A 288,358-nucleotide genomic window follows, 5' to 3' on the forward strand; every position below is an offset into this window, starting at 1 on the left:
TGCTTTTACCCCTAGTGCAAAATTTTGCTTTCCATTCCCGCAACTTTGGGGTCTCCTGGTCCAGAGGTCTTCATTCTCAAGGAAGAATGTTTGCATCAGGGTACACAGCAAGAGTTGAATTAAACTCGAAGTTGAGACTGCCTCTTGGCCATTTGAGGATCCTGGTGCTAGTTAACCAACAGGCGAAGAAACCTCATACTACTGCCTGGGGTGACTGACCCTGACTACTAAGCAGATTTTGAGTTGTTGCTACACAATGGGAAACAGGAGGAATATGGCTGGAATGCAGGAGATTCTTTGCGGTGTCTCTTAGTATTTAGTACTCCAATGCTCTGTGTTATGGCAAGGGAAAACTACAACCCAAGAATACTTTTAGATAGAATTAGAACCTCTGGTGGCCAGATCCTTTAGGAATGAAGGTCTGCTGCTACTGCTGCTAAGTCACTTCAGTCGTGTCCGACTCTGTGCGACCCCATAGACGGCAGCCCACCAGGCTCCTCTGTCCCTGGGATTCTCCAGGCAAGAACACTGGAGTGGGTTGCCATTTCCTTCTCCAATGCATGAAAGGGAAAACTGAAAGTGAAGTCGCTCAGTCGTGTCTGACTCTTAGCGACCCCATGGACTGCAGCCTACCAGGCTCCTCTGCCCAAGGGATTTTCCAGGCAAGAGTACTGGAGTGGGGTGCCATTGCCTTCTCCGAGGAATGAAGGCCAGGAATCATTTTCAGCTGAGATTCTTGCTGAAGGCAAAGGGGATATGAGACAGGTAATGGGAGAAAATAGTTATACATAGTAATTATGATCATGTTGTCAGTTGCAGATACAAGGACTTTAAAAGTTCTGAGCTTTTTTCCTAATTTTGATATGAATTTGTGTATTTATTAACCAATTATTTTCTTTTACTCTTCTCTCATTCCCTTCAGTTCAGTTCAGTTGCTTAGTCATGTCCAACTCTTTGCAACCCCATGGACCACAGCATGCCAGGCCTCCCTGTCCATCACCAAATCCCGGAGTTTACCCAAACTAATATCCATTGAGTCGGTGATGCCATTCAACCATCTCATCCTCTGTCGTCCCTTTCTCCTCCTGCCTTCAATCTTTCCCAGCATCAGGGTCTTTTCAAATGAGTCAGCTCTTTGCATCAGGTGGCTGAAATATTGGTTTCAGCTTCAACATCAGTCCTTCCAATGAACACTCAGGACTGATTTCCCTTAGGATGGACTGGTTGGATCTTCTTGCAGTCCAAGGGACTCTCAAGAGTCTTCTCCAACACCACAGTTTAAAAGCATCAATTCTGTGCTCAGCTTTCTTTATAGTCCAACTCTCACATCCATACATGACTACTGGAAAAACCATAGCCTTGACTAGACGGATCTTTGTTGGTAAAGTAATGTCTCTGCTTTTTAATATGCTGTCTAGGTTGGTCATAACTTTTCTTCCAAGGAGTAAGTGTCTTTATTTCATGGCTGCAGTCACCATCTGCAGTGATTCTGGAGCCCCCCAAAATAAAGTCAGCCACTGTTTCCCCATCTATTTGCCATGAAGTGATGGACTGGATGCCATGATTTTAGTTTTCTGAATGTTGAGCTTTAAGCCAACTTTCTGACTCTCCTCTTTCACTTTCATCAAGAGGCTCTTTAGTTCTTCTTCACTTTCTGTCATAAGGGTGGTGTCATCTGCATATCTGAGGTTATTGATATTTCTCCCGGCAGTCTTGGTTCCAGCTTGTGCTTCATCCAGCCCAGTGTTTCTCATGATGTACTCTGCATAAAAATAAGCAGGGTGACCATATACAGCCTTGACATACTCCTTTTCCTATCTGGAACCAGTCTGTTGTCCCATGTCCAGTTCTAACTGTTGCTTCCTGACCTGCATACAGATTTCCCAAGAGGCAAGACAGGTGGTCTGGTATTCCCATCTCTTTCAGAATTTTCCACAGTTTATTGTAATCCACAGTCAAAGGCTTTGGCATAGTCAACAAAGCAGAAATAGATGTTTTTCTGGAACTCTCTTGCTTTTTGATGATCCAGCGGATGTTGGCAATTTGATATCTGGTTCCTCTGCCTTTTCTAAAACCAACTTGAACATCTGGAAGTTCATTGTTCATGTATTGCTGAAGCCTAGGTTGGAGAATTTTGAGCATTACTTTACTAGTGTGTGAGGTGAGTGCCTTACAGTGTGTTAACAGTAGGTAAACTTGTATCTTAGTATATAAGTTACAGAATAGCCAAGGTATACTGTAACTTGTCAAGAAGAGGAATTAAAATCACTCTAAGGTTCTGTCCTCTTTGAGGGAAGTAGGGAGTTGTTTTGGGTTAGATGAAAGTTACATTATATGGACAGAGGCATGATTTTGCTATCATTTTTATTTGAAAATTAAATATGATTAAAAGAGTGTGTATGGATGTCAAGTTGGTGAGTATTTGGAGTGGAGTGGTTTTGTACTCAGGAATTAGCTAAGCTGGAACTGGATTTCCCAGAATTCTCTTCCTTTTATAGTTTTGGTTATAGTTGGCCACAGTAGAAATTTGCAAGAGAATTACAAAGTGGAAGTGAAGCAGCAGCCATTACACTTGAAAGATCTGTGCGGGGTCCCAGACACCACTGTGATTTGGCACATGACCTGCTAACTCTTCTCCCTGGCAGCAGAGCCTGCAGCTCCTCCGGCTTCTCTGCCTCCTGGACCAGACACAGGTGTGGCCAATCACTCTCTCTCTCCCTTCCCTATTGGTTCTGCTTTTCTGAAGAATACACTCTCCAATAGTCAAGAACACTGAAAACAGCTGAAGTTCTGGTCTCCAAAAAGCACATGGTGTGGTGGCAATGCATGGCTCTGAAATAGTACAGTACCGAGTTAAGTGGCACAAATGATTTATGGTCTCAAACCTGATTCCCCATCTATAGAACTGGGATCAAGTTTTTACTTATGTGGCTGTTGCATAGGGTTAAGTTAAACATTGTATGTAGACTATCTATCATGGTTCGAAGTGGGTGAATAGGAAATGTCAGCTCCCCTCTCTGAAGGGAGATCTGAGTCTTCTCAAATGACTTAATCAAACTTGAGTCTCTTAGATGTTACTAAATATGACAGTTATTTTGGCATATACTGTCTGATATCACACCAATATTGCCTTCTGGGTGTTTAGATGAACACAGAATTCAGATGTTATTGGAGGTAAGTTCTGCCACTTATCTGTGGAAGATCTTAGGCAAGTTATGTTTCCCTCAGCCTCGTTTCAATTTAGAAACTATTGCCTCATGGGGTTTTCATCAGAAGTAAGCAAGAGAGTACTCAGCTTAATCACAAGCGTATAGAGGGTGCTCAATGCATGTGTGAGATGTTGTGGGAGTAATTAGGGTTTCAAAGATGACTTGGGTTAGTCGTTGTGAAACAGACTGGGACCCGGGACCCTTTGATGCAATCCTTACACCTGAACAGAGGGCTCCTCCAGCAATAAATACAAAGAAACAATAAGGGGCTAGAAATAATACAGGTATGCATGCACAGCTGGGGCAAATTATGAACAAGAAGCTACAAAAAGACCAAAAACCCAACTGCCACTTCTGAGATGTGGGGAGCAAAAGCAGGGTACTGTGTATTATTTCTGCACACAACATCATCAAAGGGCTGGGTAGACTACCTAGGCCACCTCTCCAGCATGACCTCAGGACCCCGACCCTCACTCCATTTAAGGGACAGGCTCATGCCCCTCCCCTCTCTCCCCCAGGGAGCTAGCAAGGGGATCTGTTGCTAGTGTTCACTCCCTCCAGCAGTAGCATGAGGCCCAATAAAGCCTTACTTGAACTTTCCATCTGGCTCCTATCCAAGAGTCCAAGGACATGGGTTGGTAAAAGTTGCGCTCAAGGGAAGCTTCCACTTAGTGAAGACAAAAAAAATCCATGAAACCACAGTGGAAGTGATGTCTTTTTGAACAGTAGAAAGCGGACAAGTTGAAAAATACCCGCAAAGGCGTAGAAAGTATTAAGTGATACACAAGAAACAGATGCGTGGAAAGATAAAAGGTTTTGCAGACTTCTGTTGATTTATGGACTCATGAGCGTATGATATCTGATCTCATCCAAACGGGCTATGCAGTACGTTCAAAGACCTGCCACCTTGCCAGTGGCTGGTCATAGCACGTAAGGGGAAGGGTGGGTCCCCTGAGAGCAGAGCCCAAGCAATTTTGCCAACCGGGAAGAGCTGGTTTAGGCTGATGTCCCAGAGGCTGGAATGCACTTGAAACAAAGAGTTGCAGCTGAAAAGCTTTCATGGTTTGAGGAGAAACGTGACAAAATAAACCTGCAGTCTACAACTCGGGTCAAGAGTTTTCCTCCTGCCTTCTAAAAATCGAAGCCAAGAAACAAAAACAAGTTTGGTAAAAGGGCGTGCAGTCTCTTTTCCCCCTTTGTCTTCTCATTTTCATTCTTCTCATTTTTTCCAGTGCATACTCTCACTTCTTCTTTCTCAGTCTCGGGTGTTTTCCCTCCAACCCATCGCCCCCTCCTCACGCCCGCTTATCTGGGCTCTGCTCTCCGCCCCTCCACCCGGGACGGCCCCGGGGCCCGCACCTGCCAGGGGAGCGCTCGACCCCGACCCTCCCGGGGTGCTGGCAGTGACGTAGAGGGGAGTCCGGTGGCCGCGCGGTGTAAGTCACTGCCGCAGCGGTCCCCAACGAGCCCCAAGGATGGGAATTCAAGGAGGGAAACACGGCGGTGACCCCGCGGTCAGGGCTGAGCGCCGCGACTGGGCCGCGTGCTTGGGGTTTCCGAAGCGAAAAGGCCGGAATCGCGCCTCTCGCGTAGGCGGAGCCCACCCCACACTCTCAGCGCGCCCCAACGCTAGAGTTTAGCGATAAGGGGGAATATCCCCATACGGTGGGGCCTCGTGCGCACGCGCCTTGGCCAGGGTGGTGGAGTGCTGCAGGGCGAGGATGGGTCGGGGAGGAGGGCAGCGGGAGGGGATGGTGAGTGAGCCCCGAGGTGCGGCCCCGGGGGAGGGCGGCTCAACCTCACCACCGCTAGCCCGGCTCCCTAGGCGCTGCGGCGGCGCGGGGCCTGCGGCGCGGCGTCGTGACGTCACGGTGGCGGCGGCCGTGGTTGGCGCAGGGTCCGCGGCTGCAAAGTGTGAATTACGCCGGGCTCGCGCGGCGGCGGAGTGAAGTCAGGCTCCGGGGGAGGGGAGGGGAGGGGAGGGGAGGGGAGGGGGCAGGACCGCGGCCGGAGCTGGTGCCTGCATCCGAGCCCCGCGCGCGTAGGGTCTCGCTGCTGGCTCCAGCTGTGTGTTCTTGCACGGCTTTGCTGTTTTTGCTCCGCTCCTGCTCCGCTGCCCTCCCACCCCCCGCCCCGGACCCTCTCCTCTGGGCCGAACAGCCTGGGGACGCCGGGGTTCCCCCTCCGATTTGGCGGGTGCTGCCTTCGTTTGCACCCCGGGAGCCGGGCGCGAGCTGGTCTTCGTTAACTGTCGCCGCGGCCGCCGCAGCGCCTTCCCGCCGGTGTCCACGGCGGAGTGTTGGGGTGGGGGAGGCGTGAGCGCGGCTTCCCGGCCCGGGGTCGGCGCCCGCCCGCCCTGCCGCCGCCTCGGCCCGGCGCCCCCGAGCCGCGGCCCCTTCCCAGCGCAGGGGCCGGCGGCCGCGGCAGGGCGGGCGCCGCGCGGGGGCAGGGCGGGCGTATTCAATGGAAGTATGTTACCAGCTGCCGGTGCTGCCTCTGGACAGGCCGGTCCCCCAGCACGTCCTCAGCCGCCGAGGAGCCATCAGCTTCAGCTCCAGCTCCGCGCTCTTCGGCTGCCCCAATCCCCGGCAGCTCTCCCAGGTAAACGCCGCCGCCGGGGGCCCCACACTTGGGGGCTGCTCTTTTGTTTACCTCCTTCCACCTGGCTTCACCTCCGCGACCCCTACTCCCCAGTCCTCGTTGTTCACCCCCCCGACCAGCACTACCCGTTGTTTGGGGATGTCTAGGCTGACCCCCCTCGATTCGAGAGGCTTTTCTTTGATCCTCGGGACTCAAACCTCACCCCACCCCCTACCCCGGCCTGCTCGATGCTGGACCCGGGTGGGCTCTGAGAACCTCTTCGTACCCTCCCCAGGCGCGCCCCCCTCTGTGCTCAGCGGCTTAAGGGTCTGGAATGACTTAAGTCGTCTTCCTTTTCTCGACGTCTCAATCTGGAAGTTGGGCCTCTTTCTTTCTTGTGGTCCTGGGCACACCTGGCCACCCCGCACCCCTACACACCTGTGCTGGGTTTGCGCCTCCCGCGCTCCCCGCGGTGCTGGGATAGTCCTACAGTTCTCCGAACAATAGGCCGATTCTCGGTTGCTCGTCTCCCTACTTATTCGATTCTGTGGATGGACCCTAAGTGAGGTCGGAGAAACAAATATTCACAGTGCCTCCTTAAAGCTTCGGTTTCCGGAAAGTTGATAGCCAGGAATCAGTTTTATTTTTAATTTGATAAGAAGATTTTTAAGAGAAAAACTACTGATGGAGCACTCACAGGAAGACTTTGTTTTGAATGGTCCGGTACCAGTTGCTCCTGAGAATTTCGGTTTTTTGTTTTTTTTCCCCGTAGTGATGCTGTTGGCCCAGCCTCTTATTTCTGGCTGATTTTGATTGCCAGATTTAAAATAGGGAGGACAAAAGAATTTTGTTTACATTTGAACTGATTGCCCTCCATTTCTGCTGCCAGAACGTTACATGTTCACGATCACATTTTAAGTCATATATGTTTGTTTTTCCTGTTGATTAATATTAGCTTCTTTTATGGGAGCATATCTCCCCCCCCCCCCCCACCCCACAGGTATATTGTAAATAACTTGAACCCGGTCTGTATTTCTTTTTGTTTTTTACTGGTACAGTGGGTAGCACCCAATAGAGATTTCTTAGAGAAGATGTGTCCAGTAAATATTTGTCATTTGCTTCTTTGCCTAAATAGTTTGGCGAGAGAGAGCAGAAGCCTATATTTGGGTTTCTCTGAATTGTTTTTATTTAAAATCAGACTTCTTTCACAGGATAAAGTGGTATGCTAAAGAGGTCAGAGTCAACTTGTAAAGATTACTGTAAGTGACATTTAAAAATAATGTTATGTAGTTATTTTGAAAGTTAGGTCCATGATCTGCCCTTACAGTACTGCTTAAAGCATTTTCAGGTTCCAAATTTTAAAAAATTGATACTAATGGATTAAAAAGGTTTTTAATGGTAGTAACTTTTTTTCCTTTCTCATATCAGTACCACATGACTAATACTCATTTCCGGTTCAGTCTAAATGTTATAATGAAGGCAATCAGTTATCACTTGTAAAATTATAAAAGGTGAATAAGGTTAGTTGTGCTCCCCAAGGAGAAAATGAATGATATCGGAGATTCCAAGGGAATTAATACAAGTAAGGCTGACGCCAGGGGTTTTACCTGATGCCTTAATTAATCCTCAGAGACCAATTTTAAGCCCCATTCCTTCTTAATTCATTTCCTACCTTTAGATATAAATGGGTAATGGAATTTTAAAATTGATTGTGGCAGATAAAGCAAATATTGGATAGTCACACTGTAATGCCATGCCATGCTTAGTCGCTTAGTCGTCTTTGACTCTTTGGCATCCTTTGGCCAGGCTCCTCTGTTCGTAGGATTCTCCAGGCAACAATACTGGAGTGGGTTGCCATTTTCCTTCTCCAGGGCATCTTCCCAACCCAGGATCCAACCTTCGTCTCTTGCATTGCACGCCGATTGTTTTACCTTCTGAATCATTTGGGAAGATGACTATACTTACTCTTAAAACTTAAAAAAAAAAATTGTTTGTACCCCAAAGTGACGTGTACAGAAACTTCTGGTTCTCCTGAATTTTCAACTTAGTGATGGCCAACATTAAAATGACATTAAACTTACCATGGTGCTGAGTGGGTATGTTTATCATTTTCAAATTTTTTAATAATCATTTAATACTAAAACATACATCATAGTGATTTGTTTTGGGCCAATGGGAATTTGTAATAGACTGAAAAAGAGACACATCTTGGAACCTTAATCAGAGCTTCTAAAGTAAATATTTGGTTAAATCAAAAGCTTCCTTTACCCTTGCATCTTGAGTTTCTAAGTCTAGAGCTACAGGAATTATAAAAAGTTTAGGTGGTTTTGTAGTTTCATTGAAAAGACTTGAGGAAACCTGTTTTTTGTTTTTTTCCTCCTTAGGTACTAAGTAGAAGTCATTTTAGAGTACTTCTATTTTAAAATATGTTCATAACTAGCAATCTTTTCATTTTTCAATTTTTACTTTAATATTGGAGCCCAGTTCATAGTAGAGACTTAGTAAATACTGGCTGAATGAGTGAATGGCTAATGAAGTTATCACTGACTGAGCCTCAGTTGAAAATAGGAAATCAACATAAAGACTTTCATCCAGGTCTAGCAGTAACTCATTTATCCAAAACTTGCTTTGGAGTTTGTAACGGTAGACTTTTTAACAGATTCAGGAAATCAGAAGACTCTGAGCAGCCAAAGGAGATTTGGAGATCCTCTGAGTTCTGACAAACTCCTTTTCCAAGTAACGGCACATTTGCAGGGGGCTTGGAGGCTTCTGGAGTCAGGTTTACACTGAGAGCGGCAGAGGTTGACAACTGATGCGCCATAAGCTCAAGACTGCAAGAAACACTCTTCAAAACCAGCAGCTTTTAAAAAGTTTGGCATCTTCAGTGTCTACAGCACAATCATGTTTTTGACATTAGTCAAAATAGTATTTAATAGAATCTGTTTTTAAAAGTTTAAAGATTGATACTGTTTAAAACAAACAAAACCTCCAGTTTGTGTTGGTGCTTAAATGGGCAAGCATGAGTTATCTGGAAAGTTCATTTATGTGGAGCACCAGCTCTCCCAAGGATGCCAAGTAAATGAGGCATTAACTTTTTGTTTTAAAACAGGTCATGTACTACTTTCTTGAATGGTTGATAATGAGATTTTTAAATTATTTGAAAAATAAGGATAATAGATTTTTTTTGTGTGTGTGGCCATTTTGGGGATTTTCGTTAGGTGAATTTAAACATTTCTCTCGCAGAATACCTTTGTTATTTGGAAAACAAAAATGTGAGACCAGAAATTATCTTGTTCACCACTGTGGCCACAGTGCTTTTCATAGGTAGGTGCTTATTAAGTGTGGAAGTTGAGTTAGTATATTGGTAGCATGCCAAAACACCACTGCTGCTGCTGCTGCCGCTAAGTTGCTTCAGTCGTGTCCAACTCTGTGTGACCCCATAGACGGCAGCCCACCAGGCTCCCCCATCCCTGGGATTCTCCAGGCAAGAACACTGGAGTGGGTTGCCATTTCCTCCTCCAATGCATGAAAGTGAAAAGTGAAAGTGAAGTCGCTCAGTCGTGTTCGACTCTTAGCGACCCCGTGGACTGCAGCCTACCAGGCTCCTCTGTCCATGGGATTCTCCAGGCAAGAGTACTGGAGTGGGGTGCCATTCACGTGGGATTATTTCAATCAGATTTTGTATGCACTGGAAGAATCTTATTTGGGTGAGAAATCTGAGGTTTAGTTTTTTTTAAATGATCATAAGTCTATGGTGTGTATTATTATTGAACAAAATTTGGGGATCTAATGTGCAAACATGTTTTTAGTACTGTAATAAGCTAAATTTGATTTCTGATTTAGCATCTGTATCTTTTTTATAGACTTACTTTTTTTAGAGCAGTTCTATGTTCATGGCACAATTGAGTAGAATATGGAGAGATGTACCCCTCCCCTGTTACCAACATCTCCTACCTGTGAGATATTTTATCATTTGTTACAGTTGTAACATTTGTTACAACTGCTGAACCTACCTCTGCACATCATTATCACCCAGAGGTGCATCCTTTGCCATAGGGTTCATTATTGGTATCTTTTTTTTTTTTAATACAGAAACTATTCCACAAATATTTACTGAACACCTTCTGTGAATGTGTTAGGTACTGAGAAAATGCAAAGAATTAGTTAAAAAAAAAATCATTTGTGAGCCTGCCAGCCTAACCAGGTTTTTCTTTTTGAAGCCTTGCCGTCCTTATTCATAAACATTTTTAACTTGTAGTCATAGTGTACATCTGTCATCCTTAGCAGTGTTCTTAGTATAGGAAAGATTATCAGAGTCCTGTGTGTGCCGGAACAGTTCAGAGCCCCTTGGAAAACAGTTGATTCCTCCTTGAAGAAGCTTACAGGATTTTGGTGAGGAAAATGGTATGGTTATATGTGATATACTTGTTTAGTGGCATTATCAAGGTGTCATGAGACTCCAAGAAGGTAAGCTTCACTTGGTAGTTCCTTAGGCTAAGGTTAAGAAGATATTTCTAGGTAAATGGGTGCATGTAAGGGAGGAGGAGAGACATGACACAGCTAAGTAGATTAATAGACTATCAGAAGAAGTTTTTCTGATGATGGAAGTGTTTTCTGTAGTATCTAATAGTCACCAGTCATATATCAGGGCCTCCCAGGTGGTGCTAATGGTAAAGAATCCACCTGCCAATGCAGGAGCTGTGGGTTTGATCCCTATGTCGGGAATATCCCCTGGAGAAGGAAATGGCAACCCACTCCAGTATTCTTGCCTGGAAAATGCCAAAAGGAGCCTGGTGGACTACAGTCCATGGGATCACAAAGAGTTGGACATGACTGAGCAGCTGAGCACACGCACATAGCCATGTATATAGATAGCTGGATGAGCATTTGAAGTGTGGCTAGTTTTGACTGTGGGTTTGAATTTTCAGTTGAGTTTTGTTTAAATAGCTGCATGTGGCTATTGGCTCAGGTATTGGCAGATGTGGTGCGTAGTTGTAGTTAATGGTGGTTAGTGGTGATGCGATGTTGATCTGTCAGTAGCTCATTCTCTGGATGCTGAATGTAAGAGCTCCTTTCGGGCTGTTGCTGTTATCTGCAAAACTTCATTTAATACCTTCATGCAAGTTTGATCAGGTCTTTAGAGTGAAATCACTTGATTGGGTCAGGAGGTAGGAAAGCTTTTTGACTTTCTCGAATCTTCACTTTTATGGTTCAAAGATGAATGAGCATATCTCTTTCCAATTGTATAGTATGCAGTCGTGATACTATATGTTAGATAAACATTTAAAATATTTTATAAACACTTATGTAAATGCTTTATTGCTTCCGTAGATGTGCTGTGGTACACTGTTTGTTTTCACTTGCAGTAAGCAAGAGTACACTTTCTGATATGTTTTTGTACATTTGCATTTCCTCTTTTTGACATTTCCTTTGCTTCAGTTCAGTTCAGTCACTCAGTAGTGTCCAACTCTTTGTGACCCCGTAGACTGCAGCACACCAGGCTTCCCTGTCCATCACCAACTCCTGGAGCTTGCTCAAACTCATGTTCATCAAGTCAGTGATGCCATCCAACCATCTCATCCTCTGTCGTCTGCTTCTTCTCCCACCTTCAATCTTTCCCAGCATCAGGGTCTTTTCAGATAAGTCAGCTCTTCACATCAGGTGGCCAAAGTATCGGAGTTTCAGCTTCAGCATCAGTCCTTCCAATGAACACCCAGGATTGATCTCCTTTAGGATGGACTGGTTGGATCTTCTTGCAGTCCAAGGGACTCTCAAGAGTCTTCTCCAACACCACAGTTCAAAAGCATCAATTCTTCCGTGCTCAGCTTTCTTCACAGTCCAGCTCTCACATCCATACATGACTACTGGGAAAACCGTAGCTTTAATTAGATGGACCTTTGTTGGCAAAGTAATGTCTCTGCTTTTGAATATGCTGTCTAGGTTGGTCATAGCTTTTCTTCCAAGGAGGAAGCATCTTTTAATTTCATGGCTGCAGTCACAATCTGCAGTGATTTTGGAGCCCCCCCAAAATAAAGTCCCTCCTTTGCATATCCTGTGCTTATTTATGGCTGCTGTTATCTACCTAATAGATGGTAAAGGTGCACTGTTTCAAATGTTAGCGTAGCTGCAAGGCTCTTCACTAGCCTGTGTTCAGAAGCCAGTGGGGAGGATGGTGGAGGGGGCGGGGAGGGTCGTGTAGCCAGTGGTGAACCAGGGAGTGATTCTGTTTCTGAGACTTTCTTCCTGCCCAGTAGGCACTCCTTTGGTAGGAACCTTGGTTTCATTATTCTGTTTGCAGAAAGGATTCATAATTTGATTTAAATTCAGTGCTCCCATATTTGGGCTTTTACTTCAAAATAAATGTGTGTGTGTGTGTATTGCAAATACCTGCTCCCACATAATATTAATGTAAATTTATAGTGTATTTGGACTGTAGCTTTGATTGAAGATTAGGGTGTTGAAATTGCTGGTTTATACGTTGTCATCAGGAGCATGTGTCGTCTGTGGGATGTGAAAGGTTGAGAGGTTTTAGCCCTTTGTCCAGATTTTGTGGCTTTGTTGCATTGCCTAGAGTTCTGTCAGTTGTATATACTGGATACTCAAAAGTTCTTTTTTAAACACGGAAGCCCTGCTAGAGGTAAAATATTAAACCCTTTACAGGAGTTAGGAAGATCAGGGGGCTCACTTTAGGGGAAAACAGGGAGGGATGTGTGCCGTCCATTCATTTTGAAGCAGTTTGATAAGACTTCTGCTAACACTTCTTCCCTCCTCCTTCCCTCCTTCCCTTCATTCTTTTCAAAAAGGGGTAGAGCAGTTTTAGAGAATTGAATTCTTTTCTGAGGATGGATACAGAGACAAGCTCGGAAGAGGAGACCTGAAGAAAGGGAAATAGACAAAGTTTAGCTTGACTCAATTTTTGTCTAGAATCATTAATAGTTATAGAGACCTTAGGAAATTTTACATGATAAAGATCCCTCACTGCATGCAGATACTCTTAATAAATTTAATTTTTTTTTGTCTGTACTATAGACTGTGTATCACATTTGCTGTGTTTTTGTAAAATCTAATTTTTTTAGAAATCTCTTGACTCATTATCTTTTTTTCACTCCGTATCTTTAGTCAAAGTTTTCTGGACCTTCTTACATTCTCTTTGACCACTCCAGAAAACTTCAACAGTTAATTTTTATTCTTCTAATTAAAAAAGTCAAAACCTGTTTTATTATCACTATACATTGTTCATATTTTATCATTTGAATTGAGAGAAATTGAGTGTTTATTCTCTTCCACATTTAAATGGTCTGTTCTTGCCTGAAATTAAGGTAAATTTTTACGTTGTTGACAAATACACCTTTCAAAAGATTATTCATGAATGAATGATACTTTTGTATGGTTGCATTTGGGTATAAATGTTCATGTGATCAGGGTATGGGGAAAGGAATAAAAATTATATTTGTAGATGAGCCTTCTAAGCATGCAGGGCTTCATTTTGGCTGCTGGCAGAAAGCCTTCTTAAGGGACCAGTGCCACTGATCTTGTGATGGACACGAATCTCTCCTGCTTCTAATTTTGAATGGGAATTTAGGATTCTTGCTCCATGCCTCCACCTGCTGGTAGGGATTGGCGCTTCGTTTTCAGAAGATGGCTAGAGGGAGAAGGCAAGGACAAAGGCAGGGAGGGCATAGTTTGGGAAAGAAAAATAGTTAATCAGATGGCTAAATTTTGGCCAAACCTACTCTATTTCTCAGAGTTTTGAGTAGACCAAACTCGGGCTCAAGACCATGTAAAGTACTCAGCAAACAGCACTTAATGAAGAGGCAGTAATCTCTCTTTAATATTAATTATAATTATTTGTTTTCACTTATTGAGTACCTCCTATGTGCCAGATACTATAATTGATGTTTTCAATCTTTATAAAAGATTACTTTATGAGATAATAGGCAGTACTCCCATTTTTACTGAGGAGTGAGTAAAAACTGAGCTTAGAGACGTTAGATCCCATTTTTACTAAGGAGTACATAGACTGAGTTTAGTACTTGCAGTTGCCTTGCCTGAAGCATCAGGCAAGATGTTGGAGAAGAGCCTTTGATGTTCCAGAGTCTTACTTTCAAACTGGTCTGCCTCATTGGTGAAGGCGAGTGGAATATAGTTAGACTTCTGGGTTTATGGGTTATAGATTTTGATGACTCACAGATCTGGATAAAGAAAACATTTGATGATTTGAGACAATTATTTGAAATGATAACCTTCACTATGGTCTTCTCAATTCATATCTGGAATATTTTGTCCTAGACGCCATGTTCTAGGGGGACAAGATTTAGCCAATTCATACTGTGAAGACAGTGACTAGGGTGGTGAGGTGATTTGAAGCTGTATTGTTTGATATGTGACGGAGGGAATGGAAGGCATTTAGTCTGGAGAAGAAAAGACTCAGGAAGGGGTGGGAATGGAGGTGGGTAGTGGCTGTTGAGATGTGATGGAGCATTGCTGTCTTCTAGTATTTGAGTGATTGCCATGTGAATGAGAAGAAAAGGATTAATTTAGATTTTGCTTTGGTTGTATGTTCTCAATTGCAGTGCCTTTTTCTTTGTGAGGTCAGTTGATAATATACAGGAGGAGACCCAAGCTTAAAGTTGTCTCTTGTCCAAGGCAACACAGCCAGGTATTGAAAATAAATTCACCTCTGGGTCATTCTGACCCTTAAAGCCCATGCATTCTCTTCTACTTCCTCTTTCTATCTGGGGAAAAAAAGATGTTACCTCAGAGGGTAGATAAGGACCAATAGATAGAAACAATAGAAATAGAAAGGGAGCTCTTGTATTTAACCATACTAGTAATAAAAGAAATGCTTGTTAAAAGAATGATACTGACTTTTGTTTTCACATTGACAGCTTTTTAAAAAGTAAGTGTATAGCTTGAAGATTGTACTCATGTAAGCTGCTAGTAGGAGTCTAAGTCATTTTAAGTTTTCTGAAAATTAATTTGACAATTGAATAAAATTAATACTTTTGCCTGATAATTTCCTTCTGGGAATCTGTACTGAGCAAATAACTAGAAATTTAGATAAAGATTAATGATCTTCAGGGATATTCATCATGTATTTATCACTGAAAAATTAAAAACCTAATTTAGAATTTGTTAAATTATAGTATTCTTCTGAGTATATGATATTCTTTACATTGTGTGACTACTAAAATGCATTGAATTTAAAGTATATATAGTATAGTTTGCAAATGGGTACATAAATTTTAGTATTTCCTGTTATTTCTGTATTACGAACCTACTTAAATAACTTGGAAGAATTTGAAGATTATTTAATTGCATGAAAAATTGCTTATAGCAACGTTAAGCTAGCAAACAAAACCTCGGCGTTTTAAAAAAATTTTTTGTTTAAAAATAAATCACAAAACATAAACATTCACACACATTGAATGCTTGCAAAAGAGGGCTGGGGGCGGGGGGTGTGGAGCCAGTATATATCCCAAAATGCTAATTGAAGCTATCTTTGGATGGTGAAATTATAAGTAACTTAACTTTTTGTTTAGAAGTTTATGTAATTTTACATGTTCTTTTAGCATGAATTTCCTTTTTAAAAATTTATTTTTAATTGAAGGATAGTTGCTTTACAATGTTGTGTTGGTTTCTGCCACATGTCAACATGGATCAGCCATGGGTGTGTTTATGTCCCCTCTCTCTTGAACCTCCCTTCCAGGTACCTTCCACCTCCTACCCGGTCCCACCCCATCTAGGTCATCACAGAGCACAGGTTTGAAGTCCCTGCATCATAAAAATCTTTTTTTTAACTACAGTAATCCTAGAAAAAGTTAAATAAGTTGTATTTGGGCTGGATCTATGATCGAGATGTCCAGAGAAGGACACCTCATGAACACTGCCTCGTGAGATTATAAATTCCCAAAAGATACTTGGATGAAGTTCTTGTGTAGGGGTTTCACTCTTCTGGTTCCCACCGACTTCATGATTCTGTGATTCTTTGGTAACTCAGTTGTGTGATTGGCAGGTATATAGCTCTCTGGTAATGATAAAGTGGTTTCACTCTCCATGGGAGGTGTTGGGAAGTACATTTAAGTATAGTTATTGTTTTAAAGAAGAGCTATTTGATGACAGCCTGTGAAGAGATTTTGAGCAGTGGTAGTGGTGGAAGGAATAGAAAGGAGGAGTTAGATCCTAGGAACTGATTTAATTTAAGAGGTTAAAAACAAACCAACAAAAACTTTGCACCTTTTAAATTTGGGAGACCAAGTAGTTATATCACGAGGCTAGTTAACAAAAATACAAAAGAAGAGGCAGATTTTGTTTTTCTTCTTTTCCTCTTTTGTGTATGTGTGTGGAGGCCTGGGCAAGGGTGGTAGAGTGCATTTTATGTTCACATTAAATATGTCGAGTTCAAGTGTTTGGGGAGCCATCCAGGTGAGGATGTCCAATAGGCAGTATCTTAGGATGAAGGTTAAGACTAACAACATATTTTGACTTTTACCACGAAGGTTTTCAAACATTTTTTTGCTCACATCCCTTTGAAAAACTTGAAAAAACAAAAGACTGGCTCCCTTTTTACTCATCTAGAACTTTTCTCCCAAGTGTCAGTATTTGTAAATGATGTAGGTTTTGGTGTATTACTTTAACCGTGGTATGAGCAAGCTCTTAATTTCAAGTCAGAATTTTTATATTCCTGATTTTTCTCTTTGACCTCATTTCTATTTGATTGTTTCTGCTTATCCTTAAAATGCTTTCAAGTATAAAAGAATAACTATCAGTCACAGTATACTTTTCTACAACAAAAGCAAATCCATTCATTAATTTAACAGATGGAAATAGGAAGTATTTTAGCGGTGTCACCATTTCTTCTGAGTTCTATGCAAAAACAATTATAATTTAAAACATTTGAAATTTCCTGTGTTTGTAAGGCTATGTCAAATTTATTTTGGCTTGAGTTGTTGATACAGTGATAGCCAGTAGACATTCAAAATAACATGTGAGTTATAAAATTTATAAGTATTAAATAGTAAAAATTTAATGGAAAATGAATTTTATTTTAATCATTTTATTAATAGATTTTATCTATTTATAAATATTATTAGAAAAGATGAGGTTCTCCATTGATTTTCTTCTTACTTTAATAGTGGAAGTATTGAGAAGTCTCGTTTATAAATTTAGCAAATGGGCTTGATCCTCTTTCCATTTTCATGATAGTAGGAGCTGGTGACCCCTTGACTTGAAAAAAAAAAAAAATTGATACACAGTCGGGAAAGCGATTAACTTTTTCAACATGAATGCTTTAAACTCTCCTTTGGGCTCCTCAGCTGTTGTCAGGCCCCAGCTACACAGGAAGTTTTAGGAAGTGTTGAGTTACCTCTGGTAGAAGAGGAGAGATTGAAAGGGGAGAGGAGGTAAAGGAAAAGTGTCAGTAGAATGGTTCTAGAACATTGTACATTTGGAAGCTGAGAACCTAGAAATCGATGGCCTTGAAACTCTCCATGCCTAGGTGCTCCTCAGGATGCGTGTGCCTGACCCAGTGTGTTAGCCAATGTTTCCTGTATTTCACATTACCTTGTTGCTGTTTTGTATTGTTCTCCATAGGAATGCACAAGCTAATAATTTACTATATCGATAAGTTAGTCAGAAACGAGTTACTGGCATATAGTAGGTATTCAAAATGGTTTATTAAAATGGAATTATAGTCCTGGTTTGATGTATGGAGGAATGCACTACATTGTTAATGGAAAAATGAAGTGAGTTTGGAGGCAGATAGTCTACAAAAAACATTTTGCCCATTTCAGAGCTGAGAAGGTAAGCTTTCTGCTATAATATTTATGACCTGGAATCATAGAACATCAAAGTGAGAGGAGTCTGGGCGAGTCAGCCCCCCAGCATCTAGCTGAGTAACTGGAACCAAGGGGGTTAAGGACATGCTGGGCAATGTGAAGTCTCTTCAGCTGAACACCCTGATTTTGGCTATTCCATTTTTGCTTGAACACGTTTGGAATGAGAAGACTACTGCTTTTTAAGGCAGTCCATTGCAGTGTTAAAAGGTGTGATGGGTTGAATAGAGTCCACCAGAAATTCATGTCTATGTGGAAACTCAGAACGTGACCTTATTTGGAATGAGGATCTCTGTAAATGCAGTCAAGATGAGGTCATATGGGTTAGAGCAGACTGGAGTCTAAGAAGAGGCAAGGACCCAGAGAGCCTCTGACACACAAGAAAGCAAGCCATGAAGAGCGAGCAGAGACTGGACTCATGGCAGCTACGGGCCAGGAACTCCAGTGCTGGCCGAGCCACATGGGAAACCACTACAGTGCTGGGAGGACTCCTCCCTCAAGCCTTCGTTTATTCAGAGGAGCACAGCCCTGCCCACACCTTGATTTTGGACTGCTAGCCTGCAGACTGAGAGTAAATATCTGTTGTTGTAAGCCACCGTGTTGGTGGTCCTTTACTAATACACACAGCTTTGAATGTTTTAAAATGTGTTTGTTCCTTCTTGCAATCGTCAGTTTATGGAGCACTTTTACTCTGCCAGGCATTTGGCTTGGTTTATCAAAAATAAATAAGACATGCTTCCTGCCTCCATTCTTAGAGTTCGTCCATCAGCAAAGACAGCTGTGTAAGGACATGATTGCGGTACTTGATTAGGATTGTGTGTGAAGTTCAGTGGTGGCACAGTGAAGCTGGGAGAACCAAGGGAGGTTTGACAAGAGACCTTTATGCTTGCTTAGAAAGAAAGAGCTGCAACTCCACCTGTGTGGGAGTTCCGCTCGATTCTGCCTCTGTGAGTGCTGTCACTCCTACTAGTTCAAGGTATGTAGTATCCTGTTGCTAGAATTCTCTCTGGCCAGATCTGTCAAAAAAAGTTTTTTTTTTTTTGGCTGCTCCATACGGCTTGCAGGATCTCCGTTCCCTGACCAGGGATTAAACCCAGGTCTCCACAGTGAAAGCGTCGAATCCTAACCACTAGACCACCAGGGGACGTCTCGAAGTAATTTTAAAAATGCAACCAGATCATGCTACTCTGCTGAAAAATCCCTGTTTCATGGTTCTTGTCACAATGAAAATAAAATCCAAACTCCTTTTCATCATACAGCCCCATGGGATCTAATCCTTCCTAACCTCAGTCTTGTTTCCTTATGCAGTGGTCTTCTTGCTGTCTGTGAACATTGTCAGGTTTCTTCCCATCTTTGACCTTGCACCTGCTTTGCCCCCAGACCCAGGGTCTTCTGTGCCTCTTCTTCCTTCAAGTCTCAGCTCACCCTTAGCAGAGGAGCCTTCCCTGACCACCCTATTTAAAAAGCACCCCTCCCTCATCTGTTTCATTACCTTGTTTTATTTATGCACAGACCCACTAATTGGATTTGTCTATTTCTGTCTGGCTTCCACCCCGACCTTACTCTCCATCCCTGCCACCACAGAAAGTGTGGTCAGGAAGCACAAACCTTGTTCACACTATTCCCTGCTGTGTCCTTCCTATACAACACATAGGAAGTGTTCACTACAGAAGAAGGGAGACAAACTTCCTCTGTCAGAGTCATGCTCATCATGTCATATCATACGTCACCACAACTCTCTTTGGGATGAATCCCAAACCATATTCTTATATTGACAATTTCATTTTATAGTCAGAGACTTTTCCCTCCCCTGCCCCCCAAAGTTCCAACTTCATTTTTATACCCTTTCTGAGCTGCCCTCTGTGGTGTTGGAGCTATCTTAATCTAAGATTACATAATCTTTTTTAAGGATGTGTTGAGATTTAGAAAAATTACCCAGAGTAGCAAAGCTGTAAACAGTGTTTCTAGGATTTGGATTTAGATCTCCTTCTGAGAGTGCCTTTCTGATTGTGCTTCTCTGAGTTTTTTTCAGTGAGTGGGAAGGAAAAACCCAGAATTAAAATAGGCGCCCTGTCCATTTGGACTGGGAATAGCAAACACATTATAAGAGAGAGTTGGGTGATATTTGTTAAGAGGAATTCCAAAAAGTCACTTGAATTTTTTTTTGGACCAAAGTTAGTACACACTTGTTATAAAGAAAATAAGCATTGTCCATAGTCTACCATCCAGAGATAACTGCTGTTAACATTTTAGACATTTTTATCTCATGTTGCAGAAGTAAAAGAATGTGCTATACACAGCTTTCTCCACATTTGGGGTTTCCTTAGGTTGGTTTTTATAGAACTGGGATTACTGCTTCAAAGAGTGTGAACACTTGAATACAATTTTTACTTCTACATTGCTTTTCTAAAGCAACCATTTCAGTACTCTGGAGACTGACGAAAGGCCAATTGCATGAAACTTTGGAAAGTGTAATGCCGTTAAACTTGTTGGAGTGAGAAAAATGAAAATCTGTGGCATTCTTGATTGGAGCTCCTCCCATTTCACTCCACTGTGTCCTGGCTTGCTTGGCATGTGGTTCTGCCAGTAGGAAGCAGGGCATCCAGACTTCAGCTTGAAGAGGGTCAGCTCTCTGGAGTGATGGGTGATGTGCAGTGACGTCTTCTGTGGATGCGGATTTTCAGAAGTGTAGGGGAGGGCCGGTGGTGAGCTCAAAGAGCCTGGAACTGCAGTGCTGTTTGGGGTAAACATGTTGCTGGATAAGGTGGAGCATAAACCCGGGAAAGACCTGAGAAGATCCTGAAGTTATGTGCATGCACCTGGGAGATGTGAAAGGGCCCTGAGGAAAGGAAACCTGAGGCAAACGGGAACAGAGGCTGAACATCACATACGCTCCCCTACCCATGCACGTACCCGTCAGCAGGGAAGGGAACCTCACTGGCTTGAGGAGTTGAGCATAACCTCTGTCCTGTCACAGGCTGACCACGAAGTTATGCAAAGCTGCAGGCCCTGGGAAGTCAGGCTTGAAAATAAAAAGATCTATTTAAAACAAGACTGAGCAGAGACATCAGTGATGACATACCTCGGGGAGGCAGAGTTCACATATTTAGCCTAGGCATGATACCAGACAGAAAAGTAAAAAACAGCAACAATACCTATAAGGTTGAAAGAATCAGAGTCCAGAGTTGCTACATTATATAAAATCCCAAGGCTTAGCAGTAGCAAAATTACAAGCCATGGAAGAAAACAGAAAGAAAGTGTAACTAGTGCATAGGGGGGAAAAAATAGCAGCCCCAAAAATTGTGTCTGAATGTTCCCAAATGTTCGATTTAGTAGACTTCAACCATTGTAACTATGTTAAAAGAACCAAAGGAAACTGTATTTAAATAATTAAAGGAAAATATGATAATAGTAAATCAACAAATGGAGATTCTCCAACAAATGGAGTGTAAAAATTATTTAAAAAACAAACAAAAAACCCAAAAAGAAGCCTCTCCTTGATAGAATGTCAAGACCTATAACCTGAGTCCAGTCATGAGAAAATAGAGTGAAACTTGGGATCATGCTACATGAGCACCCGACCGGTACTCTTGAAAGCTGTCAAGGTCATCAGAAACAAAGAAGTTATTACAGATTAGAGGAGACTAAGGAGATCTAACCAGTCCATTCTGAAGGAGATCAGCCCTGGGATTTCTTTGGAAGGAATAATGCTAAAGCTGAAACTCCAGTACTCTGGCCACCTCATGCGAAGAGTTGACTCATTGGAAAAGACTCTGATGCTGGGAGGAATTGGGGGCAGGAGGAGAAGGGGACGACAGAGGATGAGATGGCTGGAAGGCATCACTGACTCGATGGACGTGAGTCTGAGTGAGCTCTGGGAGTTGGTGATGGACAGGGAGGCCTGGCGTGCTGCGATTCATGGGGTCGCAAAGAGTCGGATACGACTGAGCGACTGAACTGAAGGAGACATAATGGCTAAATGCAATATGGTGTTCTGCATTAGATCCTGTAACAGAAAAAAGACATTTGAGGGAAAACTGGTGAAATCTGAGTAAAGTCTACAGTTTTGAATCCATGTTACTTTCTTTTGATAAGTGTATCATGATTATGTAAGAGATTAACTTTAGGAGAAGCAAGGTGAAGCATATACAGGAACTCTCTGTACTGTCTTTGCAGCTTCTTTGCGAATAAATCTAGATGTATTCTAAAGTGAAACATTGAAATGGAAATTCTAGACTTGAAGACTACAATACCTGAAATGAAAAATTCACCAGAGGGGCTCAGCAGCAGTTTTGGGATGCTAGTAAAAAGAGTCAATGAATCTGAAGACAGACCAACAGATAGGAGTCGGTCTGAAAAAGAGAAAAATGTACAGAGCCTCAGACTCAAGCATAAAACATATGTGTAATGGGAATCTCAGAAGGAGAGAGAAAGGTGCAGAAAACAGCATTTTGGGAAACTTCCCAAATTTGATGAAGAGATTTACACATCCAGGAGCTCAGTGAATCTTGGTAAGATAATACAAAGAGACCTGTGCCTAGATGCAGCATAGACAATCTGTTGAAAGACAACAAGGAAACCGTGAGAGCAGCAAGACAAAAAGAATTCAGTTACCATCAGTGGCTGCCTTCTCCTCAGAAACTCTGGAGGCAGTGGGGTGACATGCCTGAAGGGCTGGGAGAAGAAAAGCTGCCTGTGAACAATTCTACATTTGGCAAAGCTATCATTCAGAAATGAGGGTGAAATAAATATGTTCCTATGCAGAGACTGAGAGAAATTTGTAGCAAGCAGACTGGCCTTAAAAGAAATATGAGAAGCTCTTAAGGTTGTCAGGAAGTGACACCAGATGGTAAATCATATCCACAGGATAAGATGAAGACACTGGAAATCTAAATATGAAGGTTAATATAAAAACTTTAAATACATGTTCCCCATTTCTTGACTTTTAAAGAAGGCATCAGATTAGATCTAAAAACAAGCTTAGTATCTGTAACATTTCACCCCCCAACCCTAGCTCCACCACGTTATAATTCATCTTCAGTTCAGTCAGTAATGTCTGACTCTGTGACCACATGGACTGCAGCACAGCAGGCCTCCCTGTCCATTACCAACTCCTGGAGTTCACTCAAACTCATGTCCATTGAGTCGGTGATGCCATCAAACCATCTCATCCCTCTGCTGTTCCCCTTCTCCTCCTGCCCCCAGTCCCTCCCAGCATCAGAGTCTTTTCCAGTGAGTCAACTCTTCACATGAGGTGGCCAAAGTATTGGAGTTTCAGCCTCAGCATCAGTCCTTCCGATGAACACCCAGGACTGGTCTCCTTTAGGATGGACTGGTTGGATCTCCTTGCAGTCCAAGGGACTCGCAAGAGTCTTTTCCAGCACCACAGTTCAAAAGCATCAATTCTTCAGTGCCTAGCTTTCTTCACAGTCCAACTCTCACATCCATACATGACCACTGGAAAAACCATAGCCTTGACTAGACAGACCTCTGTTGGTAAAGTAATGTCTCTGAATATACTATCTAGGTTGGTCATAGCTTTCCTTCCAAGGAGTAAGCGTCTTTTAATTTCATGGCTGCAATCACCATCTGCAGTGATTTTGGAGCCCAAAAAAATAAAGTCTGACACTGTTTCCCCATCTATTTCCCATGAGGTGATGGGACCAGATGCCATGATCTTAGTTTTCTGAATGTTGAGCTTTAAGCCAACTTTTCCACTCTCCTCTTTCACTTTCATCAAGAGGCTTTTTAGTTCCTCTTCACTTTCTGCCATAAGGGTGGTGTCATCTGCATATCTGAGGTTATTGATATTTTTCCTGGCAATCTTGATTCCAGCTGTACACAGATTGTTCCAAGCTGTTTGCCTTTTGGTCCTTACTATCTCAACTTTGCTGACAAAGGTCCATCTGGTCAAAGCTATGGTTTTTCCAGTGGTCATGTATGGGTGTAAGAGTTGGACTATAAAGAAAGCTGACCACCCAAGAATTGATGCTTTTGAACTGTGGTGTTGGAGAAGACTCTTGAGAGTCCTTTGGACTGCAAGGAGATCCAACCAGTCCATCCTAAAGGAAGTCAGTCCTGAATATGAATTGGAAGGACTGATGTTGAAGCTGAAGCTCCATTTCTTTGGCCACTTGATGTGAAGAACTGACTCATTGGAAAAAGACCCTGATCCTGGGAAAGATTGAAGGCAGGAAGAGAAGGGGACAACAGAGGATAAGATGGTTGGATGGCATCACTGACTCGATGGATATGAGTTTGAGCAAGCTCTAGGAGTTGGTGATGGACAGGGAAGCCTGGCGTGCTGTAGTCCATGGAGACACAAAGAGTCGGACAATGACTGAGCAACTGAACTGGACTGATCTCAAAATTTTTGGTTTCAGGAGCACTTTCCTCTCTTAACAAAATTGGTAAAGAGGCTAAAGAGATTTTTTTTTAACTATGGGTTTTATCTCTTGATTTTTTTTTTTTTTTGTATTACAAAGTAGAAAAATTCAAATACTATTCATTTAACAATAACAGTAATAACCAATTGTGTGTTAACATAATTTTTTTGGGGGGGGGGGGGGCTTCCCTCATAGCTCAGTTGGTAAAGAATCTGCCTGCAATGCAGGAGATCCCAGTTTGATTCCTGGGTCAGGAAGATCCTTTGGGAAAGGGATAGGCTACCCACTCCAGTGTTCTTGGGCTTCCCGTGTGGCTCAGCTGGTAAAGAATCCGCCTGCAGTGTGGGAGACCTGTGTTCGATTCCTGGGTTGGGAAGATCCCCTGGAGGAGGTAAAGGCCACCCATTCCAGTATTCTGGCCTGGAGAATTCCATGGACTATATATAGTCCATGGAGTTGCAAAGAGTCGGAGACGACTGAGCGACTGAACTGAACTGGTCTCAGAATTTTTGGCTTCAGGACCATGCTAACAAAATTGGTGAAGATGCTAAAGAGCTTTTTTTAAATATGGATTTTATCTATTGATATTTTTTGCATTACAAAGTAGAAAAATTCAAATACTATTCATTTAAAAAATAACTAATACCAATTGTGTGTTAACAAAATGTTTTTTAATGAAAAAAAAATTCTGTATCTTCCAAAGCACAAAAATTAATGAGTGTCATTGACTTACACTTTTCAGATCTCATTAGTTTTTGCTTAATGGAAGACAGTCTGCTTGGAACTTGTTTCAGTGTGTTGCTTTGGCTGAAGTATATGAAGAAAATCCAGCCCCGCTAGTTGGAAAAGAGATGTATTATAGTCGCCTGTCCTTATAATGGTGGATATTTTTCTTTGATGTGATGCCAGAACTCAAGAAGTGGTAGTTTCTGAGAAGTTAGTTGCAATGTAGAATCTAAAACGTATTGGTGAATTTTTTGATTCATTGTTAAACTTCAAAGCTCATTGCTCCTGTTTAAAGGATAATGGAATAAAAAGTTTGCTGTCTGAAGTAATATATTTGGGGGGGAAAAAAAACAACTATTAGGGTAATCAAGTGTTGTGTAAGAATATCTTTTGAAAGGCTTTTCATTAACTAGCTTTTGAGATTTCTAAATTTAATGGCTTCAGTAAATTGGGACTTAGTTTAAACTCCTGGAAGCTGGAATCACAGATTTTTCTGTATTACTACTAGGTACTTAATTTATACCTTAGTCACAGCATCATCCATGTGGCGCTAGTGGTAAAGAACCCTCTTGCCAGTGCATGAGACGTAAGAGACTTGGGTTTGATCCCTGGGTCTGAAAGATCCCCTGGAGGAGGGCATGGCAACCCACTCCTGTATTTTTGCCTGGAGAATCCCATGGACAGAGGAGCCTGGCTGGCTACAGTCCGTGGGGTCGCAAAGAGTCGAACACAACTGAGCAACTCAGCACCCCCACACAGCATGCCCATAGCGTCCTCATTACCATCATTACTGTAAAAGTAATGCTTCTTTGTGGTGAAACTTAAAAATTCAGAAGGGTATTGAATGCAGTTAAGGAAACCTCTCCTTCCCAGTTCCCCAGAGATAAGTAGTGTTTGTAGTTTCTTAAAGGTTTTTTTATTGCAACTTTGTTCACATATGCATCAGAGTACGTTTTATAGGTATATATATGGAAATCTTTTTTAAGCACATGAAATCATAATAAGCATTATTCTATAAATACATAAATCTTGAGCATCTTTGTATGAATATAGTCGGTATGTCATTCTCTTAGTGATTCCTTAGTGTGTGTGTTCAGTTCAGTTGCTCAGTTGTGTTCGACTCTTTGTGACCTCATGGACTGCAGCACGCCAGGCTTCCCTGTCCACCACCAGCTCCAGAGCTTACTCAAACTCATGTCCATCAAGCCAGTGATGCCGTCCAATCATCTTATCCTCATTGTCCCCTTCTCCTCCTGCCTTCAGTCTTTCCCAGCATCAGGGTCTTTTCCAGTGAATCAGTTATTTGCATCAGGTGGCCAGAGTATTGGAGTTTCAGCTTCAGCATCAGTTCTTCCAGTGAATATTCAGGACTGATTTCCTTTAGGATTCAGTGGTTTGATTTCCTTGCAGTCCAAGGGACTCGCAAGAGTCTTCTCCAACACCATAGTTCAAAAACATCAGTTCTTCAGTGCTCAGCTTTATGGTCCAACTCTCACATCCATACATGACTACTGGAAAAACCGTAGCTTTGACTAGATGAACCTTTGTCAGCAAAGTGTTGTCTCTGCTTCTTAATAAGCTGTCTAGGTTGGTCATAACTTTTCTTCCAAGGAGCAAGCATCTTTTAATTTCATGGCTGCAGTCACCATCTGCAGTGATTTTGGAGCCCCAAAAATAAAGTCTGTCACTGTTTCCATTGTTTCCCCATCTATTTGCCATGAAGTGATGGGTCTGGATGCTATGATCTTAGTGTTTTGGATGTTGAGCCAGCTTTTTCACTCTCCTCTTTCCCTTTCATCAAGATGCTCTTTAGGTCTTCTTCACTGTGTGCCATAAGGGTGTTGTCATCTGCATATCTGAGGTTTGATTCTAGCTTGTGCTTCATCCAGCCCAGCATTTCACATGATGTACTCTGCATATAAGTTAAATAAACAGGGTGACAATATACGGCCTTGACATACTCCTTTCCCATCTTGGAACCAGTCTGTTGTTCCATGTCCAGTTCTAACTATTGCTTCTTGACCTGCATACAGATTTCTCAGGAGGCAGGTAAGGTGGTCTGGTATTCCCATCTCTTGAAGAATTTCCCCCAGTTTGTTGTGGTCCACATTGTCAAAGGCTTGGCGTAGTCAATAGAGCAGATATTTTTGTTGAACTCTCTTGCTTTTTCTATGATCCAACAGATGTTGGCAATTTGATCACTGTTTTCTATGCATAGATATCTAGTATCTGTTACTAGATTGATTATTGGAAAAAAAAATTTACCACTTTAAAAATTCATTCCCACTTAAATATTGCTCCTGGTCCATTATTAATATTTTTATTGGTCAAATACAATAAAATCAGTTGCAAACTGAAATTGCAAATCTTACAAAAAGTATGCAAGTTTTCATGAAATTCATGTGTGTGACATTAAAGAATTCAAAACTATTGACAGTCAACTGAAGGTGAAAGATGATTACATACAATTATAGACATTTTTAAGGGAACCCAATTACAGTGACTTTTGATGCAAATAATTAGAGAGAGAATCTTAGGAAAAATGGATGAAGCCATTCAGTATTTTTGGAAAAGATGATCATCAGGATTTGAGGAAGAAAACATGAAGGATATATTACACATTTTTGTTGAAAAGGTTGCACTCAACAATAGTCAATACTTGATTCTTTTTTTATTCTTAGAATTTGTGCATAGTTAGAATTATAACCTAAATTTTGTTAAATATAACCTAAACTTGTTTTTATATTTTTTATTTGGGAAGTCAAAATCTTCAGTTCAGTTCAGTTCAGTCACTCAGTCGTGTCTGACTCTTTGCGACCCCATGAATCGCAGCACGCCAGGCCTCCCTGTCCATCACCAATGCCTGGAGTTCACTCAGACTCATGTCCATAGAGTCAGTGATGCCATCCAGCCATCTCATCCTCTGTCGTCCCCTTCTTCTCCTGCCCCCAATCCCTCCCAGCATCAGAGTCTTTTCCAATGAGTCAACTCTTCGCATGAGGTGGCCAGAGTGCTGGAGTTTCAGCTTTAGCATCATTCCTTCCAAAGAAATCCCAGGGCTGATGTCCTTCACAATGGACTGGTTGGATCTCCTTGCAGTCCAAGGGACTCTCAAGAGTCTTCTCCAACACCACAGTTCAAAAGCATCAATTCTTCGGCGCTCAGCCTTCTTCACAGTCCAACTCTCACATCCATACATGACCACAGGAAAAACCATAGCCTTGACTAGACAGACCTTTGTTGGCAAAGTAATGTCTCTGCTTTTCAATATGCTCTCTAGGTTGGACATAACTTTCCTTCCAAGGAGTAAGCGTCTTTTAATTTCATGGCTGCAGTCACCATCTGCCGTGATTTTGGAGCCCAGAAAAATAAAGTCTGACACTGTTTCCCCATCTATTTCCCATGAAGTGATGGGACCGGATGCCATGATCTTCGTTTTCTGAATGTTGAGCTTCAAGCCAACTTTTTCACTCTCCACTTTCACTTTCATCAAGAGGCTTTTTAGTTCCTCTTCAGTTTCTGCCATAAGGGTGGTGTCATCTGCATATCTGAGGTTATTGATATTTCTCCCAGCAATCGTGATTCCAGCTTGTGCTTCTTCAAGTCCAGCGTTTCTCATGATGTACTCTGCATATAAGTTAAATAAGCAGGGTGACAATATACAGCCTTGACGTACTCCTTTTCCTATTTGGAACCAGTCTGTTGTCCCATGTCCAGCTCTGACTGTTGCTTCCTGACTTGCATATAGGTTTCTCAAAAGGCAGGTGAGGTGGCCTGATATTCCCGTCTCTCTCAGAATTTCCCACAGTTTATTGTGATCCACACAGTCAAAGGCTTTGGCATAGTCAATAAAGCAGAAGTAGATGTTTTTCTGGAACTCTCTTGCTTTTTTGATGATCCAGCGGATGTTGGCAATTTGATCTCTGGTTCCTCTGCCTTTTCTAAAACCAGCTTGAACATCACGAAGTTCACGATTCACATATTGCTGAAGCCTGGCTTGGAGAATTTTGAGCATTACTTTACTAGCATGTGAGATGAGTGCAATTGTGTGGTAGTTTGAGCATTCTTTGGCATTGGCTTTCTTTGGGATTGGAATGAAAACTAACCTTTTCCAGTCCTGTGGCCACTGCTGAGTTTTCCAAATTTGCTGGCATATTGAGTGCAGCACTTTCACGGCATCATCTTTCAGGATTTGAAATCGCTCAACTGGAATTCCATCACCTCCACTAACTTTGTTCGCAGTGATGCTTTCTAAGGCCCACTTGACTTCACATTCCAGGTTGTCTGGCTCTAGGTCAGTGATCACACCATCGTGATTATCTGGGTTGTGAAGATCTTTTTTGTACAGTTCTTCTGTGTATTCTTGCCACCTCTTCTTGATATCTTCTGCGTCTGTTAGGTCCATACCATTTCTGTCCTTTATCGAGCCCATCTTAGAAATCAATTATCATTTTTTATATTTACAATGACATTTTGGTTCTTAGTTTCACTAAGTGATCTTTTCCCAGTGTCAGTCATCTCTGGAAAACTGGGAACTCATGAATTCATTGCATGAATATTCTTTAACTTTTATGTCCCTGTTGATTAAGATATTTAGGCTAGGAAATTTGCTGAGTCAGGAAGATCCCCTGGAGTGAAAAATGGCAACCTGCTCCAGTATTCTTGCTTGGGAAATCCCAGAGACTGCGAAGTCTGGCAAGCTACAGCCCACAGGGGCCACAGAGTTGACACAACTGAGCATTTACGTATGTACGATTCCCTGCCAGGCCAATGGTATCACTACCAGGGCCTGGGTTCAATCCCTGATTGGGGAACTAAGATCCTGCAAGCCACATGGTGTGGCCAAAAAAAAAAAAAAAAAGATATTTAGGCTAATAGTACTTTTGTTTGTGTGTCTTTTTATAAACAGTGCTGCAGTGAATATCCTGTGCATGTGTTTTCACATTCCCATGTAAGTATATCCATGGTGTACATTTCTAGAAGGAGAAGAAGTAGGGTCAAAAGCTACATGCATTTACAATTCCGTTAGCTCCAAAAGGGTTGCATCAATTGACATTCTTACTGCAAAACTGTCTGTATACTTCACAGTGTGTTCCTTGTTCATATCTTTTCTTAAAACACAGTGAGAGTTTGTGCAGCGAGTTCAAATAGTGAAAGATGTGGTGTTAACTGAAATCTGTTTAGTTCCTAAGATTTGGATGGCCAGAGTAGGGACAGTCTGTACCGTGAGGGGGCCATTTGAAAACTGACTGGGCGGGCGCTGGTTCCTGAGTTAGATGAGAGTTTGAATAACGCAGAATACCTGCTGTTTCTTTCTTCTGTCATCGCCACACCCTCACTGGCACTGAGGTGTTATCATCAATGTTTTTAGTCCTCGACAATGTGCTGGGTTAAAAAGGTATCTACTTAGGTATGTTTTGCTTCTCTAGTTGTAAGTGATACTATGCACTTTTTTATTTTAATGGCATTTATATTTTTAAATAACATGTAAAATGTCTTGTTGTATCATAAAAGTAGTGTCCCAACATTAGGGAAATAATTCTTCTTATAATGTTACTAGTATTTAATCTCTTTTGACTTTTTATGGTAATTCTTTGTGTGTGGTAATTTAGTGACGTCTATCATTTCACCTCTTTTTAAGGCTTCTGTCATACTTAGAGTCTTATCTGCTATGCCTCAAGATAACAGAGCTTTCTTGTATTCTTCCAGTCTTTTACATTGATAATTCTATTTCCACAGTTTGTTTTTCATGTTTTGATCTTTGCTCCTTCTAAAATTTATTGTGGTGTAAGAAAGCAGGCACAAATCTAGCTTTTTTCCTTTACTTACTATCCAGTTTCCCCTAAACCGTTTGTTAAATAGACAACTTTCCCCCCATGTATTTGAAATGCCACCTTTATCATGAGTGAAATTCTGGTATCTATTTGGTTTATTGCTGTACCCTATTCTCTTTGACTGAGTAGTCTGTTGATGTGCCAGGATTAAACTGTTGTGTTTATTATAGCTTAATAATACTTTAAAATATATGAGAGGACTCCTGTACCCTCTTTTTTCCCCTACCTGGTTGGGCATGCATGTTTATTATTCTAGAAGTATTTATCATTAGTCAAAAACTCCCCTCTCATACCCATAAAATATCCTATTGGTATGTTTTACTGGGATTGTTCGAGTTTGTTGTGTGGGCAAACTGCTCTTCTTAGAATTCATCCAAACAACATGGTTAGAGCAGTGCCTAACATAGAGTAAGGAGTCAGAAGAGATAAGCTGCTGGGTCTTCTTTTTTGCACCAACTCAGGAGGCTGACCTTTGTGGATTTCTTCGGCCGGCTGTCTCTTGCCCTGGCTTCTTGCTGGACGTGGGAGGGTTGGCAGCAGATGGGCGGTGGAGGAAGAAGAGGTTCAGGGTGTATTTCCCAGCCTCTCGCCTTCTTAGCGCTGTTTGTCTCCTGAAGGTTCACCTTCTACCTGGTGTTTCCTCCTATGGTGAGAGTCCTCACTGGGATCTAGAAGTAATAGCTTCCTGCTACTGCTAGCTTCTGAGAGCTTCACCACGCCCAGACCTTAGTAAATATTTCTTTCCTGAATTTCTTCTCAGTTACTCCTTGAAGTGTATCATCAGTTTCCTGCCTGGAGCCTGACTGATGAAACTGCTCTCATTCCAATACTGAGCTTTGTTCCAGTACTGAGTCTCTCTATTCCAGTCTTTTCTGAGATGCCTAAATAGAGATGAAAATTTTCTTTGTCGAGTCGTTTATCATTTTTGTTGTTTATACCCAGGTTTACTTCTGTTAAGTTGCAGTTGTCATTGGAATCTTTTCTCTCGTTATGTTTTCTGTTTGTAAGTTGTTCAGTCGCTTAGTTGTGTCCGACTCTTTGTGACCCCATGGACTACAGCACGCCAGGCTTCCCGGTCCTTCACCATCTCCCAGAGTTTGTGCAAACTCATGTCCATTGAGTTGGTGATGTCATCCAACCATCTTATCCTCTGTCACCTGCTTCTCCTCCTGCCCTCAATCTTTCCCAGCATCAGGGACTTTTCCAGTGAGTCGGCTCTTCACATCAGGTGGCCAAAGTATTGGAGCTTCAGCACCAGTCCGTCCAGTGAGTATTCAGAGTTGATTTCCTTTGGGATTGACTGGTTTGATCTTGCTGTCTGAGTAGACAAACTATTGATTTTTGTATTAATTTTATCATCAGCTGCATACTGAATTTTCTTACTTTTTCTAATGGTTTTTCAGTACCTTGTTTATTTCATAATCACCTGCAAGTAATGCAGTATTTGCAAATAGTGATAATTTTGCCCTTTTATCTTTACTTCATTGGGAGTATTTATTTGGGAATGGTTGTTTCTTTTATTTGTAAGCATTTTGGGGCATCTATTTGAGATGCTTACGGTTTTTCACCTTTGAACCACTGATTTGGTAAATTATCCTAATAAGTGTTCTGAAATTAGCTGTTACATTCCTAGAATGATTCTTACTTGGTTAAGGTATATTATTCCTCTAATGGTCCTACTTGCTGGTATTTTGTTCAGGACTTTTGCAGCACTGTACAGGACATGATCTATAGCTTTCTCTCCCATCCAATACTGTGTTGTGGTAACAGTACCCTCCAGGCAAGAACACTGGAGTGGGTTGCCATTTCCTTCGGGATCCCAGGGACGGGGGAGCCTGGTGGGCTGCCGTCTATGGGGTCGCACAGAGTCGAACACGACTGAAGCAACTTAGCAGCAGCAGCAACAATACCCTATTGATAACATTCTTATATTTTTTGAGGCAAGTCAAACACAGCAAGGCCGCAGAGAAAAGAGATTTTTTAATACAAAGCTTTTTAAAGCAGTGAGGAAGTTAGCTTGTTACCAGGGAAACTAGCATCATACATTGTTAGTTATAACTGCTGTCCTTTGTATCAGAGTGGAACATAATACAGTTGTTACAAGACTTAAAATGTGTCTGTAATGAAGTGGTGACATATAATACCATCTTTCTCCTTTGTCTCAACCTGTGAAGAGAGATGGGAAGGTATTAGCCCCACTTGACAAATGCAAAGGTTTAGGTTCAGAGAGTTTTGCTGGTTGCCAGAGATCCTAGGGACAGTAAGGTTGACCTCTAGCAACCAAATCTTTGACACTCGACCTGTGCTCTTTTACTTCATTATCTTTAAGAATAGAATTAATGCAATTTCATGGGTCATATCACATGCATATTTCAAAATAGAGATTTTGGTTCAGATTTTATTTTCAAAGGATTATGTGAATTCAGCCACTCTTCTTATAATGCATATTATAATTCAGTTTCTGCCGGCAACATCTTCTTGAGGTAGTGTCAGAGAACAGGGTTATGACTTTGTGCTATAGATAGTAGCACAGAAGCACCCAGTTTAAAAACTGGAACTCTCTTCCTGCCTGCAGAGGATTATATAGGCTCTCCCTGGGTACAAATGAAATAAAAAATAGTGCCTTCTCGTGTTCATGGACAAAAAACACTAAATTTCTTCCTTTTAAAAGGATGAGTTGTATTTTTCGTCATTACTAAGGTAATACATGTTCGTGATGGAAATTTTAGGGGGAAAATAATCAGGCAACAATAAAAGAATGATCTGTAATTCTACCACCCAGAGATGACAGCATGAACATATTGGTATCGAGCTGAGCTTTCCTGATAGCTCAGTTGGTAAAGAATATACCTGCAATGCAGGAGATACCGGTCTGATTCCTGGGTTGGAAAGATTTGCTGGAGAAGGGATAGGCTACCCACTCCAGTATTCTTGGGCTTCCCTTGTGGCTCACCTGGTTAAAGAATCGGTCTGCAATGCGGGACACCTGGGTTCGATCCCTGGGTTGGGAAGATCCCCTGGAGAAGGGAACGGCTACCCACTCCAGTATTCTGGCCTGGAGAATTCCATGGACTATAGTCCATGGGATTGCAAAGGATCAGATACAACTGAGGGACTTTCGCTTCACTCAACAATCCTATTATCTATCCAAATATATTCTTTCTTTCTGGCTTTTACTGTACATAATGTTTTATAATCTTTTAAAATTTATATTAGTAATTTTTCATTTGGAATATTTTATGGTAATATTTCAGATACTTGAGATTTTTTTCTGAATAGTCTTATTAGAAACTCAAGTATGTACAGTATTCTATTGGTAAACTTGGTAAATACTCATTTATAGCTTTATCATGGGAATAAAAAGGTTGATTTGATGAACAGAAAAATCTTAAATCGAGTTGTATCCAGAGGTGTGTTGGGAAGGGCTTAAAATGACGAGATCCCTGAGGAAAAAAGTAACCCTGAGTTGTGTCATTTGCCAGTTTCTGCCAGTGTACTTACCCTTACCATGGCTGATACGATGCTGTCGACATAAGGTCAGTGAACGAATTGTTGGGACAAATGCACAATTTGGTGCCTGGAGCTGATGCGCACAGGCTCCCTCTCACCACTCGTTATACAGCTAGTTCTTAGTTGTGGGTAGCCGAAAACTAATACCAGTTTCTGCAAACAAAAGCCTCAGCAGGAAGACTCAAGAGTGGGTCCAGGTTTAGTTGATGGACCAGCTCGGTATCGCCATTACTGACCCAGGTGCTTTTTCTGTGTTTCTGTTTAACTCTCTTTGGTATGATGCTGTATCCCTGCTGTGGCTGCACAGTTCTCTGTATCCAGATAGGGCAACTTTGAGAGGAAGAAAGGGGCTGTCTTCCGTTTTGTATCATGTTAAGTGTAAAGAAGCCCATTGCGTGAAGCCTCCTACTGCAAACTTTGCATCACACCTGCCAACTTCACATGGCCATTTCTGACTTGGTCCCTGGCAAGAGAGATGGGCCCATCCTGATTTGGTGTGGACCAGTCAGAGCCCACTCTCCAGGTCTGAGGCTGCCCACACTCCTCTGATGCTCATGGCTGTCTACACACGTGAACAAAATGTTGCTTTAGGAAGGAAAGGAGGAGGGGTGGCTGTTGAATATACAGCCAACAGTGTTGTCTACACAGGGTTGTGGATGACACTTCCAATCACATTATCAGCTTCAGTATATATTTTTCTATTTTATTTTGATTGTGTAGTAAAAGTTTTCATTCATTAAGAAAAATTGTGAATATTAATAGTATTCTTCTTGGCTCATTCTATGAGGCCAGTATTACCCTGATACCAGAACCCCACAAAGACAGTTGATCCTAATAACTTAGAATCAGAGACCTAATCTAGAAACTGAAACTTTCAAAATTAAAAGAAAACATAAGGTGAATCTTTATGACCTTGAATTTGAAGAGGATTCTTTGGTGTGAAAAACATGAGTAAGAAAAGAAAAAAATAGATATATTGGATTTCATTAAAGTTGAGAACTTTTATACTTCAAGTACATTCTCAGGAAAGTGAAGACTACCCACATAATGGAAGAAAATAATTGCAAATCACATACCTAATAAGGAAGTCATATCTAGGATAGAAAAGGACCTCATACAACTCAATAATAAAAAGAAAGCGCAATTAAAAAATGGATCAAAGGTCTGAATAGTCATTTCTCCCAAGAAGATTTACAAATGGCCAATAAGGATATGGAAGATAGTCCAACATCTTTTCCACCAGGGAATAGAAGTCAAAACCACAATGGGACATGACTTAAAAAGTCAAGATAGTAAGTCTTAGCAAGGATATGGAGAAATCAGAACCCTCATACAGTACTGGTGGGAATGTGAAATGGTGCAGTCACTTGGAAAGCAGTTTGGCAGTTCCTCAAACCCTAAGTGTAGAGTTATGCTACCACCTGGCAGCTTCACTTCTAGGTGTACACCTAAGAGAAGGGAAACAGGGCCAAACAGAAATCTGTACATGAATGTTTATAACAGCATTATTAAATTGGTAGCCATAATAGCCCAAATGTTCATTAGCTGATAGACTAAAGTGTTATATCCAGTCGTGTCTGACTCTTTGTGACCCCATGGACTGCAGCATGCCAGGCTGTTCATCACCAACTTCCAGAGCTTACTCAAACTCATATCCATTGAGTTGGTGATGCCATCCAGCCATCTCATCCCTCTGCCATTCCCTTCTCCTCCCACCTTCAGTCTTTGCCAGCATCAGGGTCTATTCCATGAGTCAGTTCTTTGCATCAGGTGGCCAAAGTATTGGAGTTTCAGCTTCAGCGTCAGTCCTTCCAATGAATATTCAGGACTGAGTTCCATAATGGACAAATATTATTCAATAATAAAAAAGATAAATTTGTGCTACGTGGTGCATCTTGGGTGAATCTTGAAAACATTCTGAGACAGAAAATAAGCCAGACTCATTGGGCATGATTCTATAAACTATTCAGGAAATGTATTTCAATCAGGATAAAAAGATATAGGTGGTTGCAGTGGGCTCGGGGAGGGAGAATGGGGAGTAACTTCTTACAGATCCGGGAATTCCTTTGGGGTGATGAAAATACTGTTAACACTGGTGATGGGTGCATGAATTTGTCACTATAGTAAAAACCATTGCATTGTATATTCAAATGGGGGAATTACATGATTTGTGAGCTGTAGCTCAAGAAAGCTGTTAAAAATGTCAACAATGTTTTATTTAAAGCTTCCCTTGCAGTTTCAGAATATTTTAAAATTAATAATCTGGAATTTTGAAGGAAAAATATTCGGAAATGTTTGCTTCAGTGTAGATGTCAGTCATGATATCTAAAGTCCCGTCCATCTTGTTGGTCGTAAAGTCAGTAAAGTACGCCGCAGTCACACCAAGCATTAAAAATTACAATACACAACCCCGGTGTGTTCTTGCATGCTCATCTATTAGTATAAAACTGCTTCATTTTAATGACAGTATATGCTGAGCAGATGCATCTGAACTTTGCCTTGCATTTGTTTTTAGAGCTTAGTTGCTTTTGTAGATCTAGCACAGTTTTACATGAGGAACCACACATGGGAGCAAATGAGAAAAAAGAAGGTTAATTCAGACTTTGCTAATCAATAGTACATATATGAAACAGATACATAGAGATGCCAGAGGTGGGAGTGCTCAAAGAGTTAAAAATATTGAATGTTTGAATATGTGTATTTTTTGAGAAATGACTCACATACCATGAAATTCACTCTTCTGAAATATGCAGCATGTTTTTTCATATATCCACAAAGTTGTGGAATATTGCACACCTTCACTACTAATTTCTGAACACTTTTTATCACCTAAAAAAGAAACCAGAGTCACTTCTTACTCCCCTCCCCAGCCCCTGCAACTAGTCATCTACTTTCTGTGTGTATTTACATATGGAATATGTGCATTGTTTTTACTACAAATTTCAAGTAGTTAAAAGTATCCAGGAATTAAATCTTTTTGAAAATAGAACACTTATATTGTATACCACTCACTGTAAATGACTGTGGCTATATTCCATATTTCACTTTAATAGTTAACCAATCAGTCCATTATGGTAGCTTCCTTAAAGATTATTTCCTAGAAGTGGTATGACTTGTTAAAATGTTAGGTGTGGTTTAAAGCCTTCTAATAAACATTGCCAAACTACCCTCCAGAAAGTGTGTATTAATTTACACTCAGAAAGTAATGTAAGAATCATGTAAGTTGTGAAGTATACTAATGCCTTTCAATTAACCGTTTACTTGTCAAATTTTGAAAATCGTTTTCTGCTCAACACTTTAGAAACTTTTCAGTGAACAGGAGTCATAATTTTTTATATTAGTTGTACTTGAAACATTGTCTTAAATTAGCAGTGCAACTATATAGTACAGTCTACTATTCCAAGTTCAAAATAAGAAATTCTCTAAATACATCTTATTAATCAGTTGCAGATTGCCTGAACTTTATACAACTGGCTCTTAATTGTTCATACAATAAATCTTTAAGCTGTATTAGCTATTTCAGTTCTTTCTAAATTTTTTTAAGATTCCTCAGTAAATCTTGAAATTTGGCTGACAAAAATTTCTGACTTTTACTTTTCTCTTTACACAACCACACATTGGAGGTGTTAAAACTGACGTGACTTTCCCAAGTGGGAGGGAATGTATTCTAGATGAAGGAAGTGAGTTGGGTACAGGTGTGGCCGTGGCCATGTCCAGGCTCTGATCAGGAAAATGTGAGCAGATTATTTGGAGCAAGTATAGGGTGAAAATGAGATAATGAGGTTAAATTTGTGCCATAAAAGACAAATATTAACTGGTTTTCTATATCTTCTTGGTAATAAAAAAATATCCTCCTATAGGGTAGGGAAGGATGATAAGGTACTGTATATGCAGCTTGGAGAGAGAGAGGGTTAAATACTTGGTGTTCGTTGGAGTGTCCCCCTTTTAACCTTGATCCTGTGTGTTTTTCTTATCAGTTTTTCTCATATCACCTTTACCTCCTCAGTTTTATCGTTTTTTTTTTTTTTTTTTTTAAAGTGATGTGGTGTATTGAATGGGACATACCTCTTTTAGAAGTGGGTGTCTTTGGGGTAGGGGGAGGGGAGGGGCATGCGTACACACACACCTGACCTCATGGGCCTCTGACAGATAGTTCCCAAATGATTGTGGCAGATCCCAGGAGAATGTGGGGTTTTGGCAAGGGGTTCTTGAACCCACATGTATTTGAAATAGTAAATTTAAAAGCTCATATATTTGTTGTTTTTGTTTACTCTCTAAGTCGTGTCTGACTCTGTTCATGGGATTTCCCAGGCAAGAATACTGTAGAGTGATATGGCTTCCCCAGTGGCTCAGTGGTAAAGAATCCACCTGCAGGAGACACGTGTTCCATCTCTGGATCAGGAAGATCCCCTGAAGGAGGAAATGGCAACCCACTCCACAGAGGAGTGGGCTACACAGTCCATGGGGTCACAAAAGCATCACGACGTAGCTATAAATTGTTTTGCCAATACAAGTAGATACACCTGTGATTAAATTCATTTAAAACAGCTGCGGTGAACATTGGGGTGCATATGTCTTTTTGGATTATTGTTTTCTTCAGGTATATGCCCAGGTGGGGATTGCTGGATCATATATATGGGGGCCCTATTTTTAGTTTTTTCAATACCCTCCATACTGTTCTTCTTAGTGGCTGTACCATTTTACATGCCCACCAACAGTGTAGCAGTTCCTTTTCCCTGCACCCTCTCCAGCATTTATTGTTTGCAGATTCTTTGATGATAGCCATCCTCACTGGTGTGAGGTGATACCTTACTGTAGCTTTGATTTGCATTTCTGTAATAGTTAGTGTGATGTTGAGTATTTTTCCATGTGCCTTTTAGCCACAGTTAGAAGGAAAGAAATGATAAAGGATTTTCCTGGCAGTCTAGTAGCTAACAGTCTGTGTTTCGTATGCAGAGGGTGTGAGTTTGATCCCTGGTCAGGAATCTAATGTCCTATATGCTGCATGGCATGGCTTTAAAAAAGAAAGAGACAAAATAATAGCAAAGATAATGAAACTAAAAGCTGGTTCTTTGAGAAGACAAACTGATAAACCCTTAGCCAGACTCATCAAGAAAAAACAGGACAGGACTCCAATCAGTAAAATTATAAATGAAAAAAGAGAAATTACAGTGGACAACACAGAAATACAAAGGATCGTAAGAGATGACTACAAGTAACTCTATGACAATAAAATGGACAGTCTAGTAGAAATGGGCAAATTCTTAGGTACAGCCTTCCAAGACTGAACCAGGAACAGATAGAAAATATAAATAGACCAATCACAAGTAGTGAGATTGAAATCGTGATTAAAAATCTTCCAACAAACAAAAGTCCAGGATCAGATGGCTTCACAGGCGACTTCTGTCAAGCCTTTAGAGAAGAGTTAATGCCTACCTTTCTTTTTTTTTTTTTTTAAATATAACATTTATTGCTTGTAGATGGTTTGATACAGAACAGCGTTTCTTCTCATTTTGAATCTGGAAGTACTATACAACTGAATACAAAGAGGGAAGAGAAGTACCAAAACCGAACTTGTGATTCTCTGTTCATGTGGCATAAACCAGTTTTGTACACAACATGTAGCAGCAGTTTTTTAAGTTCCCTTTAGAAAAATATGAATTCTACACATTTATTATTGTTTCCTGTTTAATGCATGGGCTGAAATCACCAGGATCAACTTCCTTCTGGAGGAAAGAGAGGAACAGAGCGTGGAAAGAACAGTGAGACTTTCTGAAACAAATGGGCATCTGACTGCCACACAGCTTCCCCTAATGCCTACCTTTCTGAAACTCATCCCAGAAGTTGCAGAGGAAAGAATATACCCACGCTCATTTTGTGGGGCCACCATTACCGTAATAACCAAAGCCAGACAAAGATATCACAAAAAAAGAAAATTGCAGGCTACATCAGTAAACAAAGACACAAAAATCCTCAAAGTATTAATACTGGCAAACCGAATCCAGCAACACATTAAAAGGATCACATACTGTGATCAAATAGGATTTATCCCAGGGATGCAAGGATTTTTCAGTATCCTCAAATCAATCAGTGTGATACAGTACGTCACCAAATGGAAGAATAGAAACAGAGGTTTTTAGAATATGACTTGTAGCAAAACTGGACAATAAGGTTTGAACCTGTGATCACATGATCCAAAGTCTCTGCTCTCCTGGTCCAGCTTTAAGAAGATACATGTTGGCACGAATTTCAAACTTAAGAGAATCCAAACTTTGAGGGAAATTAGATGAAAAATTTTTTTTTGCCTATGTGTTTTTGAAATTGTGCTAAAATACACCTAAGATAAAACTTATTATTTTAACCACTTTTAGATGTACAATTCAGTGATGTTGAGTATATTCACCAGTGTGGTGCAAACATCACCTCTCTCCCCATCTGCCCAGCTTTCTCTTTGGCCACACAGAGCTGGGTACCCATTAAACAGTGATTGCTGGTCCCCTCTTTCCCAGCTGCTAGGAACCTCTATTCTACTTTTTGTCTCTATGGATAAAATTCCTTTTTAGTGAGACAGTTTTTTTGATGTTAGATAGTATAAATTAAGTTTTCTGTTTCTTTTTAGATTGTTGATAATGAATGCATTTCTTCAAGAAGTATGACATACTTTGTCATAAATTAAGAGTTATTTTTGCCATTTTAATTCTTTGTCTGTTGTTTTTAGCCAAAACATTGTAATTACATGTGCTAAGTACAGAAGACTTTGTGTCCTTTTCATTGTATTAAATGTAAACAAATGTTATAGAAAGAGAAAATAGTTCTTTTTTCTGAACCTTATTACCAAATTGCTTTTTTAAAATACATTGTCGCAGTTCCTGCTACTTAAGGTAGCATCAGTTAGTCTTAACTGCCTTTGCAATTAAGTTCATCAAAATGGTAGCAAATGCAAAAGATGACAGTCTTTTCACTAGCCTGTGTACGTCTGTATTGTTCTCCAAGCTGATGCTGGTCAAATCACACCATGATTTGATGTGGTTTGACTCAGGCTGGGTTTTTTTGTTTTTTATTTTTAATTAATTATTTTTTTTTTATTGAAGGATAGTTGCTTTACAGAATTTTGTTGTGTTCTGTCAAACCTCAACCTGAATCAGCCATAGGTGTACATATGATGTATTTACTCCTGCTCATTATATTCATTAGTAGTGGTTACTCAGAGGTGCTCTCTCTACTCTGGGCAGACCATGGACTTTAAGCTTTTTGTGGTTGTTGTTCCATGTTCACAACTCAGGAGGTTGTGAGAAACCCAGAGTTCAGGCTCACGCACTTGACTTTGGCCTGGATGCTAGACACAGCTTCAGTACTCAGTACTCTGCCTCTCTTTGTGCCTTCCTGCCTTTACTTAGTTTTTGCCCAGATATTCTTTATTACCAGCTCATGAATTTATTTCTGTAGATATTTTCTAGCATTTTCCGTCGTGTCCAGTGATAGGATCCACTCTCTAAAGCAGTCCGTTGTTGAAGGTGGAAGTGGTCTCAGGCTTCAACCGATTCATTACTGCCACTGAGTAAATAATAATAGAAATTGGAACACAAGTTTTGTCTTAATTCACTTTTATTTATTCTTGGCTCCTTGTTCCAAATCAGTGTGTTACAGGACTGGATGGAAGAATTTTTAATATTATCTACTGTATCTCGCTTTCATTTTATGAAGGAACTAAGAGAGCCTGGATTGGAGGAAGGGTCTGAACCAAAAGTTCCTTCGCTAGCCTAGGAAGAAGCTATAAGCCCTGCCAGGGATGCAGTTAGAAATTTGTTGAGTGATGGCCTTCTTGTCATTTGCTTTTCGTATTACACTTAAAGATGTTTATTACTGGCTTTAATATGACATAGGTTTAAGAGGGAATGTGATTTGTATTCATGTGTGAAAGGAAAAAAAAAAAAAAAAACAACTACATGGGGTGTTGCTGGTTATTTTGAATAGTTAACTATTTGCGAGTTTTGCCCTCCCAGGCCTTTCCTGTTTGTAAGTCTAAAGATTTTGGTGTTAACTGTCTTATCTTTTCTCCTTGAGTAATCTGGTGATTCACTGTGGCTCAGATGGTAAAGAATCCGCCTGCAATGTGGGAGACTTGGGTTGGGAAGATCCCTGGAGAAGGGAACAGCTACCCACTCCAGTTTTCTGGCCTGGAGAATTCCATGGACCCTATAGTCCATGGGGTTGCAAAGAGTTGGACACGACTGAGTGACTTTCACTTTCAATCTTACCACATGGTCTTCTTTTGGGGGAAGCAATCATATCTATTATTATTTTTCTAACTTTTTCTTTTCCGTTGGAGTATAGCCAGTTAACAACGTTGTGATAGTTTCAGGTGAACAGCAAAGGGATTCAGCCATACATATACATGTATCCATTCTGGGGAAACAGTGGAAACAGTGTCAGACTTTAATTTTTGGGGCTCCAAAATCACTGCAGATGGTGACTGCAGCCATGAAATTAAAAGACACTTACTCCTCGGAAGAAAAGTTATGACCAACCTAGATAGCATATTGAAAAGCAGAGACATTACTTTGCCAACAAAGATCCGTCTGGTCAAGGCTATGGTTTTTCCAGTGGTCATGTATGGATGTGAGAGTTGGACTGTGAAGAAGGCTGAGCGCCAAAGAATTGATGCTTTTGAACTGTGGTGTTGGAGAAGACTCTTGAGAGTCCCTTGGACTGCAAGGAGATCCAACCAGTCCATTCTGAAGGAGATCAGCCCTGGGATTTCTTTGGAAGGAATGATGCTAAAGCTGAAACTCCAGTACTTTGGCCACCTCATGCGAAGAGTTGACTCATTGGAAAAGACTCTGATGCTGGGAGGGATTGGGGGCAGGAGGAGAAGGGGACGACAGAGGATGAGATGGCTGGATGGCATCACTGACTTGATGGACGTGAGTCTGAGTGAACTCCGGGAGTTGGTGATGGACAGGGAGGCCTGGCGTGCTGTGATTCATGGGGTTGCAAAGAATCGGACACGACTGAGCAACTGAACTGAGCTGAACTGATTTCTCCCCCAAACTCCTCTCCCATCCAGGCTGCCACAAAACATCGAGCAGCGTTCTATGTGCTATGTCGTAGGTCCTTGTTGTTTATCCATTTTAAATAATAGCAGTGTGTACATGTCCGTCCCCAGCTCCCTGACTGTTCCTTCCCCTCATCCTTACTCCTGGCAGCCATAAATTTGTTCTCTGTCTGACTCACCACATGGTCTTGAGTGATTACTCCCAGATCCCTTCTCTAGCTCAAGCCAAGCCAGACTCCTAGATGGACACTTCCATTCAGTTGTCCCCGGGGCACTGAGCCTTCTCCTGAAACACAGCAAATTAGTCCCCTGAATCATGTCACCTTTCTCCGTTCCCATGGATCATCCCTAATCTTGGCCATCATCTTATTCTGGATTAAGGCAGCAGCCTTCTTGCAGAGCTCCTGAAGACTGGTCTTCCACTGTATTAATGCCAGTGTTCCGTCCCCTGGCACCCAAGTTTTTTTTTTTTTTTTCCAAAATGTATTTTATGCATCCCTCTCCTAAAGCACACACATACTCTTAAACAGTGCTTCCCAGGTAGTGCTAGTGCAGGAGACTAAAGATACATGGGTTTGATCTCTGGATTGGGAAGATCCCCATTTTTTCTAGGCAAAAATGCTAGAGTGGGTTGCCATCTCCTACTCCAGGGGTTTCTTCCTGACCCAGGGATTGAACCTGAGTCTCCTGCATCGACAGGTGGATTCTTTACCACTGAGCCACCAGGGAAGCCCATTACACACTAGACCACAGTAAATAAACATAACTTTTTTATATACTGGGAAACAAAAGACTTTGGGTTGACTTGGTTTATTGTGGCATTTGCTTTATTGCAGTGATCTATAACTGAACATTTACTGTCTCCTTGGGATGCTTATATTATGAATAAAGCTATGAATATTCATGTTCAGATCATTTTGGGGGCATATGGTTCATTTACAGAGAGTTCTGATTGCTTCACATCCGAACACTAGATATTGTCAACCTTTTTAATTTTAGCCATTTTTGTTGGGTGTTTAATGGTATCTTACGATTTTGATTTTCATTTCTCCAGTGATTAAACATGTTGAGCATCTTTTCATGTGTGTATCAGCTATTTATATATCTTCCCATTGTGAAGATATATATTTTCACATTATATATATCTTCCCATTGTGAACTTGTCTGTTCAAGTCATTAGCCTGTGTTTTAAATTGAATTATTTTTCATTAAGATGAGTTTTTAGTATAATATAATCTGGATCAAATCCTTGGTCAGGTTTTTTATTACAAATATTTGAGTGGTTTGCTTTTTCATATCTTAACACTACCTTTGAAGGGAAGTTTTTAATTGTAATTAAGCATAACTAAAATTTTTGTAACTAGTATTTTTGTATCTGGAAATCTTCAGTTAACCCCAAATCTTGAATATATTCTCATACTTTTTCTTAGAAATTTTGTTTTAGTCTTTATGTTTAGATATAAAGATCTGTGTTGATTTTTTGTATAGCAAGAGATTGCATGTTGGGATTTTTTTCTTAAGTTTATATAGTTTTTCCGGTGCCATCTGTTGAAAAGATAGATACTTGCCCTTGAATTACTTTGGCACCTTTGTTGCTGCTGCTGCTGCTGCTAAGTCGCTTCAATCGTGTCCAACTCTGTGCGACCCCATAGATGGCAGCCCACCAGGCTCCCCCATCCCTGGGATTCTCCAGGCAAGAACACTGGAGTGGGTTGCCATTTCCTTCTCCAATGCATGAAAGTGAAAAGTGAAAGTGAAGTCGCTCAGTCGTGTCCGACTCTTAGCAACCCCATGGACTGCAGCCTACCAGGCTCCTTCGTCCATGGGATTTTCCAGGCAAGAGTACTGGAGTGGGGTGCCATTGCCTTCTCCACACCTTTGTTGAGTATTGATTAATCACACAAGTGTGAGTCTGTTTCTGAATTCTCTATTCAGTTCTGATGCTCTACATCTGCCTTTATGTAAAAGCCACATTGTCTGGTTTACTATAGTTTTAAAATAAAAGTCTTGAAATCAGGTAATGTAAGTCCTCCAATCTTTTTTATTCTTTTCAAAGATATTTTGGCCATCCTAGATCTTTTGTGTTTCCATATAGATTGTAGAATTTCTTCTTTAAAGAAAGCATGCTGGAATTTTAATTGGATTTATAGATTAACTTGAGAAAAATTGGAAACGATGTCAAGCCTTCCATAAACATATGTATTACTTTCCTAGGACTGCCAAGACAAAGTATTATAAACTGTATGACTGAAAGTAACAGAAATTTATTCTTGTAGTCAGAAATTAAGATGTCAGCAGGGGCATGCTCTCTCTGAAGGCTCTGGGAGAGGAATCCTTCCTTGTCTCCTCTAGCTTCGGGTGGTTGCCGGCCATCCTCTGCATTTCTTGGCTTGTAGAACCAGTACTCTATAATCTCTGCCTTCCTGTGCACATGATCTTCTCCTTTTGTATCTCCGTCCACATTTCTCTCTTCTTATGAGAACATGAGTTATATTGGCTATAGAGCCTGCTCTAACCCAACATACTGTTATTTTAACTTGATTACATATGCAAGGAACCAAGTAAAGTCACGCTTATGGGTACCAGGTTACGACCTTGGCAGATCTCTTGGGGAAAACACAGTTTAGTCTTATAACAACTTGATACATTTCTCCATTTATTTAGGTCTTTCAGTTCAGTTCAGTCACTCAGTTGTGTCCGACTCTTGGCGACCCCATGAATCGCAGCACGCCAGGCCTCCCTGTCCATCACCAACTCCCGGAGTTCACTCAGACTCACGTCCATCAAGTCAGTGATGCCATCCAGCCATCTCATCCTCTGTCGTCCCCTTCTCCTCCTGCCCCAATCCCTCCCAGCATCAGAGTCTTTTCCAATGAGTCAACTCTTCGCATAAGGTGGCCAAAGTACTGGAGTTTCAGCTTTAGCATCATTCCTTCCAAAGAAATCCCAGGGCTGATCTCCTTCAGAATGGACTGGTTGGATCTCCTTGCAGTCCAAGGGACTCTCAAGAGTCTTCTCCAACACCACAGTTCAAAAGCATCAATTCTTCAGCGCTCAGCCTTCTTCACAGTCCAACTCTCACATCCATACATGACCACTGGAAAAACCATAGCCTTGACTAGACGGACCTTTGTTGGCAAAGTAATGTCTCTGCTTTTCAATATGCTCTCTAGTTGGTCATAACTTTCCTTCCAAGGAGTAAGCGTCTTTTAATTTCATGGCTGCAGTCACCATCTGCAGTGATTTTGGAGCCCCAAAAAAATAAAGTCTGACACTGTTTCCACTGTTTCCCCATCTGTTTGCCATGAAGTGATGGGACCACATGCCATGATCTTTGTTTTCTGAATGTTGAGCTTTAAGCCAACTTTTTCACTCTCCACTTTCACTCTCATCAAGAGGCTTTTGAGTTCCTCTTCACTTTCTGCCATAAGGGTGGTGTCATCTGCATATCTGAGGTTATTGATATTTCTCCTGGCAATCTTGATTCCCTCTTGTGCTTCATCCAGCCCAGCGTTTCTCATGATGTACTCTGCATATAAGTTAAATAAGCGGGGTGACAATATACAGCCTTGACGGACTCCTTTTCCTATTTGGAACCAGTCTGTTGTTCCATGTCCAGTTCTAACTGTTGCTTCCTGACCTGCATACAGATTTCTCAAGAGGCAGGTCAGGTGGTCTGGTATTCCCATCTCTTTCAGAATTTTCCACAGTTTATTGTGATCCACATAGTCAAAGGCTTTGGCATAGTCAATAAAGCAGAAGTAGATGTTTTTCTGAAACTCGCTTTAATTTCTCTCAAAAAGGTTTTATAATTTTCATTGTACAGATCTTGCTCATATTCTGTAAAGTTTGTCTTCAGGTATTTCATGTTTTTGGGTGCTATTGGAAATGCTATTTTTAAAATTCCATTTTTCAATAATTTTTTCTAATATATAGGAATGCAATTGACTTTTGCATATCAAATCTGTGTCCTGTAATGTTGCTATATTTTATGAATTTCAGTAGTTCTTTTGTAAAGTCTTTAGGATTTTCTATATAGATAATTATGTTGTCAAATAAAAGACAGTTTTTCTTCTTCCTTTCCAGTTTGGATGCCACATATTTCTTTTTCTTGCCTTAATGCATGGGCTCTGACTTTAAATACCCTATTAAAGATACAGAGCAGACATCCTTGCCTTGTTTATGATCTTAGGGCAAAAGCATTTAGTTTTTTTTATTTTTAAATAGGTGGCTGCAGGTTTTTTATAGATGTCCTTTGTCAGATGAGAGAGTGTCCTTCTATTCCTAGTAAAGAGTGTTTAGCATAAATTAGTGTTGAATTTTGTTACCAATTGAAATATTATATGATTTTTTAATTCTAATATGTTGAATTACATTTATTGTTTTTTTAACAATAAACCAATTTGAGTCCTGAGATAATAATATCCATTTAATCATAATGCATTTCCTTTCTATATATTATTGGATTTAATTTACAATTATTTTCTTACAGATCTTTGTGTCTTTCTTTATGAGCTATTTGGTCCATGATTTCCTTTTGTAATGTTTTTGTCTGGTTTGGGCATCAGTTGTTTTTCTTAGTAATTTTATTGTGATGTGTCTTGGTGTGTTTACATCCTGTTTTTATTTCTTTACCTAAAGCATCTCAGTTTATGCAAGTATTCCTTATATATTATCCTAGTGAGTTGGCTCTTTGCATCAAGTGGCCAAAGTATTAGAGCTTCAGCATCAGTTCTTCCAGTGAATATTCAGGGTTGATTGCCTTTAGGATTGACTGATTTGATGTCCTTGCTGTCCAAGGGACTCTCCAGAGTCTTCTCTAGCACTAAAAGTTTGAAAGCATCAGTTCTTCAGCACTCAGCTTTCTTTACAGTCCAACTCTCAAATCTGTACATGACTACTGGAAAAACCATAGCTTTTACTGTATGAACCTTTCTTGGCAAAGTGATGTCTCTGCTTCTTAATACACTAAGTTTGTCATATCCGTATGTGCTTTTAAAAATGTTACGTATGAATGCATCTTCAGTGTAATACTCAGAACTGAATTCAGTCTTATAAATGTGGCCTGTATTGAGAAGAGAGGAGCATCCTTGATTTGGATATTATTAATATCTGACTCTTAGAGGAAGGCATGGCATACCACTCCAGTATTCTTCCTGGAGAATCCCATGGATGGAGGAGCCTGGTGGGCTGCAGTCCATAGCATCACAAAGAGTCGGACACAACTAAAGCTACTGAACATAACCTCTGACCCTCAGTGCTTCCTAAGATTGCCTTTACTTACTGCCTCCTATTAGAGTTTAAATATTCTGACTTTTTTTTTCCAAAGGAAACTGTTTTAAACTCTGTTTCCACTGTTATATATGCATGCAGTTTATCTTACATAAAAACACACACTCCATTCTCTTCAGATTATTTTGTAATTAAATGTGGTTTACTCTTTGTTTTATATGCAGATTTGATATACATTAGTCCGATCTGCTTCCGAATAAATAACAAAATGTCAGGGGACTCCCCTGGGGATTCAGTGGCTGAGACCTCAAGATCCCAATGCACGGGGCCCAGGTTTGATCCCTGTTCAGGGAGCTGGATCCCGCATGCTGCAGTGAAGACTGAAGATCCCTCGTGCTGCAGCTAAGACCCAGTGTAGCCAGATGAATATATAGATAAATGAAATTTTAAAGAGAGAGAGTGATGTACTCACAGCATGTATGGAAAAACCATGCCCTTAAAAAAAAAAAAAAAAGAGTCGGATGTAGAGTTCTGTTAGGTACCTCTGGAATTCTTCTACTCGTTTCATATCCAGAACTTGAACTCTGGTTTGCTCAGTCAGCTAGGAATCAGCCTAACAGTGCTCTGCTTTCTTCTTACGGATGCATCCAGAGACTGTGCAGCCTTGTGGAAATTAAGGTGGCCAATGTCTGTGACATGCTCCTGGTCTTTTATACTAGCAACTTAAGTCCAAACTCGACAGTTGTAGGAGCCACACCATTGGGTTTTGTTTTTTTTTTTTTTTCCTTCTGGTAATTGTGGCCATTTCTACTTTTCCATAATTTTTTTTCCAACAAAAGTTCTCACATTTATTACTGAGCCAAAGCATTAGTGCAGAAACACTGACAAAAAGAGAAAAAACATTTTCCCAATAAAACACATCCAGCTGTTACAATAGTAGCAATGTTTTCAGTGTAAGATGCAGTTGACCTTGACTCGAATTCCATACATGTGCCACCTGTTGTACGAGGCTTCCTATAGACCCAACTTGGTTCTCCTGCAGCGTCTTCTCTTGGAGTTGTACCTGATTTTAGTACCAGTTTTCGTTCAAATCCATTGGGGAATAGGACTATTCTGCTTTTGTCTTTTGGCCAGGAATCAGTTGATCCTGGAAATCTTGTGAGAAAATGTGGTGAGGAGCAGGATTCCCATAATTTTAAAAATATTTTGAAGAATGGTTCAATAAGCAAATCTCAGTTCTTTTCCTATCATAAGATGTAGTTTCCTGGACCGGAAGACTTCAATGTTTGTAAACTGTCAGGATGTTTTTATTACTTCCTTCATACTAGGACTAATCGTGTATTTGTTGCCATTAAATACTGAGACGACAGAAATATATAAAGCTTAATTCAGAGCACTAACAAAGGTCTTAACTGATAAAAGTCCCATGTCACCATAGTTTTAAAATAATTTTTGTTACTTATCAAGGCTGAATTTTTCATCAGTTTCATAGATCTTGAAATTCATAACATTTAAAAAATAATCACCTCTAATATGAGGTTTTTAGTAGAAGAAATATCAGTAAAAAGAAAAAAAAAGCTCACCCTGATTTATTATTTGTTATTAAAATTGGCTGGAATTCAAAATGATAAGGGCACAGTTTGAAATTGTGACTATTGCATTCACATTTTTTCTACAATAAATTTGGTTATGGTTTCAACAGACACTACATTCGTATAAAGAACTCTGGGATAGACTATTCCTGTCAACATGATTCCAAAATTATAGACACTGATGTCAATGCAGATGAGGTTAGCCTAATTTGGTCAAGAGAAGGACATGCTGAGTCTCTGTATGGATAGCTAAAGGCTATTGCCAAGATTGACAGGTGTCCTGTGAGTGGCAAAGAGCCCCAGGGGTAAAATTTGTACTTGGATTACTTCTCTAAGACACAGTGATCGAAGTTGTACCTTTTCCTTCCATTGACTGTGCTCCTAAAATAGTGAGATTTGCTTTTAATACCCTGACTATTCAGATATTTTATAAGCCCCAGAAAGGTAAAGAATTTTATACCTTTTTTTTTCTTAAGGTATCAAATTCTGTTTTCAAGAGCTTAACTGTATCCTGTGCATGAATTTTCCTAGTATAGTCAAGTGACCCTTTTTTGTTACCCTGTCATGTTTCACTTAGGCTTTGAGACAGGTGAGAAATGTTAATATAAAAGAATACATTTGTTATTATTGTAAAAGAGGCAACTATTTAGGGGATAATACATTATATTTGGAGAGATTAATTTTTAAGATAATTTTCTAATAAGTAATATATCATAGATGAGTATTAATACAATTTGATAACAGCTTTTGTTTCTATTTCATCTTATTGAAATTTCTTTATTAAGAGAAGCTTTATAATTTGTCAAGATACATTAGTAGTAAGTATTTCATATCTCAAAATAAGAAAAAGTTTTAAAGCCATTAGATTCATGCCATTAAAGAAAGGTAAGTATACTAAGAAAAAACTGTATTGCCTGAGGTTTTTGTGAGATTTGAATGATGTACATGTGTCATCAGCAATGAAGGAGCTATGATTTTAGGCATAAACACAGTAGCTATTTCTATTGAAATTTTTTTTGACCATGTGGCAAGCCATGTGGGATGCTAGCTTCCTGACCAGGGATTGAACCTGCACCCCCTACACAGGAGGCACAGAACCTTAACCACTGGACCACCAGGGAAGTCCCTGCTGTTTCTATTCAAACAGGAAATTTCCTGACCTGGGAGGATTGTGTCTTGATTATCTCTGTATTTTAGCGTCAGATATGTAGTGAAATTGAAGAAGGGGATGCTGGGGAACCATTGTAGGGAGCCAGCCTGTTGACTGGTGTGAAAAATTACCCTGGCCCTCCCAGGACTCAGAAAAGTGTCCCTGGGTGCTGGGCGGGCACCACACATGTTCCCCTCCTGGACCGTGTGGTTTCCTTTAAGCCCAGAATTGGGGTGTAGCTGGAGAGGTCAGGTCATTACCATGGTTAGGCCTTACTGATTTAATTTGGACTTGACACTTCATGGGAAATAGGTGGGGAAACAGTGGAAACAGTGTCAGACTTTATTTTTCTGGGCTCCAAAATCACTGCAGATGGTGATTGCAGCCATGAAATTAAAAGACGCTTACTCCTTGGAAGGAAAGTTATGACCAACCTAGATAGCATATTGAAAAGCAGAGATATTACTTTGCCAACAAAGATCCATCTAGTCAAGGCTATGGTTTTTCCAGTAGTCATGTATGGATGTGAGAGTTGGACTGTGAAGAAAGCTAAGCGCCAAAGAATTGATGCTTTGGAACTGTGGTGTTGGAGAAGACTCTTGAGAGTCCCTTGGACTGCAAGGAGATCCAACCAGTCCATTCTGAAGGAGATCAGCCTTGGGATTTCTTTGGAAGGAATGAAGCTAAAGCTGAAACTCCAGTACTTTGGCCACCTCATGCGAAGAGTTGACTCATTGGAAAAGACTGTGATGCTGGGAGGGATTGGGGGCAGGAGGAGAAGGGGACGACAGAGGATGAGATGGCTGGATGGCATCACTGACTTGATGGACGTGAGTCTGAGTGAACTCCGGGAGTTGGTGAGGGACAGGGAGGCCTGGCATACGGCGATTCATGGGGTCGCAAAGAGTTGGACACGATTGAGCGACTGAACTGAACTGAAGTGTTTCTGAGAGCCTGCTCTGAGCAAGGTCTTGCACAGATGTCCGTTAACTCCTGTGAAGGGAGGCAAGTGAGGTGGTGACTTACCCAGGTTCACTCAACTCTTGCCAGCACAGCTGGGAAGCAAACCCAGGCTCTTGACTCCAGACCCAGTAAGTTTGGAGATGGTGCAATAATCTCAATGGAAGTTCCTTTCAATGAGAGAAGTTTTAGAACTGCCTTTCTTTTTCTCCCCTCTGTGTCTCAATTCTGATCTTCATCTTCCATTGTTCCATTCTTCCCTTTTACACAAGACGCAAGTGCGGATTGTTGACCTCACCGTTGACCTATAAGACATACATCAAAATGTTTAAATACTGCGTCAAAAATAGCAGTATCGTGTTTGCTTCTTAGAACTCAGCTTTTTGAGCAGCTGATTGGCAGGGCAATGTGAGGATAAGAAGTGTTTCCGGGCTGAGCATGGAGGTAGCAGGCTCATTCGGTGTATGCTGCCCAGGCCAGCCCAGCAGGTAATGAATGATGACCACCAGCAGTTCTCCTGGGAACAGGACTGACTCCACTCAGCTGCTCTGTCCTTGTCCTGGGCATCCTTTGAATTTGCTGGCTGGAACCTTACTGCCCAAAGAGTAACCTGAGACCCTGACAGTCTCATGTCGCACCTAGTTTCATGACAGACTAAAAAAGTTGTCTCCGTGTGTGCAAGGATTAGCATCACAGCTTGTTCAGAAGAAAGAAGAGATATATATAAGGTGTAGTGAGAAATACATGGCCGTGTTTCATGTATAGCTTAAATTTAGAAAAATTTTGATTTGGACCTGTAATTTGAATTTATGCCTTGTTTTAACAGGTTGAGAATTAACTTTTTTTTTTTTTAATGCCCTCTTTGTATTGAGGATTGGATAATGAAAACAGCACTGGTATTTGAACTATTGGGGCTATTTTCAGATATTTTAGAACCATCATGTGGGTCCCATCACCAGGCAGATGACTCTGTCTCGCTGTGAGCCACGGTCCCTGAAGCAGTCCTGTCTTGAGTGTTTCCCAGCCTGTCTACCTCTCTCCCCTTCCCCGGCCCCAGCCAGAGCTGTGATCCCCTCTGCTGTGGTCTCCTGAGTGCTCACCCAGCCTTATCCCACCAAGTTGCACTTGACCAAAACCTTCGAAGTGTCCAGCAGGTTGGGATTAGCTTTTAGGATGAAGACAAAAGAATCTCCCCTCTGGCCATCCCATGACCTGCGTTCCAGCCTCATCTACTCTTCTTCCCGAATCTTCTGCTTGGTTTTGTCATGCATTGTCACGTCCACACAGATCATCTTCCCATCCTCTTCGCGTTCTTGCCCCTTCAGTTCAGCTCGGGGATATTTCAGGGCCCCTGGGGAAGAAGCTCCTCACTTCCTAACCAGGTCAGACCCAAACATCGTTGGCAATTCCCGCCTCAGCCCCACTGCACTTGTTTCAGTTGCAGCGTTGTGCTTATTTACAGTCTTTGATTCGTGTAGATTCTGATTAAACTGAAAGCTTCAGGAGGGCAGGAGCCAGTGTCTGTTTCCACTTGAATACCCCTGGCATCTCACCAAGGGCCTGGTCCCTAATTGCTGCTTAAGAAATACTTGCATGAAAGTTTCATGAAAGGCTTTTCCTGTCATGCTGGCTGCTGTGAGAGATCACAGAGATGGACAAAGACCCACTTTGCTGTCACTGAGCCCCCAACTCACAGCTGAGGGAAGAGTGAGACGTGGAGCACAGGTATTATCATAGATGCTGGATCACAGCTAGGGCTTGGAAGTAATGTACTTAAAATTGCTTGAAAACACCCAGATAGGCTGGCCTTTGTCAATAAATCCAGAATGCGTGAATTATAATGTTTATATAGCACAACATTGTCTATCAAAACCCCTAACATTCATAAAGTAATCCTAGCTCCAAAGGAAAGAAAAAGTTGGACACATTCAGTACTAAAAGTTGAAAAGGTAGAATAAAATGCGTTAATATTTTTAAACGCCAGGACAGTTCTGCCTGTGGAGCTGGTCTTTATGGAAGAAATGAGCACTTTTTTAGTGCTGCCAGACATTTGGGGGAAAGTTATTTGAAAGCAGTGCTGATGTTAAGGCTGTGGACGAGCTTGGGGCCGCCAGAGACCTCGTTTGCCTACATTGTGTGGGACTGTTAGGTCGGCTGTCACGAAGGTTTTTCCCCTCCTCTTCCCCCGTCACCGACTCTCCCACCCCAGCCCTGGGCGCTGGCAGTAACCACGCGCTGGTAGGAAGGCCGGCTGGCGGCGCGTTCTCAGAGTCACGTGACCCTTGTTTGAAGGCAGCTGTGTGAGGTTCAGGGCGGGCATTCCCCTCTCTCCTGCTTCGGGACAGCTGGTTATTGTCAGGTCTGACGAGCCTCCCTTGCTCTTTGCTTGCTGGGCGTGGAGGGAGGTTATGCAGCAGGACTTTTGCTAGACCCAATGGGAATTACACTGATCTGGTGTCTGGCCTTGGTTCTCATCAAGTGGGTCGCCTCTAAGGTAGGCCATCTTTATTTTTAGGATGGTGACATGAATCTTTCGTTTATACATTGGTAGGAATGGACTGGTTAGTGGAGTTCCTTCTCCTTTTGCTCCAGTTTTTGTTTCTGATTACAAGAGCTCTGCGGTTTTACCTGTCAGCTGTCATTGTCGTTATTACCATGTTACTATCTGTCATTTTCATTTTTCTCCCACCTGTTCCTCCTGAAGGGCTTTTTACAGATCATTTCTTGGTATCGAAGTAACTTTGCTCAGGATCATGCCTTTAAAGAAGTCTTTTTTTTTTTTTTTTTTTAACTAGTTAATGCCATGTCTATTTACTGTGCCAGGGTGATCAAGATGAAGTTATCCAAAAACTACAGTGCCACTGGGCTGACAAACAGACTGAGGTCTTCATTGCCATTAAAAATCAAGTTTTTATGCTTAAAGAAGTTCAGCTTCTAAAGTTATGAAATTATTGAACAGTTTGGGCTTTTGGTGTACATATTTTAAACATTCTCTTCTGGAGTTACCAAATTTATGTTATTTATTTATAAATTCCAAGTATAATTACTGACGATTTCTAAGCAATTGTAAACTTTTTAAAAAAACTAAATACCACTTTCTAGCCCGTTCTCACTTAAGGTCTTGTTGCTACTGAAATATATGCCTTAGTTATAATGAAAAAAGTAAGATTATTGTATTATGTATCTGTTGATCTTTAATTTGGATTCCAAAGACCAGGCTTAAGAAATGCTTGATAGAATGCTAGTCATTTGGTATCTGATTGAGAGTGTAAAGTAGGAAATACTTAAGATTATACTATGTAAAATTATTTTGTCTGTACTTGTGTAAAAGTGATTATATCTTTAACCCACCATGCTTCTTCCTTTATTAAGAAAACTGAAAAGTATGAACATAAACTTAAAATGTTTAAGACCAATACCATTTGCTAGTAAGCAACACAAAAACTTCTGTAAAGTTAAACGTCTTTTTCAAGCGAGGTTTTAATCCCGGATAAGGTAGTGTTTTCACGTTTAAGCATACTGTTTTAGGCATAGTTGTGTCTTTCTTGAAGCAGTCGTATTTTCTTACTGAACATGATGGAAGAAATCTCTTAAAGAAAAACAATAGGCTCGATTTTTTTTAATCTTTGTCTTTTGTAAGTTAATTTTGTCACACAGACACCAATTTACTCATTGTTTTTAGAGGATTAGCTTGCCAAGTTACTGAATGAAGGTCAAGTTAATGGATTAGTTGAATTGTAGATTTTTTTAGACACTTTTTACTTTGTTATAACAATCAAAAATTTTTTGAAGTTTTTAAGCAACAGACTGCTGTTGTTTTCAATGTGTGACTTTTAAAAGTATATAGCGAAGAACTGGAGGCTAGTGTTCAATGGATGGATGCGAGTCTTGGATAGGCACTCAGATAGGAACGCTTTTCTGGCTTATGTAAGATAAATTGCTGTTGTTTGGTCGCTAAGTTGTGTCCAACTCTTTGCAACGCCATGGAACTCAGCACGCCAGGCTTCCCTGTCCTTCACCAGCCCCCAGAGTTTGCTCAGATTCATGTCCATTGAGTCAGTGATGCCATCCAACCATCTCGTCTCATCACCTGTCACCCGATTCTCCTTTCCTCAGTCTTTCCCATCATCAGGGTCTTTTCTAATGAGTCGGCTCTTCCCATCCAGATGTAAGATGAAAACACTCTGAAAAAGCTCACTTTACTGCATCAGAGAAAGCTTTCAGAACTTTGGGCTTCTTCATCTTTTGTAGTGTGTTACCATTTTTTGTAATGTGACCCAGAAATGTATTCAGTGCTACTGTGTTTAGGCCCTGTGACAGAGCGTCTAATGACGGAGCGTATAAAACCTACCTCTAGAGGTCTTGTTCAGTAAAGAGAGATTTTGTCTGAAGGCACCTGGAGCGTTTACTGGCACAGAGTAGGAACGCAGCAAAGAGTTAATGTATCATTACTTTACCACGAAAGGGAAATACACATGCTTTTGCACGATAGGTTACTTGAGTGGGAAAGTTGAACAAGATAAAAACCATAGCACTTAAAATATCTTTCGTGCTTGTGCTCAGCCCCTCAGTTGTGTCCAACTCTTTGCAACCTCATGAACTGTAGCCCACCAGGCTCTTCTGTCCATGGGATTCTCCAGGCAAGAACACTGGGGTGGGTTGCCATTCCTTTCTCCAGGGGATCCTCCCAACTCAGGGATCAAACACACGTCTCCTGCATTGGCAGGCCAATTCTCTACCACTGAGCCACCTGGAAAGTCCCTTTAAAACACATTGTCCTTGGGAATTCGCTGGAAGTTCAGTGGTTAGGACTTCTCACTGTCACTGCTGGGGCCCTGGGTTCAATCCCTGGTCAGGGAACTAAAGTCCCACAAGGCTCGCAGCATTCCCCTCCCCCGACCCCCACCAAACCCCCCCCACCACCCGCCAAAAAAAAGCACACAACACAACATGTCTGTCTTTAAAAGTTACATCCTAACTAATATTAGGAACAACTTTTACGCCTTTTATCATCTACCTTCTAAGTCAGATCTTTTATGGAAGAGCAGTTCACCCTGATTCAAGGCAAGTGTCTTAGTCGGGCACTCGGAACTCCTGTTTTGTGGCTGTAGATTCTTTGGAACCTTACTGTTGAACTTGTTTGTGCTGCTGCTGTCAGTTTCTGATTAGCTCAGCCGCGCCCGTGTTTTGACCTATACTAGTTTGCTTTACAAGCTGTTCCCAGGATGGCTAAATTAGAAAAGTCACGAGGAGGAGCGTCTCAGTTATTTCCATTCACTGGTGAGGTGAGTGGGAATGTGGATGATAGCTCACAGTGTTTTATGACTGACAGCGTGACTTGGGGTTTTGGTTCAATTTGTCTTACTATCTTTATTAAAAATAGAATTTTACAACTATATGGCTTGTAAAATGATAATCTTTTAAAAAGGTATATGTTAAGCCTGAGCTGCAGTCTAGGTGTATAAAGCACACATAATTATTATTTTTTTAAATTGGGCCTTCAGTAAATGTAGGTCTTTTTTTATTATTTATTTTTATTTATTTATTTTGACCGTGCTGCGTGGCATGTAGGGTGGGATCTTAGTTCTCCCCCACCCCCCACCCCCCAGAGATCAAAGCCATGCCCCCTGCAGTGAAAGCTGGGAGTCTTAACCACTGGATGGCCAGGGAGGTCCCTATAATTATTTTTTAAAATAACACTTAACATGGAAATCACATTTTTATAATTCATAATTTATAGTACATTTTTCCAAAAGGAGTTCCTAGATTGCTTAGTGAAACAAATTTGATATTCATTTTAAGCTTCATCTGTGAGGCAAGTAAATGAGTAAATTATCAGTCAGAATGTATTCATTGATGGTTCACATTTTTAAGTCCATTCTTAAAAAAATTTCCTTTTGTCTCATTTAGATTTATTTCATAAGAGTTATGTCTTGTGGTTTAGGGTAGAATTTTAAGTATTTAAGGACCAGACTTACTTAAATTAGTAATAAATCAAATTAAATGAATACTTTGGACATCCTTAAGTAATTTGTTAAAATATATTTAAAATTAAGTTCTCCCCTTTTTGCCAAGTTTTAGAAATGATTAACTAAGACTCTACCATTTTAATATCTAAACTGGTGCCTCTATAAATAAGTCTAAAGTGAATACCTTAAAATAAGTTTAGTATGTCATAGTTATGATCTAGATTATGTTCATTACCCAGTTTTTCTGAAGAAGGAAATAGCAACCCACTCCAGTATGCTTGCCTGGGAAATCCCCTAGACAGAGGAGCCTGGTGGCCTACAGTCCATGGGGACACAAAAGAGTTGGACACGACTTAGCCGCTAAACAAGTCAGTTTTTTGCTTACACTGTTTTAACAGCTGGTATTAGTCTTTCTCAGTCCTTAGAGTGATGAGATTTTACCTCTCTAATTAGTGGCTCTTTTGGTAAATACCCCTCCCTACACTTAAAAAAAAAAAAAAAGGCAACTGGGTTTCCTGAAGAGGACTGTTAGAGATAACAGGTTACAATTTGTTTTAACAAGCTGTTTACTCAAGTTTTATTGGATACAAGTGGGTTGATAGGTACTGACCATGACAGGCTGTTACACAATCATACCTGTGGTTTCATGAATCTGATTTGGCCGGTAGGAATACTTATTTCCACCTGTGTGCCCTTCATACTACTAGATTTTCCTCTCTTATGGTGGTATTAAGGGGAGGCTTGAAATCTGATAAGCTAAATATCTTGGGGTGGGGATGTGAACAGCAGCTGTGAGTTGTACCTGTTAATACCAAGTGATTACAGTGACTGTTTTTTCCCGAATAAGTAGTTTATGATGAGACACTGCAGGAGGCTTAGGGTCTTCTGTTGGTGGAAGACACTTTAGCTTTATTAAGCATGATGCTGCCAGGGATGTGTTCTGTATGATTTAGTCCCTTAGAATTTGAGATCATCCACTTCTTTGTAGGTTTCTTTGTAGTAGATTCTTCCTGTATTTTTTATTTGATTTATTCTGTGAATATATAATAATTATGTGCAAACATGCTCAGTTGTATCTCTTTGAGACCCCATGAACTGTAGCCCGCCAGGCTCCTTTGTCCAGGGGATTTCCCAGGCAAGAACACGAGTTGGGTTGCCATTCCCTTCTCCAGGAGGTCGGAGGTCTTCCCAACCAGGGATCAAACCCAGATCTCCTGCATTGGCAGGTGAATTCTTGACCACTGAGTCACCTGAGAAGCCCACATGCTACAAAATTCAAAAGATATTCATTGGTAATTTCTCCTCCTACCTTTGTGTCCTTCAGCCTCCTTGGAGGCAGCCAGTGTCGAAAATTAGAATTTTATTTTTGCTTGTAACTTGTGTTCCTTTTATATTTCATGAACTGTTGGAGGTTTTTGCTTGCTTGTTTACATCTTCATTAAATCATACATGACTTTAATTGATGTTTTTCTCTTAAATAGTAGGGCTTCCCAGTGGCGCTAGTGGTAAAGAACCCACCTGCCAATGCGGGAGTCATAAGAGACGCTGGTTTGATCCCTGGGTTGGGAACATCCCCCGGAGAAGGGCATGGCAACCCACTCCAGTACTGCCTGGAGAATTCTGTGGACAGAGGAACCTGGCAGGCTACAGTCCATGGGGTGGAGAAAAGTCGGACACAGCTGAAGCAACTGAGCACGCATGCATTAAGGGGATAAAAACAATGATTTGGGGAGCTGTTCCCTTGGATCAGATGATAAAGAATCTGCCTGCAATGCAGGAGACCTGGGTTCGATACCTGGGTTGAGAAGATCTCCTGGAGTAGGGATGACAATCCCACTCCACTATTCTTGCCTGGAGAATCCCGTGGACAGAGGAGCCCGGTGTGTCTATGGGGTTGCAAGAAGTCGGACACCTCTGAGTGACAAGTACTTTGCATGCCAAATCCATGAGGGTTTTAAATGCAATAAAATTTCTCTATAATAGTAAAAAGCATGGTTATTTTTCCTTGAGATTTCTAGGTGTATGTTAAAGAGCTGTAAATTTCATGCCCAGTTTAGTGAGGACAGAATATCATTAATCTAATATGTAAAAATACCATCTCATTTCCTTAATATGTATTTCTTTCATTATTGAAGTCAAGCATCTTTTCTTGTGTTTATTATTTCTCTTCCTTGAGTAGTATATTTATGTCCTACTGTTTTTATACACTGTTATTCATTATTTGCTAACTGATTTGTGAGGCTTTTTTTTTATTCCTTTTTAGATTAGCAGGGAAAAATTAGCCCTTCGTCATAACTCTTCAACTTAATTTTCATTGAAAATTTGGGGTTTGTCTTTTGCCTATTTATGATATATTTTGCCATGCATAATTTAACTTTTTGTGGCCAAATTGATTTATTTTTCATGACTTCTGGACTTTATAGAACAATTAGGTCTTCCTATTTAAGATTTTTTTAGTGTCATTATTTAAATTAAAAAAAATTTTATTGACGTATAGTTATTTACAGTGTTGTGTTTATTTCAGATGTATAGCAAAGTGATTCATTATAGGTCCTTGTTGTTATTTCACATTTTTTAAAATACAGTCGTGTTTTCCTCTAATACTTTCATGCTTTTTTTTTTACATTAACATTTTTGTTCCATCTGTAATTTATTTTGGAGTAGATAGAAAGGAAATAATACAGCTTTATGTTTTCCAAATAGCAAATTAGATAATTAATATTTTCCCCACAGATTTTTAAATCCTTTAGCATAAATAAAATTACTGGATATTATTGGATTTGATTCTAGATTCTCTATTAAGAATTTGCTTGCCTGTTTATTCAGCTAATATTATTGATTTCTTTCAGTGTGCTAGGCACTATTCTAAATGTTGGGGTTTATTTTATATCCGGGGATACAGCATTGAACAAAGTCCCTGCCCTCACAGAGATTAGATTCTAGTAGGAGGCTTGGTTAATTTTATCTTCTAGATGTTTAATTTGTCTTCATCTCAATTGTTGTTACTCATCAGTTTGCTCATCAAATTTATTCATCAACTTAATCTGTAAAAAATTATTCACTAACTTATTTACAATAAATGCACTCAGTCATCGATTTACCAGGTATTTATTTAGCATCTACTAAATAATAGTAGTTTTAGAGGCCAAGGAGACAGCGGTGAATAAGTCAGACAGGGTTCTAGCTCTTGTGGCGCTTTTGTTTTGGAACAAGGAAACGAGAATAGGTCGGCCAAGTGCTGCTCGGCGGGTGACGGTTAGGAGGACCTCTACCTTCAGGAGTAGTGAGGGGGCCTCTCAGATGACCTTAGGTTTGGTAGCCTGGGGATGGCTCTCTGAAGAGATGACGTTTCATCTGGAACCTGAGAGAGAGGAAAGAAATGGTGCTGCCGTGGTCCTGTACAGAACAGCACGTAGCACAGCTGTGTGTTTGGTGTGGTTGGGGGGATGCAGGCAGGCCAGGGTGGCTGGGTCTCTCTGGTAAAGAGAGAGTTGCGGTACAACCGAGGGGTAGGCAGGTCATGGAGAGCTTGGTCTGTGGACTCCATTCCAAGTATTCGGGGGCCATTAGAGGACTTCGAGCAGTAGCTGGAGGCAAGTTCACTCTTGCTTCTTGAGTGTGAAGGGTCTGGAGGTCAAGGGATGTAGCAGGAAAGCCAGGCAGCAGCCCATCAAGGAGCCCAGGTGAGAAATGCTGTTGTCTGAGACAGAACAAGGAAAGGAGCTTGAGGAAGGGAGACGGCGTGGAAGTGGAGTTGGCAGAACTTGCTGAGGGTGTTTCAGCGCTTACAAAGGTTTTGTTTTGTTTTTTCCTTTTAGTAATTATATTTAAAATATTTGCAATACTGGCTGTTTTTATAATAACTTTATTGATGTATAATTCACATACCATCCAATCCACCCATTTAAAGTATATAATTCCCAATTCCATGATTTTCAGTGTATTCACAGAGTTGTTTAGTCATTACCATGGTTACTTTGAGAACGTTCTCATCATTGCAGATTGAAGCTCTGTACCCATTAGCATTCACTTCCATTTCCCACCACCGCTCCCAACTCTTGGCAGCCACCAGTCTATTTCTAATTCTGTGGATTTGCCTATTTGGGATATTTCACATAAATGCAACCGTAGGCTCTGCGGTCCCTCATGACGAGCTCCTTTCACTCGACATTGTGTTCAGGGTTCATCCGTGATGTAGCATGCATCAGAACCTCAGTCATTTCTGCAGCTGAGTGACACCGAATGATACATTGTATGGCTGTACCACAGTTTGTTTATAGTTCATCAGTTGGTGGATATTTGGATTGTTTCCACTTGGGGGCTGTTAGGAATAATGTTGCTTTTTATATCGGTTTATTTTTAAGCTCAAAATGTATTTTTAAATCTGTGCTCTTTCAATGGCACTCCATTTTTTTGGTGTAATAGATGCAGCGTCTTCTCACATTTCTTTGAGTACACTCATTAACTTTTTAAATTCTCTTATGTCTTGCTAGCTTCTGGGCCATTTGGTTTTTCATATTGTTCCATTGATTTCTAGCTAAAGGGTTTGTTCACATGTCTGATGATTCTCATTTTCTTATTCATTCGTGTTTAATTGAAGAGAATAGTGAGGTCATTGAACCGTGTCTCTCTGTCAGTTCTGGCTACCTCTGCAGCAGCTCTGTCCTCAGGTGGGCTTGTATGATCTCTGGACATTAAATTTCCATCTGCCTATCCACTTTGATGGTAATGCTTAATCACATTGTATTTGTCTGCATCACAGCTATAGATTTCAAGAGCAAATGCCATATTTTTTTTAATGGAAAATAAAGTTGAACATGTATTTCAGTTCAGTTCAGTCACTCAGTCATGACTGACTCTTTTCCACCCCCATGGACTGCAGCTCACCAGGCCTCCCTGTCCACCGCCAACTCCTGGAGTCCACGCAAACTCATGTCCATTGAGTCAGTGATGCAATCCAGCCATCTCATCCTCTGTTGTTCCCTTCTCCTCCCGCCTTCAATCTTTCCCAGCATCAGGGTCTTTTGAAATGAGTCAGTTCTTTGCATCAGGTGGCCAGAGTATTGGAGTTTAAGCTTCAGCATCAATTCTTCCAGTGAATATTCAGGACTGATTTCCTTTAGGATGAACTGGTTGGATCTCCTTGCAGTCCAAGGGACCCTCAAGAGTCTTCTCCAACACCACAGTTCAAAAGCATCAATTCTTTAGTGCTCACCTTTCCTTATAGTCCAACTCTCAAACCCATACATGACTACTGGAAAAACTGCTTTGACTAGACGGACCTTTGTTGGCAAAGTAATGTCTCTGCTTTTTAGTATGCTGTCTAGGTTGGTCATAACTTTCCTTCCAAGGAGCAAGCGTCTTTTAATTTTATGGCTGCAGAGTGAAGTAAGCCAGAAAGAAAAACACCAATACAGTATACTAACGCATATATATGGAATTTAGAAAGATGGTAACAATAACCCTGTGTACGAGACAGCAAAAGAGACACTGATGTATAGATCAGTCTTATGGACTCTGTGGGAGAGGGAGAGGGTGGGGAGATTTGGGAGAATGGCATTGAAACATGTATAATATCATGTATGAAACGAGTCGCCAGTCCAGGTTCGATGCACGATACTGGATGCTTGGGGCTGGTGCACTGGGACTGGATGCTTGGGGCTGGTGCACTGGGACGACCCAGAGGGAGGGTATGGGGATGGAGGAGGGAAGAGGGTTCAGGATGGGGAACACAGGTATACCCGTAGCGGATTCATTTCGATATTTGGCAAAACTAATACAATATTGTAAAGTTTAAAAATAAAATAAAATTAAAAAAAAATTTCATGGCTGCAGTCACCATCCGCAGTGATTTTGGAGCCCCCCAAAATAAAGTCAGCCACTGTTTCCACTATCTCCCCCATCTATTTGCCAAGAAGTGATGGGACCAGATGTCATTATCTTAGTTTTCTGAATGTTGAGTTTTAAGCCAGCTTTTTCACTCTCCTCTTTCACTTTCGTCAAGAGGCTCTTTAGTTCTTCTTCTTTTTCTGCCATAAGGGTGGTGTCATCTGCATATCTGAGATTATTGATCTTTCTCCCAGCAGTCTTGATTCCAGCTTGTGCTTCACCCAGCCCAGCGTTTCTCACGATGTACTCTGCATATAAGTTAAATAAGCAGGGTGACAATATACAGCCTTGATATACTCCTTTCCCTATTTGGGACCAGTCTGTTGTTCCATGTCCAGTTCTAACTGTTGCTTTCTGACCTGCGTACAAATTTCTCAAGAGGCAGGTCAGGTGTTCTGGTATTCCCATCTCTTTCAGAATTTTCCAGAGTTTGTTGTGGTCCACACAGTCAAAGGCATTGGCATAGTCAGTAAAGCAGAAGTAGATGTTTTTCTGGAACTCTCTTGCTTTTTCCATGATCCAGTGGATATTGGCAATTTGATGTCTGGTTCCTCTGCCTTTACTAAATCCAGCTTGAACATCTGGAAGTTCACGGTTCACATACTGTTGAAGCCTGGCTTGGAGAATTTTGAGCATTACTCTACTAGTGTGTGAGATGAGTGCAATTGTGCGGTAGTTTGAGCATTCTTTGGCATTGCCTTTCTTTGAGATTGGAATGAAAACTGACCTTTTCCAGTCCTGTGGCCACTGCTGAGTTTTCCAAATGTGCTGGCATATTGAGTGCAGCACTTTCACGGCATCATCTTTTAGGATTTGAAATAGCTCAACTGGAATTCCATCACCTCCACTAGCTTTGTTCGTAGTGATGCTTCCTAAGGCTCACTTGACTTCGCATTCCAGGAACATGGATTCGGTACCCAACAAATGCAAGTCAGATATACAGTTACACAAAATAAGCATTAAGATAAGCAAATACTTCACTGAGAGATTTTTGAAACATATTACTTGTGAGTATATCTTACTAATGGGCTTCCCTGATAGCTCAGTTGGTAAAGAATCCACCTGCAATGCAGCAGACCCCGGTTTGATTCCTGGGTTGGGAAGATCTGCTAGAGAAGGGATAGGCTACCCACTCCAGTATTATTAGGCTTTGCTTTTGGCTCAGCTGGAAAAGAATCCACCTGCAATGCAGGAGACCTGGTTTCCATCCCTGGTTTGGGAAGATCCCCTGGAGAAGGGAAAAGCTACCCACTCCAGTATCCTGGCCTGGAAAATTCCACGGACTATATAGACCATGGGATTGCAAAAAGTCAGACAAGACTGAGTGGCTTTCATGTCTTACTAACATGAGAATGAAATCCAATGAATAGATATGCAATAGACACTGTAAACAGTGGGCCAAAATTGGAAACATACCAAAAAGAAAATATATACCTTGAAAAGTGAAACTCTTCCTCCACTTTTGGCCTGAACACAGAGGATTGAAACTACCTACCCTGATTTACCTACATTTGTTAGTCTGCTTGGACTACTCTAACATATGCCACTGAGGGGGTGGCTTAAACAACAGAAACTCAAGAGTGGGGAGGCAAGGTCAGAATTTATTGAGACGTTCTGGACGCTGGAAGTCTGAGACAAAGGTGTCAGCAGGACTGGCAAATACCATATTTAATTTCATTTTGTGTATCCCAACTTCTCTTGCACAGTGCATCACAGAAAATAACAAATACATATATGTTGAATTGAACTCAATATCACATACTAAATTGTCTGCATTAAAATGTGTGTGTTTTTTCTTCTAGAGGCGTGGAGCTATCTCCTATGACAGCTCGGATCAGACTGCACTGTACATTCGTATGCTAGGTAAGAATTCTTTATTTTGCATTTTGTTATCCAGTGGCTAAGTTGTGTCCAACTCTGCGACCCTATGAACTGCAGCATGGCAGGCTTCCCTGTCCTTCACTGTCTCCTGGAGTTTCTCAAATTCATGTGCATTGAGTCAGTGATGCTATCCAACCCTCTCATCCTCTGTCGCCCACCCACTTCTCCTGCCTTCAGTCTTTCCCAGCATCAGGGTCTTTTCCAGTGAGTCGGCTCTTTGCATAAGGTGGCCAAAGTATTGGAGCCTCAGGTTCAGCATCAGTCCTTCCAGTAATATTCATTCAGGATTGATTGCCTTTAGGATTGACTGGTTTGATGTCCTTTCTGTCCAAAGGACTCTCAAGAGTCTTCTCTAGCACCACAAATCAAAAAATCAAGTTTGCACTAGTATAAGTTAATTTTGTTGTCTACTGTTATTCAGGACTGAGATATCTTTCATTAGGAAGCTTTTCATCACTGTTGCAGCATACCTGTCTGTAACTTTGAAGTTGAATCTAGAAACCAAAATTAATGTGATGTGAAAAAGAGGGGCATCTTAAGAGTTATAGGTAATTAAGAAATCTCTAGCTTTATAACTGAGACTCTGTTACTAGTACACAATTTTAAGATGCATCCTGATGATTCTTCATGAAAAGTCTTAGATTTGCAGAGTTGCTGAGTATTAAACAGATGTCCACGGTAACATGAAAAAAGACGAGACCACGAAAAATACCTGATCTCGAGTCCTGTCACTGGATGTGTTTGTTCTCACTTGGCTGGTGAGAAGGCCATGTGTCTTCTCCTAGTCTCTGTTCTTAAATCTTTACTGTATTACTCAAGTCCAGAGAGTAAATGAATTTGATGTGTGTGTGTATAGTTTTCTTTCTCGCTCCCTCTCTTTGCCAGATTTTTTCCCTTCATCCACACACTCCTTGATACCTTGCACTTCAGTTCATAATATTAAAAATGTACTATTAAGAGTCCAGGGACTTCCCTGGCGGTATAGTGGTTAAGATTCCGTGTTGCCAATGCAGGGGGGATGTTAAGTTCAATCCCTGGTCGAGGAGCTAAGATGCCACATGCTACATGGAGTGGCCAAAATTTTTTCAGTAAATAAATAATCTATTTTAAAAAGAGTCCAATGGGCACCTTTACTCATCTTTTCTTACTGTCTTTTCTGGCTTAACTGTTCTCCTCATGCTCAGAATTCCTTGCTCATTTTCTGCAATATTGAGTCATCCTTATTCTTCACCTGCTTCTGGGGTGGCTTTCTTTCCCCCCCATTTCACTGACTCCTCCTCCTCCTCATAAGCCCACGTGTTCTCCAATGCCCCGTTTGTGTCATCTTCCCTTTTTTTCCCTCCTTAATTTACCTCATGTATCATATCTGCCTAGTTCCATTCTACTCTAGCACATATTTCGCCCAGGAATGTGGAGCCATTTCTTCCTTACCACTCCATCTCTCTGCAGAGATGTCCGCATTCTGCTCTTCTTAAAACAAAGCTTAGACCCCTGTCTTCTTCACTCTGTAGAACATCTCCACATGGATGTGCCATGGGCACCTCACATTTAACAGATCTGTTGAAATATTTGTGTTCCCCAAGTCTGTGCATTTGATATTCTTTCACCATCTCTGAAAAAGGAACTTGAATTTTCTATTGTCAGATCAGGAACCTTGGCATCATTCATTTTTTCATTTTAAATTTATTTTTAATTGGAGAATAATTGCTTTACGGTGTTGTGTTGGATTCTGCTGAACGATCCATGATTCAGCCATAAGTGTACATATAACCCCTCCCTCTAGAGCCTCCTCCCAGCCCCACCCCCAGCCCTCCAGGTTGTCAACGAACCGAGCCAAACCGCGCTCCCCGTGCGGCACAGCTGCTTCCCCCTAGCTGTCGGCTTCCCGCACGGTAGTGTAGATACGTCAGTGCTCCTCTCTGTGTGTTTCACCCTCTCCTCCCGCGCTGTGTCCGCAAGTCCATTCTGTACGTCTGCATCTCTGTTCCTGCCCTGTGACTAGGTTATTCAGTACCATTTTTCTAGATTCCATATATATGCGTTAACATTCAATATTTGTTTTTTCTTTCTGACGTAGTTCACTCTGTATGACAGATTCTAGGTTCATCGGCATCATTCTTGACTTGTTTCTCACTTAGTCTATGTCTCCTTCATCAGCAAACCCTCTTGACTGATGCCTTCAAAGTACCTCCAGAATTTCGCCACGCCAATGCTGTTTTCATCCCAGCCTAAACCACAGTTACTCAGTTTTTTATTGTTAGCTGTCGTCCCATTGTTGTACGTAAGATCTCCAGAACTTACTGTGTGTAATCGAAACGTTATTATCCTTGACTAGCATCTGCCCATAATCACTTCTCCGCAGGGCATAGCTGTTGTCTCGATGAATGCACTCATTCCTTAACTGGCCTCCCTGCGTCTGCCTGTGTCTCTACTTGACTCTCTAGTCTATACAACCAGTAAGCTTTTTCAGACCTAAGTTAAATCCATCTCGCTCCTCTGTTCTGAATCTTCCAGTAGTTTTCTACCTTAGAGTAACAGACAAAGCTATTATAATGGCCCATGAAGGTCCAATGTGATCTAGCCCAACTGTTTCTCTGACCCCACCTTCTGTCAGTTCCCTTCACTCATCTCACTCCAGCCATGCTGGCCTCTCTGCTTGATTCTGAACATGCCAAGCAAGTGCGCCTCGCAGGGTATCCATGCTTTCTCTTCCTTACGTCTAGAACCCTCTCTGCCCAGGTGGCCACGAGGCTCGCTGCTTCCCTGCCTTTAGGTCCCTGCTCGGATACTCTCTTTTCACTGAGGTCTCTGACCGCATCATGACTAGCTTCCCAATCAGCCACCCTCATCTCCCTCCCTTTTGATTTTTCCTTGCTTTCCTTTCTCCATTTTATTGTTACCGTCTTCCATAGACTGACATTATTGACGTGCTTTATTATTGGTCTCACTGCATGAAAGGACGCACTTCATGAAGACAGGGACTCAGTGTATTTTGCTCACTGCTGTATTTCCTGACGTGCAGCGAGCGTTCAGTAAACATTTGATCCAGAGTGAAGGCATTGCCACATGAGAGAAGTGATTAATCATTATAGGGTAGACTCACAGTGGCTGACAGGCCCCTTGAAATGAAGCATAAGCAGGAAGGCGTTCCAGGCAAGTGGAACTGTAAGCAGGTGTGGGCACTGAAGACTTAAAGGTTATGAACTTGGAGGCTGTGGAAGTGTAATGGGAAAGTTCCTACCTTTGGAGTCCACAGACTTAGGTTTAAATCTTGACTCTGCTTTATACCAGCTTTGTGGCCTGTGCGTGCTCTTTAACATCTAGAAATCTCCGTTACTGGATCTGAAAATGGGGGTTAAGATTCCTGTCTCTTGGGACTTGCCTGCTGGTCCAGTGGCTAAGACTCTGTACCCCCAATGTAGGGGGTTTGATCCCTGGTCAGGGAACTATTAATAGATCCCGCATGCTGCAACTGAGACCTATTGCAGCCAAATAAATAAATATTAAAAAGAAAAAGATTCCTGTCTCTCAGAGTTGGTTAGAGAATTAAATAAAAGGATGTCTTCAAAGCGCAGAAAGAGTACCTGGCACAAGACTGTGGTGGTTATGTTGCTGTGGGTCCAAGAGTCACATGGATACAAGACTCACATACTGAGCTTATCAGCAACAAAGTTTACAACCGAAGACCTTGACTATACCCACTTTCAGTGAGAAAAGAGACTGATCAAATTAAACGTCTCAGGCGAAATATTTAATGTTTTAATTTTCTATACCTTTCAAAAAATGTAAGCTGCTCAAGAATAGGTAATATATTTTCTATTTCTTTATATCCCATATAGCTTATAATATAGTGCTAGGCAGAGTAGACACTTGGTAAATATTTGCTTCTCACTGTGGCTTTTTTAAGTTTCCTGCTCAGGATTTTTTTAACTCTATGGGAGTAATAAGATATGAGTTTGGATTATCATATACTTGAGTCATCTTTCAGAAGGTGACTCTAAAATAGAGATTATAATTACTGTAGGGGAGATTTTAAAAAAAAGTAAATTGTTCATCTAGCCTTACAACTCAGTGCTGAAAATTTGTAAACCCCTTCAAATAAATCAGCTCTTAACTACCTATTCCATTTATATCGTTAGTAGGCCATTCCTTATGAGTATGATACCACTGAGACCTCTGTTGCGTGTGGGAGCTTCTTCCTAAATAACAGCCATCTCAGCTTTCGTTTTATCCCTGGTTCTGTTTAGGAGATGTACGTGTAAGGAGTCGAGCAGGATTTGAATCAGAAAGACGAGGTTCTCATCCATATATTGATTTTCGTATTTTTCACGGTAAGTGTTGGCAAATACACTATTTCTCTCAGATTTCCAGTAAACTTCGGGTCTTCATAAAATGATGTAATTTTCCAAGAGGGGAGAAAGGAATACAAGAAAAAACATGTTCAAAATGTTTTCAAAACATTAGGTCATGATAAATGACACTTTATTCCTAAATAATGTTCGTAAATGTTTAGAGGCAAGTAGAGTTGGAAATTATAAAAATATGAAAGCTGATAATAGTTTTTCTTCTTTCTAATTTAAATGTGAAATTACTTTGGTACATTCTTTTCTTTTTAAAACCTGTATTTTCAAAACAGTTTGTTTTTGGAGGAGTTCCACTTTTGGTAACATTGGATAAATCATTTGTAGTAACACTCCAATTAAAAACATTAAGAAAACTGGACAAAATATAAAAGACTATGTATTTGAGTGTGTGATAGTATCATCGAGGCAGGGATGAGCCTGGCATTTCAGCTGACTTTTCCCCTTAGTGACATCTGCTGATGCTGGGAAAGTGAGTGAGAAACTGAGCAGAGATTTCGTTGGACACCCGAAGCTATAAAAACAAAAACATGTTTATAGCTCACCGAGGCTGGGGGATTGTCCTGGTAAACTCTCTAGGCTTAAGTTAGAAATTCCAAGAGCTGTGTGTTAGAAATAAATCCCAGCCTTAAAGTATCTCAGTCAATGATTAGATTAAGGTGATCTGTGATTTTTTTTTAGAATCTTTGCATTTATGTGCATGAGAGATAATGGTCTGTAGTTTTCTTTTTTATATATAATGTCTCTTTAGAGTGAGTTAGGAAGTGTTGCCTCTGCTTCTAGCCTCTGAAAGGGATTGTAAAGAATTGGTATAAATTTTTCCTTAAATAAATCACCAGTGAAACCCATCTAGGCCTCGTGTTTTCTGTTTTGGAAGGTTCCTGATTAATGATTCAGATTCTTTAGTATTAATAGATATAAGCCTTTTCAGATGAACCAATTCTTCTTCTCTGAGTTTTGCCAGAAGTTTACTGTGGGATTAACCTGGTCAGGCTCCTGGAGGTAAATCTCACAAGCTTCTTCCTGTACTCAGCCCATGCCTAGATTTCCCTGAAGCTTTTTCTGTCTCAGGGAACCCTCCAGAAGCTCACCAACTGTGTTCAGGTTCCTCTGCCCCAGCACTGGCTCTCAAGGAGGTTTCTGTTCGTGAGTCTCTGCGCCAGTAAGTCTCTGTTTGCCTGTCTCTCCAACCTTGGGGCAGTGAGTTGCCTGGTGTCCCCACCTCTTCAGCGGATCCTGGAGGAGTTGTTAACTTTTCAGTCTATTCAGCTTCTTGTGTGTTGTTAGGACAGAATGGCAAGTTCTCAGCTCCTTCTATGCAGTTCTGGAAACCAGAAATCCTATAATGTTATTTTTTAATGAAACTATACAGTAAGTATTTTGAATTTGTCTTCTAGTTCCTATCATGTAAAATATCACTGGGTATAATTCTCATAAACTAAAGCTCTTTGGGGCAGTTAATAATTTTAAGAGTGTAAAAGAGTTCTGGGATCAACATGTTGTAGAACGTTGCAGTTACCTCTCTAAAAACATGACGTCCTGAGGTTTTATAGCAAATTATTCAGAATCAAGACTGATTATTGGCTTCCCTGGTGGCTCAGATGGTAAAGAATCCACCTGCCAGTGCAGGAGACACAGATTAGATCCCTGGGTCAGGAAGATCCCCTGGAGAAGGAACTGACAACCCACTCCAATATTCTTGCCTGGAGAATTCCATGGACAGAGGAGCCCGGTGGGCTACAGTCCATGTGGTCATAAAGAGTTGGACACAACTTAGGGACTAAACAACAATTAGTTTCCCAGCTCTTTAAATTCTTTCAGATTAAAAAAAGGAATCATTCAGAGTTATTTCTGTGTAGAGCAAATACAGTATTCAAGAGGCACATATAATACTCTGTGTAAATATCTATAAAAAATCTTTGGAAACAGATATTAGTAAAAAGAATATGAATAGCATAAAAGAATACTCCAAGCTTAGCTGTTTTTTTTTGGAAAGGAAGAATACTTGTTCTTTGTAACAGTACATTAGAACTTGGTAACATTGGTTGCCTCCAGGGTGGTGGCTTGAGGACATGAGAAAGAAAATTTTTGTTGTACACCCTTTTGAATTTTGGTTCATGTGAACATATACCCATTGAAACGTTTAGATAAAATTCTTTGTAAATATTGTAATATAAAAAAATTGGCTCTGAGTAAGAATATCAGTAGGAGAAGGCAGTGGCACCCCACTCCAGTACTCTTGCCTGGAAAATCCCATGGGCGGAGGAGCCTGGTAGGCTGCAGTCCATGGGGTCGCAAAGAGTCGGACATGACTGAGCGACTTCACTTTCACTTTTCACTTTTGGTTCATGTGAACATATACCCATTGAAACGTTTAGATAAAATTCTTTGTAAATATTGTAATATAAAAAAATTGGCTCTGAGTAAGAATATCAGTAGGAGAAGGAAATGGCAACCCACTCCAGTGTTCTTGCCTGGAGAATCCCAGGGACGGGGGAGCCTGGTGGGCTGCCGTCTATGGGGTCGCACAGAGTCGGACATGACTGAAGCGACTTAGCAGCAGCAAGAATATCAATAAAATGGTGAAGTCCACATATTGACCTAAAGAAAAATGCAGTTGCATTGTGAGTCCCTAGGCTACCCCTTGTCTTTAACTAAATTTAGGGAAATGGAGGATTTGAATATTATAATTGTTAAAAGATGTTGGAAATCTTAAACAGACATAATGGGGCTTTTTGGTGGGAGAGGAAAGTTAGAAATGGTCACATTGTTGGAAATAATCTTTCATGGAATTAAAATAGGATGTTTATCTTCTAAGTCACTATGAAACCAGGAGCAAAGAATATAAAATCTAAAGACAAAAATATGATCAAAGATATCAGTGATGGCAATAAAGGTAAATGGATGAAATAAATACTCCTTCTCAGAGATAAAGGTGCCCAGATTGGGTGAAACATGAAACCTAGTGACAAGAAGTGGTCAGAGGCAATGTGAGGCAGTCCCAGACTTGAGGAGGCTCCTCGGGTTTGGGGACCTGGGCCTGCACGCTGACCTCCTGATGTGGCACTTCTGTGGTCTGGCATCTCAGAGGAGTCCACACAGCTTCCGAGGATTGCAGATTCTCTTCCTGACCCCATCGTGACAAATGTCCTAGACTCTGGGCCACAGTTGAAAATTGTCACTGTGAAACTGATCCTGTAGTTATTGCAAAACAGGAGTGTCTCTCTAAGCCAAGATGATCATTTAATTTGGAGGGGTTTTTAAGATGGAGAAAAGTGAGTCATTCTTTCCTGCTGGTATAGTAGGCTCTATTTATCACACCACTCAGAATTCTGAAAAGAAAAAATTTTAATCTGGCGTAGTTTGTGAAGTGTGATCTTAAAAAGATTTCTTAGTACATGAGAAACAGTGTTTGGGTTTACCATATCAAGTGCATTCTCCTCTAGCTATTTAGCCTTTCAGGGAACAATTACAGGCTCCAAGTTAACAAGTGGAACCTCAATAATAATTTTATTACATAGATATCACATAATCTGCTTTGAGTTTCTGTGGTTTGGATTATCCTTTGTCATAAATCATTATTTTTGCTTTCGTGAGGCCTGTAAATGGATTTTCACAATAGGATTTGCCATGAGCATTATTATGCAGTGAGTTCTGACTTTGAATCTTTCTAAAAGGGTATGCTACGCTATGCTATGCTATGCTAAGTCACTTCAGTCGTGTCCGACTCTGTGGGACCCCAGAGACGGCAGCCCACCAGGCTCCCCAGTCCCTGGGATTCTCCAGGCAAGAACACTGGAGTGGGCTGCCATTTCCTTCTCCAATGCATGAAAGTGAAAAGTGAAAGTGAAGTCTCTCAGTCATGTCCGACTCTTAGCGACCCCATGGATTGCAGCCTAACAGGCTCCTCCGTCCATGGGATTTTCCAAGCAAGAGTACTGGAGTGGGGTGCCATTGCCTTCTCTGCTAAAAGGGTATAAGGAGGCAAAAGAAGAAAATTAGCTGAACATGGAAGTACATCAAATACAGAAGCAGTGTTCAGCCTCACTCTTAAGACAAATTCCTATCAGATGTAGCAAGTTAAGCAAATGAGCCACTGAGGTGCTTGGTGATAGAAGCTCACATTATTACAAACTCTGCATCAGGAAATTTAAACGTGTTTTTTCCTCTTTGATTTCAACACTAGAAATGTGTGCAAAGGGAATAATCTTATACACATGTGAATGGAGGTGGGAAGACATTCATGTTGGTCTTATTTATAATAGGAGCATGTATTAATTAGGTTGTGGTGTTACTCACTGTATTTGAGGGTAAACACCAAAATGCTTAAAACCTACACTCAGATATTCAAAATAGAATCAGGTCACATACCACACAATGCACGTGCACACACACACACACACACACACACACAGTACAAAATGGTAAAGCAGGTGAAATAAAATGTTAACAATGGCAAATCTGAATAAAGAAGTATGTGATAAAAAGTATTCCTTGTATTATTTGGCTTTGTAACTTTTTGTGATATCCAAACAAAAAGCTTTAAAAGTATGGTAATTAAATTATGCATTTATTAAGAATCAGGGGTTTATTCTCAGAGTACAAATTTATTAACCAATATTAGATCAGATCTGTGGTTGTTTGTAAAGAAGGGAGAGAGTTCAGACTTTGGGAGGACATTTTGAAACTACCCTCTATTCGTGATTACAGAGGGTGGAGGGATTTTTATGACCATGAATCCTCTTTGCTAGAAGTATTTTCCCAAACACCTGATGTGTTGTAAACCTGCAGTCAGGGTTAGTCTGTTGCAGGTTCTGATCTGTTGAAGATCTGTTTGTTGCAGATTCTGCTTTAAAAGTTAAATCTTCCCTCAACTAATGGATGTATCCTACAGAAGCTTTTGTTCTTAACTAGGTTTTGTTATTGTTTGGGGGGTTTTGTTTGGTTGTTTGTGTCTTGGTCTCTAATGCTTTAAGTAGACGGTTCATACTAGCTTCTTTGTGAACTTATCAGGTATTATTTTCTTGGTTCTGTGGGACAAGAAAACAAAAAATTTTCCCAGGTATCATCGCTCAGTAAAGAAATTTTATGAAGCCTTCTTTTACCTCTGTTTGTGTTCTTATTACTTACCTTACAGTGCAAAAGATAATGTATATCATACATATTTGCATAGTTTGAGAAAGGGATTTTTCATGTAAGGAAGTCATTGTTGACATTATTTTAGGATGCTCAGAAACATTCCTTGGGGTACTGTTGTGTACTAATATTTTCTTCTCTGGATGTTGGTGATTTAGCTGCCAAGTCGTGTCTGACTCTTGAGACCCTATGGACTGTAGCCACCAGGCTCCTCCGTCCATGGCAAGAATACTGGAGTGGGTTACCATCTTCTTCTCTAGGGGATCTTCCTGACCCAGGAATCAAGCCCAGGTCTCCTGCATTACAAGCAGATTCTTTACCAGCTGAGCTACAAGGCAAGCCCTCCATTTTTGCAGTTTAGACAGAACTTACATATCAGTGGGAATTATATGATGGGTTGTGTTTATCAAGAAATTTGGAAGATCTTAACTTATTAAAGATACTGCTGAAATTTTCAGATGCTCGCATTAGTCAGAAATTTTTATTCAGCCCAAAAAGAGATGTAAGATTGCTTCCTGATGGAGAGCGGTTTCTGGTGATGCTATTTAAAAGTGTCGTAACAACCCATGAGTATTCACAGTATGCTGATCACTAATTACTTGTTTAGATAGCAAAGAGCTAACATTGGTGTTTCTTACTTAACCTCTTTGTCCCTTGTCTGTCCCCCAAAGCTATACATGGAATCCTGTAATGATGTTGAAATCTGTAGGATTATTAGCAGATAAAGCAGTTGACTCTTCTAATTGTGTGATCATTTTATAACATACACCTTTTTTTAACAGGCTTGGTGCACTTTCTCAATAGGCAATTGATCAGTTTCTGGCAAATATTTCAACTTGGGTGTTAGCATTGACACTTCTTTGACAGCTACTGAAAAACGTCAACATTCATCCCATTCTTACAAGATCCCCAACCTTCAGACCTGCTCTGTCTAGGAATTACTTCCACTTAGGTCCAGATTTCTGGTCCTCTGGCATTTATAAACTGATTCTTGATGTCCTTCATGCAACTAATTTGTAAACTGTGTAGTCTTCTTACCTTATGTTCTGAAGACTGACGGTTTTGAAGCATCTGATAATAATGAGCAATATGTACAATAAGAAAAATTGGGAGAAAAAAGTAATGGGGGGAGAGAAGAAGGCTGAGGAGAGAGAAAGTGATTGATTAGAGAGAGCAAGAGAGTGGCAAAGATGTTAGGCTGGTGGCTGAGTGGTGTGAACTGAAAAGGGCCCCTGAGCTGGGTCTCCCTAATGCAACTTTTTGCTCCTGAGCATCCCAGTGCCTCACCAGGCTTTCAAGAAGCCTCCCTCCTGTCAGCTTCCTTCTTTTGAGTAAGTTTGCTTTAGTGACCAGCTTTCTGTAGGCTGGATTAAGAGCCCCAAATATTCCTACAAATATTTTTCTGTGTCTAATTGACCATACACCTGGTCTCTTGAAATATAATATTTTGGACTCTTAAATTAGTTTGACTTCAGTTCAGTCACTCAGTCGTGTCCAACTCTTTGCGACCCCATGAATTGCAGCATGCCAGGCCTTCCTGTGCATCACCAGCTCTCGGAGCCTACTCAAACTCATGTCCATCGAGTCGGTGATGCCATCCAGCCATCTCATTTTCTGTCGTCCCATTCTCCTCCTGCCCCCAATTCCTTCTATCATCAGGGTCTTTTCCAATGAGTCAACTCTTTGCATGAGGTGGCCAAAGTATTGGAGTTTCAGCTTTAGCATCAGTCCTTCCAATGAACACCCAGGACTGACCTCCTTTAGAATGGACTGGTTGGATCTCCTTGGAGTCCAGTATTCTCTGACACCACAATTCAAAAGCATCAATTCTTCAGTGCTCAGCTTTCTTGACAGTCCAACTCTCACATCCATACATGACCACTGGGAAAACCATAGCCTTGACTAGACAGACCTTTGTTGGCAAAGTAATGTCTCTGCTTTTGAATATGCTATCTAGGTTGGTCATAAAGGAGTAAGCGTCTTTTAATTTAGTGGCTGCAGTCACCATCTTTGGTGATTTTGGAGCCCCCCCAAAAATAAAGTCTGACACTGTTTCCACTGTTTCCGCATCTCGTTCCAATGAAGTGATGGGACCAGATGCCATGATCTTAGTTTTCTGAATGTCGAGCTTTAAGCCAACTTTTTCACTCTCCTCTTTCACTTTCATCAAGAGACTTTTTAGTCGCTCTTCACTTTCTGCCATAAGGGTGGTATCTTCAGCATATCTGAGGTTATTGATATTTCTCCCAGCAATCTTGATTCCAGCTTGTGCTTCTTCCAGCACAGCGTTTCTCATGATGTACTCTGCATAGAAGTTAAATAAGCAGGGTGACAATATACAGCCTTGACACACTCCTATTCCTATTTGGAACCAGTCTGTTGTTCCATGTCCAGGTCTAACTGTTGGACTTAATGGGTTCCATATTGAGTTTTTTCAAAATTCATGTTTGTTCTAAATTTAATGTCCCTACATTTAATATTCTTTTAGTTACACATTCTTTTTAGCTTCTATAATAACAAATTCTAATCTCTTTAAACATAAAATAATTATAATTCTGTTCCACATGTACACTTAGAAAATATAAGATCTTCCTTTGAAAGATTCTGACATGATTATTAAATAGTAACCGAAGCTGTCAGCTTGACAGTTCCCTCTTTTCATGGAATTCACCAAAGCTCATTGATGTCATCCAGACTGGAAGCCCTGGTCTCTCTGCCAACATTGGGCAAGATGTAATATAAGCAGTATGTTTCTTTCACGTCCACAGAAATGCAGTTTTCCGTTTTCTTTTAACTCCTGACGCATGGTAATGTTCCATTCTATGTAAATGTGTTTTGCCCATTATCTTGAGCCTTTATGTTCACTTTAGCACTTTATTCCACCCCATACCAAGGGAACCTTTCGAGGTATTTACATTGTAGCCTCAAAGGCTTTTAGTCTTACTCATCTTTTTGTTTCTGGTTTTTTGCAGCCTATGGCTCATTTTTGGTTGTTCATTGCCTCAGTCGTGTCCAACTCTGCGACCTCACTGACCTCAACATACCAGACTTCCCTTCATTTTCTCGCGGAGTTTGCTCAAACTCATGTCCACTGAGTCAATGATGCCATCCATCCATCTCATCCTCTGTCACCCCCTTCTCCTTCTGCCTTCAGTCTTTACCAGCATCAGGGTCTTTTTCAATGAATCAGCTGTTTGCATCAGGTGGCCAAAGTATTAGAGCTCCAGCTTCAGCATCAGTCCTTCCAATGAAGATTGAGGGTTGATTTCCTTTAGGATTAACTGGTTTGATGTCCTTGCAGTCCAAGGGACTCTCAAGAGTATTCTCCAGCACCACAGTTTGAAAGCATCAGTTCTTCAGTGCTCAGTCTTCTTTATGGTTCATTATAAAGATTGAATATATTCTTGTTGCATCAAGTTGACTAAACTGGATATCTTCTACCAGTTAGACTTTATAAGGTCCCATTTGTATTTCTCTAAGTATGATCTGTATTAGCCGTAAACGGAATTCAGGCGGGCCAGTGCCCTTACGTTGAATCAGATGTCTCATGTTGTCTTTATTGTGATGATCCACAGTGGCAACAGACAAAACTCTCCTTAAATTTTGCCTTAGAGCCTCATGTGCATTTGGGTTGTTTTTTATCTTCCTAACAGGGCCCTGTTCGACTTGGGTACTTTTTTGATACTTAGTGATATGAACAGAAAGAACATCTGTTTCTGTGTTTATTTTGAGCTTAAAAGTTTATGTCATACTGATTTTATTGTCTTGGATTATCTAAGTCTTTAGTATACAGTAACTCCCACGCAAACTCATACCCTTCTTACCGCTTCTTCCCTTAAAGAACGGAAGTTGTTGCATGGCGTTTCCCTTAGCTATGACAAGGAAGCCTGGCTTTGCTGCAGTCCATGGAGTTCCAAAGAGTCAGACACGACTTAATGACTAAACAAGGACTTTGTTGTTGCTATATTGTTTTTCTTACTCTCTTTCATACTGTACTGCCTGGTCGTTACTTTCCTATTTACAAGGAAATAGGAAATTTGAAATTACATTTGAAATTTGAAATTACAAATATAGTTTCTCCTATTTCTTTTAACCAGTATTTGTTCGACCTGCAAAGATGACTGTTCCATCATTTGTAATTAAACTGAGGTTCAGTTTGGTAACTTAAATAACATTCCTGATGTCACAAAACTAGTAGAAGTGGCAGACCTGGGATTCAAACCCAGGTGTATGACTCCAGAGCTCGTGTGTTTATTTGCCTCGCTGCATTGCCGCTTAGTATCAGTACAGGCTGCTCCTTAAAGACCATTGCTCTCAGCACCTCACTGCTTTCCCCCCTTTAGCCATGCATGCTGAATGTAAAAATTCTTCCAGGAAAACTTGAATTTAGATGTAACTAAATGTATTTATTTAGTATTTAACAGTAGGCTTCCTGATATGGCTCCTATTCTTTTTTAAGGAAAATTAAAGAGAGATTAGAACATCAGTTCAGTTCAGTTCAGTCGCTCAGTCGTGTCCGACTCTTTGCGACCCCATGAATTGCAGCACGCCAGGCCTCCCTGTGCATCACCAACTCCCGGAGTTCACTCAGACTCACGTCCATTGAGTCAGTGATGCCATCCAGCCATCTCATCTCTGTCGTCCCCTTCTCCTCCTGCCCCCAATCCCTCCCAGCATCAGAGTCTTTTCCAATGAGTCAACTCTTCACATGAGGTGGCCAGAGTACTGGAGTTTCAGCTTTAGCATCAGTCCTTCCAAAGAAATCCCAGGGCTGATCTCCTTCAGAACATAGAATGTCTTAATTTTTTTGCTCAATTATCATTCAGTATGACCTTGCTTTAGTCTAGAGTTAAAACCTTGCAGCACTGATTTTTAAAAAAAAAAATTTTTTTTAAACAATCTCCAAGGGGAACTCATGCTAACATGCATGTAAATGATTGTCATGGTGTTAAGGTAGCAGATAATAGTGACTGCAGGGCGCCCTCTTGTGGACGATTAAAGCAGGTAGTGATCAAGTCTCAAAATCCAAAAGCTTTTTCTGTGAAAAATCTCTTTCGTCTAATGACTAAATGCCGGTGATGTCTCTGCCGTGACAGAGAAGAGGGTCTGTGGGAGCCCTGGGCATGATACTGCTCAAGGTATGTCGATTTCCAGCCCGTCTGGTTCCCTAACCTATTGCCTAGATTTCTTTTTTCAGTCCGCTTTCTAGTCTGAAGGAGAAAAGCAAGAGAAAAACACGGCTTCTAAATTTACTGCTATCCCACGTTTCATTGCTGGCTCCAAGAAGCCAAGGGTGGGTGACTGGAAGTAACTCCCACGATCATTAAGTAACAAGGCTCATTTAGTTTGGGTGAAGGTTGATTAGTTTGTTTGTGGTCACACAGTGAGGTAATGTGATATTTTAAAAGAGAAGCAGCAGTGCCAACAGTTCTTAATAGTAACTTGATTAAGTCACTGAGCCCTGTCGGCTTTCTAAGCTGGACTGGAATGTAGGTAACCATGTAAACTAGAACAAGCCTAGGACTTAAATAGTCCTAGCCTGGTGGAAGCTGGGTTTTAATAAAGACACCTTTAATCTGTTGTCTGTTATGCTGTGAAATAAATAATGGCATGTCTCATGTCACAAAATGAGTTCATGAGAATATGGGCAATAGGGTCAGATTTTATGTAATGTGGTGTGGGGTGAGCTTTTTTAGTAATTGTCTGAATGGAAGTACTGGTTCTCATGATCACTCTTCTTTTAAAAATATATATATATAATATATATAATATATATTATATATATATATTTTTTTCTTCTTCTTCTTCTTCTTCTTCTTCTTCTTCTGTGTTTGTTTTTGCCCACACCACACATGTGGCAAGCAGGATCTTAGCTCCCTGGCCAGGGATTGACCCCGTGACCCCTGCATTGGGAGCGTGCAGTCTTAGTCACTGGACCACCAGGGAAATCCCTGATCACTCTTTCTTGTCTGCAGTTCCCCGTGTGTCCTCTTTTTTCTATTCCTAAATGGTGCTGCTCATACCAACTCATTCAACTACGGTATCTTCGCCATAGTGGCCTCTACTTGCTTGTTTCAATATAGAAACTTTATCCTTACTTCTTACAGGGCATCAGTGTGTATCTGTGTGTGGAGGAAGGATAGGGTGGACGAAGCCAACCTGAAGAAACTAAAATTTTCCACCTTAAAATGACCTCATCATGCTTCATCCTTGATTTACAGTTACTGATTCCCTTTTCTTCCATCATCCTTTGGAAGCTATCCTAGGACAGTTCTGGAAATTTCTGAATCATTTTCTTTTAGAAAACCTGTTCTCCATTGAACTGTGCTGCTGTGTGCTTGTTCTACTTCTGAGGGTTTGTTCTAAGGGACTCAGGATGGGTGCCAAGATTTTGTCACAGGAATGGTTATTGCAGAATTGTTGGTAAGAAATGTGAAAGTTAGGAACAGCAAGAAGATTTAGTAAATGATGATGATTTCCATACTTTATATTTGGCTAGTAAAAATGATGGGACATGTAAATTCCATTTACTGACTTGAAGAGATATTCATGAATTTGTAAGTTAAAAAAACTGTGAACTGTATATAGGAAAGAGTTTATTGAAAACTACATTGCGGGCCAGACCATTGATAGCTGTTGTTCCTGGGCTGCTAAGCCTTTCCGTGCAGCTTGTCCCCATTTTCAAACCCAGGTTGAGGAGAGGAGAAGGCGTAGGGCAGCTGCTCCCAGAAAGGACCAGGAAAAACATTCCTTTTAAAAGAAAGTGACGGTGTGCCTCAAAATAACAGAGTAGGAAGCTCCAGGGGTTGATCTCTCCATCAAAACAACCACTTTAAAGGAGGGATGGGCAGAATTCACTATTTCAGGACTCCGGGCGCTGGCTGGACACTGACGAGGACTGCTTGCTGAGGGAGGGGCTGCTGCTCTTCGGCAGTTGGGCGGTGTGTTGGGCACAGACCCGTGATCGTCACTCACCCCTCGGCCCCTCAGCCTGTGGGAACGCTGTTCTGGTCATGGCTTGATGAAGCCAGGGTGGGCAGTGGGGATATAGTCCTCCAGAAATATGGAGTTGCGTCTTTAAGTCAGTCTGGCAGATTCCGAGGTATGGGCACTGATGTTTGCCTGGGTTTCATCCGTTTTCAGCTGCAGAGGCTTCGGCCAGCAGCATCTACCAGAAGAGTTAAGGAATCGGTACTGCTCTCACCCCCTGGCCTTTGGAACCAGACATTTGGGAAATCTGTGTTGGGTTACCAACTGACTTCAGCAATACTGTAATAGGAGCTTCAGTGACCACACACAGCAAGGAGTAAACAAAGTCAAATAGATATGCAAAGGCCAGTTTGGAAAAATCACAAAACAGTTGGCTTCAGCCCACAACAAGTAAAAATAAACAGTCCTGGAAGAGTGAGAGATTAGATTTCCAGTTCCCCAAGTATAATTCGCACAATGTCCGGTTCTCAGTGAAAAACTATAGAACATAAAAAGAAATTGGAAACTATGACCCATACATATGACAAAAGAACATCACAACAGCCACCCCGAGGATGCCCACACATGGGAACTGCTAATCAAAGAGGTTAACTCAACTGTCTTTAATGCTCAATGAGCTAAAGCAAACCAAGGGAGAGAATGAGAGGAAATCAGGAAGGCGCTGTGTGAACAAAATCTGAATCTCAATAAATAGGAATTATAAAAAAGAACCCAACAAGTTCTGGAGCTGATAAGTATGATAACTGAAATGAGAAATTCACTAGAGGGATTCAGCAGCAGATTTGAATGAGCAGAAGAATAGATCAGCAAACTTGAAGATAAGAACATTGAAATAATCCAGACTGAGAAGCAGAAAGGAAAAGGAATGAAGAAAAATTCCTTCCATAAGAAACCCGTTGAGGAATCCCCATGTGTACCACATGTGACTCATAGCAGGCCCAGCAGGAGAAAGAAGAGAGAGGGCAGAAAAAGCTGTTTGAATGGTGGACAACTTCCTGCAGCTGATGGAGACGTGGATATACACATCCAAGAAGCTCAGTGAACTCAAAGCAGGGTGAACCTGTGGCGCACCGGTGCCATCTGCAGATACATGGATAGACCTAGAGACTGCCATACGGAATGTAATTAAGTCAGAAAGAGAAAAACAAATACCGTATAATATCACTGAAATGTGGAATCTACAGAAATGGTACAGATGAGTTTATTTGCAAGACAGAAATAGAGACAGATGTAGAGAACAAAGTTATGGATGGAAGAGTGGAAGTGGGGGGATGAATTGGGAGTCTGGGATTGATATATATACACACACACACTATTGATGCTATGTATAAAGGGCTTCCCTGGTGGCTCACTAAAGAATCTGCCTGCAATGTGGGAGACCCGGGTTTATTTCCTGGGTCGGGAAGAACCCTTGGAGAAGGGAATGGCACCCCATTCCAGTATTTGTGCCTGGAGAATTCCATGGACAGAGGAGCCTGGTGGGCTACAGTCCATGAGGCCGCCAAGAGTCGGACACAACTGAGTGACTAACACACTGTGTATAAAATAGGTAACTAATGAAAACCTATTGTATAGGTCAGGAACTCTACTCAATATTCTGTGGTGACCTAAATGGGAAGGAAATCTAAAAAAGAGGGGATATATGTGTGTATATAACTGATTCACTTTGCTGTACAGTAGAAACTAAACATAACATTGTAAAGCAACTATAATCTGATAAAAATAAGAAAACACAACAAAAAGCCAAATTGTTGAAACCCAAAGACAAAGATAACTGGGGAAGCCATGGTAAAAGGACCTGAATATTTAATTCCAGAGCTGAACTAAAATGAAAATGGGGGTTGGAATGAAAAGGAGCGGGGGAAAGCACTCTGACAACTAGAAGAGGGAAAGAAGAGGGGACATAGAATGTAATAACATAACATTAAAAGGTGACATCCAAGGTAGTAGACAAGACAAGTCATAGAAACGTAAGTATACTTAGTAAAACAGAGGTATTTTTTAATTTGTGGAGTTGTAGCAATGTCCTTCAGTAGAGGATTGGATAGATTATGGTCCATCCATATGGTGGAATACTTTTACAGACTCAAAATGAGGATGGTCTCTGTGTACTGATAGGGAAAGAGCTTTAAGAAAAATTTAAAGACAAGGTACAAAACAGAAGTATGATATGCTACCATTTATGTAAAAGAAGTAGAACCATGGTATATAACAGTGTTTCCATATGTTTGATCCAGAAACTCAGGAAGCATACCCACAAGACTTTTCAGGTAAAAAATGATCATTTTAGGGGAGAGTCTGGCAGTTGATCGGATCGGGAACGGGGTAGGGGTAAGGTTTTATCGCTGTGTTCTTTTCTCCCTCCCTCTTTCCCTCCTTGATTTTTATTTTTAAAACGTGAGTGCAGTATATTTGAAAAAACATCATGAAAAAAATATACCACTCCTTCTCCCAATCTGGTCCTATATTAAGTCTCAGGCAAAGCTTTGAGGTAGTTTGCATTGCCATCTCTGCAAAGCCTCATGGAATTTTCTATTCTTTTTAGAATGTAATCTTAGGTATAGGCTCCTTGCCCACTAGGTGAAGAAAATTCTTTTCACTGGATGATTTGCCATTTCATTTCGACAGCTACTCCGGCCTTTTTTAGATTGTATGTGAAATAATCCGTAATTGTTAGAGCTGCTTCTGTCATTAAGTGAAGGTCTTGTTTCTTACCCTGTTGTAAATGTTACTTGTGGGCCTAGTCTTGCTGGAAGGCATTGGGCTCCTATGACAAGTGAGCTTTTCCCCTTGAGCTAATATCTAATATTCATGCTCAATATGGTCAAAACAGAATTCTTGATAATGAGTCCCAACTTCAGGGCTCTGTAGGGAAAAATGGACATGAATTATGGATAGTTTTCTGGTCCCCCTCCGCACCCCCCCCCCCCGAGACATCAAGAAGGTGTGACTTGTGAGAAGTCACCTAGAAAATAGGAGTGAAGGCAGGGGAGAGGCTCAGCCGTGGTCTCAGAGCCCTGACTCCTGGATGGTGCCGCTGTCTACATTGATGGTGCAGATCCTAGCGTGGTGTTGCGTGCACTTAGCACAGTGAGGGTTGAACCCTTCACAGGAGGCTCATTCAATTTTTGACCTTATGTAATTATCCTCCCAAAGAGACTCTCAAGTTTACTTCAAGGATGGGTTAGTTTGGACATGTAATTTGGGAGCAGTGATCCTTCTATCAGTGTCTGGATGCAAAGTGATTGCCAGTGATGAAACTGTTACGTTCTCTGTGCAATTTAAGATACTGAATAGAAGGGAATGCTCATGAAGTCATACTTATGATCTTGAACTCTTTTAGATTACTGTTGCATAATCAATAGAATGTGTCTTTTGCAGCATTTTTTTAGAAGCTTTCTTAAATGTATTGGCTCTAATGTGTTAATTATATAGCATTTCTACATTGGTTTCTAGGGTTGTATTTGTAAAATGGGGATGTTAATCTTTGCCATCTTCACAGGATTGCTGTAATTACTAAACGGGATCACAGATGTGAACGTACTCTTGTAAAACTGTAAAGGGCCTTGTAAATACAGAGATGGCAGGACTAGTATTAACTAGATCTCATCTGGTCCCCATGTGTTCGTGTCATTCCACTTTGTCCCTTCCAGGTCCAGTCTTTTCTAGGAAGGGTCACATTAAATACTTGTATTTCTGTATGTTAGCTTTTCCCCCTATGTCTTTATTTTTGTACATACTTCCATCTAAATAAGGACAATTTTGAATGATGGTGTATGCAGAATTTTATCATAAACCGTTGATAAACCATATGGTGAAACAATAAACCATATGGTAGATTTGAAGTAAGAAATTTGTGAGTAATGCTGTGGATTTGTAAGCAGATCTGTGTTTTAAAATCTAGTTGTCACCCTGTGTTGGCTGTGTGACCTTATATATAGTCTCGTGCAGATTCAGTGTTTTCATGTATAAAGTAGAAGATAATAATAGTCATTTTTTGACACTGTAGAGGGCTAAATGAGATACTTTTTTTTAAGCACATGGAACATTTTCTGAACTTAAACTAACCTCATTCCTCAAACATACTAATTCTAGTTCAAACATAATCACTTGATATTTAATAGTGTTTCCACTTTGGTGCCAATCCTTTTTATGTAAGTCATGTTACTAAAGATCAAAAGGTAACACCACAATTGTTCTAGATACTCTTTATTTTAGATTCACTGAGATGGAAAATGAAAAAACCACATAACTGTGTGTTGTTTCTGGCTTACATGAGTATATGGGAACCTCAGGACTCATCAGTTACTTCACAAACAGTATGCACTTACTCAAGGAGGGCATAGCAGCCCACTCCAGTATTATTGCCTGGAGAACCCCATGGACAGAGGAGCTTGGTGGGCTACAGTCCATAGGGTCATAAAGAGTTAGACATGATTGAAGCAACTTAGCATATGCACACACATGCAGTTATTCATTCATTATGTTATGCATCCCTACATGGCACTATTATTAGGCTTTGAAATACAAAGATGAAAAAGTAGTTTGTGCCTGTATTGGAGGTCATCATTTGTTGAAGTAGACAGAGAAATAAGTAATTTTGTACAATATCAGAAGTGGTCTGACTGGTGTCTGCCCAGGTAGCCTTGAGAACCCAGAGGAGGTGCCCTCATCTCTCCTAGACGGCAGATGTGCATGTAGCTGTCCAGGTGTGCTTCCCAGGGAAGGTGTCACCGGAGTTGAGTCTGGAGAGAGCCAGCGCCTGGAAAATGAGGCCTTTTCATCGAGGATAAGGAGATGGAGTTTAGTTTGAAATGCTGATAGACCAATGAAAACTTTTATTTAGAGCAACATGAACAGGTTTGGAACTTGGAATAATTACCGAGAGGCATACCTACCTCTTAAGCAGCGGCTTCAAACATCAATTTTATCACCATCTTCACTGGCACCATTTCTTTGAAACCTGTTATATATCTGACCTGTGTGTATAGTATCTCATTTAATCCAACACTGTTTGAATTAGGTATCATTGCCGTTATTTTATAGCTGAGATAGCGCTGGGTAATAGCGGTTGATAGAAGACTTAGTGATGGGACACACACTAGAGAGTCTTTGATTGCCTGTCACTCGACCTTTGGAGAGTTAATGGAAGTTAAGATGAGAGATGCTGACTTGTTGATCCTTAGCCTTCATTTTCATGCTTTATATTGTGAACATTTTGCTGAACTTAGTTGGTTTCTAGACTTTGAAGACTTCATTCCCTACAAGATAGCTTTTAACCAAAGTCTGTTATTTTCGTCTGGCGCCCCAGAAACTTTGGTTCCGTCTCACACCGCAGGGAAACATGACGGTTAGACTCATGGAAAGAAGGCATGTCAGTATCCACACTGTGTTACTCTCCATTCTGTCTCCTTTTCCTCTAAATAAAGTTATCATAAAGGAATTTGAAATGACACCTCGTTAGGATTTGAGGTGTTTGAGTTCTAAGTCTCATATGTAACTGGGGCCCTGGTTTCTTAGTGTGAAGGATGATTTGAAACTAGGTTTTGTCCTCCTGCTCCATCATGTTTCTATAGTGTTTTGAAGCAATAGAGGGAGAGGTGATCAGTCTTGGAAGTTTAAAAAAAGAAAAAACTGATGATTAATCCAACCACACTCCTGATTATGTTTTTAAATGCTGATAAAATTGGTCATTTACCCCTTCATTCTTAGCTGTTTAATTGAAAGTCAAATAAAGTACCTCTTCTTTCCTAGAAATGTGGTATGACAGTTGATGAATTTTAAGAAATATTGGTATGTAACTAGAAGGTGCTCTTAATAGGTTATGTGCAGTTTTGACTTACTCTACTCACCTTTTTACTCCTTTTATTTCAGCTCAATCTGAGATTGAAGTTTCTGTGTCTGCACGGAATATCAGACGGTTACTAAGTTTCCAGCGGTATCTTAGATCTTCACGCTTTTTTCGTGGTACTACTGTTTCAAATTCTCTGAACATTTTAGATGATGATTATAATGGACAAGCCAAGGTGTGTATAGCTTTCTTCAAGAAAACATTGATTCTTACATAAGTTTAATGAAGCCTTGTTTCTCCCATATGATACTGATTTTATCTAGCCTTTTTTTGGTATGTGAAATCAGTTGAACTCAATTTTTATTATAGGTTTTCCCTTTAGAGCAGCTGTTCATCTTATGATAGGTTATTACAGAGCAGCAAGGAACTAAAATAATGAAAATGTTTTCGTGTATTATAGCATTACAACATTTATTGTAATAGCAAGTAGATCAGTGGAACATTAAACTGTAAGGTCACAAGGATCCTAATGCTGGAAAGAATATTATGGTTTGTCTGATGTAATTTCTCTATACTATAGTTAAGAAGGGACTCGGATGCTCTCTTCCAGTTGTTTAAAAGTAAACTCAGCACAGGAAGTCTCATGACTTTCAGTCACACTTTTCATGATCTCTTGTATAAGTGAGATATTTGGAAGATTTAAATGTTTTTTTAAATTCAGTGATTGTGAGCATTGTTTTTTTAATATAGTTTAAAAGAAATATCTTAATGAAGGTGGAAATTGGCTGAGGTTGTTTTTTACTAAATGAGGATTTTTTAATAATCTCACATTTCTAACATTTGTAAAAGTATTCTTTGACTTAACACCTACGGGTTAGATGTAGGTTTGTGTAGATGGGGCCAGGGTACCAAGTCTACGATTACATTAAAGTGAAAACATTTGCTTCCCTGTTTGATAAAACAAATCGATGAAAAAGCACTCATACTTTCTTTAAATTTAAAAAAGTTCACAAGTTCTGCTTTTTCAAATGAGAATATTGGTCTGTGTGTCGTTGGTTGTTAGGACTATTATCATTTCTTCTGGTAATACCTAGTATTGCTTATTCTGATTTAGCCATATATGAATATATGACAGTGAACTTTGGGTTCAAAATACAAATTTTTTCTTGAAAATAAAGTCCACAAAATTTTCAGGTTACAAAGACATGGTGTAAAAGTATCTGTTTGATTTTTAGGGTTGTTGTGGGGCTTATTTGCTTGGCTGAAATAACCATCAACCTAAAAATTATGTAGTAAATGCTATGGACTATTCTATTAGGATATATAAGGAATATTAATAAATAAATTGGGAATGTGTTTTAAGAAGACAAATAACAAATAATTTAAGTGTAGTATATACTACAGGTGTCTGGTACCTGGATTCCAGAGTCTGATCGCCTCACTTAAGACCCAGCTCTGTGACTCTTGCTGAGCAAGTTACTGACTTTTTCCCTCTTTCCCCATCTGTAAATGAGGGTTGAAAACAATGCCTACATGATAGTGTTGGTGTGAATAGTAAGAATGTGTCAAAAATAAAGCATTTTTAATAGTACCTGGAATGTAGCAAGTATTCAACTATTGCAACTTTCATTAGATTTTTAAAATCTAGTTTCTAGACCATGCAATGTGTGAACTACACTTGTGTGATGGGTATTGGAATTCTTGACAGTTCATGAGAGCATAAGAATAAGTCAAAAGGAACACCAGCCTTACCTATACATTTATCAATTGAGAAAACATTAATTGTTTTTCAAATGGAGTTTATCCCTTTGGGCATATTTTGGAGTTGTTTGGAAAGGTCATGATTAAGGAGAGTGATAATTAGCATTTCTTAAGTCGACCACTTTCTGTTTTTGTTAGCTTCCTTATGGACTATCTACAAAAGACTGAGAAAGTTACTGAGAATAAATTACAGTAGGAATGTTTGGTTTTCATTTCAGTGTATGCTGGAAAAAGTTGGAAATTGGAATTTTGATATCTTTCTATTTGATAGACTAACAAATGGTAAGTGAAGACTTTGACTTACTCTCATGTATTCTCAGGATTGCTGCATTGATGGGATTGCCTGTTTTCATTTATTGAGTGTGGGCGCCCTCTGCTGGCTGAGGGAGCATCATATTGTTCCTTCTTCAGTGACTGATCTGTAAGCCTAGAGCATCCATCTAAAATTTTACTTTTTGATTATCACTCTTAGTAGTAATCAAAAGTAATCCCTGTCATCGTCACTTGGGTATCTCTAATTAAACCTACTTCTGTTAATAAGAGGCTTCTCAGCTGGTTCAGTTGGTAAAGAATTCACTTGCCGATGCAAGAGACGTGGTTTCAATCCCTGAATCAGGAAGATCCCTTGGAGGAGGGCATGGCAACCCACTCCAGTATTCTTGCCTGGAGAATCCCATGGACAGAGGAGCCTGGCGGGCTACAGTCCATGGGGTCACAGAGTCAGACACGACTGAGCACGTACTTCTATTCTTCTTTTCTCTTGCTATTAATAACCCAACCTGCACATTATTATCACGTGGTTCTTGATGTTTCCTTTTTGGGCTTTTTTGTGCTGTAGCCATGTACAATGACATCCTCCAATCTTATATTCCAGTTTTGATAGCCCGAGATGTGTGGTAGATTGACGCCCTTTTGAGAGATGGCTTTTCTTCTCACTCTGGTTCTCAGGCTCTCTTTCTCTGTTTTAATTTTGAGAGATGGTGTGTTATGATCAGCAGAGCGGGCCCTTCTGACACTGCTTCTCTCTGGCGGGGTGGGTAGGGGAGAGCTTGGAGCTAATCACTATCTATTGAAAGTTTGAGTACGTTGGGAAAAAAAAAGGTGATTCTGATTTGTTTACCTCTTTCTGAGTTCTGTTTTGCTTTGGCTAAAAGTGAAAAAAGTGTTAGCTGCTCAGTTGTGTCCGACTCTTTGTGACCCCATGGACTATAGCCCGCCAGGCTCCTCTGTCCAAGGGATTCTCCAGGCCAGAATACTACGGTGGGTAGCTATGCCTTCCTCCAGGGGATCACCCCAACCCAGGGATTGAACCCAGGTCTCCTGCATTGCAGGCAGATTCTTTACCAACTAAACCAAGGTTCATTTTTATTTATTATCTTTGGGCACAGGAACAGAATTCCCTTTGGGAATCATTTTTCCTTTTGTATAAAATTTTTGATGTAAAAAATTGGTGGTACCTATATAGTCCAACTAGACTTTGTCCCTTTAACCTTTTAAATAAATGAAGCAGAGTGGGAAGTTCACTGAGAGGAAGTTGTCACTGTTGAAAATGAAATACATATCTGGCTCCCTGCTATATTTTGAAACTACCTTTTTTTCCCCCTAATTTTACTTTGGAATGAAGTTCCTTTTTACAAGGAAGCCAAATATGGAAACCACACTATAGTCATCTTGAGAATAGCTTGGGCCCACACAATGGACAGATGGTGAAGGACAGGGAAGCCTGGTGTGCTGCAGTCCACGGGGTCACAGAGAGTCAGACACGGCTTAGTGACTGAACAATAACGAAGAAGCTTTTTAGTATCACATCATCGTTCCTCTGAGCTGTGTGGGCCAGGCATAGTGAGGACACCGTTGTGATCACGTTCTAGCTGTCTGTATCTGTCGACAGAAAAACTAGACCATCCCAGGCACAAGTGTGAGGACAGTAAAGGCCACCTCGGCAGCGGAACCTCCCTCCCACTTCCCCGCCTTCTGTTTTTCTTCTTCTCTCTTCCTGTTCTCTTTCTCTCTGCCCTCTGGTGACCAGTGTCTCTTCCCCTCGCAGGCCCCCACTCAGGCCTGTCCTCCTAGAAAGGACTCTGATCGCATCTATACAGCTGTCCCTCCATGCAGCCTTCCCTCTTTGAAAATATAGGTGCCTCAGCTTCTTCCGGATCTGGGAAACTCCCCTTTCCTAACGCAACACAAGTATTCCTTTAGTCCTTATCTCAGGATAAATATAGATATACAGTGCCCCCCTTAACACCTTCAAAGTCTAACCTCACATAACACTTAACAGCTCATAGCCTATTCTTAGTCCCCTGGACACTTTGTCACTCACAGAAATAGTTGATTGTTTTTCTCTAGATTTTATTTTTAAAAAGAATGTATCTTGCCAGCCAAGGGGCGTGGCGGTGGAAGTGGAATGAGGGTGGCAGTGTAAGATGCGCAGAAGTTCTAGTCACTGGTCCACGTGAGTTAACTTAGGTAGCACTTGGCTTGCCTGTAGGCTTCCCTGGTGGCTCAGATAGTAAAGAGTCTACCTGCAGTGCAGGAGACCCAGGTTTGATTCCTGGGTTGGGAAGATCCCCTGGAGAAGGGAATGGCTACCCACTCCAATATTCTTGCCTGGAGAATCCCATGGACAGAGGAGCCCGGTGGGTTCCAGTTCATGGGGTCGCAAAGAGTCAGACACTACTGAGCAACTAACACCGGCTCTTCTTTAATCATCTCACCCCTTTTTTGTGGAAAAGGTGGCCAAATGATTTCTTCTTAGAGTTGTTAGGGGTTAGTAGAAACCATCTGTGGTTAGCTACCCACTTGTTTTACAGATGGTGACCTATTAATACATACTCAGTTCACTACAGTCACCCAGAAGTTAAGGAATTTTATATAGGAAGAGATATTATTGGGAAACAAGTGGGCAGAAGAAAGTTCCTTTTTAACTTGCATTATTTAGTTGGATCTGCTTTCCTTTCAAAGCTGCTTAGTCTGGAATGAATCCTGGATGATGCATGTACTTGGTATCTAAGTTTTTGCTTCTTGCTCATTGGGCTGGTGTGCCCTGTGTTTCTTCTGTGGTGATTTTTCGAGTGATACTGTGAGGAGGGCAGGGAAGAAGCGCTGAGTCCCACTACTCCTGGCTTGTCCACTACAAGGTGGAAAGTAGTTATATTCTGGTAGGATATATTTGGCTTCCCTGGTGGCTCAGACGATAAAGAATCTGCCAGCAATACAGGAGACCCAGGTTGGATCCCTGTGTCAGTAAGATCCGCTGGAGAAGGGAATGCCAACTCACTCTATTATTCTTGCCTTGCAGAGTCCCATGGACACAGGAGCCTGGCGAGCTACAGTCCATGGGGTGGCAAAGAGCCTGACATGACTGAGCGACTAACATACACACACAGACACACACACACACACACACACACACGGAATATATTAGATGTTGCTTTTTGCAGGAAGGAGTTAAGTTACATGAGATGCCAAGAAAGGGCTTGTCACCCCTGAAGGTCACGTGGCACACGAGGGCCCTCGTTGCTGGACCCGTGTTGTCGCCATAGCCCAGTCCTTACATGTAGAGTCCCCATCCGGAAACCTGTTGAGAGCCATAATGCCGTAGGCAGGCCTGTCCTTTGGTATGTCTTTATATAGGGCAACTTTTCTCTAAGTTATAAATTTTCTTTTCCAAGAAAGTGTTTGTTTCCATTTTCATATCAAAGAATTTCTTCAGTGCCTGTTTCTTGTTGTAACATATCAACTAAGCATCACTTGCTTTGAAATAATAAATTTCATTGACTTGTATTCTTGCTCACTGGTATTAAGTCAGTTGGCATCTTGTGAACTGAAAATAAGAAAAAATGCTGGATGCAGTTTTTCATTCTAGTATGGGTGGTGCACTTTGACAGATTGGTTCTTGTCGGATTCCTCTGAGGTTCTTGGACGGACGACGTTAGCATGCCTTTCTTCCTGCCGTTTGCCTGAATTCCAGACGAGGGTATTTTACCATTGGATTGCAGCTTCCTTAAAACTTACTCTAGACCCTAGAGATCAATCATTTATTTCATTAGGTTTGGGAAACAATTTTGGGGAGAACCTATGATTACCTAAATATAGAGAATGAATATGCATCTTTTTTTTAATTGAAGTGTAATTGACATGTTAGCTTGAAGTATACAACGTAGTGATTTACTGTTTGTATACACTGTAAAATAATCACCACATGGGTCTAGTCACCACACATAAAAGTTACATCTTTTTATTATGATGAGAATTTTTAAGATCTGTTATCTTAGCAGCATTAAAGTATGCAGTACACTTTGTCCATCTCCCCACACCCTCACCTCTGGCAACCACCGATCTGTTCTCTGTATCTGTGAGCTCAGGACTTTGTTGTTTGGGTTTAGATTCCATGTAGAGGTGAGATCATATGGCATTTGTCTTTCTCTTTCACTTAGCACAGTTCCTCAAACTCCCTCCGTTTGTCACATGAGGCAAGATTTCCTGCTTCTTATGCCTGAGTAATAGCCCATTGCATACATATCACAGTTTCTTTATCCAGTCATCCATCTGTGGGCCCTTAGGTTGATGCCATGTCTTGGCTATTGTAAATAATGCTAGTGAAGATGGGGTACAAATATCTTTTTGAGATAGTGATTCCATTTCCTTCAGATATGTACCCCAAAGTAGAATTGCTCAATCATATGGTAGTTCTAGTTTAAATTTTTTAAGGAACCTCCATTGTTTTCCATAGTGACTACACCAGCTTAAGAATCCCACCAACAGTTCGCCAAAGGGTTCCCTTTTCTTCACACCCTCGCCAGCACTTGTTATCGCTTATCTTTTTGATAATAGCCATTCTGACAAGTGTAAGGTAATCCCTCATTGTGGTTTTAATTTGTGTTTCCCTGGTGATCAGTGAACAGCTTTTCATTTACCTATTGGCCACTTGTATGTCTTATTTGGAAAACCATTGATTCAGATCCTTTGATCATTTTTTAAAAATCAGATTTTTTTTTTTGATTATACGTTCTGAAACATCAGTGTATCTGTCCCAAGAAAAATTGGTTGTTACAGCAGTAAAAATAGGACCATAGCCCACTTCTTCATCTGATTCTAGACCACATGGGCTCATATTTGCACCAGTAGAGTGTTACCAAAATTTGAATACATTTTTTAAGTTTTCACTTCTTAAAGGTAGAAGATTTGAAATGGGTTTTTTTCTTTCTGTTTGAAGACGATAAGTGAGGTGGTGTTTAAGAGGGCTGTCTTGGCAGCCACATCCTTTCCCATGTTGCTCATGCAAACATTGTTCCATTTAATTTGCTTTTTTTCCTTAGCCATGGGCTTCTCAACAGTTATTGAGGCAGTTTGGATTAGGTTAGCCCAGTAGTCCTTTATCATTATTTGTAAATATTATTATTACAAATTTTCATTTAGAACTAGTTGGGTCTTATTTATATATATGTTTGTAAGAATCATAGATTTCTTTTGAGAATACAGAATCATGTGTTATGTTATTGTCTGAACGTTGGCAGTAATATATGAGCTTACACACCTTTAAATATAGAGTCTATTTAATTGTTAAATAATACAGCATTTGTAGTCAAGACGCTTTGCTCTGGGACACACCTGCAGTTAGGGGGATGGTTGCCAGGAGGTTTTAGGTGCTTTGGGAAATTGAATTAAACTTACTCAGTGTGGATAATTTTCAAAGTTTTCTATCAATTCTAATTATTTATCATCCATTTGTTTGGTTTTTGAAAAATAAAACCAAAAAAAAGTTTTTTCTTAGAATGGAAAAAAAGATGTGATATTTAAAATTCAAAACTGGTAAGATAAGATGTAAATTTTAGATAGACAACAAGTAGGACTTGGTACTCTTTATGTTGTGTATTCACACCCTTATTTGGAAGCACAGTGCAGTTGTGTTATTAATATCTTGTATTCCTACTAATGTCTCTTCTTCTTTCTTTTTAGGAAATAGTCTAGTAAGTTTAACCTTTCATTTATTTAGTCTCCATGGATTAATTGAGTACTTCCATTTAGATATGATGAAACTTCGTAGATTTTTAGGTAAGTGATTCTAACCTTACATTTAAGAGTCATATTTATACGGGAACTTGTTACCTTTTCTCTCGGTTATATCAGCTATGGCTTTAAAACTAACCACCCCAAAGTTAGTGTTTTGAAGCAACACACGTGTACGGAGCCCTGAGTCTGTGGGCTGCTGCTGGTCTGGCTGGGCTTGTTCGTGTCCCTGCCCGGGACACTGGATGAGCCGCATGGCAGCTTCACGGGCCTTGGCTGAGCCCTCCCCAGGGTCACTGGGCCTGACCCAGCTCAGCTCTATGTGGTCTACTGTTAAATTAAAGGGAGGCAGAGGAGTTTGGCACCATCAGAGAGTCACATTAAAAACAAAAAACAGGAACTTCCCTGGTGGTCCAGTGGCTAAGACTCAGTGCGCCCAATGCAGGAGGCCTGGGTTTGACCCCTGGTCAGGGAACTAGGTCCCGCATGCCGCAGCTAAGATCCAATGCAGCGAGATAAATAAAATAATTTTTTTTTGAAAAATTATTATTTTACAATGAGCCGAGCTTGTTCAAAGTGCGGTGGCCAGTTTTCAGGAGACCGCTGGTGTGTCCAGAGCTCGGGCTGGACGCTGGCACCTTCCCATCCACCACAACCCTATTGCCGGAGCTGGTCACAGGGGGGACTGCAACCCTGGGTGGGGAGCTGTGAGGGCCCAGTGCCATGGGTGGGGGCACCAGGGGCCTGGTGAGCTGGAGCCCCTTCACCCACAGTCTCCCATGTCAGCCACAACTTTCTCACAAAGACAACACAACTTTTGTCCTTTCCTCACTTCTTGAAGATTAAACCCTTAAATGATCAGGTATCTTCTCTTTTCCTGATCCCTGAAATCTCTTGACAGCAACCTCCAAGGATTATTTTGACTATGGTTTAATGTACAGAGTGATATTTAAGAGCACTCTGCCAGGAAATAAATTGGGGTCTTTCACTAAATAAATGTGTTAGAAGAAAATTAGCATAAGGATTCTTTCTTATTTTTTTAAGGAAGAAGAGAATATTTTCTTTCCTCTTAAGTAGCTAACTAAGAGAAGATATCTAGGACTTTTTGAAAGACTGCTAATGCATATTTATTTATAAATTGTATGTCTGTAATATGTACTAATACATAAATTATAAAAGCACATACAAACGTAGATATTAACGAGAGTATTTAAAAAGCTATTTTAAAGGATGGAATCAGAGTCAGTGGAAGGTTCCAGTGCTCTTCGCCCCTCACCTGTGTGTCCTAGTGTACCACTTTGGGGTTGGCTCACGGTACCGGGCACCACTGGGCGAGTGCAGGGCTGCTGGGGCCATGGTGCAGGTTTGATGGTGGTGGGTTTGGCTGGACCCCTCGTCCTTGTCTGCTTTTTCATGGTTAGCATAACTGACACTGAGCAGAGGAGGCAGGTTAACAGGTCATCCTTCCCGCACTCCTAAAAAACTAATTCCAGATCCAAAACTCACCTCACTGATAAAGCATCCTGGAATCCCCACACATTCCCCAACGTCTGTACTTGTATTGCATCAGAGATGTTTGTTCTCTAACGAATTCATCGTTCCTGTAACAGCACCTAGCACAATACGTATTTGTTGAATGAATTGTACTCCTTTTACTTAACTAAAATTCTTTTTAAAGTAAACGACAGTCAAAGGAGTTTGGCACAGTGAGATTGACATTTTAAAAGAGAAGAAGAAAAAAATAATTTTATAAATTTGACATGAATACCTTCTCGTTTTAAAAGTTTCAAACGAGAATAGTCACAGTGGTGGTCATGTGAGTTCTGAAGTGGTTATCATCTCTCTGAATTGAACAGTTAGCTGATAGCCACCTGAGTAGGGTAAGTGGGAAATACATAATTGTTGCAAGTTTTGCACTTGTAAGTGCGTCCTGTTTGCAATTAAATCGGGGGTCTTTTTTCCTTTGATGCAGTGATGATTCAAGAAGATTACCACAGTCAGAACCCTTACCACAATGCAGTCCACGCCGCTGACGTTACTCAGGCCATGCACTGTTACCTGAAAGAACCTAAGGTGAGGTGCCGGCGTTTACAGTCAGCCAGAGTCCTGAGCAGACTCTCTTGATTTAATTTCAAGCACTTCCTTAAGTTAGTGATTTTGTTGTTGTTTAGTCCCTCAGTCATGTCTGCCTCTTTGTGACCCCATGAGCTGTAGCCCAGCAGGCTCCTCTGTCCATGGAATTCTCCAGGCAGGAACACTGGAGTGGGTTGCCATTTCTTCCTCCAGGGGATCTTCCCGACCCAGGGATTGAACCCACCTCTCCTGCATTGGCAGGCGGATTTTTTTTTTTTAACCACTGAGCCACCTGGGAAGCCCTAAGTTGGTGATTTAATCAGACTCAGAAGCTTCCTTCTCAGGAATGAGATGTAGCAGGATCAAGTTTGCAAATGTGGCTGTATTTTTAATCACACTTTAAGCTAGAGAATCGAGGTGATTGTCGAGAGCAAGGCTGCAAAAGCCCAGGCGAGGGCCAAGCCATCCAGCTTCTCCACGCGAGTCATCTGGCGATTACACTGAGCTCCATGAGGACAGGGATGGCATTGGTGTTGTGTCCAGTGATGAATAGGGAGCTGTGGGACTGAAGTGGGAGACTTTACAGAACTGTCCTGGCTGTGGAGGGAGAACAAAGCAGACAAGACCAGCAACCCAGCTGCTGCCCGTGAGGGGCTGTTTCTGTAGCTGTGGGGCAGGAGAGAGGTGGGCAGTTGGTGAGGTCTTTGGAAATCAGAATGAGGAGGATGTGGTGTCTGGATGCCTTTGTGGGGGCTGAAGTAGGAAGAGGGGTGGGTGGATACCGCCCTGAGCAGCTGAGGGGCAAGTGGGAATCGCTGAGAGGGAGAGAAGGTAGAAGAGGGGAGAGGCCCCGGGAGAGGTGAGCTCCATTGTCGATGTGTGTGGTTATGCGTGTCCCTGCCATATCCGAGTGGAGGGATCTAGTGAAGAGGTGGATAGGAGTCTGCAGTAAAACAGAGAAGTCAGAGTTGGGGGTTATCAGCCATAAATGTAATGGAAGCCGTGTTTGCTCATGGACGTTTCCTGTTCTAGAGCTGGTGAAATTACATCCGCCCTCCCTTAGGCCTGCTTCTAGACTCCTCTCCCCTGGAGTCTTAGTTCCAGCTAGATGTTAGGAGGGAAGCAGGCTGACAGGGCCAGTTTGTGCCAGTTGATGCCAACTTCGAGAATATAGCCACGTGGGTGCCACTCTTCTGGTTTTTCAAGAGATCGTGGAATATGTGAAAATACCCCAATTAAAAAACACCAATTTTATTGTGGCATCATTCATATACAGTGATAAAATGGATATGTTTTATGCATGTACACCCAGCTGTCCCAATTTTTAAATTAAACTGTAAAAAAATACTCTGGAGGAAAAAGAAACAAACCTCTGGGCCAAGCCTAAAGTTTCTCTTTGACAGTCTTGTGGGAGAAATTGGTACTTCACCACCACACAGCCAGGGAAGTGGACCGATGGAACTAAGTGCTGCACTCCAGGGGACCTGAGCCGGTGCGGGGGGTAAACCTGGTCCACGGGCTGTGGGGGCCTCACCCTCCCACTGGCCACGCCCAGCCGGAAGCCAGGGCTGCGGAGCAGAGGGGAGCGATGCCAGGCACTGGAGGGGAGAGTGTGGGGGCGAATACGGATGCAGAGGCCGTCTTAACCCGTGCATGTCTGGCAGTGCTGACGTGAAACACTTTTTGCCAGTGTAGCCCTGATCATCCTTATTTTAAATACTTTTCACCATGAACATACTCAAAAAGATGGTTTATACTTTAGCTGTCATCTTAGTTACACTTGTTTCAAATGAAGCTGTGTAAAGGTGCGCCAGGTCCATGACCTCCCCACGGGCAAGGGAGTGCATCATGCCACGCCTCCCGCCAGGGGCGTGAGTGGACAGCACGTGGCGGGCGTGCCTTGGCCTGGACGGACGGCCAGAGAAACACGAGGGGAGGAGCCGTGGAGAGTCTCATTCAGGGCTGATTTAGAGCAGCTGTTGTCACGGTACAGTTCGTTGCAGACACGTCTGTAATCAGCTATTCCTCGCCACCGTCTAGCTTGCCAACTCTGTAACTCCTTGGGACGTCTTGCTGAGCTTAATTGCAGCTGCCACTCATGATCTGGATCATCCAGGTGTTAATCAACCTTTCCTCATTAAAACTAACCATTACCTGGCAACTTTATACAAGGTGAGTGCAAGCTCTTCCTCAAAGTTTAATATTCTTGTATTCTAGAAAATGGGTCACGTTTTAAAGGAGTAAAAGTAAATTGGTTCTCAATGTTAGAATTGTAACCAGCTTGATATTACTTAGAAATATTGCTTTATGTTCAGAAAAAGACTTACCCTTTGCTGATTCAGATCTGCCCTTTTTTTTTTTTTATAGAATACCTCAGTTCTGGAAAATCACCACTGGAGATCTGCAGTGGGGTTATTGAGAGAATCTGGTTTATTCTCACATATGCCATTAGAAAGCAGGTAGGTTAAGACTAAATTAATTAGTTATGAACTGTGGATATTAAGTTGGAAAAGCAATTATTTAAAGTTTTTAAGATTATGTTGTTATATTCAGGAATTCCACAATTTGGGGGTGAAAATGAAAGTCACTTAGCTGTGTCCAACTCTTTGCAATCCCATGGATAGCCCACCAGGCTCCTCTGTCCATGGGATTCTCCAGGCAAGAATACTGGAGTGGGTAGCCATTCCCTTCTCCAGGGGATCTTCCTGATCCAGGGATCGAACCCAGGTCTCCCACATTGCAGGTGGATTCTTTACTTTCTGAGCCACCAAGGAGGCCCCAGTTGGGGGGTAGATTATCTTATTTTACAAATTTGCATCAAAATTTTAGTCATTTACACCTATTCTGAAATAGTAGCATTTTTTTTTTCAGTGAATTTTTATGAAGGATCAATCCACAGATACTACAAAATGCACTCTGGATACACAGTGGCTCAGTCATGTTTACCACTTATTTATGTAAATAGAATTACATATTTCCATTTTATACTCTTGAATAAAACCTTAATGTAAAGGTAAATTGGATAGAAAGTAAACAATCTGTATAAGAAATGGATTCATTAAAATCTGTTTTAGGAAAAATAATGAAGAGAAAGAATGGAAAACCTAGTATTGTTTTTTTAGACATCAGTGTCATTTGATGTCAAGCAGACCATCTGAGTGGGACTTCCCAGGTGGCTCAGTGGCAAAGAACCCACCTGCCAATGCAGGAGACACAGGTTTGATCCCTGGGTCAGGAAGGTCCCCTGTAGAAGGAAATGGCAACCCACTCTAGTATTCTTGCCTGAAGAATTCCACAGAGGAGCCTCAGGGGCTATAGTCCATAGGCTCTCAAAGAGTTGGACACGACTGAATGACTGAACAACTAAGCGTGCGCGCGCACACGCGCACACACACACACCATTTGAAAAGCTAACAAAGAGCACTAACTTAGAGGAGCCCGATACGGTGGTATTGTCAACAGAATCTCGTCACTGGTCCACCAACAAAAGCTTTTAATGGTGTCTCATCCCGAGAAGGTGACCTGGGGAAACGATGTCAGTGGATATCAACTGCCTAATTCTAGAGAAAGGGGAACATAAAAATGTGTTAGGATGACAAGGTTTAAGTTACTGTCACTGCTCTTTCCTTTTTCTTTCCCTTTCTCAATTTAAAAGAACTTTATAAAACAACAGTTTTTGGTAATGATCATAAGAAAAAAGGTGGACTTTAAAAAAAATTTTTAAGTCTGTATTCATGGCTACCATTTGGAGTTTGACAATACTTCTGGTAAGTAAAATTGTTTCTTGTCGTCGTACAAATATATAAAAACTATTTAAACCACCATATACTAGCTGGTGTTAGTATATATAAATGCTCTTTCTCTTGAATAAGATGGATTAAATTGTTTGCTTTATTATTCCCTTTTTATCATGTGTTGTATTTGATGTTAATCCTGTTGAATTCTCATATTTATTTCAAATAAAAACTGAAAATCAGGAATACTACACAATTGTGTCCTCTTATGTCTTCTTTCTTTAGGGTTTTATTTAATATTCGATATTGTGAGCTTTTTAATCTATAATGATCAGCTCTTTACTGATCATTATACAAAGAAAACATTGGCGATGGCCCATTGAAACAAAAGGAATTTTTGAACATTCTTCCTATTTGACTTGAGAAAGCTTTTTAGATGATATATTTGTTACCTGTATTAACATATTACATTTTCCCTTCCAGAAAATTTGAACAGTCTTACAGATAATTGATTCTTGAATTTGGCTCTGAAAATATAACTGAATCTAAACTTTATTACATTGCTTGGTGGAGCTTCATTAGCGTTTACTCAGACATATTTTCTCATGTCTGCAGGAGTCAGTAGTCGAATAGTCCGTTCCTCCTCCATCTGACCCTCCTCCTGCATCTCAGGCCCCAACAAAGAATCCAAAGTTGTTCCCTACATCACAGCAAAAAATTTTCTCAAGCAACATGTCAATTGTACATAGACTTTTTTTTTTAAGGCATATAATTCCACCTTAAGACCTTCCTTTCGGAGTGTTTGCCGAGTGGTATTTTCCTACAAGCTCTCTAGGTCTTGGTTTGACCATTGTAGTAGGTTTTTAAAAATGCATTCCTTTGCGGTAGGTTAAAAGTTGAATGGCAGAATATCTTAGAGCTCAGTAAAGCTTTCTGCATATTAAGATTAAGGGAAAAATAATTAAGAAGTAGCTATTCAACTGAAATCCTTGTGTTTCTCTGTCTGTTTCTGTACTTCCAGACAACAGATGGAGGCTCAGATAGGCGCTCTGATACTGGCCACAGACATCAGCCGCCAGAATGAATACTTGTCCTTGTTTCGGGCCCATCTGGACAAGGGCGATCTACATCTGGAAGATGCCAGGCATAGGCACTTGGTCTTACAGGTAAAATGTGGCCTGGAAAAATTCTATTTCTAGGGCAGATCGTTAGAATAAAAATGAAATATTCTCACGTAGTTCTCTGAGTGGTTAAATCTTGAGAGCAAGCTGTGGTCTGCCAAGCGTCGCACAAGGCTACACAGGAAAGGGCCATCACTTTTGTCTTTTTCACACTTGAGATTTCTAACAAAAACAGTGTTTACAAGATGTGGTGCCAGTCAACAGTAGCAGCTTTTTTTTGTTGTTACGTTTTTTGGCTGTGCCGCATAGCACACGGGATCTTAGTTCCCTGACCAGGAATTGAACCTGTGCCCCCTGCATTGGATGCACAGAGTCTTAACCACTGGATGGCCAGGGAAGTCCCAAACAGCATTTTATTTTAACAAGTTCTCACATATGAAAAATGAGAAATGACTGACTGGTTTGTAGCTTTCTGATTAATATAGTTCTGTATTAGCTGTCTGGAATTATCAAGCATGTTCAGTTTGGTTAGCAGGCTTTCAGCACCTCTATAAAATGATTGCTGTAACTAACAGTATCATAAACTCAGTGTGAAAATGAAAGTCTCTCAGTTGTACCCCAACTCGTTTCATCCCCATGGACAGAGGAGTCCATCAGGCTTCCTCTGTCCATGGGATTCTCCAGGCAAGAACACTGGAGTGGTTGCCATTTCCTTCTCCAGGGGATCTTCCTGACCCAGGGATCAAGTCTGCTGCAGACTCGCGTCTGCTGCATTGGAGGCAGATTCTTTACCATCTGAGCCACCAGGAAAGCCCCAAACTCAGTGTAAAGGATAACAGATGTCCTGTTGCTACATTTTCTTTTTTAAGGTGTTCTTTTCCCCGCTATTAGAGTATATTTAAACTTGGTACATTTGAAATTTTACTTTTTTTCTTAAGATAGTTTCAATATTTTGCTTGCTAGATGGCTTTGAAGTGTGCCGATATTTGTAACCCGTGTCGGACCTGGGAATTAAGCAAGCAGTGGAGTGAAAAAGTAACAGAGGAATTCTTCCATCAAGGCAAGTTACAGTGTTGAGTGTTGAGTGATCACCTGTCCATTTCATTTTTTAGCATCATATGAATAAAATAACTTAGACAATTAAAGTACTTTGACAAAATAACGGCTAGACAGCTGTAGAGTCTGGCAGTAGGTGCCTGATAGTTTTGGTGACTGTTCACAATAGATGGATGTAGAACCAATAATACACAAATTGAGGACCTGTTTTGAAAAAATCAGCAGTTGTCTTTTGAAGTGATCTGATGTGTGTGCATTTATGAATAGACATAGAGCAAGTTTGGGAGTTTTGCTGTACAGAAAGATTGTCCCGCCCTTGCTCCATCCTTGTCCCATGTGAAGGGTATGGCCATAGAACATATTTTGTGAATTAAAGCCAGAAAGATAAAGATCTTCGTTCCATGCGTCGTCCTTTTAGAAATCTTAAGTTTTAAACTAAAATGCTGTCACAGAATTACAATCCTGGGATAACATCTAGTTAAGTTTTCCACCCTCTCCATTTGAAATAGGTTATCAGCTTGGCAACCTTTTCTATGTGTGAATAACTTAAAATTTAAAAAAGAACTAATTTAGAAGGCGTCCTCTCATGAGGATTAAGTATGTTACATTTTTCCTAAGGAATTTACAGGTAAGATGAAGACTTTAATTATATTTTTAACCAATAAGGTATAGTCCACATAAAGAATTCTCTTTCTCTTTTTTAAATTTCTAGGAGATATAGAAAAAAAGTATCATTTGGGTGTGAGTCCACTCTGCGATCGTCAGACTGAATCAATTGCCAACATCCAGATTGGTAATTATACATACTCAGATATAACTGGTTTTTAAAATGCCATTCACTTTAATTTTGTCAGGAAGAGAGGTACATCTGAAGTATAAATATTAAAATGCTTATTTCTAATTTTTAAATAATAAATCTTATTCCTGGATTTTTTTTTGACCCTTATAATTTACTCTCATTTGATTTTAGTTGGTAAAAGCAGAGCAGGTCCAGTGGTTAAGAATCTGCCTTCCACTGCAGGGGACACAGATTTGATCCCTGGTTGGGAAAGATCCCATGCCCTGGGGTGCTAGGCCTGTGTGCCGCAACCACTGAAGCCCATGTGCCTAGAGCCCATGCTCTGCAACAACAGAAGTCAGTCACTGCAATGAGAAGCCTGCGCACAACTAGAGAAAGCCCGTGCACAGCAAAGAAGACCCAGCACAGCCAGAAATTAAATAGTTAAAAAGGAAGCAGAGCAGGTTGCAGTAACTTTCTGCCCTAAGATGGAAAGAATAGGAACTTCCCTGGTGGTCCAGTGGTTAAGAATCTGCCTGCCAATGTAGGGGACACAGGTTTGATCCCTGGTCCAGGAAGGCTTCCCTAGTGGCTCAGAGGTTCAAGTGTCTGCCTCCAATGCGGGAGACCCGGGTTCGATCCCTGGGTCAGGAAGATCCCCTGGAGAAGGAAATGGTAACCCACTCCAGTATTCTTGCCTGGAGAATCCCATGGACGGAGAAGCCTGGTAGGCTACAGTCCACGGGGTCGCAGTGAGTCGGACACGACTGAGCGACTTCACTCACTCACTCACTCACTCACCAGGAAGATCCCACATGTTGTGGGGCAACAGAGCCCATGCACCTGCTCTCTGCAACTAGAGGAAAGCCCATGTACAGCAATGAAGATCCAGTGCAGCACCCCCTTCCCCAGCTCCCAGACCCCAAAAAAAGAAACTCTGTCACTCTGGAGCCACTAGACCTGATTGCCAGTGAACACTCGCAACCTCGGGCTCTTCTGCGCCACCTGCTGGTTGAAGCTGACTCTGCAGCACTGCGCACAGGCCCCTGTAACCTGGCCTCAAGTCGTCTCCCCAGCACCCACCCTCTCATTTACCTTCAGCCACTTGGGACCCCACTGGGCTCCGCACAGCCACACCTGTGTGAAGGCAGGAGTCCCAGGCACGTGGGCTGTCCTGGGACAGTTAAGTAGACTCACAAATGGTTGGGCAGCTCCTGACTCACAGCCACCCAAGACAAGCGCTGCTGGGCTCCTCTTCTTCGTTTGCCCAGTTTATACAGTTAGCAGGTGTTGGTCTTTGTGACCTCAAATCCTAAGGGAAAGGGGGGCTTGGAAAGATTCTCCTTCTAGGGTAAGTCAGGGAACTGTTAGAATAAACTCAGTGCTAAGCAGCAGTTACCCGGAGCCAGCGTGGGGTCAGTAAGCAGAAGTCATGTTGCGTCGATAGGTTTTCTTCTGTGATAGGAGCCCTGGGTCTGTCGTGTGCTGGGTGAGAGTGAGGCACGTGACCCGGCGCCCTGTGGTGTCTGGGACAAGAATAGAGAGGGGCACGTGGACAGGGACAATTAAGTGGATTCAACAAGTGGTTGGACTGCTCATGAGTCCAGGGTGCCTCCCGGCTCTGTCTGTGGCCCCGGCCTGAGTACTGTTACTGGGTGCTTAAGACCTCAAAGAATCCCAGAGAACAAAGAGCGTGGAGAGACAGCTAGTCTGTTGGATGGGAGAAACAGGATGCAGATGCTCTCAGCCGGTTGGAACGGTGGGAGAATCAAAGAACAGGGATCCAGGCCTTCCAGTGGTTAAGAACTCGCCTGCCAATGCAACAGGAGAAGCCACTGCAATGAGAAGCCCGCACACCACAACTAAAGAAAAGCCTGCGCAGCGACGAAGACCCAGCACAGCCACAAATTTGTTTTTTAAAAAAAATTTTTTTAAAGGCTGAATGATACTCCATTTTAAAAAAGAAAATGGATCCTGTGAAACCGGTGGTAATAAAGTCCTACATTTGGGTACAAGACCCCAGCTGCTCATGACCTGACCGAGGCACCTAGAAAAAGATGGGGCTCCGGGCGCAGGTTCAGCCAGACTGGGGGTATGAGGGTGGCTGCTGCCAGAGGCTGAAATGCTCTCTCACTACAGTGGTGATGTTTTTCTCGTGTCCTGTCTCTCCTCACCAGAACATTCCTCGTGGCAGGCACATCTCGACTATTCACTGCTGAGCCCTGGCCAACCCAAAGCAGTGCTTGGCATAGAGTAGGTTCTCAGTTAACTCGTGTGGCAGAGATGGGAGACACGGAAGAAAGCTGTGTTTCCAGTATGGGCACTGCTACTTCAGAGACCAGAATCGGTACACTTAAAATTCAACCATCAGACCATATGTGACTTTTCTGATTAAAAGTAGTGGGTGCTAACTGCTTTGCTTCCATGACATTTAAAAATATATATATTATTTGGCTGCACAGGTCTTAATTGTAGGATCTTCAGTCTTTGTTACAACACGTGGGATCTTTACTTGCACCATGCAAACTGTTGTGGCGTGTGGGATCTACTGCCCTGACCAGGGCTCGGAGCCAGGCCTCCTGCGTTGGGAGCACGGACCAGCAGGGAAGTCCCACCACTGAGACTTTCTTGTTGGCTAAGTGGACCGTGTGTAGTTTGTGGTCCATAGAGTCTTTCCCTGAGAAGAAAGTTTTAGAGATGAAAAAAATTTTAAACTGTTAACAGTGATGGAATTTGAATGTATATTTTTGTGTCCTTGATCAAAAGTTTAGGAAGATGATGTTATATTTGCTTTTGTTAAGGTGTTTCCTAGGAGGCTTCTTCCACCCTGTGTAAGATACTGTGTAGTATTATTAAGTCAGATATAGTGTGGGCTCGAGTACTGTGTAACCCAGAGATGCAGGCTGTCCTGAAATCGCCTTTCCTTTTCTGACTCTGAATTAAGGGAGATCGGTGGTATGAGCTGTCCATAAAGTAGGCCTAGTACACTTCCATATTCACGTTAGTGATGGTTTAATCTTTGTTCTTCTTAGACTTGTACTTGGTGTTGTGTTGTTATGTAGTTGCTAAGTAGTGTCTGACTCTTCGTGACCCCATGGGCTGTAACATGCCAGGCTCCTCTGTCCGTGGGATTTCCCAGGCAAGGATACTGGAGCGGGTTGCCATTTCTTCCTTCAGGGGATCTTCCCAACCCAGGTCTCCTGCATTGGCAGGCAGATTGTTTATCACCAGGGAAGCCATGGTGTTGTGAGTTTTGGCTTTATAAATTCTGAGGTATCAGTACATAGAAGCCGCCCTATGCTCATGATCCCCTGACTGATGGCAGAGCTGCTGCACCTCGGTTCCGGTCTTGTCACCCGCAGCCCAGGAGACCCCCTTAGCTCTAGCAGTCTTGCGGGAACCAGCCCTCGGACCCACTGAGCTCTGCTGCAGGGCCACCGCAGTTTTGCTGAAACATTGATAGAAGGATGTGGTTGGTGCAGCTGAGAGGAATCATCAGCAGAGATGTGCTGCGTTTGTCAGCTCACCTTTACTTCAAGTTTCATTACGTTGCTTACATAGATTCTTCGAGAAGGTATGTAAATTTCACACACGTCTAGAAAAATAAGAGCTAGATAGTACTGGAATAGGGCTTAAGAGAGTAGACTCTGTATTGACATTTGAAAGTTTCAGAACACACACAGAGGCCTTTTCTCCTTGTTTCCTCAGGTTTTATGACCTATCTCGTGGAGCCTCTGTTCACGGAATGGGCCCGGTTCTCTAATACCAGGCTGTCCCAGACGATGCTCGGACACGTGGGTCTGAACAAAGCCAGCTGGAAGGGACTGCAGAGAGAGCAGCCCAGCAGCGAGGACGCTGATGCTGCGTTCGAGGAGTTGAGCTCACAGTTATTACCTCAGGAAAACCGGTTACCCTAACCCCCAGAACCAGTGGACAGATGCCTCCTAGAGGTGGTTAGAAATGTGAAACGGGGTCTTGAGGTGAGAACTTACTCTTGACTGCCAAGGGAAATGAATGATGCCAGCATTATTTATTTCCAAGATTTCCTCTGTTGGATCATTTGAACCCACTTGTTAAGGACAAGACCCGAACCTACAGCAATATGCATTTGGCTTTTCGTGGGATACCTTGAAGAGGCAGTGCCTGGCAGGAGCAAAACGGAGGGAATAAGCGAGGAAGTTTTTGCAGGAAGGATTGCAGTGGCTTGTGTGCTCTTCAGAGCATCATCGTGAAGCTTGAACTGAAGCCTTCAGCAGAAATCTTCGGAATTTAACCAGCATGATGCAAACAGTGTCTATCTGTACCTTCCACTGATTCTGTCGGAGAAAATGGAAATGTGAAGTGCCCAGTGTCTGCACCTCTGGCAGGACTCAATGTTTACAAACCAACTCTTGAAATATTGGTTCTCAATTTGCCTTGGAGCATGATTGTGAAGGAACCACTAAGAATTCTGAAGATCAAACCTAGAACTGCAGCTCTTTCTCCCCCTCCCCTGGTTTGCCTTTTTTCCTTCGGATGCCACCAAAGCCTCCCATTTGCTCTGGTTTATTTCGTGCACTGGAGACTGAGCATTTATCATAGAGTGCCGCCGAGCTTTCACTCCAGTGCTGTTTGGCAATGCAATTTTTTTTTAACTTGGTTTTTAATTTGGGGCGGGCGGGGCAGAAGCCCAGTGTCCTAGCTGTGTGATGATTCCGCGGTGAAGACATTGCATGTTGTCTTCACTACTGTACACTTGACCTGCACATGCAAGAAAACAAAAAAAAGGTGGAATGTTTAAAACACCATAATCAGCTCAGGGTATTGCCAATCTGAAATAAAGTGGGATGGGCCAGTGCGTCCTTCAGAGCAAGGGTACTAAAGCCCCTCTCGCTGCAGGGAGTGAGAGGTGTGTCGTGTGTGTGTGGATGTGTGTTTGGGGCACGCTCGTGCATGTGTGACTGTGCATGTGTTTTATTTATCCACATGGCAAGGATCGGAGACGTCGGCTTTTATTTATTATTGTAGAATGTGACGTAGTGAGCAGCCACACGTGGGAGGGGAAGGGAGGTCGGCCGTGAGAGATGATGGCTCCAGACGCCAGATGCCTTAACTATGCACCAAGCTAAGTGACCAAACTTCTTGTTTTGATTTGAAAAAAAGTGCATTGTTTTCTCGTCCCTCCCTTTGACGAAACGTTCCCCTTCGACGGGCCTTTTGATGTGAACAGATGTTTTCTAGGACAAAAAAAAAAAATCTAAGGACTAATTTTAAATTTAACAAACATTCCACTTTTGTAATTTGTTTTAAATTGTTTCATGTATAGTAAGCACAACTGTAATCTAGTTTTAAGAGAAACCGGTGCTTTCTTTTAGTTCAATTGTATTTCCCTTGTTACTGTAAAAGACTGTTTATTAATTATGTTTACAGTTCGTCGCAACAGCCATTTTCTTGGGAGAAAGCTTGAGTGTAAAGCCATTTGTAAAAGGCTTTGCCAGACTCATTTTAATATGTGCCTGTTGCTGTTCACTTTTGATGAATAAAACCTATCTTTTCACATTTTTATCTTTGATATTTACCTTATAAGTCAGTCTGTGGGAAAGGATAAGGCAAAGTTACCAAGAAAACTAAGTGTCCACTTCTCGATCCTAGCCCTGGCTCACAGGACTTGCTCAGGTGTCGCTGGGTGCAGGCATCATCCTGTGAGCTCACCTGTCACCTGCACCTCACAGGTGAGATGCCAAGGCCCGGGGCATAGATGGCTGAGTCCTCACAGCCCATAGAAGTCGGCTCTGAGCCCAGTCTCTGGTCTCCACAGCCCTTGTTCCCACAGTGGGAACCTCAGGCCCTCGTGCAGGTACCAGAATACCACTTGTGTTGGCCTTTTTAAAGTCAAGTAATAGGAAATGGCCACTTGATTCTGCTTGACTGGTTTCAGTGTAAGAAAGGCACCACTGGGCCTCTCCTCAGTCTCCCCAAACCCGTTTCATTGGAAGGGGTAAGTGTAAACTCTGAACGCAAACATACTGTCGTCATTTGCATAGAAGAGTGAAGACCAGTAGAAATACAGCATGAGCCAAGTAGGTGATTGTCAATTCTGGAGTGATCACATGTTTTTAAAAAAAGATGAAATTTATTCCAGCATGTCCAGAATATCATTTAGATATGTAGCCACAAAACGAGAAGAAAAATAGCCATTATTAAAAAGCGACTATTGAGATGTTTTACATTCTTTTCTCTGTTACCAAGTCTTTGCAATCTGGCGTGTCCTTGCCGCTTACAGCACATCTCAGTTTGGGCCAGCAGTGTCTCAGGTGCCCGGTCTCCACGTGTGGCTTGTGGCCACCACACTGGACCGCTGGGCGCTGAAGTCTGATGGAGGCGAATCTGACACACCCCGTGTGGTGAGGAAACTTGCGACTCACAGACCTAGTATGACAGCATGTGGAGAGCAGAACTGTCTCACGGCAAACTCACTGCAACCAAACTCACAGAAACTGATTGTTTTTTTCCCATTAGTAGTTTAATTTACAATGAGAAAGGTAACTGTCAATCATTCTTTCATGTTAGGCAGATCTCCTTGGGAAGCTAAATTACAATCAGCTGGTTACTTGCGCATGGATTCCGAGCCAGGGAAGCAAGGTCCCTCACGCATCCTATAAGGAGGCGCCGACTGATGCTCGTGCTTGGGTGGACCGTGGTTCCCCTGGATGAGGCTAGAGACTGAACCCAGGAGCTGCGTCTGCACACCCCTGGACGAGGCTAGAGACTAAGTCCCAGGAGCTGCGTCTGCACATCCGCTTGACTGGCATGTCTAGTAGGTATGTCAGACCCTCAGCCGCAGGCGGCCTGGGCTCCGCCTGCCAGGCTGTGCTTGCTGCTGCTTCTCTGACTTGTGTTTGATATTCAGAGGAATATCCTATTTCCATTCTCGAGGGGGAGACACCTGAGTGTGCTCCCGTTCCCTGCCTATGGGTAAGTAAACCCACGGCAAAGATACATGTTGTTACATATATGTGGGACAAGCCTTGACAGCCCTGCTTCATAGCACCTGTGTATTCTTTGAACATTGATTTTTCTAGAAAAATTTGAGGAAACAGTACAATAATTCAGAAAACTTGAGGAAATAGGAATTTAGAAGATCACATTTTTAAATAAGTATTATGGAAGAGAACACCAAGTTCATATGAATTTTTACGATAAAATGGGAGACTTCAAAGAATTGTCGAGCACTGTAGCAGCTTGCCAGGCCCTGGGGCAACCTTGAGTGCTGGGGGCAGCACCTCTGCTACAGGCTCAAGGTCCTCAGAACATTTTGGTAAGCCTTAGCTTAACAAAACCAAACAAGCTGGTTCCTGGTCAGTACTTGTATTCTGTCAATGCGGTGCTTTATAATCTTCTTAATACAAAAGTAAAAAATGTGTTTTTAAATTTATTTAATTGGAGGCTAATCACAGTACTGTAGTGGTTTTTGCCATATGTTGCCTGGTAATATATTTGTACTTTAGGTACAGGTTAGAGGTGCTAGTAACTCGGAAGATTCCTGTAATGGCCTCTCTTTCCAAAAAGCATTCTTAACTCTTAAAGGTTTCAACTTTAATTTTCACATCAGAGGTTCACAGTGTTTTCATGTGTACTGTTTTTTTAACGTGTAAATATTTTGTTTAAATCTTTTCCCAGTTAATATCTCCTTCTTGCGCCAGTGACCAATGGCTGATACGCATTCAGTACTGTTTTTAAATAAATGTGATATTAATCACCATGCTATCAGCATATATTTGAAATACATAGTTGTCCAGATGCGTGCAGGACTTAGCCTGAGCCATTCCTTGTTGGCTAAGGATTTGCAGGCAACCTGTGTCTTCTGGAAGGCCCCCGGTGGTCCCTGGTCTCCAGCGGGGGGTGGCCACTACTGGGAGTGGACACAGGCGCAAACAGCTGTCTCCTCCACCTTCTTGTCCCTCGTGCTCATCATTAGTGCAGTGGCTCAGTCGTGTCTGCCTCTGCAGCCCCGTGGGCTGCAGCACTCCCGGCTTCCCTGTCCTTCACCAACTCCCGGAGCTTCCTCAAACTCGTGTCCATTGGTGATGCCATCCAACCACCTCATCCTCTATCGTCCCCTTCTCCTCCTGCCCTCAGTCTTCCCCAGCATCAGCCTTTTCTGATGAGTCAGTCATGTGCTCAGCATAGGGACAGACTGGCATAAACTGTGCCATCAATGAATGTTGTTGAACAAATCATTATGAATAACCTGGTATTGTGTTTCCTTTCTAGCTGTCAGTCTTTCACTATGCACAGTTTTGTTGATACTAGTCTATGCTGCATTCTGTGCCTACAGCACCCGAGCTCCTGCTGGGTGCTGCACTGGATGTGGTAAAGCGTTCCAAGTGACAGAGCATGGCCCCTGATCTCAGAATGTTTGGGTGGCTGTGTGTGGAAAGCATCTGTTGTATGACATGGCAGGTTTCTGTCTTGTACAAAATGAATGGTTTCATTGGGTAATAATGAAAATGATACCATTTCTAGTAATTACTGAATGTTATTAACATCCATGACTTGTAAAATTAGTTTTCAAATTTGATTCTAAAATATGTCTTAGATGTTCGGTATGATACTTTTAGTAGAATTCTAGCTTTTATCACAGTATCTTTTTTTTTTTTTTTTTTTTTAACTTTCATAGCGGTGTTAAATTGTCCTGAACCTATTTTAAAGTCTGGTAGGTTGTACGGGAAAGAGAACACCCATTTTTAATATTAGATTATTTTTTAGTTCTAATTTAAAAGTGAAGAAACATGTAAAATATCATGTATGAAACGAGTTGCCAGTCCAGGTTCGAAGCACAATACTGGATGCTTGGGGCTGGTGCACTGGGACGACCCAGAGGGATGGAATGGGGAGGGAGGAGGGAGGAGGGTTCAGGATGGGGAACACATGTATACCTGTGGCGGATTCATTTTGATATTTGGCAAAACTAATACAGTTATGTAAAGTTTAAAAATAAAATTAAAAAAAAAAAAAAAGTGAAGCACAGCAAACTTACTAGGCTATTGCAAGCTTTACCAGTCCCATCAATAGTCTTATGAAGAAAGTGCATCTTCTATTATATTTAAGCTTTGCATTGAGATTTTTGAGCATAAATTTGAAGTGTCTCTTTATTGTTGAGCCATAAAGCAGTGGTCCCCAACCTTTTTGGCACCAGGGACCTGTTTCATGGAAGACAGTTTTTCCACGGACCGAGGGTGGTGGTGGTGGGGTTTCAGGATGATTCAAGGGCGTAACATTTACCGTGCACTTGATTATTACTACATCAGCTCCACCTCAGATCATCAGGTATTAGACCCCGGAGGTTGGGGACCCCTACTGTAAAGAATCAGGAGGGTGCATGATATCCCAAGGTGCTTTTTATCTTTTGAAGAAAGTATCATAAAGGAATATGATAAAATAACTAGCTGAACATTTGCAGAGTTTTAAAATTTCCATCTAAGAATCCTCACAGTACAGGGGTTAACTTTTTCCACTGTAGGGAACGGTCTCAGGTCACTGCGGGTTAACTGGACCTTTATATTGAGGATTCGTGTTCATGAGACAGACTAATCACTTAAGTGTAGCTTTTTGCTGCACCTGCTTCTTGCCACTCCTGCTTCTCTTGCAGCCTCTTCTCTACCTTGGAGTGTCTGCTTGGAAAGGCAGTAAACATTTTTAAAGCATTGTCTTTATGGCTAGACAGACTAGGTTTAGTCTTCTGTCACCTCATCTGTTGAGTGGCTTTCTAACCTGTAACATGTGTCTCAAAAAATGTACTGACACATAGTTCAGGCCGAGTCATTGTCCTTATTCATTTCCTCATCGTATTTTGTATAACTGCTCATGGGTACAGCTGTTCCTTGTGACCTGCTTACTTGAGCTCTGAGTACTGAATGCACCCCTCTCTCTCCAGGTTTCTTGTTCAAATTCCTGAGGGACAACCTGGACCAACTCAGGAAGGCTGATCCTGGGCCCCCGACCAGCCTCTGCCTTAGCAGGTGCTCCCCTTGCAGAGGGCCGTCTGCTCTAGGTCAAGGTCGAGGTTAGAGATGGCGACGGCCTCACGTGCTGTCCACCCTCACTGAACACCGGGTTACACAGCAACTTGCCGCTGCACCTGCGTCTCACCGTCTCTCGTCTTCGATAGCAGGCGTGGCTGGCCAATGAAGAGGGATGGCTCTTAAGCCACGTGAGTGGAAAGCTGTTCATACCTCTAGTAAAATCGCTGTTGTGAAGCGTGTCTTTCTCCCCCAGATTAAGGCTTTTGCCAGCATGGAAGAGAACAGTTGGGAAGCGCGGCACTGCCCTGTAGCAGCCACAGCTGTTTGGGATGGAATGGGAGGCACTATATGGATCATCTTAATTACCTTCTTGATCATGTCTAAATTCCACCCATGTTACTCTCTCAGCTTTGCGGGAAGGAGCTCTCTGACCTGTCAAAGAGGCTGGAGAACCTCCCAGGGAAAAGAAGTCTTGAGAAGCTCCAGCCAGAGGAACAGTAAGGTGTTCAGTCCTTACAAAGCAGACTAAGGACAGCAGTCTCAGAGGGAAATATCTAAGATTTCTGGATCCTTCCTTAGGTATGCTGTTTTTATTTCTTATCCTCAAGTGATTGCTCTGGTATCATTGAAGAACTAGCCTGCTTATAAGATTGATAAGGAAAAACTAAAATGAATGTTAAGAAACAGGCTCAGTGGAGTGGCACAGAATACTGACTCCAGGATGAGAAGAGGAGACAGGACTCAGGAGAGGCTGAAGATCATGGGGAAGACTGACGGTAACAGGCAGTAACAATAATACTGGCTAAAACTAAGTGCCTCCTCCTGCCTGGCGATCCCAGAGCTGTTGCTGCTGGGTTCACGCCTGAAAGTTTAAGCTTTTATCTGCCAGATCTAGTCCACAGAAAGAACTTATGTTTTCAGAGAAGTTACTAGATGATGGTTTTTCCAGCTATGAGTTTCCAGTAGTTGTTACCTCGTGTTTTCTTCCTTCCCCACCAAGATGCAGACTCACAGGAATTCACACAGCAAGAGGATAGGATGCTTCTGCAGAAGGGCCTGCGACTGGGCAGACACCCAGGACTGAAGACTGAGACCTACCCCTCCACCCTGGCCCGCACACAGGGACCTTGTCTCCTAGGAGAAAACTGTCTGCTGGGAACCTTGTGTAAAATAATGTAAGAACTTACTTAGTACTCTGCTATTCATAGAATGTGTTCAGAATGCTGCTTTAATCCTCATAATTTCCTGAACTGAGCATTATTCCCATTTTAAAAACAGATGTGCCTGGGCCAGGATCACATACACATATCGTGTTTTAACTCCCAAGTCCAGGGCTCTTTGACTCACATTATATATACAGTTGACTCCTGAACACGGGTTTGAACTGCGTGGGTCCACATATACTTGGACTTCTTTCAGTATTAACACAGTACCTGTATTTACATTTATAGATTTTAAGTACGGAGAGAAGCTTGCATTTGACCAGAGGTCACAAAGTGTGGAATCAGAAACTAAAGGTTTGAGCCTTGATTCTTTCCCAGCTGTTCCAGGTTCCTACCCACGCTTGGGTGAGTTGTCAGTTCTTTTGCTGTTGAGGCAGAGATAGCAGTATGGCCTAGGGGAGGTGGAAAGAGAGGCCCAGAGGTAGGTTCTAGGCTCTAGAACCCTGAAGAAACTCACACACCTCTTTCTCTTTTAATGCTGAAGATGAATGAAAAAGGTGACACATTTTAAGCAGTATATTTCCACTTGGAAAATGCAGAAAGCAAATTATTCTAAAGTTGCATGTACAACACAGAAGAAGTTTACCTACTGTGGAAGAAAAAGCAAAAGCATTTATATAGGCATGATGGTCCAAGGAAAAGAAAAGTTGCTTTATTTCAAAACAGTAACTTCCTTATTTTGGAGCACTGGCTAAAAATTCAATTATTGATACAAATATAAATATTTCTTAGGAGGTCAAAATAAGTATATCAGGTGAATTTTTAAACGATAGAAAACAATTAGAAACAATGTATGTCAACAACATGTGTAAAATTAAGCCACAGTTCAAATTTAGTAAGCTAAACAGCCAAGCCATGAAAATTACCTCAACTAGTATTAGCTGCTATCGTTTAGAACATTGCACATCATTTCAATAACTTAAAAGTGAATGTATCTTCTTCATATCTCCTAATCGCCCTGGGAGATGGAACTTTTTCCCCCACTAGATTTAAATAATAAGTCCAACTATTTACTCATGGTAGGAGATTCTGGATAACTATAGCTGAGTTTAACAGAAATATAGAAAATCATGAAGATACATGAAGCATTTAGAAATGATGACTTCCTTTGAAGTCCCAAATGAGAAAGGAGGCTCTCCACTTCCTGACAGCACCTACAGGTTATGCTGCTACATGGTGGAACGCAGCAGAACAGCAGTCTGACTGACCCATGATAAGCAACTTACAGGAAATTCTGTGGCCTATTCAATGTTTAATAGACCAGTATTAAAAAAAAATTTTTAACTCCATTATGCTGACATTTCCAGAAGTGTTAACTTAGCAACAAGTCATCTTTATGATATGCCATTTTATTAAACTGAAAGAAAAAAAGATGGTACATTCTACTTTTACTTTAAAAGAGATTTAATTCAATAGTTTGATTGCTCACTATTGAAAACTACATTTTCTTCCTCAGAACTGGGCAGCACTGAGGTGGAAACAGTTTTCATGATCCTTGACTTCCCCTTAAAGGAAAGTATTACAGAATTTCAGCAGTGAACATCATCTGGTTCCTACTCAAACCCCATCTCCAAGAAAACGTGAGAGAGAATCTAAAAGTTCTGTTCAAGGCAAGAAGAAATTCCAAACTCAAACATTTTACTCTAACAATTTGGATATACCATCTGCTCCATCGCTGGGTAGGAATGATTACCAGCAGCCTTGTCACTGCCAGCGCTAAATCGTATATCCAAATACATGCACATAAAATATGTGTACAGATAAATTAGTGTTAATTAAAAACTCACATCTATAAAATATCCTTCCTTTGTTCTGAAATCTATGTACTTGTTTTCCAGACTGGAAACCTAAACATCTTGGCTACACATTAAAAACATGCTGGAATGTACATACGCTATGGAAACTTCAGAACTGACCTTCTCTTAAAAGCAAACAAACCTAGAGTGCTTTTGTTATAGCATCATCCTCTAATGAGACCTAAAAGGAGACCACTAAGTTCTAAATTCAGGTATTTACCAAACAGTGTTGATATCTACTAGCTGAACAGCCCTAATAAACGAACAGCTGAACTTCAGATAGTCTTTCTCAGCTCTTTGTCTATTAGGAAGTTGAAGCATTTTCAATTAAAGCCTTCATTTTTCCAGTAGACTTCAACATGTGTGGACCAAACTAGAAAAGAAACAAAAAAGATACAGGTTCATGTAACAGCAATGATAGCCCCCTCCCAACCATGGACCACAAGGTATGTTTATAACAACCTGTCAATTCATATCAACAGTGAGAAAGATAGCAAAATTACTCCCTATCAAACTGTAGTCAGCATCGCAAGACCCTAGCTTAGTCCAATTTTACTTCTTTTAATAAAAGAAGGAAGATACAGCGTTTCCTCTTCAATGTCTAGGGTTTCAAAGATGCTAGAATTTCTAGGATATCTACCTCTCTGGCATAGATAAACTCATCTCCCCAGTGACAGTAACCTGAGGCAAGTTAAAGTGAAGTCGCTCAGTCGTGTCCAACTCTTTGCGACCCCGTGGACTGTACAGCCTACCAGGCTCCTCAGTCCATGGAATTCTCCAGGCAAGAATACTGGAGTGGGCTGCCATTTCCTTCTCCAGAGGATCTTCCCAACCCAGGGACTGAACCCGGGTCTCCCGCATTGCAGTCAGACGCTTTACCATCTGAGCTACCTGAGGAAAGGGAAGGTCTAAATTAATATTGAAGAGCTTTCATTAAGTCTGCTCAGTCTCCACCAATGCAGGGCCCACAGCCTGCAAGGCCCTGGTCAGATTTCTTTCCCCTTTATAAGAATTTCAAAGGTGCCCTAAGAGAATGACCTTTCCTTTCTACATCACAACATTTACACTATCCTTAGATGTAAATTTTATTGTCATGAATTTCACTTCATTGTGCTTAAATATAAACAAACAGCATGGGAAATTTAACATAGGAGATACCCAGGGTTAGCTTTTACTTACAGAAGAGCATCAAGAGGGAAGCAGTCTAGCTGGCATTAAGGACTAACTCCTATAGCGCATCCTTTTGCATCTTGCAGATAACCAGCTGAGTGTCTTGTGCAGCAGTGGACTGGACCACAGGCTGCACTAAGGAGAGAGGTCTGCCCAGTACTCACCAACACTCTCTCGGAGGTGGCCTCTGATTCAGACTTTTGGATTCCTTTCTCAGCTTCACCTTGACTATCGCTTCGATACCGATAAGCAAACTTCTTTCTCAGCGCCTCTGCTATGAGGGCAGCAGGGTCAGCAGCATCTGCCGGCTTGGGCTTTGTGTCTTGTTCTGACCTTAGAGAAGTGACGAGAAATCAAGGGGGTGCTAGCAGCAGGGACACCCAATAGAGGCACTGACGCAGTGAGGTGGGAGCCCTGGATTTACGGCCTCACAAGACAGCACAAAGGTACCCAGGGAATAGCTCCTCTAAGGAGCAGAGACTGCAGGCTCCTTCAGGGCAGTCAGGGTTCCCCTCCTCCACAAGCCTGGTCCCTACCCTAGCAGGCACATAGCACAGCCTGAGGGGAGAATGACTGCACAGTAACAAGGCTTCAGAGGCAATGGGGGAGAAATGAGAGTGGCCTGCGGGTGTTTGTCCTGCTCTCTGTTAACTGCATACAAGAGCTCCTGGGGGCTTATCTTTTTTAAATTAAAAACTTAAGAGCCATTCCAGTAGTCATGCTATAAAACAAAGTTCTCAAGAAGCTTGGTGTATGTGTGTGCTCAGTCGTGTCCGACTGACTCTATGTGACCCTATGGTCTGTAGCCCGCCAGGCTCCACTGTCCATGGGATTCTCCAGGCAAGAATACTGGAGTGGGTTGCCACTTCCTCCTCCAAAGCAGCTTAGCAGTTGCTTATAAAAGGCATAGGAAACCAAGGGAAGTGGGCGAGAAGGCAGATGTCTCCTCACCTTTTTACTGATCGCAGTTTCACGCTGTTCATGTCTTTTAGGATCTCCAGCATGTTGGGCAGGTCTGTTTTCTTTGGACTGTTCTTGACCGAGGTCTTCCCAGCAGAGGCGTTTCTCCGTCTTCGCTCTTTTATCAGATCAATAGCAGAAGTGCTCTGCTGGAGCCCCGGTGAGGGGAGGGGAGGCGGCGGCGGAGGGGGCGGCAACGGGGGCGCTGGCGGGACCGAGGGTGCTGCTGCGGCGGCAGGCCTGGTGGATTCTAAGTCACCTACAGAAATGAGGGGCAATCAGTTTAATCGTGGGGGTAAGAGGCAAATAAAATACTTTAAAAGTAGAGTTATGTTAAGGACTTGATACCTGAAAGCAGTAACCTTAAAAAGAATCTCAGTCACAAGTAAAAAGGAAGTTTCAGTTACTTGCTTGGAATCTAAATCCCTGAATTTCAGTCACGGTATCATTTAATCCGTCTCCAGATGGAAATGTTCCATTTAACTTAACAGGGTGCTTTTGTGATATCAAATGTTCAGGTCTGACTGCTTCACACTGTGCAGCTACTTCTAGCTGAAACAGCATCTGGACTGCACACAGAACTGCCTCCAGTAGGCAGTCTGACAGTTTAGTACTAGAGTAAACAGCTGTTGGATACCTCTGTGGTTCATTTTAAGTATATTTACATAGAAGGTAAGCATGAACTATGCTATGCTATGCTAAGTCACTTCAGTCATGTCCGACTCTGTGCGACCCCAGAGACGGCAGCCCACCAGGCTCCCCCGTCCCTGGGATTCTCCAGGCAAGAGTACTGGAGTGGGGTGTCATTTCCTTCTCCAATGCATGAAAGTGAAAAGAGAAAGTGAAGTCGCTCAGTGGTGTCCGACTCTAAGCGACCCCATGGACTGCAGCCTAACAGGCTCCTCCGTCCATGGGATTTTCCAGTCAAGAGTACTGGAGTGGGGTGCCATTGCCTTCTCCGAAGCATGAACTAGAGAATGTAAATTGACCAGAATGAGTTAAAAGAAGTTTTAGATTTACTGAAAAAATTGAGAGAGAAAAAAAATTATAGTTAATTCCCCAAAAGAATAAGTAACTAAGAGTTACAGCAGTTCTAAAATAAGGACCTAAAAATCCATCTTTCTGCAATAACTGGAGATTAGAGAGTTGTTTGGGCGCGAACTATATTAATTAGTTTATTCAAGGGAGTTGGGTTGTAAATAGAACATCTAACAGACTTTCCTAGTCTGCCAGAAGAGGGAGGTAAAGCCAAAGAGAAATGTATCAGTAACTTATAGGTTAAACAGAAAAGGGCAGGACTTTGGGTTTTCAAAAGTCACCTGTAGATTTCACTGAAGTAACACCAGGTGCCTGGAGTACATTCACCCTGCCCATCATGGCCTGACCCAGGTTTGAGGAGGTTTCCGTGTAGGTTACATTAAACTATAGGACCACAAGCTAAGTGACTCAGAGGTGGAATAACTATCCTTTACCCTTCAGAGCTGGCTTATACTGAATCTCGTCAAGACTCAGGAACACTAGGAAAACAACCACTGCTTGCCAGCAGATTAATAAACTAGGATTTCAAGGCCATGGTTTTTTCCTCCAAAGTGACAACGCAACAAAAATAAAAGCAACACTATTAGACCAGAGTCAGAGGCCCTGAATTCAGTTTCCACTCTGGGCAAGAGGGAGAGAAATGAATATTAAACAGCTACTTTGCACTAAAGATACTACATATAGTTTCTGCATTTACTCCCACAGTAACTCCACAGCATAAGTAACTTCTATCCTAGTTATAGAGCTTTATGCTTGCCTCAGGACACATAGGTAACTAAACACTCAACCCTGTCAGGGCTGCTTTGCAGTTACCTCCTCCAGTCTGATGTGAATGGTGCCATTATCACAAACAGTGAAGTTCCCACAGCAGACACATGAGCAGTGTTCACCTTTATCAGTGGATGTATATTTTGTGTTTCCAAAAATACACTCATCATCCTCTGACAGTATTAAGATTGTTCAAAACAAACGAAAACCACTTAAACTTGCCTGGGTCCTGTACCGGACCATGCAGGGGACAGGCCCCTAGTTTTCTAGCAAGCCCAACAGCTGTTATTAACTTCTTTTTAAATTTTTAATTGTAATATCATTTATTTATAATGTGTTTCAGTGTGTAGCATACTGATTGAGTTATATATATGTATGCATACTGGGGCTTCGCAGGTGGCTCAGTAGGTAAAGAATCCGCCTGCAGTGCAGGAGGAACAGGTTCGATCCTGGGTTGATAAGATCCCCTGGAAGAGGACATGGTAACCCACTCCAGTATTCCTGCCTGGAGAATCCCATGGACAGAAAGGAACCTAGAGGGCTACAGTCCATGGGGTTGCAGAGAGTTGGACACGACTAAAGAGACAGAGCCCACAGATATATATATTATATATATATAATTTTTTTCCCAAGTGAGTGGTATTCCCCCTGCCCCCTGCCCGCATTTGCTGGCTGACTGGAGGACTCACAGACCTGCACTGAGGTTCTGCTGTTCCTGGAGGGTCACGATCTTGGCAATCTGAGCTCTGAGGGCAGCAAGCTCACTTTCAAGGGCACAGATCTTCTGCAGCGCTTCCTCATTGGCCAGCATCGAGGTCTGCAGCGGAGGCTCTTCTGGAGACAGGGTGGGTAAGGATGGCTGCCTGCTGTGGGGCTTCTCAAAGAAAGGAAGATCATCCTGAAGGGCTGGCCTTGACCGGACCTCTAACCTGCAAGGACAGAAGTTGGCTGTCACAGGCTTTGAGAGGGGCTATGAAAAATTGTCACTTCAAAGTTAATCAGAACACACCAGAAGAGAACATCTGAGAGCCACTTTTCAGGCTGACCTTACATAAAACCCCTGCTGTAAGTTTCAAGACAACAAAGCACTTGTCAACCTGAAGTAGATACACACCAGGCCAGCTTTCTTGTTGCCGTCATTCTTAATTTTTATCTCTACATTTTACATTCAAGCCCATACTATCAGGAGGCATCTTTGCTAACTCATGTTTTGTTTTGGTGGCCTGAACTAAGATGATGCAACTTTTAATGCTCTTAAAGATGGTAAACTAATTGGTTATAAATGACAACCAAAGCAGTAGTCCATTAACCCTTCCTCAAGGTCTTTTTTTCCACATTTCCATGTCAGTGTCTTCCATATGTGATAAAATATACCAAACTATAAGACATACTGTAACAATATGAGCCAAACTACAGCATTAGACACTAAAAAGGGGTGGCGGTGGGGGGGGAATAATTGAACTCATGCAGTAATTACATAGATGGTCTCATTTTCACTTAAAGGTATTCTAATATGCACTGCACTGAAGCTCCATATGGAAGTCTACTGGGGTTGAGAACAACATTCAGATTTCTTTTCAACTGTCAATTTGTGTATTTATCCATTTCCTCCTATTTTTCTACAATTAGGTTTTTCTGGCCTCTAAGCCCTTTTCTCTTTTTTCTTCCTCCGGCTTTACTGAGGAATCACTGACAAATATTGTATGTATATAAATACTGTACAGCATGATAATCTGATCATGTGTATACACTCTGAAATAATCGCCACACCCAAGTACATCCCAATTTCCCTCACAGTCTCATGTGGCCATGTGACTGTGAGTTTTGGCTAACCGGATTGTAAGCCACCTGGGAAAGCTGCTTGGAGGGCAATGACTTGGTTCCCCAAGAAAACAAGGCCTTTCATCTCTAGCCCCACCGGTTATTCCTCCTCTCCTGAGAGCCGTGAGCCACCAAGCCCAGAAGCTAATGCTGATGGGAAAGCCACAGCTGAGGATGCCCAAGAGCCTGGCGGGTGTTCCTGGGCACACAGTGGAGCCACTGGCAGCTTCAGACTGTCCACTCGGGGGTTTCTGACTTGAGAGGAAAATAAACTTCCATCACCATTATTTTGGACTTCTCTGTTAAATGTAGTCAAAATCCTCTTGTAACATTCACCAACATTATATCCTATTTTAAAATAGTTCCTTTAACTGAATATTGCTGTTTTTTGCTTGAGAAATGAAACAATTCATTCTTCCTTGTGTTTGAATGAGTAAATTCTTGGACCTTTAGCATTTGGTATTTTGCACTAAATTCAGGTGGTTTTCTTCATACCTAATCTTGATTATACCCTGTTAAACTATCACATATACAGGATGGTTGCAAATTGTTTTTTATAGTATTTTTTACAATATTATTAAAAATATTTGGAGAATAAATGTCCTAGTTACTACCTAGCCCTACTTTAGCTTACCTAGTAATCAACTTTAATAATACTAACCTTGTACACTTTTATTTGGCATATTTTGGGGGTAGGGAAATATATTTGGCTTGCAAAAAGCTTTAATTACCATTTCCTTTCTAAGCCCTACACTGGAAAGAAACAGGTGATAAAATGTTTAAAAAAGTAATGATGATTGCTAAGTCACTTCAGTTGTGTCCGACTCTGTGCGACCCCAGAGACGGCAGCCCACCAGGCTCCGCCGTCCCCGGGACTCTCCAGGCAAGAACACTGGAGTGGGTTGCCATTTCCTTCTCCAATGCATGAAAGTGAAAAGTGAAAGTGAAGTCGCTCAGTCATGTCCAACTCCTAGTGACCCCCATGGACCGCAGCCCACCAGGCTCCTCTGTCCATGGGATTTTCCAGGCAAGAGTACTGGAGTGGGGTGCCATAAACAAACATAAAAAATTTAAAAGAAACAATACCAATGCTCTGATAAAATACATTAATAGGTTCTTTGAAAGATTATAGAGATTAGATGGAAGCATTCTAATCAACCTGCAATAAAGAAAATAATTTTGACATTAAATTTTAAAAAAATCATTGTGGCTTTTTGTTGATAGGAAAATTCTGATTTCTACCTACCTTTCATAAAGAAGGCCAGATTTTGTTAACCATATCTATACAGTAAATTACAAGAAGATACAAATTATTCTGTCTACTGAGTGAAGTTTTTTAGGGGGAGGATACTTAGAGTAATTTCATTTAATCAGTACAATGTCAAATACTCTAATACACTTCAACTATATTCTTGACAACTTGTTAATGTTTTTAATAAAACATTTTAAAACAGTGTTTTAAAATTTAAAATACTATTTTAAAAATACTACTTCTTGAAATAACTAAGGAAACCATTGATAGGTAGGATATTGGCAAAGATATAATTTTAGTCTTGAGAACAGATGTGAGTAAAACATAGAAATCTCAAATATACTATTAAAGTATCATTCTTGTTCAAAACAACAGTGGAGAAATAGGGAAGACTAGGAATAGAGACTGTGAGTTTAAAGCAGGAAATCAGAAGCAGAGTGTTCTCAGAACAGAGGACAGACAGCCCTGGCACAGGCATCGGGGCGGCATACCCGAAGGGGTGCAAGTGGATGAAAGTGGAACAGGAGAGAGAGCGTGCCTGCAGGGGAAGACTCAGGTCTACCCTTGACCATCTCCCATGAAAGTTATATTCTGCTTTGTTTATTAAAATTTACCTAAATGAATGAACATTTTATTGGGAGTGGAAGTGAGGATGATGGTTTGTTTTCACATTATGTATGAGTGCAGAGATTTCATCAAGTCTGTATCATAATAGCAAATAGAGATAAATTTTGAATGCCAGAATCTTGAGTACTACACTAAGCAAAAAAATGTTGTAATAGCTTTTTTCAGGAACTAGTAGTCACTTTAGTAGTGAATATACCCTCCTAGATCACAGGACCCAAAAGTATTACATGCTTTTCAGTTTGTTTGAAAATGTTAGCATTCAAGTAAGCCAATCGTCAAATCCCATGAACATTTCAATACCCAGAACTGGAACCAGGTAACATGACAATTTGGATTAAGAGAGCAACTACAAGGCAAAACAGTTTCCTTTACGATATCTTCTGGGCAAGATATCGTCAGAGAGAATTAAATACTGAACAGCAAAGGACAGTGTTTAAGAAAAACAATTAAGCATCTACCTCTCCCAGTAAAATTTCTACAGATGAATTTAATCCTTCTGTTTCTCATCTACTAGAACTAAGGGTAAGCACTTATTAATCTTGAAAACCAGTGTGGCAGGCTGAAAGAAAAAAAGTTTAGGACCTTTAGGAAGAATATTTAAGTAACAGTGTCAGATCATCTATGTTTTATGTGTCTATACTATTTTTATAACCTTGGTATACTCTCTACATTTATATTGTGAAATACTGTCGACAGCTATAGATTCGGACAAAGTAATTCTAGGAAATGTGGAAGTTTAAGTGTGGATTTTTAGACGCTAAAAAAAGTAAATAATCCTGAAATGATCATATCCTCTTGAAGACACAGGAAGATTCGACATACAGAGAAGCCTGAAAACCAAAGACATAAAAAAGAAAAAGTTACTCTGTAATATTCTTGTGTATGAAAAACCTTAGGTTTTATGAAAATTCTAACAAGTCCCTGACTTTAAAATTATAAACACACACACCTTTTTCCTACAGATATGTTTTATAAGACAGTCGACAAATCACTCATTCTCAGAACCAATCTGTTTTGCCATCCTTCAGAAGAGAAGGCTATTAAGAAATACCAAGGAAAAAGTAATTCAAACTAAGAAACTAAGGGCTTTTTAAGCTCTACTAATCAAAGAAAATTCTCAATTAAATATAATGTACCTCTAGGATCCTTTCCCCTTATCTAGCAGTGAAAGCTCAGAATCTGAGATTTTTTCAAATTAACCCAGTGGTATTCCCCAGGTGACTTTACTGAGCCTCCCTCACTATTTTGAGAGAACAGTATAGAAAAGTACAAAAACATACTCTTCTGTCAACAGGATACAGCGGGTAGGGTGGGGAAGCTGACATTTTAGTTCACTGAAAACACACAGTTGGGTAGAAAGAAAACAGTATTTTCCAAGTGAGCATATAGTTGGAAGACAACTGGACCTATCTAAAAAAAAAGGCAACTGGACCAGGGAAATTATTTCAAAGGAAGTAATCCATGAAAGGACTTATAGTGGAGGACAGGCATGGCTACTGTGGGGCTACAGAGAGATGACTGTTTAGTTCAGTCGCTCAGTTGTGTCTGACTCTTTGCGAGACCGTGACCCACAGCTCGCCAGGCCTCCCTGTTCATCACCAACTCCCAGAGTTCACCCAAACCCATGTCCATTGAGTTGGTGATGCCACCCAACCATCTCATCCTCTGTCGTCCCCTTCTCCTCCTGCCCTCAATATTTCCCAGCATCAGGGTCTTTTCCAATGAGTCAGCTCTTCGCATCAGGTGGCCAAAGTATTGGAGTTTCAGCTTCAACATCAGTCCTTCCTATGAACACCCAGGACTGATCTCCTTTAGGATGGACTGGTTGGATCTCCTTGCAGTCCTGGGGACTCTCAAGAGTCTTCTCCAACACCACAGTTCAAAAGCATCAATTCTTCAGCACTCAGCTTGCTTTATAGTCCAGCTCTCACATCGATACATGACTACTGGAAAAACCATAGCCTTGACTAGACGGACCTTTGTTGGCAAAGTAATGTCTCTGCTTTTCAATATGCTATCTAGGCTGGTCATAACTTTCCTTCCAAGGAATAAGCGTCTTTTAATTTCATGGCTGCAATCACCATCTGCAGTGATTTTGGAGCCCAGAAAAATAAAGTCAGCCACTGTTTCCCCATCTATTTGCCATGAAGTGATGGGACCAGATACCATGATCTTGGTTTTCTGAATGTTGAGCTTTAAGCCAACTTTTTCACTCTCCTCTTTCACTTTCATCAAGAGGCTTTTTAGTTCTTCACTTTCTGCCATACAGATGGTATCATCTGCATATCTGAGGTTACTGTTTCTCCTGGCAATCTTGATTCCAGCTTGTGTTTCTTCCAGCCCAGCGTTTCTCATGATGTACTCTGCATATAAGTTAAATAAGCAGGGTGACAATATACAGCCCTGACATACTCCTTTTCCTATTTGGAACCAGTCTGTTGTTCCATGTCCAGTTCTAACTTGCTTCCTGACCTGAGTACAGGTTTCTCAAGAGGCAGGTCAGGTGGTCTGGTATTCCCATCTCATTCAGAATTTTCCATAGTTTGTGGTGATCCACACAGTCAAAAGCTCTGGCATAGTCAATAAAGCAGAAATAGATGTTTTTCTGGAACTCTTTTGCTTTTTCCATGATCCAGCAGATGTTGGCAATTTGATCTCTGGTTCCTCTGCCTTTTCTAAAACCAGCATGAACATTTGGAAGTTCATGGTTCACATATTGCTGAAGCCTGGCTTGGAGAATTGTGAGCATTACTTTACTAGCGTGTGAGATGCATGCAATTGTGTGGTAGTTTGAGCATTCTTTGGCATTGCCTTTTTTAGGACTGGAATGAAAAGTGACGTTTTCCAGTCCTGTGGCCACTGCTGAGTTTTCCAAATTTGCTGACATACTGAGTGCAGCACTTGCACAGCATCATCTTTTAGGATCTAAAATAGCTCAACTGGAATTCCATCACCTCCACTAGCTTTGTTCATAGTGATGCTTTGTAAGGCCCACTTGACTTCACATTCCAGGATATCTGGCTCTAGGTGAGTGATCACACCATCGTGATTATCTGGGTTGTGAAGATCTTTTTTGTACAGTTCTTCTGTGTATTCTTGCCACCTCTTCTTGATATCTTCTGCTTCTGTTCGGTCCATACCATTTCTGTCCTTTATTGTGCCCATCTTTGCATGAAAAGTTCCCTTGGTATCTCTAATTTTCTTGAAGATATCGCTAGTCTTTCCCATTCTATTGTTTTCCTCTATTTCTTTGCATTGATTGCTGAGGAAGGCCTTCTTATCTCTCCTTGCTATTCTTTGGAACTCTGCATTCAGATGCGTGTATCTTTCCTTTTCTCTTGCTTTTTGCTTCTGTTCTTACTAGACAGATGACTTCTTCTCACTAGACAGATGACTAGTGGGATTTTATCACCTATTCTTGATTCTATTCAACAAAATCCTCTTGTATTTTAAAAGCTAGATCTTCCTGTAAGTGATATTTAGCAGAAATTACCCTTGACCACAGTACTTTATTGATATACATTAATTAATAGTTAATGTCTAGTACCAAATAATTTCATATTGTTCATGAACAGTATGAAAAGGCAAAAAGATGACACTAGAAGATGAACCCTCCAGGTAGGTAGATGGCCAATATTCTACTGGGAAAGAGCAGAGAAATAGCTCCAGAAAGAAGGAAGTGGCAGGCCCAAAGCAGAAACAACACTCAGGTGTGGATGTGTCTGGTGGTATAAAAGTCAAGTCCTATGCTATAAAGAATAATACTGCATAGAAACCTGGAATGTTAGGTCCATGAATCAAGGTAAATTGGACATGGTCAAGCAGGAGATAGCAAGAGTGAACATCGACCTTTTAGGAATCAGTGAATAAAAATGGACAGGAATGAGTGAATTTAATTCAGATGACCATTGTATCTACTACTGTGGGGGCAAGAATCCCCTAGAAGGGACACAGTACCCCCAAAGTCAACAAGAGAGTCTGAAATGCAGTACTTAGGCACAATCTCAAAATACAATAGAATGATCTCGGTTCGTTTCCAAGACAAACCATCCAACATCACAGTAATCCAAGTCTATGTCCCAACCACTAATGTTGAAGTTGCTGAAGTATGTAGATCTATGAAGATCTACAAGACCTTCTAGAAAAATGGAAGTGTTGGTCACTCAGTCACATTCAACTCTTTGTGACCCAATGACTGTAGCCCACCGGGCTCCCGTCCATAGAATTCTTGAGGCAAGTATAGTGGAGTCGGTTGCCATTCCCTTCTTCAGTGGATCTTCTCAACCCAGGGAAACCTGGGTCTCCCACTTTGCAGGCAGATTCTTTACCATCTGAGCCACCAGGGAAGCCCCGGTACAAGACCTTCTAGAACTAACATCAAAAAAGATGTCCTTTTCATCATAGGGGATTGGAATGCAAAAGTAGTAAGTCAAGGAATACCTGGAGTAACAGGCAAGTTTGGTCTTAAAGTATACATTTAAGCAGGGCAAAGGTTAACAGTTTTGCCAAGAGATATGCACTGGTCATAGCAAACACCCTTTTCCAACAACACAAGAGATGATTCTACAGACAGACATCACTGGATAGTCAACACCAAAATCTGATCATATTTTTTGCAGTGGAAGATGGAGAACCACTATCCAGTTAGCAAAAACAAGACATGGAGCTGACTGTGACTCAGATCATCAGCTCCTTATTGAAAAATTCAGGCTTATATTGAAGTAAGTAAGTAAAACTACGAGGCTATTCAGGTGTGACCTAAATCAAATCCCTTATGATTATACAATGGAGGTGATGAACAGATTCAAGGGATTAGATCTCATTGAGTGCCTGAAGAACTATGGACGGATGTTTGTAACACTGTACAGGAGGTGGTGACCAAAACCATCCCCAAGAAAAAGAAATGCACAAAGGCAAAGTGGTTGTCTGAGGAGGCCTTAAAAATAGCTGAGAAAAGAAGCAAAAACCAAAGGAGAAAGGGAAAGATACACCCAACTGAATGCAGAATTCCAGAGAATAGCAAGGGGAGATAAGAAAGCCTTCTTCTTAACAAAGCAAAGAAATAGAGGAAAACAATAGAATGGGAAAGACTAGTGATCTCTTCAAGAAAATTAGAGATAGCAAGGGAACTTTTCATGCAAAGATGGTCACAATAAAGGACAGAAATGGTATGGACCTAACAGAAGCACAAGATATCAAGAAGAGGTGGCAAGAATACACAGAAGAACTATACAATGAATATCTTAATGACCCAGATAGCCACGACGGTGTGGTCACTCACCTAGAGCCAAACATCCTGGAATGTGAAGTCAAGTGGGCCTGAGGAAGCATTACTACAAACAAAGCTAGTAGAGGTGATGGAATTTCAGCTGAGCTATTTAAAATTCTATAAGATGATGCTGTTGAAGTGCTGCACTCAATATGACAGTAAATTTGGGAAATTCAGCAGTGGCCACAGGACTGGAAAAGGTCAGTTTTCATTCCAATCCCAAAGAAAGGCAATGCCAAAGAATGTTGAAACTAGTGCACAATTGTACTCATTTCACATGCTAGCAAAGTAATGCTCAAAATCTTCCTGGTCAGGCTCCAAAAGTATGTGAACCTAGAACTTCCAGATGTGTAAGCTGGTTTTAGAAAAGGCAGAGGAACCAGAGATCAAATTGCCAACATCCATTGTATCATAGAAAAAGCAACGGAATTCCAAAAAAAGACCTACTACTGTTTTATTGACTATGCTAAAGTCTTTGACTGTGTAGACCACAACAAACAGGAAAATTCTTAAAGAGATGGGAATACGAGACCACCTTTCCTGCCTCCTGAGAAACCTGTATGCATGTTGAGAAGCAACAGTTAGAACCCAACATGAAACAACGGACTGGTTCAAAATTGGGAAAGGAATATGTCAAGGCTGTATATTGTCACCCTGCTTTTTTAACTTATATACAGAGTACATCATGTGAAATGCGGTGCTGGATGAAGCACAAGCTGGAATTGAGATTGCCGGGAGAAATATAACGACCTCAGATATGCCGATGACACCACTCTAATGGGAGAAAGCGGAGAAACTAAGAGCTTCAGTGAAGAGTAACTAAGAGCTTCTTGATGAAGTTGAAAGAGAAGAGTGAAAAAGTTGGCTTAAAACTCAACATTCAAAAAATGAAGATCATGGCATCCAATCTCATCACTTCATGGCAAATAGATGGGGAAAATGTGGTAACAGTGACAGACTATTTTCTTGGGCTCCAAAATCACTGCAGATGGTGACTGCAGCCACAAAATTAAAAGATGCTTGCTCCTTCAAAGAAAAGCTATGACAAACCTAGACAGCATATTAAAAAACCAGAGATAACACTTTGCCAACAAAGGTCCATCTAGTCAAAGCTGTGGTTTTTCCAGTAGTCATGTACGGATGTGAGAGTTGGACCATAAAGGCGGAGCGCCAAAGAATTGATGCTTTCGAATCATGGTGCTGCACTCTAGAGAGTCTGTTGAACAGCAAGGAGATCAAACCAGTCAATCCTAAAGAAAATAAACCTTGACTATTCACTGGAAAGACTGATGCTGAAGCTCCAATACTCTGGTCACCTGATGCAAAGAGCCAACTCATTAGAAAAGACTCTAATGCTGGGAAAGATTGAAGACAGGAGGAGAAAGGGACGACAGAGGACAAGATGGTTGGATGGCATCACCAACTTGATGAACCTGAGTTTGAGCAAACGCTGGGGAGTAGTGAAGGACAGGGAACTGGCCCTGCCTCAGTTCATGGGGTCACAAAGAGTTGGACACGCTTAGCAACTGAATAACAACCAAATAATTAAGATGGGAATGAATAACATCTGCTGTCCGTTGTGCTGTGAGTGGGAAACTACCTTGCTCTGAACCATTATGTCTCCTGGGCTACATTCTCACTATGGAGCTTCAGAGCAAGCCAGCCTGCTTGCCTGCCTTTGGAGTCTTGTTACCCCACTATCATCCTCTGAGGTCAGGATTCTTCCCCAATACTGCTTTAAAAAGAACAGCACATTCCATTTTATACTTGGTATCGTTAGCCAAAGTCTTCAGTCTCACTTTATTCACTATTTTTATGTCAGGTTTTTGTAAATATGTTCCTCTTAGTCACTGGATTAAAAACATTCTGGTAATGTATTAAGAAGAGCTACCTCAAATACTTTCAAATCCTGTGAATTTATAATTTTTTATTTAAATACATACTTAGTTTGATACAAATGTGGGCAATCAGATACAACTGGAAATTAACATATTAATAAAGAATGAACAAACTGAAATTAACCTTGAAACATTTAGATATTCCTTACATAACATTCGACTCCAGGGAGAAAACATGCAAAGGATGGGACCAACAAGGGCTTAATTTCCAAAATGTACAAACAGCTCAGCAACTCAACAACAAAAACATAAGGCAATTAAAAAACAAGCAGAAGGGACTTCCCTGGTGGTCCCTGGCTAAGACCCCATGCTCCCAACTCAGGGGACCTGGGTTCGATCCCTGGTCAAGGAACTAAATCCCACGTGCTGCAACTAATCCCTGGCTATTATATAAAATTTAAAAAAAGGGGGGGGTGGGAAGCAGAAGATCTACGTAGACATTTCTTCAAAGAGGACAGACAGACGGCCAACAGGCACATGGAAAGTGTTCAACATTGCTTATTGTTTATCATTGGAGAAATGCAAACCAAAACTACAATGAGATACCATCTCACTTGGGTCAAAATGGCCATCATTAAAAAAAGTACAAATAACAAATGCTGGCAAGGGTGTGGAGAAAAGGGAACCCTCCTGCACTGTTGTTGGAAATGTAAATTGGTGCAGCTACTATGGAAAATGATATGGAAGGTTCCTTAAAAAACTAAAAATAGTTACCATATAATCCAGCAATCCTACTCACGGGCATATATCCAGACAAAACTATAATCCAAAAAGATACATGTACCTCAATGTTCATAGCAGCACTATTTACAATAGCTACATGAAAACAATGTAAATGCCAACAGACAAATGGATAAAGAAGATGTGGTACATATATACAATGGAATCCTACTCAGCCATCAAAAAAAATGATATAATGCCACTTGCAGCGACGTGAATGGACCTGCAGATTATCATACTAGGTGAGGGAAGTCAAAGACAAATATATGATACCACTTAAACACTGAATCTGAAAGATGACACAAATGAACTTATCTATGAAACAGAAACAGAGAACACACCTGCAGTTGTCAGGTGGGAGAGGGATTAAGGAAGGAATGGAGTGAGAATTTGGAATTAGCAGATGGCAACCATTATACATATATAGGATGACTTCCCTGGTGGCTCAGACAGTAAAAAGCGTCTGCCTACAATGTGGGAGACCCGGGTTGGACCCCTGGGTCAGGAAGATCCCCTGGAGAAGGAGATGGCAACCCACTCCAGTACTCTTGCCTGGAAAAATCCCATGGGTGGAGGAGCCTGGTAGGCTACAGTCCACGGGGTCGCAAAGAGTCAGACACGACAGTGATTTCACTTCACTTCATACCTAGGATGAATAAACAACAAGGTCCTACTGTATACCACAGGGAACTGTATTCAATATCCTGGTACTAACCATAATGAAAAAGAATATAAAAAACAATGTATGTATATGTATAACTGAATCACTTCATTGTATAGCAGAAGCTGGACAGCAAAGAGATCAAACCAGTCAATCCTAAAGGAAATCAACCCTGAATATTCACTGGAAGGACTGACTGCTGAAGTTCAAACTCCAATACTTCGGCCACCTGATGGAAAGAGCCGATTCACTGGAAAAGACCCTGATGCTGGGAAAGACTGAAGGCAAAAGAAAAGGGTGGCAGAGGATGAGATGGTTAGATAGCATCACCAACTCAATGGACTTGGTTTGAGCACGACAGGGAAGCCTGGTGTGCTGCAGTCAATGCAATTATAAAGAGTTGAACGTGACTCTGAATGAACAACAATTACAAAATAAAATTTACAACTGCTCTACTCCAAAAGCAATCAGAAACTTGATAACAATGCCTATGATGTCTGTGAGAAGCCACAGAGATTATAGTCTTTAATTTCATCACACAGAGAACAAATGTTATGCTGTGTGTCTATGTCCAAAGACCACACAGTCTCCAGAAAGTATTATAATGAAAGAGAACAACTTAATTATCTGAGAAAAGACTATCAGTTATATTGACTCTTTCTAAGAATCTCAATGCTTCTTATAAAAATGAAGATTTCTTTTCAATTATGAGGCTATTCTTTTAATTCAAAGGGAAATGAAAATGTGTAGAGAGAGAAAAAAGACTTGTATAGTACGTGTCACTGTGCTATAAGTTTTCTCATGTTGTCTTTCAAAATTCTCTCAATGTAGGTATTAGCACTTTCAATTTAGAGGTGAAAAACTCAAGTTCAAATTATTTAGAAAAAAAAATTCAATTATACAACAACTCACGCTTATGCCAGTTTCCCAGAGAAAAAATACCATAACACTATAACCAACTGTTAAAGAAATGCCATCAACATAAATTTCAAGGGAGAAATAATTATATATTGAACAGCTTTGACTTTCAAATAAATGTGAGAGGCAGAGAAACACTCAAATGGCTATATATGAATCTTAGAGGTACTCTATTTCATGTTTTTAAGTTAAGTTATAAGTTTAAGCTATAAAGCTCCCATAGAAATGCAGTTAATATCAAAGTGACAGATGAAAAAAGACTCAAACGGCCTGGTGAAAGGATCAGCATTAAGTAATTGTCAAGACAAAGTAAAATTCCATCAGCTCTCATCCTTCTATTTTGTCCTACTAATTAAAATACATTCTATGGTAAATTTGCTATTTCATCAATCTGTAAAAAACACTTGATCTGGTATATGAAACTGACCAAATAGAGCTTCCTCAAAGCTCCCTTCTGTGGGAAGATGGTGAGACTTTGTCAGCCTATTTATTAGGATATCAGCTTCCTGATAGCTCAGTTGGTAAAGAATCCACCTGCAATGCAGGAAACCCCAGTTCGATTCCTGGGTCAGGAAGAGCCCCTGGAGACGGGATAAGCTACCCACTCCAGTATTCTGGCCTGGAGAATTGCATGAACTGTATAGTCCATGGGGTTGCAAAGATCTGGACACAACTGAGTGCGTTTCTTTTCAGCCACAGGAAAATAACAATACCTTCCCCCAGACATCTAGATTTATACACATGAAGCGCCAATACTTTGGCCACCTGATACAAAGAGCTGACTCTAGAAAAGACCCTGATGCTAGGAAAGATTGAAGGCAGGAAAAGGGGACAACAGAGGATGAGATGGTTGGATGGCATCACCAACTCAATGGACATGAGTTTGAAGAAGCTCTGGGAGATGGTGAAGGACAGGAAAACCTGGCGTGCTGCAGTCCATGGGGTTGCAAAGAGTCGGACACGACTGAGAGACTGAAAACAGTAACAACGATAGTTAGTCACAACTGATGCAAAAAGTGATACAGCACCACACTGCAAAAGAAAGCCCACCCACTTCCTAGTCACATGGGCCACGTTGCTAACCTTGGAAGTCTGGGACCACTTCCCACCTGTGTGTCTACTTCCTCCTCCAGGCAGATCCAACTGGATCGTCTGTTTCCTTCTCACTTTGTTCACAATCAGATGATCTTTGCCTAGAATACTTCCAGGCACCTTTTCAAAGATCCTTTAGCCAGTTTCTTTCAACATCACAGACAAAATCCATTATCCAGATCCATTATACCAACTCAATTACTCTATAACCACAATCCCCATAATAGCTACCCTATAATGTCACATCAAGTACAAACATGACATTTGTGTTAAAAGCCCTTTAGAGACTTATCTTGAGGAAGATGGAGCAAATGAACCTTTCACTATTCTTCATCCTCACTACAACTAAAATCTCTGGATATCATATATACAACAAATGTAAGATGACTCTCAGGTGGAGAGAAGGCATACGGGGTGGGACCTGAAACCAAGAAAAAAAAAATAGGAGTGAGTTCCCTGAGTTTTCCTTCTGCCTTATATACGGTAGACTGGGTGCTCAAGTAACCCAGACATGCCAAGGTAACCCAGAAATGCCAAGAGATTCAGGGAAGAAAAAAAAAAGCCCCAAAAAAAGCCTACTCTTTAGCCAAAGCACCAAGAAAGGGGCAGCCTCCCATGACAGATAACTTATAAATAAAACAGTGGCTCTGCTCAAGGCAGACATCACAGGAAACACTGTAGCCCTACCTCCACCACGCCACAAAGACTTAACCTGCCTCCTTTTCAGGCTGCAATGAGGTGCCTGAATCCCTACAAGGGAGTGTCGGAGAAAGCCAGGACTTACCCCACCTCCCTGTGGGTGCATGTGTACTAAGTCGCTTCAGTCTCTTTGCAACCCCATGGACTGTAGCCCGCCAGGCTCCTCTGTCCATGGGATTCTCCAGGCAAGAACACTGGAATGGACTGCCATGCCCTTCTCCAGGGGATCTTCCCGACCAGGGATCAAACCCTTGTCTCTTATGTCTCCTGCACTAGCAGGCAGGTTCTTTACCACTAGTGCCACCTGGGAAGCCTTTTTGTATAGTGAAAGGCATTTCCTCTATCAGACAATCCTTCTGTGTACACATCATCCAGAGGGCCATTTCTATTCACCTCCAAGGATGAACAAGCAATGTGTGGGTGTGTGCTAAGTTGCTTCAGTCATGTCCAACTCTGTGCAGCCCTATGAGCTGTAACCTTCCAGGCTTCTCTGTCTATGGGATTCTCCAGGCAAGGACACTGGAGTGGGTTGCCATGCCCTTCTCCAGAGGATCTTCCCGACCCAGGGATTGAACCCATGTCCCTTAGGTCTCCTGCACTGGCAGGCAGGTTCTTCACTGTGAGCACCACCTAGGAAGCCCTGTAGGGTAGTGGAGACAATTTGGGGAGCCCAGAATTACACCTCATCCAGCAGTAATGAGGCATCCTCCCATCTGCGAGGATTGTGTTCCAGGTGGCTTCCTGAAGAGCTGGAGCACCCACCGCTGCTGGGTGAAAATAAGGACCACTGCCCTCAGGGTGAATGGAGGCTGAGTGGGAAACCTGGATTCTACTCCCACTTGGGAGTAACAAAGTGGCACCCACGCTTCCCTTGCTATTAGTGAAAGCTATTAGTAAAAGAAAAAGTTTAAATGATCCAAGGTCTCAGATACTCAAAATATCTGGATTTCAATAAAATCACTTCTCATGACAATAACCAGAAAGAACACAAATTGAATCAAACAAGACAAATGACAGATGCCAACTCTGAGATGACAAGAGATGTGAGAACTATCTGACTGCTTTTAAAGCAGCTGCAATAAAAATGCTTCAGTGAGCGTTCACCAGCACTCTTGAAACAAATGAAAAAAAAAAGTCTCAGCAAAAAAAAAGGGGGGGAGCTAAATAAAAATTTTAAAGCTAAAAACCACAATGCATAGGATCAAAAGCAGAATGAAGAAGACAGAGGGAATTAACAGTGAATTTAGAGACAGAACAATAGAAATTATCTAATCAGGAAAACAAAAAATGAACCAACTAGGAAAAAAACATGGAGCAGAGTCTCAGTGACCTGCAACAACAGAAGATCTAACATTTGTGTCATCTGGGTCCTAAGAGGAGAGCAGTAAAAAAGGCAAGGCTGAAAAACTACTCAAAAAAATAATGGCAGGACTTCCCTGGTGGTGCAGTGGGCAAGAATCTGCCTGCCAACGCAGGGGACCCAGGGTTGGTCCCTGGTCTGGGGAGACTCCACATGCTGCAGGGCAACTAAACCCTGTGCACCGCAACCACTGCGGCCTCACTCCAGAGCCCGCGAGCCGCAACTACCGAGCCTGTATGCTGCAGCTACAGACGCCTGCATGTTCTTCAGCCCACACACCACAGCTACAGAGCCTGCGCTCTAGAGCCGCAACAAGAGAAACCACCGCGATGAGAGGAGCCCACGCACCACGATGAAGAGTAGCCCCCACGTGCCACAACTAGAGAAAGACCACACAAAGCAATGAACACGTAGCACAGCAAGAAGTAAATATTAAAAGTGAAAGTTGCTCAGTTGTGTCTGACTCTTTGTGACCCCATGGACTGTAGAGTCCTTGGACTTCTCCAAGCCAGAATACTATAATGGGTAACCATTCCCTTCTTCAAGGGATCTTCCTAACCCAGGGATCGAACCCAGGTTTCCCACATTGCAGGGGGATTCTTTACTAACTGAAACACCAGGGAAGCCCAAGAATACTGGAGTGGGTAGCCTATCCCTTCTCCAGTGGATCTTCCTGACCCAGGAATCAAACCAGGGTCTCCTGCATTACAGGCGGATTCTTTACCAGCTGAGCTACCAGGGAAGCCCCATTAAAAGTAATAATGGCAAAAGAATTGTAAATGACCTAATATTCCTTTTCTGGAGAAGGGGAAGAGAGGTGACATGCTCTTATAGTAAGGCACATCTCACTATTTTATATGTGAATTTGAATTGTGCAACTTTAGTAAAAAGAATAAGGATATCTTTACATAGTATTTCCCCACCACTAAACACAGATAAATTAGAACTATTTCTCAGTCTTGATAACTTACATGCTTTATTTAAATTAGGATACAGTTTGGTTTGCCAGCTCCCCAAATGCTATTAGGAGCTCTTGAAAAAAATCAGTTTATCAGTTAAATAAAACTGTCCATTTTAGAGGAGGTTGTTTCATGAACATGCCCTCAGACATTGTTTAAGGCCTTTGTCAGAAAGTATTCTCAAAAGTGTAAGACAAAATTTTTTTAAATTTAAATTTGTGTTAATTTTTTAAACCAAGATAAATAAAAGAAAATTTTAAAGCAACTAGAGAAAAGTTTTTCCCTAATAGGAATGAGGTCCTATTTGAAGGACAGAGGTTTTCTCAACTGAAACCATGGACGCTTGAAGAAAATGGCACATTTTTCAAGTACTAAAAGAAAATTCTATGAAATTCTAACCTTATATCCAGCAAAAGCATATACTTCAAGACTGGGAAAATCAATAATTCTCAAATTAATAAAAACTAAAAGAATTTATTGCAAGCAGAATCTATCCAAAAAGAATGGCTCAAAGAAATTCTCTAAACAGAAACAAAGCAATAAAAAAAGAACTCTGCATCAGACAGAAAAACACAATAATTTAAATTCTCCTCTTGAGAAAATAAACTATTAATTTCAAATATTATATTATATTGTCCTATGTCATTCAATGTGTCTGCAGAGTTTTTTAAGAAATTATGCTGCTAAGTCACTTCAGTCATGTCCGACTCTGTGCGACCCCATAGACGGCAGCCCACCAGGCTCCCCTGTCCCTGGGATTCTCCAGGCAAGAACGCTGGAGTGGGTTGCCATTTCCTTCTCCAATGCATGAAAGTGAAAAGTGAAAGTGAAGTCACTCAGTCTTGTCCGACTCTTTGCAACCCCATGGATTGCAGCCCACCAGGCTCCTCCACCCATAGGATTTTCCAGGCAAGAGTACTGGAGTGGGGTGCCATTGCCTTCTCCATTAAGAAATTATAAGACCTAACATAATAATTTTATGTGTGCTCAGTCGCTCTGTCATGCTACCCCATGAACTGTAGCCCTCCAGGCTTCTTTGTCCATGGAGTTTTCCAGGCAAGAATTCTGGAGCAGGTTGCCATTTCCCACTCTATGGTATCTTCCTCACCCAGGGATTGACCCTGTGTTTCTTGAGTTTCCTGCATTGCAGGTGGATTCTTTACCACTGTGCCAAAATAATAATTACATAAATGTAAATAGTTTATATACAAAAATTAAAAGACAGATTGGCAGAATAAATTTAAAAATAGTCTATAAGATTCAAAGGTAATTATATAGGCAGGATGAAAGTCAAAAGAAAAAGATGTATTATGCAAACATCAACCAAAAAAAACCAGTTGTGACTATATTTCATTACATGGACTTAAGAGCAAAGAAAATTACCAGGGGCAGAGAGTAACATTACATAAGAGTAAGAAGATAAAAAACACAGCAATCCTAAATATGTATGCACCAAACAATAAAATTCCAAAATATGGAAACCAAAAGCTGATAGAACAGAAAGGAGAAATCCACAAATACCACTGGAGACTTCAATACCTCCTCCACAGTAACTGTTAGCATAAACAGAAAATCAAGAAGCAACAGAAGAATTTAGCAACACTATCAACCAACAGGATCTATTTGACATTTATAGCACATTCCATTAACAACAGTACACATTCTTTTCTAATGCTCATGCAACATAAACCAAAATGACCTATATCTTGGACCATTAAAAAAATTCTCAACAAATTTTTAAAGGGATGAAAATACAACTGACCCTTGAACACCACAGGATTTAGGGGTTCCAACCCTCACCAAAGTCCAAAATCTCACATAAATTAGAGTCTGCCCTCCATATCTGTAGTTCCTTTGCATATACAGTGCCTCAGATTCTGTAGACAACCACCCTTGGATTGTACAGGACTATACTACTTACAATGGAAAAAATCTGTATACAAATAGCCCCCCACAGTCCAAACCTGTGTTATTCAAGGGACAACTGGATACAGTTGTGTCCTCTAATCACAACAGAATCAAACCAGAACTCAGTAACTGAAAAATAGCAAAATTTCCAACATTTGGAAACTGAACAACAAACTTCTAACTTCAACAGTTAAAAGAGGTTGTCTCAAGGGAAATAAAAAAAATACAATGAACTGGATTACAATATAATTACAACATACCAAAACTTGTGGGATGCAGATAAAAGCAGTGTTGAGAAGTTTACAGCACTAAATGCTTACATTAGAAAAAAGAAAGTTTCAATAATATCAACTCTCACCTAAAAAACCAAGGGAAAAAAGGCAAAATAAACTCAAAGCAAGCAGAAGGAAGAAAATAATAGATAGGAGCAGAAATCAGTAAAATTGAAAAAAAAAGAAAAATCAATAAAAGTGAAGTCTTGTTCTTTGAAAAGATTAATACATGGACAAATATTTTAAAAAGAGAACACATAAATTACTAATATCAGGAATGAAACAGGGGACAGATTTATAGAGACCTCACAGGTAAAAATACAATCTACTATATCTCTTCCAATATGAAATTCATAAAATAGTCACCTAACTTTATTAAGGAACTTGAACTCATAATTTTAAAACTCACCAAAACTTAACTGCACCTATGGCCAATTAATCTATGTCAAAAGAGGCAAGACTATAAAATGGAGGAAAGACAAGTCTCTTCAGTAAATGCTGCTGGGAAAGTGGACAGCCACATGTAGAAGAATGAAATTAAACATTCTTTAACATCATACACACAGAAATAAACTCAAAATGGATTAAAGACCTAACTTTAAGACCAGATAGGCAGAAGACCCTTTGACATAAATCACAGCAGTATCTTTTTCAATTTGTCTCCCAGAGTAATGGAAATAAAAACAAAAATAAACAAATGGGACCTAAACAAATTAAACTCAAAAGCATTTGCACAACAAAGTACACCATAAACAAAATGAGAAAAACAAACCACAGAATGGTATAAAATATTTGCAAATGATGCAACCAACATGGGATTAGTCACCAAAATTTACATACAACTCATACAGCTCAATATTAAAAAATTTAAAAATGCACAGAAGACCTAAAAAGACATTTCTCCAAAGAAGACATACCGATAGCCAAGGAGGACATGAAAGATGATCATCACCACTAATTATTAGAGACATGCAAATCAAACTACAATAAAATAAGACCTCACACCAGTCAAAATGGTCCTCATCAAAAAATACGCAAAACATAAAATGCTGGAGAAGGTGTGGAGAAAAGGGGTCCCTCCTACACTGTTGGTGGGAATGTAAACTGGCACAGTCACTATAGAGAACAGTATGGAGGTTCCCTAAAACCTAAAACCGGAACTACCATATGACCCAGCAGCCCCCTTTTGGGCATGTATCTGGAGAAAAACATGGTTTGAAAGGATACATCCACCCAGTGTTCACGGCACCACTGTTTACAATAAGCCAAGACATGGAAACTCTAATTGTCCATCCACAGATGGATGGACAAAGAAGATATGGTAAATATATAAAATGGAATATTGCTCAGAAAGAATGAAATAATGCCATCTGCAGCAACACAGATGGACCTGGAGATTATCAGACTAAGTCAGTCAGAGAAAGACATATATCACAGATATCGCTTATATGCACAATCTAACATGCCTTTCCATGAAAAAAAATCAATCACTCAATGTCACCAAAAAGAAATCTCCAGATCCAGATGGCTCACAGGATAACTCTTCTAAATGTTTAAAGAATTAATGCCAGTTCTACACAATCTCTTCAGAAAATAGATAAGCTTCATTTTTTGAGCTTGTTATTACCCTAATACGAAAACCAAAGGATCAGAGACTTAAAACATAAAACTATAAGCTTGAAAAAACAAAAAAACAGGAGAAAATCTGAAGGATCTTAACACTAGGTACAGATTTCTTATACTGACACCAAAAGTATGACCCATAAAAGGAAAAAGGAACGAATTAAAATTTTAAAGTTTTGTTCTGTTCAAGACTGTTAACAGAGGAAAAGACAAGCTTTAACTTGTCCCACTTTACTTGTGCTACTTGCCCTACATTTGGGAGAAAATGTTTATAAACCACATATCTGAAAAATGACTCATATCTAGCATATACAAAGAACTCTCAAAAGAAAACCCAATTAGAAACTGGGAAAAAGACATGAAGAGACATTCTATTCAAAAGAATATGAAGAGAGCAAACACATGAAAAATGTTCATCATGAGCCATTAAGGAAATACAAATTAAAATCCTGAGATGCACAATATACACCTATTAGAATGGCAAAAAATAAAAAAGGAAAAAAGAGTGAAAACATCAAATGGGGAGAAAGCACAGAAACTGGCTGGTGAGAATGTACTGATTCAGCCAGTTTCTTAAAAAAATAAACACGCAACCACCTTGTGACTCACATGAAGCAACAGCTCCACTCACGGGCATTTATCCCAGAAAAAGGAAAAATCATGCTGGTTCAAAATCCTGTGCATTTATATTAACTTCACTTAGAGAAGCCAAGAACTGGAATCAATCCAGATATCCATCAGCCAGTGCATGGTTACACAAACTGTGGTCCCTCCATACCAAGGAATGCTATTAAGCACTAAAAAAAAAAGAAAAGAAAGAACTGCTGTTACACATAGCAATCTGGGTGCATCACTAGACATTATGCTTAGTGAGAAAAGCCAGTCCCAAAAGATTGTATACTGTATGACTTGATTTATACAATTATCTTGAAATGACAAAACTGTGAAAATGGAAAATAGGTACATGGTTGCCATTAATTAAGGAGGGGTTGGAGATGTGAGGGAAGTGACTGTGGCTGTAACAGGGAGCCAACATGAGGGATTCTTGTAATACAGAAATATTCTGCATCTTGACTACTGCAGTGTCAGTATCCTGGCTATGATAATGCACCATGTTTTGTAGGACATGTATGGAGAATGCTTCTGTACCCTTATCACATCTGTGCTTCTGTACTTCTTATAACTGCATGTGAAGAATCTGTGCTGCTGCTGCTGCTGCTAAGTTGCTTCAGTCGTGCCCGACTCTGTGCGACCCCATAGACAGCATCCCACCAGGCTCTTCTGTCCATGGGATTCTCCAGGCAAGAATACCGGAGTGGGTTGCCATTTCCTTCTCCAATGCATGCATGGATGCTAAGTCGCTTCAGTCGTGTCCGACTCTGTACGACCCTATGGACAGCAGCCCACCAGGCCCCTCTGTCCATGGGATTCTCTAGGCAAGAATACTGGAGTCGGTTGCCATTTCCTTCTCCAGAAGAATCTATAATTATCTCAAAATTAAAAGTTTAGTCAAAAAATAAACATCTTAAAAAAGAAAGCCTCTTTACCTGCTAATCCTGTAATAACCTGGTCTGTTCATCTTATGTTGTGGCCCCTCCATTCCTTCTTTGCTACTGAATTATTTGGTCCTTATTTTACTCAACAAATATCATTCAAATAAAATTACTCTTGCTAAAGTCATCTTTCAACTACAAAACAAAATGGAAACCGGCTAGTGTTTTGGTTTACTCGCCTCTAAGTATTTGACACTGATGGCAGCTTACTCCACTTCTCTGAAGCTCTCCTACCTCTCCTTCCATGACAACACTGTTGGTTTTCCTCCTGCCTTTTGAGCTGCCTCTGGGGGGTAGGGAAGTCCCCTCTTTCTTTTTCCCTTATTTACTTCCAAGCATTTCTTGTCTTATATATGCTCCTTGAGTATTCTGGGTATCAGCCATTCCATCCCCATGTCCTTATCAATATCTAACTACATAAACAACCTCCAGAGCAAGTGTCCCACAGGACACTCAAGCACAGTGTAGTCCACACTGGACTACCTCCTATTCCTGTCCACCAAAAAGAAATCTGTTTTCTTATATTCTTATTAACTGTTACCCCCATTCTCATAATATCCTACTCAGAAACCTAGGACTTTTCCTAGACTCTTCCTTTCTCAACCCCAATACCTAAAAAGTTTGAGTCCTTTAAATTCTTCTGAACATCCTTTTGGTCCTTTTTCTCATGTGTTCTGTCAGTTTCTTATTTAGTCAAACTTATCATCTCTTATTTAGCCTATTTCCTGGCATGGCTCCCCTCCACTGTTTATACTGTTTACAGGAAATTTTAACTAAAATACAAATTTGGTAATATTACAATGGTGCTTCAACTTTTTCCAAGGCTCCACATTGCTTTCAAGAAAAAGTATAAATTTCTTACCCTAATATGTATGACGTTTAAACCTCAACCTACTTTCCATATTCATCTCCTACAGCTTACCCTTCTCTGCTACTCTCTAGCCTCACAGAGCCATTTGGAGTTTCCTGAACATGCCACGTGGGCTCCTGATGAGTACCTTTAATCATGTTTCCTTTCCCTGTAATACAGCCTTCCCAGTTGGATGGCTCCTATTGCACCTCAGCACTCAGCTCTGGCATCCCCTCCCTGAGAAGCCCCGCTGAACCTCCCATCCCCAGTGGCCTACTGTATTTATTTAGTAGTCTTTCCAGTATTGCTATTATTGATTTCTTTTTGTAATCTCCTCTAGCAAATATTTCCAAGTATTCCTGGAAAGCCACGACTGTGTCTTACTTTATCTCTGTATCCTTGATATCTAATTAGAATGAAGAGTTGAATAAGTGTTTATTAGATTGAACAGAAGTCAATAATTGATTCAGGCTCTATGAAATCAATGAAAGCATTTCTCTTACACTATCTCCTTTGAATCAAAACTCATCCTGACTATACATACAAATCTTCTAATATGATCCACCTGCTACCTGCTAAGTCACTTCAGTCGTGTCCGACTCTGTGAGACCCCATAGACGGTAGCCCACCAGGCTCCCCCATCCCTGGGATTCTCCAGGCAAGAACACTGGAGTGGGTTGCCATTTCCTTCTCCAATGCATGAATGTGAAAAGTGAAAATGAAGTCGCTCAGTCGTGTCCGACTCTTCACGACCCCATGGACTGCAGCCTACCAGGCTCCTCCGCCCATGGGATTTTCCAGGCAAGAGTACTGGAGTGGGGTGCCACTGCCTTCTCCGAATATGATCCACAGTGATGCCTTTGCTCTAATAAGACCATTATATTTACTCTACTTATCTAAACACATTTATGATAAGGTCTCTCTGGTTTCATTTTAGAATGTAAACTTCTGAAGGGCAAGGAATTCTCTAATTCTTAAGGACCTAGAACAGTTATATGTCTCTAAGAACTTTACAAATGCTAGCTGAGTCCTTAAAATGAACAGAAAAGATGACAACCCACAGCACCCCCTACTCCGAAAAAAAAGGACAAAAAAGAGAACTGAATCACTAGAGATCATATTAGGCTAATAAAAGGAAATACTGCAGGGACTTCCCCGGTGGTCCAGTGGCTGGGACTCTGTGCTTCCACTGTAGGGGACCTGGGTTTGATCGCTGGGCAAGGAATGCAGATAATACCACTCTTAATGGCAGAAAGTAAAGCGGAACTAAAGAACCTCTTGAGGGTGAAAGAGGAGAGTGAAAAAAGCTGGCTTGAAACGCAACATTAAAAAAACTAAGATCATGGGATCCAGTTCCATCACTTCATGGCAAATAAAAGGGGAAAAAGTGGAAGAAGTCATAGATTTTATCCTCTTGGGCTCCAAAATCACTATGGATGGTGACTGCAGCCATGAAATTAGAAGACTTTTGCTCCTTGGGAGGAAAGTTATGACAAACCTAGACAGCATACTAAAAAGCAGAGACATCACTTTGCGGACAATGGTCTGTCTTAGTCAAAGCTATGGTTTTTCCAGTAGTAATGTATGGATGTGAGAACTGGACCATAAAGATGGCTGAGCACTGAAGAACTGATACTTTCAAACTGTGGTGCTGGAGAAGACTCATGAGAGTCCCTTGGGGATCAAGGAGATTAAACCAGTCAATTCTAAAGGAAATCAACCCTGAATATTCATTGGGAAGACTGGTGCTGAAGTTGAAGCTCCAATACTTTGCCCTGATGCGAAGAGCGGACTCACTGGAAAAGACCCTGATGCTGGGAAAGATTAAAGGCAAAAGGAGAAGGGGGCAGCAGAGAAATGAGATGGTTAGACAGCATCACCGACTCAGTGGACATGAATCTGAGCAAACTCTGGGAGACAGTGAAGGACAGAGGAGCCTGGTGTGCTCTGTCACAAAGAGCTGGACACGAGTTAGGGACTGAACAACAACAAGAGGGAACTATGAATAGACTCCACATGCTGCAAATAAGTGTTCAAATACCACAAATAAAAGATCCGTGTGCTGCAACTAAAACAAGTTTTAAAAAAGTTTTAAGTTTAAAAATAAGGAAATACTCATCTTAAAATAATGAATACTGCATCTCAGGCTTATTAGCCACCCAAACTAACCTTTGTCTTGTTGAACACTCTCCTTCTTCTTCAGCTACCCATCCCACATCAGCAAAAGATACCACTGCATCCTCTCCCGAGGGGCTAGAGCTCCATTCTGTTGTAGGGCTGGTCAGCTGTAAGTTACAAATATGGAAAATTCTTCATCTGGCACCAAAATGGTAGCATGAAACATTTAATTACCTAAAGGAAAAGCTTCAGCTCTAGCATTACAAACACACAGGCAGTTTCTCACATTTCCACTGAAGGTCTCCACAAAAGGGACCTTTATTTATGTCATACTGTTGTTTAATAATATATGCAATCTCTGAATTAGAATTTAACTTATTCAATTTTTATTTTACAGGTCAAATGAGACTAAAAAAAAAAATACCTCTGTTCATCTTCAAACATTAAGAAAATTTTTAGAATCAATTCTTTTCTGAAGAGATGTAGTAAAAAGTAGAGGAACAAGAATAAACAAGCGACCTTGCTTTGTGCTAAATCTGGCAATATTTTTTAATGGATATTGCTGTTATAACAATGAAAATACATTTTTAAATGTCATTAAATCTCTTGATTTTTAAATAAAAGTATTAACTATACTAAAGAACTGAAAATACAAATAGCAGTAGACTTCCCTACCGAACCTTAAACACAGAGATGAAGGAACAGAATATTCTGAAATAACTATAACAAAGAAAAAGCATGCACATTATGTAATTTACCTTCAAAACATGGTAAAAGAACTTAAAGTTTTGTAATATGAATAGCCTCAAAGGCAGAAGGCCAATGAATAATAATTTTAGAATAGTTATCAGATTAACATAGTATTTCCTATAGGCTTTAAATAAAGAAAATGCAGACTTTTTAATTTACCTTGAAAAAACTGGAAAAAGAATTAAATTTAATTTTTGTTATGGAATAATGCCTCAAAGCCAAAAGGCCAACGAATAATAATTTAAAAGTAGTTATCAGATTAATATGATACTTCCTATAGGGTTTAAATAAAAAAGAATATGCGGACTTAATTGAAGTAAAAAGCTTAAAAAGCCAGAGAGAGAGATTTAAATATTTACATGTTTATCAGAAAGTCTCTACTGTAACCCATTCTTAGTTTGAACCTTCTTACTATCATTGCAGAAGAAGCTTTTGGAAGCTACACTGAATTAATACTTCTTCCTCAATTGTAAAATATACCATACAAACACATAATACTAATATGGTTAAAAATTTTAAATACCTTTCTTTAGGTGTTAGTTCATGAAGATCAGTTTGGTTACGTAATTCTTTGTGTAGAAAATAAATTTTGTTCTAATACAGTTACTAGTTGGTAGGAAGAAAGGTATATTTATGATAAATCGAGTTTTGACCTGAAGACTTCTTCCCTCCCCATAAAGGTTTAAAAAATTGCTGCTTTCGTCTCAGATAGTTTTGTTCATAAAAGGAAGCAAAATGATACTTTTCTAAGAATACTCAAAAATATAAGTTTTGTGACAGCTTGTCAGAGTATTTTATAATGTAAAGATCATACAATACTTCTCAATTTTACATCTGTAATACTTCATATATTAAACATGAAATGATGCTTTTTGCACACTTTTTAAAAAAAGATTATTCCATCGACTTAGTTTGTAATCTTACTAAACATTGATTAAATGTAATCACTGAAATAATATCATGTCTACAACATGTACTCAATGAAATGAAAATGTCAACGACAATGTCAAGCACCAACTCCAGAATTAATAATATCTGTATCATTTCTAGTTGACATCCTGCCCCACAAAATAAAGCAGTTTAAATATTTAAGTTACATATCTAGATTATAACAGTGATTTATGCCACCAAAAAAGCCTAACAAAGTCCATGGGGAAACCAAACTCATACTAAAAAATAAAACTGAAAAAACAGTAATACTAATCTTTTTTTAAAAGGCCTCTTCCGCTGTTGCTGAAATGTGCATTCAGTAGCATAAGCGTGAAATGACGAGGGCAATTCACTCAGTAAAGTGCTAGTGCAAGTGAGGTCCGCATAGGCACGGGGTCTGAGGACACGGACTTCTAGCAAGTGTGATGTAGACGCCACTACTGACATGCATGGATGACTGATGGGAAGTTTGAAAAGTAAAGGTCAACTTACTGACGGTTCCAGCAAGGTCCTGTCCTATCACAGCTATTGTTAGTAGGGGGAAAAACAAAACAACAACAGTGAAGGGATAGAAAAATGTTCTTTTTCAAAATCAAGGGGATTATAAAATTTAAAATTAGTGTTTATCAGTATCCAAAGTCTTTTCAGAAAGTATGAAAAGCATTTCATTCAGAGCAAGATTTAGTAGCACTGTATTTTTTACTAATCTTAAGAAATTCAAATCAACATTTGATACAATTTAAATTATCCAAGATTCAATTATATTTCAAGAATTTTACCAAAGTAACTTTAGGTGATTTAAAACATTCTGATAATGTAAAACTATACTAAAGAAACTGATTTATTAAATAAAATACATAAAAGAAAAATACAAAGTATTGAAATGCTTAAAATATTACAAGAACTCAGCATGTCCTCATGGGACTTTTCATAAAATAAACACACTGGTCCCAGGAACCAGGATTCTCTGTTTCTTGCCAAAAACGGTGTAACAGTAAATATACTCAGTCTATTTTACCACCAGTTGTTTATAGCTAAATGCAAAACATGTATTCTTCAAAGCAATACTGTAAAATATTGATAACAACATCTAGCTTTTTTATTTATAGATTTAATTATTTCTCTTTTTCTACCAATTCCTGTCATAGTTAAAATAGTAAAAGTAGAATTTCTACATTTTAATATAGTGACACCAACAGGTCACAGGGCATGCCTGTGAAGAACAACACACACCCGAGCTGAGATGTGGGCACTAACACTGCTGAGTGATGTGGTCACTTAAAAAAACACTGAGCATTTATTAACACTTTCTATTCATGACACACCTAGAATGGGAGAGGGAGGAAGGTGAGGGAAAATAGGGAGAAGGAAAAAAGACCTGAAAGTCGAGAGCGAGAGAAATGTGTTTCTCTCTCAAAATAACCCAGGAAGGTAAGTAACAGTATCCCCAGTGGAGAAACAAGTCTCTAAGAAGTCAATTACTGAGAAAGAATGAAATATCATAAATGTTATTTACAGAGCTGGGCTTCAAATTACTATGCCAGGCTACCAAATTTATACACATAACACGTGTAATCTTGATTCGGTTATCCTTAACGGCCATTTTATAGCAAAAATATTAATATCAAGAAATGGACATCACACACAGTATGACATTTCATGCTAGCATACCGCAGATTATCAGAAAGTATTGGATAATGCTGAAGGGCAGGTCCCTGCTAGTCATGGCCTGATAAAAAGTTGTTCACTGGAGAAGGGAATGGCAAACCACTTCAGTATTCTTGCCTTGAGAACCCCATGAACAGTATGAAAAGGCAAAAAGATAGCACACTGAAAGATGAGCCCCCCAGGTCGGCAGGTGTCCAAATACACTACTAAGGAAGAACAGAGAAATAGCTCCAGAAAGAATGAAGAGGCTGAGCCAAAGCAGAATGATGCCCAGTTGTGGATGTGTCTGGTGGTGAAAGTAAAGTCCAATGCTGTAAAGAATAATATTGCATAGGAACCTGGACTGTTACGTTCATGAATCAAGATAAAATGGATGGGAATGGGCAAATTTAATACAGATGACCATTATATGTACTACTGTGGGCAAGAATCCCTTAGAAGCAATGGAGTAGCCCTCAAAGTCAACAAAAGAGTTTGAAATGCAGTACTTGGGTGCAATCTGAAAATGACAGAATGATCTTGGTTCATTTCCCATGGCAAACTATTCAACATCACAATAATCCAAGTCTATGCCCCAACCAATAAAGATGAAGAAGTTGAAGCTGAATGATTCTATGAAGATCTACAAAGGTTCCTAGAACAAACACCAAAAAAAGATGTCCTTTTCATCACAGGAGATTGAAATGCAAAAGTAGGAAATCAAGAGATACCTGGAGTAACAGGAAAGTTTGGCCTTAGATACAAAATGAAGCAGGGCATAGGCTAACAGAGTTTTGCCAAGAGAATCCAATGGTCATAACGAACATCCTCTTTCAACAACACTGGAGATGACTCTATACATGGACATCACCAGATAGTCAATACTGAAATCAGACTGATTATATTCCTTGTAGCCGAACATGGAGAAGCACTATACAGTCAGCAAACACAAGACCTGGAGCTGACTGTGGGTCAGATCATCAGCTCCTTATTGCAAAATTCAAGCTCAAATTGAACAAAGTAGAGAAAACCACTGGCCATTCAGGCATGACCTAAACTAAATCCCTTATGATTATCCAGTGGAAGTGATGAATAGATTCAAGGGACTAGATCTGGTAAATCTAAATTTGGAAGACTCAACAGTGACCACAGGACTGGAAAAGGTCAGTTTTTATTCCAATCCCAAAGAAAGGCAACGTCAAAGAATGTTCAAACTACCGCACAATTGTGCTCATTTCACACGCTAGTAAAGTAATGCTCAAAATCCTCCAGGTCAGACTTCAACAGTATGTGAACCTAGAACTTCCAGATGTATAAGCTTGATTTAGAAAAAGCACAGTAACCAGAGATCAAATTGCCAACATCCATTGGATCATTGAAAAAGCAAGAGAATTCCAGAAAAACATCTACTTCTGCTTCATTGACTACACTATAGCCTTTGACTATGTGGATCACAACAAACTGTGGAAAATTCTTAAAGAGATGGGAATACCACACCACCTTTCCTGCCTCCTGAGAAACCTGTATACAGGTCAAGAAGCAACAGTTAGAACCAGACGTAACAGACTGGTTCCAAATTGGGAAAGGAAGATGCCAAGACTGCATATTGTCACACTGCTTATTTAACTTAAATGCAGAGTATATCATACAAAATGCAGGGCTGGATGAAGACCAAGCTGGAATCATGATTCCTGGGGGAAGTATCAACAACCTCAGATATGCAGATGGTACCACATTAACGGGGCTTCCCTTGTGGCTCAGCTGGTAAAGAATCCGCCTGCAATGAGGGAGACCTGGGTTCAATCCCTGGGTTGGGAAGATCCTCTGGAGAAGGGAAAGGCTACCCATTCTAGTATTCTGGCCTAGAGAATTCCATGGACAGTCCACGGGGTCGCAAAGAGTCAGACACGACTGAGTGACTTTCACTTTCACCACTGTAACGGCAGAGAGCAAAAGGAACTAAAGAGCCTCTTGATGACGGTGAAAGAGGAGAGTGAAAAAGCTGGCTTAAAAGTCAACATTCAAAAAACAAAATTCATGCCATCTGGTCCCATCACTTCATGGCAAATAGATGGGGGGATAAAAGTAGAAATAGTGACAGATTTCATTTTCTTGGGCTCCAAAATTACTGCAGACGGTCACTGCAGCCACAAGATTAAAAGATGCTTGCTCCTTGGAAGAAAAGCTATGACAAACCTAGACAGTGTATTAAAAAGCACAGACATTACTTTGCTGACAAAGGTCCATATAATCAAAGTTATGGTTTTTCCAGTAGTCATGTATGGAAGTGAGAGTGGTACCATAAAGTAGACTGAGTACCAAAGAATTAATGCTTTCAAACTGTGGTGCTGGAGAAGACTCTTGAGAGTCCCTTGGACAGCAAGGAGATCAAATCTGTCCATCCTGAAGGAAATCAACCCTGAATATTCACTGGAAGGATTGTTGCTGAAGCTGAAACTCCAATACTTTGGCCACCTGCTGGGAAGAGCTGACCCACTGGAAAAGACCCTGATGCTGGGAAAGATTGAAGGCAGGAGGAGAAGTGGGTGACAGAGGTGAGATGGTTGGATGGTGTCACCTACTCAATGGGTATGAGTTTGAGCAAACTCCAGGAGATAGTGAAGGACAGGGAAGCCTGGCATACTGCAGTTCATGGGGTCACAAAGAGTCGAACATGACTTAGTGACTGAACACCACCAGCAACAACAAACTGGGGAAAATGTTAAGAGATTAACAAGGATTCTTAGTATGAATCCAGGTACTTATCCTCAGAAGGCTCAGACATCAAAGACCATGATATACACTGTGTCTCCCACCTCACCTGTTCCTGACAGAGGGGCCTGGTCTCGGTCCCTCACACAGTAACTTCAGTCTTGCCTCAGGACCTCTGCACTTACTGTTCTCAGGCAGTACCGCTCCCACCTTCATTCCTTTCCTCAGCTATCTGCAGGGCTGGCTCTTGCTAACCTTTAGTTATTCCTCCTGGACCACCTGTTAGTCTTCCCATGCTACACTAATTTTTCCTTCAGGGCACTCAGTATAAATGGTAATTGTACATTTATTAGCTTATTTCCTTGTTTAATATCTCTCCTCTTAACTATATCCCGGTAAGGGTGAAGATCATGACTGGCTCATCACTGACCAACAATACCTAACATAATACATGGATCTCACGTTTATTTGCTAAACGCCATGTGGCAGGTGGTTGTTTTCCTTCCAGACTTAGTGACAGTGTGAGAATTGTAGTGAGAATCTTATCATTACTTGTTTAGTTACAGAACATTCCCTTCTCCACCAATTCCAACAATCACTCTTAGCCATCCCAGAAACTAGCCTGGGGCAGGGTTTCCACAGGAAAAAAAGAGGTAGTCCAGGTAAAATTACCCAGAGCAGTTGCAGAGCAGGGATTCAAACTCCTATAGCACAGGACCAAGTCCCCACCCATCCCTTTATCTCATAGCATACAAGATCACTTTTTTGTTGCCTTAGGTTTTTAAAATGTAGTATTTATTTATTACCCCCAATAAGCCACACTTAAATTCCATGTGTTAAACTCATAAAATTTTAAATTTATAAAAATGACCCTAAAGGTGCTTTAGTGACTACTTTCATATTTGCCAACAGATAGGCATGTTACTACTTTAAACTTTCTTCAGCAAAATGTGAAAACACAACCTGTAAATGAAGTCCTCAACCCCGGTGCAAAAGCTCCTGAACAGGTTTTAAAACAAATGTATGAAAGAAAGTCAAATATATGAATTCAGATTTAGTAAGCTTTGAATGACATCTATATTCTTTATAAGCCCTGTTAAGTATGTTTCATTTTTTAAAGCTCCTGGTAATTTACATATGCACCTAGTATTGAGAACCACTGTAAATCAAAACCTCTGAACTCCATTCCAACAAACAATACAGCCAAAATATAATGAGTGCTTTTACATGCTTTTTTACATTATCTCATTTTTATTCCCAGCACAATATTCCCTGTGACCATTAACTGGATTCAGGTGTAAATAAACATGTTGATCTATGTTCTGATCTGTGACCCTATAAATATACAGAAATCAAATTTGTAAAATCAGAGAGTTCACTTAGTGAGCCAAATAAGTTTAATTTGCTATTCTGCTGTAAGGTGGCAATAACGATAAAATCCCACCACTGGCACACTTTTATTGTGCACTAATTATGTACCAGTTATGATACTCAGAGTTAGATATCCTAACCCTCACATCACAAAGGAACATTCCTGTCTTGCCCCTGGTTTATGTGCGAGTCTTACTTGTCCAAATAATGGGTTAGCTGACAACAGTGAAGAGATGGTGTGATCTAGAAGGAACATACTGAGGCCTAAGAGCTCAGAGGTGAGAACTGTTGTGAGGGTGACACGGTTGAGGTGCTACCTGTGAGTGTGGGTACAAGGGAAGGAACAAAAGTGAAAGCCAACAAGAGCAGAGGAAGTAAAGAAAATACGAAACTGTGTTTCCAAAGACGCTGAAATCACCCAGGACAACAAAGAACTGGCTTTAACTACTCCTTCTGAATTGATCCCTGAATGCTTCACTCTCATGTTTAATCTATTTCAATTTCTGTCTCCCAAATAGGGCCCCATAATGGGGTCTACTCTCCTTGGGTTTAATAGTGACTTCCCAGTTTCAGACTTCCTATAGTCATGTTGGAGTCCTAGACAGTCCAAACATATTCCATATCAAACCCCCAATGAGCCAGAAATATAGCAAAAATGATTGTCAATTTTATTACTCTAAACTGCATCCCTTATATTTTTCAAAGATTCTCCATTTTTAAAATTTCTGATAGACTTAGTAAAAACAAAACAAAAATACCAGAGGATACAGAGGAAAAATACCAGACAAATTATCTAACTAGCAGATAAAACACTTTAAGATTGATTTTGAATCTGAAAGCAGCATGCTACAAAGCTGCCTAGAAGTAAAAAATCTCACTTTAAACAAATGTCTTGTTTTCTACTACTCTCTCAAGTAGGTCACCAGTATTTCTCATACCTTATTCCTCTCTCCTTATGTTAATCTCTTTTCAAATGTAGCTCCTGTACTAAACCTAAAATTCTTTTTCTGCTCAGACCCTCCTAAGTAATAACATTGAGAAAGAGGCTCCTTCCAAGAAAATGAACTTGGCCCTAATACCTCAGTCCACTGACTGTCAAGGCAGATTTGGGCTGCCACCAGAAAACGCTAGATTATCTTCATTGCTTTCATTCCCATCTAGCTAGGTGAACACAAATGCTGAAGCAAGTTCTCCTGCAACTAGGTTAAGCAGATTGATAAATAGAATTTAAATGGAACAGTGCAATCAGAAGAAAGTAAGTCTTGGTTAACACAATAGTTATTTGAAGGAAATTGGCAAATAAAGCAATCAGCAATTGGTGTCTAACTGAACTGAATTCTCAGATATTGTGCTTGACAGAATTACTACCATAGGTTTCTCCATTTTAATTTTTTTAATTTGATAAAATTTATCATTTTGTATCATTTGATAAAAATTACTTCTGGAAAGTTCAATTCGTCAATGTCTAGATTCACACACGAGGGTTTTGCCAGTCAATCTGCTAGTGGGCATAACAGTGACCAACCTTGTTAGTCAATTTGAACAAATGCTAATTTCTACAACTTACTGAGGAACAGACTGTTAACTGTCTCTACAAAGAGAAGTACTTTTTAAGTAAGACATCCTATCTAGTAAGCGCACAAGAGCGCTTTTGAATTATGAATTAAATATATATCTTCCACATTTCACATGCTAATCTATTATTTAAAATTGGCATAAGTATCTGCTGAACTTTATATTACACTTAAATGTTGAACTGAAAGGTTTTGTCTTATTACTGTTGTACAGAATTACTGAAAAACAAGAACAAAGCTATGTGATACATGTCTAACACTAAAACAACAGTAAGGAACAAAAGCCCAGATCAAAAAAATACGACCTTTATATCCAAGCAAAGAGGTGAGTGGCTCCTGATTTGGTGCTAGAAGACAATTTTCAAGGTCACCTGGGAATTAACTGCTTGGCTTACTATATGCTTCTAAGTCTTCAAATATGTATTCTTAAGGATAAATGTCTTAAAGAGCTTAAATAATCACTTCACAGAGGAACTAAAATTAGAAAGACTTTACTGTGGTTTTTATCCTCTTATTTTATTGATAGTGGCATCAATGGGAGGAGAGGTTCAAAAAGTACTTTTAAAGCTGCCTTGCCTATTTACATTACCAATGAACATATTAATATAAAATCTGAAGTATATAAAATACAGTACCTGAAACTGAACTCTTGGACACTGGATCAGAGATAAATTGGTACCAATTTTCCTTACAATACTCCGAGATGACCCATATGGCTTCCCAGACCAAAGAACCTGAGGAAGTAGGAAAGACCAAAAGTTCAATGACAAGACTTACAGAACTGTTCATACAAAAGCATCGGACAATTAACTGCATGACAAGCTGACACATTATGGAATCAGAATGCTCTATGTTACAGGAAATGAGCTAACATTTTTCAATTAAAAATGTAATAATATATACAGCAGGCTGTTATTAATGCAGTAAAGCTTAATGTAAGGTATCATATAAAAATGTAAAGAACAATTAGTGGGAGTTGCTTAGAGGTTCAACCCCTGGTCAGGGATCTGATCCCACAAGCTGGCGTGCCCCCACCCCAAAAAAAGAACTACAAGTAATTGTAAAATAATATTATATTTGGAATAAAACTCTCATCTATCTTCATTAGGCTTCCATACTATTCTGCAAAGGAAGCTATTTTATCTCCTCTGCTTTATTTTTAGAATTTTATATATGTATAAGTCTCTCAAAACTACAAGCTGCTTTTGTTACAATAGGCTTTCAAAACAAATGCAAATCAGTACAAAGTTCAGAATCTGAATTTGTACCATGCACGATGCTTCATTTTGTTTGCTTATACAAGAAGGCCTGCCCAAGGGTGAGTGGGGGCCAAAATCCAGTTGTACTACATTTTCCCATGAGGCCCTGTCTAGGGGGAAAGGTACCTTTTCCTAATTTATACAAAGGTACTAAATAGGCTACTGATAACCCTAATGAGCAGAACTTTTCAGATGAAATCATAATACAGAGGACATTATGCTATTCTTAAAGCAAAAACAAACATAAACCTCCAAAGCAAAAAGCAAACAAAAAATGCATGTTAAATGTTAAATCATTACGACATGTACCTTGAAACTTCGCCCCAAGTATATGCTCTTTCCTTAAAGAGAAAAACTATCCATCTGTTTTCAGTGCTATACCTGAAAGCCTGGACAGAAGAGGTAAAGAGAGGTAGTATGCTATTAAAAGCAATTTTAAAAGACAAGAGGGAGAATGATGTGACTATTTACTTAATTCATTCAACTTAAATATTCAATTCTATTCTAACATAAATAATGTATTCTGAGCCATGGACACTGACCCCTTTTTAAAGTCACTCCATGCCCATTCTAATATGAAGAATGGAATTACAGTTTGACCAAGCAGTGTTTGTGTAAAGAGCCATGGCTTCCACACATAATCCTAACCAGACCTCTAGACCATTCTAAAAGCATGCATAACTTGTAAAATGAACAGAGAAGCAGTCTGATCTCTTATATATTTTAGCAATCAAATCCAATTGAAGGTTAACAGTATGAGTCAATGTGAGGATCATGGGGTGTATATACCTCTGGCATCTGCCCCAGCCCATGTAACTGTCACCATCAATATGTTCAAAGTTTCAGAAAAATAACAAGGACCCTGTGTGCAGCTCAGGGAACTATATTCAACATCCTGCAATAACCTATAATGAAAAAGAATCTGAAAAAGAACAGATATTTTCCTATATATGTTTAACTGAATCACCCTGCTGTACATGTGAAGCTCACACAACACTGCGGATTAAACTATACCTCAATAGTTTTTTTTTTAATGCATTAAAAACAATGTTCAACGTTTCACTGATGATTTTACCTGGGAGAGTTCCAGAAAGTACTAATAGCCTAACACGTCAACCAACAAAAATTATATTAACTCCTGCTTTAGAGACACAAACATTTTTTAAGAAATAGAAAAGGATGATACAGATTGGAAAATTGGTCAGTGGAAAGACATCAATACTGAAATAAGAACATTAAACAAAGGATACAAGAGAGGAAGCTATGTGAAGCTTAGAAGAGAATTACGTGGAGTTGAGGAAAGGAAATTATCCACACCAATGATCATACAGAGGATCATCACATGAATAGTATTAATAACACATGAGAACTAAGAGCAGGAAAATCACCTGACCAGAGGAAAAAGGGAAGAATCACAGACTTACAAACTCAACCTAAGAGGCCAAGAAAAAATAAGGACAAGTAATTCTAAAATGGACAGTATTCAAACTCTTTACCTTATACACGTTAACAGACATGGATCTTTAAAGAAAAAAAAATCCATAGGGCAATAGTAACTATACCAGTCAACCATTTCTGGTGTCTTCTATTTAGCCACAAGTGAAAACTCTCCTATGATGTACAAGTAGACACTATTTATGCATCATAATGTGACAGTTACACAGCCTGATGTGAAATCTTTCGTCCCTCCAGTAAGCAAAGATCTTAACTGCAGATGGAGAGGACAAAAAAGCTCACAAAGAAAAGTTCAGAAAGGACTTGCCAAGGTCAGGAACTAAGATTTCTGCCAGCTTTTAGCTTTCCTTGGTATGCATGTTTCAGGACTACGTTTCAACTACTATCTTCCCATCTGCTTAATACCAGAAGGAAAGACTTAGCAGGTACCTTCCACAAAAGAAGGTGGCCAATGACTCAGTTTTTACTTGTAAGGAATAAGTAGACTATTTAGGATTTTTGTACAAAGTTAAGGAAAGTAAAAGAACAGATTGCTTTACATGATTATTTTTTAAGTATACATAGTGGACTAACATAATGTGGTCCTTCTCTTACTTGTGAACTGCATAGCATTTAGCACCAAAAAATATGAAGCAAGGGTCTAAATGAGCTAGTGACTGGGATATTCAGAAACAGGAGGAGCCGTAAACTTTACTGGATTGAAGAAAAAGTTAGAGGAAGGAGCAGCTAACTTCCAGGAACTCTAAAACTAGGTCTGACTATTTTTTTCTATTCAGTCCTCATGGAGGGGGCGAAGTCGTAAATGGCTGTGAAGAAATAATGAACAGATGGTATGGAAAGTCACCATCTGTGCGCAATGGGAGGCTGCACGGCCCAAGCGCATCTCCTGTCCTAACTGGTTGCTGAACTGGCTTGTCAGGATACTTGTTTGGAGAAGGAAAGGCTTCCTCTAAAGATAAACTGTCATTAATATTTTCAGATGTTAGAGAGAGGTCAGGGAGAAAACTGTCATTACTAGACAATTCCATTTCATTAAGAAACAAGAATTCAATTCCATTAAGGAATAATTAAATGAATGTAATTATTAAATTAAAAAACTGTTTTGCTTTATTCATAAGAACTCCTGATAAATAATGGAAGAATGAATCGGGAGAGGGGGTGTTTGCGTATCTGAGTCTGGTAATGACAGTCCACAACATGGAGCAACAGAGTTTGAAAGTGCTGACAGCAAGGCAGGAGGATGACAACAGGAAGCTATCTGTTCTTTTTCAGCGTGCCATGCTATTGTCACAGCGCTGAAGTGTGAGGCTGGAATCCGAAGCTGTCATCTGTCTCATTGTGACGACTGCTCTCAAGCTTTATATGTTAATTCGTTCCTTTAGACTAGTTTAATCTGTATTTCTATTTGAGAGTCACCACTTAGCAAGAGAAAGTATAAACCCAATTCTAAATACATTTTTTTTTCTCTAGAAAAACTATGTAATACTAACCCAAGGTTCTTATTCTGAGGTTCCCACATCCCTGAAATTATATGCAAAATTGTGTGCATACACAACATTTTTCTGGGAAGAAGGGCCATACTATTAATCAAATTTTTAGGGAGTCTAGGACCCAACAAGGTATAAATTCTTAATTCCAAGGGAACCAGAGTGTGTGTTGGGGAGAAAGAAGTAAAGATATGAAGATGAAATTCAGTAACAATTTTGAACTCCCCAACTGAAGATAACCCTTGCCTCAGTTCTCTTCCTCCTTATCTAAACTCCTAGCCACATTCACAGGCTTCCTCCAAAGCACAAGAGGAAAACAAGAGTACAATTCTTAAGTATTACTGGAAATACATTACTAATTCAAATTAGATATTTGCTATAACTTTTCAACGTAAAATACTGAGATTAACCAGAATCACATTAGATTCATGGCTTGCTTTCTCTAGTTTAAAAACATTTTTACTTAAGGGCAAAAATATAGTAATAATACACTGAGGAGAAAGTTTGGACAAATGTGAGTACAGCAGACCCCTGAACAACACTGAGGTTGGGGGCACCAAGCACTGCCCCACTTCCCCAACAAAATCCACAAGGAACTTTACAGTTGCCCCCATATCCACAGTTTCACATCCCCGGATTCAACCAACCATGGATCCTGGAGTACTGTAGTACTGACTGCTGAGAAACAGCTGCATATCAATGGATGTGAGCAGTTTAAGTACACATTGTTCAAGGGTCAGCTGTATATAGTTTTAAAGTCAAACAAATGTTGAGGCCAAACGGAAGGCAATGAAGAGAAAACAGAGGCCTCAGCAACATGTAGGACTGGCTTTAAAAGCCAAGATTAAAATAAATTAAAAAAATAAAAGTAGGCACTACCACTTATTGTCTGTATAAAGCTGGCAAGTCATTGATCCCTCTATATTTCCCTTTCCTCATCTATAAAATGGGGACCTCATGCCTATGAGCATTAAATGAGAGAAAAGATTTAAGTATGTATTATTTAATAAATACTGTCATCTTCCCCTATTATAAGAGGTAGTAAAGTACACTAAAAAAAGGATTTTGGAATCAGAATTGGATTCATTTTATAGCTCGGCCACTTATTAGTCAGGTAACTTTAGACAACTCAGTTAAACACTCTTGAACTTCAGGTTCCTCATCTGTTTAAAAAACAAATCATTGTCCTAGTGAACACAGATAATATGCCTAAAAGAACTGGGTATACTAAGCCAATGAATGATAGCTATTATGATGGCGCTGATTTGTGTGATAAAATACAAATAGGTTATCATCACCAAAAATAAAATCCTGATCTCACTTGCACTTTTTTTTAGGCAGATAAAAATATGTAAAGGATGAAAGCAGTTTTTGTTCTTGAATACATTCAAACACAGTACTGAGTTCATTTGTATATCAAACCAGTGAGAAATACATATTTTATCACTGAAAAATGGAACTAAAAAGTGGGCTTTTTTTTTTTTTTTTTACTTTTCAGACTACTCCTAGGTAGCAGGCTGAGAGATCCAGGAAACAAAGATAGAAAATAACTCCAAAGGGTCATACTGCTTCATGTTAGAAGAAAATTTATTTTTATATAGACTCAGTTAACTGGTTAAAGGTGATGATCATATGTTACATAAAAAAAAAATGGTATTTCCATCTGCCATTAGTAAAAAGAGCTGCCAGTTTTTATTACAATATTGGGAGCAAATGAATGCTCTCTTACCTGGTCCATTCTTTGATGAAAGGCACCTGTTTTAGAGTTCAAAATGAATAAAGCTAAATAAGCAAATTAAACTAAGTAAAGCATGTTATCTGTTCCTGAAACAAAATTCTGCACTTTGGCCTCAATCAGCCCTGGTCACATTGCCCGACTTCGGGCGGGGGCAGGAGGATGACAGAGCAAAATGGTAGGAAGTTCACCATCACTGACTATACCTACGCTCCATACAAGCCACTGGCAGGCATTGTGCATACCCTGCCATTTAACCCACAGGCTCACTGTGCAGCAGCAGTTCTTCCCATCTGTACTCTGCAGATGAAGAAAGTAACTGGCAGAAATACATTTCAGACCGAGGTGTGTGTGTGTCCAAGACCTATATGATCTTTCCACTAAACTACACTTCTTACTAAAACTGCAAATGAAAAGGAATCACAAACTGTAAAGCTTCACGCTGGGGGACTCATTAGCAACAAAAGCTTCCTGACTTTCCGAATGGAAAAGAAATTCTCTTGCTGTCAGTACTGAAATGTTCATCTGCCCCAGGTAGCCAAATAGTGGTAAGGGGCAAACAACAAAGGTGGTATAGCGGCCCTAAGTGAAATGTGAAATGTGAGAAGATGTAACTGAAAAAGACCAAAGTATTAACTTTACAAACCATTTTCCCATTGCTTATCCTCAAGATGATAATCTCAAAATTATGCAACTATAAAAAAGGGTAATTTTATTTGGTTCTTTGCTTTTTATCTCCATAGAAAACAGATTTAACTTTGGGAGCTTGGGGGAATACAAGTTCAACCTTCTCAACATAAAGAGACACAAAATAAAACCAAAACATAAAAGCAATGCAATTAAAAGTATACTCAAATTATGTAACTTGCCTATATCTTTTAAGAAAACAGCTTAATTCCATGTCACCAATAACACCACATTTGAAAATGATATGTATTCCACAAAATATGCTTGGTACAACTATTGTTCTAATAACTTTACACTGGGTCTGAAAAAAAATTATATATCAGTAGAATATATTTTTTAAATGTTAAGATTAGAGCATCTTTGGCATAGAATAACCATATTACACTAATTTTTTCTTTGTATTTGTAGGTGTATTTTAGCAGACATGACTTATATTGTAAACAGTTGTGTGATAAACCACATTATAAAAGCATTCAATATTTCAATATTAACAGTTCTACAACACTGAGTTGTCAAGCATTAGTCAAACATTTTATTCAGTGGTTTATATATATATATATGTATTTAAGCCTTTTCCTCACTAGTAACAAATTCATTGCTTTTAACAGTCACATGAATATTGGGTAAATTTTCGATGTAACCCATCCCATAGGATGCTGGATAAAGATTCACTTCCATGATTTATACAGCAAGCAAATTAAACAGCACATATGTTGGCCATACATAGATTCATTTTTCCCAGAAAAAAATTATCAACGTCTGGATTTTAAAAATGAATTTTGAGCACTCACCGATTGCATGCTTCCAACCTGTTGAAAAATCATCCTAATTAGGCATTTAATCCAGCCAAGCATTTAGATGGCAAAGTCTCTCCAAATTTGCCTTTCAAGTACTTCAGGCATACATAGCAGCACATGGTCCATAAAGCACGCTGAAATTTGAAAATGCAAATACTAAAGTGAAATTATTATTATTTAGAATCTTTACTGTCTACAACACATCTCACAAAGTCAGTCTAGTCTACAACATCTTAAATCTTTGTATGTGTGTGTAAATTAAAAAAATTTTTTGCTTGAGATCAGCTTTATATAAACTAGTATTACAATTGTTTTTGTAACTATTTTTTAACTTTTCCATTCAGGGTTCTACGTTGAAAGTGATGAAAACCTATTGTGGCTGACTTAAGCAGAAAATATACTTATGGAAAGACCCCCAGTAGATAACAATCTTAGAAGAAACTTAGAGGCTACACAACCAGCAAAGACATCCAAAATCACAGCAAAAGTGTCTTGGGAGACACGTCTGCAGTTGCTACTGTGACTACTGACAGAACAGAAGCTACCAGGTCCCCCTTCTCTGTCTCACTGGCTCCTGAGCTGCTCTCCTACTAGTGGCATTTGTTTGGTCAAATCTACCTGGCTACAGGGTTTCCCAGGTGGTGCAGTGGTAAAGAATCTGCCTGGCAGGAGACGTGGGTTTGATCCCTGGGTCAGCAAGATCCCCTGGAGTCAGAAATGGCAACCCACTCCAGTATTCTTTCTTGCCTGGGAAATTCCATGGACAGAGGAGCCTGGCAGGCTAGAATCCATGAGGTCACAGAGTTGGACATGACTGAGAGACTGAGCACGCACCTGGCTATAGTGAGAAGCAGATTCTACCTTCCACCAAAATCATAAAGAATTCCATAAATATAAGGCAGGACTTCAGATGCCAGAAGGTCAAAAAAAAAAAAGACAAAGTTCTTCCACACTCACTGGCGCTATGACCCTGCTACTCATCCTCCTCCTTTCCCCATCAATATACTGACACAATTATGAACTTATGTGGCATAAACCAGTTTACTGGAAGGGCTGGTCTCCAAAGTGACAAGGACTGTACACCAGACTATAAAGCAATGTGCTTTCTTCTCAAGGAAGCCTTTAAAAAAACTGTACTTTGTGATATATTTGATTCACATTCTGATAGAAGTTTACGCTCTTGTGGACCAGAAATAAAGTTTGTGGCCTACACTTTGAGAAGAACTTGATGAACAATTATAAAGAATGGAGGGGGGTGGGGTAGAATAAAGATGCCATAAATATGCCAGACTCTAGGTGAAATGTGAACTAGAAAGAGACCAGCTCTAATGACAGATCAAAGTATGTAATGAAAGAGAAAGCACTAACAGGAACATATAATTTACTGGTAACTAAGAAGCGGTCACAACTACAACAGTGGTGAGATATTAATATATTTTAATATTACCAGCATCTATAATTGCTTATAAGAATGAATACTCTGAGAGGTAATGGAAATAAAAAGTACAGAGGGCCAAAAATAATGGAGATGACTGGCCAAAAAAAAAAACTGATCAGAGAAAAAGGATGGTTTTATGTAGGATTTGAAAACCTATCACCATTTTCTGCTTTTTGTTTTGTTTTTTTTTTTTTTGGCCATGCCTCAAGGCTTGTGGGATCTTAGTTCCCTAACCAGGGATTTTGAACTCGAGTCCTCAGCAGTAAAGCGCCAAGTCCTAACCACTGGATGGCCAGGGAATTCCCCTTACCGCTTTTTTAGAAACTGAGCTATAACTTACACAGAAAAGTGCACAAATTTTAAGTGTGTCCAGGTATTAACCTGTAGAACCTCCATCCAAACCAAAATATAAAACACTTAAAGAATGCCAAGAGCTCCCGTGAGCCTCCACCCAGTCAATATCCACGCTTCATCCATCTAAATAGTACTCTAACTTTTGCAATCTATCACATCTGCAGGCTGTACGTACTTTTTTGGGTCTGACTTCTTTCACTCGAACGTTGCCTGCAAGATTCATTCCCATGATTTGGGAATCACAGTTCTTTTTCACTGATGTGCAGTATTTTGCTATGATACTCTACCACAATTTACTTACCCAATTTACTAGGGGTTTTTGTTTGTTTTATTTTGTTGAAGTATATAGTTAACTTATAATGTTGTGTTACACGATTTACTGTTTGTGAACATTTGGGTTGTTTCCATTTTTAGCTGCTACAAATAAAGTTGCTGAAAGAATTCATGCACATAACATAGCAAGGTACACATAAAAACTAATTTCTCTTGAGTTTATACCCAGGAGTAAGATTGCTAGATCATAATATATACAGATACATAGCTAAATCTTTAATAGAAACTAACTTTTCTGAGGTTGTTATACCAATGACACTCTCAAAAGCAGATAAATAAAAGAGCTCTAGCTGTTCAACAATCCCTCGTATTGTCAATGGTCAATACTTGGTACTGTCAGTCTTTTTAATTTTAGTAGGGGGTTCTTCACAGGTTTGGGGGGCATATTTTGATACCTTCCATTGAGAAGTTTTTTTGCTCATTTTTTAAGTGCAAAGTTTTTTAAAAATTATTCTTGTGAGGAAGAGAGTTTGCATTAGAGATAAAGATTAGGAAGCATGGCTTAGAAAATGCAACCTAAGAGTGAATGGGCTAACTCATACAGAATAAGAAATGAAGCCAGGATAGAAATCTCAGGAAATACCTGAAGATCAAGCAAAGGTCAGTGGAAAAAAGTATTCAAAAGAGGTAACGAAAAATGTAAGAGATATTGTCACCAAAAAAATAAAAGGAATTTTCAGTAAGGGGAATGTTCAACAAGGACGTTAGACAGAAAACATAGAAGAGAGGTCACATAGCTGGGGGCCTCCTCCAGCTACCCTTTACTCCAGACCCCTCCACTGTGCTCCCTGGAAGCCTGTTTGAATGAAGTTAAGTGTTTCCTCCCTCACTGAACTGAAACTCGGCTCTCCCTGTAGAATGCTGTGTCAAAGGGTCCAGTACTTGCTTATGCTCGCTCACTTTACATCCAGGCTGTTTCCAATCACTGCTCTTTGTGGTGGTGGTGGTAGTGGTTTAGCTGCTCAGTCATGTCCAACTCTTTGCGACCCCAAGGACTGCAGCGCGCCAGGCTTCCCTGTCCTTCACCATCTCCCAGAGTTCGTTCAAACTCATGTCTATTGAGTCGGTGATGCTATCCAACCATCTCTGAACTACTGCTGTTAAGTTCTTTTCAAAACTCTCCCTCAAAGGCAAAACTAAAGAGACAACAGAACAGATCAGGGGTCACCAGGGACTGTCAGTGGAGGAACAACAACTCCACTGTAACAACTGTAACAGAGCACAAGGCAAGCTTTGGAAAAAGGGACATACTCCATATCTTGATTGTGGTGGTGGTTACATGAGTGTGTTCAAAGAAATCTACCAAAAGGAGTGCATTTTGCTGTGTGCAAATCGTACCTTCATTTAAGAAACAAGCAAAAGCAGCTCTCCTTAGGAAGCACTGCTTGACCACCCTCTGTTCCTCATGAGGACTGACTTAAGGGCGCTTGAGCATTCCCCATCATTCAACTCTGAGTCCTGAGTCCTCTCTTCTCCAAGCCCTTCCCTAAATGGAACTCTTCACTGTGGACTCATCAGCACTAGTACATCATAAACACAGATTCTTGCCACTGCTGAGTGGTTATAATATTTACAATAATGCATCCAATACACCACTGTTTGAGTCTATTTACATAAAGATCTAAGACAGGTAAAACTAAAAGCAAGCTAATCACACATTATGAATTCTTTTTCAGAGTTTTTTTTTCTAACTGTTGTGGAGACAGAGGTAGTGACTGATGGTAGGCCTGACTAAGGGATTTCAGTGGATGCTGGCCAAGCTGTGTTTCTCGACCGACAGACAGTTGGATGTGCTCACTCTGGGAATGCTTATCAAGATGCTGCACACTTACATACTTTTCGTAATGTAAGTTACGCCTCAAATAAAAGTTTTAAAAACACATATAGCTTTTGATTAAATTATGTAACTTTCAGGAATTTTTTGCAGAAATAAAAGCGTTACACATAGAGAACATATAAAGGTATTTTCTGCAGTGCTTCTTCTATTCACAAAACTAGGATCAATTTTAAATGTTCATCAATAAAACACCTGTTAATTACAGTATATGCATATTACAAAGCTTTATGCATCTATTAAAAGTGAGTTACAGTCTATGTAATGACTTGATAGTATGATACAGGAGAGTAATATACTATGATTTCATTTCTGTAAAAGACAAAAATCTTCAACCTTTTCATTTATAGAAAGATGTACATCAAACTATTGAGAGAGATTGGTTCGAGATGGCAGAGTAGAAGGACGTGTCCTCATCTCCTGCAAGAGCACGGATATAGCTGTTGAACAACTATTGACAGAGGAGCTGGAACCAACCAAAAAAAGGATACCCCGCGTTCAAAGACAAAGGAGAAGCTGCAACAAGACAGGAGCAGGGGCACAACCATGATAAAATCAAATCCCATACCCACCAGGTGAGTGACTCACAAAACGAGTGAACCATAACACCAAAGAAGTTCTCCCCCTGACGTGAAGGTTCTGAGCCTCACATCAGGCTTCCCAGCCAGGAGATCTGACAAAGGGACTGGAAATCCCCGGGGTACCTGACCTTGAAGGCCAGCAGGATTTGACTGTGGGACTTCTACACGACTGGGGGAAACAGAGACTCCACTCTTGGAGGGCACACACAAAATCTTGTGTGTACCAGGACCCAGGGGAAAGGAGCAGTGACCCACAGGAGACCGAACCAGACCCACCTGCTGTGCTGAAGGGTCTCCTGCAGAAATGTGAGGTGGCAGCGGCCCAAAGCAGGGACAGAGGCACTGGCAGGAGCAGTTCTGGGACGTGCCCATTGGCATGAGCCCTCTTGTGGTCGCCACTAGCCCTATCACAGAGCCTATAGACTCTAGGGCTGGGTTGCTTCAGGCCAAACTAACAGGGGGGAGTGCAGCCCCGCCCTCCAGCAGACAATTGGATTCAAGTTTTATTGAGAGTCCCAGGCAGGATAATCACCAAGGAGGAACACACCAAGACACAGTAATTAAACTGACAAAAACTAAAGACAAAGATAGAATATTAGAAGGAACAAGGAAAAAATGACAAATAACATATTAATACAAGGGAACTCCCTTAAGGTTATCAGCTGATTTGTCAACAAAAACTCTACAAGCCAGAAGGGAATGGCACAGTATATTCAAAATGATGAAAGGGAAGAAACTACAACCAAGAATACTCTATCCAGCAAGACTCATTCAGATTTGATGAAGAAATCAAAAGCTTCACACACAAGCAAAAGTTAAGAGAATTCAGCACCACCCAACCAGCTTTACATCATCAGGCTATTAAAATTGGCCAGAGCAGGGAGAATTTTTTCTTTGTATAGTTTGTGCTGCTTAGAACAATGCTACAAAGCATGTTTTACTTTTCATTTAAAAACAAAATCTAGAAGTTAAAATCCAAATATCACAGCTTTCACTCAGACACTCCTTGCACCATATGGAGACCTTCAGTCTCCCTCCCCTGAACTTGCGGTCATCCTAGCCAATCCCTTCCCACCTTCACTGTCTTCCGCCTCATGCAGCCCCACATCTGAACCACTGCTTTCTAGTATTTTCAGTCCCTTTTTCTACTGTTTTGTTTCTTCAGCAAGCCAGAACTTGGTAAGTACACCAGCCTACACTTATGAAATTGGGCTGTAGGAAAATGACTAAATCTCGTATCTTAAAGTTGCTACAAATGTACTACCTCTAGTTTCAACTAGGCCTTCCCTGGTAGCTTGGCTAGTAAAGAATCCACCTGCAATGCAGGAGACTCTGGTTCAATTCCTGGTTGAGGAAGATCCCCTGGAGAAGGGATAGGCTATCCACTCCAGTATTCACGGGGTTCCCTGGTGGCTCAGGCAGTAAAGAATTCGCCGGCAATATGGGAGACCTGGGTTCGATCCCTGGGTCGGGAAGATCCCCTGGAGGAGGGCATGGCTACACATGCCAGTAATCTTGCCTGGAGAATTCCATGAACAGAGGAGCCTGGAGGGCTACAGTTCACGGGGTCACAAAGAGTTGGCCATGACTCAGGGACGCAGTGAGGGCAGTCTTACTTTCCTGCTCTTCCCCTCCTCCATTCTCCAGGGCAGCTATTTCTAGCATTCTCCATGCTCCCCAAATCTCTCTAATTGTAGCTCCGTCATTTCTCAGATGACCAGACTTACTATTCAAATAAGAAAAGTCATCTGACAGGAAATCCCTCAATGACTTCACACTCCACAGGCCGCAAGCACAGCATCTCTGTATCCACACCTGTTCTGTCCCCCTAAACCTGTTCGCCCACTCTCTCCTGTCCCTCCTTCCAACCAAGTGCTCAAGATCATACCCACCCCTCCACTCACAGGTCTCATGACATCAGCTATACCCTGTATTGTGTGGATTCTTTTCCCTGTTAATGGCAATCACATGCTACCTTCCTGTTTCTCCCCTTTTCTTTCAAACCAAAGAAAGCAAAAACTGAACATGTTAATTTTCCTCCTAAATGTGTTCCCTACCTCAGACAATGGCACCCCAGTAGTTCTTTCTTTCTGTTTCATTTCCTACAAGCAAGTTCTATTTCCCTTCTAAATATATCAAATTCCATTTCTGCTGCTCCTCCTGCTCTTCTGAGTCTGTATATTGTAAAAAATCTAACAAGATTACGTGCACCAGCCTTTCCCCTGATTCTGCTATCCCTTTCTATCCATTATCAATACAAAGTACTTATGACTTGAGCTGTTTCCCTATCCTCTGCATTTTTCATAATCTAATCTTTGATCCAGTCCCATAGATAATCTTAGAAATTCAACATGCTTCCTGGACTAGGCTAGCTCCTACCAATCTTTTGTTTCAGTTTAGCTCTCACCTCCTCCAAAAGGGTTTTCCTGATCAACCAGTATTAGGGCCCTCCTGTGTGTATTCTCCTACACAGCACATTAAAACAATGTATCTAAACTGCCTATCTCCTCCACAGCACCTTAATCACCTAAAGTGCAAAGACTAGCTTACATATCATAAGACCCCAGCACTCGGCAAACTATATAGAATACAACAGTTGCTCAGTTAATACTTAAATATTAAAGGAAAGGCATCTAAGCCCCAAGCCAGTGCCTTTTCTATACTGTCTCAATTGTAAACAGATATCTTAAGAGGAATTTTACTTCTATTTATATGTGAACTAGGCTAATTTCAGACAAATTCTCCTCCTGCTGAGTACAAGTAAACTAGTGGAACAAAAAAAAAAAAATTTTTTTAATTAATTATTTGAAAGCATCAGAGAACTATCAAGGCAGAGAAATATCACCAAGCCAACAGTTGGTGCTTTGTTAAGAGTAGCAAAAAGAACTGACCTCTAAATGAGATTTACTGAGGAGAGAAAAGGCACACGTTACCAGTAACAGGAATGAAAAAGGGGACATCACTATAGCTCTTAAAGGCATGCAGAAAATCATAAAAGGCAAAACAAACCCATAGTGTAAGGTGTTACCATGGTGGTAACCTTTGCATGGGATGGGTAACAGGAGCAAGGCAGCAAAAGGAGTTTTCCAGAGGGTGGGCAACTTTCTAGTTCTTAATCTGGGTGGTCACTGCATGGATGTTTGCTTTGTGATCATATATTGAGCTGTATTATTTATGTTTATCCATCTTCCTGTGTTACACTGTGTGTTACACTTCACAATAAAAAAGGTTTAAAAAAGATGGCTAAGAATCAGGCTGCACTTTGTTTTGATTGGTTTGTTTCGTTTGGTTCTATGTGTGTGGGTAAAATTTGACTTCTAGAATTATATGATGATAGTATAGGCTTATAATCTAATCTGTCTAGACTAGACATAGAAATACAATGCAGTACTATAGCGGGGTTGGGGGGAGGATGAGAGCTGGTAGAAGAGAAAATCAAAACTGAATGAGAAATAGATAAACACTGAAAACAGGCTTTCTTTTCCCTCCACAAATACTACAAAAATATATAGTAGCACACAGGTACACCAATTAAAAGTGAAGTGAAAGTGAAAAATCCCTCAGTCTTGTCCGACTCTTTGCAACTCCATGGACTGTACAGTTCAGTTGCTCAGTCGTGTCCAACTATTTGTGACCCCATGAACCGCAGCATGCCTGGCCTCCCTGTCTATCACCAACTCCTGGAGTCCACCCAAACCCATGTGCATTGAGTCGGTGATGCCATCCAACCATCTCATCCTCTGTCATCCCCTTCTCCTCCTGCCCTCTATCTTTCCTAGCATCAGGGTTTTTTCTAATGAGTCAGCTCTTCACATCAGGTGGCCAAAGTATTGGAGTTTCAGCTTCAACATCAGTCCTTCCAATGAACACCCAGGACTGATCTCCTTTAGGATGGGTTGGATCTCCTCGCAGTCCAAGGGACCCTCAAGAGTCTTCTCCAACACCACACTTCAAAAACATCAATTCATTGGCACTCAGCTTTCTTTATAGTCCAACTCTCACATCCATACATGACCACTGGAAAAACCATAGGCTTGACTAGACGGACCTTTGTTGTCAAAGTAATGTCTCTTCTTTTGAATATGCTGCCTACGTTGGTCATAACTTTCCTTCCAAGGAGTAAGCATCTTTTAATTTCATGGCTGCAATCACCATTTGCAGTGATTTTGGAGCCCAGAAAAAAAAAGTCAGCCACTGTTTCCCCATCTATTTTCCATGAAGTGATGGAATTCTCCAGGCCAGAATAATGGAGTGGGTAGCCTTTCCCTTATCCAGGGGATCTTCCCGACCCAGGGATCAAATCCAGGTCTCCCACATTGCAGGTAGATTCTTTACCAGCTGAGCCACAAGGGAAGCCCAAGAATACTGAAGTGGGTAACCTATCTCTTCTCTAGCGGATCTTCCCGACCCAGGAATGGAACCAGGGTCTCCTGCAATACAGGGGGATTCTTTACCAACTGAGCTATTAGGGAAGCCCACAATCAAATCAAATAAAATTGTTTCAACTAATGCAGTGTATGTTTTTGAGATAGTTATGACTTTTAAAAAACTTATTAGCAATAGCTTCACAAGAAACCTGCTAGCAGGGATAACAAAGTTGTCAGTAAATTTAAAATGCTACAAACTTTAAAAGCTACAATAGTACATGGAGTTTATTTTTATAAGATCTTTGTGAACTATTCACAGAAATGGCCACTTAATTATCTTTACAATGTAACAGAAGAGTGTGACCTCTTTATACTGGGAGTCTAAAAAGATTAACAGAACATTCTTAGTTATTCCATTGGCTAAATTACTGGAATAATGTTTCCTTTTTTTCAGAAAACTTACTAAGAAGTCAGGTAAACCAAATCAGTGCACCCCAAAGGACAATCTACATTCTGGGTACAAACAATGATGCAAAAGAAAAACAAGGGCCATGAAGTAAAAAACAAAAACTTAATCACCTTAAAATTACTGTCCTTTATTTTGATGGGAATTCCTTGGCAGTCCAAACGTTAGAACTCTGTTTTCACTGTCGTGCCCTCAGTTCAATCCCTGGTTGGGGAACTAGGATCCCGCAAGTTATGCAGGGCACCACCCCCCCAAAAAAAGTTACTGTCCTTTGAGAACATATCCTTCTTATGTTTCTAGTGTGAAAATGTTTTTTCTTTTAGGACATGGGGACAGTAGATGAATGTTATTTGCTTTTTTTTTTTTTTAATGTGTATTGAGCTTCCCTGGTGGCTCAGAGGTAAAGAATCACCTGCCAGTGCAGGAGACAAAGGTTTGATCCCTGGTTTGGGAAGATCCCACATACCGCAGAGCAACTAAGCCTGTGCATCACAACTACTAAGCCAGCACTTAAGCGCCCAGGAGCCACAACTACTGAGCCCACTTGCCACAACTGAAGCCTGTGTGCCCTAGAGCCTGAGCTCCACAAGGACAGAAGCCACTGCAATGAGAAGCCCGAGTACCACAATGAAGAGGAGCCCTCTTCCACTTGCTGCAATGAGAGAAAAGCATGCCCAGCAACCCAGCACAGCCAAAATTAAATAACTAAATATTTTTCAATTAAAAAATATATAAAATGCTTGCATGTGCATGTTAATTCACTTCAGTCATGTCTGACTCTTTGCAATCCTATGGACTGCAGCCCACCAGGCTCCTCTGTCCATGAATTCTCCAGGTAAGAACACTGGAGTGGGTTACCATGCCCTCCTCCAGGGGATATTCCCAACTTGGGATCAAACCTGTATCTCTTGTCTCCTGCATTTGCAGGAGGGTTCTTTACCACTAGAGACACCTGGGAAGCCCTGCCCCCCCAAAAAATGTTTATTTACCGTAATAAAAAGTTGTCTACCATATGTCAACAACCTACCCTACTTTTTAGAAATTAAACTTGAAATTCAAGTCTAGAGACCACAGCTATAGATTTCACATCAGTCTGGGCTGAGACTTTAAATCAGAACACTTTACCACACTATTAAGTAATGACATGGTATTCGACCTATGCGTATGGAATTTACTGGCAGTATTTTAGAACTAATATTCTATACTAGTCATACAACATTAAATATACTGCTACATCCCCAGTACCCAACACAGAATCTGACATAATAAGTTTAACTTTTTTCAGTCCACAATAAATCTCATGACCTGTACTACATCTCTCAACAACAAACTATTTAGATAAGAAGCCTAAGAACATTACCTAATTAAAACTTGATGAAAGTTCTTTCAAATTAAAAGAGCTTTAGATATGAAACTAAACTTTTGAGGGACATTTTCACTACATTTTTAGAGGATGACTTTCTCTCCTTATGTTATAAAAGAGGTTAGAGGTAATTGTATGTTTCCATTTGAATTAAAGATGTGTCATTTCATGTAACTCTGAGATATAATCCTATTGTGAATGACACAGGAATTTCCTTAAAGTGTTATTTTAAGCATTCCCATGCAAATGAACTAAGTATTCTGGCATCAGTTTTAAAACAATCTTTTGAAAAGACTGCCCAAGTATCTTAAGTGGTCCTGGACACCGGAAGAAACACTCACATTACTTGGAAGTCAATAATACTTTTCACTAATTAAAATTGCTTCCTTGGACCAAGCAAATTGATGAGAATTCATTATAAAGGTGATTTTGATAAGCTGTGTAATAATTACTGTCCTCTACATATTATGTATATATAAAATTGCCTTATGGAAAAAGTCAATAAATCATACTTTTTAAATTAAAGGTGTTTAGTTGTTTTTTTTTTTCAAATTAACAGTATTTTTTACTTTTTATTGAAATATAGTTAATTTACAATGTTGTGTCAGTTTCAAAACAGATGTTGCATTTTTAAAAGCTAGTAAGGGTAGCTGCGACCCCATAGACTGTAGCTCACCAGGCTCCTCTGTCTATGGAATTCTCTAGGCAAGAATATTGGAGTGGGTTGCCATTCCCTTCTCCAGGGGATCTTCCCAATCTAGGGATTAAACCCAAGTCTCCTGCCTTGCAGACAGGTTCTTTACCACTGCGCCATGAGGGGAGCCTAGTTACTGAAGTACTAGTTGTAGAAGAGAAACTCTAGAAGCAAACTAAATGTCCATCAATAAGGAAATAGTTAAATTCAACATACCCATTCTAAGTTTATGGCCATTAAAACAAAAGAAAGGATATCTGATAAACATCTAAATGACTAACATATATGTGATTCTGTTTTAAAAAATAAAGCATAGAAATGGTGGTTAAATATTTTATGCACATGCATATACAGAAGAAGAGATCTGAAAAGATACCAAAGCTTAACATTGTCTGTGTCTGAGGCGAGGTGATGGAATTCTCCACCTTTCTTCTGTATCATTACATAGTGAGATTATAGTGCCACATTTTGTTGCTTAAACTAAGTGGTGAAATTTGTATCAACAGTATACAATAAACATATAAAAGAAAAGATGAACAGTTGAGTTGTCAACAATTCAAAAAGTAGCCATACACTAATAATACTCATCACCAAGATTACCCAAGAAAACAAAGGAGTAGAAACTGAAGTTTACCTGGACTTTAGAACCTACTGCACCACACTGTCTCTTACTATTTTACAGACTATTTTTTTCCTCTATTTCTTTCCTTATGTCCATAAATTCACCAGTTAAACCAAAGTCTATTTCCTTTATATGTGTGTGCTTAGTCACTCAGCATATTACGGCAGCCCCTGAAAATTAATACACTGTGAGTCTTGCTTCATTGCCTGACTCATTTAGAGCATGAACTCCCCCTCCCTGCACAGCACTAGACAGAATGTGCATCAGCCTTCCCTGTGCCATTTTGTATTGCCTTGAGTTCCTTCTTCCTGAAATTGAACAGGGCTCATGGATATTTGTTGTTGTTGAGTTACTTTAAGTCGTGTCCAACTCTTTGCAGCCCCAGGATCTGTAGCCCACCAATCTCCTTTGTCCTTCAGTTTTCCAGGCAAGAATACTGAAGTGGGTTACCACATCCTACTCCAGGGGATCCTCCCAACCCAGACATCAAACCCACATCTCTTTCATTGCCAGGTGGATTCTTTGCCGCTAGAGAGACCTGGAAAGCCCATTTCTTTTATATTCACCAGGTCAAATCACTAATTGTTTCCATGTCTCAGGTGAAGCCATTTTTGACAGAGCCAGCTCATTATATTCCTAGGAGACTGTGATCATGTCACTTCTTTGCTCAAAATTCAAATTTCTTAAATTTGGCACTCAAGTTCCTTCATGTGTGAATTTAACCTTACTTTTAGACTTCTGAATTACTCCCCTACAGTAGGAATCCTAAACTCCAACTCAGCAAGTCTTCTCTACTGTCCTCTGAATAAGCCCAGGTCTCTCTCTCTCTCTCTCTCTTGTCCTTACTCTAAAACTATTGGGTTGGCCAAAAAGTTCATTTGGGTTTTTCCAAAAACCCAGAACAAAGTTTTCAGCCAACTCAATACTTGGATGAGGATAAGAAATAGTGTAAAATTGAGAACATGAGGGGTACATATTAAAGTATCCAGTATATATAGCCAGTATATGCTAACTGACAAAAGAGATAGAGACTATTCCTTGATATATTTTTTTCCCTTTTCATTTCCCCTTTAACTGGCCATATCTATAGAAAAAATTTTTAACTTTATTTATTGCATACTTTGCATACTTTGCTCATATCTTTAAAACCAACTGTTCAGTTCAGTCGCTCAGTCGTGTCCGACTCTTTGCGACCCCATGAATCGCAGCACGCCAGGCCTCCCTGTCCATCACCAACTCCTGGAGTTTACTCAAACTCATGTCCATCAGGTCGGTGATGCCATCCAGCCATCTCATCCTCTGTTGTCCCTTTCTCCTCCTGCCCCCAATCCCTCCCAACATCAGAGTCTTTTCCAATGAGTCAACTCTTCGCATGAGGTGGCCTAAGTACTGGAGTTTCAGCTTCAGCATAAGTCCTTCCAATGAACACCCAGGACTGATCTCCTTTAGAATGGACTGGTTGAATCTCCTTGCAGTCCAAGGGACTCTCAAAACCAATTGTGTTAACCTTTTATTGTTTCAAAGGGACAAAAAATACCTATCTTACTATTGTATTCAAAATATCCAGGTGTGTTTTTCCCATTATGGATTTGTAGCCCAACAGAAATTTCCACAGCAGTTAGGTTTACTCCACAATTCTTGGGACATTCAATTATGGTTAAAAGAGCAAGAATTTTGCAGTGACCTGGATCAGCAAGCTAAATTACAGCCCCCTGCTTCATACATAGAGCTTCCCAGGTGGCTCAGCAGTAAAGAATCCTCCTGGGTTCCATCCCTGGAGAAGGAAATGGCAACCCACTCCAGTATCCTTACCTGTGAAAACTCACAGAGGAGTCTGGCGGGCTACATACAGTCCATGGGGTCGCAAAAGAGTTGGACACAACTTAGGGACTAAACATCAACGACAAGCCCCTTACATCAGCCTGACCTCAGGCAAACTGCTTAACCTCTCTAAACCTCTTTTCCTGCTCACCTGTAAAATGGGATAATACCCATCAATACGTCATACAGCTGTTGTAAAAGTTAATGAACTAACAGCTGAAAACACTTTCACAATGCTTCATACACATCAAGGACTCGGTAAATATAAAATTATCAATACTAAAACAAAATTTATTAAATAAAAATCAAATATTACTACCACTCAAATGCAGTAAAGCTACAGACAAAACTAGATTATTTGGCACCTTTGTTTTCAGTGATTTCGAAAGCCTGAGCACCAGGTAATGAGACGGCACCGTTGGAAAATTGCCCACATTCTCCTAACGCAAAATGCATTAGCGCCGTCTACGCCTTAAAGCTTGCCTTATTTTACTCAATCTCTCTGGGAAGAAGCACATGATTGTTAAAGGATGACTACTGATCCTAAGAAATAAGTAAGAGAGATACAGTGATATGTCTCAGATACACGTCAAAATAATCTGTGGAGAGGGACAAGCCTAGCCATTTATTGATACTTGTTGAAACTGGGTGATGGGTACACCGAGTTCTTTACGCTAGTCTCTCGACCAGGTTTCCGTACTATAACGTGTTTTTAAATGTTAAAAGGTCGATTCTTTCCCTTCCACCCCTACCTTTGGGATTAATGCAAGTCCTGGTCAAGAACACACAGTGGGAAAGTCCAAGGAGGCGAAAAGTGAAAACCGTAAAAAGCCGGTCAGCTGAGCTGGTTAAGCCACCGAGCCGCTCGGGAGGTGTGCTGCCCTCTCCTGACGCCCGAGGCCTGGTGGGGAGGTGCGCCCGCCGATCCCGGGGGACGCGCCGCCAAGGGCCTTCCGGACACCGGACCGAAGACGGATGAAGGCAGGGGGCAGCCGTGGGGGTGACTGGGCGGGTGGGGGAGCCCCAGCCTTCGGGGCTAGTCGGCCGAAGTCCCTCCGCTCCGCCGAAGCTCCAGCCCCACCCAAACCCTCAGCCACCCGGCGGCCCCAGAACCTCTCCCATCAGCCGCGGCGCAGGCACCCAACCGGCCGGCTGAACTCGCCCTCCTCCCGGCAACTCCGAACCGTGCTCCTTCAGCTCCCACGCTGACTGTCACCAGGGCTCCCCACCACCACCAGGCCCGGGGGCACCTCCTTGACTCCCAAGCCAACCGCTCTCCAGAGCCGCCAGCCCCACTTTACCTCGGCCGCGCGGCAGCCAGGAGCCTGCTCCGGCAACTCAGGCTTGAAGCTAGGCTGTCCCGGGGCGTTGCAGACAATCACCCAGTCTCCGCCCCGAGCACCGGCCAGCCTGACCAATCAGCGTCTAACCCGAAGGCGGGCACTGAGAGCCCGGAGCGGAAGGCGAGGTGAGGCGGGAGGCGCTGGGGGAGGGTTTTCGCAGTGTGCGCACGCGCGGGGCTCGACCAGCATGTGCGCTTTCTCGTGAACCTGGCTTTTTGTCTTCATTTCTTGCGCTGCGAAGTGCTTTGTAAACTTCAAGCTCAAGGTGTGTAGGAAGACCCACATTCTGATTGTGGCCACAAATGTGGATGACCTTGAAAGAAGCTGTGAATCTTAAGCCCTTATTAAGCTAACAGATGTTGAGCTCTTTCTTATCGCGCTGTAGGGACGTGTCCTCACCCAGCCTATGTTGTGCCTTCATATCTTGGGTGCGTTTGTCTTTAGGGGAAGTGAGGGTGTGGGGTTATACAAAGTGCCTGATGGATGAGGATTTTACTGTCTTCAGTTCCAGCATCTTAGTCTGATTCGTTGGGACAGGTGTGTTTTCAATAGTTGAATATCCTAGGACACTGGATTTCAAATCATTGTCATGAAAATAGCATTATATTTATAGCTAACAATATATTAAGCTTGGTAACCTGTGTAGGACTGATAAAAGATTCATTTGTAGAATGAGAAAGCTGTCTATTTCTGTATGAGCTTTCAAGAGGCTGTTGGTGATTAGCTGTTTCTCTTACCCTCCCATTGTAATTGACCCCAGAGGTCAGTCATCAGAGCTTTGATGTTCTTATCACGGGTGCCTGAGTCTCTCCCTGGCAAGGGCTTCGCTCCTTCAACAAGAGCATCAATTCACTTACTCAACAAGGGATTGTTGGGGGTCCACTGTGACAGTACAAAGATTTTTAAAAGCTTTGAACCACGCCCTCAGTGAGCCTACAGGCTAACTACACACTTAACTTATGTAACCAGATATTATAATGGAGGCATGGAAGGGGCCTGGAAGACCTACCTAAACCTGCCCTGGGTTCTCGGGGAGACCAACAGAGAGGACTGAATGCTTGAGCTGGGACCTGACCTGATGAAAGAGCAGGAGCACCTGAGCTAAAGGGGCAGGGGGCAAGCTTTGCACCGTTTCTGACAGCGTTCACCTGTTTCCTCTAAGATCGTTCCAGGGTGAATTTAGTGCTAAGCTAATACATTTTGAGGGTTTCCTTGGTGGCCCAGTTGTAAAGCATACACCTGCCAATGCAGGGGATGCGGGTTTGATTCCTGAGTGGGGAAGTTCCCCTGGAGATAGGAATGGGAACCCACTCCAGTATTCTTGCCTGGAAAATCCTAAGGACAGAGGAGCCTGACGGACTACACGGGGTTGCAAAAGAGTTGGACATGACTTAGCGACTAAACAACAATGACAAATGAAGCTTCTGCCGAAATCCCGTGACTTGCACTGGCTCTTTTCAAGGCCCAAGCAGGGCATCTAGCACTGAGTTCACATGATCATATGTACTTTCAACTCTTTCAAAGGAAGATGTCTTAAAGACCTCCTCAATGGGGATTGGTTAAGACTTTTTTCCATTCCAATTTCCTTTCATTCACACTTGGCTTCATCCTAGATACAGTGCAGTGGCTCTGGGCATTTAGGGAATCTGGGTGAGGGAAAAAGATGAATTTGAGTCACTTCCCTGATAAGTTATTGCTGACTCTCCCGGTGTTGGAATGTTTTCCGGGAAAGCTCCTAACCATTCTTTATTCTGTCTCATAAATGGATGTGTCCGGTGGGACCTGCCATTAGAAGTATGTAGCTGATGGAAGACAAAGAGGGTTTGAAGTGTGCTCAGCCAGAAGCTAATTCTAGGGGGAAATGCTGCAGTCATCACATTTTCAAAATTATAAGCAGAGTGCTTTATTTTTTGTTTTTAATCAACTTTATTTTGGAATAACTTTAGATTTACAGAAAGGTTACAAAGATAGTACAAAAAGTTTCTGTGTGCTCCTCACCCAGTTTTTCCTAAGGCTAACATCTTACATTATCATAAAATATTTATAAAACGGAGGAGCCAACACAGGTACAAATTCCAGACTTATTTCAGATTTTACTAACTCTTTTTCTGTCCCAGAATTCAATCCAAAGTGCCACATTACGTTTAGTTGTCATGTCTTTTTAGGCTCCCCGGTCTGTTTCTCAATCTTTCCTTGTTTTTCATAACCTTGCTATGACCATGACAGTTTTGAGGAATCTGGTCAGATATTTTTTAAAATGTTCCTCAATCTGAATTTGTTGATTGTTTCTTTCTTTTTTTTTAACCTTGTGATTAGACTGGGATTATAAGCTTTGGGAAAAATATCATATGGATTAGATGCTCTTCACATCATATCATATGAGGGGTCCATGATGACTGAATTATGCTGATGTTAAATTAACCCTGACCACCTAGACTGCAGTAGTATTTGCTAGTGTCAACACTGTAAAGTAGCATTTCCCACCCCCCCCACCCCCCGCCCTTTCCGTATTGTCTGGAAGTAAGTCACAAAATCCAGCCCACACTGAAGGAGAGTAGGAGATTAAGCTTCACCTCCTGCAGTAGAATATTATCGGGAATTATGTTATAGGAAATTTTTCTGTAAAGAAGATTCATCTCTTCCTCCTTCCCCCACTTATTTATATCCAATCATTTATTATAAATATGCATATATATATATTTATTTTATACTTCAGTTTATATTTTAGATTATGATTTTAATTTTGTTGTTCAAATTTTTCCATCTTGACCATTGGAACCTTTGGGGTTGGCTCATGTGTCCTTTTTGTTTTTTGATCATCATCTTTTTTCTTGAACTACAAGAAGCTCCAGGCTGATCTTGTATTTTTCCTGCCCCAGCATTAGAGTTGCCATTTCTCCCTTTCTTCAAGGAGTCCTGGAATGGTATTTAGGAACCAAAATCTAGATACTGGATGTACTTGTTGCCTCGAGGTATCACTGATATTAGCTTCTCTTAGTGGACATATATTACTGCCTTATTTTTTAATTCTTTGTTTACCTCTCTGTGATAGGCAACCTCTAAGTTGGCCTCCAAAGATTCCTGTCTGGTATTCATGCTGTTGTGTCATTTCCTCTCCTTGAGTGTGGGGTTGGACCTAGTGACTTCCTTCTAATGAATAGACTACAGCAAGAGTGATATGATATCCCTTCCAAGATTAGGTTACAAAAGGACTGTGACTTGCTTGCTGTCTCTTGATCTCTCCTTTGGTCACTCTGAGAAACCAGCTGCCATAACGTGAGCTGCTCTATGAAGAGGTCCACGTGGCAAGAAACTGAGGAAGGCCTCTGACCACCTGTACAACAGCCTGTAAGAAACTGAATCCTCTAACAGCCACATGAGAGAACTTGGAAGAAGATCCTCTCCACCTTGAGCCTTGATATGACTGCAGCCCCACTGACACCTTGATTGCAGCTTTGTGAGAAACCCTGAGCCAGAAACATCCAGCTCAGCCACACATGGGTTCTTCATGCATAGAAACTACAAGATAAATGATTATTGTGTTAAGTTGCTATGTTTTGAGTAATTTGTTAGAAAGCAATAGATAACTAATACAATTTCTGACTCTTCATAAGATCAGTTCAGTTCAGTTCAGTCGCTCAGTCGTGTCCGACTCTTTGCGACCCCATGAATCGCAGCACGCCAGGCCTCCCTGTCCATCACCATCTCCCGGAGTTCACTCAGACTCACGTCCATCGAGTTGGTGATGCCATCCAGCCATCTCATCCTCTGTCGTCCCCTTCACCTCTTGTCTCCAATCCCTCCCAGCATCAGAGTCTTTTCCAATGAGTCAACTCTTCCCATGAGGTGCCCAAAGTACTGGAGTTTCAGCTTCAGCATCATTCCTTCCAAAGAAATCCCAGGGCTGATCTCCTTCAGAATGGACTGGTTGGATCTCCTTGCAGTCCAAGGGATTCTCAGGAGTCAACTCCAACACCACAGTTCAAAAGCATGTTCTTCAGCGCTCAGCCTTCTTCACAGTCCAACTCTCACATCCATACATGACCACTGGAAAAACCATAGCCTTGACTAGACGGATCTTTGTTGGCAAAGTAATGTCTCTGCTTTTAAATATGCTATCTAGGTTGGTCATAACTTTCCTTTCAAGGAGTAGGCATCTTTTAATTTTATGGCTGCAGTCACCATCTGCAGTGATTTTGGAGCCCAGAAAAATAAAAGTCTGACACTGTTTCCCCATCTATTTCCCATGAAGTGATGGGACTGGATGCCATGATCTTCGTTTTCTGAATGTTGAGCTTTAAGCCAACTTTTTCACTTTCCACTTTCACTTTCATCAAGAGGCTTTTTAGTTCCTCTTCACTTTCTGCCATAAGGGTGGTGTCATCTGCATATCTGAGGTTATTGATATTTCTCTGGGCAATCTTAATTCCAGCTTGTGTTTCTTCCAGTCCATAAGATCAGTGGTTCTTAAATTTCACTGTGGAATTTTTTTTTTTTTTTGGCACATGGGATTTTAGTTCTCAGACCAGAGCTCAAACCCAGGCCACCCGCTGTAGAAGTTTGGACAGTTAGTAATACCGGACTGCCAGGGAATTCCCAGGAATTTGTTTAAAAATATACCCAAGCTCCTTTCCAGATTTTTATGTGATTGCTCTGTATAACTAAGTTTAAAACTGTAGAAGGTTACAGGGCAATCCATTTGGGGATTTTAGAAGAAAATAGACTTCTCTTTTTAGTCTCTAATCCTGGAATTCTTGACTCAAACAAATGGCTTTGCTTTCTTGGCAGAATACAGAATAACTGAAATTTCATCTGCTAGTTGAAATATTTATTGAATAGAGGAGGAAAAAAAAAAGAGTTCATTCTTACCCAATGTGCAGCCTTGAAAAAATACCTTGACCTTTACATCTGGAGATTCTTAACAGGAAATTAAAGGATTATAATGCCATTATTAAGGCAAGGAGATTTATCCTTATTAAGTGTATGTTAGGGAATAAAAAGATGACCAAGGCCAGTTGTGGGCCAGTTTCCATGTAGAGATTTAACAAGAAGTTAGGTTCCTATGTATTCATATTGGTTGATGGTAAGGCAGAATTCTGTTGTATTGATAGAAAGACTATGGGCTTCTAAGTCGGACAGACCTATATTCAAATATGCTCCTGCCACTACCAGCTATGCAGCGTTGGACAAGCCAGCCAGGCTCAGTGGGTCTCAATTTCTTGACAGTGGGGAAAAGAGTCACCTTCAAAGGGTAGTCCTGAGGACTAATTGTGTAACGTTTGTAAAATACTAAGGGCAGGGCTTCTCTGGTGGTCTAGGGATGAAGAATCCACCTTGCAATGCCAGAAACACCGGTTGGATCACTGATCTGGGAATATCTCACTTGCCGTGGAGCAACTAAACCCATGTGTCACAACTACAGAGCCCGCATGCCTGGAGCCCTCACTCTGCGACTAACTAAGCCACCGACATGAGAAGCCCACGTGCTGCAGCTAGAGAGTAGCCCTCACTTACTGCAATTAGAGCAAGCCTTCATGCAGCAACGAAGACCCTGTGCAGCCAAAAATACATACATAAATAAACAAGACCCTTTCTCTAGTTTTCCTTTTTTGACAGCTCTGATTGCCTGTCTATAAAAAAATATATCACACTGAAATGGGCCTCAAGAGTTCCTGACTTTAGAATCGAAGAAAACCTAGCTGGTAAAAGACCACTGGGTAAGGCAGTGAAGTACCCATGATAGGAACACTTAAAAGATAAAGGGCAGCTGGATGTGCTTAGAAGTGCAGCTACAGGACAGCTGCCTAAGGATAATTGATGGGATAGCATTATCTCACAAGAGGGAAGAGTTGAAAGTTGCAGGTTAATGCCAGATAGTTCAGTACTCTTAGCTTCAAGGCTCTGGTTACCATAAAAGGCAGATATTGTTAATGGAGAATAATGTTTAAAACAGCTTCCATCATGTAAATCTCAGTACAAGTGAATGTGTTTTACCATGGTGCCCAAGGAAGAATTACTAAGCTATTCTAATTTAATCATATATTTTTGGATATATTTTGTTGTTCTGAGCCTTGAAACTATTTTATTTCTCTCAGATCAGTGTACAAACCGATCTGATATATGGTATGTCCTAAAAGATGTGTATCCAAATAGATCAAAAAGTCACTGCCTTCCAGAGACTGTGATTGTGATATTCCTTTCTCTAAACCAGATTTGGGATAGACACTGACCCACAGAGCTCTTTTTTTTTTGTATTTAAATCATGCTTTGTTTTAAAAATTGTAATTATGGAAAATGTTGAACGTGCACAAAAGTAAAAAGCCTAGTACAATGAATCCTCAAATATTTACCACACAGCTTCCCACTCCTATTGGTTTCATTTATACTCTTTCCTGGCCTCTTTGATTCTTTTTTCTTTTTTGGAGGTGATGCCAGAGAATGAATCACAAGGCCTGATACAAGCAAACTCTTTGATTCTTTTGAAGCTAATCTCAGCCATGTCATTTCAACCATAAATATTTCCATGAATATCACTAAATGATAAGGAGTCTTTATTTTATTTTTATTTATTTTTGTTATTTATTTATATTTTTGGTCACACCATGTGGCTTATGGAATCTTAGTACCCCGAAAAGGGATAGAGCCAGGCCCCTGGCACTGAAAGCACTGGGCGAGTGTCTTTTTAAAAACATATCTGTACTATTATCGAGGCTTCCCAAGTGGCTCAATGGTAAAGAATCTGCCTGCAATGGAGAAGACACCGGTTCAATGACTGGATCAGGAAGAAGCCCTAGAGAAGGAAATGGCAACCCACTCTAGTATTCTTGCCTGGAAAATCCTGTGGGCAGAGGAGCCTGGAGGGCTACAGTCCATGGAGTCAAAAAGAGTTGGACATGACAAAGCGACTAACACACACATCTATCTCCTTTTATTTTCTGTAAACTGCTGATTAGATACAAAGGCTTGATCTGATTCAGGTTCATTTTTTTGGCCAGAATACTTCATTTGTGGCCGTGTACACTTGCATCAGAAGCTACATAATGTTCATGTGCTTCTTTTTTGAAACATTAACATTTTGAAACATTGATTATCACTGCCTGGATCCATGATGTCATTATAGTTTGCAAAAGGGTGATGACTGCTTCCCACATGGCTCAGTGGTAAAGAATCCACCTGTAATATAGGAGCCTAGGAGCCATGGGTTTGATTCCCAGGTCGTGAAGATCACCTGGAGAAGAAAATATCAACTCACTGCAGTATTCTTGCCTGGGAAATCTGGCGGACAGAAGAGCCTGACAGGTGAGAGTCTGCTGCTACTGCTACTGCTAAGTCACTTCAGTTGTGTCCGACTCTGTGAAACCCCATAGACGGCAGCCCACCAGGCTCCCCTGTCCCTGGGATTCTCCAGGCAAGAACACTGGAGTGGCTTGCCATTTCCTTCTCCAATGCATGAAAGTGAAAAGTGAAAGTGAAGTCGCTCAGTTGTATCCAACTCTTAGTGACCCCATGGACTGCAGCCTACCAGTCTCCTCCATCCATGGGATTTTCCAGGCAAGAGTACTGGAGTGGGGTGCCATTTCCTTCTCCAAGGTGAGAGTCTATGGGGTTGTAAAAGAGTTGGCCACAACTTAGCGACTAAACAACAATGATGATGTGTTACCATCCTGTTTCATTTATTAACAAATTGGTTACCTTGAGGCATGTTTATAAAGAAAGGCAGATTGATGCTTGTTTCTTAATATCTACCAGTTTGCAGACTAATTATCTCGCATCAGCTATTTTGTTACCCTGAAGTGTAGCACGTTTCAGAAAGGCAGGTTTAATGCTTGGCTTGATTTAATGCTTGTTTTAATTCTGTATATAATGTAGTTTTCAGAAAAATGATTTGGTTTCTTCAAATTCTCCAAAAGTGACTGATGATGTTTCTTTTTGTTTTTTCCCCCCAGTATTCAAGTACTCCTGGGACTTCTCAGGTGGTACAGTGGCTTACTCTGTGCTTCCAGTGCTGGGGACGTGGATTTGATCCTTGATCCAATGGGGAACCTGCATGCCACAGGCCATAGCCAAAACAAAACAAAAACAACAAACCAACCTCCCCCTCAAAACAAGCACTCCTGAATTTTTTGACCATAAATTAGCTTTTATTAGATCTTTTGTAGATAGTATATTTTTTAAGAGAGACATGGGACTAAATGTACATTGATGGAATGTCTTCTAGATACTGGTCTAGATGCACTGATGCATTCACTTCTACTATTTTATCTGATTTCAATAGCAATTTTGGAAAGCAGGTGCCATGACCTTTGTTTTTTAGAAGAGACTGAGGCTCTCAGCAGCAAGGTGAGGAGTACAAAATCATACAGCCAGCACGTGGTCAAACTCAGATTTGTCTGAACCACTTGGCATCCTGTAGCTTTTTTGAATGAGGTTGTACAGACACTGAGCCACTCAGTGGGGCTCACTGGTTGCCCCACCAGCCTCCAGCCTCTTATATGTGCTCAGAAAGTTTGGTGACCTCCAGTTTGTTGCTCTCATACTTAAAAAAGTAGTTCCCTGGAACTGCTAAATACCCCTCTGCCTTTTAACCTAAAACATATATTTTTTTTTCCAGGAACTTAAACTGATTTTTAGTTTTTAAAAATTTTTATTGGAGTATAGTTGATTTACAGTGTTGTATTATGTTCACGTGTGCAGTCCAACACATAGATTTTTCTTTGTGGTTGTTCAGTTGCTCGGTCGTGTCTGACTCTTTATGACCCCAAGGACTGCAGCATGCCAGGCTTCCCTGTCCTTCACCATCTCCTGAAGTTTGCTCAAACTCATGTCCATTGAGTTGGTGATGCCATTCAACCATCTCATGCTTTGTTGCTCCCTTCTCTTCCACTTTATTACAATATGATTTTACTTACTGCAAATTTGTCACGTTATATGTAAAACTGTACTTAACACCTGCCCCCAGTAAAGTTCAGTTCAGTTCAGTTCAGTTCAGTCAATCAGTCGTGTCCGACTCTTTGCGACCCCATGAATCGCAGCACGCCAGGTCTCCCTGTCCATCACCAACTCCTGGAGTTCACTCAGACTCACGTCCATCGAATCAGTGATGCCATCCAGCCATCTCATCCTCTGTCATCCCCTTCTCCTCCTGCCCCCAATCCCTCCCAGCATCAGAATCTTTTCCAATGAGTCAACTCTTCGCATGAGGTGGCCAAAGTACTGGAGTTTCAGCTTTAGCATCATTCCCTCCAAAGAAATCCCAGGGCTGATCTCCTTCAGAATGGACTGGTTGGATCTCCTTGCAGTCCAAGGGACTCTCAGGAGTCTTCTCCAACACCACAGTTCAAAAGCATCAATTCTTTGGCACTCAGCTTTCTTCACAGTCCAACTCTCACATCCATACATGACCATAGGAAAAACCATAGCCTTGACTAGACGGACCTTTGTTGGCAAAGTAATGTCTCTGCTTTTGAATATGCTATCTAGGTTGGTCATAACTTTCCTTCCAAGGAGTAGGCGTCTTTTAATTTCATGGCTGCAGTCACCATCTGCAGTGATTTTGAAGCCCCCCAAAAATAAAGTCTGACACTATTTCCACTGTTTCCCCATCTATTTCCCATGAAGTCATGGGACCAGAAGCCATGATCTTCGTTTTCTGAATGTTGAGCTTTAAGCCAACTATATTATTATTTTTGGCTGTACCGTGCGGTTTGTGGGATGCAAGTTTCCTGACCAGGGATCAAAACCAGGCCCCGCTGCAGTGTAAGCGCAGAGTCCTTACCCCTGGACCGCCAGGGAATTCTGAAAATATGTATTATTTTTTGTAACAGATTTTTCTAGATTGAGTTCTAAAAGGCTGTGATAACTTACATTTTCACAGCAATATCTGAGAGTACTCTTCTTATCCATTATCTCCATCAGCATCTTTGTGTCATTTTGATTTTTGCTAGTCTGATCAGCATCAAGTGATTATTATCATTGTTAAATTAATTTCCTTTCCCTTATTAAAAGTGGATTTCAATGTCTTTTTATGTTTATTGGCCACATGGATTTTCTGATTAAATACCAATTTACATTCTTTACCCAGTTTCTTTAAAACATTTTTTTATTGGAGGATAGTTGATTTACAATGTTGTGTTAGTTTTAGGTGTACAGCAGAACAAATCAATTATACATATATCCCTTCTTTTTTACATTCTTTGCCCATGTAGGTCATTACAGAGTATTGAGTAGTTTCCTGTGCTATACATTATGTCATTATTAGTTATCTATTTTATATATAGTAGTGTTTATGTGTCAATCCCAATCTTCCAATTTATCCTTCCCTGACACCCAATTTCAATAGGGTTGTTAACGCCCTTCTTGACAATTGGTAATCAGTTTTTGAATATTACTCTGTATTTGCTCACCAAGTTACTCCCAAATCTCTTACCTATTGACCTTGCTTATATATCTTTTTTCCATACAAAAAAGTTTTCAAGTCAAATATGTCCATTTTTTATTCTTCTTGTAAACTTCTTGATTTCCATTCTTGTTTAAGGTCTCCCCCTACTTGTTCATTGTAGTCTCCAAGATTTTCCTAAAGGATTTTTAATATTTCATTTTTTACATTTGAGTTTTAAATCCATCTGGAATTTAATTCTTTGGTAAATGATATATGGCTAACTCTTTTATGTTCATACAATTTATATTTCAGTGCTTCTATTTATTTATCATCCTTTAAACTTTTCTATTTTGACATGTTTTTAAGTCTTATATAGTAGTTTGATAGTGTGTGTATAGAATTTATAAATAAATCATATACATATATCAGAGCTATGTGCTCAAAAAAAAAATAGTGCTTGATCAAAACGTTTTGGAAACCACTGCATTCGACCTTGAGCTCTTTGAGAGGAGTGATTGTCCTCATCTTTGAATCCATTGCTTAGATTGTCTCTGGCACGTTGTATGTGTTCCAAAATGGTTGTTAATGAATCGAATGAATAAAACTGCCATTGTGTGATTCATGTCTTAAGCAACACACCATTGAGAAACCTGACATTCCGGCTGTGTCCTGTGGCAAGACATCTGAAGTTAAACACAAGCTATGACTCACAATGGCAGGTATTATAACTTCACTGGTGTTGAGTTCATTTTTAGCATGGGGACATAAATTCTTAAAATCTCAAAAGACATTCCTGTGGCTTATAGGATTATAGGTGCTTATGAAACTAGTAATCGTTTTTTGTGAATACGTTCCCTGCCTTTTAACGTCAGTCACCTACTCTCCGTAATGGCAGTTTGCTGGGAAGAATTGGTCTTTCAATACTATGAAATCAGAAGTATGATTTAAATTCAGTTAAAGACTCTATTAAACATTTTATTCTGGATGGTGCTAAAAACCTATGTTATCAATTACTAGTTGGGAATACCCCAGATGTCTTTTCCCTTCCAAATATGCAAATTAATCTAGCAAAAATAGCAAGTTTATTTTCATGGGTTATTGTTTTTAATAACAATACCGAATGAAATTTCATCTACTCAATCAATGGGCTATGTTTAATCTGACTGCTGTTTGGACATATGTTTCACACATCTTTCTACATTTACAATTCCTTTCCCCCCTATTTCTTTCTTTTTCCTTTCTAGCTGTTAATTGGTCTGGTTGATTGTTACAAATGAGGCTGGTGCTTCTACCACCTGACATTTTACATCATTTTTTGTTTCCTTTCTATTTTAGACTCAGTATTCACTTACTGGGGCTTCCCAGGTGGCGCTAGTGGTAAAGAGCCTGCTGCCAGTGCAGGAGACATAAGAGACTTGGGTTCAATCCCTGGTTGGGAAGATCCTCTGGAGTAGGAAATGGCAACCCATTCCAATATTCTTGCCTGGAAAATTCTGTGGGTAGAGATGCCTGGGAGGTTACGGTCCATGGGGCCGCAAAGAGTCAGACACCACTGAGCACAACAACATAACAACATTTACTTACTACCACCCCACTCCAGTACTCTTGCCTGGAAAATCCCACGGACGGAGGAGCCTGGTAGGCTGCAGTCCATGGGGTCGCTAAGAGTCGGACCCGACTGAGTGACTTCACTTTCACTTTTCACTTTCATGCATTGGAGAAGGAAATGGCAACCCACTCCAGTGTTCTTGCCTGGAGAATCCCAGGGACGGGGGAGCCTGGTGGGCTGCCGTCTATGGGGTCGCACAGAGTCGGACACGACTGAAGCGACTTAGCAGCAGCAGCAGCAGCAACCACTCCCTCTTGTGACTTTGGGAAGCAGAAAGCAGCCAAACATGTTTTTGTATTTTTGATGTAGGTAAAATGGTGTGAAAGAGACCTTTTCTACTCAACCTTGCTCCTTTTGCTCAAATTAATTAGGAGGAAGAGAAGAATAACCAAGGATGCGAGCATGCGTGTTAGTCGCTTCAGTTGTATCTGACTCTTTGGAATCCTATGGACTGTAGTCCACCGGGCTCCTTTGTCTATTGGATTCTCCAGGCAGGACTACTGGGGTGGATTGCCATGCCCTCCTCCAGGAGATCTTTCCCACCCAGGGATCGAACTTGCATCTCTTATGTCTCCTGCATTGGCAGGCATGTTCTTTACCACTAGTGCCATCTGGGAGGCCCTAACCAAAGATAAGAGAAGGCAAAAAAATTTGAGCAGAAGTATCTATTTTGCTTTTAAATTTACGTATAGACGAATTAAATTTTGGAGGCGTTAGCAGAGACTATAGCTTCGGATATTTATTTTCATTCATACTTTCTCCATTAGCAGCCTGTCAAATTCCTTTGAACTTTAATATATTTAGTACGTGGCAGAATGAAACTGTGAAAGAGAATTCAGAATTTATTCAATGACGTTATTGAGTGCAATGCAATCATTATATTCAGACTGGCCTGTGGGATTTAAATTATGCTTAGAGAAATATTTAAAAATATAAAATCTATTTCTAGACAAAAATGTCAGTGATCGCCATGAATTAAACAAGTATTTAAATCGCTATTTTGATAAACTAAATAGAAAAAAGTTTAGAAAAATACTTTCTCAAGAATTGGAGAAAATTATCTCATCATTTGTCTCTTTTTCCTTACCACCGCCCCCCCCCCCCAAAATCGTTCCAAAAAGAAGCTTCCATTTTAAACAAAAAAAACCCTGTCCTTTGCAACTCTCGCGCTGCTAAGAAGAAAGTGCAAATGTTCTTAGGCAAAAACAAAAAAATTTGAAAAGATTCGAATTAAGACCCACAGAAGCGAATGAAGTATTACAAAACTGCTTTATTGGAACTGAATGAGTAGTTTGATAAGTAAAGCTCAATTTGAATTGCTGAAGGAAGGGACTGAGAGGTTCCTCAAGCGCCGGAACTCTGGGAATTGTAGTCGGGAAACTGCGAGGGTTTCTCCTGGGGAATGTTTCTTGGCTTAGCGCTTAATAGACGGAGAGTCGTTTGGGCCAATTCACTCTTTCCGGGTTCTCATTGGATCCTCAGGTTTAACACTTTGGGTATTTCCCTTGGTCACCAATGAACGCTTCAGTCTAAGAAGACAGTTTCTGATTGGATATTTTATCCTCGCTTTGGAATGGCCTCAGCCAATGGGAGGGCAGAACCGGCGGAGGTGGTTGGGTCATGAGGGAGAGCCTGTAGAGCCTTTCCCTGCCAGCGTCCTCGCTTCTAGGCTTCAGAAGTCAGCTTGGTCGTTTGTCGTCGCTGACCCTGTCACGCGCCTCTGGGTTCCTCTACCTCATCGTCGATGTGGCCCTAATGGTGCGGCAAGCCGTGGATTCCTAGAGCGCTGGAGTGGTATGTAGTGTCTGGGGAAGGCAGACAAAGCGGTGGGGCCGGGAAGGCCGCAGAATGCGGGCCCCTGCACCCAGGCGGCGAATCTTCCTGGGCGGGGGTGCTCTGCCCACCTTCAGGTCAGTCAGGACCCAGCAGTGCGTCCCTTCAGGCTCTGTAAAGTGTCGTGCTCCCACGACACTTTCCCAGTGAAAATGATAGCTTTGTTCACTTCCTCTCCGTCTGCACGCCAGTTTTTACAAACCCTAGTTTAATTATTATGACTATTTGACCGTAGCAGCATTAATGGGTGTCTTCGTCACTTCACCTCTCCAGGTAATTCTTTGGGAACTTTGCATTAGTTTTGTGCCCACGCTTGTCTATTAGGGGCAGAAAGAAGGAGGTGGTTGTGTTCGGCTTCATTCAGGCGAGCCCAGCGTTCATTTCTCTGTATTTTAAAAGCTGTTCTTGGGGGCACTTGTGCATACAAGCAGCTCCTTTCGTGTGTGTACCCTAACACTTGACCTTATAGAATCCCCACAGAATCAAATATTATTCTTGTTTGGTAATTGCTGGTACTCAGAACCATGCCAAGTTCTTATTTTCTTTGAACCTGACAACCACTCAGGATTATTATGAGAGGAAGCTGAGGCTCAAAGGTAGTAACCCAGCCTCTCGAATAGTTAGTTAGGTGGTAGCAGACGGAAAGCCAGATCTGATGTCAATGTCTAGGTTATTAAAAAAAAACAAAACTTAGCTGAATGTGGATTTAGGGTGTGGGTGTGTTTCTTCCACAGTTCTGTGTATTTATATTTAACTTTGCATATGAGAGTCAAATACATCGTCCAGTTGAGTGGTACACCTTGGCTGAAAAAAAAGACAGTCTTTCAGGCAGCTGCCTAGCTACAGGTGCTTCACATTATCACCTAATTCCTGTTTTTTTTTTTTTTTTTTTTGTGGTTCCCTGACTAGAAGGATAGAACTGACCTGGGAGAAATACAGATCTCAGGCCTCACCCCACCTACTGAATTGGCTTTTTTAAACATGGGGATCAGAGTGCTTGTTAAAGTTTGGAGTGCATTCATTGTCTTATGATGATTTGTTTGTCCTAATTGAACAAAATGAGAGAAAGGAAAAGGTATGCCTTGTGTCATTTCCTACCTGTTCCTGGGCAGATCCTAATTTATGCCATCTCTTTATCAATGGACTGATACGGTTGAAAGTCATAACTCTTCTGATTTTTTTGTTCATCTCAAAGGAACAGGGGAGGCTCACTGAAACCGAATCATTCCCACTGAGTGGTTCTCTAAGTACTCTTTAGATGAGAATGGAGGGTTCAGGTTCCAAGGCCAGTGTTGTACACCAAAGGCCATCACCCAGCATATTTGGTTCTTAAATGTGGTTCCTGGACCTTTGGTCCAATGGTTGGTTCTGCAGTTTTGGTTTTTGGATGCGGTTTGTGCTGGTGACAGCACATAAAGCTCATTCCTAAGCTGATTTGTAAACAGGGATGTTCATGCTGTTGATAATAGAAGCACCTAAGAGGCAAACTCTTTAATCTTATGTGTATTCAGTCTATAGCTTTAAAAAAAAAAGAAATTATTTTTTAAATTGCCGAAGTAACTGTATTTTCATTTTGAGAAAACTATCTGCCAAGTACTGTCCTGTTAAGGCCTTGTTTTCTCTGAGTCTTATATTTTGTATCTGCTTGCAAGCTTCAGAAATTTACCTTCTCAAATTTTTTTCTGGGGTATGATATTTTAAAATATGTTAAGAGTTAAAGATCCTTAGCACTGGTTTAAAGTTGCTTAGAAGTTATGCCAGTACTATTTTTTGAATAACTGTATTTTTTAAAATTGATTTTTGACTCATTGTAACTTAAAACCATTATTTTTGTTGAGCATTTAGGGTGTGCTGAGTACTCTGAGCCTTTTAGTGTGTACTGTTATTTCATTTGGACAATATAGCATTTAAGAACTGTTGTGATTAATTTTCATTTTACATATGAAGAAACTGAGACAAAGAGTTTAAGTGATCAGCCTAAAATCACATTTAACAATGGGTGGAGCCTGGGTATTGACTCACATAGAACCTTCGATTGGGTGTATAAACAGCTTTCTTGGGAGCAATATCTCTTGACCACCGCCCCTCCGGCCCCTGCTATGGCTTTACTTTATATCTTTGTGTATTTCAAAACTTTCGAAGGCTATGGCTGTTTATTACTTTCCCTCTTCCCACCCCCGCCGGTCCCCAAATAACTTTAGTAGGCTTTCTGGAGTTACAGAATAATTTTGTTCCCAGCCCACCTCCTCCACTGGCATTGTTTTTGGAATTAGCATTAAACTAACTCATTAATTTGTGGTAAGTGTTTACACCTTTATATTCCTCTTAATAAGAAATATACTGTGTAATTTGGTTAATGGAAGTTCCTATTTTTAACTTTCTGGATCTGTGAAGATTATTCCTTGATATATTGTATTTTGGCTTGTATGTTTATCGTGTTACATTACCTAGAAATCTTGTTTACTTTTGTGGGAAAAAAAGGTATGCTGGGTTTCAAAGGAAGGTATGGGAAGTGGAAAGACCTGACCAGTTTAGGAGATAGTTATTGTTCAGTTGCTCAGTCGTGTCCGACTCTGACCCCATGGACTGCAGCACACCAGGCTTGCCTGTCCTTCACTATCTCCCAGAGTTTGCTCAAACTTTTGTCCTTTGAGTCAGTGATACTATCCAACCATCTCATCCTCTGTCACCCCCTTCTCCTCCTGCCTTCAGTCTTTCCCAGCATCAGGGACTTTTCCAGTGATTTGGCTCTTGGTGGCCAAACTATAGGAGTTTCAGCTTCAGCAACAGTGCTTCCATTGAACATTCAGGATTGATTTTCTTTAGGATTGACTGGTTTGATCTCCATGTTGTCCAAGGGACTCTCAAGAGTCTTCTCCAGTGCCATAGTTTGAAAGCATCAATTCTTTGGCGCTTAGCCTACTTTATGGTTCAGTTTTCACATCTGTACATGACTACTGGAAAAACGATAGCTTTGACTAGATGTACCTTTGTTGACAAAGTGATGTCTCTGTTTTTTAATACGCTGTCTTGATTTGTTATAGATTTCCTCCCAAGGAGCAAGAGTCTTAATTTCATGGCTGCAGTCACTGTCCACAGTGAATTTGGAGCCCAAGAAAATAAAGTGTGTCTCTGTTTCCATTGTTTCCCTATCTGTTTGCCATGAAATGTTGGGACTGGATGGCATGATCTTAGTTTTTGAATGTTTTGAGCCAGCTTTTTCACTCTCCTCTTTCACCTTCATCAAGAAGCTCTTTTAGTTCCTCTTTGCTCTCTGCCATTAATATGGTACCATCTGCATATCTGAGGTTATTGATATTTCTCCAGGCAGTCATGATTCCAGCTTGGTTTTCATCAAGCAGAGATAAGATTTTAGCTCAGTTCTATACTAAGTAGCTTTTGTCACCTGGGGCAAATTATTTAAATTCTCAGAGACTGTTTCCTTATCTATCAAATGAATGACCTCACCTCAGATTCTGTTTCATTCTTCTTAGTATGGTCCACCCAGGGATGGACAGTTGTGCTTGGATTTGGTTCAGATTCACCCTGATCTCCCAGGGCTTCCCTTGGGGCTCAGCTGGTAAGGAATCTGCCTGCAATGCAGGAGCCCAGGGTTCAAAACCTGGGCTGGGAAGATCCCCTGGAGAAGGAAATGGCAACCCATTCCAGTATTCTTGCCTGGAGAATCCCATGGATGGAGGAGCCTGGCAGGCTACAGTCTATGGGGTCGAAAAGAGTTGGACACGACTGAGCGACTTTCACTTTGACTCTGATCTCCCAAATGGCACTGTTCTGAGGCACAGGGCAAGGTACCCTTCTTGGTTTCTGTGTTTATGATCTTCTTTGACTCTCTTCTTTCCTTAGAGGATTTTATCTGCTGTAATCTTAGTAAGCTTGGTTTTGTTCACAGATGAATTAGAAAACAAGCTGTCAGCTACCAGCTTTTCCCTGAGACATTTAGGCTCCAGTAGTATCCTAGACGAAGAAAACACTGGCAGTGTTACACTCTGCAAAGTGTTTTCAGTTGCTGTTTTGTCTGACTCTTTGTGACCCCATGGATTGCAGCATGCCAGGGCCTGGAAAATCCCATGGGCGGAGGAGCCTTGTAGGCTGCAGTCCATGGGGTCCCGAATAGTCGGACACGACTGAGTGACTTGACTTTCACTTTTCACTTTCATGCATTGGAGAAGGAAATGGCAACCCACTCCAGTGTTCTTGCCTGGAGAATCCCAGGGACGGGGGAGCCTGGTGGGCTGCCGTCTATGGGGTCGCACAGAGTCGGACATGACTGAAGCGACTTAGCAGCAGCAGCAGGCTCCTCTGCAACTATCTCCCTGAGTTTGCTGAAATTCATGTCCATTGAGTTGGTGATGCCATCCAACTGGGTCATCTGCTGTTCCCTTCTCTTGCTCTCAGCCTTTGCCAGCATCAGGGTCTTTTCCAATGAATCGGCTCTTCACATCAGGTGGCCGAAGTATTGGAGCTTCAGCATCAGCAGCTGTCCTTGCAGTGAATATTCAGGTTGATTTTCTTTAGAGTTGACTGGTTTGATCTCCTTGCAGTCCAAGGGACTCTAAAGAGTCTTCTCTAGCACCAGAGTTTGAAAGCATTAGTTCTGCGGTGCTCCTTGAGAAGTGTAGCGAGGGTTATAAACTTGAACTGTAAAGATCTTATTGTGACTTTGATGTTAAAATATATATTGCTAAAAAAGAATTTATTGGAATCATGAAGATGATATATGTTCTTTAAACATTGTGCACACATAAATAACTTTTTTTAAGTTAGCCTTTCTTATGTTCATTTGACTGTTCCCAGACTGTGGAATTTCTAGTTCTTAAGTTTTTTGTATGGTTTAGATACATCTATTTCTTTCTGAAGGTGTTGTGATTCTGATGGTTTAATAAATGCTGTAAAACAGCTCAGTAGCCTAGAAATAATTTTGCTAACCATTTCTATAGAACTTAAGAAGATTTTTGTCCACGTGTATGGCATAGAAGATGAATTCGTCGTCCTCCACCATGAATGAGGAACCTGATGCTCTCTCTGTAGTTAACCAGCTCCGAGACCTAGCTGCAGATCCTTTAAACCGACGAGCCATTGTCCAGGATCAGGGATGTCTGCCCGGCCTTATTTTATTTATGGACCATCCCAACCCCCCTGTCGTCCACTCAGCTTTGCTCGTAAGTTGCCTACGGTAATTTTACTCTCAGTATATAATTTTGCAGTTAAAGAAAATTTGGAAAAATAGCAGATGACATGGTAAGAAGTTAAAAGTGTAGAGCAGATACTAGTGTGACTATATTTCTGTATGTGCAAACATATGAATGTGTATAGTCCTCTTATACAAATGGTAAGATACAATATTGGTTTTACTCTTGGCACAAGTGGTAGCATAGTACCTGCATGGAATGTTCTGCAACTTCCTTTTTTCAAGGAAGAGGAAGAAATCTTAAGGACTATATCAATACAGAAAGACACTCAAAGAGGCACTCATGTTTTGTTTTTGTTTTGTAACAACTTTAAGATTAAATCACAGACCTTGCAGTTTACCTACTTAGAGTGTACAGTGTGGTGGGTTTTAGTGTATTCGTAGTTGCAGCCATCACCACAATTAATTCTAGAATGTTTCCATCTTGTTGGAAAGAGGCTCTACTTTTTCTCTATTGCTCCTCAGCCCCCACGCCCTTTCCCTAAACAGCCACGACTTTCTGTTGTTTTCTATTTGCAGATGTCTCTGGCAAAAGTGTATATATTTTGTATATAAATAGAATCATATAATATGTGGTCTTTGTGACTTGTTTCTTTCACTGAGCATAATGTTTTCAGGGTTCATCCACATTGTACTGTGTGTCAATACTTCATTCATTTTTTTTTTTTTAAGTTTTCCCATTTTTTAAAATCAGCTTTTGGCTGCACTGGTCTTTCTTTGCTGAGCATGGACTCTCTCTAGTTGCAGCAGGTGGGGGCCCCTCTCTAGTAGCAAGGTCTGGAGGGGAGTGCCAGAACTGCCGTCCCTGTGGAGTCGGGGCACACCACCTTGCCAGATGGATGTACTTACCAAATCAGAAACTCTGAATCTCCTTTTTCAGGACTTTTTATAGAGCTCAATTTCCATCCTCCCCCTACCTTCCAGATCATTGTGTGTGTGCTAAGTCGCCTCACTTGTGTGACACAACTATAGACTATAGCCCACCAGGCTCCTCTGTCCATGGGATTCTCCAGGCAAGAATCCTGGAGTGGGTTGCCATGCCCTTCTCCAGGAGATCTTCCTGATCTAGGGATCAAACCCGTGTCTCTTACGCCTCCTGCATTGGCAGGCGGGTTCTTTACCACTAGTGCCACCTGGGAAGCCCAGGTTGGTGGGTGGGGCTGAAAGCTGCCACCCTCTAGTCATTTGGTCTTTCTAGTGACTGGTCCCAGCCTGAGGCCATCAAGGGGCCCCAGCTTCCTTTACTTCTTCCACATAAACTCAACCAAGTGTAGTCTAAGGATCTCCTCAAACTCCTGTCGGAAAATTCCAAGGCTTTTAGGAGCTCTGTGCCAGGAACTAGATAAAGACCAAATGTATATTTTTAAATTACGTTGTTCTACCCTAACCTCCCCAACTCTGCTCTCTGCCTGCCTAACTGGGAAAGACCACCGGCTTTCACTGGAATCCCCTCTCCTAGTGCAAGTAAAAATCAGGTAAAAGGAGTTATAGGAAAGATAGGAGATTGCAGTCAGAGCCAGGTTGCTGGGCTTGTGATTTCACGGATGGTACCATTCCTGGTGATGACCAGGCACTTTGGAGATGTTGTGGAGAGGACCGGTAGGAAATGTGAAGGTCAGTGGAGTGACAGGGCCCTTTTGGATGGTGTAGTCCACAGAGGTATTCCCCTGCGACTCAGGTACTGAACTCTGCAGCACATGATGAGAGAGGAGGTCTGTAGAACAGCCCAGTCCCCCAAGAATCAGCACTTGAAGGAAATGTGCAAAAATGTACTTCAAATCTTAAGAGAGAAGCATCCTAGAAAAGTGAAATTCACAAAATAGAAATCCGTGAGAGTGAGTTCATGTTTGGCTTTTCAGTTAAAAGCAGAAAAAAAAAAGACATTTTAAAAGTGAATTATAAAGCTAGAAACCACCCATTCCATAAAGGGGGTTGTATGTTTTGTCCCTCTTGGTAGTTTCTTTTAATTAATATGTAAAAAGCACCTAGGGAAATGATGGCTACTGGGACTGCTTTCTGAAATTAATTAATGGAATTTAGTTCCTTGTATCTTTGTTAGGATGAAGTGAAAATAAAACCAGAACATTCTGATTTTGACCTTAAAGATAAGTTGGGAACCTTTGTTTCCAAGAGCAGATTCAGCTCCATCAGCTCAGAATTATTTTTTTTCCCCTAGAGGACTGCTCTGATGATCACATTTAAAGAAGAGTTTCCAAACACTTGAAAACCAATTGCTTCTAAAAACAAAAACCTATTTTTCACTTTCTTTCCTCTTGCAGTCAGTGAGCACAGGGTTTCACTTTGAATTGTCTGGACATGTGAATTAACTTATTCCTGTTTTTGCTGTAGGCTCTTCGATACTTGGCAGAGTGCCGTGCCAACCGAGAAAAGATGAAAGGAGAGCTGGGAATGATGTTAAGCTTGCAAAATGTTATACAGAAGTAAGTACAGTAGGCAGTGTCTCCTAGGGGGGTAGAGAAGTGGATCGTGTTATTTTACTGAAATTGATATTCTAAAATGAAGGCATAGCTTTGTAGGTTATATGGGTTATATGTCAAAAACTGTTCCATGGGCAGTGTTCTGTTTATTGTTAAACATGGATATTAACAGTAGTCTTTATGAAAATGCTTAGATTTTATTTAAAATGTTGATAACACATTGTGCTTATGAATTTTATTTCTTCTAAGAAGAGAAAATCCTATCTTGTATGAGGTTTTGTGAAGTATTTATTGATTTGCTAGTAGAGCAACACAGTGACATTTGAAAATATTTGAAATAGGCAAATATTTGAAAATATGCAGTGTTATAGTACATAATTCTTTTGTTACTCCATCTAAGTCTTACTCAAAAGAACCTTGATCTGTATCATGACTGAAGGGGCTTTAGGTGAGACTTTCCTTAGCATCATTGAGAGGTCTCTTAGAGATTGAGAACCATTAAATCTTTTTTTTAACTTATTTGGCTGCACCAGGTCTTAGTTGTGGCACGTAAACCCTTCAGTTGTGGTAATGTGAACGCTCTTGTTTGTGGCATATGAGATCTAGTTTCCTGACTAGGGATTGAACCCTGGCCCCCTGCACTGGGGTGTGGAGTCTTAGCCACTGGACCTCCAGAGAATTCTCAGAGCCATTTAATTTGAATTTTAGCAGATGGGTGTTTTTTTAAGTATACCTTTCATCTTACAAAGATTTTCATATTCATCATCTTATTTTGCTATCTGAAGTGTGTTAGATAAATTTTATGGGTAAGAAAATTACAGAGAGGTCAAGTTTTCTATCTGTAGGCCTTCAGCTGTGTTGCCTCTGGGGATGTCCGGTTCTCAGGCCTCACCGATTTCCTTGTAAAAGGATAGAAATTGAAGTGTTTTGATACTTCTACTGTGTCTGAAAGCAAAAAAACTATGTTTTCTGAGGCTTTATCTTAGTTTACTTTGTATTTTGATCTTACCTAAGACATGATTGTCTTTAAGTTGCAGTTTCTTTGGCTTGAGCATTCACGAAATTTCTGTAATGCTCACAAAATATCTGTAATTCCCAAACACTATTAAATTATATCAGTGGCGAATCTTCCAAACTGACTTCCAAGAAACTATTTTTTTCCTTAGTGTTCTTGGCTTCTAGATAAATTTTATTTTATTAATAGTTTTGGTTTTAATCGAGCTACACTGATAGGCCCCTTGATCTTTGATAATGACAAGTTAGATCCTGAAGGGTTTTTTTTTTTTTTTTAAATCCAGGTGATCAGTTAGAAATAAATATTAGAAAATATTGACTGGGATTAATTTTATTAATCATTGCCCTTGATTTGAGGTCAGAGTGCTTGAGGATTCAGTGGGATATCTGTGTAGAAATGCTCTGTAAATTCTAAAGTGTTATATAAATATGAGGTTGCATTATTCTTGTTCCTAGTGGGCTTTAATGCCATATAATTAATTATTTTTAACTGGCATACTCTTTGTGAAACAGTGAAAGGATTAAGTGTAATACGAATGCTTCTGTACGATTATTTTATTCACATGATGAACTTAAGATTGTGTATTCTTTTAACAGATTTGTTTATTGAAGCTGAAAATACATGGTACAAATTTTAAAAATGTAAGAAATGAAAATTTCTGTTTATTAAAATATACTTCAAATTTGAATTTTAGAGCAAGTTTTAGAGGCACCATAGAGTTAACCTATAACAGTTTCTTAGCTTGGTTGGCTAAGGTTGTGATACGTATATATGTATGTGTGTATATGTAAATGAGAGATCCATCTATAACATAGTAGGGAGACTATTAGTGTATATTTTCTTATAAACATTTATTTGGCTTCATCGAGTCTTAGTTTGTGGCCTGCAGGATCTTTAGTGAGCTCTTACTTGCAGAAAGTGGGATCTAGTTCCCTGACCGGGGATCAGTATCTGGGAGTGCTGAGTCTTAGCACTTAGTCTTAGCTGGACCACCAGGGAAGTCCCTACTAGTGTCTTTATTGGAGAAGAGTTGTGCCAGCTCAGGTCGTTATCTTGCAGTATCTTCTGGGAGGAGAAGGGGGTGACAGAGAATTAGATGGTTGGATGGCATCATCAGCTGAATGGATGTGAGTTTGTGCAAACTTCGGGAGCTGGTGAAGGACAGGCAAGTGTGCTGCAGTCCACAGGGTGGCAGAGTCAGATATGATTGAGCGACTAAACAACAACAAATCATCTGGGAGGGAGATCTTGAGATGGAGTTAGAACTGGAAGAGCTTACTATGAGATAGGGTCTGTAAAGATAGAAGGGAATGAAGAAGGATCGGACTGTTTTCTTTAGATTACAACACAGACCTGACCTCTGTTAAAGGAAAGTGAAGAGGAAACTGAATGGGACAAGGAGAGTGTCAGACTGCAGTGCAGATCTGACAGAAAACTCTGGAGGGAGGTGCAAAGCCAGGGTCACCCTGTAGATGAGTCTTGCACTGGGCAGAACTGGCCAGGCCCTAGTGCACCCACTGCTTGGGTCTCCCCGGGAGGGGTCAGGCCTTGGACTGTGTGGTGTGCCAGATCTCAGGGCCACTGTTACTGGCGGCTCTACCACTCTGCTTTGTACAGCCGAAGGGTAGGTTCCTTAAAGGGAGATCCAAGTTGTGTCTTCATGGTTGCTACAAGCAGCTTCCATTTTTAATACAAATAAAGTATACTTTTTTGGACAGTGTGGTGATCGTTGCTGGCTCCTTCAATAGTAAATCGAATGCACATTCATTGCATACTCCATTATAATTTGGTCCTATACCTCTCAAAAGTGGAAATACAACCTAATAATTTTTATATATGTTTTTCAGCTCCTTTGGCCAGTGGAGATCACAGATTTGAAGGTTGCCTTTTGGAGAAGGCAATGGCAACCCACTCCAGTACTCTTGCCTAGAAAATTCCATGGATGGAGGAGCCTGGTGGGCTACAGTCCATGGAGTCGCAAAGAGTCAGACACGACTGAGCGACTTCACTTCACTTTAAAGCTTTTTAAAAGTCACCTCTGTTTACTGAAATAATCATTTTAGAAGTTTATCAGTGAATGTTATCAGAAGGCTGATAAAACTGTGTGTTTTGGCCTGTCAACATGTAAGGCTGTGAAGTATTAGAATCAGGTTTTGGTTCAGCATGTTTCACTGTGTTGTAAACTATCTCATGGCTTGGACATGATTCTCTCTTTTTTTAAAGAAATTGAATTGCTCTGGCTTTTTATTTTCTCATGTACTTTTTTCTTTTGGGTACTTGTGTTAAATATTCTTAAGAAATCAAAATGAAAAGTTTTTATCATATAGAGCAGGGTAAGTTTTATATATACATAATTATTTCTGTCCCAGGGCTTTCTCTAGTTGTGGTGTGTGCAGGCTTCCCACTGTGGAGCACCAGCTCTAGGCATCGGAGCTTCGGTAGTTGCAATCATGGGCTTGTGGGGCTGGTTGCTCCGGGGCATGTGGAATCTATTCAGAGCAGGGATTGAAACTCTGTTCCTTACATTGGTAGGTGGATTCTTAACCACTGGACCACCAGGGAAGCTCACTCTCCCATTCTTACATAGATCACCTTGGTGAGCCATAGCACAGGAACACATATAATACAGATATCCTAATTGTTTTCATTGATGTGGCTGCTCTGTGACATCCAGGCAGTCAGGGTGGAATTCAGATCAGTTTCTCTCTGTTGAGCAATACTGAGTTAGGAGGAGATTGAGCTGTGATTCTGTGAATCTGTGCAACTCAGGAAGTGGCAGAAGGATCTCCTCATATCCCACTAAGACCCTGCAGAACAGAGATCTTTTGTGGCAAGCTGCTACTTCATAATTGACTGAAGAGGAATCCTCTCAAGTGATCAAAGTGAAAACCAGAAATCAGAAGAAGGTGGGGAGAGTAGAGGTTGTTCTTACCATGAGAATCAGGGAGGAATGTTTTATAAAATAGAGAAAATTATGCATCTTACAATTTCTGTCCTTTAATCACCAAATTATATTTTGCTACAGAATTTTGTGGAAGTTTTAACATGTTACTCAAAAGCAGGTTTGACTTGTGTTTAGGTCACTTTGGCGCTTAGAGATCAGCAGTTGGATTGACTTCAGTCATTGTTGTGTTCAGTTCTTCAGTTGTGAAGAGAATTGTAAGTTCTCTGTCACTCAAAATGAATCTGGTATTGTGTTCTAATTTTAATTCTCCATAAATGAAAACTCATCGTTAGTGGTTAGAACCTGTTTACATTTTATTTTTATTTTTTTAATTAAAAATCATTTTTACATTTTATTTTTAACCCTGAATCTCTGTGAAGAAAATTTTCAGAATATCAGTTTAGGGGAACATCTAAATTCAGTTTAAAACATTTGTTAATTAGTATTTCAGGAGTAATACTTCTTCTGATAAGAAGATGCATTTTATAAAAGCATGTGTGAATATCTCACATGAAATATGCTATAAATAAGTCACTTTAATAAAATGTGGCATTTCAACTTCATAGTATCTCATTTCATCTGGAGAACTTCCTAAAATTCTAGATTTTGAAACAGTGCCATAGTAATGGTGGTAATGGTCCTTCTTGCTAAAATCTTGGATGAAAAATATATGCTTCATTTCTTTATGCTTTTTCTTGTGTTTTCTTTCTTTTTTTTTTAAATATTATTTAAAAAAATTGAACAGGACAGTTGAACGAGATTCATGGCTCACTTTTTGTTTTCTTGTGATTTTTGAAAATGCTGCTCCATTTTGCCTTGATTTTTATGTTACTTGTATAGAACAGAGGTTGGCAAATTTTTCCTAAAAAAAGAAAAACAAACCAGATAGTGGTTATTTTAGGCTTCGTTGGGCTCACAGTCTGTGTTGAGGTACTCACCTCTGCCCTTGTGAGTCAAAACAGCCAGAGATGATACATAAATGATGGGCTGTTGCCTTAGGGTTGTAGTTTTCCTGCCTTTCGACTTCATTGTTACTAAACAGAGCTGTTGACTTTCTTCTTAGAAGCCTTAAGTTAGGATTGTTTCTGCATCGAAATAAGATAGAGGATGGTTTTCTGAGTTGCATAAATATTACAAGAACACTTTTTCTTAGTGAGCAACACAGGAAAAAAAAAGTAAAACCAACTCCTAAAGGAAAAGTTGTGAAGTTTTTCCAAAGATGATAGCAAGCCTTCTAATACTGAAATAGTATTTTCATTGCTTTCATGAAGTATATGAAAGTCTTATCTGGCTTTTATAGGTAATATAAAATGTTATTTGCAGCATCAAATCATCTGAATTGCTGTTTATGATCAATAAGGAAATATATCCAAAATGAACATTATTTTTGATATATAATAAAGATCAGAGTTCACCTTTCAGTGTTTTATGAGTAACATTTTGAGCGTTTTCAATATAGATAACTGTTTAGAAAAAGTGGTGAAGGATCAGTATATTTCATTATGGAATAGTAGATTACTGAGAGCAGAATTCCAATTATTTGAAGAGTTTTTCAAGATGGTCTTTTTCTTGGATGTCAGATTTTAAAGACTGAAGAACTAAACCCAGGGCATTAATCAGCTCTTTCAGTTTTCACTTGTCTAAAAGATTAGGGCAATTAATACTTGTTTAATTATACAGTCTTTCTTACATTTATGGCCAAATGTACCACATAAATCTAGACTTCTTGTACTTGAATGTTTTAAATCATAGTATTTGAATAGTAATTTTTTTTAAAGACTAAATTACTTACTTCCAAATCTGTAGATGATCTTGACTTCTTTCTGGTTTTAAAAGCATTTTTTAAAAATAAGGGGAAAAAAGGAAATTATTTATAATTTATTGAACAGCAACATACATATAGATATTTGTGATACTTTATATAGTGCCCAGATCAAGAAGTAACTTAATTTTTACTTCATTTTTGCTTATATACTTTTGCAGAGTTCATTTTGCCTAAGACAAAATTTTACTCCGTTTTAAGAGTGTCTCTTAAACTGTGTCTCTTCAGGCTGTGTCTGAAGAAACAGTAACTGTTTTATAGGAAGCGCAGCAATAAAATTAGTCCTATGAGGTATACTTTGAACATGCTTTGAAACAAAGTGAGACCATCATGTGGATTTTACTATATTATTATTTTTTTTTAATCTTTTGCTTTTAAGTAGATAGAAATTGAAAAATCTTCCAGAAAGGAATTTATTACTGTATGAAAATGATGAAACTTGGAACTATGAAATAAAGGAAGTTAAAAATAGTGGTGTTGGGAGTACTTATGTTATATCAGCTTCTCAAAGGGGTTAGTAGACTATTTGTTTAAGAACTAGTGCTGTCTAGTTCTAGTTCCTATTCTGCAGAACAGAAAGATAATAATTTGATATTAGTCTTTTAATGGTTTGGTCACTACTGGTTGGTTAGGAAGCACTAAGTTCTAGAATAGTGTGTGTTTAAAAAGTTTTATGAGAAACATCATTAGATAATCTCCTATTACATGTCATGATGATTCTTTTATTTGATGTAAATGTGTTAAAAACAGTATTCATAGTAGAGAGGAAAGACTTTTTAAAAAAAATTTTAAATTCATGGTGCTTCTTACCCATGTCCTCGTACTTTTTACAATTTCTGGTTGGCTGGTATTCAAAATACCTCACAACTGCAGTGACCTGTGAAACAGCTATATGAAAAGTGCTGAGACATCTCCTAAAAAAATAGTCCTGAGACATCTCCTAAAAAAATAGTCCTTTTGATAGCTTCCTGGAATACAAAGCCAAAATCATTCAAGGTAATTGATCTCTGTGGTCAACAGTAGCCCAGAAAAACACTTGGTATGGTAAGTTGGGGGCCCAGAAAACTGCCAGAGAAGCACCCCAGGAGTTGATGGTCTGTGTAGCTGGAGTGTGTACAGTCTGAATATCAGGAATGAAGTATTCTCGCTTATCCAGTAAACAAATGGATTACGCAGAATTTTGTTAGGTTCTGTGGAAGGGATGGAGAGAATATTCCCTGTTCTTGAAGAGAAATGGAACATTTTGATCAGTAGTGTTAAGTACAAGCATAGTACTTTGAATGCAGAGGAATGAATATGGGTGTTGGGGTGAGGAGGCTTCATGAAGAAGACTGTGGTTGAGCTGAGCCGTCAAGGATACAGTCAAGGTGAATGAAGCTTTTCTGGCTGATGTTGGTAAAGCTGAAAGGGGACAGATTGTAAAATCCTTGGGATGCATGTTACAGGGTTTGAAGTGAAGTGAAATGAAAGTTGCTCAGTTGTGTCTGAGTCTTTGTGACCCCATGGTCTATATATAGTCCATGGAATTCTCCAAGCCAGAATACTGAAGTGGGTAGCCTTTCCCTTCTCCAGGGGATCTTCCCAACCCAGGGATCGAACCCAGGTCTCCTGCATTACAGGTGGATTCTTCACCAGCTGAGCCACAAGGGAAGACCCCCTAATTGAGCCCAGGTATAGGTGAAATGAGGATTATTTTCTTAGTTATGTGTACTTATTGTTTATTCAATTAAACTAATAAGAACCATTAAACCTGTGCTTCCAGTTATGGTAACCACTTGCAATGTTTGGCTATTTAATTAAAAGTAAATAAAATTGTTTAGTTTTGCTTGCCACATTTCAAGTCCTCAGTAACCGCAAGTGGTGAGTGGACATTTCTATCAATGTCAAAAGTTTTGTTGGACAGAACGGCACTAGACATTTATGTGAGGAACCATAGTAGGATTGAAAATTTTATGAAAACTATTGCCTGAGTTGTGGTTTAATGATATGTACTTGCTTTGCAAAAGGTACATAAAAACGTAAATTGAGAAATGGTGTTTGTTTTTACTCACAAATCCCTGTATTGAAATAACTAATATAAATGACCCTCTCCTATTTTGCTTTTTCCTTTTGGATTTTTATGTGTTACATTTTTTTGGAAGTTAAACTGAGTGTTGAATGTTAGTGTTAATCCAGGGACATGTTATATCCTGATTTTTTTTTTTTAGTTGATTTCCTGTTTAATTAATGATTTCTTTAAATGTGCTTTTATACCACTCTAGTCATGAGTTTTAAATATTGATGAACCATGGGTTTGAATTGAAATTAGAAGACTATTATAGACTAGATGCTTTTTTTTGCATTATTGATTATTCTGGGATTCAGCAGTATTTCTTTCAGATTGAACAAAGCATCAGAATGAAGAAAACAAGGTTTTGCAAAGTTGAGGAATAAAATTACAGAATCAGTAGAAGTGACAAGACTACTTTGCCAATTTACATGTTTCTTTTCAAGGTCTACAACTCCAGGGGAAACAAAACTGCTAGCCTCTGAAATCTATGACATTCTTCAATCTTCCAATATGGCAGATGGGGATAGTTTCAATGAAGTGAATTCACGTCGAAGGAAAGCTCAGTTTTTTCTGGGAACTACAAACAAACGTGCCAAAACAGTGGTTTTGCATATAGATGGTCTTGATGATACGGTAAGAATTGTATAAACACATGATTCATAACTGGTTACCTCAGTATCACCTGCTAACAATCTTCAAGAATAAGTCCCAATACCAGTATTTTATTCTGAAAATGAGGGGCGTTTTCTGCTTAAGGGGTCAATTAATCAAATATGTATGCCCAATGACTTCAAAATATGTGAAGCAAAAACTGACAAAAATGCAAGGAGAAATAACCAAGCTCCAACTAGAGCTGGAGATTTGAATACTACTCTCCCAATGAATAAAACAAGTATACAGAGAATCATTAGGAACATTCAGTTCAGTTCAGTCGCTCAGTCGTGTCCTACTCTTTGCGACCCCATGAATCGCAGCACGCCAGGCCTCCCTGTCCATCACCAACTCCCGGAGTTGACTCAAACTCATGTCTATCGAGTCGGTGATGCCATCCAACCATCTCATTCTCTCATCCCCTTCTCCTCCTGCCCCCAATCCCTCCCAGCATCAGAGTCTTTTCCAATGAGTCAGCTCTTTGCATGAGGTGGCCAAAGTACTGGAGTTTCAGCTTTAGCATCATTCCTTCCAAAGAAATCCCAGGGCTGATCTCCTTCAGAATGGACTGGTTGGATCTCCTTGCAGTCCAAGGGACTCTCAAGAGTCTTCTCCAACACCACAGTTCAAAAGCATCAATTCTTCAGCGCTCAGCCTTCTTCACAGTCCAACTCTCACATCCATACATGATCACTGGAAAAACCATAGCCTTGACTAGATGGACCTTTGTTGGCAAAGTAATGTCTCTGCTTTTCAATATGCTATCTAGGTTAGTCATAACTTTCCTTCCAAGGAGTAAACGTCTTTTAATTTCATGGCTGCAATCACCATCTGCAGTGATTTTGGAGCCCCCCAAAATAAAGTCTGACACTGTTTCCACTGTTTCCCCATCTAGTTCCCATGAAGTAATGGGACCGGATGCCATGATCTTCGTTTTCTGAATGTTGAGCTTTAAGCCAACTTTTTCACTCTCCTCTTTCACTTTCATCAAGAGGCTTTTGAGTTCCTCTTCACTTTCTGCCATAAGAGTGGTGTCATCTGCATATCTGAGGTTATTGATATTTCTCCCGGCAATCTTGATTCCAGCTTGTGCTTCTTCCAGCCCAGAGTTTCTCATGATGTACTCTGCATATAAGTTAAATAAGCAGGGTGACAATATACAGCCTTGATGTACTCCTTTTCCTATTTGGAACCAGTCTGTTGTTCCATGTCCAGTTCTAACTATTGCTTCCTGACCTGCATATAGGTTTCTCAAGAGGCAGGTCAGGTGATCTGGTATTCCCATCTCTTTCAGAATTTTCCACAGTTTATTGTGATCCATACAGTCAAAGGCTTTGGCATAGTCAGTAAAGCAGAAATAGATGTTTTTCTGGAACTCTCTTGCTTTTTCCATGATCCAGTGGATGTTGGCAATGATCTCTGGTTCCTCTGCCTTTTCTAAAACCAGCTTGAACATCTGGAAGTTCACAGTTCACGTATTGCTGAAGCCCGGCTTGGAGAATTTTGAGCATTACTTTACTTATGTGTGAGATGAATGCATTTAGGAACATAGAAGACTCAAATAACTCAAATAACAACCAACTTAACGTAATTGGTATTTATAGAAAACCCTACTCAGCAGCAAGATAGTATTTCTTCTTCTCATGTGCACATGAAACAGTGATGAAAACAGTCCATATTGTGTCCCACAAAACAAGTCTTAAAAGAATTAGAACCAAGCAAAGTATATTCCTTGCTCACAACGAAAAGCAAGTTAGAAGTCAATCACAGGAAGATATTTGGAAAATCCCCCAATATTTTAGAAATTTAACATGTTTCTAAAATAATCCATGGGTCAATGAATAAATGAAAGGAGAAACTCGGAAGTATTTTGAACTAAATAAAAATGAAAATGCAGTGTCAGAATTTGAGGGAAGCAGCTAAAGCAGAGTTTAGAAAGGAAATCATTAGCACCAGATGAATATTATATACAAAAAGGAAAAGGCCTCAGTGACTGAAGCTTCTACCTTAAGAAACTAGAAAAAGAGCAAAGTAAATCCAAAGTAAGCAGAAGAAACAAAAAAAGCAGAAATCATTGAAATGGAAAACCATAGAGAAAAATCAGTGAAACCAAAAGCCGATCTTTGACATGATCAATTAAATTGATAAACCTCACTTCTTATCATGAATAAAAGAGGTCACAAATTTATCAATATCAGAAGTGAAGGAACATTGCTATAGATCCTTTAATATAGACATTGAAAGGAAAATAAGTGAATATTTTGAATAACTTTATGTCAATAAATTTGATAATACAGATGAAACAGGAAGATTTCTTGAAAGATGGATTGCCAAAGCTCACTTAAAAAGAGATGGATAACCTAAATGAATAGCTCTGTGTCTATCAAAGAAATTGACTTTGCAGTTAAAAACCTTCCTATAAAGACATTCTGGTCTCAATGTCTTCATTGGTGAATTCTATTAATACCAGACGTTTAAGGAAAAAGTAATACTAGTTATACAGTTTTTTAAAGTACTGTATAGTAGTTGTACACTGTTGATTTTTCTCAACTCCTTCTACCTTGTCGGCTTTTAATATTAGGTACTCAAGGTTTCTTTTAATTGTAGTGTGTATCTTCTATTTGTGTCTATTTTTCACATGGACAGGCACTCTAGTTGGACCTTGCTTTTTAAATTTTAATTCTAAAAATTTCTACCTTTGATCAGGAGTGCTGGGGTCATTCACCATTCATATGATTATTGATGTGTGTTTGTGTGTGTGTTAATCACTTCAGTCACCTCAGTCGTATCCAACTCTTTGCACCCCTTTGGACTGTAGCCCAGCAGCTCCTCTGTCCGTGGGATTCTCCAGACAAGAATACTGGAGTGGGTTGCCATGCCCTCCTCCATGGGATCTTCCCGACCCAGGGATTGAACCGATGTCTCTTAGGTCTCCTGCATTGGTAGGCAGGTTCTTTACCGCTAGTACCACCTGGGAAGCCTGATTATTGCCGTTAGCACTCACTCCTCCTGGCCCCTGGTAATCACTGATCTACTTCTGTGTCTATGGATTTTCCTCTCCTGGACATTTCATGTAACTGGAATCATACAGGATGTGGCCTTTCATGTCAAGCTTTCTGTTAGTGTGATGTTGTTGGGGTTCATCCCTGTTGTATCTCAGTGCATCATTCCTCTTTAGAATATTCCATTGTAAGGGTATATGGCATTTTGTTTATTAATTCATCAATTGATGGAAATTTGGCTTATTTCCACCTTTTGTCTTTGTGAATGATTCTGCTGTGAACGTTGATGTACGAGTTTTTGTGTCAATGAATGTTTTCAATTCTCTTGGGTATGTTCCTAAGGGTAGAATTGCTGGATAATATGGGAGCTTTATGTTTAGCTTTTTGAGCAACTGCCAGACTGTTTTCCACGATGGCTGCTCCATTTTACACTCTCTCATCAGCAATGTATGAGGAATCCAGTTTCTCCACATCCTTGCCAACATTTATTTTCCATTGTTTAAAAAAAGCTATTCCAAGGGGTGTGAAGTGGTATTTTATTGTGCTTTTGATTTGCATTTCCCTAATAACAATGGTGCTATCTTTTCGTGTGCCTATTGGCTGGTTTTAGTGGTTGACTATACCACTAAGTAGTGTTTAGTGTTTATTGTATGCATCTTTATTATAGATTTTCTCTTTTGGAAAAATGTTCATTCTTTGCCCAATTTAAAAAAAAATTTGTCTTTCTATTTTTGATTTCTGTTAATATCATGTATTATTACATCAGGTTTATTTTTGTATATTGAACCAACACTCTTCATTCCTAATTGAATGAAGTTCCTCATTGGTCATGGTGCAAAATCTTTTTAATATGGTTCTAGAGTCAGTTTGCTAGTGTTTTGTTGAGGTATTTTGCATCTGTATTCATAGAGGATATTGGTTTGTAGTCTTTTTTTTTTTTTTTTTTTTTTTCTATGTGCTGTCTTTGTCTGGTTTTGGTATCAGTGCTATCCTGGCTTCATAAAATGAGTTGGGAAATGTCTGGATGAGTTTGTGAAGGGTTGGTGTTGATCTTTAAACATTTGGTAGAATTCACCAGTAAAGCCATGTGGTTCTGGGCTTTTCTTTGTGGAAAATGTTCTGATTATACATTCAGTCTCTTTAATTGTTCTGTAGTCCATTCATATTTTCTTGTCACTTTACAGGTTTTTTTTTTTTTTTTAGATTTTTAAGGAATCTATCGTTTTGTTGAGGTTATCTAATGTGTTAGGCATACAGTTGTTCATATTGTTTACATATCCTTTTTTTGGTAAAGTTGGTCATAATTTATCCTCTTTTATTCCTGTTTTTAGTAATTTGAGTCTTCTTTCTTTTCTTGGTCAGTCTAGCTAAAGTTTTATCAAGCTTTGTTACTCTTTGTGAAGAACCAACTTGTGATTTCATTGATTTTTCTCTCTCTCCCCTCCCATTCTCTATTTCTTTTTTCCCCTACTCTAATCTTTATATTTCTTTCCTCTGTTTGCTTTGGGTTTAATTTGCTCTTCTCTTGTTTCCTAGAATGGAATATTAAGTAATCGGTTTGCGATTTTCTTTTATTTTAATGTCATAGCTATAAATTTCTCTCTAGGCACTGCTACTGTCTCTGCATCCCCTCATATTTGGTATGTGGTGTTTCATATTATTCATCTGAAAGTATTTTCTAATTTATTTGGTGATTTCTTGTTTGACCCATTGGTTATTTAGGAGTTTAATTTCCATATGTTTCTGAATTTTTCAAATTTCCTTCTAACAGAAGGCCCATGTCTACCCCTTCTGCAAAGACCCTCAAGTTTTCCTAAACTTAACTAAAATACCACCCTTTATGTGCCTTCAAATATGCGACTGTAGAATTGAAATAGGGATGTTTACTTTCCCTGTTCCTTCCTTTCCCCCGAGTTAATAGTTCATTGTTTGGTTTATTGCCATTCATTATTTTGCACATTTTAATAACAGTTTGCCTTTACTTTTTCAGTCCCGGAGAAACCTGTGTGAAGAGGCCTTGTTAAAAATTAAAGGCGTTATTAGCTTTACTTTTCAAATGGCTGTTCAGAGATGTGTGGTGCGAATCCGTTCAGATCTTAAAGCAGAGGTTGGTATCTCAAATGGCTAAATACTCTTGAGGTTATGGGCAAACACATCCATGTTCAAAAGTGTTGTCTTTTTATCCTGGCCTAGGCTTTGGCATCAGCAATAGCATCAACCAAGGTTATGAAGGCTCAGCAAGTTGTGAAGAGCGAAAGTGGAGAAGAGGTAAAAGCTCTCTTTAGTTTGCTTTCTGCTTGACTCTTTCTCGAGTATTCCTTGGGGCTGGCAGATGGCTAGTATTTCTAGACAAATAGCTGCTGAGCATGTAGGAATGTGGCAGAGTCAGATTATCTTGGTGTTTCTTGGTTAACAGTTAATACTTCTAGAAATATGGAGAGAGATTTTGTAGATTTCCGACTATTCTTGATCTCAGTGGAGGTGTCTTGATGATTGTATGTGGAAGGAAAGGATGTGTGGTTTCTTGCATTGGTTTTTAAATACTTTCTAAACTTAATTGATTTTGCCAATCTAAAAAAATTACGATTCAGTCCCATCATTGGGCAAGTATATACAGTGAAAATCTTTGCCTCTTGCTACTTTTCACTAGCTTTGTGATAAGGGAAAAGATTCTTTAGTTCACTTGAGTTCCCCACAAAAGGAGGTTCATTGACCCTTTAGGGGCCCACTGCAGCCAGATACTTGTTTTTGTCATCTTGAAATTGACAGAAGTGTTAATCACTCAGTCGTGTCTGACTCTTTGCAACCCCATGAACTGTATAGCCCCCCAGGCTCCTCTGTCCATGGGATTCTCCAGGAAGGAATACTGGAGTGGGTAGGCATTCCCTTTTGCAGGGGATTTTCCCAACCCAGGGATCGAACCCGAGTCTCCTGCATCTCCTGCACTGCAGACAGATTCTTTACCATCTGAGACACCACAGAAGTCTAACATTTATTCCTGGAGCCTCAGGAGAAAAGCGTGAGAATTTCACGTGCAGTTCTTCCTTCTGTGCCTACATAGTGCTCTTTAATTGGACTTACCTTCAGACAAGAAGAAGATACTTTTTAAAGGAATGTAGCCTCTGAGAATATGGTGATGAGAGCGAGAAGTAAAGTTGACTTTCAGTGTGTGACATGCACTTCCATCAGTTAGGTTGATTTTGTAATAACTCTTCACGTGTTCTCTGTATCAGATGCTGGTCCCATTCCAGGACACACCTGTGGAGGTAGAACAGAACACGGAGCTGCCTGACTACCTGCCTGAGGATGAGAGTCCCACAAAGGAGCAGGACAAGGCGGTGTCCCGGGTGGGCTCCCACCCAGAGGGTGGAGCTAGCTGGCTGAGCACAGCTGCAAACTTTTTATCCAGGTCATTTTACTGGTGACTTCCCTTTGGGGCTCAAGGACTGTATAAGCGAACAAGGGGCCAGTTTTCCATTGTCGTGGTGAACTGTCAAGTGCAATTTGCAATAAGTTATCATGAAAAGTTTCTAGATCCCATGATTGAGAATGCTGCATTTTACATTCTACTGGACATTTTACCCCACTAAGTGGTAAAAGGGACAGAGGCGACAGGTGGAGTTGCTTTGTTGATGAAGGTATTTTGGTTTTATTGTCCTTTGTTTAATTGCCTCACTTCTTTAAAAAAAAAAAAAAAAGGGTCCACTGTTAAACCAAACATGTATTTGTGCAGCTTTACATTTTATTTGACACGAAGCACGTGATTAGGAAAACTCGTTTTCTCAAGCTTCAGGACCTAGAAGAGAATTTTTTTTTTCTTTTTAGCTCAAGTTGTGCATGAAGTACTGAACACTTTTCTCTGCCTTTTCTCGTGAAAGATACTTGCTTTGGTACTCTTCACTGAAAGTGGAAAGCATTTCTCGTTATTCCCCTTTTGTGCCTTTTTTTAATTTTGCCAACCATGTTTATGGACAAGACGTTACCAATGACATTTTGTGAATCAAAACATATTCTTTGGAATGTAGCAGTCCCCCTTAGACTACAACTCTATGAAAACTTTGCAATCTTACTTGTTACAAGTTTTTAAAGGTTAACACAAAATCAGTCAAGAAGGGAACATGTGTATCAGCAGAGTGTTAGTGGAGACTATTTGAATGGGACCAAACGTGGTTCTAGTTGAGTACTTCCTGTTCAGTCTGGTTTATATCAGCTCTTGAGAATGATGTCCACCCTAATATTGGGAGTGACTATGAATGGTTTCTAGGCCTTACTTTGTGATTACACACTATCCCCTCCTAGGGGGAAAAAAAAATTAGCGAAGAACTGACAGACTTGAAAAAAGAAAAATGGAATGCCTATAATGCCATAGTGCTACTTGGTAGAGTCCAACCTTAATACATGACTTGTTTGGCAGATGCCTGTTCAGTAGGTATTTCCTTATATTGCCTTTTGTGAGCTTATTATGAACACGCAGTTTCTATTGAATGAAAAGAAAAAAGACTCCAGTTACTGCTTATAAAGAAATAAAGCCAGCATTTGTCTGTCCACTAGGTTCTTATGTTCAGCCAGGAGAAAAAAAAAAAAAAAACAGCACTTCAGTGAAGGTAAGATAAATAAATACAAATATATATACATATATATATTTTTGGTAGATAAGAGCTAATTACATATATGTAACGCTTTAATAAATTTCTGAAAATACTTGGCAACTAAAAATTTTCTTTGGGAAAGCCCACTGACTCCAGATAAATTTTAATGCTAATATGATTAAAAACTGAAGGGGGAATAGGAGGAAACTGAAACTTTTTTCATCCACGTTATAGAGCTGCTATTTTACTACTTGGAGAATGTGATGTGAAAATTGGACCCTGGAGGGTGTCCTTGCATTTTCATTGCTTCTCTTTCAGAGAAAAAACTAAAAGCATCCAGTGTCACTGGAGAAAAAACTGTAAAATAGTTCACCAACAAAAATCTTGAGTTTAGGGATATTGTGACCTTATGGAGGGAGCGGTGTTGAGGCTGTGGAGAGTGATTACTTTTTTCATCTGGGCTCTGAGTTCAGGTGATGCACACAACTGAAAATATAAGCTTTCAGGGCATGTATTGCTCTAAATGCATATTACATCTTGCTGCCAGACCAGATGTGTTTAAAAAAAACAAAACAAAACAAAACAACAAAACCACCTCCTTTCTATAGCCATTGAAACAAAGTTTACTGTTCTAACCAGTTTGTATTTTATTTTGCATTGCCACACATCTGCTTATTTAAGAAACAACATCCCTCCGGTAGTAATGGTTCAGCACAAGTAGGTATTACAGCTTGATGTGTGTGTTCTAATTCTCAGTGTTCTTTGATTCCAGGTCTTATAGAGCAGTTAAGGCAACTGTAATGGCATTTTTTGGAAATATATTGTAAAATAATAAAAGGTGACATAATTAAAATTGAGTGGATGTTGCATTTGTGTGGTATAAGCATTACTGATTACTCCAAAGCCTGTTTGTATTCACAATGCCTGGCACCTTCTCGTAGCGCTCTGCAGGTGTGTTACCTGACTAATTCCTGGGCATCTTCCATTCATCTCCTTCTTAGCAGCACACCTGCCTTTTCCTCCGTTTGGATCAGTGCTCCTGTCATATATGCATTGTAGCGTGTGTCACATTAGATTAAAATGGTATGTACCAGTGTCTCTCCCCTTTGAGAACCAAGAACGTCCATAGAGGTACCTGGCTAGTATTTAGTGCTCAAATATTTATTTAAGAGTGAACAAAGAACTTCTCAAATCAGTAAAACTAAATGGAAGGTACTGTTTAACTCATTGGGCAAACAGGAAAAACGCCAGGCTGTATTTTTTTTCTTTTCTGGCTCTTTGCTTCTGACAGATTAATGTTAGGCACATTCCTTCATTGTATTATTTGGTTTTTAATTTTTAATCGGGAGAGGAGTGTAATGCTTTGTTGAATGAAGTTAAAATGAACGCATCTTGATTTTTGTATTCTTACAGAATTATTCTAGGAGAATGTTAAATATAATAGTGATACAAGTATAAGATGAAATTGTTGTTGTTTAGTCAGTAAGTCATGTCCAACTCTTTGCTACCCCATGGACTATAGCCCACCAGGCTCCTCTGTCCGTGGGATTTCCCAGACGAAAAACTGGAGTGGGTAGCTATTTCCTTCCCCCGCGGATCTTCCCAACCCAGGGATTGAACCCGTGTCTCCTGCATTGCAGGCAGATTCTTTATTGCTGAGCCACCAGGTTAACATGATTCTTTTCTTGTCCTTGATTCTCAAGTGAGACACCATACATTTTTAAAATTTTTAAAACATTTCTAACTTTAAAAATTTTAATTGGAGGATAATTGCTTTTCAGTGTTGTGTTTCAACAAAGTGAATCAGCTATAAGTATCCATATATTCCCTTCCTTTTGATTCTCCTCTCAACACTATACCTTTCTGATCACACTTTACGTGACTTTTTTTTTTTTTTGAGGCTAAATCCTCAGCTGTTTTTGTCTAAATGTTGTCCCTTGAAGAACTCACCTCTTGTCTCCATGTCCCTTTGTGTGGATACCTTCTCAGTCTCCCTTTATCATCACCTGAGACTCCCCTCTCTTTTGCTGTCTCGATACAGTCTGAGAATTTTTATCCCTCTTAGAACTGAGCTCACGGTAGGCATGCAGTCAGTTTCACAGAAACTAGTCCTGTGCCAGACACTGTACTCAGTGCTTTACAGATATTTGCTCATTTAATCCTTAACATGTATGAGGCAGGTAGTTAAGTCTCCATGTTATAGATGGGTGAAGAGGAGACAGAAACTGAGTCTTAGTTTTAGTTGTAAACTAATAACTCATTAGTCCCGGGTCACAGAACTTGTAATCAGTGAAGCTGGGACTAGACCGGGTGGTCTGGCTCCCGGGCTCCGCCTCTCATGGGCAGTCTGTGTCCTGGGGCCCCTGCTGAGCCCTCTCTTCTCCCACTGTTCAAATCAGACCCTCCTCCAGTCTCGAGTCCAGTGACTTGAGTGTCTCTTAGCACAGATCACTTTCAAAGCTCATGCTTCCTCTTGTCCTGCCGCCTTCTTAAACCAAGCCCAAGCCCACACTGAAGCTTAGCTCTGTGCCTCCTCATTACCACTGGCTTCTGTGCCAGCCTGTTTCCTGAGGTTCTTTTCTAATTGATTCTCTTCTGACAAGGACTTCCAATGTGAAAATGTAAGTGGTATAAGTACCCATTTTCTCATGTTGAAATATTCCAGGTGGGACAATAGTTTATTAGGGCACATTAAAAATAATTCTTAATGTGTAGTCTGCAAACGAATATTCCAGTTATACTTTCAGTAGAAAAAGGAATCTTGTGATTGGTGGAAAAAGGAAAATTTTAGCTTAAGATAAAGACAATAGAAGACTGGTAGGTAAGAAAGTGGCATATAATGAATTTAAAATGATAGTAGGAAATGAAAGAAGATGGAGAAAGAGGTGATACATGGAAACTCAGGTCATCCTGACATCACCAATGAATGAAAAAATAGTGAAACCCGTAAGGCAGACTGAAAGAGCTGATCTAGAAGGCAGGATTCATTTTTAGGAGATACATTTTATGGGAAAAATAATTATTACCTCTCAGTACAGAAGCAGCAGCAGTAAAGAAACTCAGAGGAAAAGTGTACTGCTTTAAGGAAATTTGTATGTAAAAATAAAGCTTTGTAAAACAGAGTTTCCTAGTTTTTAATGTATCAAGTTCCTCAAGTCATAGGTTGATTTGTTTTTCAAATTAGATTCTCTTAACATATGGAATTAAAGCAAGATGTACTTACGAGGGGTCTTCCTTGGTGGCTCAAATGGTAAATAATCTGCCTGCAATGCCTGAGACCTGGGTTTGATCCCTGGGTTGGGAAGATCCCTTGGAGGAGGGCATGGCAACCCATTCCAATCAATATTCTTGCCTGGAAAATCCCCACTGGCAGAGGAGCCTGGAGGGCTACAGTCCATGGGGTTGCAGAGAGTCAGACATGACTGGGCAACTAAGCACGTGTGCGTACACACCCACCCACACCCAACCCCCAACCCCCCCCCCCCCCCCCAATACAGGCGATGGCAGAGACTGGTTTGATCCCTGAGTCAGGAGGATCCTCTGGATGAGGAGGGCATGCTAACCCACTACAATACTCTTGCCTGGAGAATCCCACAGACAGAGGAACCTGGTGGGTTATAGTCCATGGGGTCGCAAAGAGTCCAACACTGAAAGGATTTAGCATGCACCCATGTACTTAGGAGAAATCCAAGTGTTTCGAGTCCCTTGAGAGTCAAATTCAGTAGAAAACTAGTGTAAGGACAGTAAACAACAGACACTTCTGGATGTAGATACATGTAGTACTTGATAATAAGGACTACTAGTCTTATTTAACTTCCTGTGGACACAGTGTATAGTGAAACTCAGAGATGACAACCTTCAGGAATGTTTTCTTGCTCTGTGATTGGATAGTAAGTAGCAAGTGTACTCGAAATTAGTGTTTTCACCTTAATTCACAAAATTAAGATCCTGATCACCAAGTTATGATACAGGAAGAGATAGACCGGCTTTTTCCCTTCAGTATACTGTTCCCTCACTTGGTAAAGAGTCTGCTAGAAATGCAGGAGACCTGGGTTCGGTCCTTGGATTGGGCAAGATCCCCTGGAGGAGGGCATGGCAACCCACTCCAGTATTCTTGCCTGGAGAATCCCTATGGACAGAGGAGCCTGGCGGGCTACAGTCCAGGGGGTTGCAAAGAGTTGGACACGACTGAGTGACTAAGCACACATAGCATTCCCTAGTGTTGTCAGAGCAGAACAGATGGTTTGTCACCTCCATAAGTTATGTTAGAAATATAACCTTAATATTAGAGGGGACAAAAAGATACTTTCCTCTTCATGTATAGTGTTCTGGTTGGTGAAACTCAGTAGAGATGTTGAATCTTAAGTTGAGACTGAAATGTTATTGGTGGAGGCCAGATAAAACAAGACTTTGCAGGCCCTTTGATTTAGTTCCTGAGTATCCTTTCCTCTCATAATGCAAGTAGTTTAGTTCCTTTTAAGTATTTGTACATTAATAAACTAAAAATGGCTTCCTACATGGTACAGTGGTAAAGAATCCACCTGTCAGTGCAGGATACACAAGAGTCTCGGGTTTGATACTTGGGTTGGGAAGATCCCCTGGAGCAGGAAATGGCAACCTACTCCAGTCTTCTTGCCTGGGAAATCCCATGGACAGAGGAGCCTGGTGGACTACAATCCATGGGGTTTTAAAGAATCATGACTGACTAAACACACAAATTTAAAATAGCTACCATTTATTATGCTTCACCGTTGGTATTAATAATTGCTTGTGTTTGGTATTCATTCAATCTTAACAATTCTATGAGGTCTGTTAAAAGTGGACTTTACATGTGAAAAGAACTGAAGCACAAGTTTGATAATTTGCCTAAGGTGAGGTTACCTAGGCCACAATGTGGAGAATGGGCCTGGGAGAAGAATGGCTTCAAGGAGACCAGATTATAAGGGTGTTATTACAGTTGCAGTGAGGGAAGATGGTGGCTTGCACTCGGGTAAGTAGCAGTGGGCATGGAGAGAGGTGACATGGAGAGTCTTTAATGCATTATCACAGAAGGACTTGGTGATTCCTTTTGAGGGGAGACTTCCAGCACCCTCAGTAGCTGCACTAATGGGCTTGTTGGACACTGAGCTGGAAGATGCTGTCAGACGCTGATGCTGGAAGAATAGGGTTGTGGGTGAAGATGTTGATGAAGGATCTAGGGATATGTGTTTTAGGATAGGAGAAACTGAGATGTTTAAATGTTAGTGGGATGGATTTGAGAGAGAAGATATAGAAAAGAGACATTTAATGTAGAATGAGGAGTAGTAATCCAGAGTGGACTGGAAGGACTGGCCTGTGATAGATGAACTCTTTTGAGTCTCTAAGGCTGAACAGAGACTTGCTAGGTTGGCCTGTTAGGAAATTTCTTACATTCCTATTCTTAAATTCCTAGTGGACTAAGGTGGCAAGTTGAATTAGTTTTATCTTAAGGATATTTAAAATTAACCAGAATGAAGGCAGTTATACGCCAGTTATCCCGTGGACAGAGGAGCCTGGCAGACTACAGTCCATGGGGTCGCAAAGAGACACAACTGAGCGCATGCACACACATATGCCAATAAAAAATAAATACAATAGTAAAAAATTAACCAGAATGAGACTGTGCTCAGTCTCAATCTTCTAGTCACTCATGTTTCTTACGTTAGCATGGATGAGTTTATTTCCATGGAAGATCATCAGACTCCCAGATTACCATCTGCTTTCTCTGATCCTTTCATTTGATCCTTGCATCTAGTTTAGTGGGTCTCAACCCTGTCTGTCCCCACCTGAGACACTTGAACCAGTCTCGGGATGGGGTAAGGGCGAGGGTGTTTTTTTAACAACTTTGGGCTGATGCTAATAATACACAGCCAGGATTGAAGACCATGACTTAACTCTTGTACTTTCAAGATCTAAAGGTCTTGTGAGAACTGTTACTTATTTCTCGGTTCAGGAAAGCCCCTTTCCTTCAACCAACTGGTTTAGAAACTGCTTAAATTGAAGTTCTGAGCAAAAGCTTATATATAGGCTTGGCCAAAAGCTTTGGGTTTCTCCGGAAGATGCAATGGAAAAGCCTGAATGAACTTTGTGGCCAATCCAATACAAAACGTTTGATTGTTGAGTATCTTTGCAGTTTTATTAATTACTCAGTTTTGTATGGTTTTAGTGTACTCATTTTGCCCTTGGGCTTATTTTTAATGTTTTTTTTAATATTCTTTACAGACTTCAAGTTTTTTAACCTTAAAATTCTTTTTTATTTGAGCCCCCAATAACATTACCTCTTTTAAAATATTTCGACAACACATATACCCTCAAATGTTTGGATTCTCCAGATAGCTAGAATCTAGGGCATGATCCAAGTAAAAAGATATTAAAAGGGTAAGAATATAATTCAAAATTTTCTCAAGGTTCTGCTGGGGAGAAGGTTTATAATTAATCAGTTGAATATTTAAAATGGACATAAACAGAGCTAGCAACTATTCAAAAGCATAAATGTTTTAGGATGAAAAAAGCTTTTGATAGTTGTAATAAGCTTGAATTGTTATTTGGTACATGTTATAAATCACAGCTTCTATTATTATATAAACTTCTATTATGTTGGTTTGTGAGTCTTGGTTAATGGGTGTCACACACTTCCTGTATATTTATAAATTCTGCAAATTAAAAATATTAATTCACAACTCTAGAAGCAAAAATGTCATCAATATAAAGGCAGCTATTTTACATGACTTTTTAGCAAGCTATGGCTGTTATTTTTCTTTACCTGTTTCTAAGGAAAGCATAGTGTGTTTTTATAAGTGGGTTCATGTGTAACATCTATTAGTACTTACTGCAGAGGAATGGTATTGACTGTTTAATTTCAGTTGTCTACATTTTCAAAACAATGAAGACATATGAAGACTATAAAATAGAAATAGCCCCCATTAGAAATAGTTGAACATTTATTGTATCATTTGCTCTACAGAAGCAATCTCATTATTAAAGTAAATATTGCCAGTTTATGTGCATATTGTAGATTCAGGGGTCTATATGTACATTATAACTTGTAACTATCAAGTACACAAATGTAATGGATATTCTGGATTATTTTCAATACAGTTTTGTATAAAACAAAGATTCTGTGCCTGTGTGCTAAGGAGTGGTTTCAGTTTCAACTGAAGATTTGAAAGTTTTCTTATAAACTTTTACCTCCCTCTTTTTTGGCAGGTGAACTATTCAAGAGAAAGGATGAAAGCAGATTGATTCTCCACCTACTTTTTAGATTTCAGATTCACCTGTGTTTTAATAGTTGCCTCCATGCAGTTTTATTCAGTTAAGATTTTCTAGTTTGTAGTTCTTATAATTGTACCAGGGCTCTGCAGTGTAATATATTTGTGAGATGTGCGTGCATAACAATTTCCAAAAGTACATCTAAAACTAACATATAAATGTGCTCTATAAAATCAATGGTGGTGGTTTAGTCGCCAAGCCATGTCCAACTCTTGTGACCCCATGGAATGTAGCCTGCCAGGCTCCTCTGTCCATGAGGCTCTCCAGACAAGAATACTGGAGTGGATTGCCATTTCCTTCTCTAGGGGATCTTTCCAACCCAGGAATTGAACCTGGGTTTCCTGTATTGCAGGCAGATTCTTTACTACCTGAGCTATGAGGAATTAATTTAATGGTTTAGTAAATCTGATTTTCTTTTTTAAAAAAAATTTCATATGATACGTGAAGTTTATAAATAGAGGTACCCTGATTTTCCATTATATTTTTATTCTTTCAAGTTAAGAAGAAGTCCAAGTCTTGTGTGGTGATTGGGGGTGGTATGGGGGACACAGGAAGAGAGAAAGGTATAATTCCTGAATTTTGAGTTTTGACTCAGAACCCTTCTTTAACTTAAATGAACACAATTAGCTACAGGAATAAAAAATACTCGTTATGCCTATTCAGTATCACAGGGATGTATTACTCCAAAATTAAGCCAGCTCAATAGTGAAGAAGTCAGCAAGTCAAATTATGAGTTATAGAAAAATGTCTCAGCTATATCTTACCTTGAATACATCTAGTCTTCTAAAAACCTCTTCCAAAGAACTGGCTACTTTGCCAGCTTGGTCCAGGGCTGCTGTAACATCCATCATAGTGGTTTTTGGAAGGGAAACAGCAGAGTGGTATAGGGTTTTCAGAATACTTGGGGGCATGTTCGTGATTAATGCCCACACTTTGTTGTGATCATAGTAATGGAATGAACTGTTGGCACTTAGGGGCTTCCCAGGTGGCTCAGTAGTAAAGAATCTGCTTGCCAATGCAAGGAGACATAGGAGACAGGAGTTTGATCCCTGGGTTGGGAAGATCCCCTGGAGGAGAGCATGGCAACCCACTCCAGTATTCTTGCCTGGAGAATCCTATGGACAGAGGAGACTGGTGGGCTACAGTCCATGGGTTTGCAGAGTCAGACACGACTGAGCATGCACACGCTGGCACTTAGTGTGCTGGAGCCAGGGATGCTAAACATCTTCCACTGCTCAGCAAGGGCCCGAGGTGAAAACCATCAATGCAACCCTGAGTATTCATTGGAAGGACTGATGCTGAAGCTGAAGCTCCAAAACTTTGGCCACTTGATGCGAAGAGCCAACTCATTGGAAAAGACCCTGATGCTAGGAAAGATTGAGGGCAAGAAGAGAAGAGGGTGACAGAAGATGAGATGGTTAGATAGTATCACCAACTCAATGGACGTGAGTTGGAGCAAACTCCAGAAGATGGTAAAGGAAGGGAAGCCTGGCGTGTTGCAGTCCATGGGGTCGTGAAGAGTCAGACACGACTTAGTGACTGAACAACAACAATAACTTCAGGGATCAGAAGTGGTGGATGGTAATGAAATGACCCAGTCAGCTTTCAGCTTGGGTTATTCAAAGCTAAAAAGCCCTGACATAGCAGATGACAATGTGTCAGCATACTAGTACCATTAGTAATGCTGATAGAGCTTAAAAATAATCCATTTTCCTTTAGGTTTACCTGGGCATATTTCTTACTTGCAATCTGAGCAGAGCAATACCAGAAACTGGTCCCAAGAATGGGATATGAAGCACCACGTTGAGCCCTTTATTATAGCATCAGTGTCTTCACGAACACAGGGGAGTCCCATCAGAGGCACATTCAAGTTTTATACATCCAACTGTATGTACTGGGCCAGAGAGAAAGGTTGAGAACTGAAGTCATGCAGTCGCTTGTGCCTACCATTTCTCTTTGTACTCCCGAGACAGGGTTCAAAGGGAGATAGTAATCCACAACTCCCTAAATTGGTCATAGATTCTTTGTGTCTTGTAGTGTGAGCTTCTCACGGTGCAGAGTGTGATTCTAGTGTTTAAAGATAAGTATTTTTTACACAAGATGGCCTCATATGCAAGCCAAGTACTTCATCTGGTGCTCACCCAAAGAATGAGCCATCTGTTTGAACACTGAAGGGAAAATTGGCTGTGTTGGACACATTGAGTCTGCCTCCAACATGGTCTGTAAATGTTGTGTACTGTATCTTTTAAAGGTGACTTTGATTTCCAAGCATAATTCTGACTCCATGAGGTTTTTTTTTTTCTTGTGTATATATCTGTGCATGAGATACAACTCCATCATAAATGCTGTTATCTTTCCAATTTTCCTCTGTTACTGGATAACATATTTGCAATAGTTCTTTATCTTCCAACATATATGGAGACCTTTTTAAAAAGTCTTTTCATTCAAGGAATTAAAATAATGACCTGAATATAAAGCTGGGTTTTGAGCAAATATCTTTAGTTTATGTGTGCACGCATGCTCAGTTGTGTCCGACTCTTTTGCGACCCCACGGACTGTAGCCCGCCAGGCTCCTCTGTCCATGGGATTTCCCAGGCAAGAATACTGGGGTGAGTTGCCATTTCCTCCTCTAAGGGATCTTCCCAACCCAGGGTTCAAACCTGGGTCCCCTGTGTCTTTTGTACTGGCAGGTGGATTCTTTACCACTGAGCCACCTGGGAAAGCCCTTTCTTTGGTTTATATGGAGTTGTAAATGACCCACACAAAGTCGAGATTATTATACAGTTTTATCAAATTGCATCTTTAGTGAAATAAGCCCCAGTCACGGCAACATCTTGATAGGATTGTCCTCTGTTCGGTCCAGTACATGATGTGGTGGTTGACTAGGGTTAGATGATGATGCATTACACCAGAGCTTTTTTTTTTCTATAAAGCACCGAATAGTAAATTTTTTGTAAAAGACCAAAAAAGGCTTTGAAGGCCTTAAAGTCTGTTGCAACTACTTGATCCTGCAGTTGTACCAAGAAAGCAGCTACAGACCACAAGAAAACAAGTGAATGAGGCTGCATCACCATAAGACTATTTTTACAAAGAAACGACAGGCTGGATTGGATGCACTGGATTCTCTGAGCTAGAAAATGATGCCCAAGGCAGTGTTTCTCATATGTGATTCCCATATCAGCAGCCCTGACATCAGTGCAAACTGTTAGCAGTGCAAATTCTAGACCCCCTCCTCCCTCTCAGTCATAGCTACTGAGTTAGAAGCTAAGGCTGAGGTCCAGCAATGAGGGTTTTAACCAGTTCTCCAAGAGTTCTGACACATGCACACTGAAGTTTGCGAATCACAGCTCTAAAGATCTAGACTCCTGGGACCTCCCTGGTGGTCCAGTGGTTAACAGTCTGCTTGGGGGACACGGGTTGGATCCCTGGTGTGGGAAGCTCCCACGTGCTGTGAAGCAACTAAGCCCGTGCACCACAACTGCTGAAGCCTGTGCACCTAGAGAATGGCGAACAAGAGACGCCACTGCAATGAGAAGCCTGTGCACGGCAAACTAGAGAGGAGCCCTCGCTCGCCACAACTAAGAAAGCCTGCACAGCAATGAAGACCTAGCACAGCCAAAAATAAATAAAATTGTACATGTGAGTGAGTGATAATCCCTCAGTCGTGTTTGACTCTTTGCAACCCCATGGAATGTAGCCTGCTAGGCTCCTTTGTCCATGGAATTCTCCAGGCAAGAATATTGGAGTAGGTTGCCATTTTCCTTCTCCAGGGGGATCGTCCCAGCCCAGGAATTGAACCTGAGTCTCAGATTCTTTACCATCTGAGCCACCAGGGAAGCCTACTATTAAGAGACATTTCTAAGTATAAAGACAGGTCAACTTAAAAAGTATCAGCAGATAAAATGCTTGACTTTATCTTATAATCTATAGATAATACATTAGAATATGTAATGAATCCATACACCTTTTCCAAAGGAATACCCAAGGTAGAAGTAGCATTAAAGTTACAAATGATTATCATCAATCAGATGAAATAATTTAGATGAAGCTTATCTTTCTCAAAGAGATGGGGACCAGGCAAGATTTTATATATTTAAAAGATCTGGATCCTTAAGGCGAAATCTAAAACTACGCCAAGAAGATGTTTTTGGTGGTGTTAGCCCTGCTGCACAATACAGTAAAGTGATTTGAGCACTGAAATAACTGTGAGTACTCTGTTGAGTCAGAAAGTAGTTTTATACTTCTAGTAAGAAGATACTTGTTTTTCAATTGATGAAGTTGTCTTTTCTGTCTAATATGTTGGAGTGTATTCTAAATTTCTCTTGAGAATTTTCCCTTAAATTTGAGACCAGTTTTCCTTTGTGTTATCATCATATAGTACAGTTTACTGTGGTGGGATTCAGTTTAGAGCAAAACCTAATAATGATGATCCCTTAGTTCTCTGACCAGGGATCTAACCCTGGGCCCTGGCATTGAGAGTGCCGAGTCCTAATCACTGGACTGCCAGGGAAGTCGCAGCTGCTTTATTTCTGATTGATGTATCAGCTTGTCCTCCACCCCTGATTCTACAGTTTGGTCACGTGGACTAGAGCTGTGCTGACTGTGATGGGGCCTTGCATCACAGTCCTCTCTTGCTGTGGACTTACCATGGAAGAGTGGCTCAGGAAACTGATTCATCATCCTCTCATGGTCAGGCACTCCTCCTGTCTCTGGCCTCACCAGACAGTTCTGTGGTGAACATTACATTTCTGATTCTAGATTCTGTGTCCTATAATCACAGTGACCGTCCTGTTTCACTAATTAATTTTTAGTGTGGCTTGTAGATGGTGCTCATGAAACATGTGAAATGTGACAGGCTTACAATCCATAAAGAAGCCGGAGTAAAAGCATCATTCTCTAGATGGTTAACTCTATTTGGGCCTTGGCACCAGGTTGATCTGAGGGCCCTGAAAGACTCACTTGGCTAACTCAGTCCTATTCTGTTATGTCTGACACTATGTGGCAGCTTGGGTCATATCCACTGTCCATAGTGGGTCAAATATTGGATCAAAAACATCCCCTGAGTGTCTGCTTTCCCAGCATAAACTTTGGAGGCAACATCCTCTCAATGTGTAACATCTCACTGAGGGACTTCCCTGGTGGTCAAGTGCCTAAGACTCTGAGCTCCCAAGGCAGGGGGTCCGAGTTCCATCCCAGGTCAGGGAACTAGATCCCACATGCTGCAAGAGTTCAGATCCCATGTGCTGCAACTAAAGACCCAGCACAGCCAAATAAATAGATACTAAAAAAAGAGAAACATTACATTGATTACAGTCTCAGAGTTGAGTGTTGTTTTTTTTTTTTTTTAAATGTAGTTCCTTTTGTCACCCAGTTGCTTCTGTGTTCATCAGTGTAGCTCTTCCTAGGTTGCCCTTTTGGTCTTCAGACAACTCTGATCTTGGGAAAGCTTCTGTCTTGTTGCTTTGGCTTCTGCTTCTCTGTTGCATCTACGGGTGTGCTCAATCGCTCGTGTCCAACTCTCTGTGATCCACTTCTTAACACATTTTAATGTCTTGGTCTAGCCACATGGCTGCTATTTCTAAAAATTTTAATTGGAAGATAATTGCTGCACAGTGTTGTGTTAGCTTCTGCTGTACAACAGTGTGAATCAGCAGTAAGTATACCTATATCCCCTCCCTCTTACCCCACCTCCCTAGGTCCCAGAGCACTGAGCTGAGCTCCCTCCCTGTTTGAAATTTCTTTTCACTGTACTCTGGGCTAGTCTCATTGTTTTCAGATTCTATGGTTTGGTTTTTGTTTTTTTCATAAGGGTGTGTGTCAAAGGAGTCATTGCATCTCTATATAAAACTTAAAATTTTTCCTTATGTTTGATTCTGCTGCTCTGAATGGTATCTTACTTTCAATTATATTTTCTAATTGGTGAGTGTTGTTGTTGTTCTGGAGTTCCTCAGTCGTGTCTGACTCTTTTTTGATCCCATGGATTGGGATTTTCTAGGCAAGAATACTGGAGTTGGTTGCTATTTCCTTTCTCCAGGGAATTTTCCTGACCCAGGGATCAAACCTGGGTCTCTCGCCTGACTTTCCTGTATTGCAGATGGATTCTTTACCGCTGAGTCACCCGGTGAGTGTAGAATAACACTATTGATAAATTTATCTTTTATCTAAGAGCTGTGCTCAATTCTCTTATTATTTTTAGAGTTGACTGATTTGAAGATTAAATCACCTGTGAATAATCAGCTTATCTTTTTCCTTCCACTTCTTATCTTTAAAAAAATCTTACTGCCTTGGTCTGGATGCCCAGTACTGAATAATACAGATCCATACCATTTTTTTCCTTTCAATTTTTAAGATATTGTCTTACATTATTCAGGTACCCTGTTGAGAAATCTAGTATTACTTTGAATTCTATTCTTTTGTAGGGAACCTGTTTTTACCCACTAGAATCTTTAGGATCTTCACTTTTTCCTTAGAATTTTGCAACTCGATAAGGATATATCCTGGTATAAATTTCTTTTTATTTATCATACCATGGCTTTCAGCCTGAAGACTTATGTCTCTCTCTCTCTCTTTTTTTGGCTATGTGTGGGGTCTTAGTTCCCTGACTGGGAATTGAACCTGGGCCCCATGCAGTGTCCTAACCACTGGACTCCCAGGAAATTCCCACGACTTATGTCTTTTTAACTCTAAAATTTTTCTTACTTTAGTTGGCTCTTTCTCCCTCGCTCCCTGAATTCCTCTTTGGCTACCATCAGACTTAGTTTAGTTTGCATTCTCCAACTTTTTTCTCATATTTTCCACTGCTTCACCTTTTTGGTTTACACTGCAATTTTTTTCAACTTTCTCTTCTAGGTCTCTGTAAAATTTTTATTTAAATCATAGTTTTGAGTTTTAAGAATCCTTCTGGTTCTCTGTCGCCTTTTCAGAGCATCATGCCTCAGTTATTGTCTCAGATATTCCTAAGTGTACTAATTGTATCACATTCTTTTATTGAAAATGATAGATTTAAACTGAATAAGGATAGAGGTATTAATAACATACTGCTCACAAAACTAGAAAGTTCAGTGATAGGTTTACTTTAGATGTAGATTAGTTTGATATGGGAGCTTATATGATTCAGCTCAACAGAACAAAATAGGTTAAGCCAAAGGTGAGGAGTCTTAGGCATAAAACATAAATATTTTCTGCAATCATATAGTTTAGAAAAGTTGGGAAGTTTTGAATATGAAGGGGCAAAAGGCAGATGAGTATTTTATTAAAACAAAGAGTAATGAATTAGGGACTGGCCTGTAGGTATTATAAAAATTGTCCATCCTGGAACTTCCCTGGTGGTCCAGTAGTTAAGACTTCCTGCTCCCAATGCAGGGGGCATGGGTGCCATCCCTGGTCGGGGATCTAAGATCCCTCATGCTGTGGTCAAAAAAATAAAATAAAGAATTTGCTATTAGAGCTGATGGCGGGGAGCAGAGAAAGAAGTTCTTAATGACAAAAAATATCTCTGTATTGATGCCTAAAATGTCATCAATTTTGTTAAAACAGAAAAATGTTGCTGGGTGGGTTCAGAAGATTAAAAACTATTAATCATTTACATTTTAGTGGAATTGTGCTAATCCACTGTCCTAATCCATAAATTGTCCAGTTTTCCTATTTCTAGATGGGATCAGCCCATACTTACGTATATAGAGGAACATGGATTGTTACTGGGGAGACAAGGCAGGATTTTCCCAACATGACATCAAGGACGTCTTGAGAGGAGGATGTCCTAAGTAAAGGAGGATTTGAAGAAAGGGAAGTGAGAGGAACATGAACAAGTACTCCATTACTTTGATGTAATTTTACCCTTTTCTCCCAGAGACTGAATCTCTGCTCGATTCTCTCTCCCCCTCTCTGCTTATTCTTTTAAAGTAACAAGTAAAGGAAAGAAGGATTCTTGGCAGTAAATAACTAGCTTCAGTAATTTATGTCAATTTCTACCCTCTATCTGTGGCTTTGCAGGTGGCTCTAGTGGTAAATAACCTGCCTGCCAATGCAGAAGACATAAGAGTCTCAGGTTCAATTCCTGGGTCGGGAAGATCCCCTGGAGGAGGGTGTGGCAATCCACTCCAGTATTCTTGCCTGGAGAATTCCATGGACAGAGGAGCCTGGTGGGCTACAGTCCGAGGGGTTGCAAAGAGTCAGACATGACTGAGCAACTAGCACATTTAACAGATATTGTGTAGGTTTTAAAGTTAACCAAGAGCTAGTGCAGACAGTTCTGGTCTGTTTGTTTAAAATAAATCTCTCCACCTGATACACACACCTGCTGAGGGATGAGACCAGGTTCTGTGGGAGGCAGAAGAGAGGCATGAGGTCTGTGCGTCCTCTGGATTCCTGCCTACATCACCTGTGTACCACCTCCTCCCTCTACACCAGCGGTCCCCAATCTTTTTGGCACCAGGGACTGGTTTCGTGGAAGACAATTTTTCCATGGACCTTGGCGGGGAGATGATTTCAGGATGATTCAAATGCATTACATTTATTGTGCATGTTGTTATTATTCCACCAGCTCCACCTCAGATAAGGCGTTAGGTCTTGGAGGTTGGAGACCCCAGGCCTAGACGATGAGCCTGTTCTCTGTCTTCCTAGTGGCAGGCGTGGTGCCTGTATGCAGTGGTGCTTACTAAGTATCCAAACTACTGAACTGAATCATTCTCCCTGACGTTCAATTTTCTCTGTAATTACAACCGTAATGTAATTTGCCTTACTTTTTCTCCCCATAATATTTGGAAAGCTCGTTACTCAGTGTATTTCCTCTGCTATTTTATATTAATAATTTAGAAATATTAGCTTTATGTTGAAAAGGAATTACCAGTTTCCTTTCTCTCTAGTGGAGATGTCAATTTTTTTTCGCCTTGGGGAAGGGAAAGATTAGGGTTGCTGTATACAATTCCTGATGCCCATTAGAAATTTGAATTTCAGATAAACAATGGATATATTTGTAATACTGGTATGTCCCAATTGCTTGTTTTTTTTTTTTTTTCTTCTAACTTCCAACTTTTTATTTTGTATTGGAATATAGTCAGTTAACAATGTTGTGGTAGTTTCAGGTGAACAGCGAAGGGACTCAGCCATACACATAACCTGTGTCTATTCTCCCCCAAAGCCCCCTCCCATCCGGGCTGGCATGTAACACTGGGTAGAGTTCCATGTGTTGTACAATAGGGCCTTGGTTCTCCATTTTGAATACAGCAGTGTGTACATGACTTTCCCAAAGTCCTTAACTACCTCTTCCCCATGGCAACCATGAGTTCATTTTCTAAGTTTGTGAGTCTCTTTCTGTTTTGTAAGTAAGTTCATTTGTATCACTGCTTTTTAGATTCCACATATAAGGGATGTCATATATTTCTCCTTCTTTGTCTGACTTACTTCATCCCCAATTGCTTCTTTTGTTAATCTGAAATTTTAATTTAATAGGGTGTCTTTTTTGTCTCTGCTTAATTTAGTAACCCCAGGCTCTCCTTCTGGTCAATCTAACTTTATATCTTGAAGGCCCAAAAGAAGATTCTAGAGAACCTAAATGGGAAATAGCATTTCAGAGGCCAGGGCCTGACTCAGAAGCTATGTTCTATCAGTCAACACCCTTTTCTTCTCACACAACCATCTACGTTACAACCAGAGGTAAACAGATACCCAACTAAGAGCAGATATTACTACCCTGCTTCCCCTCCTTTTACTGTCGTTATTGTGCACAGAGCCCCAACCTGCTGAAAGGTGCTCTTCTGGCAGTGAGTGCAGAAATACAAATATTTAATATTAATATAAATTAATGTATAGGGGCTTCCCAGGTGGTCCAGTGGTTAAGAATCTGCCTGCCAATGCAGGGGACACAGATTCCTGGTCTGGGAAGATCCCACAAGCTGTGAGGCAACTAAGCCTGTGTACCACAACTGCTGAGCCTGTGTTCCAGAGCTGCAGCTACTGAAGCCTGCACGCCCTAGAGCCCCTGCTTCACAACAAGACAAGCCACCGCAGTGAGACGCCTAGGACCCACAACGAGAGTAGCCTCCACTGGCCACAACCAGAGAAAAGCTCATGTGCAGCAACAAAGACCCAGTGTGGCCAAAAATACAAATAAATAAATAAGTGAAAAAGAATATACAGCTCAGGAGCAGTCAGATGGCAGAGGTGCACAGCTCAAGGTGTGGGGAGAGGGTGCAACCTTCATGTGTCTGTCCCAGCATCTCCACGTGTTCACCAACATGGAAGCTCTCCAAACCCTGTCCTTCTGGGTTTTTATGGAGGCTTCACTATATAGGTCATTGAATATGTCATTGATGAAATCACTGGCCATTGGCAACGGATTCAACCACCAGTCCCTTACCCGGTTGGTTCCCTTGGCAACCAGCCCCCATCCTTAGGTGCAGCCCCAAAGTCACCTCATTAACGTAACAAAAGTCACCCTGATCACTCAGGAAATTCCAAGAGTTTTAGGAGCTCTTTACCAGGAAGGGGGCTTTCCTGGTAACTCAGAAGATAAAGAATCTGCCTGCAATGCAGGAGACTCAGGTTTGATTGCTGAGTGGGGAAGATCCCCTGGAGAAGGAAAGGATTACAATCCATGGGGTTGCAAAGAGTCAGACATGACTGAGCGACTAACACTTTGACTTTCTTTTGCCAGGAAGGAGATGAAGACCAAATATATATTTGTTGTTATAAATGACACGTCACAATACTGTTTTCCTCCTTTCCTGCACTCATGTGTCCCTCCTCCAGGTTTTATGGAGGGGGAACAGTTCTGTAGTTATCCTACTCCTCATTCACAGAGTAGAAATCAGGCTTTGGGTACTTCTGGTGGGTATTCCTAACTCTATGGCAGTCACACCACCAGGAAGTTCACAGGTCCTCCCGGAGGTTCAAGCCCTTGGCTTTGAGATAGCTGGTGTTTGCAGATGTTGGGGGAAGGTGCTCAGAGAGCTCAGGCTCTGAATTCCCACTGTCTAAGACCACAAGTTAATTCTTTTTTTTTTTTTAAGATTTTTTTTTTTTTGATGTGGACCATTTTAATAATCTGGAATGAATATGTTACAATATTGCCTCTGTTTTATGGTTTTTTTTTGTTTCTTGGCCAGGAGGCATGTGGAATCTTAGCTTCCTCACCAGGGATCGAACCCTCACCCCCTGCACTGGAGGTAAAGTCTTAACCACTGGGCCGCCAGGGAGGTCCCCTCAGGTTAATTCCTGCTCTGTGTCTTGGAGTCATTTCCCAATGGCATGTGCGTTTGGAGGAACTGGAACTGGACCTTAGGCTAAAATGCCATGGATATTATCTTTTTAGACAGTAGATTTTACTTCCCCCCCCTAAATTTTAGTATTAGGTGGTAGAAATAATGCTAACAGTGTATATTAATAACTCATTTTTAAAGGGATCATCACCTTAACAGAGGATATTTATAATGTATTTTTTATAGTAATTACTGCCTGTGAAAGTGTTAGTCACTCAGTCACGTCCGATTCTTTGCAACCAGGCAAGAATACAGGAATGGTAGCCATTCCCTTCTCCAGCGAATCTTCTAGACCCAGGGATTGAACCTGGGTCTCCCAAATTGCAGGTGTATTCTTTATCGTCTAGCCACCAGGGAAGCCCCAGTTATTGCCTCAGTTCAGTTCAGTCACTTAGTCGTGTCTGACTCTTTGGGACCCCATGAATTGCAGCATGCCAGGCCTCCCTGTCCATCACCAACTCCCGGAGTTCACTCAAACTCACATCCGTCGAGTCGGTGATGCCATCCAGCCATCTCATCCTCTGTCATCCCTTTCTCCTCCTGTCCCCAATCCCTCCCAGCATCAGAGTCTTTTCCAATGAGTCAACTCTTCGCATGAGGTGGCCAAAGTACTGGAATTTCAGCTTTAGCATCATTCCTTCCAAAGAACACCCAGGACTGATCTCCTTTAGAATGGACTGGTTGGATCTCCTTGCAGTCCAAGGGACTCTCAAGAGTCTTCTCCAACACCACACTTCAAAAGCATCAATTCTTCGGCGCTCAGCTTTCTTCACAGTCCAACTCTCACATCCATACATGAATACTGGAAAAACCGTAGCCTTGACTAGATGGACCTTTGTTGGCAAAGTAATGTCTCTGCTTTTCAATATGCTACCTAGGTTGGTCATAACTTTCCTTCCAAGGAGTAAGCGTCTTTTAATTTCATGGCTGCAATCACCATCTGCAGTGACTTTGGAGCCCCCCAAAAATAAAGTCTGACATTGTTTCCCATGAAGTGATGGGACCTAAGCAGTGGCAAAAAGTATTTTGTTTCTGTAACAAGGTAACAACATTTAAAACCTAAAAGAAGTTAATATTAACCTGGTTCTTAGAAAGAGGTTTAATTAGAAATAGTATTCTATATACACTGTTATGTTTGGTCTGTCAACTATATGAATTTAAATAACCAATAAGTCTTTTCATATCTGATATAATCTGGGAAAATTTGCCTGCTCCTGAGCTTTGACTGCATTACCTAGATAATCCACGAGATGGCAGCAGAGAAATGTTCATTTAAATTTATCATTCAGAGAGCTTGTTTTAAGTGTTTTTTAATAAACTATAGACAAATCATTGTAATTTGGTCCTTTCTAAACAAAGAGTAGCTAGTGAGAGCTTTAGAGTGATTCCTCAGGTCTTTTATGAAAGATATAATAAAAGTTTTATTTTCTTTCTCTTTCTTATAGTCATTTATCATATTTTGCTATGAGAGTCACATCTAAATGCCAATCAGAGTATATGCTGGTCTGTGTGTTTCCATCACAGCATTCCAACTAGTCATCTTAGGGAATCTGAGACCAACAGACTGTAGAATCTTACTTAGTGTGTTCTTTGTGGAAATTTATAATGTACTTGTACTATCACTTAGGAACAAGCAAGAAAGTGAAAGTGGTTTTCAGGCTGAGGCCTGAGCTTGTCTGGAGAAGTATGTGGTGGGTAGATTAAGAAAAGAGGGAGCCCAAGGGGAAAAGGATATTTATATACACACTTCAGTTTTCACCTAAATTTATACTATCTTACATTTTTGGCTTCATTTTTGCTTATTTGTTTCAATGGGTAATTGGACTTTTGAGTCAGAAAGAAAAAGAAGTTGTTTTCCTGTGAATGACCTCAGTTTTCTAGTTCTAGGTTCATGCATTTCTTATAAAGTGATACAAGGTGTAAGTTTGTTCTACAGATATAATAGGAAGTTAACCATCATCACTGTGGATCATTTTTTTTGAATTTCATTATGCCCAAAGCTTGGTGAACTTTATACACATACACACGAATATGTTTTTGTTTACAGAAATAATAGATGCTTGCTGCAAACTTTTAAAGCAGACAGGAATATATGACACAGAAAATGAAGTCTCCCATAATCCTTTGAGGTAGTTTGTTAATATCCACCTAGGTATTTTTCTAGAATACATGTGCATTTTAAATGAAATAAGATCATACAACACTGATGTTCAGGTGCATGCTCAGTCGTATCTGACTCTTTGAGAACCCATGGACTGTCAACCGCCAGGCTCCTCTGTCCATGGAATTTTCCAGGCAAGAATACTGGAGTGGGTTGCCATTTCTTCCTCTAGGGGATCTTCTCAACCTGGAGATCCAACCCGAATCTCCTGCACTGGCAGGCAGATTCTTTACCACCGACCCACCTGGGAAGCCCGTGATAAAACATAAACAGGTAAAACTGCTGAATGTGCACTTCTGCACTGTAGAGGCTGTGCTTCGTATGTTCTGTATCTCTATGAACTTTTAACAGTTGCAAGGGCAAAAATAATGTTTGTAGTGCATTAATGCTTTGATTTCATTCATTCAACAAGTTTACATTGAGTACCTTCCCAGGCACTGTTCTTGTTGGAAAAAAGATTTGCCTTTGGCATACCGAAATTTTAGTGGGTGGAGAGAGCTAATAAGTAAATAGACTGATCTTATAATATTAGATGGTGATCAGTGCCAAGGACAAACAAAGAGATGAACAAAGCAGAGAAAGTAATTGCATTTGTAAGTGGGGCAGCCAGGGAAGGCCCTACCAATAGGATGAATAAGATGACATTTGAGCACTGATTTGAAAGGATGGATAAACGGGGAAAGAGTACCCTGAGGAGGAGGAGGAGCGGATGCCTGGACCTCAAGATAGCAGCCTGCCGTGCAAGTGTATGGTTGGAGTGCACTGACCAAGGGGCAGGGTAGGACATGAGGTCAGAGGGAAGAGGCCACACAGTGTGGGGAGTACCTTTACTGAAAACACTGGCATCTGCTAATTACACTATTGGCTATCATTCTGGGCCCTGGTGTTGTAAGACCCTTACCTGTAATCCTTATTTCAGCTGGACTCTGACTGTTTCCCTACATCCTCTGCTCTTTCCAGCTCTGAACTCTCACTGGGGTATTCCCACCTGAGCACCTTCTTGCAAATATCCCATCCCTTTCAGATGCTGCCTGATCCAGGAGACCCTGAATCATCCCCACCAGTCTGGCCTTGCACATATTTGACCTCCTTTAGCACTGCTTGTGTTCAGTAGACCTTCTCCATCACCACTAGCACACGTAACCCTGGATGAAAAGTTCCTTCAGGTCAGGAATGATCTTATGCATATCTGTATACACTCAGGACTTAGCTCTACATCTTACATGTAGTAGATGACCTTAAATATTTGTGAATTTGGTGAGGCAAGCCATTTCCTGTCTTACAGCTATAGAACAAGAGCAAATCCATAGCTGTAAAGGGTTCTGGATCATTGAATGAAAGCTGCTCCTTCAGCAGATCAGAATTGTGCAAAGCTGTTAAGTGTATACTTTTGAAGAGCAGGTTTTGCTGTGTTGCTGAGTTCATGTTACCATGACAACCTTAACTTTTGGCACTTTCTGAATTTTAGTGTCCTACTTAATTTCCTGTGTTGGGCTCTGAGAAACCAACTTGTTCTGTCCCCTTTGCTTATGTGAATTTTTGAACTGGAAATCATTTATGAATTTATTTTCCTTATTAGGTCATCAATTCCTTAAAATTGGGGGACTTGGTCTTATTGTCCTTACAATCCATCATAGCACCAAAGTATGCCCTATATATTTAGACAGTGAATATAACAGTACACATTTTAGATGAATTGAGAAATTATTGATGTGGCATGTGCATGGTAAGTCACTTTAGTCGACTTCAGCTCTTTGTGACCCTATAGACCATAATCCGCCAGGTTCCACTGTCCACAGGATTCTCCAGGCAAGAATATTGGAGTGGGTTGCTTGCCCTCCTCCAGGGGATCTTCCTGACTAAGGGATTGAACTTGAGTCTCTTACCTTCCTGCATTGGTGGGTGGGTTCTTCACCTGGGAAGCCCATTGATGTGGTGGGTAGGCTAAATATGGTTGCCTCAAAGACATCAAGTCCTAATTCTTGGAACTTGTGAGTATATCTTGGGTAGTAAAACAGACTTTTGAAAATGTGATTAGATTAAGATTTCTGTGATGGGGAGATGATCCTGGAATATTCAGGTTGAGCCAATGTAATCTCAAGGGTCTTCGTAGGAGGAAGGCAGGACCAGTTAGTAGTAGGAAGCATGGTGATGGAAGTGAGATGTTGGAATGATGTGGAAAAGGGACCATTGCTAAGGAATGGAGGAGTTTCTAGAAGCTGAAAATGTCAAGAAAATAACCTAGTACTTTGGGACCAAGTGCATGGCTTTTGGAAGCACAGTGTCAGACACCCTGGTCCAGGTGGAACTTCCCTGCAAAAGCAGCATTGATTCTGAGCAACTGGAATAGCCAGCAAACGAAGAAAGTCAATAGGAAGGCTATGCTGCAGTGTTAAAAAAAGGTCTGTCCTTCATCTCACAAATCCTAGAATATTCTTTCAAAGAACCAGTGAATTTGTCATGTAACATTTTTCTTTTTTCAGCCATGCACAAGCAAAGCCATCACAAAAATCAGCAGGATTATATTCGATTAGGAAAAGGAGTATTTAAGTTGGGACAATTGGAACTTGAGATAAGCATCTTCTTTTTGCTTCTAAAGTTATCTGTGCATGTTCTGGTCCAAATCGACTTCCCAACTTCCCAGAATTATTATTATTACTTTTTTTGCAACACTGTGAGGTATGGGGGATCTTGGTTCCCACACTAGGGATTGAACCCATGCTCCCTGCAGTGGAAGTGTGGAGTCTTAACCACTTGACCACCAGGGAAGTCCCTCAGACTTATTTTTTGTTAGAACTTTACTGATGAGTCATTTGCAGAAAATGAGCATGACATTTTAAGGTCTGCAACTAATGTTCCCTTCACCTGTAGCTCAGGCTCACAAGTTCACATGTTTATTCTTTTGTTAGTATTACTGCCAAAAAGATGGGAAAAACAGAGTTTGTATTTTTCCTTCTTGTCCTACAAGGACTAAAGTTTGAGATTCTTACTTTCTTGATAAGAAATGGTTTCATACTCCTTGTGACTGGGCTGCCCAGGGTTTCTGCTCACTTTTGTTTTAAGAGAGGAAGATCACTTTTGAAAAATGGAATCTTAGCTACTTCCATAGTGCAGAACCAAGAAAATCCAATGCGCATGCTTGTCACTGATTTATGAACAACCAGGTAAAAACGGGTGACCTCATGCATCAGGCACTCAGGTGAGCAGGCACAACAATTAGAGATAGTAAGCGTCTCTGTTGTGGGCTTTGAGGGGTAAACAAGGCAGCTTTTCTCCTCTCTCTGTCTCTCTCATTTGTAAAATGAGGTCATGCCACTAATCCAGCTCAGAGAGTAGATATGAGAAAAATGAATAAATTCAACATCGTTGTTGGATCTTTGTATAAAACGCCTACATCCTGAGTTTTTAGACAGATTTATTGTTACTGTTAGAAACAAATGTCCATTTACATACTAGAAGATGCCTTTCATTAAAAGTTGGTAGGGAAATGAAAAACTTTATGTTTCAATAAAAGGTGCTGAAACAACTGGATATCCACACACACACAGAAATGAATCTAGACACAGATCTTAAAGCCTTCATGGAAATGAACTTGAAGTGGATCATGGGTGAAAGAATCCACCTGCAATGGGGGAGACCTGGGTTTGATCCCTAGGTTGGGAAGATCCCCTGGAGGAGGGCAACCCACTCCAGTATTCTTGCCTGGAGAATCCCCATGGACAGAGAAGCCTGGCGGGCTACAGTCCATGGGGTCACAAAGAATTGGACACAACTGAGCAACTGAGCACAGTAAGACTATAAAACTCCCAGAAGATAACATAGGAGAAAAATCTAGATGACCTTGAGTTTGGCATGAATTTTTAGATACAGCACCATGAATCACTGATGACTGACAAACTGAACTTAATTAAAAATTAAGAATTTTGCTCTGCAAAAGTCACTGTCAAGAGAATGAGAAGACAAGCCACAGACTGGGAGGGAGGAAATATTTGCAAAAAATAAATCTGGTAAAGGACTGGTATCCAAAATATACCAAGAACTCTTTAGACTTCACAATAAGAAAACAAAAAACCCAATTAAAAATTTGGCCAAAGGCCTTAATAGACACCTCACCAAATCTGCCAAGATATGCAGATAGCAGATAAACATATAAAAAGATGCCCCGCCTCAGATGTCATCAGAGAAATGGAAATTAACACAACAGTGAGATGCCACCATACACCTCTTATAGTGGCCAAAATCCAGAACACGTATAACACCAAATGCCAGTGAGGATGTGCAGTAACAGGAACTCTCACTCACTGCTGGTGGGAGTGGAAAATGGTACAGACCCCCTGGAAGATAGCTTGGTGGTTTCTTACAAAAGTAAACATACTCTTAGGTGATCATGTGATAAGACTGTATTATAGATGATTTGATCTTATCACATGAAAACCATACTGTTATTCATTCCCAATCATTGCTGCCTGTGCTCCAGAAGCACTGGGCTTATGAAGTTCTGAAGAAAGTCATATTCCTATATGATTTTCATGTGTTTTCTCTGTTGATATGTGGTCTTATCCAAAACTCAGTGATGTGATTAGTATCAGGATGTGCAGGTCTGCACTATGTGACTGTGTGCCACTTGCCCTTAAAATGTGAATAACTTTTCCTTCAGTAGGCTTCCTTCACTTAGCTCTACCTCCTCACCTTCTTTCTTCCCCGCTCCTGCCAAAATAATTTTCTCTGTTTACTGTTTGGAGTTGACAAATGTATTTGTCAGCTATGGCTGTACAACAAATAACCACAAAATGGTTAAAACAGCACCCAATTGGGACTTCCCTGGTGGTCCAGTGGTTAAGACTCTGCACTTCCACTACAGGGGCTGCAGGTTCCATCCCTCGTCAGGGAACTAAGATCCTGCACAGTGTGCCCCCCTCAAAGAAAAACCCACAAAAACAAAAAGACCCCAGTACCCGTTCATTAGCCCACAATTCTATAGGTTAGAAGTCCAGCACACGGTAGGACAGGGATCTCTGTTCAGGATGAACTCAAGACCAAAAGCAAGGTGTCAGCCAGACTGAGTTCTTGCCTAAAGATTCTGAGAAGAAAGAAATCAACCTCTAAGTTCATGCCTGTTGTTGGCAGATTTCAGCTGTTTGCAGTTTGGGGACTAAGATTTGTGTCTCTGGACTGGTTGTTGACCGGGACTTGGTATGGACAGCTTGCTTCCACTGCATTCTGGCTCCTGCATCTTCAGGCCAGCCATGGTGAGAGAATCCCTCTCATACCCCAGATCTCTGATTTCCTCTTCTGCTCACAGCCAGAGAAAACTCCCAGCTTTGAGAGGTCTCAGGCCATTAGGTTGTGTACATCTTGATAATCTTCCTTTCTTAAAGTGACCCGTGTCACTTTGTGTAATCTGACCATGGGAGAAAAACTAAGATTATGGCATCCAGTCCCATCACTTCATGGCAAATAGAAGGGGGGGGAAAGTGGAAACAGTGACAGATTTTATTTTCTTGGACTGCAAAGTCACTATGGACGGTGACTGCAGCCATGAAATTCAAAGACACTTGTTCCTTGGAAGGAAAACTGCTGCTGCTACTGCTGCTAAGTCTCTTCAGTCGTGTTCGACCCTGTGCGACCCCATAGACCGCAGCCCACCAGGCTCCCCCGTCCCTGGGATTCTCCAGGCAAGAACACTGGAGTGGGTTGCCATTTCCTTCTCCAATGCATGAAAGTGAAAAGAGAAAGTGAAGTCACTCAGTTGTGTCCAACTCCTAGCGACCCCATGGACTGCAGCCCACCAGGCTCCTCTGTCCGTGGGATTTTCCAGGCAAGAGTACTGGAGTGGGTTGCCATTGCCTTCTATGACAAACCTGCTGCTGCTGCTAAGTCGCTTCAGTCGTGTCTGACTCTGTGCAACCCCATAGATGGAAGCCCACCAGGCTCCCCCATCCCTGGGATTCTCCAGGCAAGAACACTGGAGTGGGTTGCCATTTCCTTTTCCAGTGCATGAAAGTGAAAAGTGAAAGGGAAGTCGTTTAGTTGTGTCTGACTCTTAGTGACCCCATGGACTGCAGCCTACCAGGCTCCTCTATCCATGGGATTTTCCAGGAAAGAGTACTGGAGTGGGGTGCCATTGCCTTCTCTGACGACAAACCTACTCACCATATTAAAAAGCAGAGAGAGACATTACTTTGCAGACACAGTACTATAGTCAAAGCTATTGTTTTTCCAGTAGTCATGTATGGATGTGAGAGTTGGACAATAAGGAAGGCTGAGCTCCAAAGAATTGATGCTTTTAAACTGTGGTTCTGGAGAAGACTCTTGAGAGTCTCTTGGACAGCAAGGAGATCAAACCAGTCAATCTTAAAGGAAATCAACTCTGAATATTCACTGGAAGGACTGATGCTGAAGCTGAAGCTTCAATTCTTTGACCACTTGATATGAAGAGCTGACTCACTGGAAAGACTCTGATGCTGGGAAAGATTGAAGGCAAAAGGAGAAGGAGGCAACAGAGGATGAGATGGTTGGATGGCATCACCAACTCAACGGACATGAATTTGAGCAAACTCCGGGAGATAGTGAAGGACAGGGGAGCCTGGCATGCTGCAGTCCATGAAGTCACAAAGAGTCAGACATGACTTAACAACTGAACAACAACAACAACAACAACAACAAAATATGGAGGGGAAAAGCCATCAGATTCACAGTACAGAGGATTTGGCAGGGTGTGTATGGGGATGAGTGAAAGAGGCAGGACTTCTTGGGGGTCCATCTTAGAGTCCTGCCTGCACTGCCCTCCTCCCCTCCCTAGAATCCTGTAACAAATCAAATCTGTGAGCTTTAAAAGCCTTCTGCAGAGTCCTATGGACAGCCCAGATTCCTTCTGTCCCCGTCTGCCTCTGTCACATGTCATTATTCTCCTATTGTCAATCCTCCCTTAAGGCAGCATCTCGTGGCACAATTCCCAAATGTTCCCAAATGCTCCCAAATGCTCGCTGAGCTCCATCACACCAGTCCTCAGAAGCTCCAGCTGCTCAAAGCTTGATCCTTGGGGATCCTTGGCTTGTAAACAATCCATGTTGTCAGATATGGGGTGGGGAGTGGTAGGTGGGGGGGACACCCTGCTGATTTTCTCTGAGGACAGCCTATGAATATTAAGATATGTTGCAGTTATTAAGGACAAAGCAAAAACAACCACAAAACTGAAGAAAGCACAATTCCCAAGCCTACCGAGCCTATAGTCACTTGACTGAATTACTTAAAATCTTTAGAGCTGACAGTCCTCAAATTTCTATCAAGAGACCAGAAATTAAGTTTTTGCAGTCTGCCATCTGGGCCTTGAATACAAGAGAAAATTGTATATAATCCTCAGTTCTAGTTTCATTTGGAGACAAGAAATTAAAAAAAAAAAAAGAGGTATTTGGCAGCAAAACCTGAGAAATGACATGATATCCTGTTTTAACCTGCTCATTTGTCATGGCACCTGAGTGTCTTGGTGATAAGTGCTGTATACAATTATGGGCTTAAAATGCTTTATTTAGTCTTTGACCTGGAACTTTTTTTTAATATAATTTTCTTGATTTAGTTTTGGCCGTGCTGGGTCTTTGTTGCTCTGCAGTTGTTCTCTAGTTGTGGAGAGCGGGGGCTACTCTAGTAGTGGTAGGAGGGCTCCTCATTGCAGTGGCTTCCTTTGTGGTGGAGTACAGGCTCTAGGGCGCAAAGGCTTCAGTAGTTGCTGTTCATGGGCTTAGTTGCTCCGAGGCATGTCGGATCCTCTTGGACAAGGGTTCGAACCCGTGTCTCCTGCATTGGCAGGTGGATTCTCTACCACTGAGCCACCAGGGAAGCCCTGACCTGTAACTTCTTGATTTATAAAATTATATATTGTTTTTTTTATTTAGATTTTTAATAGGTATAATTCAATTTTTTTCCCTGGATCTGTCAGTTAGTACTTTTTAAATTGTTGCTGCAAATAACTAAAACCTGTTTCAAACCACATTAAACTTTAAAAAGGCTGATTTTTTAATGTCACTGAAAAATGCAAAGTTAAGTCAGGCTTTGGGGCTTCATTTAGAGCTCAATCATGTTACTAAAGCCATATTTTCCCTTCTTTCTATTCTGCTCTCTAAAATGTCAACTTTTATCCCAAGTCTGATTCCCCCTGGTGGTTGAAAAGTGACTTCCAATAACTCACAGCACAGCGCGCAGTTGTTTATGTTCAGTGGGAGAAAAAAACATGTCTCAATCAATATTCTGATATTCATGTTTACTGGATTTTTTTTTTTTTTTTTTTTGGCTACACGATGTGGCATGTGGAACTTCTACACAGGAACCTGTGTACAATCTGTGCCCCCTGCAGTGGAAGAGCAGAGTCTTAACCATTGGACCACTAGGGAAGTCCCTGTTTACTGGATCTTGTTAAGGCCAATGGCCACCCCTGAAAAGTGTCATAGCCAGGGAGAGTTGAATCATTGCAGGATGAGATACGGGCTTCCCTGGTGGCTCAGCAGTAAATCTGAGCCAATGCAGGAGACTCGGATTCAATCCCTAGCTGGGGAAGGTCCCCTGGAGAAAGAAATGGCAACCCACTCCAGTATTCTTGCCTGGGAAATCCCATGGACAGAGGAGCCTGATGGGCTACAGTCCATAGGGTCCTAAAAGAATCAGACATGACTTAGAGACTAAACAGCGATAACAACAACAAAGGATAAGATACCTGAGGAGGAGTAAGATACTGGAAAACAAATCCAAGTGTTATATACCCGATACCAAATAATTAAAGACAAAATCTTCTGTAATTTGTAAAACTGTAAATCTGTAAAAACCATTTTCCTATATAATAGTCCCCTCTTATCTGTGTTTTCACTTTCTGTGATTTCAGTTACCCCAAGTCAACCAAAGTGTGTTAAATGTACTAAGTGGAAAATTCCAGGAATAGACAATTCGTAAGTTAGAAATTTCTCACCCTCCTGAGTAGCATGATGAAATCTTGCCTCCTAGCAAGGTCCCCCACCACTCCGATCTTCAGCCAATGATGCCCTCCTGGCGTGATGACTCAGGACCACGCCAAGCAGACGATCCTTCTTCAGATGTATCATCCCAAGGTCAACAGTAGTGAAACTGTGGGTTAAATCCATCAAGGTCATTTCAAGACTTATGTGTCCTGCATGCGGCAGGTAGCCTAAATGATAAAATGTTTGCCTGAGTTCCACCCCCCCCCCCCCCCCCCCCCCCCACCACCACACACACACACACAGGAACCTGGAGTTTAAGCTGAGAGGAGAGTCAGCAGTCAGGAGCTGAGCTAGTTAAGACTCACAGGGGAATCATGGACCCTTCAACTGGGAACATACAGAGTGTCCCCTTGGCGCTCTTTTGACGTCAGAGGGCCTAAGGCTCTGCCCTCTGAACGTGCACGTGCAGAAAGTCTGCGCAGAACTGCCAATTCTTGTACCTTTTTCTGATCCCTCTTCCCCACGCCCCTGGTCATCTGCTGCTTTATTCTTTATCCCATAAATTCCCCAAACTCTTTGCCTGTAGGGATGTTGGCTTGAGATGTGTTCTTCCCTCCCTCGCTGGTCTTGCACATAAACCATCTCTTTGCTGCATATCTCTGCGTCCACATTTAACTTGCTGAGTGGCCGAGCGAAAGGAAATAACAGCCTCCCGCTAGATCACAACGCCTACGTCATCCACCTCACATCATCTCATCATGCAGGTGTCGCATCATCTCACGTCATCACATGAATGGTGAGTAAGTACAAGACAAGATCCGAGAAAGAGCGAGAGAGACCACATTCATACAACTTTTATTACAAGGTAGTGTTATAATTGTTGTATTTTATTATTACACTTGTATTTATCTGTTGTTTGTCTCTTAGTGTGCCTAATTTGTAAGTTAAACTTTATCATAGGTATGTATGTATAATAATACATGTATAGTACATGTAGGGTTTGGTACCATCTGTGGTTTCAGGCATCCACTGGGGGTCTTGGAGCATATTCCCCACAGGTGAGGTGGGATTCCTGTATTTCTAAGGATTTTGACATGTCATCACTTCAGTTATATTTGGATGAGCCACTTACTGGCATTTATATACTTTTTATGATTTTCATCTAGCTTAAATTTAAACTATTAAGGAGTTTTATGTGCTTTGTTGTCGTTTAGTTGCTCAGTCCTTTGAAACCCCTTGGACTGTAGCCTGCCAGGGTCCTCTGTCTGTGGGATTCTCCAGGCAAGAATACTGGAGTGGGTTGACATTCTCTTCTCTAGGGGATCTTCCTTCCTGACCCAGGGATTAGAGTCACATCTCCTGCATTAGTGACTCTTAACCACTGAGACACCAGGGAAGCCCCTTATATGCTACCTGCCCATTTGAATGGTTTTTTTTCCCCCAAAGAGTTTAGAGATACCAAAATATTACTGAAATAATTTCATTTTCCCTTAATTAGTAACATGTAGATGCTGCCTGCAGAATATTCCAGGAGCTTTCTTGTAAGAGGCTGAAATGCCTTTGGTCACTGGAAGCAAAGAAATAGTGGGTAGAGTGGAGGAGCTTGAAGTTGTTGGCAAGCCACAGAGAAGCCTGATGGTGGATCCATTTTTGTCTAAATAAAGGATTGGAATTTTTTCAAACTAATACAAATAACAGTATCCTCAAAACATCTTGTTAATTGTAATAGCAGACTATAACTTTTAATAAGCAGGAGAAACAGTACATAATGTGTTTTGCGTAAGCTAGTTCCCGAAATGGCCATATTATGCCTTTTTAAATCCAGGAATAGAAGAAGAGATCCATTCTTGCTCTCAGGATTCTCATAACTTGGAGACTCAAATACTCTCCTGGCTTAGAGTGTATATCTTAATAAAAAGAAGTATCTGAAATAGAGTTGAAGCAATGTATGTGTAAGGACCTTTCATGACAGCAGGTTTCTCTTGTTCTTCTGATTAGGGTACATTCTGAAGCCTTTAAACTATTCGGTGACACCTGACAATAAGCAAGACCTTTCATTCCTCTAAAACATATTTATCAATTCAAATGTTAAAAAAATGTCAAACTAGTCTCACCTGCTCTTTACAAAGCTGTAGTAATCAGGGAATTTTCTCCCCAATTACCCACAGTTTGGTGTGGCTATGGTTTCCCTGTAAATGACATCATCTCCTTCCTTCCTCTTTTGTGGCTCTGCTGTCCCCATCATGCTGTATCTTTCAGTGCAGCTTGGCGGCTTCTGAAGACAAAGAATGGCTGAGTGGGGCCGTGGCTTTACCCCTAGGGTTGACAGAACCACAATGTCAAGGGTATGTGTTCTTGTGGGAAGATGATTTCTCAGCATCTTGCCTTCAATTGCTAGGACTTCCTCTTCCATACTTCTTGGAGGTCTTATAAAAGACTCTGTCTCATGTATTTCTTCCAGTGGGATATTTTAACCGGGTTATTATCACAACTATTTTGCTACGTGCGATGAAATTAGCGGTGATTCCATTTGTTGAAATCATATGTAGACGGCAGTGCTCTCTGCCTTATTACCAAATGAGTACAGCGTGCCCTTCAATAATTCTTTAAACTCTCAAATGCCTTGGAAATAATATGCTGGAATATTACTGAGCTGTGACTGAAGCACCATTTGTGCTAAATATGACAGCACACAAATGATATTCCTCTATAAAAGTTCAAACTACATTAATCTTTTAGGGAGGTTCATTGACTAAGAAGATGACTTAGATATAAAATAAAGACACTGAGGGCTGACTGAGGAGAGCTTTCCTGGTCAGGATTTCTAGGGACAAGTGTAAGGCAAGGCCCACCATTAACCCCTTATGATTAAGGATGTGAGCAAGAGTGCAATTCCAAAGGGGAAAGATCAAAATGATAAAGCAGTTATTTCAATATGAGGAAAAACAGGGTTCTGTGTGTGAGAAATAGAAATTAAAGGATAGGTCTTAAACAGTTGAGACAAACAGTATGGTTGTTGAAGGGAATCTGGACAAAAATGTGGAGAATTCCCAAGTTCCAGAGGTCGAACCTGTGCCCCTTACAGTGGAAGCTCAGAGTCCTAACCACTGGACAGCCAGGGAATTCCCTCCAAGTTGATGTTTACAGTCCTCCTTATCTGTCTAAGGATACATTTGGAGGCATGGCAGCATCTTGCTATGAAGTCTCTTCAATGCCATTTTGTAAATCTTCTCGTGTGTGTGTGTGTGTGTGTGTGTAAGTTGCTCAATGTGTCTCTGACTCTTTGCGATCCCATGGACATAGAAGTTCATGGAATTCTCCAGGCAAGAATACCAGAGTCTGGGGTGCCATTCCCTTCTTCAAAATCTTCTCTTAGAGCTGTACACAAAGAAATGATTGTATAACTGTCTTATCCTGGATTTCTCAATATGACTAATTAGTCAGTAGGGGACTAGTACATATGAAGAGGTGAGAATGGGCAGGACACTTAATTAGCATTAGCAAAGGCAGTTTCAATGTAAATATGCCTTTGTATTAAAGTTTTAGTACTAGCTTTTATAAAATGTATGGAGTATATGAAAAAATTACAGTTTTAAAAAACTATAAAATGTATATGCAATATACTCATTTTATAGATTGCTTTTCACTCAACAATGTAATGCATTTCTCCATGTCAATAAATAAGTAGGGGGACTTCCCTGGTGGTCCAGTGGCAAGGACTCCATGCTTCCACTGCAAGGGGAATGGGTTCAACCCCAGATCAGGGAACTACAATCCTGTATGCTATGTGGCATGGCAAAATATGAAAAACCAAACAAAAACAACAAAATGGAAAAAAGTAAGTAGGGTGTGGCTTCGTCCCTCAAATGAAAGCACTTATTGTTCAGTTCAGTTCAGTTCAGTTGCTGAGTCGTGTCCCACTCTTTGTGACCCCATGAATCGCAGCACACCAGGCCTCCCTGTCCATCACCAACTCCTGGAGTTCACCCAGACTCATGTCCATCGAGTCAGTGATGCCATCCAGCCATCTCATCCTCTGTCGTCCCCTTCTCCTCCTGCCCCCAATCCCTCCCAGCATCAGAGTCTTTTCCAATGAGTCAACTCTTTGCATGAGGTGGCCAAAGTACTGGAGTTTCAGCTTTAGCATCATTCCTTCCAAAGAAATCCCAGGGCTGATCTCCTTCAGAATGGACTGGTTGGATGTCCTTGCAGTCCAAGGGACTCTCAGGAGTCTTCTCCAACACTACACTTCAAAAGCATCAAGTCTTTGGCCCTCAGCTTTCTTCACAGTCCAACTCTCACATCCATACATGACCACTGGAAAAACCATAGCTTTGACTAGACGGACCTTTGTTGGCAAAGTAATGTCTCTGCTTTTGAATATGCTATCTAGGTTGGTCATAACTTTTCTTCCAAGGATTAGTTTATTATAAAAATAATTACAGCAAACCCTTGAATAAAAAGATTATACGCATTTGAATGCAGAGTTCCAAAGAATAGCAAGGAGAGATAAGAAAGCCTTCTTCAGCGATCGGTGCAAAGAAATAGAGGAAAGCAATAGAATGGAAAAGACTAGAACTATCTTCAAGAAATTTAGAGATACCAAGGAAACATTTCATGCAAAGATGGGCACATCTTTATTGTCCTTTATTGGACAGAAATTGTATGGACCTAACAGGAGCAGAAGATATTAAGAAGAGGTGGCAAGAATACACAGAAGAACTATACAAAAAAGATCTTCATGACCCAGATAATCATGATGGTATGATCACTCACCTAGAGCCACACATCCTGGAATGTGAAGTCAAGTGGGCCTCGGGAGCATCACTACCAAGAAAGCTAGTGGAGGTGGTGGAATTCCAGTTGAGGTACTTTAGCTCCTAAAAGATGATGCTGTGAAAATGCTGCACTCAATATGCCAGCAAATTTGGAAAACTCAACAGTGGCCACAGGACTGGAAAGGGTCAGTTTTCATTCCAATCCCAAAGAAGGGCAATGCCAAAGAATGCTCAAACTATTGCACAATTGCACTCATCTCACACGCTATTAAGTTCAGTTCAGTTGTTCAGTCATGTCCGACTCCTTGCAAACCATGAACTGCAGCACGCCAGGCCTCCCTATCCAACACCAACTTCTGGAGCCCACCCAAACTCATGTCCATTGAGTCAGTGATGCTATACAACCATCTCATCCTCTGTCGTCCCCTTCTCCTCCTGCCCTCAATCTTTCCCAGCATCAGGGTCTTTTCAAATGAGTCAGCTCTTTGCATCAGGTGGCCAGAGTATTGGAGTTTCAGCTTCAACATCAGACCCTCCAATGAACATCCAGGACTGATCTCCTTTAGGATGGACTGGTTGGATCTCCTTGCTGTCCAAGGGACTCTCAAGAGTCTTCTCCAACACCACAGTTCAACATCAATTCTTCAGCACTCAGCTTTCTTTATAGTCCAGCTCTCACATCCATACATGACCACTGGAAAAGCCATAGCCTTGACTAGATGGACCTTTGTTGGCAAAGTAATGTCTCTGCATTTTAATATGCTGTCTATGTTGGTCATACGTTTCCTTCCAAGGAGTAAGCGTCTTTTAGTTTCATGGCTGCAATCACCATCTGCAGTGATTTTGGAGCCCCCCAAAATAAAGTCAGTCACTCTTTCCACTGTTTCCCCATCTATTTGCCATGAGGTGATGGGACCAGATGCCATGATCTTAGTTTACATGGTAGTAAAGTAATGCTCAAAATTCTCCAAGCCAGGCTTCAACAGTACATGAACTGTGAACTTCCAGATGTTCAAGCTGGATTTAGAAAAGGCAGAGGAACCAGAGATCAAATTGCCAACATCTGTTGGATCATTGAAAAAGCGAGAGAGTTCCAGAGAAACATCTACTTCTGCTTTATTGACTATGCCAAAGCCTTTGACTGTGTGGATCACAACAAACTGGAAAATTCTTCAGGAGATGGGAATACCAGACCACCTGACCTGCCTCCTGAGAAATCTGTATGCAGGTCAGGAAGCAACAGTTAGAACTGGACATGGAACAACAGACTGGTTCCAAATAGGAAAAGGAGTACATCAAGGCTGTATATTGTCACCCTGCTTATTTAACTTATATGCAGAGTACATCATGAGAAACGCTGGGCTGGATGAAGCACAAGCTGGAATCAAGATTGCCGGGAGAAATACCAATAACCTCAGATATGCAGATGACACCACCCTTATGGCAGAAAGCGAAGAAGAACTAAAGGGCCTCTTGATGAAAGTGAAAGAGGAGAGTGAAAAAGTTGGCTTAAAGCTCAACATTCAGAAAACTAAGATCATGGCATCTGATCCCATCACTTCATGGGAAATAGATGGGGAAACAGTGGAAAGAGTGACAGACTTAATTTTTTTGGCTCCAAAATCACTGTAGATGGTGACTGCAGCCATGAAATTAAAAGACACTTGCTCCTTGGAGGAAAAGCTGTGACCAACGTAGATAGCATATTAAAAAGCAGAGACATTACTTTGCCAGCAAAGGTCTGTCTAGTCAAGGCTATGGTTTTTCTGGTAGTCATGTATGGATATGAGAGTTGGACTATAAAGAAGGCTGAACACCAAAGAACTGATGCTTCTGAACTGTGGTGTTGGAGAAGACTCTTGAGAGTCCCTTGGACTGTAAGGAGATCCAACCAGTCCATCCTAAAGGAAATCAGTCCTTTAGGATATTCATTGGAAGGACTGATGTTGAAGCTGAAATTCCAGTACTTTGGCCACCTGATGTGAAGAACTGACTCATTTGAAAAGACCCTGATGCTGTGAAAGATTGAAGGCCTGAGGAGTAGGGGATGACAGAGGATGAGATGGTTGGATGACATCACCAACTCAATGGAGTTGGTGATGGACAGGGAGGCTTGGTGTGCTGCAGTTCATGGGTTTGCAATGAGTTGGACACAACTGAGTGACAAACTGAACTGAACTGTGTAGGTCCACTTACACGCAGGTTTTTTTCAGTAGTAAATACTACAATACCATGTGATTGAGGTTGGTTGAATCTATTGATAGAGAGGAACCACATACGCAGGCTGTAAGTTATATGTGGTGGGCGCCCCTGACCCCTATTCTTCAAGGGTCAGCTGTGCAATGTTTTCATAAAAATGTACTTTTCAAAAAAAAAAAGACAATATAGGAGAAGATCCTCTGAAATCCTATCAGCTAGAGACAACCTCAGTGACCAGGCTGAAAACCATTTTTTGAGATAGCCTTATCAGAATGATAAGTGGGTCTCAAGCCTCAAGCCCTTAGGAATTCCTGAAATTCACAGGAAGGCAGTAGGAAAACCAGTGGATTGGAAGATAAGACCTTCTTCCACAATCCCTGTGTGGAATGAGGGGAGTGTAAAATAAAACATCAGAAGAGGTAAAACCCTGTTTATGAGGTGAAATCAACATAGCATATTGATAGAATGGGAGGAGATGGAGAACGGATGGTTCTGGTGGCTCCTCCACTGCCCGCTGGAGTGTGGCCTTAGGAAGAGTCTGACCTCACTTCTTTTTCTCCAGCCCTCGTCCACTCAGGTGAACCAACCAGGGCCTCCTTACCGGCTGGCTTGGGTCTTGTGTGCTGGCCACTGCCTCTGCCTGGCCTGCTTTCCCCACCCCCCCAGGTATCTGCTTCACAAACTCCTCCCCTTCCACCAAGCCTCTGCTCCAGTTTTACCCTCTCTTCTCCACCAGACTCCCTGCCACATTGTCTAACAATGTCACATACCTTCCCATGTTATTGTATCCATCCTCCTCACCTCACTCTACCTTCTTTTTGTTTTTTTGTGGCACTTGTCATCTGGTGCCTGTATGTGTGCTCAATCGCTGGGTTGTGTCTTACCCTTGTGACCCCTGGACTGTAGCCCGCCGGGCTCCTCTGCCCATGAAATCTTCCAGGCAAGAATACTGGACTGGGTTGCTATTCCCTTCTCCAGGGGATCTTCCCAACCCAGAGATTGAACTTGCGTCTCCTGCATTGGCAGGCAGATTTTTTACTGATGAGCCATTGGGGAAGCCCCTTATCATCTTTTAGCATGTATAATTAACTTCTTGTGCTTCTTATTTGTATATTTTCCCCAGTAGAATGTAAATTCCATAAGCATGGGGAGTTTTATATGTTTTGTTCACAAGTACCTAAAATAGTGGGCTTCTCTGGTTGCTCAGTGGTAAAGAATCTGCCTTTCAATGTAGGAGATGTGGATTTGATCCCTGGGTCGGGAAGATCCCCTGGAGAAGGGAATGGCAACCCATTCCAGTATTCTTGCCTGGGAAATCCCATGGACAGAGGAGCCTGGTGGGCTACAGTTCATGGGGTCACAGAGTCAGACACAACTGAGCAACTGAGCACACACAGGCACACCTACAATAGTGCCTGCTCCATATATAGCTGCTCAGTTAATACGTGTTAAATGAATGAATTAAAGAGCCTTGGAGGGTTTGGAGACTTTGCACTGAAGGGTGAGATAATGAGAGTAGGTATAGGTCAGAAGAGAGGAGGGGAAAGATCTGAGAGCTCTAACAGGGGTAGGCTCTGTAAGACCTAGAGGAGAAAATGAACCAGAGATGTCTCTATGATGTGTGAAAGTGATTCTCTGACTTTTTACTGCTGAATTATCCTGTTAATTTTTTTTAGTCTTTTCCTGATAATGTATAATCATAGCTTACTAATAAAGAGAAGTTCATAGGACTGTGTCAAAAGAGTCTATCATTTTTAGGTTAAATATATATTGAATACTTGGAGCCAGAACCAATTGACCTATTGATTTGACAACTAAGACAGAAAGTCCATTTGTCTGCCAAGTTCTGATTTTCCAAGTCAGAAAGAATCCCTGCACTATTGATTAGCTGCTTCTGGGGACCATCAATATATTTTGCCACTGGATGTTTCTAAATAAGGATTTAAGTGGAGACAGTGACTTTTAGATACCAATTAATGCAATGATAACAGAGATCAATATTGTCAATGAAGATCTTCTATTTCATGAGCTTATGGGACAGGATGTTGCCTTTGCTGATCAGCCTCACGCATGAAGGGAAGTCATTGAATTTCCCCCCAAAACATTTCTGTTTGCCTTTGAGTCTTGCCTGTGGCACTAACATGGTAAAGAACATCTCTGCCTAAACTCTTCACTGTCAACGATATGTAATGTGACAGTGCTAATAAGCTACTTGATGATGGGTAAATATTTTGTAATTTTTTTCTGACTTGCATATCAAAGAATCTACTCAGCTTCAGTCTGCAAGCTTCATTCTCTCTGCACCCACTGACACCATTCATACTTGCACTTGGATGTTCAAAAAGCCAATAAATCAAGCCTAAAAGGTTCATATGTATCATAGTGGTGAGTCCCATACATCCGATACTGTGGTGTAGCTCTGACACTTGACACACCTTTCTAGTTATTCAGTCAATAATATCTTAAGACCTTCCTTAAGAGCCTTGTTTTCTCTTTAAGCTTTCTGTCCACTGCATGCCCCCTCTACATTTTCCATGTCACACTAAAGGCATCGTATACCTCTGATTACTTACTTAAACCAGAAACATAACATTTAGCTTCACCTTCCATATCCTATCCAACCAGGAACCATATTTCCAGAAACCTTAACTCTTAACCTCTTCACATCTTCAGTGTGACCACTTTCATCTTCTAACTGCCTTTATAGCTACGAAACAGAACTCAATAGATACTTGCTATGTCAATGAAGTGGCCTCATTCCCCAAGGAGCAGATCTCTTGGAGTGATAAAAATGTAGTTTCTTTGGAAGGTACCCTTCAAAACACAGCCCACTGCCAGTTCATTTACTATTCCCAAATGTTTATAGGATCCGGAACGTCATAGGACACATCCTTTAGTGATGTCAAGGCTCTACATGATGGGATTGGACACTGGCGCTCACCATGCAGATTTGCTAGTAGAGACATTTTGGCTTGAAGAGAAATCGATATTTGGGCCTCAGACATATTTTGCATTCATAGTTTTTGAACTTCCTGATCATGCAGACATTTTGAGGAACATTTCTGTTAATACCAATGGTGGTTTTTCAGTTGCTAAGTCGTGTCCAACTCCTTGCGACCCCATGAACTGCAGCATGCCAGGCTCTTCCTCCTCCACTGTCTCCCAGAGATTGCTCAGTTTCATGTCCATTGAATGGGTGATGCCATCTAATCTGGTAGTAGTTCTCCAGTTACATGGAAATATGCGCACCCCTCCTCAATATCTATCTCTCAGTCTCAATTTCTCTCTGCTTTAAAGACCACTATTATGGAGTTAAAAGAAGCAGCATATACATGAAGATTCTGAATCATTTTTTGTAATCAAATGATTTCCTGCTTTGATAAGTTTATGATTTGGCTCCGACCATATAAACAGCAATATACAATTCCTGGTTTGTATATTGTAATTCTGGGTTACCTCTGGCCGTACTTCAAACTGATCTCTTCCTGTTGTAAGACTGGGTTAGATTTTTCTAAATAGCATTCTCTCATCCATGCTGTTTCACAGAAATGTATCTTAAAATGCCAGCATCTCAGCACATTTAGGTGAATTTGTCCATTGGCAGGGCAAAATAATCACTTTCTTTAATCTTTAAAACCAGCTGTTCACAGACATTAATTGCCATGTCACTTACAGTCCTCGAAACAGTATCACTCGACAAAGACACACATTTTAATTTGTCTGCTGCGTCTGGTTCTATTACCTTTGATATCGGGCCATTGTGTGTGGGGGGAGAGTGTCTCAGCAACTGTGGGTGGCTGCCATTGTTGTGTAAAATGCAGTGATTCCAAATAGGACATTTTGAGAATAATTACATTCATATGATATTAGTTTGGAATATAAGTCTTTTTTAGTTGAAGCTATCACATTTTCAGTGAGGGCACAAACTAACTCAGTGTTGACTTGATTGTTTTAAGCATGGATACATTTATTTTGAAGTCAGGTGGTATGTGGAGGGTTTTGTACCTTCACTGACCATAATGCACTGACGTTTATATAAGAAAATAACTACTTGCATATTTAATACCTAGGTATTATTTTTTCAATTTATTTAAATACTTTTCAGGTTTTTTTTCACTTCATTAAGATTTTAATAATCATCCAATAAAGCAAAGAGATGATTTATCATCGGTTATCATCTTTAGACACTTTCACATAAAAATACATATGTATGTAAACCTGTATCTCCTTGAAATACATGAGAATTCTGCAGAATGTTATGACTAATTAACTTATTTTTTCATGTATTTATTTATTACACATTGATAAAGTAGCTACTCTTTTCCAGGCACTGTTCTAGACTTCAGGGATATAAATAAAAATGTCACATTTCTATATATTATAACTTCAGAAACTAGATGTAAAGATTTATAAAGATGTAACAAAACATTTGTAAAGATGTAATTATAATATAGCAGTATTATTATATGAGGGACTCCCCTCGTGGTTCCATGGTTAAGATTTCACCTTCCAATGTGGGGAGTGTGGGTTGATCAATCACTGGTCAAGGAACTAAGATCCCATATGCCTCGTGGCCAAAAAATCAAAAACATAATGCAAAAGCAATATTATAACAAATTTAATTAAAACTTTAAAAATGGCTCACATTTAAAAAAATCATAAAAAAGTATTATGTGAACTTAGAATGTCTAATGATTCATTCTACCCAGTGAGTTCAAGGATTGACATAATGACAACCTCAGCAGTCAGAACCTGCTCTTTACTCAGCAGGTAAAGAATCTGTCTGCAATGCAGGAGACCTGGGTTTGATTCCTGGGTCAGTAAGATCCCTTGAAGAAGGAAATGACAACCCACTCCAGTATTCTTGCCTGGAGAATCCCATGGACAGAGGAGCTGCCAGGCTACAGTCCACGGAGTTGCAAGAGTCGGACGCGACTTAGTGACTGAAGCATCTCCACCACCACAGCAGGCAGAATCCAAAGTGTCGGTAACCTCTTCCTTCCTGCCTGGCTCTGAAGACAGAAAAAATTTAACACTGAAAGTTGGTGACCTACATTGAGAGGTAGAGATTTAATGACCCTTTTGGCTTACCATAGCCAGAGACCTGGGTAGGACACAGGTAACTTCACTGTCTCACTTACACTGGAGCCTCGATTCCCATTTCCAGAGCCTTGGTTGTCAAATCCCATCCTCTTCATTCAAAGCTCATCACCATTTTTTCATCTCCTGTCACTTTCCTGGCCTATTCCTATTCATTTTGGACTTGAATAGCTTCTCTTTTTCTTTAAAGTTTTTACTGGTGTATAGTGGCTTTACAGTGTTCTGGTAGTTTCTGCTGTACAGCAAAGTGAATCAGCTATATGTATACAGGTATCCCCTCTGTTTTTAGATTTCCTTCCCCTTTAGGTCACCGCAGACCACTGAGTAGAATTCCCTGTGCTCACAGTAGTGCCTGGAGAATCCCAGGGATGGGGAGCCTGGTGGGCTGCCGTCTATGGGGTTGCACAGAGTCGGACACGACTGAAGCAACTTAGCAGCAACAGTAGTAGGTAAGTTATCTATTTTATACATAGTATCAATCGTGTATATGTGTCAGCCCCAATCTTCCAATTCATCCCACTCCCCTTTCTCCCTTTGGTATCCATACATTTGTTCTCTACATCTGTGTCTCTGTTTCTGCTTTGCTTATGAGTTCATCTGTACCATTTTCTAGATTCTACATATAAGCAATATTATGTTACCTTTTGGGCTTAGATAGCTTCTTCAGTCGGAGAAGGCGATGGCACCCCACTCCAGTACTCTTGCCTGGAAAGTCCCATGGACGGAGGGGCCAGATGGGCTGCAGTCCATGGGGTCGCTAGGAGTCAGACACGACTGAGCGACTTCACTTTCACTTTTCACTTTCAAGCATTGGAGAAGGAAATGGCAACCCACTCCAGTGTTCTTGCCTGAAGAATCCCAGGGACGGGGGAGCCTGGTGGGCTGCCGTCTATGGGGTCGCACAGAGTCAGACACGACTGAAGCGACTTTGCAGTAGCAGCAGCAGCTTCTTCAGTGATACTTTCCCTGGCCCCCTAATCAAAGTGTTTTCCTCTCAAAATGTTCATCAAACTCTTTAATTTTCCTCCATAGCCTTTATCACAGCTTAGAATCATAAATTTATTTGTGATCCTATTGGCCCATGTGACATGGATTGTATCTGTTACTGTGTCCTAGGACTCTAGGAGAAGGTTGTGGAAGCAGTGGGGCAGAGCACACAAAAGCAGTTGATATAATAGACACCTGCATTTTATTCACCTTTGTTCTCTTATACTCATGTTAACAAAAGCAGGCAGATACATGGAATAGCACTTTTCAGTGAGACTCTGCCAAATGGATGTAGGGCTTGGTAAAGAAACCTTTAGAGATACTTGAATGTCCAGAGAGATGGAGCGGAAACTAAATGAATTATCTGTGGTTTCATTGTGCAGTACAAGTTTAGATTTTCAGATATAGTCTAAGGATGGAGACTAATATATTCTAAAATTCTGCAGAATAGTTGGTCAGTAACAGATAGAAATCAAGTTCCATGAGGCTAGTTTGAGTAGAATTGAGTAACTTTAAAGTGAGAGTTAAAATTTGCAATCTAAATTTTGTTATCATGGGAAATATAATGATTATGATTGAACATATCAGTACTGATGTGCAAAATCCTGTGTGAGCTTTTCTAAGCTCTTACATGAAAAGTATATAAATTGGATTTTTATTATTTAGCCATGGATAAACCAAAAGCTAAATGGAGATTAGATTTCATTCTGTAGATTTGACTAGTAGATTACTGGACTTTGTTGTTCAGTATGGATAAAATAAGTTTATAGGGGCATTGGTGATACAGACAATTTTAGTGGGAGCTAAAGAACCTGAGAAGATGATTTCCTTGACTGAAGTGTCTGCCCTTCAGTCTCCTCTATGTCTCTCGTTCATTCTACGCTCCAGTCACAACAATTACTCACCCTTCCATAAACAGACTTGTGCTCTGAAAGGGACAAAAGAAGCATGAGAATATGTTTGACTGATTAGCTCTCTCTTTCCTTTGTTTCTCTTTTTTCTATGAATCTCAACCACTCCAGTCTCTCTGATGATCATTCATGAATCAGTTTCCTTACCCTCTCCCTCTCTTTCATGTTTCAGTTCCCAATTCTCACTTCCAGTTCCTTCACACACCTCAAACACAACATATTTAACATCAATTTAGTTTTTTTTCCTCTGCTTCATCACCTTCCAAGTTCCTCCCATCTTAACATGTTAATGTGAAATTCCTTTAGCAAATTAAGGCTCTGCCATCCAGCAGCTGGCTTCCCAGGTGGCTCAGTGGTAAAGAATCTGCCTGCCAATATAGGACATGCAGGAGATGCAGGTTCAATCCCTGGGTCAGGAAATTTCCCTGGAGAATGGCAACCCACTCCAGTATTCTTGCCTGGAAAATCCCATGGACAGAAGAGTCTGGTGGGCTACAGTCCATGGGGTTGCATAGAGTCAGACATGACTGAGCATGCACCCACCAACTCACTCTACATACCCATCTGGAAAACTTTCTCTTATTTCCCATTTCGAATGGGTCTCAAGTCCAGTCAGTTTTTACATGGTCTTCTACCCAGGTTGGCTAACTGAGTTTAAATATCACCAGCAAACACTTTACAGAGATCATGTCATTCCTACATAAATCAATGAAAATTCCCTTGGTAGCCAATGTGTGGGAAATAACCATGATCCACCTTCAGTACTGTATGAGTTTTAAAGTGTGTGGGGTTCTCTGAGGAGGCAGGTGGAATGCTCCCACACCTGGGCCACCCAGGCAGTCACCTGGCTGAGGTATATTCTCTGGGAGGTGAATGTCCTGAGAGAGAGGTGGTAGACCTTACTGCCCAAGAGAGAAATATGTCAGGGTAGACAGAAGGGATAATCGACCTGAATGTGCCAGTTATAATTTAGCAGAAGCACACCTCCAAAGTAATTTACCTCCAAAATCAATGGAATGTCAACTGAGGCAAACATTTTTGTGTTCCTGAGCATGGCCACCGCAAATAGAGTCACTGATGAGAGGGAGCGGAAGGGAGAGCCCTGGGTACAGGCCCTGCAGAAAAACTGCCGGGTGAGGACAGGTCTGACCTCCAGGTTGATCTTAACAGAAAAAGAAGGTCTCTGGCCTGGTTAAATTAATATAATCTTATGTAGGCTGAAAAGAAATAAGTGTTAGTGACAGAACTGATGCTCTGGATGCTGTCAGAATCCTGTCCAGAGATGACAGGGAGGTCTTGTGACTGAGTCAGCAAGTGACTGTAACTGACGGGTGGGACAGTGTTTGGATACGAAAGACAGCTTTAAAGAAGCCGGCTAACCAGAGTCCACGAGAACAGACTTAGCATAAAGGGCTTGCAGTCTCCCTCTGTGATGACATTAATACTAAATGTCTTGTCAGTTTCCAAATACTGGTTTAACCCTTAATGATGGGCAGAATTCTGTTTCTCAATTCCATGCTCTCAGTGCATCAACTTTACACAAACCCCAATTGTTCAGGAATAGCTACAAAATTCATTGGCACCAGGAATCATCCTGTAGAACCTATATCCTGGGCTAAGGTGCTAATAGTTTAGTTAAGGTCTCTGTTGAGAATGTGTGTGTGTGTGCTCAATCATGTCTAACTCCTTGTGACCCCATGAACTGTAGCCCACTAGGCTCCTCCGTCCGTGGGATTTCCCAGGCAAGAATATTGGAGTGGGTTGCCATGCTCTTCTCCAGGGGCTCTTCCCAACTTAGGGATCGATCCTGCATCTCCTGCATTGCAGGCAGATTCTTTACCACTGAGCCACCTGGGAAGCCCAGTAGTGTTTCTGCTGGTATTTAAAGTCTTTAAGAACATGGTGGTCTTCTGTGTATATGATGGAGATTGAGTCCATTATCCAAGAGGCCCTTGTAAGATATTTCTTAGGTGATACTGTCTTTATTCTTGGCCTCTGTGGAGATGGCTGAGGGGTTTATGAGGTACCCTCTTACTCTTTTCAAGAACCTTTTCTGTGATATGTGACTACATATTCTGACCTTATGATTGATCTGAGGTATTAGCAAAAGTTTATACAGCCACACACTCAATTTTTTCCTCTCTTGACAGTGAATACTTTAAATTTCAGTGTCTTTGGCAACTGGAAAGGCTGAGGATTTCTCAAACCATCAAGCCCTGTTTTTTTTTCTTTTTCACTTGACAGTTTTCCCCTCATTCTAGAGGTCTGTTAACAATCATTTAGAAATTTTCTAAGGCAACGTATGTTTTATCTACCATGTTTCCTTACTTCTTTCTGAGCCATCACTAGCAGAGTTGTTAATATCCTTATTTCTGCTAACAGTCTGTTCAAGGCAATCTAGGCTTTTCCAATCATGCTTCTTAAAAGTTTTCCAGTCTCTGCCTCTACTGCTCAATTCAAAAGTTACTTCTAGGGGACTTACATGGTGATCCAGCAGTTAAGACATTGTGTTCCTAATACAGGGGGTCCAGGTTCAATCCCTGGTCAGGGAACTAGATCCCATATGCCACACTGAAGACCCAGTGCAGCCAAATAAATAAATAAGTAAAAGTAAATATTAGAAAAGTTACTTCCACATTTTTAGGTATTTGTTATATCAGCATCCCACTCTCATCATCATAATCTCTATTAGTTTTCTGTTGCTGCCATAACAAAATGGGCACAATAAAGGACAGAAATGGTATGGACCTAACAGAAGCAGAAGATGTTAAGAAGAGGTGGCAAGAATACACAGAAGAACTATACAAAAAAGATCTTCATGACCCAGATAATCACAATAGTGTGATTACTCACCTAGAGCCAGACATCCTGGAATGTGAAGTCAAGTGGGCCTTAGGAAGCATCATTACGAACAAAACTTGTGGAGGTGGTGGAATTCCAGTTGAGCTATTTCAAATCCTAAAAGATGATGCTGTGAAAGTGCTGTACTCAATATGCCAGTGAAATTGGAAAACTTAACAGTGGCCATAGGACTGAAAAGGGTCAGTTTTTATTCCAATCCCAAAGAAAGGTAATGCCAGAGAATTCTCAAACTACTGCACAATTGCACTCATCTCACACGCTAGCAAAGTAATGCTCAAAATTCTCCAAGCCAGGCTTCAACAGTACATGAACTGTGAACTTCCAGATGTTCAAGCTGGATTTAGAAAAGGCAAGAGGAACCAGAGATCAAATTGCCAACATCTGTTGGATCATTAAAAAAGCAAGAGTTCCAGAAAAACATCTACTTCTGCTTTATTGACTATGCCAATGCCTTTGACTGTGTGGATCACAACAAACTGTGGAAAATTCTTCAAGAAATGGGAATACCAGACTACCTAACCTGCCTCCTGAGAAATCTGTATGCAGGTCAAGAAGTAACAGTTAAAACTGGACACGGAACAACAGACTGGTTCCATATAGGAAAAGGAGTACGTTAAGGTGCTGGACTGGATGAAGCACAAGCTGGAATCAAGATTGCTGGGAGAATATGCAGATGACACCACACTTATGGCAGAAAGTGAAGAAGAACTGAAGAGCCTCTTGATGAAAGTGAAAGAGGAGAGTGAAAAAGCTGGCTTAAAACTCAACATTCAGAATATGAAGATCATGGCATCTGGTCCCATCACTTCATGGCACGTAGGTGGGGAAACAGTGGAAATAGTGACAGACTTTAGTTCTTTGGGCTCCAAAATCACTGTAGATGGTGACTGCAGCCATGAAATAAAAGATGCTTGCTCCTTGGAAGAAAAGTTCTGACCAACCTAGACAGCACATTAAAAAGCAGAGACATTACTTTGCCAACAAAGGTTCATCTAGTCAAAGCTTTGTTTTTTCCATTAGTCATGTATGGATGTGAGAGTTGGACTATAAAGAAAGCTGAGCGCCAAAGAATTGATGTTTTTGAACTGTGGTGTTGGAGAAGACTCTTGAGAGTCCCTTGGACTGCAAGGAGATCCAAACAGTCCATCCTAAAGGAAATCAGTCCTGAATATTCATTGGAAGGACTGATGCTGAAGCTGAAACTGCAGTACTTTGGCCACCTGATGCAAAGAGCTGACTCATTTGAAAAGACCCCGATGCTGTGAAAGATAGATACTCTGAGGAGAAGGGGATGACAGAGGGTGATATGGTTGGGTAGCATCACTGACTCAATGGACGTGAGTTTGAGGAAGCTCCAGGAGTTGGTGATGGACAGGGAAGCCTGGTGTGCTGCAGTCCATGGGGTCACAAAGAGTCAGACACGACTGAGCGACTGAACTGAACTGAACTGAATTTGTCATGTAAAGCAATACAAATTTATTATCAAACAAATACAGGTCTCAGGAGGCTAAATCGAAATGTCATCAGGGTTGACATTATTTATGGAAAAATATGTTTCCTTGCCTTTTTCAGTTTCTTGAGGCTGCCTGTACTCTTGGCTTTTGACCTATTTCCTCCATTTTTAAATGATAGGGGGTTAAATTCTTCTCATATTGCATCACTCTGTCTTCCTCTCTCATATGTATTGAGGACTCTTGTGATTAATGGGGTCTACCAGAATAATCCAGGATAATCTCCGTGTTTTGAGGTAGTTTATTAAAACCTTAATTCCGTGTGCAGCCTTAGCTCTCCTTTGCCATGTATCTTAACATAGTCACAGGTTCTGGGGGTTAGGACATGGGCATTCTTGGGGTGCCACAATTTTGACTCCCACATGAACATAATTTGTTGTAGATCTACTTAGATTTTCAATTTCATTCTGAATCACTTTTGGTAGTTTGTGTCTTTCTAAGAATGTGTCCATTTTGTCTAGGTCGTGGCATATATTTGTCTAGGATATTCCCTTGAAATCATTTTTATTTTTGTAAGGTTAGTGGTGATGTTGTTTACTTTTATTCCTGGTTTTAGCAACTTGAGTCTTCTTTTATTCTTTGTTAGTTTATCTAAAGTTTTGTCAATTATTAAAATCTTTTCAAAGAGCTATCTTTTAGTTTTGTTGATTTTTCTGTGTTGTCTATTTTTTATTCCTAAAACTAGGAAAAGAAGAATAGTTTCTTGATTAGATTACTAATTTGAGATCATATTAATTTTTGAATATTGATGTTTACAGCTATAAATTCTCTAAGCAGTGCTTTAGCTGCATCCTTAACTTTTAGTATAGTGTGCTTTTGTTTTCATTATTTAAAGTATTTTCTAATTTCCTTTGTGATTTCTTCTTTGACTTATTGGATTTGTAGGAGTATGTGGTTTAATTTCTATATATTTGTGAATTTCCTTCTGTTATAGATTTCTTATTTTATTCCATTGTGATGAGAGAACATACTTTGTACTCTCACTTTTAATCTATCTAAAAGTTTTGAGACATGTCTTATGGCCCAACACATGGACTGTCTTTGAGAATATTTCATATACATTTAAAAAGAAGGTGAATGTCCTACAGGTGTGTGTTAATTCTAATTGGTTTATAGTATTGTTCAAGCCTTATGTTTCCTTGTTGATCTTCTATTTGTTCTTCTATCCACTGTCAAAAATAGAGTATATTAGATTCTCTAACTATTGTTTAATTGTCTCTTTTTCTCTTTGTTCCGTCAGTTTTTGCTTCATGTATTTTGGGGCTCTCTTGTTAGGTATGTGCTGCTGGGCTAAGTTGCTTCAGTTGTATCTGACTCTTTGTGATCCTATGGACTGTAGCCTGCCAGGCTCTTCTGTCCATGGGATTCTGCAGGCAAGAATACTGGAGTGGGTTGCCATGCCCGCCTTCAGGGAATCTTCCCGACTCAGGGACTGAACCTGCATCTCTTATGTCTCTTGCATTGGCAGGCAGAATCTTTACCACTAGTGCCTCCTGGCAAGCCCCCTTGTTACATGTGTATAATTGTTTTGTTTTCCTGATGAAATGAACTTTTTATCATTATGAAATGTTCTTCTTTCTCTCTTGCAACGATTTTATCTTAAAGTCTGTTTAGTGTAGTTACTCCAGCTCTCTTTTAGTTACTATTTTCATGGTATGTCTTTTTGCATCCTTTTACTTATTTGTGTCTTTAGCTTTAAGTGAGTCTCCTGTAGACAACTTATAATCGAATAATTTAAAGAATCCATTCTGCCAATCTCTGCCCTAATTAGAGTCCATTTATATTTAATGTAACTACTGATAAGATAAGATTGACACCTGCCATTTTCCTATTTGTTTTCTGTATATATTATTGCTTCTTTGTTCCTCTATTCCTATAATACTGCTTTCTTTTATGTTAAGTAGACATTTCCTAGCATGCCATTTTAATTACATTTCTTTTTTCTCACTATGTTTTTTTGAGTTATTTTAGTAGTGGTTGTCCTGGGGATTATAATTAACATCTTAACTTAAAATAATCTAGTTATATTAATACCAATATAATTTTTATGGTTTATAACACATTTGTTCCAGTATCATTCTCTTCTCCTGTGTATAGTTATTGTCATAAAAATTACATCTTTATACATTATAATTTATAACACAGTTTATAACTCTTTCTTAATGTGTGTGTGTGTGTGTGTGTGTGTGGTGGGGCACACTTTCAGTGCTATGGCAGGTTATTTTTAAGTTTGCCTTATCTTTCACTTTCTGCTTGGGCAGAGTGTCGTGGTCAACCAAGGGTGCAAAATCATGCCCTTCTTAGATATTTTCTGGATGTGTTCACAGCCCTCAGTATATACACACAGCCTTGTTTAGAAACATGGCTTTCTTGCTTGCCAGAAATATTCAGAGTTTTCAAAGCCTGTATGGACATGTCACCCCCAAGTTTTTCCTTTTAAATATTTTGGTCATCTCCTTGTTAGTCACAGTTGGTGATGCTGCCTCAAGCATCGGCAATGTTAAACAGTTGCCACTGATTATTTTCACAAATATTCTATAAATAGGGTTGTTTTCACAGAGTGAGTTCTGAGTCATGTTAAAGAAAGACAAGCCTGAGAATAAAGTTTTTCAGTGAGCTTCCAGACAGATCAAATGGTGACAGTTCTCTGGGGACAGAGCTTTTGGAGCTCCAAACCCCTTCTGTTTCTGCTAGACCTTCAGTGTCTGCTAGACTGCTGTTTTTCACTGATGATAGAGCTTTTATTCTCATGGTTTCCATCTGATAGCTTTCTTTAATGACTAGAGAAAAGATAAAGATGAAGTTGTCATTTATTGTATTAAAGAAAAAATACAACGGAGATATAAGTGTATAAGTGTAAAGGAGATATGAGTGTATAAGAATGGTCATGACAGTTGGACTTCTGGCTGTATTGCCAAACACATTTGATAAGGCTGACATCTGAGTTCTCAGCTACAGACCAAAATTTCCAGCCAGCATCATCTTTGGTTTTGTTGAACTCAGTAGACAACAACTATAAAAGAACACACACACAAAAAGCAAATATACATACAAAAAAGCCAAGCATAGATATTTGAACTTTATTAGGATGAAGCTAGAATAATTGACAATTCACTTTATTCTGAAGCTGATTTCATGGAGCTTGGAATTTAATTCAAACTTGTACTATTTGGCTTTCTATCTTTTTCTTTAAAGAAAAAGGCTGTTTTCCTCAATTGAGGAAAAGATGATGCCACTGAGGACCTGATATTGTGGGTTAAACCTGATATATTTAGCTTTAATCAGTGATTAAAATTTTTAGTCAGTCAAAAGAAAAGTTATTTATCATTTCATTATTCTTTTTGTCTTTTTTAAACATAAGAAGAACTGGTTATTTTGCTTTTTTTTCCTCTTCTTTGGTGCTTTAAATCTTTATAAGGTAAAGTTTGAGTAATAATAAGTCTTCCTTGATGGGGGTACTGATGTAAACTAAAGTGGTCAAAGTTGGTATATTTCAGCCAAAAAAGGGCCAGAAGCAATGTTATTCAGTTCTCTAATCAGATCTGGGTACTGGGTAGCTAGGCATGCTTCTTTGTACTAGGAACCTTAGCACACCTGAAGGTCAAGATTGTTTTCTCCTGTTACCATGGTTTAGGCTCAGTGCAAGTTGGAGTTTCTGTTTCCTGGTTAGTGCGACTTTGTACTCACCACTAGAACTGGTAAGTATTTGCCTAAGTTGTTAAGGTGAGCAGCAACACTTTAGAAATGTATGAGTCCCCTGGATTTACCCATGGGCGTGTCTTACCATCGGTGTTGTTGTTTAGGTGAATGATAGTTTTGGTTATGTAGAAAATCTTACGTTACATGGTCCCTTCCCCAGCCTCTCCATAGAAACACGTGAATGTGGCTGCTGGTTTATGGAGTGGGGAATATCCATTAGTCTCTGGTGGCTTGAGCCAACATAAATGATTCCTTAGAGCAGTGAGACGGAAAACTAGAAATCTAACTAGCTATATGGCAGACAAGGACTAGACTTCGTTTTATAATTAACGTGCAAGGTGGGAGCATTGCTCCTGGTGAGGCTTGATGGTCTCTCCGTGTCTCGTAGCTCACTGGGTGTGAATGATGTCTGCTTGTTTATCTGGAAATCTGAAAGTTTGCCTTTGTCTTATCTTTACACCTCATTGCTTCTCCATCTCCTTTTCAAATCTCATTTAAAAGGTATTTAGATATTTTCTCCTTGCTCATCTTTCTTAATTTTACTCTGCCTCTCTTGATGGCCTCGTGATTTCAATTTCTAACATTATTTTTTCCAGGGTATTTGCCAGTTTTCTTCTTCTTCAAGTCAACATTTGCTATAAAATAACTTCAGGTTTGACTTATGAAACTCCGCCTCGTATGTGGAAATATAATTGTAAAGATAAGTCCAGAAAATAAATTGGTCTCTTATGAAATTGCATGGTTTCCCAGGTGGTGCAATGGTAAAGAACCTGCCTGCTAATGCAAGAGATGCAAGAGACCCAGGTTCGATTCCTGGGTCAGGAAGATCCCCTAGAGAAGAAAATGGCAACCCACTCCAGTATAAGAATACTGGAGTATTCCATGGACAGAGTAGCCTGGCAGGCTACAGTCCATGGGGTCACAAAGAGTCTGGCAAGACTGAGCATGCATGCATGTATGAAATTGTATTAACTTAGTTATTAATAGTTTCATAAACTAAATTATTAGTGCAGTGTGCAAAAAAACTTATTAGAGAATATTTATAAATTACAATTTGTAAATACTCTGAAATAAAGTGATCCTTTTTAGAGTTTGGTCCCTCTCTTTATAGTAAGGAGTTATACTAGCCAGAAGAGGTGAGGGGATTAATTAGTTTGTGAGAATGTTAGGCAGGTAGGAGGTTCCTGAGGAGTATGGAAAGGAATTTAGAAAATTCTGACCAAGATTTCCTGCCATGAAATTGAAAGAAGTAATATTATAACAGTGTCTGTCAATATTTAAACCTCTTGTAGCTTCTGCATGTGTGTCCTTGTTAAAAAGGCTGTGGGAGGAGCTTCCTCGGTGGCTCAGTGGTATAGAATCCATGTGCCGATGCAGGAGAAACAGGTTCAACTTCCAGTCCGGGAGGATTCTGCATGCTGCATGGCAACTAAGCCCATGCACCAGAACTACTGAGCCTGTGCCCTAGAGCCCAGGACCTGCAACTGCTGAGCCCATGTGCCTAGAGCCCCATGCTCCACAAGAGAAACTACCGGAGTGAGAAGCCCTCACATCACAACTAGAAAGTAGCCCTGCTCTCTGCAACTAGAGAAAAGCCTTCGCAGCAATGAAGACCCAACACAGCCAAAAATAAAGAAATAAAATGAAAAAAAAAGAACTGAGAGATAGAGGTCCGGAAGGGGACCGTGATAGTCACCTCTGTTCACACCCCTGCTCTCTTCAAATGCAGGGGCATTTGAAAGGTTGGTGAGACCAACTTTAAGTTAGCTTCACCAATTTTGTGCATTCTACTGGATGCAGACTGAGGTCAGTTATTTAGTTTTATTTGACTGGTTGAAGACCCTTGTCCTTAGTGTTTAACTTCAATCACAAAATAGCATATAGGCACTGGCAGAATCTGGTCCAGCATTGTTGGGAGGTACCATTCTAAAAAAAAAAAATCAGATTTTCCCCAAGTCTCCAACTCTTACGAATGAGCTTTTTTTTTTTTTCTCAAAGGCCCTTTATTCCTTGAGCTAGTCTTTGTTCACTGGTAATGGACTTGCTAAATCTCTCAGGTATGTTGTAGAGAATCCAGACAAAGAAGTGAAATGTGTTTGTCTTTCTCTACTGTGAGTGAGCTGAGCGCCTCAGTTTCTGGGTTACCTTCAGTTTGTGAATGCCAGCATGTTGCTCTGTATTGTTCTTGGCAATATTGGTCCTGGAGAGACTATTTCTTGGCTGGATGCTGCACTGCAGGAAACGAGGGTTTCTGGCCAATGTGGTGCCATTCCAAGGAGCTCTGCCTTCCAGGGAGAGGCTTTCTGTGAAATGCAGGGTACTACTGCCTTGAGAGATGTCTGTCAGCATCTCAAGGAGATTGAATCTGATCAAGCAGAGCTTTAAGAGCAGGTGAGAAAGTGAGGTAGATTTTCCTCCATACTACTTGCAAAAGCATTTCAGAACTTGGATCTAGAAACTTGTGTATCAATTTTCCCCAGAGAAAGAAGGCACAACTTTAACTTAGGCTTGCTCCAAAGTGTTATTTCTTTGATTCATTGGTTTTCTCTTTTAAATCTCTGTGGGGAGAACAATGACATAGGATTTAATTTTCTTGCTTGTAGTGGGATTGAGGGGAATCCCTTTTGGGGCAGATCATCTCCAGTGTTTCTTCCTCGTAAAAGAGCCTAAAGAAAGGCCAACAAGTTGAAATGAAAGAGACTGACATATACTCTGGTATGTTGTTGTGGTTTTCCAAATTCAGTCTGTTGAGTTCCAGGATCCTATGGGGGTCTCGCTAAGGGTTTAATTTTTTTTAATTGAAGTATAGTTGATTTGCAATATATTAGTTTCAAGTTTACAGCATAGTAATTTGATATTTTTATAGATTGCTGTTGTTTAGTGACTGAGTTGTGTCCAACTCTTTGAGACCCCATGGACTGTAGCCTGCCAGGCTCCTCTGTTCTTGGGATTCTCCAGGCAAGAATACTGGAGTGGGTTGCCATTTCCTTCTCCAGGGGATCTTCCCAACCCAGGGATAGAACTTGCGAACCTGTGGCTCCTGCATTGGCAGGCGGGTTCTTTTACCACTGAGCTACTAGGAAGATTACAGTCCATATAAAGTTACTAAAAAAATATTGACTATATTCCCTGTGCTGTACATTCTATCCTTGTAACTTATTTATTTTATACCTAGCGGTTTGTACCTCTTAATCCCCTTCATTTATTTTGCCCCTTCCTCCACCCCTCTCCCCTCTGGTGACCACTAGTTTGTTCTCTGTATCCCTAAGGGTTTCTTAAAGGAAGGTTGGCTGATGTTTAATCTCTGTCTGCTCTGTTATCTTCAGATCTCGTCATCACTATTTTTAGAGATGCGGTTTTAAGTCATAACTTCCTGTCCTCAGAATGACACAATGACTTGATCTCTGGTCTTCATCCCCTTCTTTTTCTGATCAGTGTGTGTTGACACCTATTCTATGAAAACAGAAGTGCCTGAGTTTCCCTTTGCCTCAGTGAGAGGATGCTTTGTGCCTTTGTTACTTCACTCACTCTTTGGTACCTGGTACCTCTTCAGAGAATGAAATGTCACTTTGCTAACAGCAATAGTGTGAGGGCTAGTTTTTTAAAAGAATCTGGTTGCTATATCATAGATTATTTCCCCTGCTGCTTTGTCTGGGGTGTTTTTTCTTGCTCAGGATAAGCCTTCATGAATTACAACAATTTCCCAATGGTCTGTCTTGTCTCCGCAGAGTATCTTTCAGTTCAGTGCCCTCAGATGATGATGAGTACGCCTGGATATGAAAGCTTTTGGCTGAGGCTGAATAAGCCCACTCTAAGACAGATGTTCAGTCTGTAGAAATGTAATAGAAAATCCATTCGGTATCTCATCAGCCCCAGGTTGATGATGTGATTCAACTTCAGGTGCTTTGTCTTCAGTGTAAACTTTTTCATCTATTTCTTTGAAGATGGAATGGTAGTTTCAAATTGGATTTGGGATACTGATGGAAACCTGTGCCTACTTCATTGCTCCTGGTGGCCAGCACACTTGTCATTCTTGTCACCCAGAGAAAAGGCAACCTTTTACCTGCTGAATCCCCTCAGGTTTCCCTTCTAGTCGATATTTCTTCCCTTTTCTCAAGATCCATGCTGTTGAGTCCTTTAGTTGCTGTGATAGGTTATAGTCATCCTTGAACTTCTCCCTTCTTTCTTCTCTTCTTCCTCTCCCACCTGCCCCATTGTGTTCTGACAGGAAAACCTCAAGTGCATTTGATCAGTGTCTCCATTTTCGATGCAAGTCACCGGTATCTTTATCTATCTATCTAACCTATTTATGTATTTATTGGCTGTGCCCCACAGCATGCAGGGTCTTAGTTCCCTGACTAGGGATCAAAGCCTTTTGCAATGGAAGCACGGATTCTTAACCACTGGACCACCAGGGAAGTCCCATCAGTCTCTCTTTTAAAAAAAAATTAATTAGTTTATTTTAATAGGAGGCTGACTACAATATTGTAGTGGGTTTTGCCATGGAGAAGGCAATGGCACCCCACTCCAGTACTCTTGCCTGGAGGGTCCCATGGATGGAGGAGCCTGGTGGGCTGCAGTCCATGGGGTCGCTGGGAGTCGGATACGACTGAGTGACTTCACTTTCACTTTTCACTTTCATGCATTGGAGAAGGAAATGGCAACCCACTCGTGTTCTTGCCTGGAGAATCCCAGGGACGGGGGATGCTGGTGGGCTACTGTCTATGGGGTCGCAGAGGGTCAGACACGACTGAAGTGACTCAGCAGCAGCAGCAGCAGTGGGTTTTGCCATACATTGACATGAATCAGCCTTGGGTGTACATGGGTTCCCCATCCTGAACCCCGCTCCTACCTCCCTCCCCATCCCATCCCTCAGGGTTGTCCCAGTGCACTGGCTTTGAGTGCCCTGTTTCATGCATTGAACTTGGACTGGTCATCTATTTTTATGGTAATATACATGTTTCTGGGCTCCAAAATCACTACAGATGGTGACTGCAGCCATGAAATTAAAAGACGCTTACTCCTTGGAAGGAAGGTTATGACCAACCTAGATAGCATATTCAAAAGCAGAGACATTACTTTGCCAACAAAGGTTCGTCTGGTCAAGGCTATGGTTTTTCCTGTGGTCATGTATGGATGTGAGAGTTGGACTGTGAAGAAGGCTGAGCGCTGAAGAATTGATGCTTTTGAACTGTGGTGTTGGAGAAGACTCTTGAGAGTCCCTTGGACTGCAAGGAGATCCAACCAGTCCATTCTAAAGGAGATCAGCCCTGGGATTTCTTTGGAAGGAATGATGCTAAAGCTGAAACTCCAGTCCTTTGGCCACTTCATGCGAAGAGTTGACTCATTGGAAAAGACTGTGATGCTGGGAGGGATTGGGGGCAGGAGGAGAAGGGGACGACAGAGGATGAGATGGCTGGATGGCATCACTGTCTCGATGGACGTGAGTCTGAGTGAACTCCGGGAGTTGGTGATGGACAGGGAGGCCTGGCATGCTGCAATTCATGGGGTCGCAAAGAGTCGGACACGACTGAGCGACTGATCTGATCTGATCTGATACATGTTTCAATGCTATTCTCTCAAATCATCCCACCCTCACCTTCTCCCAGAGTCCAAAGTCTGTTCTTTATATCTGTGTCTCTTTTGCTGTCTCGCATATAGGGTCATTGTTACCTTCTTTCTAAATTCCATATATATACATTAATATACTGTATTGGTGTTTTTCTTCCTAACTTGCTTCACTCTGTAAAATAGGCTCCAGTTTCATCCACCTCATTAAAACTGATTCAAATGCGTTCTTTTTAATAGCTGAGTAATATTCTATTGTGTATATATACCACAGGTTTCTTATCCATTCATCTGCTGATGGACATCTAGGTTGCTTTCGTGTACTAGTTATTGTAAGCAGTGCTGCGATGAACATTGGGGTACATGTGTCTCTTTCAATTCTGGTCCTCGTTGTGTGTGCCCAGCAATGTGGGATTGCTGGGTCATATGGCAGTTCTATCAGAGAAGGCAATGGCACCCCACTCCAGTACTCTTGCCCGGAAAATCCCATGGATGGAGGAGCCTGGTAGGCTGCAGTCCATGGGGTCGCAAAGAGTAGGACACGACTGAGCGACTTCACTTTCACTTTTCAGTTTCATGCATTGGAGAAGGAAATGGCAACCCACTCCAGTGTTCTTGCCTGGAGAATCCCAGGGACAGGGGAGCCTGGTGGGCTGTCGTCTATGGGGTCACACAGAGTCGAACACGACTGAAGTGACTTAGTAGCATGGCAGTTCTATTTCCAGTTTTTTAAGGACTCTCCACACTGTTCTCCATAGTGGCTGTACTAGTTTGCATTCCCACCAACAGTGTAAGAGGGTTCCCTTTTCTCCACACCCTCTCCAACACTTATTGTTTGTAGACTTTTTGATAGCAGCCATTCTGACTAGCGTGAGATGGTACCTCATTGTGGTTTTAATTTGTATTTCTCGGATAATGAGTCCATCAGTCTCTTTTAAAAATACTTTTTCTCTAGGTCTAGCCTAGAGTGATAGATATTTCATAGAGGAAAGAACAAGGCTGATAGGAATCAGTACACACTGGTGTATCTACACCAGTTAAAACATTGAAATGCATCTGAACTGGTCAGTAAATGGCCCTTTTATTGAGATTTTGGGTACTCCTGCCATTTTGACTTCCTTGCCCCTACCCTGGAACTCATCCCTTGGAACATCCCATCAAGAGGCATTTCAGGGCATCCAGGAATCCACTGTGGTTGGTTATTGCCCATACAAACCAGTTATGAATATTCTGAGCATTGCCCCTGGTTATGCACAAAACATAATTTATTGGTAGAACTTTCTAGACTTTAACATGGATATCTCTTCTAGGGACCAGAATTTTTTCTTGAGAGGCTTGACTTCAGGATTGAATATCAGTCTCCTTCAGGGGATGAAGGTGAATGTCATATTAGAAAAGAAGCATCATGTCTATATCAATCCAGTAGTCATTTAAAAGCAGCTTTTCTGACCTAGGCTAAAGCCTTCATGGTTTTCTTGATACCATTCTAAGATCTCTCCTCCAAGTAGTATTTGAAGGCAATTTTACTTTTGAAGTTTTGGGCAATGGGAGATTGTATATTTAAGAATAGTTACCTCCATGTCATTAAGAAAAAGTTCTAATCTTCCTGAGAAATTTTTGGAGAGCTTCTTAGTTATGACCTCTTTGTTTAGTGGTGTGGCTAGAGGAGATGGATTTTACCAGCTTCCAGGAATTAAAAGGGGCTTCCCTGGTGGCTCAGCGTTAAAGAATCCGCCTGTCAATGCAGGAGACACAGGTTTAGTCCCTGGGTCAGGAAGATTCCCTGGAGAAGGAAATTGGCAACCCACTCCAGTATTCTTGCCTGGGACATCCCATGGGCAGAGGAGGCTGGTGGGCTACAGTCCATGGGGTTGCAAAAAAGTTCAACATGACTTAGAGACTGAACTTAACATTTTTTTTTAAGTAAAAAAATGTGTCCTCTGTTTGGCATTTTAAAAAATGTGATTCAGTCTGCACTGTACCCATAAGCTCTAGAGTTACATTTCAGAAATGGAACAAACTCACTTTTGTGTGTCAATATGTGATTTTATGGATGGGAATGGATGGGCACATGCCCGTTGCAAGCCCATTCGTTTCTCTCAGTTCGAAAGCTTCATTCTGAAATGCCTTTAACGGAAGATGTTTGTGTGATATAGAGGTGCTTGTTCACTGTACCATCACTGATGGGCTGCATTTTGACCAAATGACTAACTTTGCAAATAGACTGTTTATGTCCAGTAGGAGCACAGCTTCTCCACCAAAGTGCATTTTTAACGATCTACTTTAAGAGTAAGTGGGTTGAGAAGTAGCTGTCCAGGAATCCGATTGGCTGGCACCAGTGTCACTTCCCATAATTACCCAATAAACCATAAGGGCTTTGTTGGCACATTTATTCACGCCTGTCATGTCAGACCAGCTGCCACCCAGCATCCCAAGTCTACTGCTAATATTCGCTTTACAATCTTTTCGGAGAAATTTGGTGCCTACCTACCTTTGAAAAATCTTTGTGGGGAAATTTGGTATCCATGCACTGCAGATTTCACGATGGACTGTTGCGCTGTTAAAAAAAAAAAGTTTTCCCTAAATAGCAAAAATTATGAAAATCATGATCTGGACTAAGCTGCTGTATTGAGTTTTTTTTTTTTTAGAAATGTTTCACTTTTTTAGTATATCTAGGATCTGCACTAAAGCACGTAGATAGAATCTAGCCTAAAAGATGCAAATTGTGAATTCCATCTTGAAACCAACTCTTGAAACTTGTGGCAACAATCACTTAAAAAAATTAAAGAAATATAAAGAAATTTAAATTTTATTCTGGAGGGAGGAAGTAACCTGCCCTGTTTATATGGTAGAAAGAAAACAAAGAAACTACTGATATGACTCAGCAGATAAAGAATCCACCCGCAATGCAGGAGACACGGGTTCGATCCCTGGGTTGGGAAGATCCTCTGGAAAAGAATATGGCAACCGACTCCAGTATCCTTACCTGGGAAATCCCACAGACAGAGGAGCCTGGTGGGCTACAGTCCATGGGGTTGCAAAAGAGTCGGACATGACTTAGGGACTAAACAACAAGAAATCAGAGAAGCATCCATACACTAAGTATAATTACATTTTCCAATTTATATATGAAGTTTTTCAGGTGTATCATAGACCAAGGGTATTCTAAATGATTCTTATACCATTTTCTGAGGAGGAACAGAAAACTCCCAAAACTATAGTCAGTATAGTGTATTTAGGGGAAACACATTTCTTTTCTTAGGAATTTAGATAGTTTGAATCTTTCACTTATGCCTTCAGATCCTTCTCCTAAGATTTCAGTAGCTTTTTTTTTTTTAAATGGAGGGTGAGTAAAGAGCATTGTCTATGGACCCTGCCACTTGTTGCTGACATTTAAAGTAATTCTACCTATTTTCTCAGCCTACTGTGGCACTCTCTGCATTATCACATAATTAAGTGGAACATGGGAACAGTGACATACTGAATAAAGAACGTGAACATGAAAAGCTAAAAAAGCCAGCTCTCTCAAGGCTGTCTAAGCCTTCCTGAATAAAAGAGCTTCACTTTCAGGAAACTTATTGAGTGACTGTGCATTAGTGTTAAATAAAAGCCCAGTATTTCTCCAGCAGGCTATCAGCCCTGTGGGCATGAGACTATTGGCCATGGGCTAACATGAGACAGAAGCGATTAAATGCACTTGACAGTTTATTGGCTGAAGAAAATTCAGGAGATGTGATAGCACCAGAGCCCCCAGAAATAACACAATTAGGCACACATTAACCATATGTCTCAAGTATATTCAGAACATAGCAATAGAAATGACCAGGAGATGACCTTCACCCCAAACTGGAAGGTGGATGACAAAGTCCATACTGGTTTGGAAACTAAAGGTGGAAAAAGAGATTAAAATTTGTAAGGCACAGGAATGGTGGTGGTTTGCAGCGTGGGGCCCCATGAGGACTTGATAAATAAAGGGCCATACTAGAAAAATGATCTCAGTATCTCCTATGGAGTAAGTGAAATTAAAAGTAGCTTTTGTGATGGACCTAGAGATGATCATACTAAGTGAACTAAGACAGAGAAAGACAAATATCATATGATATCACTTATATGTGGAATCTAAAACAGTGATACAAATGAATGAGATTTACAAAATAGAAACAGACTCATAGACTTTGAAAACAAATTTATGGTTACCAGAGGGGAAAGGTGTGTGTGTGGGGGGAATAAATTAGGAGTTTGGAGTTAACATATACAAATTACCATGTATAAAATAATCAACAAGGAACTCTACTTAATACTCTGTAATGACCTAGATGGGAAAAGAATCTGAAAAAGGATGTGTGCATGCTAAGTTGCTTCAGTCATGTCCAACTCTTTGCTACCCCATGGACTGTAGCCCATCAGCTCCTCTGTCCATGGGATTCTTCAGGAAGAATTGTGGAGTGGGTTGCGATTTCCTTCTCCAGGTGAATCTTCCCAACCCAGGGACTGAACCCACATCTCCTGCATAGGCATACAGATTCTTTATCACTATACCACCTGGGAAGTATAACCTTTTAAAATTGTGGATCACTATATTTTACAACTGTAGCTTATATAATATCATTTAGAAAAAGAAGTAAAGGACTTCCCTGGTGGTCTCCCAAGTGGTTAAAACTCAGCTTCGATCCCTGGCCTGGGAACTAAGATCCCACCTGCCACACAGCAAAGGATAAATAAATGAAGCAGTTTAATTTTAAGAAATGAAATCCCCAAAGTATTCTAGTAGTAATGGCAGGGTAAAACATTTTCTTATAAATATGTTTATAGAGTTGTAGTTTCGGTAAATCCTACAGAAAATTAAATAACATATACATACACATATATGTATGATGCTTAAAATCTACAGATACCTAATTGAATATTATTGAATGTAGAATCAGATTTTCTGCTCTCATTTACCACATATTCTGCCTCCAGTTTTAATATGAGCACTGGTTGTACAAGTTTTCCAGCAGTGGGCAAAATTTCATGTTTTATATTAACTCTGCTTCATTTCTATATAATTTCTGTTTTGTTAGCAAATGAAATAAAGATTTTTATTTACTTTGTAATAGGTGCCTGGTATAGCTTAAAAATACTTGATCTTTGAGTTTATATTGGGTTCTAGGTGAAACCATTTTTCTGCTGTGTTTTGTATTCAGGTTTTTTTTTTTTTTTGTAGAAAGGGATAGTCAGGTTTGCTTACTGGAATATCAGTCTCAGGTTTAGTTATTTGCCTTGGTACCTCTGGGGCAACCACATGGCAGAGGTGGAGAAAACTGACTTTTTTGAGGCAGTGAGTCTATACTTAGATTCCAGCTCCTTCCCTTACTGAGTAATCTCAAGTAAGTTACCTAACACTTCTAGGCCCCAGCCTTCTCATTTGTATAGAGAAGATGATATATTCCTCCTGGGTTTGCTGTGATGATATAGTACAGTACCACGGGAATATTCAATTAATGATAGATCTTTGTAGGGGAACACGTCTTTTTTCCTTTCAGCATTTACCTTCATAGTTATTCAGTGGGAGAGTTGGCATTTTACCTCTTGTTACCATATTTTCTCTGTGACAGTGTTAACACTCTAACATTAATAGATATACTATTTATTAGATTGATTTATTTTATGATAGGCTTTCCAGGTGGCTCAGTGGGTTAAGAATCCATCTGCAGTGCGGGAAATGCGGGAGACACAGGTTTGATCCTTGGGTCAGGAAGATCCCTGGAGAAGGGCATGGCAACCCACTCTAGTATTCATGCCTGGAGAATCCCATGGACAGAGGAACCTGGCGGGCTACAGACCACAGGATCACAAAGAATCTGACATGACTGAAGCGACTTAGCACACATGCATACATTTTATGCTAGGACTTCCTCAGGCCCAGTGCAACATAATGCATTTAAAGTGAATGAATTCTGATTCTATTCAGAGTGAGGTTCCTGTTTTTGTGATTTATAGGCAGGATGGAAGTACTAATAAAGATGATTTATTTGAACTCTTTGACCCTCAGAATTATATTAAAATTATGTAAAATTGAACATTTTCTATTATATTTATACATATATTTATATTACCTTAATGTTATATTTAAATTATATAAAATAACTCAATATAAAATTATATCAAAATACGTCATCTCAAAAATGTCCACTGACTCTGCATCATTACTTGTTAAGGGAAGTATTGAGCATTTTATGCAGGTTTGACTTTGGCACAACCTAAGGATGTAAGTAGGTGTATAGCATTTTCATTTTACAGATGATAGAATTGAGGGACAGGTAGTCTAAACTTTTCTAAGGTCAGAGCTGGATATAAACAGATCAGTGTCACTCCAGTACCTACTCACTAAACTGTTTAGTGGTCATTGTCACTGTTGCTATTTTAAAATGTATATTGTTCTTATGCCTCCTAAGAGTGTTTAAAATGTTACAACATAGCTCTAGATTTCTGGAATTCCAAGGGACTTCCTGGGATGAGCTTACTCTGTTTCCTGAATATTACAAGCTGTTTCATGTGCATGGGTGTGTGTGTGACCTTAACTGATAGTACTTACAACTTAAAATTCAGACTCCTTGCTGTAGCTTGTCCAGGATGTGCAGAAAGGCTGATCAGTTGCCTCAAACTGAAGACCAGGAAGGGATAGTTACATCTGCGTGGTCCGGAATCCTGGGACATGATCTGTCAGTTGCATGAGGCTGGGATTTGGTGTGCCTTTGTCCCAACTCTTATCCATTTACACAGAATATCTTGCTTAACTGAATTAAGTCTGGGTTCATGAAATGAATTAATCCCTAGTTTGGGGGTTAAGGTAAAGGGTTTTGGAAGTAGAATTGCATGTGGAGTAGTTTAATTTTTCTACTAAGCTACACTTCATACAAATGTATATTTTCTTCCCTCTGAAAGAATTCAAGCCATACTGGGGCATTCTGATGCTCAGAATTTATCCATTAAATTAGGTGGAAGGGTCATAAAGCATTCTGTAGAAGCCATGCTGATATATCACTCTTGAAAGGTGTTAATTTGGTTCTCCAGCTCTGATTTGTTTAGTAGAACATATTAATTGCTTGGTGGACAGAACTAAACCATTTTAGGCTTCAAAAAATTGGAAGCTCTGAAAAATAAATGGCTTGATCATTGCAGAACATTCATTCTGATTACAGCAGCTTATTTGATCAAAGACAGTTTAAGTTTATTCTCAGAATTCTTCACAATTGCTTTTAAAATGGGATTCTATGCTGATACAGTAGTTCAAATGAAATCCAGCTTCCTCTCCAGTTAAATCAGAATGGTAGGGATGACAATACCGTCACTCTCCTTTGAGGGCATTATCATAAGAAATGCAACAGTCAGTAGGAAGGAAGATGTTTTGGCCCCAGTCATCAGCAGAATATTAAAATAATGAATTCTTAATATTGATACTGGCCATTTGTTGTGTTTTTAACACATGTGTACCCACCTGGCTCCTTGTGAGTCTTGGCATGCTTTAACTCATTTAATCCCTGTGAGACTCACCTACAGACGTATTATTCTCATAATACAAGTGAAGGCATGCAGGGTAGAGAGTGTGCTTTGCCAAATGACAAAGACCTGCTAAGTGGCAGGCCTTTCTTTTTTCTTTTTCTTTATTTTGTGTTTCTAATTAATGTTTTATTTATTTTTTAATGAATTAATTTTTAAAATTAGTTTTGGCTGTACTGGGTCTTCGTTACTGTGCGAGTCGGGGCTACTCTGTAGTTGCGGCGCGCAGGCTTCTCATTGCGGTGGCTTCTCTTGCTGTGGAGCACAGGCTGTATGCATGTGAGTTTTAGTAGTTGTGGCTCACGGGTTCTAGCGCCTGGGTTCAATAGTTGTGGTGCACGGGCTCAGTTTCACCACCGCATGTGGGATCTTCTAGACGACGGATCAAACCTTTGTCCTCTACATTGGTAGGCAGATTCTTAACCGCTGAACTACCAGGGAAGTCCTCTTTTAAAAAATTAAAATAATTATTTCTTTGGCTGCACTGGGTCTTAGTTTTGGCATGCTAATTCTCTCAGCTGCAGCATGTGGGATCTAGTTCCCTGACCAGGGATCAGACCCAGGACCCTGGCATTGGGAGTGTGGAGTCTTACGACTGGACCACCAGGAGAGTCCTGCTTTCTGATTCCCAGACCTATCCTTTCAACCCCTTGATCTCCCCATCTTTATTCACTCCATCTCTGCAACAACAGTCTCTCCAATTCACTGTTGAACATAAGCACACCATTTCTGCCATCTAACATTCTTTAGGCAAATTTTTTAAGTAACTTAAAAGTATTATTGAAATGTGGAAAATGTTTTATATTTTTATTTTCAGCTTTACTGAGGCATAATTAACAAATGAAGCTCTTACATATTTAGTGTACAATGTGATGATTTGATATAGGTATACATTGTGATGTAAATTAACATCAAGTTAATTAACATATACATATTCACCTTTTTGTGTGTGTGTGTATGTGTGAGAACACTCAAGTTCTACTCTCTTAGCAAATTTCAGTTATATAATACAGTGTTATCAACTGCAATCACCATGTTTTACATTAGATCCTCAGACATTATTCATCTACAACTGAAAGTTTGTAACTTTAATACCTTTTAGTTTTTTTCTTATTTACCCCAACTCCAGCCCCTGGCAACCAACATTCTGTCTATTTCTGTGAGTTTGACTTTTTTATTTTATTCCATATGAAAATGATGTCATGTAGTATTTGTATTTCTCTGGCTCATTTCATTTATCATAATGCTCTCCAGGTTCATCCATGTTGTTGCAAATGCCAGGATTTTCTTATTTTTATAGGTGAATAATATTTCTGTGTGTGTGTATTGTCACATTTTCCTTGTTCATTCATTGCTCTGCAGACACTTAGGTTGTTTGCACATCTTAGCTATTGGAAATAATGCTGCAGTGAACACAGGAGCACAGACATCTCTTCAAGAAAGTCATTTTCTTTCCTTTGGATATATACTGGTGGTAGTTCTACTTTTAATTTTTTGAGGAAATTCAATACCGTTTCTTGTAGTAGCTGAAGCAGTTTAAATTCCTACCAACCTGTGCAGGGATCCTTTATCCCTACCTCCTCCTCATTTGTTATCTCTTGTGTTTTTGATAATAGACATCCTAGCAGGTTTGAGGTGCTATCTCATTGTGGTTTTGCTTTGCATTTTCCTGATGATAGGTGATTTTGAGCTTTCCTTGTATCTGATGGTCTTTTGTATGTTGTCTTCATAGAAGTGTCTATTCAGGCCCTTTACCCATTGTTTAACTGTTTATTTTGCTTTTGGACTGCATGGCTTCATGATATATACATGGTTACACATATTTTCTCCCATTCCAGGTTGCCTTTTCATTCTGTTGAGAGTTTTGTTTGCTATACAGAAGCATTTTAGTTGGATATAGTCCCACTTCTGTGTGTGTATTTTCTGCCTTTGCTTTTGATGTCAAATCCAAAAAATCATTGCTAAGATAACGTCCAGAAGCTTATCCCCTATTTTTTTTCTCCCAGAAGTTTTATGGTTTCAGGTCTTACATTTAAGTCTTGAATCCATTTTGAGTTGGTTTTTGTCTATGGTGTCAGATAAGGGTCCAGTTTCTTTCTTTTGTATATGGCTGTCTAGTTTTGTCAATACCGCTTATTGAAGAGACTACTTTTTCCTGCTGTGTAGTATAATGGTTGGCAGTTTTTTCCCTTTAGCACTTAGTTTTCCATACCATTCTCCTCTTGCCCAAAGGCTCTCTGCTGTAAAGAATCCACAAGGGTTCCAGAGACAACCAGGACCTCAGGACACAGTGGTGGATGAGGTTTACCGCTTCGTGATTGTCTAAGTCTCCATCTTTGTTCTTAGTGGCTCCCAGTAGTTGAGGGTGTGACACAGCTCATCAGTGTCCTCTAAGAGATGATCACCATCAACACTTTCTAGCAGGCTGACTAGAAGCCAGACCTTCAAGCAGCAGCCAGGAAAGTATCTAGTTAAGCCTTTTCCAAGGAAAAAATGTGAGTGGACTTTTTGGCCTGTTGCCTCTGTGCTGAGCTTAAGTGCTCAGTCGTGGAGTGAGGGTGCTCCTGTGCCAGTTTAAAAGCAGGTGCTTCATTTACTGTTTCTCTGTGAATGCACGTCCTACTGGCTGTCAGAACGAACTGATGTGGAGGCCTGTCCCTCAAGTGACAGGTATAAAACTGGGGGTTCTAGATGTGTGGACAAGCTCCTTCAAGGGAGACACTCATGACTTGGTTTGATTGTTATAGGAGCTATAGGGAGAAGGCAGGGAAGTGTCTACTAGCTCTTTCAGGTTCTAGGGAAGATATGTCAGCCCCCAAATGCAAGCTTAGGGCTTCCTTGGTGGCTTAGTGGTCAAGAGTCTGCCTGTTAATGCAGGGACATGGATTCTATCTCTGGGTTGGGGAGATCCCCTGGAGAAGGAAATGGCAACCCACTCCAGTACTCTTGCCTGGGAAATGCCATGGACAGAGGAGCCTGGCAGGCTACAGTCCATGGGGTCACAAAGTCAGGCATGACTAACTGACTAAATAAGAAGAACAACAAAATATACTAAACATATCAAATTATCAGTATTTTGTTTTTTAATGTGTATGGAGGTATGACATATAGAGTAAAACTCACAAGTCTGAATTGTGCAGCTCAGTGCAGTTTTACACAATTCAGCACCCATGGAACCACACCCAGAGCAAGATATTTGGTTGGCAGGGATCAAGATGGTGACACAGGAAGCTCCCGGACCTCCCTCCTGTCATGACACATCAAATGCACACCTGCACACCTACACACCTACAATTCCCTCTGAGACAAAACTCAGAAACTAGCTGAGTGGCTTTTACACTTAGGGGGAAGTGCCCACATGAAAACAAATAGGAGAATGTGAGACACACTTTTTACCATAAACCCTACTCCCATCACTCAGACAGTAAAGACTTTGCCTGCAATGTAGAAGATCCGTGATTGAGACCTGGGTCAGGAAGATCCCCTGGAGAAGGGAATGGCACCCCACTCCAGTACTCTTGCTTGGAGAATTCCATGGACAGAGGAGCCTGGTGGGCTACTGTCTTTGGGGTCACAGAGTCAGACACAACTAAGTGACCATCACGTTCATTTTCTGCTGCCAGCTTAGCACCACACAATCAGGAAAGAACCACCAATGCCCAGGTTCTCCCCAAGAGCAAAGGGACAGACCCCCAAAACACTGTGCTCTGGAAGCCAATGAGGGCAGGGCTCACCATCTCTCCTCCACAGAGCTGTTCTAATGACTCCAAAAAGAGTATGTATACAGCACTTAGCACAGTGACTGCACACAGTCAACTCTCAATAAATACTAGTCATTATTGTTAATATTCAGTTACCTGCAAACATCAGTTAATGGCAAGTTGATGTGGTTTGTTAATGCCTGGGACATCATTTGTTCTTTTAAGGGGAGCTGAGAATTTGAAGAATGATATAAGGATATAGGAATGATGTGAAGATGAGTCAGAGAAGTGCTATTTATTTGTTTTGACTTACGAAACAAACACTGTCAGTTTCTCCTGATGGCTGGGTTTGTTGGTATATTTTCCTTTCTCTTTCCTCTTCCTCCCCTCACCCGTCTCCCCTTCTCTTCTTTCTCTTGGGCTCCCTTTCTTCCTCCTTCTTCTTAGTAGGAAGTAGGGGGAAGTCAGGAAGAAACTAACATGTTGAACTCTGTAGCTAAAATACAACTTTAAAATAAAAAGAAATTGACATGAAGTCCAAACCAGGTTTTACCATTGTTTCTTACTTGATACATATTTTAATATTTGTCTCTTTGAACTTTATTATTTATAAATAATAAATTATTTGTAAATAATTTTAAAGCCTCTTAGGAGTTTATCAAAATAGTGAATTCATGTTTGTGATATGCATAGAGGATCATGAATGCCTTTACCTTTTGTAAAAAAGCAAAAATGTAAAATCCTAGGAAATAGAAAAAAATCCCACTTATTTCTGAATTAATCACTTTTTATGAGTCTCTTTCAGTCCTCTAAAGACCAAAAGAGTAATGTTTCCTCTTTTGATTTGGCACAATAGATAAGTTTGTTATTCAAAATTCTGGTTGTGTAAGTTGGGAGAAAAAGTGACATTTATCATTTAATTAGTTCTTTCGACTCAGGATCCAAAATTACAGTCCAAATTTTCTAATAAGCTGAAGAATGTGAGCAAATGATAACATCTTGCTATTAATAAAAAAAAACCTAAGGGATACCAACAGCTTGTGTTCTGATTTAATTATTAATGGGATATTTTTCTAATGTATAGTGGCCACTCTGATGCTTCATTATTTTATTTATAATATAGAATTTCTGGTGGTTGTGAATGGACCAAAGCTATAGATTAGGAAACTATTTTTTAAAAATTTGGCTGTTTTATCCTTGCCCAAATTTTTTTTTTTTTTTTTTGCGGGGGGGCGGGAGTGTTAGTCTCTATGTCTCCTTTAAGATGCAAAATTGTCATGATTTTGTGACTTTTTCTTACTTACACGTTATCTGTTTACAGTCGGAGCGTGGGTGCATTGAATGGTGGGGGATGGTGGTTGGCGTTCGTTCGGGACAATTGTTTCGGAAGGGCGATAAAGTCTGAAGAGATTATTAAGGATTCTGTCTGGATGCTATTTTGAAAAACATAAATAAAATTAAACAGATGAAAAATAGGTCTGTAGGATTAGGTGGATTCCAAGAGATTTTTTTATTGGAGTATAACTGCTTTACAATGTTGTATTAGTTTCTGCTGTACAAAGAAGTGAATCAGCTGTAGGTGTACATATCCCCGCCTTGTGGACCTCCCTCCCTGCCTTTCCAGCCTCTAGGTCGTCACAGAGCCCCGAGCTGAGCTCCCTGTGCTGTACCGCAGCTTCCCACTAGCTGTCTGCTTTACACACGATAGTGTGTATATGTCAGTGCTGCTGCTGCTGCTGCTAAGTCGCTTCAGTCGTGTCCGACTCTGTGCGACCCCATAGATGGCAGCCCACCAGGCTCCTCCATCCCTGGGATTCTCCAGGCAAGAACACTGGAGTGGGTTGCCATTTCCTTCTCCAATGCATGAAAGTGAAAAGTGAAAGTGAAGTCGCTCAGTCGTGTCCTACTCTTAGGGACCCCATGGACCCAGTTTGTCCTATCCTCCCCTCCCCCACATGTGGCCACATGTCCATTCTCTGCATCTCTATTCCTGCCCGGCAAATAGGTTCATCAGTACCATTTTTTCCTAGATTCCATATGTATTAATATATGATATTTGTTTTTCTCTTTCTGACTTACTTCACTCTGTATGATGGACTCTAGGTCAGTCCACATCTCTACAACTCCTTTTACCTCTTTTGGGTGATCTGACGTCCCCTGCACCATTTCTGCTAAAGACTGTCAGCCTGGGGAATAAGACTCAAGTTAGATATTCAGAAATAGGCAAAGCGTGTAGCAGTTACAAAGATCCCCCAATCCTAAGTAGTTTAGAACAGAAAAAAAAAAAAAAGATTGCTCATGGGGTGAGTAGGTGGGTTCTACTTTCGGTTTCATGTCACTTGTGACTCCACTTATCAGTATACTTCAGGGTTTACTGTGGCTGAGAAAGAACAGAATGGAATGTGTCACCCCAGCAGTAGTATTAATACATTTCCAGAGCCCATTGGCTAGAACTGCTGCCATTGCCCCAAACACGTGTAGGGAGATAGGGAAGAGTTCATTCACCCATATTCCAAAAGCAGAGCAAAGCTGAGTTTGGGTGACCCTAGGGTGTCTCCACTTCAGCACTCTTCATTTATAAATCATATTATGCATTCACAATAAGTATATTTTATGGCCTAGGTATTATTCAGAATGTCTGTGAAGTAAACATTTCCCGTAATATATCTATGCTCCAAACATACACACCAACTGCATGCTACTGATCCATCTTTGATACAGCTGATGCTTTAAATGGCTTTGGTAATTGGTGCTAGATTTACACTGATCCAGTTGCATTCTATGAAGTTGCTCAGTCGTGTCCGACTCTTTGCGACTCCATGTACTGTAGCCTACCATGTTCCTCCGTCCATGGGATTTTCCAGGCAAGAGTACTGGAGTGGGTTGCCATTTCCTTCTTCAGAGGATCTTTCCAACCCAGGGTTCCAACCCAGGCCTCCCACATTGTAGGCTGTCTGAGCCACCAGGGAAATTTGCAGTTTATCCCATCAGTTCTGATCATGGGTAAATCTGTGAGGTGAGTAGTTTCCATTGGGAACAGGCCACAGCCTGAAGATAGCTGCTGGCCTGTCTGAGACATGAGCCAGTTCTTGGTTGCATTTGGGTTTTGTTATGATGTAATGCAAGGCTTTCCAGGTGGCACTAGTGGTAAAGAATATGCCTGCCAGGACAGGAGACATAAGAGACTTGGGTTCAATCCCTGGATCGGGAAGATCCCCTGGAGGAAGAAATGGCAGCCCACTCCAATATTCTTGCCTGGAGAATCCCATAGACAGAGGAGCCTGGTAGGCTGCAGACCATTCGGTTGCAAAGAGTTGGACATGACTGAGCGACTTAACACGCATGCCTGACAAAGTGCACCCATCCTTTGCCCTAGCCTGGTTTCAGGGATCTTAGGATGTCATGTGACCATGAGTTGAGGTCTTTAACCTTCTGTTTGCTTATTTATTTATTTCATTTTTTGGCTGTACCTTGTGGCATGCCGGATCTTAGTTCCCTGACTAGGAATTG

General features: G+C 40.7%; 3 protein-coding genes and 1 long non-coding RNA gene across 12 annotated transcripts; 3 read left to right on the forward strand and 1 right to left on the reverse strand.

Moving 5' to 3' along the window:
* The first annotated feature begins 5,165 nt into the window (after window positions 1-5,165).
* Window positions 5,166-117,309, forward strand: PDE7A (phosphodiesterase 7A). 4 transcript variants are annotated; one of them, XR_006640042.1, is made up of 17 exons: window positions 5,166-5,810; window positions 65,729-65,789; window positions 70,055-70,138; window positions 88,169-88,320; window positions 90,065-90,128; window positions 95,808-95,903; window positions 97,831-97,931; window positions 99,972-100,103; window positions 100,299-100,390; window positions 102,687-102,831; window positions 103,750-103,846; window positions 104,555-104,635; window positions 111,170-111,420; window positions 114,537-114,812; window positions 115,033-115,203; window positions 115,625-115,799; window positions 116,076-117,309. XR_006640042.1 is itself a non-coding variant. In XM_006069057.4 (13 exons), the coding sequence occupies exons 1-13, from the start codon at window positions 5,673-5,675 to the stop codon at window positions 108,535-108,537; spliced, it is 1,452 nt and encodes a 483-aa protein (XP_006069119.1). In that variant the 5' UTR covers window positions 5,168-5,672; the 3' UTR covers window positions 108,538-110,158. The 4 variants fall into 4 exon arrangements, 2 of the variants coding, with proteins under 2 accessions (XP_006069119.1, XP_006069120.1); XR_003103625.3 differs by lacking the exons at window positions 111,170-111,420; window positions 114,537-114,812; window positions 115,033-115,203; window positions 115,625-115,799; window positions 116,076-117,309 and adding exons at window positions 107,983-108,194; window positions 108,329-108,469; XM_006069057.4 differs by lacking the exons at window positions 111,170-111,420; window positions 114,537-114,812; window positions 115,033-115,203; window positions 115,625-115,799; window positions 116,076-117,309 and adding an exon at window positions 108,329-110,158 and having other exon boundaries at window positions 5,168-5,810.
* Window positions 116,478-178,915, reverse strand: MTFR1 (mitochondrial fission regulator 1). Of its 5 annotated transcripts, none has more exons than XM_006069053.4 (8): window positions 178,758-178,914; window positions 163,578-163,717; window positions 156,799-156,897; window positions 147,231-147,346; window positions 122,273-122,508; window positions 119,765-120,032; window positions 118,978-119,146; window positions 116,478-118,016 (listed from the first exon to the last, which is right to left on the reverse strand). In XM_006069053.4, the coding sequence occupies exons 2-8, from the start codon at window positions 163,638-163,640 to the stop codon at window positions 117,948-117,950; spliced, it is 1,020 nt and encodes a 339-aa protein (XP_006069115.2). In that variant the 5' UTR covers window positions 163,641-163,717; window positions 178,758-178,914; the 3' UTR covers window positions 116,478-117,947. The 5 variants fall into 5 exon arrangements, 4 of the variants coding, with proteins under 4 accessions (XP_006069115.2, XP_006069116.2, XP_025121118.2 ...); XM_006069054.4 differs by lacking the exon at window positions 178,758-178,914 and adding an exon at window positions 178,209-178,382; XM_025265333.3 differs by lacking the exon at window positions 178,758-178,914 and adding an exon at window positions 167,879-167,902.
* Window positions 178,916-178,929: 14 nt separating this feature from the next.
* On the forward strand, window positions 178,930-182,412 carry LOC123329485. The gene is made up of 2 exons (XR_006544985.2): window positions 178,930-179,064; window positions 181,852-182,412. It is a non-coding gene; the product is annotated as an uncharacterized LOC123329485 (long non-coding RNA).
* Window positions 182,413-192,382: 9,970 nt separating this feature from the next.
* ARMC1 (armadillo repeat containing 1) lies at window positions 192,383-217,196 on the forward strand. 2 transcript variants are annotated; one of them, XM_006069063.4, is made up of 7 exons: window positions 192,383-192,580; window positions 197,578-197,799; window positions 200,178-200,269; window positions 208,541-208,730; window positions 213,741-213,857; window positions 213,944-214,018; window positions 214,984-217,196. In XM_006069063.4, exons 2-7 carry the CDS (start codon window positions 197,617-197,619, stop codon window positions 215,173-215,175), a joined length of 849 nt encoding a protein of 282 aa, XP_006069125.1. In that variant the 5' UTR covers window positions 192,383-192,580; window positions 197,578-197,616; the 3' UTR covers window positions 215,176-217,196. The 2 variants fall into 2 exon arrangements, with proteins under 2 accessions (XP_006069125.1, XP_025121119.1); XM_025265334.2 differs by lacking the exons at window positions 192,383-192,580; window positions 208,541-208,730 and having other exon boundaries at window positions 197,733-197,799.
* Window positions 217,197-288,358: the final 71,162 nt, after the last annotated feature.

This window comes from Bubalus bubalis, chromosome 15 (assembly GCF_019923935.1).
Source record: "Bubalus bubalis isolate 160015118507 breed Murrah chromosome 15, NDDB_SH_1, whole genome shotgun sequence".
NCBI lineage: Eukaryota > Metazoa > Chordata > Mammalia > Artiodactyla > Bovidae > Bubalus > Bubalus bubalis.

Bases quoted from the DNA above. Each gene is read 5' to 3' on its own strand.
- ARMC1 (XM_006069063.4), top strand. From the start codon at position 197,617: ATGAATTCGTCGTCCTCCACCATGAATGAGGAACCTGATGCTCTCTCT. The intron at 197,800-200,177 runs GTAAGTTGCCTA...TTTTTGCTGTAG, and splicing joins TCGTCCACTCAGCTTTGCTC to GCTCTTCGATACTTGGCAGA. The intron at 200,270-208,540 runs GTAAGTACAGTA...TTTCTTTTCAAG, and splicing joins TTGCAAAATGTTATACAGAA to GTCTACAACTCCAGGGGAAA.
- MTFR1 (XM_006069053.4), bottom strand. From the start codon at position 163,640: ATGCTTGGCTGGATTAAATGCCTAATTAGGATGATTTTTCAACAGGTT. The intron at 156,898-163,577 runs GTGAGTGCTCAA...CTACTTCCTCAG, and splicing joins AGGTTGGAAGCATGCAATCG to GTTCTTTGGTCTGGGAAGCC. The intron at 122,509-147,230 runs GTTAGTTTGGGT...CTGTCCTTGCAG, and splicing joins GAGTGTTCAACAAGACAAAG to GTTAGAGGTCCGGTCAAGGC.
- PDE7A (XM_006069057.4), top strand. From the start codon at position 5,673: ATGGAAGTATGTTACCAGCTGCCGGTGCTGCCTCTGGACAGGCCGGTC. The intron at 102,832-103,749 runs GTAAAATGTGGC...TTTGCTTGCTAG, and splicing joins ATAGGCACTTGGTCTTACAG to ATGGCTTTGAAGTGTGCCGA. The intron at 103,847-104,554 runs GCAAGTTACAGT...TTAAATTTCTAG, and splicing joins AGAGGAATTCTTCCATCAAG to GAGATATAGAAAAAAAGTAT.